This window comes from Molossus molossus, unplaced genomic scaffold (assembly GCF_014108415.1).
Source record: "Molossus molossus isolate mMolMol1 unplaced genomic scaffold, mMolMol1.p scaffold_m16_p_8, whole genome shotgun sequence".
In the NCBI taxonomy this organism is placed as follows: domain Eukaryota; kingdom Metazoa; phylum Chordata; class Mammalia; order Chiroptera; family Molossidae; genus Molossus; species Molossus molossus.
The window spans coordinates 107,150,559-107,396,630 of NW_023425402.1; the positions used below are offsets into that span (position 1 = coordinate 107,150,559).

General features: G+C 49.6%; 2 protein-coding genes across 4 annotated transcripts; one reads left to right on the forward strand and one right to left on the reverse strand.

The window, feature by feature from the left end:
- The first annotated feature begins 26,735 nt into the window (after window positions 1-26,735).
- MAP3K4 (mitogen-activated protein kinase kinase kinase 4) lies at window positions 26,736-102,402 on the forward strand. Of its 3 annotated transcripts, none has more exons than XM_036248361.1 (27): window positions 26,736-26,848; window positions 36,960-37,150; window positions 46,378-47,708; window positions 57,191-57,433; window positions 60,406-60,552; window positions 67,051-67,208; window positions 70,705-70,821; window positions 72,584-72,683; window positions 72,787-72,870; window positions 74,082-74,348; window positions 75,527-75,676; window positions 77,479-77,640; window positions 78,109-78,242; window positions 79,033-79,111; window positions 79,825-79,891; window positions 83,690-83,786; window positions 84,583-84,675; window positions 87,861-87,961; window positions 88,630-88,776; window positions 92,335-92,526; window positions 93,585-93,655; window positions 94,536-94,652; window positions 95,491-95,650; window positions 97,372-97,494; window positions 98,336-98,442; window positions 100,323-100,502; window positions 101,931-102,402. In XM_036248361.1, exons 1-27 carry the CDS (start codon window positions 26,763-26,765, stop codon window positions 101,949-101,951), a joined length of 4,725 nt encoding a protein of 1,574 aa, XP_036104254.1. In that variant the 5' UTR covers window positions 26,736-26,762; the 3' UTR covers window positions 101,952-102,402. The 3 variants fall into 3 exon arrangements, with proteins under 3 accessions (XP_036104254.1, XP_036104255.1, XP_036104256.1); XM_036248362.1 differs by having other exon boundaries at window positions 88,630-88,710; XM_036248363.1 differs by lacking the exon at window positions 84,583-84,675 and having other exon boundaries at window positions 88,630-88,710.
- Window positions 102,403-108,961: 6,559 nt separating this feature from the next.
- On the reverse strand, window positions 108,962-202,644 carry AGPAT4 (1-acylglycerol-3-phosphate O-acyltransferase 4). Its single transcript, XM_036248597.1, has 9 exons — window positions 202,521-202,644; window positions 170,232-170,496; window positions 134,749-134,918; window positions 120,720-120,881; window positions 117,620-117,773; window positions 116,268-116,370; window positions 114,619-114,694; window positions 110,944-111,142; window positions 108,962-109,289 (listed from the first exon to the last, which is right to left on the reverse strand). Exons 2-9 carry the CDS (start codon window positions 170,407-170,409, stop codon window positions 109,195-109,197), a joined length of 1,137 nt encoding a protein of 378 aa, XP_036104490.1. The 5' UTR covers window positions 170,410-170,496; window positions 202,521-202,644; the 3' UTR covers window positions 108,962-109,194.
- Between the last annotated feature and the right edge of the window lie 43,428 nt (window positions 202,645-246,072).

A 246,072-nucleotide genomic window follows, 5' to 3' on the forward strand; every position in this document is an offset into this window, starting at 1 on the left:
GCAGCCAGCCCTCCATGGGTTTCGACCAGCTACAATGTTGTATTCCAGAACAGTTGCCTCGCTGAAACCGTGGCTGTTGTATTCCAGAACGGTTATCTCGCTGAAACCGTGGCTGCGTGAACTTTAAAACGAGGAGGACCTGAAACACTCGCTACTGGACACTGATGGTTTCTAATTTAGAAACCCATTTCCAGCTGCTAACACTGCCGTACCCATGACTCACTTTGATTTGTGAACCTAAATGTGGCTCTTTAGACTGAAATAAAAGTTGACTTTTATTTTTATCCTCACTCGAGGACATTTTTTTTTTTTTTGCATTTATCTTTCAGATAGAGCAGGAGGGAGAGAGGGAGGGAGAGAGAGAAACATCAGTGTGAGAGAGACAGATCAAGTGGTTGCCACCCACACAACCCCAACCGGGACCAGGGACAAACTGCAACCCAGGTATGTGCCCTTAGCAGGAACCGAACCCAGGACTCTCCGGTCCATAGGCCGATGATATAACCGCTGTACCAAACCGGCCAGGGCAAAAGTTGATTTTTTAAAAACACATGTTGAGTTCAGAAAAGAACACTGTGACATCAGAGCTTAAAACAAATAACAGTTTAAGATAAACATTAACATCTGGCTTTATCATGATTGTATTCACGGAAGTGTTTTGAGGAGAATAATTAAGATTTCACAAAACCCCACGTCCCTTCCTGCACTGTTCCCCTGTATGGTCTGGGGGCGCTGGAACTAGTTATTGAGGCGTTTTTGTTGATTGGTCAGAAATTAGCTCCGAACACAGGCCTGGCTGGAAATGATTCGTCTCTGTGTGAAAACTGACGACCTCTGCCCATAAGTGACCACAACTATTGATGGCGATTACCTGGGCTTCATTCCCCTTTCTGAGATGCCAGGGAGCTACCGGCTGCCCAGGCCTGGAGCCTCATGAAGACTGACCCCTGCGCTTTATCACTTAACTATTAATTGAGACTTTTCCATGTGCCAGTTGCTGAGGAGACTGCAAAAAACAGCAAAAAATGTGACTCTTTGCCCCCCAAAAGGTTGCCCTCCAGCTCCAGGACAAAGGCAGCACACACATGACAATCACATCAAAAGAGAGGGCTCTGTCTGCACCAGGAAGTGGTCAAGTGGGTGGTGCGCCCTGGAGCCCCGGCGGGAGAGGGCCACCTGGGGAAGCCGAGGAGGACTTTGCCATGAGGAGGTGGGATTTGGGCTGGATCCAGAAGGATGCAAGCGGACAGAGCTGACACTGCGTGATGGACACTGTTACCGAACTGTTTCGCACAACCAGATTGCACGCTCCTGGGGACAGTGACCTTTTCCTCGTACCCAGCACAGCTGTGCAGACGGTAGGAGGACAGCTCACCTCCCTGGAATGAGGCTGTTGTGAAAGTGCTCACAGATAAGGGGGGAGGTGAATTTGCAGGTATTGTGATTGTTGAAGCTGATACTGAGATATCTTTTAGAAAATCTATTTTTTTTAAATCCCCACTGGAGGATATTTTTCTGTTTATCTTCAGCTAGAGTGGGTTGGGGGCGAGAGAGGGAGAGAGGGAGAAGGAGAGAGAGAGCGAAACACTGGTTGTCTCTCACATGACCCTGACCAGGGCCAGGGCCCGAACCACAACTGAGGTTTGTGCCCTTGGGTGGAATTGAACCAGAAACTCGTTGGTCCATAGGTTGATGCTCTAACTGCTGAGCCAAACCGGCCAGGCTAGAAAATTTTTTGAAATCTCTGCTGTTTTCCTCTAAATATTTCAATGAATAGAGTCATCAAAAACCAGAAATTTCTCATGCTTCTTAAACTGTTGTTTTATGCCCCAGTGTTGACAATATTCTTTCTTAAGAGTATTTTCCTTAAACACCAACTCACTCTAAGGTGCCGAAGGGCCACTTCTACCAGGGGAGGGATGGATTTGCAAGGCAGTCCTAGAGGAACCGACTGAGGAGGCCTCATTTTTTTTTTTTTTTAAATAATTAGGGGCCCTGGCCGGTTTGGCTCAGTGGTTGGAACGTCGGCCTGCGGACCAGAGAGTTCTGGGTTTGGTTCCCACTAGGGGCACATACCAATAATAATAATAATAATAATAATAATAATAATAAAGAAATGAGGACATTGAATTTGGAAGCCTGATGGCTGTGGGCAGAGGATTTGGATACGGTATGTCAGGGGTGCCCGCTGCGTGTGGTCGTGATGGGTGCATGGGGTTCATTCAAGCAGGGAGAGAGCGGGTGACAGGACTCCCAGTCCCACCTACTCTGAGGGCCACAAGGAACAGGAGAGATGAGGCCAGAACACAGCCACACGGAGGCCTCTCTGGAGGACAAGGACTATCTTCACCCTCGTGATATTCCTACGTTTTCACCGGCTACTCTGATTTCATATTGATGTGCTCTTTAGTTTTAGTGATTTCCAAAGAGGAAGGGGAACCCAGAACCCAGATAAAGTGACCAGAACTCTCCAAACATCCACCTCGTGTGGCCAAGGTGCGGGACACTTCACCGACACGCCCAGCGAGAGCCTAACAATGATAGTAGCATCACCACCGGCAGGCGGCAGGGACGTGAACGCGTTTGGCTGGAGACACACTGGTGTGTCCAAGTCTCACGCTTGGGTCCTACCTGCACACTGTCCCCAATCACCCAGCAACAGGGCTCTGACTGGGGCTCTGTTAGGAACAAATCACCCCAAAGACGGCCGAGTGAGAGGTTCCCAGCCGCAGCTGGCAGTTCCCAGCGCTGAGATGCGGGCGAGGCTAAGACCCTGTCCTGGCGCAGCGTGGGCTTCAGGCCCAGGCCGACCTCATCTCTCGTGCTGCTGCTAGGGAACTGTGGGGACCACAGATGCGTTTTAATCTGCCCTGTGGTTGTGACAGTCCGTTTTGTGCTAGGAGTCTAAAATTAAGACCCCACGCCGAAGCATAACTGTGGGACATCCAGGCTGTGCTGTGATTAGCACACAAAGAACAGACTGACATTTGAACTGCTTCGCTTTCTAATCCCCACCCGTCTCACCCTTATCCCTGTATCTGCAGAACTGTGCCTGTCCCCAGAGCCCGCATGCACCTTTGTTCTCTGCCCTCCCCTCTCCTTTGGTGCCCTCCCACCCTTCTACCTGTGACACTGCATGCGTTTCTCAAGGCCCTGATCAAAGGCCGCCTCTGCCCCCGCCCAGAGAGGCCCACATGTGCCTTATGAGTCGTGTGGTAAAGGAGCACTGGCTAGTCCAGCTCCGTGTCCACAACGTCTCAAACTCGCTTTGCTGCACCAGGGGCACGATTAGAGCCAAGAGGCATGGGAAAAACCAAAACCGCTGTCTCTGGTTCCCAGGCTCATTTATAGGATCTCTAATGGAAATATATTAGTACAAAATATTTATACAGTAGGCTCATATTATATTTATATGTGAATATAATTTTATAATATATATATGTATAATACCTATGCAGTATCTTTTATATGATATTTATAATATTAGTTATAAATATAACCTGGGGAATTTGTTTAAAATATAGATGCCTAGGTCCTACCCCAGGGCTTCTGATTCACTGGTCCCTGGACGGGGCTTGGTGTCTGGATTTCCACGTAGACCGCGGAGGCTGGTGGTTTAAGGGTCCTGCTCGGAGAAACACAAACCTAGGACGGCCGGCTTGCTCCTACCACCCGCTCCCTTCTGCTCCTTATTCCCCTCTCCGTGCTGGACTTTATGAGACCCCTGTGTGATGGTTAATTTTATGTGTCTACTTCGCTGGGCCACGGTACCCAGTACACAGTCAAACATTATTCTGGATGTTCCTGTGAAGGTATTTTGAGATGAGATTAACATTAAACTCGATGAACTTTGAGTAAAGCAGATTGCCTTCCATAATGTTTGTGGGCCTTGTCCAATCAGCTAAAGGCCTGCGTAGAACAAATACCTGCATAGAAAAAAACAAAAGCCTCTTCTGAGCAAGAGGGAATACAGCCTTTGGACTTCATCTGCAACATCAACTCTCTCCTGGGTCTCCACCCTGCCAGCCCACATTGTAGATTTTGAACTTGTCTGTCTCCATAATCTTATGAGCCAGTTCCATAAAATAAATGTCTATCTATCTATCTGTGTATCTATCTCTTATTGAGATCACACACTGGTTCTGTTTCCCCGGAGAACCCTGATTAATACACCCCATGAGAATTTGAACTCAGCTCCTCACTGCAAAGCATGTGCAGTCAACCCCCCTGGCAGTGTCTTCCATGCAAAATGAGATGAGGCCCAACCCCAGTAGAACAACCCAGGGGCCCTTGAAATGGCAGGTTCCCAGTCTGCATCCCCAGAGACTGACCCAGCAGGGCCTGGGTGGGCCCTGAAAGCTTCACTCCCAGAATCCTTGGTTATTTTTTGTATGTGACTTTCATTCATTTCAGAATGTGAGTTGCACTAGTGTAGAGCCTGGTGAAAGGCACGGAAACACAGGACCAAACTTCGATCAAGGAGTCTGTAAATCAAGAGAGAAGTTTCGTTTGGGGGTATTTGGAGTAACTGGGACCACACTAAGCCACTGTACTGGGTCAAATAGTGTCACCCTGCAATTCATGCCCTTCCTGGCACCTCAGAATGTGACCATATTTGAAATGGGGTTATTGCAGATGTAGTTACTTAAGACGTGGTCATATAGCAGTAGGGTGGGCTCTTAACCCTGGTGTCATATATAAAACTGGTATTGTTATAAAAGAAAGTGACACAGACAGAAGATGGCCACGTGACGACAGATGCAGAGACCAGAGTTATTTGCTGCAAGCCACAGAAAGCTGAGGATTGCTGGCCACAACCAGAACCCGGGAGAGAGGCGAAGAACAGGTTCTTCCTCTGCTGGAAGGAGCCAAGCCTGCTGACACCTGACGTCATTCTCCTGGACATCAGAACTGTGAGAATGAGTCCTGCGGCCTTAAGCCACCCAGTTAGTGCAGTTTGCTACGGTGGCCCTAAGATGCTAGTGTACCCGCTCATGGTAAGAAACTAGACAACTGGGCAAGATAGCAAGCAACTGCCTGCAGGTGCTGGACAAGAGGTGATCCATGGGGAAGACAGACACAGGGGCGGCAGCACCCATGTGGACACGCAGCGCAGTCAAGGCTAAGCTGGGCAGTGCTGTGTGTACTGTGCCTGGGTCCCTACTGGATGGCACCTTCCGTGGGCCGGTGGCTTGTCACCTCGACCTCTGCGTTTCCGGCTCTGGCCCACTGAGTGTTGCTCAGGCTAGGCCCTGAGCAAGGAGTGGAGGAATGCCCTTGGACCGCGTTTCCTAAGCCCATCTGCAGTTGAAGGTTGGACTGGTAACAGTCCCAACCCTGGCTGGACACTGGAATTGCCGGAGGAGTTTTCTCCACCTGTGGATCCTGGGACCCCATCCCAGACCAGTCAAATTCAGATGTAGTAGAAGGGCAGGATCCAAGCTCCCATGTTTTAAAAAACCTCCCCCGGGTGATTCTGCAGCCTAAGGGGAGACCCATTGAGCTATATCTTATCTTTCAAATCAGCCTCTAAGCCTCTCTGAATAATCCTGCTAAAACCTAATGTAAACAGATTTTTTTTTTTTTTTTTTGGTAAACAGGCATCTTATCAGGTACTCCTCTGAGATGAGGTGACTCTTCCATGAATCTGCCGAGCAGTGCACATTTTGCTTCATGGCTATAGTCATGCTGGGGTCCTCCCACCCCACTCTAGACGCTTTTCCTGAGGGCCACCATCAGCTTCCTGCTGCTTCCGTGGCGATTTCCTGGAACCGGCTGTGGGTCCTCCCCGCCACTGTGTGAAACCCGGGCGTATGAGTTTCCCAGGGCTGCCTAACAAGTGGCTTTAACAACAGACACTTCTTCTCTCACAGCCCTGAAGGCCACAGGTCCAAAATCCAGGTGTTGGCAGCTCCAGGGGAGGATCCTTCCCTGCCTCTCCGTAGCTTCTGGTGGTGGCCGGTGAGCCTTGGCTCGTACATGCATCACACCATCCTCTGCCTCTGTGGTCACATGCCTTCTCCCTGTGTGGTCACAGCGCTTCCCTATGTACACGGCTATCCTTTGTGTCTTTTCTACTCTTCTTACCAGGACTCACTTGCACTGAATTAAGGGCTAACCTTACTCTGGTATAACCTCATCTTAATTTATACCTTAGATACATCTGCAAAGATCTCATTTCCAGACAAGGCCATATTCACAGGTACCAGGGTTGGGACTTCGACACAGCTTTTTGAGGGACACAACTCAACCCACGACACCAGGGTCGCCACATACCTGCTGACCATCGCACCTGACGAGGGTGAGGGGGCCTCAGTTATCTTTGCTTGAAGCAAACACCTCATCTTTCTCGTGGTCATTTCCCGTAAGCAGAGGCCTGTTATCTAAGCAGAGATACAGGACATAGATATAGGCTACCCTCCGGAGTCAGTGTGCTTCACCCTCAGGCAGCATCCACAGTGCTTATCAGAAATGCAGACTCTCCGGCTTCACACTGAAACTGCTGACTGGGGGTCTGCACTTTAACAAGATCTCCAGGTAATGAATCTACACTTCAGATTCTGAAAAGCAGTGGTCTACATAACAAAGATTGACCTTTTATACAGGTGAATGATCCTGGTTGCTGTGAACACATAATGTCCTTTATTTAAATAGAAAAATTCACCATTAAACATTCCTCCTTAAATATCCTCTAATTCCAGTGGAAGATATTTCCCCCCCCTTTTTTTTTATTGTTGAAAGTATTACAGATGTCCCACTTTTCCCCCACTGACCCTCTCCTTCCCACCCCCAACCCCCTCCTGTCTTCCACAGCCTAGTGTTCTTGCTGATTGGTTGTTCATATATGCATATGAGTTCTTCGGTGTATTTCTTCCCATTCCTCTGAGGTGTGTCAGTCTTACTTCCATGATTCTGGATCTCTTTTGGTCAACAGCTTATTTTGTTCATTATGTTCTACAAATAAATGAGGTCATGTGGTACTTGTCTTTCTCTGACTGGCTTATTTCTTTTAGCATAATACTCTCCAGGTCCTTCCATATTGTCTCAAAGGATAAGAGATCTCTCTTTCTTACAGCTGCATAGTATTCTATTGTGTCAATGTACCACCGCTTTTTTATCCACTCATCTATTGATGGGCACTTGGGCTGTTTCCAGATCTTAGCTCTTGTAAATAGTGCTATGAACATTGGGGTGTAAATATTCTTTCTGATTGGTGTATCAGGCTTCTTAGGATATATTCCTAGAAGTGCAATCACTGGGTCCATTAGCAGTACCATTTTAATTTTTTGAGGAAGCACCAAATTGTTTTCCATAGTGGCTGTACCAGCCTGCATTCCCACCATCAGTGTACTAGATATTTCTTACACTATTTCTTATAAGGGCTTACTTGATAATGCTGATTTGATTAGAGTAGTTTTGGTTAAACAGAGAATTTGAAATAATAAATCCCTGGATTTAAATGGAATATTTAGCCTGGTTGGTGTGGCTCAGTGGTTGAGCGTCGACCCATGCACCAAGGGGCTGCTGGTTCAATTTCTGGTTAGGGTACAGGCCCAGGTTGTGGGCCAAATCCCCAGAGGGGGGCATGCAGGCAGCCCATTAATGTTCTCTTTCTCTCCTTTCCTCTCTCTAAAATCAATAAAGAAAAATATTAAATGGAATATTTAGTACTCATTAACTGAGGCTTCTACACACGATGCCTCACATGATGAGTTGAACATAAATTTGTTTGGTTCTTGCCAAAATAGATAGTACCCTCAAGTAGCAACTAAAACAACAAACCACGTATCTCCCAGATGCTGGTCTTTGTATCACTTATCACAGATTTACAAGCTTGGAGAGCTGAGGACAGGTCCCAGGCTCACAGTGGCATGACTTATCCAAAATATTAAAATACTTACACACGAGTTAGCGAGGATAAAGTGAAATAATCTGGTCCTACAAATACTTGTAAAGATGTGAAATTCAGTAAGAATTAATTTACTAGAGTTTTATTCCGAATGATTTGTATGACCAAATCATTTAACTTCATTCTGACCAGCGAGGTAATATGGCATTTCCCTCTCCAACTCCTTTCGGGTCGGATATACTATGTATTTACTTATTTTCTCTTTCTCTTACTTAACTAGGGTGTTAGCTCTACTGGGAAAGAGTTAGTCTGCTTTGCTCACTGTTGTATCCCTAGTACCTAATGCAGTTCCTGGCACACACACATTTAATAAGTATTTGTGGAACAAATATCATTGAATAAATGAAATGAATGTCAATGCTGAAACTCAGCACTGTCAGGCCGTAGACATAATACAGACGATCATGACAAAGAAAATAGATCTTAGAAGTTCTTCAACTACAGACACATTTCTGTAACCTTCGGTGCAATATAGCTCATTTCACAACTGGCCTTTGAATAGAATCGTATTTAAGGTTCTCTGTCTTGGCCAGTTTGCTTAACACCATTTGTTCGAAACGTGTATTTTACATATTCCAGCTCAAGCGAACGGGGTTTTTAAAACCAGCTCCTTTGAATGAATAGAAATGTGCTTAATTTGAAAAGGATGCTCTTTGTGAATCAACCCTGGACTTCGCCCTATGGAAAATGCCATAAACATTTGCAACTGAAAACCGGGAACTGCAAGGTCTAGGGGAACAGGCTGCAGCGGGATCGCAACGGTGTCTGAACTCAGCCCTGGGCCGGGCTCCCCCTGCAGCCCAGCACGAGCTCGGGGCTCCAGCGCCCCCCTGCGCCCCCAGGCCGGGTCGGGCGCCCTCCTGCCCGGTCGTACGAGGGAAACTCGAACGTCTGCGTTTCCAGAGCTTGCTTTCAGCAGCGTGGAACATGTGAGTTTTCCGCGTGCGGTCAGGGCTGCGCTCCCATCAGAGTGAACCCCGAGCCCCAGGACTCGCGGGTCCCCCGAAGTCTCCTCGCCCGCGTGTGACCAGCCCTACTTCTGAGGATGGCATCAGCCTTGGCGGCGATCCACCCGCTGGAGTCCACTGAGCCCTTAAGAGACCTTCATCGCCCGGCCGAGGCCGAGCCCGGGTCCGCCGAGCGCGCCCCGCCCCGCGCCGCGCCCTCCCCGCGGCGGGACCCCAGCCCGGGGCGAAGGGCCGCGCCCCCGCCCTCGCGCCGCCCGCGCTCGCCTGGCCGGCGCGCCCGCGGAGGCGTGTCCCTCGCCGCCCGCCGTACCCGGCTGGCCGGTCGCCGTCCCAAGATGGCCGCGGTGCGAGCAGCCCCCGAGGCGGGCTGAGGTGGAGGCGGAGCCGCGTCACTCCCGCACTCGGGGCTCCGGCCCGCGCCAGCCTGCCGCTCCCGCCCGCCGCGGCCATGCGGGGCTCCGTGCACGGATGAGAGAAGCCGCCGCCGCCGCCGCGCTGGTGCCCCCGCCCGCCTCCGCCGTCACCCCCGCCGCCGCCATGGAGGAGCCGCCGCCGCCGCCGCCGGAACCCGAGCCCGAGCCGGAGCCCGAGGGCTGCCGAGCGGTGAGGTGAGTGCGGGCGTCGTCCGGCCCGAGCGCGGTCGGAGGCCGAGGGGGCGTGGGGGCTTCTGCGCCCCGCCAGGGGCCGAGGGCAGCATCCAGGCTCCGGGCCCGGCGAGGGGCGGGGTGCAGCCCGGGGACCCGGGGCGCGGCGGCCGGGCTGCAGGGGCTGCCGGGGGACCCCCGCCCGAGCGCCCGCCTGCAGCTCCGCTGCCGGTGCGGAGCGTGGCGTGGGCACCGCGGTCCTGCGGGAACGGCCCGAGCTTCTGAGCGGGGCCCGCGCCGCGATCGCCGCTCGTTCCTGGACCGCAGCTGCCTCTCCGCCCCGTGCCGAGCGCCCGCGCCGCGCGTGGGGCAGATGCACAGCGCCGCCCCGCCGCCCCGCCGCCCCGCCGCCCCGTCCGCCCCGCCGCGGCCCGCGCGGGCGGTGGGCTCTGTCCGGGCGCCCCGCCGCCGGCCGCTCTGTGCACGGCCGCGCTCACGTGCACGGCCAGTCCCGGAGCGGCGGCCCCAAACTTCGCCGCCGCGGGAAGCTCCAGGACGGAACTTCGGCACCCCGACTATTTGTTGCATAGGCTCCTTAGACACCCTGGTAGTTAACTTCGTGGTTTTGGGTTTTGTTTTTTTGGATGGGGAGCTCAAGCTCCCTGTAACTAAGCATTCCCCCTGTGCGTGCGTGTGTGTGTGTGTGTGTGTGTGTGCGTGTGTGCGCGTGTGTGCGCGCGTGTGTGTGCAAACGTCCTCTCCCGTCCCCCGCATCCCGGTAGCCGTGCGGACTGCTGCCCCCTGGCCCCCGCGGAGAAAACGCTTCCCGCTCCCTTCGTCTGGCTGTCTGGCTCGGTAGTTCCAGGAATACGGCAGTGGAGTGAGTGTCCGCCTTTCTCTGCCGAAAGAAGTCTTACATTCTGTAGTTGCAGTGACAGCTGAGACGGGAACCACTTTCCTGCGCGCCGTGACCCAGTCGGCCGTGAAGAAAGTCGTTTTCCATTTTCCTTCGTTCTAAGACACCTCTGCGGCACTTGGGTGACCTTTTAGGGAGCAGCCTCTTTCAATAATGGTACATGGTGCAAGGAGAATTCGCTTTGTTCCTTTTGAATACATCTAACCTGTGTGGTTTTGCCAGAAAGTTTATGAAATGAGTTTGCTAGTGAATTCCGTCTTTGAACATTTTGACTGATTTAAGTTCTTCTGTAAAAATTATGATGAGTACTTACTAAATGCTTAAAATATGCCACTTTCTTTGCCTAACCCATTTAGTCCGTCTAGTCCTGTAATTATTTCTCTTTTTCAGATGAGGAAGCTGGGGCACAGAGCTTAGTATCTGGTCCAAGGTGTCACAGCTAGAGGTGAACTCAGCCGTGGCTGCACAGTCCATGCCCTTAACCACCATGAAGAAGTGTGATTTCATTATCCAGATGGGCAGATCAGAACTTACAGTTCTGTATAACTACTCTTTGGGATAAAATGGATATGAACATTTTTAGGTAAAAGTAAAAAGGGCAGAGGGAAGTAGAACTGTGTCATTAAAAATGACTGGTTTTCCAGTGATAAAAAGAAACCACTATTTTTCAGCCAGTTTTTTGTCTTTGTTATAATAAAAATAGGTCAGGATAATGGGTTTCATCCAGCTTCAAGTGAACAGCAGTACACAGAACAAGAAGATCTTAGAAATATTTTTCAGCAACATTGCAGTTAATTATACAATAGCTGATCTGTAAAACAGATTACTTGACAAAGCTGTTATTTTCTCTTTTATACGCCCTCATTGTCACCACTACCTCTTCAATACGCAGAGCTGACCTCCGGCAAACTTAGCATCGTTCATTAGTAAAGGATGCTTCAAGGGTTCTGCATCTGTTTATTTGAACTTCTTCTATTTATGTTTTTAATTAATTAATTAATTTATTTATTATCCTCACCCGAGGACATTTTTGCATTTATCTTCAGATAGAGCAGGAGGGAGAGAGGAAGGAAGAGAGAGAAACATCCGACGTGAGAGAACCATATTGACTGGTTGCCACCCACACTACCCCAACCAGGACCGGGGACAAACTGCAGCTGAAGTACGTGCCCCGAACCCGGGTCTCTCAGGTCTGCAGGCCGACACTGTAACCACTGAGCAAAACTGGCCAGGGCAATGTGTTAAATTATTTTTATTTATTTATTTATTTTATCCTCACCCGAGGATATTTTTCCATTTTTTGTACAGATAGAGTGGAGGGAGAGAGAGGAAGGGAGAGAGAGAGAGAGAAACATCGACGTGAAGGGACACATCGAGTGGCTGCCACCCGCACGACCAACCAGGGCCGGGGACAAACTGCAACCGAAATACGTGCCCTTAGTGGGAACCGAACCCGGGTCTCTCCAGACCGCAGGCCGACGCTCTAACCGCTGAGCCAAACTGGCCAGGGCTGTTAAATTATTTTTAAAAAGCTCAACGTGCATGTTCAAAATTTGCTAGATGCCACGTTTTAACGCCCTGGAGACTACTGATGTGGCGTCTTTGCTACTGGGTTAATCGGGGTGGACCGGAATAAAGCTCTGCGTGCCATCTTTATTCACGTGCTTCATGCCCGCGTGCCATTGATTAGGAAGGCTGTTCTGATGCACAGTTTCTTTAGAGTGCAGGCCTGCACATGCTGGCCAATGTGCCACTGCGGCAGGTGCCAGCCCAGAACATCTGCTCTGTGCATGCTGACGTGAGAGTTATGCAATGACCGAGGAACACAAAACAGGTTGCGAGGCGGTGGTACTCTTTCATAGCTGTTCTGCTTATTGTCACCCATGGATGCTTCTGGCCCTTATTTTTGATAAAGATTCATGATAAGGATGGTGGTTGTTCTTGTTGGTGATTAAACTTGGAAATAAACATTCCTTATAATTTCTTTTTAAAGTTTCTGGGTCAGTTGTAGGAGATCCTGAGATGGCAAAGAGAGCTATTAAAACTACTTTGGAACAATTTACTTTTGTGATTTCTTGAATCTGCACTTAACTTGGATATTAAGGCTGATAAAAGACTGCTCCTATCTACGGTAACCTTTCATTTAGAATATTTATGTTAAAAATAGCCTCATTGTTCTCATTTATTGACCTTGTGAAGTACATGTTATATGCACTTAAAAATAACTTTAAAAAAACAAAAAACCAGTGACTGTTATTTACTTTATATAATACAGTTCTTGAAAGTTCATTTGAAAATCCTGGCTTTCATAACTAAAAAAGTACTTGAATATCCTATCACTCCTGGATGATTTGATCTCTTTCAACTTGAATGTCCCCTTTGAACCTGCTTGTTTCAGGGCTGACACTGGATGTCACCTATTCTCCCTAGTGAAATCCACCCTACCGTGCAGCTGTGGGACTCGTCTGGCTTCATAGTGATGGGCAAGGCTTGAGACCATTGCAAGGGCAGATACCGTCGGGGCTTTGGGCAGAGAAACAGTGAGCACGGAGCAGCAGTAACAGGAGGTCAACTCTCTCATGTTCTGAAATGGGGACGGCTTGTCTCCCAAGAAGGACTTTGTGATTCCCATTAATTGTCATATTGTTGGAAGATGCTTTTACTTCCTTCACATGTGTTCTCTTGGTGTCTTGTAAGTCTTGTTCTGAGCTCTACTGAAATATGAGGATATAAGAAGGTCTTGACTGCTTGCTGGATACATTTGCCTTAATAACTTCCTGTTACTTAATTCCTCATTCTTCAGTGATTATCTCTTTACTCATAGCATTCTGTTGTCTCAGCCTTTTCTTTTGACCAGGTGGTGTGTATGCTTTTAAAGACACTTTCATGTTGCCAGTCTGTAGGTCATTGGAAATTATTTCTTTAGAGAGAAAATAAAAGAAAAGTCAGAAAAGAAGTCTGGCCAGTGACTGCTGTGGGTCTTTTTGTGGTTGGTGGTAATCCTCGTCCGAGGATATTTTCCATTGATTTTTTTTTTTTTTTCTCTTTTCAGGTAGAGTGGGAGGGAGGAAGGGGCTGGGGGGGAGAGATAAGGAGAGAGAAACATGATTGTGAGAAAGACACATTGATTAATTGCCTCCTGCACGACCCTGAGGGGCCAGGGATCGAACCTGCAATCCAGGTACATTTGTGCCCTTGACTGCAAATCGAACCCGAGACCCTTCAGTCCATAGGCTGACGCTCTAACCACGGAACCCGACTGGCCAGGGCAGCTGTGGGTCTTTATAATCTGGCCTTTTCTTGGCAGGATAAGGTAAGCAACGTCCAGGTACTGTGCTTCAACTCCTACTCAGCTTTGTCCACATCTAGTGGGTCAGTGTGTTTTCTTGCCTGTAGAAAGCCAAAGTATAATTAAGAGTTTGATTGATTAAGCATGACACCAGCAAGGAAATTAATTGAGTGATCTTAGTGACTAATGTTAACACACCAGGGAGGTTGGCTCGAATCCCTACCATGCATACCCCTGCTTCTAGGATGAGTGGCGTGTGGTAGTCTTACTCTTAAACTTTCATTTATTTAGACTTCAGGCAGGCTGCTTTTTTGTCTTTTTTTTTTCCCCTTCATCACCAGCGTCCCTCAATTGGTTGAGTTGTAGTGTGGTTGTTTTTAATCTTCAGTCTTACTTTAGTTTATGACATACCTTACTTTTCCTGCTTTCCTTTAAGGTATATTATACCTTTGTCCCTTAAAGATGTTTAAAAAATCCTGAGTGGTAGATTTTTACTAATGGTAAATCTCAGAGGATCACCTAACTGTCTCCACCCTCCCATAGTCCACCGCCTGCACCCTCTCCCCCCCTCCCCCACATCTCACAAATCTGGCACAGTTTCTATGAAAGGTGTGGCAAAGATGTTGGCTGGATTTTTCATAAAATGCTTTTTGACCCTTGTGAATATCGTGTTCAAAAAAGATCATGATGCTGTGTGGTTCTTCTGGATTTAAGTTATAAAACTAAATTAAAATTTAGAATCATGTTAGAATTTTGTGCAGCTATTAAAAATTATGTTTTGCATTACTTTGAATTGTTACTAAAATTGAAATTGATGAAACTTCATGTTATATAAAGAGAAGTTGTTGCCAAATTTTAAATTAACTTAAATTTTGTTTTTTAAAATTCATTTTCAGTGTCTGTGAACTGTCTGAGTTGATTATATCCAGCAGATTTTCTTTAATTATTTAGTTCATTCTGGGTAACATAATTTGTAGATTAGCCCTGGCTGGTGTGGCTCAGTTGGTTGGGTGGGCATAGTCCTGTGTACTAAAACGTTTTGGGTTCAATTCCTGATCAGGGCATGTGCCTGGGTAGGGGACGTGAAGTAGGCAGCTGATCAATGTTTTGCTTACATTGAGTTTTTTTTCTCTCTCCCCTTCTCCTTTCCTGTCTCTAAAAATCAATTTAAAAATCTTAAAAAAAAAAAATTTGTAGATGAGAAACAACACTGAGAGTATTAAAGGGCTTGCTTTATGGTGGTCTTTTATATTAATAGCACTTTTATTTAGAATCATAACTGTATTCTCAACTTGTGTGTTATGTTAAAATGCTTTTGCCTTTTAAGAGGCATATTTGAAACCACTGTATTTTAAAAGGAACATTATTCCTCTGGAAAGTAGGTGTGGTAGGTACATTTTCTTATTTCCCGCAGACCTCACTCATGTAATGGAGCACAATTTGTCTTTAAATATTTATTCACTAACAGCATAGGCAAAGTGAAAATTTGTTTTTGACCTAAAAGGACATTTATTTGTCATATTTTGCAGACATCAGTGGAAGCATTCGTCTTATGGATCATATCGGTGCCAAGTGTCTATGGAGTAGAAGGGAAAGCTATTAAGAATATATTAGGCATTCTGTCAAAAGTGTTTCATAAGTGGATTTCATTTCAGCATAATTTCAGGGGAAATAAACCTGCTATGGAGAAAAGTGGATACCAAGCTTTAGAGCTGATCAGGTTTGATGTTTTCAGCGGAGCTTTTTTCCACGTGACAAAAGCAGGCTATTTGAGGATACTGCTGAACCGTGGAATGTTCTGAGTAGGGCTTATTAGAGGACAGCTAACTTAGAAATGTGAAATTGTAGTATTGTCAACTGTTTTACCCTTTCAGTGGAAATATTTTGGAAACAAATTTAATACATGCATTATTTTTATTGTGCCATTAACAGTTCTAAAGTTTTTTTTTAATGTAGGAACATAAAAATGTAGATGTAACTTGGTTTTCTCACACAATATTTAGAATTAATTTTTTGAATATCTAAATATTTAGTTCTTATTCAAATGAGGAATTAAGCATGTACCAATGCAAGTCTCAGGGTTGGTTGGACTCTTAACATTCATTTAGTCCCACTTTCCAGCCATTGCCCCTGGGTAGACTTACAAGAGGTTAGAGCTGGACAGGAAGTGGAGCTCAGCTGGGTCATTCCTTTTATTTTAGAGATGAGAAAGCCGACCTGTAGAGGCTGCGGCTTCCCCAAGGTCGCAGCTTAGGATCCAGGCTCTTGCTTCTCTTTCCCTTATGTCACATTGTGCTTCCTTGTTAGGGTCCTAGGCTAACCGTGCTCATCAGCCAACTGACTCCCTAGCCAGTGTCCACTCAGGTCCTCATGACCAACTGTGGAATACTGTGTTTTCTGGATTAATTAGACTTTACAGGATAGAGCAGTGATGAAGGATTCATTTTCAGGAAAAAAGGAACACAGAAACCACCCTGAAATCTCCCTCAGGCTCATTGTATACACCCCCCCCCCCAAAAAAAAAAAACTTTATTTCATGTTCACAAAATAAAGAGCCAATGCTCAAACCTTTTTAGATACCTTGTTGTTCTTTTCTGTGCTCAGTGTTTAGTTGAAGCAGGCAGTAAGATTGTAATTTCTGTTCTGTGGCAGTGATATTGAAACAGGCTGTTTTGTGACCCACAGTAAGAAATATGTTTTACAACAGTATGTGTATGCTACATTACTGAAATAAAAATTTATGAAACAGTGTTCTGCCTTGTAGGATATGATAACACTCTGATAATTCTTATTCTGTTCTATGGAATATTTTTTTCATCATGATCCATTAAATTGATTTAATTACCCACAAATGGGTTGTTACTCTCATTTCGAAAAGCATGGCTCTATTGAAAATAAAAAAGACGCCATTGTATGTTGTCCCTTGTCTCTTGAGAGTGAGTCAGGAGAGCAGTCGCAGTACGTATCCACTAAGTGATCAAAAGCATTTTGAAGAAGCTAGAAAAGGTTAGGATTAGAATGTTTCGTCTTTGAAAATAATAGTATTTCCCGAAGACGAGTATGTCTCTGAAGGTGGTTCTCTTGGTTGCTTATCTATTAAACACGAGAATTGTAAAGATGAGTTTAAAATTTAGGATTAATTTTAGAGTGAAATTGGAATTGGGATATATGATTACCTTTGGCAATTTATTCATTCTCTGAAACACTGATAATGTATTTAAATTTTTTTCCAATAGAGCAATTCTCAAAAAAATAAAATAAATTCATTCTTCCCTGGTGTGTGTGTGTGTGTGTGTGTGTGTGTATTTGACAGTGGTTTTGACTAGTGGTGGGATTTTTATTGCCTTCTGTATACTGTTCTGTGTTCTCCAACTCACTTATCTGAAGAAGTAGGACATCAGAGGTAAATTGGGGAGAAACAATTTGCCACGAAGCTTCAACCCCAGAACTGAGCTTTTAAAAAGAAGCTCTTTTTACTTGGCCTTTTGAATATTTAGGTGGTATTTAACTGCAAACCAAGGTCTTCGTGTGTACTGAGGAATGATTACTAAGAAGGGAGTCATTAATTTCCACCTGACAGTGAAATTTAAAAACTCAACCTTAATTGTACTGACTAGTGGTTAGTAGTGGCCCATTGCTTCATCCCATTTACCCATTAAACCTCCTGTACTATTTATTAATTTTCTTTGCAGATTCACTCATATTAAGTGCAAATCATATGTCAGAAAACAGGCAGTACTAAGCCAAGACTGTGGGGCCCAGTGGTAGATAAAATAGACATGGGCTCTGCTTAGCGACCAGGTTTCCCCCCTCTTAAGAGCCTTGATTCAGCCCAGGGAGCTTTCTGAATTGATCTCCATACCTTCAAATTTAGCTAGAATTGGGGGGGAGGGGGAATGTATTTCAATTAAAGTCACATTTGTGAAGAGATTGTACTGCATCCCTACACAAATCTGCCACTTAACAGTGGCCAAATGTAAGTCTCCTTTAAGCTTGAGACCTATTGAATACCTTGTCTGTTAGAACTTCGAGTCTCCATCTACGTGAACAACTTCCCAGTGCCTGAGCATGCTGGGTTCCTTCACAGCTTCTTCCCTATGTAGATTGGTTCCAGGATGCCAACTGTCCTTGCTTTTCTATTGGAGTCATTCCAAATAGCATTTATCTTGTGAGTATTTTCATACTCCCTCAGGCAGATAATTTTTATTATATATAAGCATAATGTAAAACATGCCCTGCCTTTAAGGAATTTATAATCTAGTTAAGGAGAAGAAGAGATAAGGTAATGGAAACTTCCTAATTCATGGTCTGGTGCAGAAATGGTAATAAATTTACATCTGTTATCTACCTGTGTGCCATCATTCAAATGGTATAACGTGTTTTATACGGTGACTACAATGAACTTGGGAAACAGATGTGCATTTTTCAGAAGAAGAAAGTGAGACATGAAGAGATGTTAGTTCAGAATACCTGGAGCCAGGACTCATTCGTATTTGTTATACTTCAGAGTCTGTAGTTCTTTATTCTATATTCTATCTCTTTAGGCATAAATATGAAAGGAGGTGGTGAAAGATTTAAATAACAGTTAAGGCTGAGGTGAGCATGGTATACTATCTGAACAAATTGTGAGCATTTGCCATGTTAGTAAAGATATTAAAAATCATTTTTAAATGGCTCCATCATATTTCATTTTATGGTTATACTACAAACCATTTAAGTTATTGCCAGTTTCTTACTGTTCCAGATAGCACTGCAGTGAACCTCTCGGTACACGACTCTGTTCTTCTGGCTGCTCTTATAAAATCATTTCCTGAGCACAGAATTCGAAAGGAATTTAAACACTTCAAAGAGTTTTATTATCTATTAAACCTTCTTTCTGGAAAGATTGTACAAATGTATAGGCCACAAATAGTGCTTACCTTAATAAATATTTGTGCCCTGGCCAGTTTTGCTCAGTGGTTAGAGCGTTGGTCTACAGACCGATGAGTCGTGGGTTTGGTTCCGATCAAGGGCATGTACCTCAGTTGCAGTTCTTCTCCGACCCTGGTTGGGTTGTGCGGGAGGCAACTGGTTGATGTGGCTCTATCACATAGTGTTTCTCACTGTCTCTCTCTCCCTCCCTCTCACTCTATCTGATGATAAAGAGAAAAATAACCTTGGGTAAGGAATAAAAAACAAATTAAAAAAAAATTCTCATTCTAGCTTTCAGCGCTAACAAAAAGTCTTTGCTAATTTAATAGGCCAGAAAGGGTTATCTCATTTTAATTTGAATGTCTGATTACTAGCATAGGTGGGACTGTTTTGATGGGTAACTACCATAGCTTACATATGCTGTAAACTATGAAAGAACTTTACTATGGGTTTTATATATTTATCCATCACCATAAATCTTTTTCTAGTAGCCAGGCATATAGTAGGCACTAAATTAAGTATCTGTTGATGGGATTAATAAGAGTTGATCCAGCCCGGCTGGTGTGGCTCAATGGATTGAGTGTCATCCCATGGACTGAGAGGTCCGGTTCCATTCCTGGTCAGGACACATGCACGTGTTGCCGGCTTGATCCCCAGTAGGGGGTGTGCAGGAAGCAGTCAATTGATGTTTCTCTCTCACATCATTGTTTCTGTCTCTCCCTTCCTCTCTAAAATGAAAAAATTAAAACAAAAAAAAAAGAAGAAGAAGAGTTGATCCAATGAATCATCACTGACATGAATAATTTTACTGGTTCTGGGCACCTCTTCCTTTGTATTCCTTGTTTACTTCTTTTTTCTCAGAACTACTAAGAACTACTTATGCAAGATATCTACTCCTTTTTGCAGTACTGGGTGCTGCATCTTACATTCCTGATAAGAGCTTTCCTCTTGGAGCTGGCGTTTGAATGAGTTAACGTAGAACCTGTTTTAAGATCCCTGTTTCAAACCCTTGTTTTAATAGAAATAGGATTGCCTTCCTTTTCAGCACCCCACCCCCTTTTTTGCTAGTGCTTTTTTTCAATTAATTTTTATAACAGTAGGTGATTAAAATGAGTTAATTTGGTTATTGATAAATCTGTACCATACAGTTTCCCGAATTTATATTCACGATCATTTCAAGAAATGAATAGGCGAGAAAGCTGTTCTTTGTATTTTGGTGCTAAACGCTTGTACTAACCTTAAAGAAAGTACCTATTTGAATCCTGGACTAACAAAAGCATTGCATCTCTAAGATCTCAGGAAGTGCTATAACTGGAACTGGAATTTACATGGTGAGTAAGAGAACTATAGGAGTAGGGATCTTGTCTGTAGTTATTTATTTTTTAAAAATAGATTTCTGTATGTCAAGAAGACCCTAGTTTATATTCGGGTTTCCCCTCCAAAAAAAGAAATAAAATAGCTTTTATTGATTTATAATTTAAATACTATATATTCATATACCAAAATTCACCCATTTTAAGTGTCCAGATCACTTGTTTTAGTCTATATTCACAGACATGCAACCATCAGCACAGTCAATTTCAGAACATTTTAGTCACCTCAAAAAGAAACCCTGGATCCTTGACCTATTGCCCACCCAACCCCCATCCCTCCCAGTCCTAAGTGACCACTAATCTACTTTCTGTCTGTTTATTTGCTTATTCTGAACATTTAATATAAACGGAATCATACATGTTTTTTGTGACTGACTTCTCTTAATTAGCATGAAATTTTCAAGTTTCATCCATATTGTACCACGTATCAATACTTTATTCCTTTATATGGCTGAATAATAGTACATTTAATGGATATATCACATTTGATTTATCACTCTTCACTTGGTACATTGGGTTGTTTCCACCTTTGGGCTGTTATGACTAATGCTGTTATAACCTTTTGTGTACAGGTGTGTGGACATATGTTGTTATCTTTCTTGGACAACAAATATACCTAGGAGTATAATCGCTGGATCATGTTTTTCACCGTGGCTGCACCATTTGACATTCCTACCAATAGTGTATTGTGAGAGTCCTGATTTCTTCATGTTCTTGCCCATACTTGTTATTTTCTGACTATTTATTTATTTATTTATTTATTTATTTATTACCATCCTAATGGGTGCTGCCTTATGGTTTTGACTTATATTTTCCTAATGATGGTGAGCATCTTTTCAGGTCAAAGTATCGATTCAGGTCCTTTCTCCATTTTTTCTTTTTCTTTTTATTATTGAATTATAAGAGTTCTTCGTATATTCTTTTTTTTTTTTTTTTTCTAATTGATTTTAGAGAGAAAGAGGAAGGGAGAGAGAGATAGAAACATCAATGAGAGAGAACATTGATCAGGCCCACAACTGGGCATGTGCCCTGATTGGGACTTAAACTTGGTGCATGGGGCCATGCTCAACCACTGAGCCACACCAGCTGAGCTGTATATTCTTGATAAAAGTCCCTTATTGTATATATGATTTGTAAATATTTTCAATAGTCTTTTGTACTATTTATTTATTTATTTATTTATTTAAATCCTCACTCAAGGACATTTTTTCGTTTTTTGTTCAGATAGAGTGGGAGGGAGAGAGAGAGAGAGAGAGAGAGAGAGAGAGAGAAACAAACATCGACATCAAGTGGTTGCCACCCACATGACTCAACCAGGGCCAGAGACAAACTGCAACTGAGGTACGTGCCCTTAGTGGGAACCGAACCCAGGTCTCTCTAGACCGCAGGCCAACTAACGCTCTAACCGCTGAGCCAAACCAGCCAGGGCTCAATTGTCTTTTATACTTTTTAAATAGTGTCCTTTGAGGCATAACATTTTTTAATTTTGATGAAGTCCAATTTATTTTTTGTTGCTTATGCTTTTCAGTTATATCTAAGAATCCATTGCCAAATCTGAGGCTACAGATTTACTCATTTTCTCCTAAGAATTTTATACTTTTAAGTCTTTGATCCATTTTGAATTAACATTTGTATATGGTGTGAATTAAGGGTCCAACTTCTTTCTTTTACACATGGCTGTGTAGTTACCTCAGCACCATTTGTTGAAAATTGAGTGGTCTTGGCCCCTTGTTGAAAATCAGTTGTCCACAGACAGATTTCTCTCTGGACTCTGAGTTCTTTTCCATCGATCTACACATCTGTCAGAATGCTGTGGACACACTGTCTTGATTACTGTTCCTTTGGAGTAATCAGAAGCAACAGCAAAGTGGGAAGATGAGTCCTCCAACTTTATTTTTTTCCAGGATTGTTTTAGTTGCCTTTATCTTTTACTGCCTTGTGTTCCTATGGCTAGAATCGTGTTTAGCATATAATAGCTTTTAGTAAGTATTTATTGTAGGATTGGTTTAAAGTAATCACTTCAGCTTCAATTTGGGTGATAAATTGATGTCTCAAAAAAAAAATTTCCAACTGTATCTAACACTTTTTCAATATTTTGTAAAATATCCCAGTTTCCTATTTCTATTTCTGTTAATAAAAGTTTCCTGTAATGAGACATATTATGGGAGGATGTTGCTTTATTAAAGGGCCTGTATGCACAGAAAGAAGAGTCATAGATTAGGGAAAAACCATCAACAAAAGTATTGGTGATTAACCAACATAATATTAAGCTATACAGAAATGTTTAAACTCAATGTAGTTAAAATGATTCTTGTAGATGAGGGATACATTTGTATAATTAATTATAAGCTTTCAGAAATTGAGTAGCTTCTTGACTTAATGTGTTAGAATTATTGTTTGGATGGTCCTAGCCAAGCCAGAAAAATTTAGTGACATTTTGTTTGTGTTAATGATTTTTTTTTCTCCTTTGCAGTAGAAATTAGAGTAGAACTATGTGTAGTTTTTCTGACAAGCATATGAGGAACTGCCAAAAATGGTATTTTTTCGGTCTTCTGGTACCATCTATAGTTGAGAAGTATGTCATTTTTTATCTATTTGGATATTTAAGTGGCATCAGCTTTATCTGTTAAATCCTGAGTTTTAGATATTTTCTATTCTTCCTTAAAATTCTAATTCATGAAGAATCTTTCTGGTCTTATGTAAATTAGAAACAGTCCAGAGAGGTTAAATTGCTACAAAATAAATGGGTTGGATTCGACTATCTAAATATTTTAACCTCTTAAAATGAGATCATGTTTACCTCTTTATGTTTATCTTTCTTTTTTAAAAATTTATTTCTATTGTTGAAAGTATTACAGTTGTCCCTCCTTTTCCCCCCATTGAGATCCTCCTCCCTACCACCTTTATCCCCGACCCTGCCCCCTCCCCGCCACCTTCATTGCACTGTTGTCTGTGTCCATGGGTTATGCATATAAGTTCTTTGGTTTATATATTCCTGCCCCCCCCCCCCCCCATTTCCCTCCCCTCTGAGGTTTGTCAGTCTGTTTCCTACTTCTGTGTCTCTGGATCTCTTTTGTTCATCACCTTATTTTGTTCATTATATTCCACAAATAATTGAGATCATATGATACTTGTCTTTCTCTGACTGGTTTATTTCACTTAGCTTAATACTCTCCAGGTCCCTCCATGTTGTCTCAAAGGGCAAGAGATCTTTCTTTCTAATAGCTGTTTATCTGTTTTTAAACAAAATTTTCCCTCTCCTTAATTCTCTAAAGAAACTGCTATTTGATCCGATTATAACATAGCTTCATTGCAGAGTTCGTCACTTTGAAAGTCAAGTATTACTTTTGCTATATATATGATGGAATAGATTATGTATCATTTCATTGTAACACTAGAAAATCCACAGAACAATACTTCAGAAAAAAATTATAAATTTGCCTTTTAGTGGTATACAGTAAGTTATTTTTGTTGATATTTGGAATAAACTTAAATATAGAACAACTACTTTCAGACATTGGACAGTAGGCTGTACATGATTGTCATCTCTGAGACAAGGTTAACAAACAAGATGTTCCAGACAGTGATGCAGGGAAGGAAATTCCAGGCAAGCCAGAGTGGTCTTGCTGAATTGAGGCAGATTGGAGTTCATGGAGGCAGTTGGAAGTTGAGGACAGAGTTTTGGAGAGGAAGGAATGATGTAGAAAAAGAGCCAGAAATCTACATAAGGCCTCTATGAGTCTTTGAATACAGAGTTCATTTGCATGGGATAGGAATTCCACAAGGTTCAGCAAAGAGCCATTGAGGAACTGTGAGCTGAAAGGTTCCCAGAGCTCACATGGGGCCAAGAGGCATTTGAGTTCTCATAGGTCAAAATAGAAAGTCTTTGTTGTGTTTGTCCACTTGGGACATTCAATATTTAGAAGGTTCACATCTGAGCAGTGGGGCTAAACTATTCCCTAGAGTAAAAGCATACCTGTAATTACCTTAATTAAGCTTGAAACAAGTCTTGAAAGGATAAAATGGAGTTGGAAATAAGATAACAGCCTGCAAAAAACCAAAGTCCAGTCCTCCTTCAAAGAAGACAGTGATATCCAGAACATCAACAAATAGAACACAATGTTCAACGTCTAGTCAAAAATTACTAGCCATGCCAATAAGCAGGAACAGATGAGTCCATAACCAGGAGAAAAATCAGTCAATAGAAACAATCCCAGAAATGTGAAAAATGTTAGAAGTAGAAGAAAGAATTATTAAAATAGTTACAATTATGTTCAAGTATTAAATGAAAACATGAACATTGGAGAATAATAATTGATATAAAAGAGACCCAAATGGAACTTCTGAAAATGAAAGGTATAATATTTGAAATGGCAAATACACTGAATGGGGTTATAAACAGAGTAGACACTGTAGGAAAAAAAAAATTGAACTTGTGGACATAGCTATAGAAACTATGCAGAATGTTGTACCGAGATTATACAGGTCAGACAAAAATGTACAGAACATCAGTGAGTGTGGGATAATACCAGACAATCAGTATATGTGTAATTGGAGTTTCTAAAGGAGGAAAGAAATGGAAAAAATATATATATTTTAAGAAATAATGGCAGTAAATGTTTAAAATCTGATGAACACTATGAACCCATAGATTCAAAAGTTCAGTGAAGATAAGCACAAAGAAAATCATCACTGGAAAATTTCTGCTTAAACCTCTTATTCTTTTGGCTCTACCCTGTTGTCAGTTTTATAAATAACTTTATTCTTGTCATGTTTCTTTCAGCTGCTTTCACACTTCTAGTATTGTATCATATGAACCATTCTCTTTTTCTCTCATTCACCAAACCCTTGTGTTCCACGTTTACTTAAAATCTTTTTCCCAAAAGGCTCTGCCGTGTGATTTTTAAAAGTCAGTTTTGTGTAAAGCTGGTACATGTGGTTGGGAGTGAGGTTGTGTGTGGAAGCCACCTTGTAGCTTGAGCATTGATTTTGAGTTAATTATGCATCTAATACATTTATCTTTTGAGTATCTAATATATGTTAGGATGAGATATTTTGAAAAGAGAACCTTGCTAAATGTGTGGTAAATATTGTCTAGGTCAGTGCTTCTTAACCTTTTTTGAGTCATAGACTGCATTTGAGAATCTGATGAAAACTGTAGACTGTGGACTCTGAGATATGCATTGTGATAAAAATGTACTTTCAGTTTTAGGACACTCATAGTACCCATGGTTGAGATATAAAGTAATATAATTTTCATACTTTAGCTATTTTTTTTTACATTCTCTATATTTTGTACATGTTGCATTTAATTATATGCTCTGAGACATTTCTGAAACTGTACATGGTGTTTATATTTGGAATACACAGGACGTTAGGCCCCATTTTTCCAGTAAATTTCACATTGGGCTTATGTATTCAACCACAGTTACCAGTAGTGTTCTCCTTAGTGAAGAAAACTTTAAAATTAAAAATAGGAGCTTTTTAATTTTTTTCTTCTAAATTTTTTTAGATCCATTTAAATGTTTTCCAGTTAACATAGTTTTTAATTAGAAGAAAGTTATATTTTTCATGAGACATTTTATTTGTGTGTATCTTTGTTACATCTTTGATGTTGGATAGTGTTTTCCTCTTAGAGGTTAACCTGTCATTTTTAAGGATTTCATAATTCTTAAAGGCATTGTTCCTCTCAAGTAAACAATTCTTTTTCCGCTCTTGGCTCCTGGCAGGTGAATTTGTCTTGCTTGTGTGAATAGTATAGACTGAATAGCTTTTACGTTGATTTTAAGATTAAATAGTCGTGAAATCTTGTGCGTGAAATAGTCAAAGGGGTGATGTGGTAAATGCTTTGGAAAGAAAACTAGATTTACTCCCTATACTCCCCTACTTACTGCCCTTCCTGGCGGCACCTTTCTGTTAGGATGAAGGGCACAGTGTATTCTGATGACTGCCTGCCCTGGGCACTCTTGTTCCCTCTGCCGCTCTGCTCTGGTCAGCGTGGCCTGTCCTTTTCTCAGGGAGCCTGTGCTCTCCTGTCTCCGAGCCTTTCCAGTCGCTGTTCCTTCCGTCTCAGCCACTTTCCCTCCCTCTTCTGGTCAGTGCTTTCAGAGCGTGGAGGTCGCATCTAAACATCCCTTCTTAGGAGTCTCCGATACCACCCTCCTGATGCTCCAGCCTAGATCCTCTCTACTGGTATGCTTTGTAGTCTTCCTTAATAGTATAATTCAGAACTGTACTTTAAAGATTTGTGTGTGTGCTTACTTACATCTTATGTGCTAACTATCTGGTTCTTTCTATTGATTGAACTCTCCAGGAGGGCAGGAGTGGTGACTCTCTTGTTCAGTACTGTATTTTTCCTCAACTTCTAGTACAGCACTTGTCCAGCAGGACCATTGTAGAATGCAGGGAAACACCGGCCTGATCTGTCGATGCTCTGTTCGAGGAACAGTAGGTTGGTGCTCCGGGGACAGCAAGGTGTAGTTCTGTAGTTGGTAGGAACCTGAAGGAGAGAGGATTTGAGTTCGACATTTTATTTGCTACTCAGAAATAAGTAAGCCATACAAAACCCTCACATCCACCGCCCCCCCCCCCCATTTAAATTGTAGCCAAGGTAGGTCTCCCTAGGCCTGAATTTATTTAGACTCAATATTTTACCAAGGCTAACACCTTTATTTATAGGTCAGGAAATCTAGACTTAGAGTGGTTAAAAGGTTTTACCAAAGTTGTGAGCTCTACAGCTGAGCAGAGGACTTGATCTCTGAAACTATCCCTCAAATTTTTTTCCAAGTTGATGGGGACCTCATTCCACAAGTATGAGTAATACCTTCTTATTCCACAGGGGAAGTAACATCTGCCTGCCACTGGGAGAGGCAGATGACCGACCCAGTGACCTAGAAGTGTGAGTGATGGGCTGGAGGTGGGAGGGGCTTGGGCCTTGGGGTTGGACCAGGACTCCAGTTCTGGTCCAGACACTTACCAGCGGAGCAGACAAGTTACTTTTGTGCCACTTTTTCCTATTCTGTAGCATAGGGATTGTGATAGTACTTGTGGGGGTTGTTGGGAAAATTAAATTGGGTAACATTTGTAAAGTGCTTAATTGAATATCTAGTATGTAATAATAGGTATTTGGTAACAGGTACCTCTCACAATTAGTGAGAATTGGCCGTCTAGGGAAAGAATCCTTTACTAAAATTGTACCGTAAGGCTCTGCCAAGGATTAAATAAGATTATGTGTGATATTTAGCATAGTGCCTGGCAGATGGTCAGTACTCAGTACCTAATGGTAGCAATTATACTGTTACAATGAAAATTGCTCATTACTGTGTAATAAATTATACAACTGATTAAAAACATAAACAGAAATCTATTTTGGAAGTCACTATTTTAAATGGCATTTCCTCACCTACCATTTAAAAAACTTTTAAAACCACAATCGCCAGTTATATTCATAAAGCATTGCTTAATTTTATAATTAATGTTACACTTTCCCATTTAGTCCTGGCTCTTAGTCTTTTATACTTGTAGAGTAACACCAAATTTATTCAACATTGCTATGGAACTGTTCCATATAATGTCATTAAATTAATTCTTAAAAAAAAAAAAAAACTTTTAATTTTGGAATAGTTTAGATTTAGAGAAAGTTGTAAAGATCTTACAGAATTTTCCTGTATGCTATTTCCAGTTTCTCCTATTGTTGAACATTACTGTGTACATTTGTCACAGCTAATGAAGCAATATTGATACATTATTATTTACTAACCTCTGTACTGTATTCAGACTTTAGTCGTTTTCCCATACTGTTCTTTTCCTGTCCCCAGGTCCCATCCAGGATACCACATTACATTTAGTCCCCCTGTCTCCTTAGCTGCCTCTTGGCTGCTACTCCGACTTTATGTTTTTGATGACTTGGGCAGTTTTAAAGAGTACTAGTCAGGTATTTTGTAGACTTTTCCTCAGTTTGGGTTTGCCTGCTGTTTTTATCATGGTTTGACTGGGCTTATGGATTTTGGGAGGACCACCACAGAGGTAGCGTCCTTGTCATCATATGAGGGGCACATGCTCTCAACATGCATCATCACTGATGATGTTAATTAACCCTGATCACCTGGCTAACTGCTAATAGAATAGTGATTGTCGGGTTTCTTCACTGTAAAGTTGCTTTTTTTTTCTCTACTCCTTGAAACTAAGTCTCTAAAGGTGCTGCAGCCCAGTAAGTGGTGGGGAGTTGAACTAAACACATTGAGAGGGGAGTATCTACATAAATTACTAGGATTTTTTTCTGTACAGATTGTCTCTTCTCCCATTTATTTATTTAGTAACTATATTAATATGGAATCGTAGATTTGTGGTTATAATCCAGTATTGTGTCATCTGTTTTGTTGCTCATATTGTTCCAGCTTTGGCCCGCAGGAGCCCTGTCCTTCTAACATACTCCCATTGGTTTTTTTTGAGCACTTCCTTGCTTGCTGGCACCGGGCTCATGTTACGTCTTTTTTTTTTCCCCAGCCCTGAAGTCAGTCAGCCATTTCTCCGGGGAGTCCTGGTTCTTTTATTGGAGCATGGTATTGGAAACCAAGATCTGGTTCCCAGATAAATGAGCTTTTTTTGTGCTCATGTCAAAGCAGGAGTGAGAGATTTAATGTCTAAATTGTCCTAATTGCTTTTCCCACTTTTTTTTTTAAACCATTCTTATATGCTTGTATTTTCTAGATTTGTATTCTAATAGGTGGAGTTCATCTTTTGAATATATTTTATGGTTAATTTAAAATTTTTTTATGAGAGAGCGAGATGGAGATATTTGTTGTTCCACTGACTTATGCATTCATTGTATGTACCCTGACTAGAGATTGAACTCACAACCTTGGCTTTAAACAACTGAGGTACCGGCCAGGGCCTATAGTTAACTATTTTTAAAATCCAAATTAGGAAAAAAGATAACATGAGCTAAGGAGAGTCAAATAGCTCATGTATTCATTATGAAGTGGCTCTTCAGCTACTTAATTTCTAAGAATGAGAGGAAAGTAATCATGATACAAAATGTTTTTTCCACACATAAATTTTATTTAGAATAAAGAAATGTAAAAATGTTCTCATTCATAAGAAGAGTAGATAGAGGGAGATCATAATTATTTTTTACTATCTCTAAAGTTTTAAACGTTTTTCTTTTTTCTCTTTAAACTCGAATGTTTGGTATGCATTTGGCATAGTATAAGGCCCTTTGTGTTTCCATATTCCAAACTTCCCCTGCCTTAGACCCGTAGTTTTATTTAGGTAAACTTCAAACGGCATTTTGAGTGAATCATCACTTTTATGTTGCTTCTGTTTGAAATATTTTTTGTCGTTGTTGGCATTTCATTGCAGAATGCATGTACAATGAGACCAAACTGGTGCTTATTTTCACTTCTTGCATTGAAAGGACATCCTCCCTCCCACCTGTGCTCCCTGCATCACTCCACCTGTACAACCAGATGCATCTAGGAAGGGTGCAGTCATTCCATTTTGATTGTCTCCTTGCTACTCTGTTACACATACAACTTAATATTGACTTGGCAAAGCTTTGACTATAGTATAGATATACTCACATTTTTTTTGAGGTATAAGACCTAGTAAAAATAAAGCATGCCTGAAAAATATCTTATTCTTTGTCCGCTTGATTTTAAGTCCTCACCTGTTCGCAGCAAAATTGCAGAAATAATAGAAATAATTTGTCTTTCATCTATAATATTACTCATGTATTTAAATGCTGAGAGCATTTCTCTCTTTCTCTCTCTTTTTGCTTTCATTTTTTTTAGGTAGTCTTCTGGTTAAACAAGAGTGACAAATAATGTGAAGTCTTTAAAGCATTTTGGTACATTTATATATGATTTTATATGTTTATTTTCTGAAAGCCATTATCTGAAAATATTTTATAAACAGCTTATAATTGTTTTTATTTCTAATACTGAGTAAAATTTCTCCATCTGGGGTAATTTTTCTCTATACACTATTTTTCTGTCTTTATTCTTTTTGTTCTTCTTAATTAAGGGCTGAAAAAGTATATTTTGTGAACGAAGTAAATGACTACCAGGAGATCTGAATCAGGCAGGCCTTATCTTCTCATCTACCTACCCCCTTCCAAGACCTGACCCTGCCCATTTCTTCTACAGAACATCCAGCTGGTGGTCACAGCATCATGAATACTTCTGACTAACAGGCTGCTCTCTAGAATGTCTGTGATTGTCTGTTCCCACCAGGTGAACTATATGCTTGTCAAGAGTTCCTGGTTCCTAGGTCTGTTTAGACTTATTGCACATTTTGGTTGTGTTTGCATAATTGAGTAAACTGTTATACAAATATATAAGGTGAATTCAGAGTGATTTATAGTTTCTGTATAAACTAATTTTGAATGCTTTGGAAAGTCTAGAGGTAGGTCACAAAAGAAAATTGCCATTAAGTTAGGGATAGGAGAGAACTATTAAGGTTTAGGAAGAAAAACCATAAAAATCCTAAAAATTGCTCCACAAAAGTCTTTAAATTCTTTTTCTATTTTAAAGAAATAGAGAGTGGACATTGCAGATGCTACTCTTTGGTTGTGGTGTATGTGACTTCTTCAGGGACTACTGTGACCGTCATCAAAATAGTGTGGATTTAAACCCATTCATGGCCTTGAAGTGAAAATAAAATGATCAAGTTTGTACGTGTGTTGGTTATCTATTATAATTTAACAAACCATACTAAAGATTAATGACTTAAAATAAAAATCTTTTATCTCTTATGGTATTGAGTGGTTCTTCTGCTTCTCGTGATTTTGGCTTGGTCTCAGGGACAGCTGGGAGGTCCAAAATAGCCTCACTCACAAGCAAGCAGGTAGGTGCTGGCTGTCAGCTGGGAGCTCAGCAAGGCTTGGCTTACTTGGGCTGCCTTTCCTACAGCCTCTCCACCTGCTAGATTGGGCGTCCAAGACCATGCAGCCTTAGGATGATTGCATTTCTGACACGGTGGCCAGTTTCCTCTGGATTACAGAGGTGGCCTTCGTAAGGCTCAGGTTTGAACTGGCCCAGAGTCACTTTTGCTACATTCCAGGGTCATCAGGGTCATTCTAGGTTCAAGAGTAGGTGGTTATACAAAGGGTGTGAATACCAAGAAGCCTGGTTCATGAAGGGCCACCACAGTAACAGCCACCACAGATATTTACATTTTTGTATTTACATGGTCCATTTTGAATGCTTTTAATAAGTATTTTAAAAATTAACTCGCTAACCACAAATCCTCATGACATTTGATAAGGAGGCTTCTAATAAATGAAGGTGTTTCTAAGCAAACAATAATTTGATTAAAACTTGTATTCTTACTAATAAGCATGGGAATATAGTGGTTCAACTCATGTTAATCTGATTTCAAAAATCATTATTCCTCGCTCATTCCATGGCTGCTGTTTCAGTCAACTGGGACCCTGGGTCACTTAGCATTACCTTTATTTATTTTTTTTATTTTTGTTTTTTATCCTCACCCGAGGACATTTTTCCATTTTTTGCACAGATAGAGTGGGAGGGAGAGAGAGGAAGAGAGAGAGAGAGGGAAACATCGGTGTGAAAGGGACACATCGAGTGGCTGCCACCCGCACGACCAACCAGGGCCGGGGACAAACTGCAACCGAGGTACATGCCCTTAGTGGGAACCGAACCCGGGTCTCTCCGTACCGCGGGCGGATGCTCTAACCGCTGAGCCAAACCGGCCAGAGCACTTAGCATTACCTTTAGAAACAAACAATCTTTCATTCTTGTAGCCTTTACAAATTACATTTTTTAATGCAATGTGATTGTATTTTAATAGAATTTAGACAGGGATTAAGCCTAAGATGAATTATTTACCTCACAAACTAATTTATTCAGCAGGTATTAGGCTCATTATCTGCACCAGGCATTGTTTTAGTCACTGGAGAAACAGTGACCTGGAACTTCGAGTCTATTTGGGGTAGTTTCTTGTTCATTTTCATAGGAAATCTTAAAAGAATATCTACCTTTGTTTTTTAAAGAATACAAATTTTAGCCCTGGCCAGTTTGTCTCAGTTGGTAAATAAAGATGAATATTAGTAAAAAAACAAACACAAAGTCTGAGTGTCTATCCTGAAAAATAACCAAGACTCACTAGGCAGGTTTGTAAAGTCCCTACACTCTGAATCAATGCAAAAGTTAGAGAATGTTGGAGAAGCTTAAGGTTTGACAGAAGCTCACCTGGAGGTTAGCTGATAAATGCTCAGCTTAAGGCTGATATGAAGGTCAACTAACTTACTAATTGGCTCTTATAGTACGAACCAACCATGCAACCTCAAAGTTTGCTTAGCTCTCTTTGATTTATATTGCAGGCCAGGCAAACTGTACAAGTTCTTAAAAAAAGAAACCTAGAAACTCAATCCCTTCTGCCTACCTCCCTCTCCTTCCATTTTCCCCAATAGCAGAAGTCTCCCTGTAAGTGGTGCGTGATAGAGAGTGGGTTAACGGGGAAGTGGAAGTGATAGAACCTTACCCAGGTGAGTGCTGCACTGTGCTTTTTAAGTGGATGAAGTGTGTTATTTCCAAGGACTTTGCTAAGGAACTTTTAATGATGTTAATTTTTAAGGGCTTTTGCAAAACCACAGATATTTCCAAACTCATCTAATCCAACTTCGTTTTATAGATGAACTATTTTAGTCGCCATGTGGCTTACCTACTATGTCAGAGCAGAACTATTTAACCCCAAGTAACTTGAATTTTTGTCTTGTCACCACACATTTTTTATTTGAAAACTACACCAAACACACTTGGGTTGAGTTCAAGACATACTTTTCTTAGATTCTGTGGAAAGTGAATAGTACCTTAACAAAGTTTTATGTTAGAAGAATGAAACATTGTTTTATGTGACTGTCAGCAGTTTAGTACCAGAAAGATATTTCACATTTGTATGTTTTTAAACACAAGTAAGGCAAATGTTTCAGGGCAACTGATGTAGACCTTGTATTACTTTCCTCATCCAAAATAATTTGTATCCATGGAAACATTCTGAACCAGTCAACTGACCACATTAGATCATCTCACATGAGCTAATACAAAATGAGGTTTTGGATGCTTTTGGTTAGTTAATTGAAATGATGCAAGTTCTTTTGAACTTACCACTAATATTTACTTTTCTGGATTTTGTGTATAAATGTGTTTTTTTTTTTTTAAGAAAAAAGTATAAACTTTTGCTTGATTTTTCCCTCCCACCACTCATTAAGTATTGGCTTTCAGCTAAAGCTCCCAAACTAAGTTGTTTTTCTCTGCTGCTTTTAAGACTTTTTTCTCTTCATCACTGATTTTCAGCTATTTGATTATGATGTGCATAAATAAAAAACTGGTAGTTTTCTGATAGTTCTTCTATTTGGAGTTTGTTGAGCTTCTTGAATTTGTGAGCTTATGGTTTTCTTTAAATGGGAAAATTTTCAGCGCTTATTTCTTCAAAGCTGTTTTTTTCTGTGCCTTTCTTTTCTTATTTTATACAATATACTGCTTTATATAGCCCCATAGATTACTGGTGCTCTGTTCTTTTTCATCTACATCTTTTTCTCTGATTCATTTTAGATCGTTTCTGTTGCTATGTCTTCAAGTTCACTAATCTTTTTTTCTGCTATGTCTAATCTGTTTTAATCCCATCCAGAGTATTTTTCATTTCAGGTATATTTTTTTATCTCTTCCACTTAAGTCATTCCTGTTACGTTTCTATTGGTTTTTTTCCTGGTTTGGCCATATCTTTATATCTCTTTAGTAATTTTTTTTTTTAATCCTCACTCGAGGACATTTTTTCATTTATCTTCAGATAGAGCAGGAGGGAGAGAGGGAGAAAGAGAGAGAGAGAAACATTGATATGAGAGAGACACATTGAGTAGCTGCCACCCACATGACCCCAACCGGGGCTGGGGATAAACTGCAACCAAAGCACGTGCCGTTAGTGGGAACCGAACCGGGGACTCTGGTCCACGGGCCAGTGCTCTAACCACTGAGAAAACCGGCCAGGACTCTTTGGTAATTTTTGATAGGTCATACTTTGTACATTTAATTTATAAGGTATTAGACTTTTCTTTTTAAAAATTCCTTTAAATAATGTTGGACTTTGTTCTGACATGTAATTAAGTTGCTAAGTTACTGAGATGGAATGTAAACTAGTATTTCCAACAAATGTGAATAGCATCTTGGCTGAGTTAAGTAAATCCTAAGAAAGTATTAAATATATGGCCTTATCTTTGTGTAATGCCGATCCTAAAATTTATTTATGAATTATAAATGTAGTGGCTGGCAGTACCACATGGCATTTTTCCTACCTCCTTTTCTGTGATGCATAATAAATAGGGATGAAATGTATTATGTTTTATATTATTTTAATAATTTTTATGATTATCTTCACTTCCATGTGATTTTTTTTTAACATTGCACCAACTTTATTTAGTTCCTATTAAATTTTTTTTTAAAAAAGGAGATACCTAAAATTTTATTAATTTTTAATAATGTATTTATTGCCCTGGCCGGTTTGGCACAGCAGTTAGAGCATCGGCCCATGGACCAGAGAGACCCAGGTTTGGTTCCTGCTAAGGGCACCTACCTCCGTTGCAGTGTGTCCCCAGGTCCGGTTGGGGTTGTGTGGGTGGCAACCACTCAGTGTGTGTCTCTCTCACATCGATGTTTTTTTTTTTCCTCTCTCTCTCTTTCTCCCTCTCTCCCTCCTGCTGTATCAAGATGAATGTAAAAATGTCCTTGGGTGAGGATAAAAAAAAAATGTATTTATTATTTATTCTATTTATTGGGATGACATTGGTTAATAAAATTATATAGGTTTCAGGTGTACAGTTCTGTAATACATCATCTGTATATTGTGTGTTACCACCCCAAGTCCTGTCTCCTTCCATCACCATTTATCCCCCCTTTACCCTCTTCTACCTCCCACCTCCCTTTCCTTCTGGTCATCAATGTACTGTTGTCTGTGTCTATGAGTTTGTTTTTTGCTTAATACCTTTACCTTTTTCACCCAGCCTGCCAATCCCCCTCCCCTCTGACAGCTGTCAGCTTGTTCTCATGAGTCTCTATTTTTTTAACTTTTATCCCCTTCACCTGAGGATATGTTTATTAATTTTAGAGAAGGAGGAACAGAGAGAGAGAGACAGAGACAGAGACAGAGACATCAGTGTGAGAGAGAAACATTGGTCGGTTGCCTCCCGTACGCACCCTGACCGGGGTTCTAACCCACAACCTAGGCATGTGTCCTGACTGGGAATTGAATTCAAAAGCTTTTGGTGTATGGGACGACACTCTAGCCAACTGACCCACCTGGCCAGGGTGACAAATTTCTCTCTAATTTTAAGCAGATGCTTAAAGAACTTGGGTTCTCTCAATGGGTGGTGAGTGAATAAAATGACTTCTAAGGCTGTAATACGAGTAGTAACAATCATTTAGTAAAGCCTCACTCTGTTATTACTCATTAAGCATGCATTATTGGAGTTAATCCTTCTGGTATGGAGTCTAAATATTTATTATCCTTATTTTGTAAATGTGCAATGTGGATTTTAAATAATTTGACCAAAGCCCACATAGCTAGTAACCCAGACAGGCAGGATTTGAACCTAAGTCCCTCACACCACAAAGCCTTTGCTGTTGATCATTCTAAAACCTGTGCTAGTCACCACTAAAACAAATGGAAATGAAATTTGCAGCCTTGGCAGTATAGCATGTCCTTTCATCAGACAAGTCAACTATTGTGTGGTGAGTGTAGAAGCAAGGGATATAGGGAATTTCAGGGTAATCTGTGTTATATTGCTTTTGTATTATTTTGTGAGACTTAAATAATAAGTTAGCCTAAGGGAATAGGTGCATCTAAAACTTATTTCTAATTTTTCTCATGGTTTAATTAGTTTTCGTTAGCTTTTGGGTATTTCACTTGTGTGTCTTATTGTGTGTGCACATATGTGTGGGGCATGTATACAAAAGTATCTAGAGCCATCTTATGTGATCAAAATCAGCTTTTGAACTTTGGAGGGATTCCTTACAGATTACAGTACTGTGAATTTATATAATTCTGCAGCATTATTATTTTTTAAAGATAACTTATTTTCTGAAGTTTTATCTGTCAGTCCATTTCAATAATAATGGTATCATACATTTTAGAGTGGTTTTTGTTTTTTCCTCATGATTTTGAAATAGATTTGATTTTATAACAGTATGTATCCTGCCAGGAAGAAAACTGGATATATCTTAGATATAGTTGGGAGTTATGTTTATAGAATATAAAGTATATGTCATAAAGAATATTCAGAGTGGTATAGACTGATGATGAATATTTGAAAGGAACTTGGTGACTGATTCCTCCTCATTTGCTGTTTTGGAATTGTGTTTGTTCTCAGTTTATACCATTCAATTTTATTTTGTTAGCTTTGCAAAAGCAGAACTTTATTATTACTTGAGAAGTCTGGGGACAGGGAATTGGCAGGAAGTGACTGCAGAAAACAAGTTAATGAGGAATTGCATTTTGAAGGCGAAGACAAACTGATTCCTTTTTCCTCTTCCACAGCATCCTCCTCTCCCACACCCTCACCTGCCCTGTAGTGTTTATCAGAGAACATAGAAAAGTTGACTTGCTGTATGTGATCAGTTGGGTCTAGTTAAGTGTTCCTGTGCTTTCTGTCATGTGTGCTTTGGAAAGACAGGCGCTCTGAGTCAGGGCACTCCCCCACCCAGGTCATCTGTGGCGAGCGCACAGATGCGTACTTAGTTCTGTCTGATTTGTGTCTTTTAGCTCTTTTTTCCTTAATCTGTAAGTTTTTAGTTGTAAACTTTATTTATGTTACTAAGCGTTCTATGAACAACAGAAACTGCTCATCACTCTGCCATGTGGCAAGAGCAGCCACAATTAGCCATCACTTCCTCTGAGTGAAAGAGTAGGTCCTATGAGTCTTCACAAGCACAGACAGAGAGATTAAATTTGAACTCACTATAATCTTGAATATTTTCTCTGCTAATTGTCTTTCACAGGCAAGAGTGCACACTGGGAGGTGCAACCTGCAAGGATTCTGAATCTGACGTGGAGGAGTTTTCAGATGAAACAAACACAGAGACCCTTTATGGCACCTCTCCCCCCAGTACACCTCGACAGATGAAGCGCATGTCCACCAAACACCAGAGGAATAATGTAGGGAGGCCTGCTAGTCGCTCTAATTTGAAAGGTAAGTCTTGTACTTGGAAAGATACTGAGAGGGTATCTTAATTAATTTAATGGTACATAATTTAAAAAAAAAAAAATCCTCACTCCAGGAAATGTTTTTATTAATTTTAAAGAGAGAGGATGTGGGGAAGAGAGAGAGAAACATTGATTAGTTGTCTCCCATTTGCACCCTGACCGGGGATCAAACCCACAACCTAGGTATGTGTTCTCATCAGGAATCGAACCCACAACCTTTTGGTGTATGGGACGATGATCCAACCAACTGAGCTACCCAGCCAGGGTCTGGTGCATAATCTTTATATACCAGGTAACCGTTGATTGATCCTTTCTACCATGATCTTAGTTATTCCTTTTTTTTAAAAATTTGATTTTAATGCTGCTTTTACATTCAGTTTTTAAATTAAAATTTTTTTACCATTAGCTGTATTATTAGTAAAGGAGAAACTAAGTCTCCCAAGATAGAAAGTTTTTTCCTATGTAATTCTTAAAGTCATTTGTATGTTTTTGAGTACAAAGGTTGTGAAAGAGGCCAAGTGTGGATGAATCCACATACTTACCTAGGGTGGATACGGGTGTATGAGATAAATGGCCTTCTTTTATCCTCTGACTCTCACAGGCTAAAGTGTCTGGATTCTGTTGTCTAGGTATGATGGACGTAGTGGGCCACTGGGAGAGGCAGAGCCAGACTTCTTTCCCAGGATGCCTTAGGCAGCCTGAGACCTGTGTTCTCTGTTCATGACTGTGAGGCTGCCCTTAGAACGTAGGGCCCTTTTCCTCGCTCAGCGCAGTTCCTGGGTGGTCCACCATGCCTCACACCCGCGGGCAGATCCTTTGCTCTGCTTTTCTTGTTGGTTAGAATCCCACAGCTCCTGGAAGCTCTCTGTTTTCATTTCTTCCTTCCTCCTAGCATGCCAGAGCTGTTCTTTCTAAAGGTAGATGATTAAATCATGGTCACCTGTTGCCTCCTTGTACCCTACTTTCTTGCTTGGAAGCTCAGGTCACTGAAGCCTATGGCATTAGAATTCCCCTGTTAATTTCAGCAAACCACTTGTCCTAAAACTGATCACGTAGCCTCCTGGAATTCATTCATCTGTTACTGCACAAGACAGGGATTTCATATTCTATCTCATCTGAGAAATTTCCCCATCTTCTCCCTGCTAAAATCAGATCCATTCCCATTTCTCCCTTCTTCATCCCATGTTTTTCCTCTCCGGCCAGACTCCCCTTCCCACAGTCTGGCACATTGGTCCCCCATGGTCATGAGTGTCCCTATCCTAGAGAGAGGAGTGCAAGAGAAATGGATTTTATTGTATTTACTTGCTTGCGTCAACTCTTATCCAAGGAAGAATTCTTAAGTGTGACTTGTCCTTCTTTCCCATAGGGAAGATGATTTTTTTTTTTTTACTTTCTTTTAAAACTTTATTTGCCATAGGATGTTAAACTGTGGCCTGTACTTGCCCCCTTTGGAAATTAATAGGTTTCCATCTCAATTTCTCATCTTTAAAATTAATCCTTATCCATTTTCTCAGAAGAAAATTTTCAAATGCCTATAGAAATTTCTTAAATGTTATCTTTGAAGCAGCATCTACTGAATCAGAATTAATGCATATTTACTTCGTGGTGGTGAAGTGAGAAAATCTACCAGTACATCTGCCTTTTCTTCACTTGTTGCTTCATACAGTTTAGAACAGGAATTGAGAGCACATGTCCCCATTTTGTAGATGGAGAAATGGAGGCCTGGGGTTTTAAAGCAGCTTCTTTAAGGTCAGAAGGCTTGAGATAGTGGCAGGACTATGTTTAGAACTGGTCCTCTTGGTGCATGATTTGCACTTTTTCCCAGTGCAAGCGGCAGGGTTCAGTGCACCTGAACGCAGTACTTGAACTGACTGGACCACTCTTCACTCAACAGTCTGAAAACCAGTCACTAGATATTTGTTGAGCTCCTCCTGTCCTTCTGGGCTGTATGGGAGATAGAGGAAGAGGGAAGGTTGTCTCTTTTCCTCTTCAACGTCTTTCAATTGTTTATTTCATAAAATTAGAGATTTTTAGATGTGGAAGGGGTCTCAGAGACCACTTACTCCCTTCCTGCCATTTTCCAGGTGAAGAAGCGAATGCCCACAAACCTGAATTGTAGCTGTCTAAGACCCAGGGGACCAAAATTCTTGATAAATTACTCTTTGTGCAAAAGATGACATGTTTATTGTAGGAATTTTGAAAATACAGACAAAAAAGTAGAAGTTGTAAGGCTTCTGACGACTTAGCCTGGGAAGTGACATAGTAGCACTTCGGCTGCATTCTTTTGGCTTCGCAGGGCCAGCCCAGGTTCATTGTGGGAGGGGGCGCCGCATGGCATCAGCACCAGGAGCTGTGGCTCTTGGGTGATCTGAGAGACCAGCTCCTACCTGCGTGCAAAGCTTTGGGGAATTAGTGTCTGGTTGGCCATACTGTCTTTGTACTCTCCAGTCCCTCCCTCATAAATGGAGACCACTGAGAATCCCTGAAGGAATACAAGGGCACAGACAGGTAGCTGAGAGTACTGTATGTGGGAAGGAAGTGAGAGTAACCATTAACACTATTTTTTTGGTGATAGTAGATGGTTGCGATTGTCATGAACTGATTATATGGATATGAATTATTAAATATTTTTATTTATAAAAATGAAATCTGTAACATTAGTAGTTACTCACTATTCTAGTCAGATTTTCTTTTCTGCCTGTCTTTTCATGCTCTTTGGCTTGAAATACCCTTTTGCCTTCCTTACTACCCTTATTTGAGTGGAGTCCATCCTTCAAGGCCTTTGGTCAAGTATTTGGTCTTACTTAAGCCGTTACAGATTAGTTAGCCCACTGTCATCTGCCTTTTAGGGTACTCAATGTCTTAACCTTTTTTTGGTCAGCCTGCACTGACCTGTGAGCAACCTTGACTGTGTAAAGTGGTATGATGGCATGAATATAGGTCAGGATCCCTGTCCTGACATCTGTCTGACATCTGTGTTCATTATTATCTTCATTACGGTGTTGTAAAGATTATGACAATCTATAAAGCCCTTATCTTGAAAATGAGGGGATTGAATCAAACACTGTTTCCCGAGATGTGGTGTCATTCTGCCATGTTTAATCAGAGACACGGTGAGTGGGCCCAGGGATCTGAATTTTAGCAAGAACCTGAGTGATTTTTAATGTTTACTGAAATTTGAGAGCCTTGAATTAGATCTCTGAGCCCCTTCAGATTGCTGTCATTGACAGCCTAGTACATTGTTGTTCTAATGATCATCTCCCATTTAAAGATGAAGAGCAGCCATGCACTTATGCTTTCTCTTTTGAGAGCTTGAGGAAAGCCACTGTGTCCACTCTGACAACACACATGTGGGAGAACAGAAGAATTGCAAGTACTTGATAAAAAAATACATTTTAGCCCTGGCCGGTTTGGCTCAGCGGTTAGAGCATCGGCCTGCGGTACAGAGAGACCCGGGTTCGGTTCCCGCTAAGGGCACGTACCTCGGTTGCAGTTTGTCCCTGGCCCTGGTTGGTCGTGCGGGTGGCAGCCACTCGATGTGTCCCTTCACATCGACGTTTCTCTCTCTCTCTCTTCCTCTCTCTCTCTCCCGCTCTATCTGAACAAAAAATGGAAAAATGTCCTCGGGTGAGGATAAAAAAAAAAAACATTTTATACATATTCCAAAGAGCCATTTCTAGGTGAGGATGGCAGGGAATTCATGTGATTGTCTTATATCTGTTTACTCATGTAAAGCACATTGCTTGCCGTTTGGTTGCTTTCGGTTTCATTATAAACATTATTTTTCTTTTCCTTTCCTCTTCTCATGTGGTAGAATTACTGGTGACTGACCGAAGGAAAAACTAACTATTCTGGAGGTTTGCTTTAACTGTACTATCAAGCTGTACCGTTTAATTTATAGCCACTTGGGAGACTAGCTGTCCCCATTAGTCTTACCAAAGCTATTAGAAACTGGTTTTGTAGTACTGTAATTAGAACTTGTTATGTAAAACATTCTGTATACTTTTGATCCATTATTCTTTTCAGAAGCTCTGTTTATATTTGACTTTTTGTTAATTGCAGAGGAACTTAGTATTTACAGAAATCTAAACGAACAATCCTGTCCATTAGTTATGGGCACTTACTTATTTATTTATTATTTATTATATATATTATTTATTAAGTAACTTTTCATAGAAGTTTTGATAATGTTAGAGTGGGTAAAGACAGAATAGAAAGTGCTGGGGAAATTACCGTGTCCAGAGGATTAACAACAACAACAACAAAACAACTCAGTGAAACCTTGCAAAGGCAGTGGGAAGAGAAATGAAGCCGGACAGTGACAGAATCACCAGGGTTCTGCAGAGGCTCTTCAGTTTCTCCTGTCACTCAGTTTGCAGTCTCGGCCCATCTGAGGAGGAATATGGGTGTTACAGCAGTGGCATTTAATAAGGAACTTGATCCTGTACAAGAACTCTTTGTGGACAAGTTAGAGAATACAGAACTAAGCGACAGTCATTTGGAGGACCTGCTGATACTGGCCCAGAGTATCAGCAGGAGTTGGAGAGGGAGCTTTTTAAACTTAAGCAAATGTATGGTAAAGTAGACATGAATGCGTTTCCTGACTTCAAATTTGAAGATCCCAAATTTGAAGTCATGGAAAATTCCCAGCCCTGAAGAAATATAAAATTTGTTTGTTAATTTGCCCTAGGTAAATTGTACAACCGATCAGAAGTGTCAGAATAAACATACATTTCAACAACAACAAAATTACTATGTCTAAGCTGAAAGGTTTTTTTCCCCCTGACGCCCTAATGCTTCTCAGATCTCCCTTAACAGATAGGTCCCTTGTGATTTTATTAATCCTCACCCAAATATATTTTTCATTGATTTTTAGATAGAGTGGAAAGGAGGGAAGGAGAGAGGGAGTGAGACATACACACACACACACACACACACAGAGAGAGAGAGAGAGAGATAAGAGAGAGAGAGAGAGAGAGAGAGAGAGATAAGAGAGACATATTGATTGGTTGCCTCCCATTGGGGATTGAACCTGCAACCCAGGTATGTGCCCTTGACTGGGAATCGAACCTGAGACCTTTGGTCTTCGGGCTGACACTGTAACCACTGAGCCAAACCAGCCAAACTGGGCAGGTCCTTTGTGATTTTAGAGAGGCCTTCTTGGTCACTGAGCATTAGAAGATTCTGTTGCTTTCCTCTCTCCATCACAAATATATTATTTGAAAAATATAGCTCCTGATAAGGTAAATTGGTATTTTCTTTTTGCACAGTAGTTAGACTGGGGTTTAAATCTATTTTAAGTTTAAATTACATAATTTTAAAGATATATCAGTTTCAACTTATTTATTTTTTTCAAAACAAATTTGGACTTTTGGGAAAAAAAATAGCTTCTTTGTCCCATCTTATCCCAATTTGCTTTTCTCTACACACATTCTAAATCCAAATATTAAACCATTGCTTTTTATAAACACAGGATTTCAAAAAGTTGTGTAGGATACCATGTGTATGCTATAAGTAAGGTAGGCTTACCAAGATTTGCATATAACCTACAAAAGTTAGTTTTATTGGCTTGCTGAAATTTCTCTCTATACAGAAAAATCGGATTGTGATATTTTTTGGATGCATATATTAGTTAACAACTCATTCTGTTCTAGGTTCACTTTGCATCTCTTTTGAACAGTTTTCTTGGACATTCTTATGTGCTCTCCTGGTATTAAATAACATCAGTATATATTGATGATTTCCAAATCAATATCTCTGGATTTCTTTCCTGAGTTTACAACCCATAAATTAGTTATGTACACACATCTGCACATGATGTCCTATAGGCACATCAAATTCAGTGTATTAGAAACTGAACTCATTGCCTGGCTGGTGTGGTTCTGTGGACTGAGTGTCATCCCATGGACTGAGAGGTCCCTGTTTGATTCCCAGTCAGGGCACATGCCCAGGTTGCAGGCTTGATCCCCGTAGGGGGCATGCAGGAGGCAGCCGCTCATTGTTTCTCTCTCACATTTATGTTTCTGTCTTTCTCCCTTCCTCTCTCTCTAGATAACCAATAAAAACATATTAAGAAAAAAACTGAACTCATTATCTTTATCTCCAATCTTACCAGTGATACCATGTATATATCATTTGGTGATTCATAGGAACAAAGTATAGTATGAATTGGTATCTTGAAAAATGGAATATAGTGTACTTAAATTTGGAAGCTCTTGTTAGCTTTGCTCTACTAAGTAGAAATGAATGATATGTATCTGCTATATTAGTGAAGGTATAAAGAATACTATTGAACAAACAACAAAGAGAAGGCAAAGGGCTGGCCTGGCAAATTGTTTTTTTTTTTTAATCCTCACCCGAGGACATTTCTCCATTTTTTGTTCAGATAGAGTTGGAGGGATAAAGAGGAAGAGAGAGAGAGAGAAACATCAATGTGAAAGGGACACATCGAGTGGCTGCCACCCACACAACCAACCAGGGCTGGGGACAAACTGCAACCGAGGTACATGCCCTTAGCGGGAACCAAACTTAGGTCTCTCCAGACTGCAGGCCGACGCTCTAACCGCTGAGCCAAACCGGCCAGGGCCTGGCAACTTTTTTATGAAGGGATTGATAAGCATTTCCAGCTAGAAACAATAAAATTGTGAAGAAATTTCTTAATGGATTGTATAAAAAGTTTTAAGACATTCAGAAATAAAATAGATTAAAACTACAGATAAAAATTCCATCATTTAAAAATATTGCTAATTTACATAATAAATTATAATAGTTTCATATCAAAATAGGCAAAAATCCCTATAGACAAATAAATCCTTTTTGAGGAATCATAAAGGAAATTTAAATATACTGTGAAATCAAGTTGGAGGTACTCTTAGGAATATTTTGTTTCGAAATTCTTATTTTAAAACTAATTTAGATTACCTCAGGGTACATAGTATAGTACACAGATGATATAGAATTGTACACCTGAAACCTATATAATTTTATTAACCATTGCCACCCTAATAAATTCAATTAAAAAGGAATTTAATTTAATTGATTAGGAGGTAAATTGGCTTCAAATAAATTTTCTTTGGTGAATTGATTTTGGATATTAGTCTGTAACACGTATAAATATACACTATTTCATCACATCTAAAGGCATACTATAATATTACATACTGAGAAAAAATGCTTACAAATGACATAGTGTATTATACTTAGAATATTTATTTTTATTTATTAAAATAACTCTTTTATAATTAATATTTAGGTGTATATTTTAAAAAGCCACTTATTACTTTAATGTGTGTATATATATACACATATATGAAAATGTAAATGAAATATATTAGTGAATATGTTCCTAAAACATACTCATAGTATCATTAATTATAACATATACTCTAATTTTAGAGTTATAAAAATAGAAAATGTTTGTCCTGGATTCAGTGAAAGCAAAGTGCATGTTGAGGGTTGAGGAGAGACTGGGACGTGGGTACAGCTTTGGGCATTATCAGGACATGAAGTGGAAGTGAAGGAGGTCACCCAGGGAGAGGGCAGTAGGACAGAGGTTCTTGGATAGAGTGGAGCTTTGAGAAGCGTTAACTTTCTATGGAGTGAGCAAAGTTCCAAGGAGGAAACTTGAAAAGGAGTGACTTGAGAACCTCAAGACTGCCGTGTTTAGAAATCAACAGATGAGGGATTTCAGGAAGTATTCAATAGTGTCAAAAGTGCCAAATAGGAAGAAATGTTTGTGTGTGTTCATTTCAAAACTTGAAAATTAAGTTAATAGAACTTTTTACTGTTTGAAGGAAAAGTGTGATGTTTACTTTCTTTGCATTAATTTTGAATGATTTAATGTGCCATTATGACACACTAGACAGGTTATATTAAATTAGTCACCTTTCTTTTTTTTTCCCTTTATTGATTTTAGAGAGAGAGGAAGTGAGAGGGAGAGAGAGATAGAAACATCGATAAGAGGAAACATTGATGAGCGAGAACATCGACTGGCCGCCTCCTGCATGCTCCCACACAGGAGATCGGGCCCACAACCTGGGCATGTGTCCTGACCGGGAATCGAACCGGCAACCTCTTGGTGCATGGGTCGATGCTCAACCACTGAGCCACACCAGCCGGACACATTTCTTTCTTTCTTTTTTAAATATATTTTTATTGATTTTAGAGAGAGGAAGGGAGGGAGAGTGGGGGAGAGAGAGGGAAACATCAGTGAGAGAAACATCGATCGGCTGCCACCTGCACACCTCCCACTGGGGATCGAGCCCACAACCCCGGGCATGTGACCTGACTGGGAATCGAACCAGGACCTCTCAGTCCATGGGACACACTCAGTCCACTGAGCCACACCAGGGTTTACAATTTTTGCTTATCATCTGTCTTTCAGTTTTCCATGAGAACAATATTAAAGTGCCTTAAGAATTGTTTCCTCAATCTACTTCATTTTACAAATGAGAAAAGTGACCCAGAAAACTTAAGTGATTTGCTCCAAGCTTATTCATTTAGTTCATGGCAAAGGAAGGACTCTTGAGGTGTTTTCTAAATCAGGTGTCTGTCAAATCTGCCCTACTGTTTCTCCCTTCTTTTTTTTTTTTTTATCCTCACCTGAGGACATCTTTGCATTTATCTTCAGATAGAGCAGGAGGGAGGGAGGGAGGGAGGGAGGGAGAGGGAGAGAGAGAGAGAGAGAGAGAGAGAGAGAGAGAGAGAGAGAGATGTGAGAGAGACACATCGACTGGTTGCCACCTGCACAACCCCAACCGGGGTCGGGGACAAACTGCAACTGAGGTACGTGCCCTTAGCGGGAACTGAACTTGGGTCTCACTGGTTCACCGGCTCACGCTCTAACCGCTGAGCCAAACAGGTCAGGGCTGTTTCTCCCTTCTAAGCTGAAGGTGATAGATGATTTGTGAAGATTTGACTAGCTGGATAACTGTAGTTCATAGTGTTGAGGTAAGCAGCTTGTTTTAGGTTAGTAGTGGGGAATATTAAAATACAGCATGTATAATACAGCGGGGAAAATGGATAAAATTTGTTTAAAAATTTAGAGAGAAATGTTACGTATATTTTGATTCTTTTAACTTTCAGCATGTGGTATGATTTTTCCCATCCAATAACAGCTTGAAAATATAAGTACATGTGAATATCAGTTTTATTGAAAATATTGAGAGTAGCTTCATATTTTAGAGTAATATAATGTTGTTTATTTTTTAATAGAAAAAATGAATACATCAAACCAGCCTCCACATAAAGACACTGGAAAAATCGAGGAGAAAAAGATCCGAGCAGCTATTAGGACAACAGAGCGCGATCATAAGAAAAATGTGCAGTGCTCATTCATGTTGGACTCAGTGGGTGGATCTTTGCCCAAAAAATCAATTCCAGATGTGGATCTCAATAAGCCTTACCTCAGTCTCGGCTGCAGCAACGCCAAGCTTCCGGTGTCTGTGCCCATGCCTATAGCGAGAACTGCACGCCAGACTTCTAGGACGGACTGTCCAGCAGATCGCTTGAAGTTTTTTGAAACTTTACGACTTCTGCTAAAGCTTACCTCAGTCTCAAAAAAGAAGGACAGGGAGCAAAGAGGACAGGAAAATACATCTGCTTTCTGGTTTAACCGATCGAATGAACTGATCTGGTTAGAGCTGCAAGCCTGGCATGCGGGACGGACCATCAACGACCAGGACCTCTTTTTATATACAGCCCGACAAGCCATACCAGACATCATCAATGAGATCCTTACTTTCAAAGTTAATTATGGGAGCTTTGCCTTTGTTAGAAATGGAGCTAGTTTTAATGGTACCCCAGTAGAAGGACAGTGCAAAGCGCCTCATGGAACAAGGATTGTGGGGTTTCCAACATATCATGAGCATCTACAGCGCCAGAGGGTGTCATTTGAGCAGGTGAAACGGATAATGGAGCTGCTGGAGTACATAGAAGCACTTTATCCATCATTGCAGGCTCTTCAAAAGGACTATGAAAAATATGCTGCAAAAGACTTTCAGGACAGGGTGCAGGCACTCTGTTTGTGGTTAAACATCACAAAAGACTTAAATCAGAAGTTAAGGATTATGGGCACTGTTTTGGGCATCAAGAATTTATCAGACATTGGCTGGCCAGTGTTTGAAATCTCTTCCCCTAGATCGTCCAAAGGCAATGAGCCAGAAGATGAGGGAGATGACACAGAAGGAGAATTAAAAGAGTTGGAGAGTAGCTCAGATGAGGATGAAGAACAGCTTTCTGATCCAACGGTGCCAGAAACCAGACAGCCCACTGACAACACTTTCAACTTCCAGTCGCAGGACTGCACAGCTAAGAAGCTTGAGAGGCTTGAATCTGAGGACGATTCTGTTGGCTGGGGAACGCCAGACTGCAGCACAGAAGCAGGCTTTAGTAGATATTGTCTGACTTCTATTTATAGACCATTTGTAGACAAAGCACTGAAGCAGATGGGATTAAGAAAGCTAATTTTAAGACTTCACAAGCTGATGGATGGTTCTTTGCAAAGGGCCCGTATAGCACTGGTAAAGAGTGATCATCCAGTGGAGGTAGGTTTCCAGTAGGCATTTGTATGGTCTTCTCTTTAGTTCCATCATTACTTGTAAATTACAATGTATGTTGTGTTGATTATTACATACGTTCATGGTCTTGATATTTTTAAGGCATAAGTGGTAGTTATTATAAATTGCAGATTTAAACATTTCTATAAAGTACTGTGATAAATGGAGAAATGGATCTATGAAAACTGTATAAAATTTAGTGAATTAAGTATAAGGTGGTGTGTGGAGGAAAAAAAATGCAACCATATAAATATAGGATGGAGAAGGACAGGCTAGGTATAAATAAAGAGGGAGGAAAGCCACAGTCATGGGTGACCGCAAGCTGAATATGAGTTGTTCAAAAAGTCAACATGATGCTAAAATATTTTTAAATGAATATGGCATCCAAGGTCATGGATATAGTTCTTTCTCTATACTTTGCAATAGCTTACTCCTTTTTTGAGTAGCATGTCCCGTTTGGTCACTGGATGTTAAAGAAATATGAATTGTAAAGAACTGAGAATGATCAAAGGAAAAAAGTATACACTTTGGTAAGGTTTAGCATAGTTAATGGAGATCTAAGGGAAGTCTTAATTATTATCACATATGTATTTCAATTGGTGAAGATTTTTGTGAAAGCAATATGCCTGTTAGAGGAAGTGGTTTGAAATTGGATTTTGTACACATTTAGTTTTGAGATCTCCAGCTGTCTATTGGTAAGTGGTAAAACCAAAGGGCCATACTGTGGATATTGTTCTTGAGAATAAAAGAGTCCAAGCAGTTTTTCTGTGGTGAGTGTGCATGTTCATTTGGCTGAAAGCAAAAGGACCCAGGTCTGTGAGATTCCTTCTGCCTGTGTGAGGCTGTGGCTCTAACTTTTAGGAGCTATCTACAATGTGCATGCCTTTTTAACTTCATTTTATTACATACTCTGAAAAATAATTTATTTTTAGACTGATGGTCATCAGGTCATGGGGAACCCCTAGGAGGAGTGGTCAAGTATTCACATAATATAGCAAGATATTTGCAAAATGAGTCAATATTTTGTAACTATAGGAGGTTAGTTTACTTTGAGTATTATTTTGGTTAGAAATCTTAAAAATTAATCTACATTATGATTTTCTTTGAGCAGTATTTTAACTTTGAATGAATTTTATGTACATCATTTTTTTTTTTTTTTTGAGTAAATGAACCCCCCCTTTAGTTTGTGAATAACTATTTTATAATAAGATTTATTGAAGTGCAGGTTTCAAAATTAGTAGAACAAAAGTAGATCTGTAATAAGGATTTGTTATACGTTTCAGATGGGGAATAATTTATTTGGTTTTGGTTTTTGGCCGGAATGGTTCAGTTCCAATGAGGGCACGTGTGGGCAAGACAGGGTTGATAATTACTTTTTATTGTGAAGCAATATGAATGAAAAGGCTCTGGCAGTATTACTGCATCTCTGATTCAGTGATATCCTAGGAGAGGGGCTGGTGGTATGTTGGTGAGGGCTCTGGGAGCTGTGTCCAGGCTTCTTACAACTGCTTTATGTGTTGTCCCCTACATTGTCTCTCCCCCTGACCCTCTGTGGCAACGAACCATTGTTATTAAAAGAGAGTGTTTTGCATCCTTAGATGTGTTGGGACAAGAAAAACAGCGAGAATGAGGGCACTGCATTTTATGTTAGGATTTATGTTGAAAAAAGAAAGTAGTAGGTAGCCCATCATTTTGGATTTCCATCAAAGTTGTGTTCCTTTGGTTGACCAAGTAAGATTTAACTGAAAAGGTTATCCTTGTCATAGAAGAAAAGAAACATAAAAATTCAAAACTTATTAAGTGTGTGATTAAAGATTTGTTTATTCAGATTATCTGTAGATTGCTTTTCAAAAAAAAAAAAAATGAAGTACAGAAGCCACCATTATTTTAAATTTTAGTTTATAAAATGTTGTGTTTATCAAATAATGAAAGGGTAGCCGAAAGCTAAAGTAGGAACTTTTCTGTCTTGGAGATGAATCCAGATTAATAAAAGATGAGGCTCTGAAATAATTAACTCAGTAGGAAAGTAAGACTTTATTTTTATTCCTATTTTAGGAACATAATTCTATAAGGGAAGGGGGATATATATATATATATATATATATATACACACACACACACACACACACATACATGTACACTCCCGTCTGAGTTAGTCTTTTTACTAAGTGTGTTGGAGAATGATCCACAGTTTTGAGGTCAAATAACTGGATTCCATTCCTTGATGTGGTGGTTCTTTCTCACCACATAACTTTGTAAATGACTTAATCTTTCTGACTCTAAGTTTTCACATCTGTAAAATAGGTATAATACCTTCCTACCTACCTCACAGGGTTGTTGTGAGGTTTAAAAAGACATAGTACAATGCTGTAGAAGTCAAATATAAACTATTCTTTCTTAAGTTTTGCTACATCTTTTCCTCCCTTGAAGCTACGTATAAGTCTGTATGGGCTAGACTATTCTATATTTTTGTTTTAAAAATGTTTTTACCTTCTAATTACCAAATAATTGTGTATTTTGGGGACATATTAAGCAGTGCATAACCTTTTAGGTTTGGGAATGATTTTCAAAAAAATATTTTTAATTGATTTTTAGAGAGAGGGGGGAGAAAGGGGTGGGGGGAATACTGAATGGCTGTCTCCTGCATGCCCCATACTGGAGATAAAGCCTGAAACCTGGACATGTGCCCTGACCAGGAATCAAACCAGCAGCCTTTCAATGCATGAGACAATGCACAACCAACTGAGCCATACTGGCCAGGGCATTTGAGAATGATTTTATTATCATTCTTAATTGTTAGAAACATCTTAACCAACCTCAGATTGTACTCAGTACGTATCTTCTAGTTTGCACTGTTTTTATGGCTTATGGGGTAATAGTAATGAATATAGTTGAAGGGTTTTGTAGAAAAGAAGAAATATATTCATGATCTTTGATTTTTAAAATCTATTTGTATTATTATTATGAATTAGTTAACTGTAACTAGAGTTTATAAATAACATGTGATCTTATACTTAATTCCTCTTGGATTGTAAGTATGCTTTATAGAACAATTTTCCTCCAAAATTTTATTATTATATTTTACAATCTTTAAATTGAAAATAATACAACAAGTGATACAAAAAAATATCTATTTGCAATTTGTCTTAATAATATGAATATCATAAATAGTCTTAATGTTTTGTTGAAAATTATGTAACCTTATAGCTCCCTAGCTTCTGTAAATTTATATTCTTAGGACAAGTTTCTAATTACATGTATTGTCTCTGATTAACAGATGGATTAGTTTCCAAAGTTCACCTTGTAGGATAGTTATTGGGATCTTGAAAATACGTATCTAGAGAAACTGCTGTAAATGAGAGACTCTCAGGCCATCACATAAAACTTATTTAAATCTAAGTAACTGAACTAATAATGCAAGCCAAAATTTTATTTCTGGTAGCAAGGACAACATAATAACACAAGAGAGAAACAAAGAGAACTCAAAGATAGACCAGAACTCATTTTCTCCTCCTTGTTTGGGCTCAGAGATGATTCTAGTTCTTTTTCATTCTTACTCGTTTATTTCATGGTTTTCTTATTCTCTTGGTATTTGGAGCATCCCAGGAACTCATTGTTCTTACTTATTTCTCTCATTTGCTGTAATCTAAGTTCCTCTAATCTAAGCTTGGTTGATGTCAAGTTTTAGGAATGAATGTATCCTATTGCCTTTTTATAATAATAAATGCTGGTGTCCCAGCTTCCAAATCCTGCTCCTTGTTCGCTAGGTACTACTTGTAGAGTGACCCTTCCTAACTTTCCTTAAAAATTAATAGGAATCATCTCAGCAGTTCAGTAATTTCTAGGTGCCCTTCCCAATAGTTACTGCAGGGTTTTGTTATTTACAGTTATATTTTGCTATATTATTTGCAATTATAGTTTAAAAATTAAAACAAGAGACCTATATAAAAGATTTATCCTTAATCTTTAAATATATATAAGATTTATATATATAACATATATAAACATACATAAAAGATTAATCCTTATATAAAAGATTTATCCTTAATGTCATATATAGGCATATACATTAAAGATATATATATATAAATTATTTATTCTTATTGTCAAAACTACACCCATGCAATTGCATTCTCTCTCCTTTTTTCAAATAAACATGCAATCTTAGAATAATTTTAGATTTATAGAAAACGTGCGAAGATGGTACGAAGCGTTGCTCTTCATCCAGTTTCCTCTAATACTGACATCTTATTTATTTCTGATACTTTTGTCAAAATTACATAGTAACATGGGTAGAAGATACTGTTAACTAACCTGTAGACATTATTTGGATTTCTGTTTTTCTCCCAGTGTCCCTTTTCTGTTCCACAATCTGATCCAGGATTCTGTGCTGCATTCAGACGACATGTCTTCCCAGTCTCCTCTGATTCGTGATAGTTTCTGTCTTTCCTTGTTTTTCACAACCTGAATCTGGTTTTGCCTGTTGCATGATTATACTGGAGTTATGGGCCTGGCTGGGCATGAATGCCATAGAGTTGAAGCATCCTCATGGCATCATATTATCAGCAGTGACATTCACCTTGGTCACTTGGTTAAGGTAGTATCTGCCAGATTCCCCACAAGTTACCAGTTTTCCTTTTCTGTACTCTGTTCTTTGGAAGAGAGTCCCTAAGCACAACCCACACTCAAGGGGAGGGGAATTAGGCTTCACCTCCAGGAATGGGGAATATCTACATGCATTTGCCTCTCTCCCATTTATTCAGTATGAATTCATAGTGTGTGTGTATTTTTTTTTTTACTTTGCATTATAATCCAGTACTATTCTTATTTTGTTGCTTACATTGTTTCTGCTTTAGCCATTGAGCTCTTTCAGTTGGTTTCTGTGTCCGATAGACATGTCCTCATCTTTTTGTGTGTTGTTTTGCCTTTGTTTGGTTTTGAGCACTTATATATTTTGGCATCATCTTGTAATTTCCCTGTTCCAGTGTGAAATCAGTTATTTCTCTAAAGAACTCTGGTTCCTTTTATTGGCGAATGGTGTTTAGAAATGAAGATTTGGGCATTGGATGTGTTCATTACTATTGAGGTGTCATTGCTTCTAGGCCTTCTCAGTGATGGAGTTAGAAAATACAGGTATGTCTTCTAACCCTTGTATGAGCACAGATCTGTATTAACTCTCTCTCTCTCTCTCTCTTAAAATAACCATGAGTTCTAATCCAACACCACAGGTTTCATTCATCCTAGTCTTCCTCTTTTGCTGTTAGTAACTTATTTCTCCTACCGTGAGAACCCTGACTCCCATTACTACAGTTTATTCACATATTTGTGCAACCCTAGTAAACATGTAAAGTAATCCCAGAATTGCTCACCAGTATCCCTGTGAAGAATAAATTTACCAACTAGAGTACATTGTTTTTCTTTAGCCTTACAGAACACAGTTTTCAAAAGTTAGTTACATTAGCACTTTTTTCCTTTACCCTCTTCAGTGAGGTTAGCTCATACATTTGTAATATAGTTAGAGGAGTTTATCTCCGTCTGCATTTGTCCTGGGATTTCCCAAGGTCCCAGTTGGTTTTAAATTTGCATACTGTAAAATTCACACTTTCTGTTTTACACACTGGATTTTGTGCATTTAAATGTTAACAATCTATGTTGAGCCATAGATTGTGATTTGGTTTATGCTTCTTTTTGATTTACCTTGTGAAATTTACATATTTTCAGAAGAAGAGAAAGATAAAATGAAAATTTATATTTTAATGTAATATACAAAAACATTAGCTGTCTGACTTTGCATATCACGATGCATGTTACCTCAATTCTAGGAGGATTTTTGGTAATTCTATTTATTACTTTCTTTTGAATGAGAAACGATTATGTAATTATTACAAGTTTATTGGGCAGTGAAATATCATTTGTCTTTGGATCTAACAATTATTGTGCTAATTTTTTTCTATAAGCACAAAAAACTCTGAAGAGATTGCCTTTTATATTTAGAGTAGACAAAGCCTGTGGAAATAGGATATGCATTTGTAATAACAGTAGCCACCCTTTATTGAGTCTTACCATGTGCCAGACAGTACTGAATGAAGTGGCATTTTTATTTCTTTATTTTACAGATATGGAGACTAGATGACTTGGCCCAAATCACAGAAGCTATAGACTCTTGGAGGGATTCAAACCTAGGATTTGGGGATACCAGACTTTAAGCTATGTTAATGGTCTCTAAACCTGGTGCAAGTGCGCACTGAGGACCCAGGGCGCTTGACATACACAAACCCACACACCCACCCGTTCTTGGTCGTAGGCAAACCTGAGTTTCCCGAGGTCGGGCTGGAGCACTGGCATGTTTCACCTGCCACGTGCTCCCTGAGAAGCTGGCCTGGCCCCGTGCAGCTGCGCCGGCACTGGGAGCGGGAGGGGCTCCCGTGCTCCTCGGCCTGCTCTCACGGCCATGCCCACTCACGCAGCGTTTAGAGGCAGTTTTCATTTGCTCCCATCATCACCAGTCAGATTTCATTAGGGAAATTAAGTGAACTTTTTAATTGAGGTAAGTGTCAAGCTAACAAGTACATACTTGCTCAGTTGCCTATAGGTTTTGTGTTTTTTTTTATTTTTTTATTTTTAATCCTCACCTGAGGACATTTTTCCATTTTTTGTTCAGATAGAGTGGGAAGGAGAGAGAAAGAGAGAAACATCGATGTGAAAGGGACACATTGAGTGGCTGCCACCCGCACAAGTTAACCAGGGCCAGGGACAAACTGCAACCGAGGTACGTGCCCTTAGCGGGAACCGAACCCGGGTGTCTCTGGTCTGCAGGCCGATGCTCAACTGCTGAGCCATACCTGCCAGGGCGGTTTTGTGTTTTCTTAAAAGAGGCATACTTATGTAAGGGAAAATAGGACATTATACTCCAGTGTGCAGCCGAGAATTGGATCCACGCAGCAGCAGCAGCAGCAGCAGCAGCAGCACAAGACCACGGCGAGTGCGCATTGACGGGGCCGTACGGAGGGTCCAGGTTGCGCATCCATGAGGGCTAGAGCAGGATGGCCGCCCGAAGCTGGCTGGCGAGCGCTCTTACCATTGCAGACACTGCCTCTTGAAGGTGTATTTTGTCCCATGCAATGCCTAAAGTATTTTTGACTTAGGGGCTAACATTTAAAAATTAGAAGATTTCACATGAAAATATGTGTTTTTTGTTTTCTTTGACAGACTGGGTGGTCTGTCCACGCTGGGCCCACATTGCCCACATGGCAGCACCTGGTGTGCTCCAGTTGACCATAGTGCCCATTGTTTTTCACCCTTCACGCCCACCCCACCCTCACGCTCCACTCACTTCATATTCCTGGCCCTGGTGATGTGACTCAGTCCAAGATCATAGAAACTAACTTTTGAAGGGTTACTTACATAAAGACTATTTTGATCTAGTCCTTCATTTTGTAAGACAGTATACTTTTCTTTTGTTTTACTTATTTTTTGAAGTAGATGAAAAAGCAAAGTTACTGTTTTTCCTCTACCCCTGCTCAGGGTAGTAGTTGGTTTGTATCTTTAGACTGTTTTGTGCACATATAAATATATATCTTTGTATGTAATGTAGATAATTTCTTTACAAGAAAGCAATGTAATGCTGTATTTGTCCTATCATTGATGGGTCACATTCTCTACTTTGGATCTGTCCATATCGGTATGCTCAGTTCCATTCAGCATCTATATGCTGTTGCATTATATACTGTAACTTATTTAGTCATTTCACTCCTGGCTTAACTTCTTTTTTCATACCCCTAGTAAGTAGTCTCTGATAGTTCCCTTACTCTCTGATATAACAGACTGTATAGGTTTCTTTTGTGCAGCTACTCCAGACTGGGGATCCGCTGTGTTTTCTAGGCGGCCTCACTCCTCTTGGCGGGGAATGGGATTCCAGGACCACAATCTGGGCGCCAGCATTGCTCGTTGCCACGGAAACATCCAGTCGTTGTTTTAGTTCTCTTGAGCAGACAGAACACACACACACACACAAGTTTATACTGATACTGATACAATTCAGCTTCAGGATTTCAGATTTTTACTTAATCTCTTCATATTGATCACAGTTAATCATTTAAAAAAATTATGTGGCTATATAGAAATCTTTACCTGTTATGGGAAACTAAAGTATGTATTAATTTAAATGCAAAAATGTGTATTGAACATAAAAGAATGTGATAGGGGAGACTGACCAGTTGAGTTTCCTAAACAACAGGACACATAGATAAGAATGACAGAGACAATACTTATTAGTTTGTGACATTTTTTTTTTTATCCTCACCTGAGGACATTGTTCCATTTTTTGTTCAGATAGAGTGGGAAGGAGGAAGAGAGAGAGAGAGAGAGAGAGAGAGAGAGAGAGAGAAAGAGAGAGGGAGAGAGAGAGAAACATCGACATGAAAGGGACACATCTAGTGGCTGCCACCCACACAGCCTAACCTGCCAGGGCCGGGGACAAACTGCAACTGAGGTACATGCCCTTAGTGGGAACTGAACCCTGGTCTCTCTGGACCGCAGGCCGATGCTCTAACTGCTGAGCCAAACTGACCAGGGCTAGTTTGTGACATTTTAAGTTGAAGAAAAGTTGAGTTTTTTTTCAGTTTGATGGCTTCAGTTTTCTCAGGAAAAGTGGAAGTCAAGGTCTTTGAATATGATTGGTCAGCATACTGTTGCCAAAGGTGTAAGAACAGCAGGAATGCTCCAGATCCCATGTTTTATGGAGAAAGTACATGGGTGAGCAACACTAGGGTCCCAGGACACACCAAATAGCAGGTGTTTGAGTGAGACTAGCCAGGTCAATTTTATGAATTAAAGAAAAAGGGGCCCTGGCCAGTTTGGTTCAGTGGTTGATCATCGGCCCACGGACCTATGAGTTGCAGGTTCTATTCCAGTCAAGGGCACATACCTCGGTTGCAATTCATCCCCTTTCATATCGATGTTTCTCTCCCCTCCTCCCCCCCATTCTATCTAAACAAAAATGGAAAAATGTCCTTGGGTGAGGATAAAAAAAAAATGGACAAAAGGATTTGTTGAATCCACTGGTTTTTATGTTTACATAAGTGGCTACCTGGTTTTATAATCTTTTCTTGAATTTTAATCATTTTCTGGTTTTCTCAGTATGGAGATAGTTGTGGGTAATACTGTATATAACCTTAAAAATAAGTATTCTGATCATTTTAATAAAAACATATAATGAAAAAGATGAACTTGAGTCTATTTCTACTATATATTTTTAGACAAAAATATTGCAGTTTGGTTTTAGTTCTTGTTACGGTTTTCTAATACTTTTAGAACTTTTTTGATCTATGTTGAAATGTTAAATTATTCTAAAGATAACTTTTCCTGTAAAATTATGATTTTTGTAGATTTGTCAGCAAATCGTAGAGAATAATAGTTGATAACTACGATCTCGTGTATGCTCCTTAACCTTTGTTGAATTTTTGTCCTAGGTTTCTGAGTTTCCAGATCCCATGTGGGGTTCCGATTATGTGCATTTGTCCAGACCGCCACCTTCTTCGGAGCAGAAAGGCTGTGCTGTGCCTTGGGAGGAGCTCAAGTCTATGGATTTACCCTCCTTCGAACCTGCCTTCTTAGTCCTCTGCCGAGTCCTCCTGAATGTTATACACGAATGCCTGAAGTTAAGATTGGAACAGAGACCTGCTGGAGAACCATCTCTCTTGAGCATTAAGCAGGTTTGTTTCAGAGACTGTTTAAAAATATCTAGCAATTATGTTATTCTACAGGCTCATAATTTTTATTTTGAGGATTTTTTCCCTAATTGTTGCAAATAGTGAAAAATGAATATATGTTAGTGTTTTTAAGCTGCTTTTTTCTTTACAGATAGTTGAACATGCTCTTTACATGTAGTTCTCAAAGGTAAGATTGTGGTGCCTGGTTGGTGTGGCTCAGTGGTTGAGCGTCGACCCATGCACCAAGAGGTTGCCGGTTTGATTTCCAGTCAGGGCACATGCCCAGGTTGTGGGCCCGATCCCCAGTGGGGAGCATGCAGGAGGCAGCCAGTCAGTTGTCTCTCTCGTCGATGTTTCCATCTCTCTCTCTCCCTCTCCCTTCCTCTTTCTCTCTAAAATCAATAAGGAAAAAAACCAAACAAACAAAAAGATAAGATTGCGGTTCAACCTTTCTGTTACTCATTTCCTTGTCTAAAATAATAGAAAAGAGTGGTGATAATGTAACCCTCTATATCCTATTACTATCAGTTTTTAAAGACTGGAAACTTAAAATTAGGTAATTTAGGTTCCTTAAATTTATTTTTTCATTCCTTTTAAGCTATACGTAAACAAACAAATGTCTTTAGAATATTCAGAGGAGAGATGTTTGGACTTTTTGCTTACTCAGGCAGTTGTATAGCTTGAACAGAGTGACAACTTCTGCTTTCTTAGTGATCATCCATTGTGGATGGGACCATGGCTGGAAGCAGTTGTATATAGCAGAGTGAGTGCTGAGGTGTGTGAGTATTTATGCTCTATGATGTTGACATTCACTCTATGGCATAAACATTCCAGATTATGAAGAACAGAAGTTGTGTTTTTTGTAGACTGAGCATGTCCATCCCATAGAGATGGAAGAGCTAGGAGCTCCTTGGCTCTCAGTGACGGGGTAGAGCCTGGGGGACGAGGGCAGGTTGAGGAAAGCCAGGTATATGCCAGTGTAGTAGAACTTGGTTTGTTGGGAGGCCTGCACCTCCTTGTCAGCCATGCAGTTCCCATACAGCTCCCACCAGGGCTGCATCCCCTCGTCCCCTTGTCCCCTCTACGTCCTTCTCACCATCTTGGTGCCGGTCATTGTCCATGCTTTCCCCTTGTCCTCCACGCCGCCGAGGTCATTAGGGAGTTTAGTAAAACACTTACTTCCCTTTCCCACAAAACATACTTCAGGAACATAATCCAGTAAAACAAGTGGAGTTAATTTTTTGCTAATGGGGTTATTATGAGGATTAAAGAGCAATTTATGTTAAAACATTTTTTAAGTTAAAAACAACATTATTTAGATTAATGCAGCATTACTAGAGTAAAACAAAAATAGAAATTTTGGCTTAAATGCATTCAAAGATTCAGTTATAAGCACATAGGTGACATCTTTAAAATAGAAATTTATGTCTATATAATCTGAATAGAACGCTTTTTTTTTTATCCTCACCCGAGTACAGTTTTTTCATTTTTTTGTTCAGATAGAGTGGGAGGGAGAGAGAGACAGAGAGACAGAGAGACAGAGAGACATCGAGTGGCTACCACCCACCTGACCCAACCAGGGCCGGGGACAAACTGCAACCAAGGTACGTGCCCTTAGCAGCAACCAAACCCGGGTCTCTCTGGACCGCAGGCCGACGCTCTAACCAATGAGCCAAACCGGCCAGGGCTGAATAGAACGCTTTTTAATAGATTTAACCCTAATCTTTTCTGTCCTATCATAGTTAATTATTTTTCAAACATTTTAAAGGCAAACTTTTGTTTGTAAAAAGAGTTTTTTTTAAAAAAACGAATTTTAAAAAACTATTTTTTATTTTAGGGAGAGGTTGGTGGGGGAAAGAGAGAGAGAAACATTGATGTGAGAAAGACACATAGATTTGTTGCCTCCCACACATGCCCCCACCAGGCTGGGGATTGAACCTGCAACCAGGTATGTGCCCTTGACCAGAAATTGATCCCACAGCCCTTCAGTGTGCAGGCTGGCACTCTGACCACTGAGCACACTGGCCAGAGCTCAAAACAAGATTTTAAATGGGTTCAATGATGTTCTACTTTCAAGGTGCATTATAATTTAATATTCATTGTTTTGAATAATATTGTAGTAAATATATATGTGTGTGTATATGTATATATAATATATAGCCTGCAACTCTTGATTTCTTGAGTATAAAACAAAAGACGATTAATAGTCATATATTTGAGATTCTAGAGAATTTGTGCTAATTTATTTTCTCAGCAGCAGCACTGAGGTTCCTTTTGTGTCTTCACTAACATGTATATTAAAACCAATGTGACTGTAATCTCATGCCCACAGTCCCTGCTGCTTCGGATTTTGCAGGGCTGTGCCCCAGCAGTGTCTAAGGAGAGGACCTTGCAGGCCTCCTGTCGGCCCTCGTCCCTCCTTCCAGCATTCTCTTCAGGCCTACACATTGGGATTTTACCTTTCTTTTTGTTTCCTATGTCCCCTTGACTTTCATCTGATTTCATCAGATCAATCTTAGGTCTATTTGTGTGATTATTATAGTTGTTTGATGGTAAAAGCTCCAAGTCACAGTAGGTAAATTATGCTGAATTATTATGAAGGCCATGATTAAAAATGATGACATTTTTCTCTTGTATACATTGTCTTGTAACATAAACTATTAGATAAATGTATCTTTTTCTATGGAATGTATTTTCCATATAAATGTATATGTAGGAGGGTATATTTTAGCAAATCAGTTTTTGTGTATATGACGTTTTCTCTCTGTATTCACATTGTAATGCTAACTGCTTTATTTTCACTACTTTGTTCTTATCTAATTGAGACTAAGATTATTTGTGTAAGAATCTGGAAAATATCTTAAGGTGCCTTTTTTATTTTGAGTTTTTTGAGGATTTAAGTGGGAAGTGTGCAGACTGACATGTAGTCTGGTCAGTTGTGTGAAATGACAGAATTTACGACTGTCCTCCTGCAGCTGGTCCGAGAGTGTAAGGAGGTGCTGAAGGGCGGCCTTCTGATGAAGCAGTACTACCAGTTCATGCTGCACGGCGTCCGGGACGGCCTGGAGAAGGCCGACTGCAACATCGATGCCTTCGAGGAGGACCTGCAGGAGATGCTCATGGTGAGGGCAGGGGGGGCTGCCTTCCCGCGTCTGTCCAGCTGTTTTAACCAGTTGTTTTCATAGCTTATTCTAGTTCATGGTTTAAGTGTGAGTTTATAGCAGAATGGCCCCAAAATAGAACCTTATTCTGGTCCTATGTTATTGAGCGGTCTGTCATCAGCTGTATGTAGTACCGGGAGGCACGAGCGACCTTGCGCGGCTTTGGGAACACAGTGCTGAGCCTGAGACACTGTCTGAGGAGCTGGGCAGACATGCTGTTCCAGCCTGGGGGTAAGTGCTAAGGTGGTGTTATGCTGAAACTCAAGGAAGGATGAGATCTGGGACACCTAAACTGCCTGAACACTTCCAGGAGCATCTTACCGCAAGGAGCTGCATCGGAAAGGTAGTCCAGGGTTCACTGAGGAACCCGGCCCGTTCAAGGAGCTGGAAATAATGTGATTCGGTGGGAGCATGCTTGTATTTCTTTCCAAGAAAGAGCTCCCTAGTCTTCTCATGTGCATTCACGTACCTGTGATTTCCAGTATTTCTTCCTGCTCAAGACACCCCTTCTCCTTATTTGCCCATGTAAGACTTACTTTCAAGTTTTATTTTTTTTCTAGAAAGCTTATTTGACAGTTATAACCTTTAGTGTGCTTTATCTGAACCTTTAAACTCTCAGCAGTTATAATTACAATGGTACTACTTAATACTTAATGATATAGCACGTCTGTGTTCTCAGGTTCCCCTAATTAGACTGGAAGCTTTACAGGCCACGGGCTATGCCTTGAAGTTCTTTTGTCTTCGTAATGTCTGGTAGAGTGTTAATATACAGTAAATACATGTTAGAGTCAATAGAGAGAGAGACAGCTGATTACATAATGTGGCAGGTTGATGAAATAATAGAGAAAATGACCACGCTGGTAGGAATATTGTTTTTGGAATGCTTTCATCTTGGCACCTCACTGTCCTACCTCAGGATTGCTTAGCACGTCCAGGTACCACCTCCACTTCTAGGCTGGGGGAAAATTGAAGGGAAAGTAGGCTCACCAGCTAAGCCCGGAACAGTGAGAGTGCCCCTGTAGCCCCCCCGGCAGCTGGCCCTGCGTCCTGCGTCCTGCGGACCTCTTACCTGTAAGGGCTGGGCATCCACACGCTCAGCATCCAGCCTCTGGTGGAAGAGCTGAAAGAGGAGTGTGACTGGGAAGGGGACTTACCACATCTTTTTTTTTTTTTTTTTAATCCTCACCCGAGGATATTTTTCCATTTTTTGTACAGATAGAGTGGGAGGGAGAGAGAGGAAGGGAGAGAGAGAGAGAAACATCGATGTGAAAGGAACACATCGAGTGGCTGCCACCCGCACGACCAACCAGGGCCGGGGACAAACTGCAACCGAGGTACGTGCCCTTAGTGGGAACCGAACCCAGGTCTCTCCGGACCGCAGGCCGACGCTCTAACCGCTGAGCCAAACCGGCCAGGGCACCACATCTTCTATATTACGAGAAATAATTTTGATTTTGAAATTATGTCCTAATTGGGAGAGTACATAAAAGACGTGGATGTCTGAAACATGGCTATGTTTTAAAATACTATGTATTTTTATGTCAGAAAAGTCTTTATCATTGAAAATTTATGGTATGAAGCAATAAGCAAACTAATTTCTCTCTCTCTATGGATGACTAAACAATTAAAAAGGGAAAATGTGCTTTGCTTTCCAAATTGTCTTTGATGGTCAGACAAAGGCCCACACCCCAGCTTTCATCACGTGGTCACTGAGGCAGGAAGGGTAAGAACTGGGCGGGTAGAGTGTGCCCTCCAGGTCGTGCAGTTTCCGAGTCCTGGTGTATCTGTGAGGTAGCTAAAGCCTAGATTAAGCGAATTGCCAAAATCCACAGCTAGTTAGAGCTAGAAATGGCCAGGATGTTGTTTGAGCTTTGCTACTAATTATCTGTATAAAACATAATTGTTCTTAGTTTCTCTCCATCATCTCACAGTTGAAGAACTAGTAATTACCAATGCTTTAAAAATTGTGCCCCAAAGTGTGCTAGATGGGTAAGTGCAGAGGCATGTTTTAAGAACTGGGAAAGCCCAAACAAAATCATGTTTCTGTTGGGAGGGAAGGAGGGACTGGCCTCCGGAGAGGCGGTCAGATGACCCTTCTCTTGAAACGTACCAGAAGCAGCAAAAGGAACGAGGAGTAAAGAAAACATTTCACGCTCACTAAAGGAGATATTGGTCACAGTACTAAATGCCCCCCACCCCGAAAGACTATTACAATTATTTGCTTTAAAATGTAAAGTAAGGTGAATATATTCCACTTTCAATATGGGGGGCTCATCAGTGATTAATTAGAGTTGTGATATGTAGAGGTGTGAACAGTCAGGAGAGAAGCAGGGGTGTCCCCGTGGAGGTCCTGTGGTAGATGGCATATCTGAAAGACAGAAGAACATAGGTAGGGACACTTCTGTTGCCTACAACTCCTCCTTTGGCAAATGAGAGCGAGTTTGAAGGGTGAGGGGAAGCAGTGATGGGCAAGTTATAATGCAGAACGAATGGTACTCTGTGCTATGTCATCCTTCTGACTTGAAAGCTGAGGGATATGTTCATGCAGGTCAAGGGAAATAGCTTGGTGAGCATTTATTAGAGGCTGCAAATCCACATTGAAGATGTGAACATCTTAGCTCATTTCCCTGGCCTTAGAAATAACCAAGACAATAACCATAATGTATGATGTAGGAACATGTGATAGATAGATTTAAGGAACCATGTAAAAAGAATCAAAAGATGTGATAACAAGATGTGATATTTTTGGAAGACACAGGGAGAGCTCAGATATGCAGTTAACGTTCCTCTAGAACAGTGACTTTCGACCTTTTCGTCTCCTGGCACATAAACCAATTACTAAAATTCTGCGGCATACCAAAAGCTGTATTATATTTCTGCTGATCTGACAAAAAAACCCCACAAAAAGGTATAATTTAGGTTATTGTTGTGTTGGCTGTTGTCATTTATTTTTTGACAGTCTAAGGGCACTGGCCTTGACTAAATAGTTAGGTATTGCATGTTTTAAACATTCTTGCAGCAACCGGTTGAAAATGGCTGGTCTAGAAGAATAAAGGGCAAACAGAGCAGCAGATAGGATTCCATTTTGCACTCTGTAGATATTGCTGGGTGATATATTATGGGTGTCCACTGTGTGCCGGGAAGGCATCGTGACAGGTACTGAAGGGTCAGTGAGCAAGCGTGAACTCCCTCGTGGGGTTTAAGAATGATGGGCAGTGGTTGTCACCTAATCGTCTGCACGTACCATCGCGACGGGAGACGCAGCGGAGAGGCTCGGCCTTCTGCGGCTCTGCCCGGGCTGGGAGGCGGGCAGGTGCGGGAGGCTTCTCTGAGGAAGGGCACTGCGACTGGGTCCGAAAGCTGGTCTTTGTATGAAATTTATGTAAGAAATTGAAAACTTATGCAAAATAATACGATATGTTATAATTTATGTAATTATTTTTTTATTTTTCTTATTTTTTTTTTTATCCTCACCCGAGGACATTTTTCCATTTTTTGTTCAGATAGAGCGGGAGAGAGAGAGAGAGAGAAAGAGAAACATCGACGTGAAGGGACACATTGAGTGGCTGCCACCCGCACGACCAACCAGGGCCGGGGACAAACTGCAACCAAGGGACGTGCCCCCAGCGGGAACCGAACCCGGGTCTCTCTGGACCACAGGCCGACGCTCCAACCGCTGAGCCAAACCGGCCAGGGCTATGTAATTATTTTATGTGATATTTCTTACTAAAATATATTCTAAGCAATATGACAAACTGTTAATAATTATTGAGTCTGACTGGTATTTGTTAGAGTATTTTTAAGCCTCCTCACTTTTTAATGAGCAAGAGCAAGAGAGATTGAGGAGACACTGGCGGAGGGGCAGTGGCTTCGGGACGAGGCCTCCGGGACAGCATAGCGCGGGCGCGGTGCAGCTCGGGCCAGGCTGAAGGGGCACGCTGCTCCTCTCGCTCTGTTTCTGGGTCCGGCTGTGAGAGCAGGGGCTCGGGGGAGCAGTGCGAGTGCAGGTGCCGACTTGGGTGCAGCCAGACAGTGGCCCCTGGAGGGCTGGGACCGAGGGGCTGGCCTCAGGGACCGCACGCCTTCAGGAGGCCGGGGAGACGAAGAGGCGCGGGCTGAGAGGCTGGGCCCGGCCTGGCAGCCGTTCATTGTCCTGTTCATTCGGATGAGCTGGTGGGAGACCATACACTGCAGGTTCCACACACCCAGCTGTGTGCCTGATGGACCCAGGACTGGAGGGAGGTCACGCTGTGAGGACGGAGGAGGACCCAGAGCACCCGAAGATTCAATAGAGGACAGTTTTCTGGAAGTGAAAAAAAAGACCTGAAATTTGCCTGCTGAAAGTTGTTACTGGTCTCAGAAAACATTCATTCCAGTGAACCTGAAAATGAAACCTGATGAAAAGACTGAAATCCAAGACTAGAGAAAGAACCATGTAAAGATCCCAGCAGAGACAGCGAGTCACCTTCAGGGTGTGGGAGCCTGGTGGCAGCTGGATTATGCTGGTGTCAGATTTCTGCACACTGACAGCAGTGTTGGAGGCAGTGCAGTGATGTCAAATTCCGAGGACAGTGTGTGACTTCACACCGACAGCAGTGTTGGAGGCAGTGCAGTGATGTCAAAGTCCGAGGACAGTGTGTGACTTCACACCGACAGCAGTGATAGAGGCAGTGCAGTGATGTCAAAGTCTGAGGACAGTGTGTGACTTCACACCGACAGCAGTGTTGGGTGACTTCACGCCGACAGCAGTGTTGGAGGCAGTGCAGCGATGTCAAAGTCCGAGGACAGTGTGTGACTTCACACCGACAGCAGTGTTAGAGGCAGTGCAGTGATGTCAAAGTCCGAGGACAGTGTGTGACTTCACGCCGACAGCAGTGTTAGAGGCAGTGCAGTGATGTCAAAGTCCGAGGACAGTGTGTGACTTCACGCCGACAGCAGTGATAGAGGCAGTGCAGTGATGTCAATGTCCGAGGACAGTGTGTGACTTCACACTGACAGCAGTGTTGGAGGCAGTGCAGTGATGTCAAAGTCCGAGGACAGTGTGTGACTTCACACCGACAGCAGTGTTAGAGGCAGTACAGTGATGTCAAAGTCCGAGGACAGTGTGTGACTTCACACCGACAGCAGTGTTAGAGGCAGTGCAGTGATGTCAAAGTCTGAGGACAGTGTGTGACTTCACACTGACAGCAGTGTTAGAGGCAGTACAGTGATGTCAAAGTCCGAGGACAGTGTGTGACTCAGATCGTGTATGCACAGTCCACTTAACTTTCATATGTGCATCAGCAGACGGTGATGTTCTGTAATATAGCAACTCTGAACCCATCTTGAGGAAAACTACTTGATAGTAAACCCTACTAAGCAACAGGTAAATTAAAATAAGAATTTGGGAATGGGAAAGTTGGAGTAGGGCTTGTGGACATAAACTCTGCTTCAGAAAAACTGGATATTTTGGTTATAGATTATAATTTATGTCATAAACCTTGAAAAATTATAGCACAGAAATCTGGATATTGGAAGAGATGGTAAGAAGTGTGCTCATTTCCCCTCAATATGCACGCTACTGTCTGAAGTTAACATAATCAGACAAGGAAAGATCCCAGCCTCTGAATGGAGTGATGTTTGCAGCATACTAATGATGAAATACCTGGGTGTATTTTGAATTTTTTTTTATGTTACTCCTCACCCAAGGATATTTGTTCCATTGATTTTTTTTTTTTTTTTTTTTAATCCTCACTCGACATTTTTGCATTCATCTTCAGATACAGCAGGACAGAGAGAGGGAGGAAGAGAGAGAGAGAGATAAACATTGATGTGAGAGAAACACATTGAGTTGTTGCCATCCACACGACCCCAACTAGGGCCGGGGACAAACTGCAACCGAGGTACATGCCCTTACTGGGAACCGAACCTGGGCCTCTGGTCCGCAGGATGATGCTCTAACCACTGAGCAAAATCGGCCAGAGCTCCATTGATTTTTTTTAGAGGGAGAGGAAGGTAGGGAGGAAGAGAAGGGTGGGGGGAACATTGAAGTGAGAGAGACAAATAGGCTGATTGCCTCCCACATGACCCCAACTGGGGTTGGGGATCAAACCTGCAACCCAGGTACATGCCCTTGACCAGGAATTGAACCCATGACCCTTTGGTCCATGGGCCAACGCTCTAACTGGCCAGGGCTTATTTTGATTTTTTAAAACTTGATTGTATTTTCTATACATTGTGAACATTTTATTTTTCTTGGTAACTTGAGGGGACTGTGATAGTGTGTTATGTTGCCGAGGAGCTGAGTTACACAATTCAGGAAAAATCCTCACTGAGACATTGGTTAGCAGCAGTGCCATGTGCCTCCACAGCTTCTTCCACGGGGCCCTTGATCGATAGCTTTTGTGTGAACAGAGAGGAACTTTGGGAGTTGCTGAAGTCTGTTCTCAAATATCTCCCTTTCCTTTTTTATATTTTAAGGTATATTTTGATTACATGAGAAGCTGGATCCAAATGCTACAGCAGTTACCTCAAGCATCCCACAGTTTAAAAAATCTTTTAGAAGAAGAATGGAATTTCACCAAAGAAATAACCCATTACATCCGGGGAGGAGAGGCCCAGGCTGGCAAACTTTTCTGGTAGGAACCCTGGTGCTCTGAGGGCACCTGTCAGCTTCTCATTCCCACTCCCAGTCTGCTTATTAGTTCTCTTCTGCGCGCTTGAATGTTGAGTTTGTGAAAATGACAGCCATTCACATCTGTGTGCGCCCCTCTCCCAAGTTTGTTAACCTTGAAGCAGTGGTTTTCAACCTTAAAGGACACTTGCGCCCCCCTCCCCCCGGGGGACATTTGGCAATGTCTGGAAGCAGTTTGATTGTAGGTACTACTGACATCTAATAAACAGAAGCCAGGGATGCTGCCAAACATGCTACAACGCACAGGATGGCCCCCAGAACAAAACGGTATCCACCCCAAGTGTCAGTTTTGCAGTGGAGAAACCCCACCTTATGTACATGTGACAAAGAGCAGAACCTCAGGCCTCAGGGTGGCCTGGACCTGTGCACCTGCGCATGTCCGTCCTCGGTATTCTGAACCGAGGAAGGATGCGCTTCTGAGACTGCTTTGTGAATGTCATGCCGATGACAGAATCTTCATCAACGGTGGATATATGGTGGGAGGTTAGAAATGTAAGCAGGGAAACCATGACGGAGGTGTGGTCACTGGTCTGTTTGTTCTGGGAGTGAATGTATCTTGCAGAGTTCAGACACCTGGTGTTGGACTCAGTGCATCAGTGGTCTCTGCTGGGGGCCCCTCCTGCTCACTGACTGAGGATCAGCCCTCCTGTGGCTCCAGACTGCTGCTGTCTGGGATGCTGCCTCTCTCAGCACCTCACCAGCCATTTTATTTCTCGTCTCCTTTTACTGAGGCCTTTTACACCCAGCTCCTGTTTGCTTCTCCCCCTTGTGTGTGCTTTAGAACTTCAGCTTTCCCGTGGAGTGGTCTTCAAACCCGAGAAAGTCACTATTCTTAGCTCCACCGACCTCTGTTCATGCTCACCATCTCAGGATTTTGTATTCGTGCTTCTGCCCCAACCATCAGTTTTATTAAGTCTTTATCTTTATTTTGAGTGAACAGTGAATTCGCTCTGTCTCAGAACTCTTCCAGCCCTCAGCCAGCTTCCCCACTCTCATTGTATGGCTTTCCTGTCCAGGTCGGTTCCCATGGTTGGCATTATTAAAAATATGTTCACTGCCATTTTCAGCATCTCTCCTTCTCTTAATTTCCCATCATTCTGCTTTGCCTCATTTCTTGTGTGTGTCATCTGTTTCCAGGCTGTCAAGTTGAAGACATTTTTTGAAAAGGTTACTGTTTCGTTGCACTGCCAATCAGTACTATTTAATTTCACCGTGCCCTCATGCCCTTTGCCGGTCTTTCTGCTCTTATCTCTCACTTGTCCTTGACCTGCAGCGCAGTGTCTTCCTCCCTTCCCTTCCCACTGTGCATCCTGAGAAGCCCCGGCCTGTACTGTCATGGTTCAGGCTCTGGGGCATCTCTTGTGTTAGCACAGCGTTCTGTCCAGTGTGCTGGGCCTTCCAGGTCTGGTCAGTCGTGGACTCGGCCCTGATGTATTTCCTCTGTCACACGCTGTGCCTCATCTGTGTGGCCGTCCCTCAGGAGAGGCCTGGAACCTGACCCATGCTCACCATGCCACATTTCTGCTCCAGCTCCCAGGCTACTGCTCCCTACTTGCATTGTTGCCGTAGCTCTCTAGTCTCTGCTTCTGCCCTTTATCCCCTCTGGTTTACCCTCAACACTGTAGCCAGAGTGATCTTGTTAACGTGTACATCTGGCCATTTTCTCCTCTGCTCTAAACAGGCCGCTGGCTCCCCATCTTTCTCAGTAAAAGAGAGAGAGTGAGTGCCTGCACAGTGGCCCGTAAAGCCCGACACAGTCACCCTGTTCAGTGACCCTTTGTCTGTGTGTCTGCTACTGAACGGCCACAGGGCCTTCCTCCTGCTGTTCACAGGTGTGGTGCTCCAAGCCACCACCTCAGGCACTTTGCACTTGCTGGTCCCTCTGCTGGGACTGCTCTCTCCCAGCTATTTTCACGACTCATCTCTCTGCTTCGTTTACATCTTTGTCCAGTGTTACCTCCTCCAGATTTAAAATGGAAATTCCTACCTGCAGGTACTCCTTAGCTTTCTTTCCTGTTGTACTTTTCTCCATATAACACTTAGCAATATCTAAAATACTATGTAGTTTTATTTTTATTCTCGATTCAGTGGAGGGATTGTACCGACTTTGTTCCCTACTGTGTAGTATGTAACAGATACCCAGTATTTGTTGATTGAATCCGTCCTGGGCACCCTTGTGCTCTGCTGTTCTTAAATGCATGTTTCTCTTCGCTCCCCATCCAGCGTGTTTGCAGCCCACCCTGTATTCCACATGCAGCCTTCTGCCGTGTGGCCTCATTCACTTCCTGCCCTGTTCCCCTACCCCACTCCTTCCAGACTGGAGTTTATCCACAGCCATGCCTCTTGCCTGACACGTCTTTATGCTGTTTGAACGCGTTTCTTGTTCTTCCTGGACGCCCCCACCCCCAGCCTCTTCCTGACAGAGCCCCTCTTCCCACTGTCAGTCTGCTTGCTATAATTCTGCATTGCCCACAAGCCCCACTGAAACCTCGTCTGCCACTGGTGTGACCCCCCTCTCACAGCTCCCCTGCCCTGCCTCTGCCACGTCTGTGTGCGGGCCTGCTGGCCTTCACTAGGTGCCAGCCTCTCCGTGAACGTCAGAGCTGCTGTCGGACTTGCACTCACTGGGATGCGTCTCGTACATGTGCTCACACGTGACCTAGTGCTTACAGTGCACACGCCACGGGGACCACCAGCTGCACATGCTGTTTCATGTTCATTAACCACGAAGAGCTCATTGTGGGGGAAAATTTTAAAAACAGTTGCATTTCAGGAATTCACTATGTTGTCTTATCATTTAGTTTATTAAGTGTTCAAAAAAATCTTGTCATAGGTATATATTTAAGGCTATTTTATATTATTTTCAACATTTGTTTAAGAGGAAAATGACATTTGTGAATAATTACGTAGATACTATGAATGTAATTTAAGATTTTAAGTTTTATAACGAAAACTACGGTAATAGAGAAAACAATGGTAGATACATGCCATAATCGGAATTTCCACTTCTTCACATTAATTATGATTTTTATTAAAAAATTCTCAGTCATTTTAAAAAATTTTTTTATTGTTGTTAATCCTCACCCAAGGATATTTTTTCCATTGATTTCTAGAGAGTGGAAGAGGTGGGGAGGTGAGCAGGGACAGAGACAAACACACACACAGACATGGATGTGAAACACATTGCCTGGTTGCCTCCCACATAGGTCCCAACCTGGGCTGGGGATTGAACCTGTAACCCAGGTAAATGCCCTTGACCAGGAATCAAACCTGCCACCCTTCAGTGCGTGGGCCGATGCTCTGTCCACTGAGCCACACTGGCCAGTCTTTTTTTTTTTAAACTATCAAAACAATAGCTGAATCTTTTAGCTCCTCATTCAAGAATTAGAATGAGTGAGGATGGTTTTTCCTCTGGGTTACTCTGTTATTCTGTCCCTTAGTGACATTGCAGGAATGCTACTGAAATCCACCGGCAGCTTTCTGGAATTCGGCCTGCAGGAGAGTTGTGCCGAGTTCTGGACCAGCGCTGACGACAGCAGTGCTTCGGATGAAATAAGGTGGAAGCCCCCCCCCCCCCCATTTCTTGTTTCTTGGTAATGGGCCTGAAATCAGATGTATTCAAACCAAATTGTTGTGCATTCTTTCATGAACTTGGGTAGCAGACCTAAAGGGATTTATTTCTGTATTGTCTTTTCATATGATCTCTTAGGTATGGTTTTGAGCAAAATTTTCTTTGAACGTGAATTTATTTAGCGTAATAAAAAATAGTATCCTTAGAGAAAGGGATGGATAGTTTCCATTGGCTAAAAATGATAGAGTAAAACTCATCCACATGTTCTAGAATGTCTTTACCTAAGTAGTTGTACCCCTTGGCAGTCCATTAATACCTTTACTTGACATTTGCTACATTTTTATTACTTTTGTGCTTAGCTTATCCCTTCTGTCGAACTTGGAGCTAAAGTGCGTGAACCATAGCTTACTCATCAATTGCATGTACTCCAGTTCTGTGCAGATGGTGTTTAGGTTGGGTCATGTAAAACTGCTGTTTTTATGGTATATATATATCACTCATATAGCCATTGTGTAGCCAATTAGCAGCAGTATGATATGATTCAACCTCAGGCAGTACCCAGATGGAACTGACTTCTTTAGAGGTGCAATGTTTTCTCTCACCATCCAAAGTTTAATGAGAAACACAATTTGGATTTCATAACACCTGGGATGTCTGTTTGTGTGTGTGTGCGCGCGTGCGTGTCCCTAGCAAGAACCAAACCTGGGACTCTCTGGTCTGCAGGCCGACGCTCCAACCACTGAGCCAAACCGGCAGGGCCACCTGGGATGTCTTTATGCCACAGATAAAGAAAGTAGTTACCATGTGGATTCTCACCTGGAAAAGCGTTGAGTGGCTGAGAAATGGAATGAATCGGTTTGTAGGACTTGCAGTTTTGAGAGTTAATACAGAGGATTAGAACAAAAATGGAAACTCAAGAATGAAGATGGTGAACTGGCATAGAGAATGGCTCTTTTGATGCTCTGATTGTTCATTTGGGGTGGACCTAAAAAGAGGGTCATGTACAGTTGGTGCCGGGGATGGAATGTCCAGGGTCCAGAGAGCTGATGGGCAGTAGATGGTACACGTCTTCCCCAGTCGCACTCAGAGCTGTTGCACGGGCAGCTTGCAGTCAGCTGTGGTAGGAGTCTGCACACCACGAAAATCAGCCAGTGCCACATAAGACAGTCTTTTGGGCGGAAACAGTTGTTAAATATTTACTGGCCCACCTTTAGATACTTGCCTTTTTATTTATGTTTTAAATCCTCATCCAAGGATATGGGTTTTGTTTTATTTTTTTATTGATTTTAGAGAGAGAGGAGTGGAGGGGGAAGAAACATGGATGTGAGAGAGAAACATTGATCTGTTGCCTCCTATATGCACCCCGACCAGGGATCCAACCCCAGACCTCTCAATGTACGGGACGATGCTTCAACCTACTGAGCCACCTGGCCAGGGCTGGCTATATACCTTTGGATTAAGATTATTAGCTGGGAGTCAAGAACTTACCAAACTCCAGGAAATTATTGTAATGAAATCTTTAGAAAATTGAGCTTACTCTTCTTTGAAAGTGATGAAGTATGCCCTACTGATTTAAAAGACACAAGTACTTTCTAGAAAACTATGAGGGAGCAAGCTTCTGAATATCTCAAATATGTTTCCATTTACAAAATCTTCCGTCGTTATTAATGTGATTGGGAATTTGCTTCACCTTTCTTGTCACATATGTCTCCGCCAACCCCCTGTGCCCCCCGGGCCCGACACTGCAGGAGGTCGGTGGTGGAGGTCAGCCGCGCCCTCAAGGAGCTCTTCCACGAGGCCCGCGAGAGAGCCTCCAAAGCGCTGGGGTTTGCTAAGATGCTGAGGAAGGTGAGCCGACCCTTCTCTTAATTATTATTGTTCTCCTATTTTATTTTTTCTTATTTTTTAAAAAGCCAACCCTAAAGAAGTTTCTTTGTGCCTGTGACCCCAGGACCTGGAAATAGCTGCCGAGTTCATGCTCTCAGCCCCCGTCAGAGACCTTCTGGGTGTTCTGAAGTCGAAGCAGTATGTTAAGGTAAGTATTTAACGTTGGATAATTGAAATATTTTGCCTTTCGCACTTTACTTTAAACAGGAAAACTTTTTCTTAAATGTCCAGATAGTAAATATTTTAGCCTTTGGTGGCTATATGTTGACCCCAGTTATAGGACTATCACATAATCCCCCCAAAGCAAATTTTTCATACTTGATGTATTGACTTGTCTTACAGATAAAATAATTAAATATTTACTTGAACTATTTTATTAAATTAGTCACACATACCTATTTCAAATAATGTATATAAAACAATATGTTGATTTTAAATAGTAGTTTTGTTTTTCACCCCCACATTCCTGAAACAGTTCAGATTTTTTACATGAATCTTCGCCATCCTGGACATCACCAGAGCCCCTTTTTGAGTTACCATCATTGCTCCTGTTTACGTTCTTCGAGATTTACCCTTTACAGTCTGTATGATGTTGTTCCTGGAAATCTTATGGGAAGCCTCCAGTTTTATCCTAGCCACATTTATGTGACTTGTACGACATAAGCACATATGTATTTCTTGTTAAATGATCTTTAAAAGGCTTTTTAGGGTGCCCTCACCAAGAGTAATTTGTGAATCTGTATTGACATTTTTATCTTTTCACTTGAGTCAGGTGATGACCTGTTTCAGACATCATCCCCCGCAGACTCAGGATTCTTCTCTGTGCCGATCCTGGCTGGCTGTCCACCTACTGCAGGTGGAGCTGTCTGGGAGCAGCTTTGCTTAAAAATGACCCTACAAATGAGCATTGATTGCGGTTGTTTCAGGCTGATGTTCCTTCCTCCCAAGAGTGTTTTCTTTGCTATTGAAAATAAAGAAATCAGAGGGTGCCCTGTACGTGGGGAAACTTTGCAAGGCGTCTCCACCGGCACAGCACTGTCCCTCCAGTCATGTGACCTGGACCACTTTGTCCCCTCACTGCCTGATTCATGCCTTTCTCACCTCTCCTTCTCCAGACCTGCTTGTCTTTTTCTAGTTTATTTTTTTTAATTAAATTTCTATAATTTATGACATTTCTTAATTTAAGATTTCTTTTCAAATGGCTAAACTTCATTTTTTACAGCTTTATTGAGGTATAATTGGTATAGAAAAACTGCACATAATTAGTGTATACAATTTGGTGAGTTTGGACATGTTCATACACTCGTGTTACCATCACCACGATCGAGGTAATAAGATTCTGCGTCAATTCTGTTCCAGGTACAGATTCCTGGCTTAGAAAACTTGCAGGTGTTTGTTCCAGACACTCTTGCTGAGGAGAAGGGTATTATTTTGGCGTTACTCAACGCAGCCGCAGGCAAGGACTGCTCCAAAGACTCTGATGACGTGCTGATCGATGCCTATCTGCTCCTCACCAAGCACAGTGACCGCACTCAGGATTCAGACGACAGCTGGGCTGCGTGGGAGGCACAGCCTGTCAAAGTTGTGCCTCAGGTGGAGACGGTTGAAACTCTGAGAAGCATGCAGGTATATCTTACTCCCAGTTCTTACACCCGCCACCTTTCTCCGAACCTGAAGCAGTATTTCTTACTGAAAATACTTTTAGGAAAAATGAATTATTAGATAATTTTGTAGCATTACTTTAATTAACATAGTCCATCAAATTCTGTAGGTATGTTAAATTAGTCTGGAATATTTGAAATATTTTATTTATATCTTTTCTTATTTTCAACTAGGTCATTAAGTTTGTATATCCATGATCTAAAAGGAATTACCTTACTCCTTGAATTTATAGTTCTAGAAATCCCAGTTCTTCAAAAACTTTGGTTACTGGCTATTTGGTTTTCTTTTTCGTAGTGTAGGCTGTCACCTACCTACTTAACTGGGACCCTGTAATTTATATAACCCCTTAACTACCCATCAGAAGCGTCCCCATGTTCTCCGTGTTCAGCTGGGGCCAGTGTGGTGAGTGTCGTGTGCTTTCTGTACTCCTGTCTCAGGGAAGGGTGCTCCGGCCACTCAGCTGTTTGAGCCAGAATGTGACATTTCATGTAAATTCAGCCTCCCTCCCTTCTAGTTAATCAGCAGCCCTAGCGACCCCAGAGTATGTGCAGTCAGTGACCTTTCCTCTGCATGCCCAGCTATTCCCATGACCAGATCGCATCCCCCCTTCCCTGGACTACTGCAGTGATCCCCTCACCCCTAGTTCCCCTGCTTCAACCCTCCCCACACTTCTGCATTTCTTTGCTTAGGTACTTCCAGAATGATCACTCTAATACATACATCGGATCATATCACAGATCTACTCAAACTCCTTGAAGAATAAAAATAGTCTGCTCTCTCACTGTTGCATACAAGGCCCTAGCGCATCCCACTTTCAGTCCTGTGCTTTCCATCTGCTGTGCTGCTCACGCACACACGCACGCACATACACAGGAGTGCTGAGTTACCCGGGGTTCTAGGACGTTTCTGAGACATCCTGTGGCACAGTCCCCGGGATTCTTCACCACTGTGCTGAAGACCCTAGACACTGGTGCCACTGCGGCCCATTGCTCTTGGAAGCAGCTTTGCTGGACAGCAGCTCTCAGCAGGTGGCTGCTGGCCTGGTACCCTGAGGTTGGCACTTCTTTCCGACAGGGTTGAACTAGAATGGGGAGGCAGTAACTGGGTCTGTTTGTAAGCCCTATGCTTGATTTGTATCCTAGGTGGATAATCTGTTACTGGTTGTCATGCAGTCTGCTCACCTCTTACTTCAGAGAAAAGCTTTTCAGCAGTCCATTGAGGGGCTCATGACTCTGCGTCAGGAGCAGACATCCAGCCAGCCAGTCATCGCCAAAGCTTTGCAGCAGCTCAAGGTATTTCTCATCAGCTCGACCTTGACTGGTTTGTTTATGTTTGGACATCGTGCTACAGAACTAATGTGTTGTAATGTAAAGTTATTCAGTTGTCCTCCTCCTCCTCCCTGCCCAGTGCACACTTCCTCACTCTGAACCAAAAAGTTCTGGGATCCATCCTGGAGCTGTAGAACCTTAGAATCGGAAGGGATAGAATTGAACAGGCACATGATGATCACATTGTTGATCAGTAGCAAGGTTGATCATTGGAATTTAGGTCTCTTCATTCCTCATCCAACTTTTCTATTCCTTAGCAGCATTTACTAGAGGTACTCCAAGTCAATAATGTATAATCTAAAGGTTTATTTATTCTCTCACTTAACAGATAAGTCAGCCAAATTAACTAGACAGAGCCAGGTGCAGACAAGCACAGGCCTCAGAGTTCGAGATGGGCCACAGCCCTGCCTTCTCTTCCCAGTGTTTCCTGTTTTCACCACTTTCTGTGTCATGCTCCAGTTATCAGTCTTGATCTTGTCCACACTTTTCCACAGGCCATCAGTTATGTCTTTTTACTCACATTAAGGCTTGACTTCGGAAGAAGCAGCACTTCTTGAAATTACAAGGAGTTCGATAAGCATATGTTTTTCTCCAGTCAGTGTGATTACTCTATTTATCTACAAACATTCCCTCTTTTAGATTGTCTCCCACTCTAATCCCAGAGCAGGGGGTTTTTGTCTTTCGTTTGAGTCAGTAAACTTTGGAAAATCCAAAATTCCATAAGATACCAGGTATTCTTGAGCTCAGGGATGTGGGCTGTCACACCGACTACAGAGGACGGAGAGGTTAGAGACCCCCGCAGCATCTCAGAATGGCCAGGGTGGAGGCGTTCAGCTTGGGAGGGTTTCCGAAGCTATGCAGTGGGAGGTCTCACAAAAGGAATGTTTGGGCACTGTGTCCACGGGTCAGGCTGTGGGATGCTCACTGAGCGTCAGATTGTCTGGGGCTGGGTCTTGGTGTGTTCAGCAGAAGGTAGTGGGGATGTGGCTGGTCAGATCAGGCTGTTGAGAGATGCTGGGTTTTATTTTCTAAGCTTCAGGTAGTTGTTGAAGATTTAGGAAGAACATTTTGGAACAGTGTTTAAGGAGATTGTCTGGTGGAGACCTGTGCACCTAGGAGTGTGCTGAAGGCTGAGTGGAAAGGGAGCCAGTCTGGAGCTGTTGTGATATCGCTTAACGAGACAGCAGAGTCCGAGCTGTTGGTGTTCTGGGCCAATGATTCTTTGTTTGGGGGAGCTCTTCTGTGCACTGTAGAGTGTTTAGCAGTATCCCTGGCCTCTACCCAATACACACCATGAGATTTTACTCTCCCTCCATTTGTGACAAAAATGCCTCTGGACATTACTGGCACTGCTTGGGCATTGGAGGTAAAACCTGTGAGAAACCCTGAACTAGGAGTGGTAGGGGAATAAGAACAGTATGACTTGGTAACACTGTGGAGTTGTTTAGAAAAACGAGGAGCTCACTCTGGAATTTGAGCAACCACCCAGCTGAAAAGGCCACATTGTAATTAGACATTATTACTTAAAATGCATATTTTTCTCTTGTATTTTATAAGGCATTAGAGAATACCTAATACAACTAAAAATGAAAATTATATTATTTTCTGTTTTTAGTTCTTTCTTTTGTATAATCAAAATAAATGTGGCCGAGAAATATTGCCCTGGTTTATAAAGTCTGTGATGATGAAAGAAATCTTCTTCTAAACTACATAAGTATTGTGTGATTTGCTTCTTTTTGGATTAATTATGGTTTGGGACTCTTTAGAATGATGCATTAGAGCTTTGCAACAGAATAAGTGATGCCATTGACCGAGTGGACCACATGTTCACTTCAGAATTTGATGCTGAAGTCGACGAGCTGGAGTCGGTCACGCTGCAGCAGTACCACCGGGAAGCCATGGTTCAGGGCTACAATTTTGGGTTCGAGGTAGGTGCATAGTAAGAGGGAAAACACAGTACAACTTAGCAGTTGCTTTGTAACTTACAAGAAACATCGTGAATCTTGTACGCAAACCTGACTATTGATTGTAATCACAACTTAGTCAAGAATGTCTTCTTACATCATTGCTGAACATTGGAAATGTTGGGTTACTTTTAAACTGTCAGATAGTTGCCCGTTTTTATTTTGTGCTAACAGCTATCTACTTACATTAAAAAACCCTTTTAAGAGATATTTAATGCCATAAAAAAAACATTCTTAATTTAAACTTATGAGTAAAACATTTGTGAAACTGCATTGACATATGCTAACTCTTCATGCTGTTTTCAGTATATGTAAATTTTAATTGGATTTTTCTTTTTGTTTTTAGGAAAAAAGTCATTTTAAACAGATAATGGCATTATAGTGTTTAGGTATTTGTATAATCATTTTCTTCTTAATTTTGAAATCTTATAGTATCATAAAGAAGTTGTACGTCTGATGTCTGGAGAGTTTAGACAGAAGATTGGAGACAAATATATAAGCTTTGCCCGAAAATGGATGAATTATGTCCTAACTAAGTGTGAAAGTGGGAGAGGCACAAGACCCAGGTAATGACCAGGTGGGGTGTGTGCTTCATGAGCCGTGTGGGATTGGCAGTATTTCCTGCTTGTATTCGATGTGAATTCTGAGCAGAGGACACAGAGGAGCATTTCAGACTCTTTGTGGATTAGTGTGTGTGTGTGTGTCTGTGTGTCTTTAATTCTTACCAAATGAGATTTCTTTAAGGGAGTTCACATTCTCCCTGGACAGGTCTGCCTGATTACTAATCTTTCCTTCCTTACACAATATAAACCTATTGTTAGAGTAAACGGAAAAAAAATTGGTAACCAGTTTCTTTATTAAGAAGCCATTTGTTGCCCTGGCCGTTGTATGTCAGTGGTCAGATCACTGGTGTGTACACCAGAGGGTCTCAGGTTTGATTTTCGGTCAAGAGCACATGCCTGGGTTTCAGGTTCGATCCCTGGCCCCAGTCAGGGTGTGCAGGAGGCAGCCAGTCAATGTGTCTCTCTCACATCGATGTTTCTCTCTCTCTCGCTCTACCCCTCCCCCCCCCCTTTCTTCCCCATACCGCTCTTTCTCCCTTCCTTCCACTCTCTAAAAACACTACTGGAAAAAATATCCTCGGGTGAGGATTAACAACAACAACAAAATAAGCCATTTGTCTTTCTTTCCTAAAACACATTATAAGCATACTCAGTCCCAAGCATTTATAAAGAAAAAATGTGTTTTGTCCTAGATAGTAATTTTCTAATTACATTGCTTTTCAGTGTTATATAGACTACAACTGCTGTGACATTTTCTTGGTCATTTTGTGATTGCTGAAGTGCTTCATTACAGGTGGGCAACTCAGGGTTTTGACTTCCTGCAAGCCATTGAGCCCGCCTTCATCTCAGCTTTGCCGGAAGACGACTTCTTGGTAAGGAATGTTCTCGAGTTCTTTCCATTAAAAACAAATAAGTTGGTCACTGTCTGTTCTTGATTGTGTGTTTTATATTTAATAGTGGTTTTAAAATATTTTTCACGTAATTGTAGTGACTGTGCTGGGAACTGAGTCGGTAAGCACTATGGAGTTCATGGCTACGCAGTAACCTTCAGTGCTCTGCTGTCTGTGACCGTAGGGTTCAGCTCACAGTGTGGCTGTGAGCCTGGCACTTGCAAAAGACCTGACAGTGTCCTGTTTTCTACTGCTGACTTAGTTGCTACTTTTTAGCAGTTTCATGAAAAACAAGGAGTAGCTATTTCACTTCACTGTGCCATCTGAGAGTATGATACCAAATGTTATTGTGGCAAATTTCATCTGATCAAAAAGATGTCGGAATGTGAATGGATTCATTTTCACCTCCAAGTAGTGGAAGTGATCACAACAGTCCCTTGTGCACGGTGTCGCGTCGCGGGCGCTGAATGCACACGCGTCTGCCATTACTTACGGCAGTGGGATTGTGTGTGTTTTTAAATTATACAACGTGTAGCTAATTCTTGTTCATACCTGTTTTATTTTAAACTAACTTTGAAAATACTTACTAAGGGTAGCATGTTCTTTTAAATATACCAAAAGCTTAATTTGTTCTAGTTATCTGTTGAGAGAGTATCCATTCTTTCTTCTCCTTTCCCGTTTCCTTTGGGTCCTAGAGTTTACAAGCCTTGATGAATGAGTGCATTGGCCACGTGATAGGAAAGCCACACAGTCCTGTTACAGGTTTGTACCTTGGTAAGAGAGCAGCTGCAGCGTCTCTGCTTGAGCCTGCCGGCTCGGGTGAGCGCCTCCACTCTGGTTGCCGTCATTTACGATGGTGTAAGGTTTCCAAGAACATACAGGAAAATGACAAGCTAGAGGAATGAGGTGTGTATGAGAGAGCTCCACAGTAATCTTTCTAAATCCAGCAGGAGGGTTAAAGTGCGAACACAGGTGTTCAGAGATTGCCTTGCCAGCAACACTTCTTTGCACACCAGTGCTCTCCCCTGCTCTCCCCTGAAGTCTTTCTTCTGGAGGAAACTCTTGGGGAGACTCGTCTCTCGAGAAGTCAGGGCCTTGCCTGCTGCAGGTGAGCGAGTATAAGGCTCCTCCCCTCCTTTACCTTTGAAAGGTTTTCTTCTCCACCACTTTTCCAAGTACCCATTTCCCCACTAATGTAGTCACTTCCTTTTTGGTTTTACTAAAAGAAAAAAGAAATCAAGTTAAGTTATGCTATATTGTAATTACAGATTTTTTTATGCTTTTATTTTATTTTTTAGAGAGAGAGAAAGGGAGAGAGAGAGATAGATACATCGATGTGAGAGAGAAACATCGATTGGCCACCGCCTACATGCCCCCCCCATAGGGGATGGAGCCCGCAACCCGCGCATGTGCCCTGACCAGGAATCAAACCAGGACTTCTCAGTCCATGGGACAGCGCTCAATCTGCTGAGCCACACAGGCAGGACTAATTATAGTTTTTAATTACTGTTAATATACAGTTTTACAGTGTATGTTGAAATTTTAAAATATGTGTCAGAAAAGGCTATGTCTCACTCCCATCTTAATAGATAAAAGTAAAACTGTATTACTATGTAATAAACACCCAAATATGAAAACATAGAAATTTTAAACAGTTTGCTATGCAAAATAAAATAATTCATAAATGGTAAATTTTTTGAGCAGCAGCTATATCTTAAATGGTAATTGCTAGTTACAGAAAGTTTAGTAGACCTAGTTGTAATGTTTGGTTTCTTTATCTTTAAAATTCACTAAGTTCATTTATACCTCTTTTCCTCCCAAGGTTCCTATGAAATGACAGTTACCATTTGCAAAACTATTTGAACATTTTATAAAACATGCTATATTCTTATCAAACTTTGATTAAGCATATTTTTATAAATGATTTTGTGATCTAAATTATTTCTCTAAGAAATACATGATCAGCCCTGGCCGGTTTGGCTCAGCGGTTAGAGCATCGGCCTGCGGTCGGAGAGACCCTGGTTCGGTTCCCGCTAAGGGCACGTACCTCAGTTGCAGTTTGTCTCCGGCCCTGGTTGGTCGTGCGGGTGGCAGCCACTCGATGTGTCCCTTTCACGTCGATGTTTCTCTCTCTCTCTCTCTCTCCCACTCTATCTGTACAAAAAATGGAAAAATGTCCTTGGGTGAGGATAAAAAAAAAAAAGAAATACATGATCAGAATTCAGTAAAAATTACATTTTTAAAATAGTTTATTACATAAGGAATCATTTTCATTGTAGAAAATTTTCAACATAGAGAAATATTGCAAATTCTCAGGTGATCACTGTTAATGTGTGAGTCACTAATTGTTCACTCTACCTCTCTCCGGACTGCTGGCAGGACAATTGGGTCATAGTTCTCTGTAGGTCAGGCTGTCCTCTGTCCTCTGAGCACTGAGGAATGGTGGGGACAGCCCTGGACTGAGCCAGAGTGCCTGACAGTCCAGTGGCCTGGGGCTGCTCATTTCACATCTGTGAGCCTCCCTTTCTGATGCCTAAAATGGATGCTAATGAGGGTTCAATAAGTTAGCAACACTTTGTAGACTGGAATGTCCCACACAAGGCAGGAGTCACCATTGGGTTTCAGATTCTTTTACTCTGAGAGAAATTGATGAAAGCGAGAGCATGTAACCTGTCATCTTGCTGCTGTTGCTTTCCTTCCTCCCTCCCTGTGCTCTACCCGTGTCGCTAGTGGTGACGGCCTGGTATGTAGCCTTCCTCATTTCCTGTACACTCATACATGTAACTGCACGGATGTCTCCTGCCCTACCTTTCTTTCTGCTCGCATCACCCAGCAGTCATAGGATGTTTTCCTGCCATTTACTGTGTAACAGTTGGATCACACTGAGTATTCATCTTTTGCTTTTCTTGACTGACAACTGTAGACATTCCTGTGTCAACAGGTGTAGATCCGGTTCACTTTCTTCCGTGGCCGCACTGTGTCCACTACGGACACACTGAAGTTCTTTCCACCATTTCCTAGTGGGCATTTGCTTTGTTAGTTTTTCCATGGAAAACATCTCTATAATAAATATTTACCACTAGTGAAATTTGAGCACCTATTTTCTATTTATTGGCCATTTGGATTTTTTTTTTCAGTGAATTATCACACTTTGCAACAGAATGTTAAACTCGTGTGCATGTGTTTCAACAGAGTGTCTTTTACCATCATGGGAAAATTTTGTAGTAATTTTTGACTCAGTAGTTACCAGTATGTTTGCTGAATTAAAGATATCACCATCTGCATCGAATTGTATTTGTTAGTTTTTGTCTTTACCTTTGTTACTGTTGGATTTATTCCATTTGTTGTTGTAGTAGTTGAGATAATGAACCAGGGACTCAGATTTTCTAAATTTTTTTCTTAATTGCTTCATTTTGTTTTGCAAGTTTTTCCTTCAGATTGCTTCATTTTTGGTGCTTCTGTCTTTCTTGTGTAATGCGATTAAAAGCAAACAAACACCAGGAAGAAGGAAGCATTTCCACTTTGGATAACATATTTAGTATAAGATGTATATAGACTAAAATCATTAACATATGAAGAGAAAATATGACATTAAAAAAAACTGACAAGGGTTAAAACCAAGGTAAAAGTAAGGGGAGACCATGTTAGGGAGAAATAGACAAAATCTAATACTAGCCCATTGCTACTTACATTTAGTTACTGGGAAAGTATAATCGCTAGCATTTTTGTAATCACTAGGTAAGATCACTTTTAAAATTTTGGTTTTAAGTATTTTATAGTTTGTAAATTCTGTTTTAAATGTTCACTCAATATTTTTCCATTGATTTTTTTTTTTTCCTAGATAGAGTGGGAGGGATGGAGTAGGGGGGATAACATCAGAGTGAGAGAGACACATTGATTGATCGCCTCCCGAACGAATCTCGAACGAGGGCAGGACCAAGCCTGCAACTAAGGTCCGTGCCCTTGACTGGGAATCAGACACTCGACTCTGGTCCTTGGACCAACACTCTAACTGCTGAGCCAAACTGGCCAGGGAACAAATTTTGTTCTAAGTTTTATCCATATTTATCTTCTGCCTGTTTAAAAGGAAAGGAGAAGAAAACATGTTCTGGGGGGAAAAAAGATAATAACCTCCTAGTTTGATTTAAAGGAATGAAATAAAAGTTCTCACACTCAGGAAAATGACAATGCCCTTTTTAAAGTCACTTTAAAATCTCTTAAAAGTGTAGAAAACAAAAAGAATTCCTTTTTTATTAGGAAGATGCCATGCATTTTCGTCTGTCTCTAAAATGGGTTATATTGTTTGTTGCATATGTTATGTACGTTTCATCCCGGGATTTAAAAAATGTTTCTGATGGAGAAAAGTTCGAATGTGTAATGTAACTAAAAGGTGATATTTTCCACAATGCTTGTGTATGTAATAATGATTTTCTTATAGAAAGGGTTTATTTTGGTCACTAGTAAAATTAAGTCACATCCTGTTTCCATTTAATTGCTTGGCCTGGCAGCTCTCTCTCGACCCCGTTAACAGGTTGCATTTGTCACCATTTTCACTGGCAGCCATTCATCGGAACAGCCCCCGTCCTGTGAAGGTGCCGCGATGCCACAGTGACCCTCCTAACCCCCATCTCATTATCCCAACTCCAGAGGGATTCAGGTATTTGGGTATTTGGTGCTTATCTAGTCCTTTGCTTTGTGGAGTCTCTTCCGATGTGCATGCCGATACTCTGGAAGCTGCTGGACGCTGGCTCTGATAACTGGTTGTCTGTGTTCTTGTTCATACGTTTTTAAAAGCTCTTACTTGCGTTATCTTGGAGAGAAACCACCGTGCCTTAGTTACGGAAGAAGAAGACATGCCGATTTAAAACAGACTGGTGCCTTTCAAGATAACTTAGTTTCTCATCTTATTTATAACCTGAAGCTACTAAATGCTTCCCAGCTTTGGATTATTTCTTTCTCTTTCTTTGAAAAATGACCTTAGGGAAGCAAATTTGGGTGTGCCCAGCATAATAAACATTTGAAAACAATACTTAATATTAATTTGGAAGTGGAAAAAAACTGGAATGATCTTTCCAATTTTGACTTTTATGTGTGTATGTAACTACGAATCAGCTTACTCAAGTGATTTCAGAAACTGATACATTCAAATACCTTGAATGTGGTGGCATTTCTGCTTCTTGTAGGGATTGTCTTCTCTCCTCTGGATGACCACTTTTTAAAAGTTCATTTTATTTGAGAGTATTTGCTAGGAAAGATCACATCTATTTTCAAAACAATGAATTTGAAATTAGGTGGTTTTCTTTTTTCCAACCTAGACCTGAAGCTCAATGAACAATTTACATTTTATGTTTTAAGATACTTTTCACTTACCCTATTTATTTGTGACTGAAAACCGTTTGCAAGTCCGTGCCCTTCTGTCATCTGTGTTCCTGAAGCTCTTCTTCTCGTCTTAGCACTCGGAGCGTGCCTTCGGATGCGCGGAGCCACGGCCCCTCAGGCGGCGACTCTGTGCCACCCAAACCCGCCAGCAGTGCCCATGACACCAGGTAGTCTCACTCTGCCAGTGTCCTGCTCCTTGCCCCTCGTGTGCACTGCCATAGTGACCTCGGCTCTGGGGTGTGTCCCAGGAGACACGGCAGGGTTTCTCCCTCGGTGCACGTGATGCTCAGGAGCCTTCCGAGGTCGCCACAGCCCCTCGGCTCCCGGACTGACCGGCACAATAGATGATCTGTCTGATTTTAATAGTTCTTTGGACCTGATATTAACCAAACGACTGGAGTCTCTGCCAATAATAACTCTCTGGAGAGAGTATCAGAGGAAAGAGCCTGGTCCCCACCAGGAGAGATATGAGGAGTTTGGTAAACGTTGCCTTTCCTGAGATTCAAAGATGGCTTCTAGCTAGGCCCATCAGGAGATGAATTGTTATTTTAAAGAGAATCACTTTTCTGTCCAAATTACCTAATTTCTATAATTGTTGACTAGAAGGCTTGTAGAGTGGAAAATGAGTTCACGGGGCTCATACCTCACGGAGAATAGATCATCACCAGGGGGCCAGCAGACGTGGTGGGCTCCAGAAAAATGTCTCCTCGCAGAGTCTTGTCTTAGTGAGGAGAGTGTCCCAGGTTTTCCCACATTAGTTGTTTTTTGGCCTGTAGATTTCAAGGTCTTATACTTACTCTCAAGGATATTTTATTGTTTTTAATTCTACCCATATGTCTGGTTGGAGGGTTACTATTCTCATCTTCCAATAAGGATGGAGGTAGAGTCAAACCGAACTGTCTGGGTGGAGGTGGGGTAACCTGATCAACAAAGAGTTAGTGCAGTGTTAGCAGAAAGGGGACAGAGCTTTAGAATTTAAAACAGCCTAAAATGCTTTTGGATTTTGTAGCAGAAATTTCTACAGACATTTCTGTTTTTCTCATTCATTAAAACAATATTTCTAATTTATAGTGATAAACTTCTATAACCTAAAAAATGTCACTGTATTTTACAGCTTAAGTAGTCAACTAAAAATATTAACAATAACTTTGAACAAATTCCTATTCCCCTCCTTATTTTTATGTTTAGAACATTTCCTGGCCAGTGTTTCCATGTCCCAGTGTGGGTACTGCAGCTGTCTTGTTTTTAAGTGCAGTACAGAGTTATAGGGTGACGTGCCCTAAAACGCAGTCAAAGCCGAGGAGGACACGTCACCAAATGGGCTTGGCTCCCACTCTGCTGCTGTGAATCCACATGGACCAAAAGGGGCGGCAGGGCGACGTCCAAGGTTCATGAACTGTGGTCCAAGGCATTTATAAACGTGGCAGTGTGGTGCATGAAACATTTTGGTATAAAAGTTAAATGCCTTTTCACATCATTGTTAGACCTTGCCTGTTAGATGTTTAGTTAGCATCTTACGAGTAGCATTTCATAAGTACTCTTCATCTTAAATATGTACATCCTTAGAATGATCCTTGGTAGTTAGACATTTTACTGCCATCATAGCACGCCACCTTGCAGGTCAGTTTTTACAGAGGAATGACATTTTCCTTCCTTGTATGGAAGTGTACACATGGTGGTAGGTGGAACAGCTGTGATGTGCACAGCCCGTGCTTTTGTCTCATAGATTCATTCGAGCCTGCACATGCTCAGTTTAACTTGTGCCTCAGCTCCTCTCTCAGGAACCTGTGTGATAGACCCTAGGAAGACCACACATGCCTACAAGCTAGAGTCTCCGTGCAGCCCTGGCTTGTGACTGCTGCGAGGAGGCAGAATGATGCTTACGACTTCCCCTGTTGGCAGGGATGCCCAGCCCCTCGGTGTGCAGCCCTTGCCCACCTTAGAGATACAGCCACAGTGAAATTGTGCTTTGCCCTGCAGCATCCTATAAGTATTTCCATTTGATTTGGTTTAACTCAGGAAATAGTTTGAGCTTCAGTTATCTTGTTTATAAAACATTTTTTTCAGTGTTCTGTGTGCTGGAGCTAGCTCTTAGTGGTTTGTGAGAGCTCATTGTTAATTTTGTAGCAATTTTGCAAGTCAGTTGTTACACCAAGGAAATTATCACCACTGAAACTAGCTGTTAAAAAAATTTACCAGTATACCACTTTATTTAAGTATATTTTCTTTCCTTTTTAATTTTTATCCTGGCAAAAGTCTCTGAGGATGTGGAATTGACTCATTTTGGCTCTTGGAAGTCAGGAACATAGAGATGTTAAGTGACTTTCCATGGTGCCCGGTTGTTGGCATAGCTTAGGGGCAGAATGTGTTTCTTCACGTCAGCATCAGTGATGTTTCCATGAAGTGGGGACAAGACTTTGATGAGCCATGGGCAGTAGAGGATGTCCCGCCTTCAGACTTAGCCCGTGCTGTCCCATTGGAGAGTCAGGAGTCGGAAGCACTGCGTGCTTCATAATCCGTCTGCTCATTAGACCACAGGGCTCACCCTGTTCATTGTCTAGTCCAAAAGAGCATAAATGCTACCATACTTCATTTTATCATTCATTTAAAAGTACACACTAAACTTGTTCACAAACTAATGCCATCTTTATTGTGGATGATTTGTATTGTGATTTTAACACCTGCCTTACGTACTTTTGTTTCTTGCTCTTTCTGGATTCATTCTGGATTGCTGGACTGTTAACCTGTAACTTTATTCTGGAAAAGCGCAAATTAACTTTGTTCTTTATACGTTAAGCTTCCTGTTCTTCTCACTTTTGCTTGGCTACTGCTTGAGAAACCGTTAGTATTCCCTCCTGTTTTCTCATTAAGAGACTTGAAATCTTTTGAGTCACGTAGTGATTTTAGCACTTGAAGATTTAAGTACATAAGTAAAATTTCATTATAGTTATTAATATTAACCAGATTTGGCTAATGATTTTTATCCATCCTGGGCTTAATTTATGGAGCTTTCCACACACGTCAACACTTTAGTAAATACTGTTTTCGTTTTTATTTTTCTTGCTGTTTTTAACATGAAATAGTGTGTTGCACAGTTAGGTTTCCATGTGTTGGCTGTGAAGGGATGGAAGTCTCCTCTCCTAACCCTGGGGAGGGTCCCGGACTGGCACTGCTTGCTGTGGGTGGGCATTCTCGTGGGGCTGTCCTGTGTGCTGTCCTCTGCCCACGAGGGGCAGCTTGGCCCCAGGGACCCAAGTCGCTCTCAGCCGAGAGCCTCTGCTCTGGAAGAACTCGCAGGTCTGCCCTTTGGGGTTTCATCGGGTTGATAGCTTCATTTAAATTATCACAACAGGGGTTCCAGCGTCCCTGAAAATGACCGGTTGGCTTCCGTCGCAGCTGAATTGCAATTTAGGTCCCTGAGTCGTCACTCCAGCCCCACTGAGGAGCGAGATGGTGAGTGTCAGGTGCCTCCTGCGTTCTCAGCAGCCTCGTCGTCTGTCTCAGTCCACCAGTTTCTGTTGATGCCTTTGAAAAGGACAGACGAATAGGAAGTGCCAGGGCTTCGTGAGAAGACTTGATGCTGAGCACATCAACTTTTAATGGAGATGTTTTTTTAGTTGTGTTGCATTTCCTAGGTCTCCTTTTGTTGCTTTTTAAAAAACCTTCATTCGTGATATTTAAGTTGCCAAGTGTTCTTATTCTCTTTAAAAATGCAGAAGTGACACTGTGTTTGTTGATGATATGCAGGAGTTTTATTACAGCGCAGACTGAAGCGTCTCCGTCCAGCTGCTATGTGGAGACCTGCAGGGTGGCCCTGCTGGGTTAGGGCAGGGCCTCTCAGGTGTGGTCCCCAAGTCATCCCATTGTTGTTTGTTACCTGTGGAAGGCTTATGTCGTTAAAAATTCTGCAACCCCATTAATAACTTCTTAGTTTGGTGTGATTTTCTGGAATTGATTGTAGAGACAGCTTCTCACATTCACATCAAACTGTGATTAATCACCAAATAGGACAGGTTGGTGGTAAACTCATCATTGCCACTCTCCGTTTCAACCTTGCTCTCTATTAAATAAGCATAATTGTTTTATGAGTCTGAATCTGTATGAAAAATACTTTTCTGCAGAGCCAGCGTATCCAAAAGGTGATCTGAGTGGGCCGGTGCGGAGGAGCTGGGAGCTGCGGACACTCATCAGCCAGACCAAGGGTGAGAGCAAGAACATTGAACTTAAAATGTTTCAGCACAGAGGGATGCTCATCAGCCAGACCAAGGGTGAGAGCAAGAATGTTGAACTTACAGTGTTTCAGCACAGAGGGATGCTCAACAGCCAGACCAAGGGTGAGAGCAAGAATGTTGAACTTACAGTGTTTCAGCACAGAGGGATGCTCATCAGCCAGACCAAGGGTGAGAGCAAGAATGTTGAACTAAAGTTTTGAGCACAGAGAGAGTACGGTTCAGCTTCAGAATTATTAGACCTTCTACATTAATGTTTCATGATCTCTTTTCTACATCTGACATCACTTTCTGTACATACTGTTTGCGTACATTTCCTGTTTCTTACCTTAAGTTATAGGCACCCTTGAATCGGGAACACATTCTATCATTTTATAGTCTTTAAACACTGAGATGCTTAGTTTTATCTCTCACCTTGGGAGGGCCCTTAGCATAATTCTTTGTTTGTTGTAGAAGCACAATAAGTATTTATAAAGTGAATACCTGTTCATTCTAAGGCTATGGAGGTGAGAGAAAACTTGTTTACAAAGTAGGTGATCAGCAGCCAGCAGAAGCGAATAGCAGGGAATCGCTGGCCCAGCGCTGACGGTGTGTAAGAGCTTCCACGTGGTCAGCGTCACAACAGCTTGAGTGCTGGGCAGCACAGGTCTTGTGCTCTCTTCATAAGTGACCAGAATCTCCGAGAGACATAATGTGGCCATGGTGGTAAATGACAGGGACTAGAACATACTGCTCTGTGTCCCCATCCAGTCATCTTCCCACCACAGCACCCTTAGCTGTGTGACTGGTCAGGAGAATAGCTGTCCACCACCCACGGCCAGAACAGTCAGGAGGGATTCTTGGAGGCTTGACCTGGCCTTGGAGGAGTGGAGGACAGGTCTGCATCGACCCAAGAGGAGAAATGCGGGAGAAACACATCTGGGGGCCCAGAGGCTGCAGAACGGACCGGCCGCAGTGGGGTGGATGTAGCTGTCAGGAGGTGGAATTGTAAGGGTGAGTGGAGATCAGATCATGGCCGGTCTTCAGGATGGCCCTGACCCAGAGGGGGCAGCCACCCCGCGGCCTCTCCAGCTGCTGGTGTGTTCGGGATGGGAAGGTGGGTGAGGAGACATGAAGGTAGTAACCTACGAGCCTGAATTGGGGAGGAAAGCGAGATCAGTGAGAATAGCTGTGGTGCTGCAGCATAAGATCGTAAGGTGATGGACTCAGGTGGGACCTAAAAGAGGAGTGAGAACAAGAAACAGCTGTGCTGCCACACGGGCCAGGCCTGGGCAGGCTGGGTGCGGGAGGGCTGGGGCAGGGGCTGGGGCAGGAGCCTGGGTGACAGGGCAGCGGCCCCTCTCCGGTGGCTCACCCAACCCGTAGTTCCCACGGCTACCAGGTCTTCGCGATGACTTTCAAAGCAAATACTTGGTGGTCAAGTAAACTTGGGATCTCTAGGGAGAGTTCCGGTTCACATTGATGTATTCAAGACAGAAATCTTGAGAAATATTTTACTGTAAAAAAAACTTCCCCCAGAAATATTTGACAGTGGAGTCTTGTTATGCGCCAAGAGAAGCGGATGTGTCAGTGATGGGGAGAAAGGGAGCAGGACCTGTGTTTCTAAGAAATGATTGTATTAAGAAACTATAATTGGAGTGTTATTAATATCTGGGAATTTCTCACCTCGAATTAACCTCAGTCATCCCGGTCCTCGGTGGCCTCTTTGCCTGCCAGGAAACCCTGGCTCTGGCGTAGCTAGTTAGGGGCAGTCTGAGAAGCGCTGTGCTGGATGTGTGGGCAGCCCAGGGCAGTGGTTCTCCACTTCCTGCTGCTGCGGCCCTTTGACACGGTTCCTCACGTTTGGCGACCCCCAACCATGCAATTGTTTTTGTTGCTACTTCATAACTGTGATTTTGCTACTGTTATAAATCGCCATCGGAAATATGTGTTTTCTGGTGGTTTTAGGCGACCCCTGTGAAAGGTCGTTCAACCCCCAAAGGGGTCGTGACCCACAGGTTGAGAACCGCTGATCTAGTGGGATGTGAAGTCAGCATTAAAAAAATAGCCTGGAGTCTGCATCATGTGAAGTCAAAGTAATAATGTTTCATGAAACTTGTTTTAGGTTCCACGTGTGAAAGATGTTTCTCACTGTAAATCATGATCAGATAAATGGGTGAAATAGAGATATGGAGCCTGATGGGAAAAGAGAATCATAATAACAGTAGCTAAAATTTATTGAGTTTTCCTGAATTCCAGACAGTGGGAAAACTGCTTTACATTCATGATTTTATTAAGTTGTCACAATAACTCTGGGAATTAGATATTATTACCTTTATTTTGCAGATTAGGAATTTGACATACAGAGAAGTCAACTGACTTGCCGCTGTCATACACCAAGAACGTGGTAGGCTGGGATTTAATTCCAGGCATTCTGATTCCGGGGCTCTTATCTGTGCCCCTCCCAAAGAAGGGAGACTCCATCCTTTTCTCATCAGAGCGGCTTCCCAGGACAGGTGCAGTGTCTCTGCTGAGCGCAGCAAGAGAGAGGGGCTCCGGCACTGGTAGGAAGGCAGTGTTTAGGCAAACAGAACAGTGTGAACAAAGGGCTGGAAGTGCGAAAGAGTTTGGTGTGTGCCCCGAGTCTGTGGAGTGTGACTAGGGAGCCTGTGGCAGGAGAAGAGAAGGGGAGTGGCGTAAAAAGTGAACTGGGAAGTATGAACAGGGTCCAAATTGTGCAGGACCTTGAATCCCATATGAAGGGCTTTGCATTTTTGATAAACAGGTTGTGATGACCCATGAACTAAATTTATGTAGGAAGTCACATGATCAGATTTATTTTAGTGAGATGATGCTGGCCAACAAGAGTGGAGTGGAGAGAGGAGAAGCTGAGGCAGATGGGTAGTCATCGCAGTTGTCTGACCAGCAGCCTTGGAGAGAACACGTGGCTTTGTCTTGACAGCTCGTGTTTTATGTGGGTCTGTGCAGCAGGCAGTGTCCTCTGCCAGCTGTTCGATTGTGTCTGCCTGTGTCTGAGCAGGTGATGCTGAGCTTTGCTGCGATGGATGCTGATATCCATTGCTCTGCTTTTCCCATTATTACTGGCTGGAAGTTGACTAGATAATAAAAGGTCTGAGCCAGGGGGAGGTCACACCCACTACGATGGCTGTATTGCATACGCCAGGGTGCAGGCGGACTGCGTCGCAGATTTTGAGCTCAGCAGCGGAACCTCTTTGTTCTCTTTGTTTTATAGTTGCAAACTACAGAAACTAAAAAACACTACATTAAATAAAACCAAAAAAAACCCACATTCTCTTGGCACCGTGTAATTGGTGTCAGCACTGACACAAGTTGTCTCAGAGGTAAGGAGTCTGCTCCAGCAGAGGTCTGGGCCATCATTAATCTCCTTGTCTATGGCCCCTCCGAGTTTCCCAAGGCCACCATTAACCTTTTATCTTCATGGTTCCTCTGGGCGTCAGTCCCGGGTTTTTTAGAAAACTGCTCAGGTGTTTACGTGCAGGAATAACAGGTCAGAAAGGAGTTTAATTTTGTGAAAACATTATTAATCCTTTCCAATAATGGTGATTGGGACGACTGAGTTTGCATTTCTTTCTGCAGATACTGCTTCTAAGCAAGGACCCATAGAAGCTATCCAGAAGTCAGTCCGATTGTTTGAAGAAAAGAGGTATCGAGAAATGAGGAGGAAGAATATCATTGGACAAGTGTGCGATACCCCCAAATCTTACGATAATGTCATGCACGTTGGCCTGAGGAAGGTGACTTTCAAGTGGCAAAGAGGAAACAAAATTGGTAAGGAAACTAGAGAGCATGACACAAAGATGGTCTCTGTTAGAAATAGTGATAGTTACATTCCTTTAGGTTAAAACTTACATTTTTGGTCCTTTTCTTGTGTCCATGTGGCAGATATATTAGTATCTTTAGCAGAGGGTTCTGGGTATTTTTGTTTCTTTGCTTCATTTATTCTGAGAGCAATACAAAGTGAGGTTTTAGAGATTTTAAATGGTTCATTAAATTGAATAGTTTTGCTGGATAACTTCACAAGTTGCCAGTGGGGAAGGACATAAGTTGTACCCATTTGTTGTAGTCTGTGTCTCTTACTCCACGAGCACATTATTGAAGAGAAACTACATACAAATAAAGACAAGACAATCTTTTCTAAAAACATTGCCTAATTCATTTCTTGTGAGGTAACTGGTGGTAGCTTGTGTGAGAGGAGGAGGCTGGGACTTTTCGGACCCTCCATTCAACACGCGTCTGCAGAGACTTGGGTCTGCAGTGCAGGCAGGCCTGTGCGCCTCAGGGAGCCTGACCTGCTAGAGCAGGGAGCATGAAGACAGTCACATGCTTTCGGATTGTAGTGATTGTTGTTATCAGTCTCAGGCAGCCGTCCTCAGTTCAATGGCCCTGCAGGTGTGTTAGTAGACTACCCGCCCGCACACTCCTGGACCCGTGGCAGTGAGGTGCCGTCAGATGGTGGCCAGGCCTACTCCTGGCACTGCCTCTGCCCAGCCCGCCCTCCCGGCCCAGGCCCTCCAGGGCCACAGAGGCAGAGAAGTGTGCCCCAGGATGCTCAGCGCTCCCCATCATGCCTCTTCTGGGGTTTGCCACCGTCAGCTCTGCTCTGCTCGTGGGCATCTGCAGGGGAGACTGAGGAGATGGCCTAGGACTCCAGTTGCCAGAGGACATTCAGCACTGCTTTGGGGCTTGTGGCTGTTGCTCCAGTGAACCTCGCCTCAGAGATGTAAACGCAGCTCCAGGTTTAGGGGGGACTAGACTGGTGGACGTTGGAGTGAATTAACACAGCCCGACTTGGTGACTGACAGCTGCCTGTCTGCTCCTGTTCACAGGAGAAGGGCAGTATGGGAAGGTCTACACCTGCATCAGCGTCGACACGGGCGAGCTGATGGCTATGAAGGAGGTGAGTGGCCTGGCCCTCTGGGGCCTTCTTGTTGGAAGCCTCTGGGTGGTAGAGGTTTGGTGAAGAGGCTTCATTGACAAGGCTGTCAGTGCCGAGAGCCCCCTGGGGCTGCCCTACAGCGCATGTACTGTTGGGCCAAGCAGGCAGCACGCTGCGGTGACAGGAGAGTGAAGGGGTCCACGGCTCCAGTGCAGGTGAGCCAGGAGCGCAGGTGGTCCTCGCCCACACAGGGCGGTCCGTGCCGTGGAGCGGGGGGCAGGAGCGAAGGTGGGGGAAAGCTTAGAGGGCGGGGTAGTAGCATCTCACAGCGGGTGTTTCAGGGAGAAGATCACACTTGTGATCTGTTCAGAAATGACAACGTTTTCACAGCGCGAGGTAGAGTGGGGTGGAGCGGGGATGCCAAGGCTCCGTCACCTCAGGGCTCAGAAGTGAGGCCAGCAGGAGGGGAGGCTGGAGCACCCGGCCCGCTGACAGCCTCTCTCCTGGGCGCCTGCTGCCTGCTCCCCGCCCTGCTGGCTGCTCCTGTGCTGCTGTGCTCTCCCAGCCCCTGGGTGTCAGCTTCGAAGGGCAGGAGCATATCTTGGCTTTTTATCTTGGCCAGAACCTGAACACTGGTGATTGCTCACTGCATGTTCAGTGCTTTGTTAATTCGGTTTGCAGTTATGAAATGATCCCGTGAGCTGTTCCCGCACCAGCGCTCTGAAGCAGCTCCGTTCATTCGGGACAGCAAAGAGAAGAGCCTGGGGTCGTGTCGACACCCTGCAGCAGCCCCGGTCGGGGCGGGGAACGGGCCGGGAGAGCTCCCCAGCCTGGCACGGAAAGCTGTCCTGTGGCTAGTCTGTGACGGGGCCGGCAGTGATCTGATGTTTGCCTCTTACAGATTCGATTTCAGCCCAATGACCATAAAACTATCAAGGAAACCGCAGACGAGTTGAAAATATTCGAAGGCATCAAGCACCCCAATCTGGTTCGGTATTTCGGTGTGGAGCTGCACAGAGTAAGCCGGCTTTAATCACACTCGGTGTGAGCGGTCAGAGAGGGTCCCGATGGAGTCCTGTCTACATCACAGGTCTTCTCATTGCAGAGTAACTTTGCCTAATTGTCAGGAAATCTCCATGAGTTACATCATTTCTGCCTTCTCTCTGAGACTAGAGGCGTTCTTCCTGAAATGTAAGTGCAGACTGTAGTTGGTAGCCCGACAGTGTGAAGCACTGAAACCCACCCTGCGAGCGGAAGGTCCTCCTAAGAGGCCCTCACCGCTTCTCCCTCCTGTTTTCCTCCATCTGTGGCTGAACCGCTGCTGAGCACACTGAGGAATCCTGCTTTTTCTTTTATGTGTATTTAAGGAGCCATTGTGAAATGGGAGGAAATTAAATCCTCGAGTTTGTTTCCCTCTGTGTTTAGAAACAAACTGAGGGGCAGAGGTAACTTGGAGCATCTTGGTGGAATAGGAGCTTCCAGGGGAAGTTGGATACTGCTGATTTTTAATGTTTTCACACTTGAATTCATATTTGAAGAGGATGTGTTTCAGTACTTAATAACGTGTAGGGACAGCCCTGTTGGTCCCTGTCTGAGATTATATGGCAGACTTCATTGTAGACGTGCATCCCCTGTGATTTGGAGATGTTCTCCCGACCGGCTGTATGATCCCAGACAGGAGGCAGCAGATAGGGCTGTGGAGGAGTCAGCGACGCCTGTCATGAGACAAGTTCAGTGTCAGGACGACAAGTGTAGCAAACCATTAGAAAGAAGATTCCTACGAGGCGCGGCCTGTGCCATCTTCCAGGTCCTTCGCTGAGTGCACAGGTAACACGAGATGCACTGGTTCCCCGCAGGAGGAAATGTACATCTTCATGGAGTACTGTGACGAGGGCACCCTGGAGGAGGTGTCCCGGCTGGGCCTGCAGGAGCATGTCATCAGGCTGTATTCTAAGCAGATCACCGTCGCGATCAACGTCCTCCACGAGCATGGCATCGTGCACCGCGACATCAAAGGTAATCCCCAACTCACCTCGCCGCGGGGGCCGGAATCCCCTGGTGTCCCACACAGGTACTAGAAGGAAGTACCTGTACTTTAAAAATTCTTCCATAAAGAGCCCAGTATTGAGAAACTGTGAGGAACACATGGTTCCGTCTTTGAGGAGATGAGTCTGCTCTGTGTTCAGTGAAGTCTGTTTCCTAGAAGTGACCTTTGACTTCATAGACTGACTTGGCCGACCCATGTGCTTCTAGACACTCATGGTCAGAGTACCCTTTCCTTTCCCGTGCGAGGACCTCGTGTGTCTGCATGAACGTCGTGAGTGTGAGAAGTGACTGAACCAGAAATGCAGGAGTAAGTCATGATGAGCCACTAGTGTGTGGCTTCGTGGCCAATTCAGTGACTCATTGCCACCCGCCTCTGCAGTGCAGTTCTGCTGACGACTGGTTTGTTCACACCGACAGATTCTAGTGCTTTTCTCCTCTGGCGTGGGAGCAGCTTCTGCCTCAGAACTGCCCCTGGTGCAGTTGCCTCGGGCACATCACGCCCTGACCGTTGTGTCTGGGAATCGTGGGGGTAATTAAAGCAATAATTTATTTCTGTCTCTAATTGGCTCTTGACTGAAGGATCCTGTCTGTCACACAGTCTGAGGCCAGCCTGCACACATTCACTCTGGGGTTGGCCTGATTTCCCACCCGCACCGGCGCTGGTCTGGGTGTTAGCGCTCCCCACACTCCCCATGCTGCTCCCCCTGAACCCCAGCACACGCGGTCTGTGCCTGCCTCCCCAGCCTCCATCTCGCTCTGCTATCCGGGGTCATTTTGGGCATTGGCTCAGTTGGCTCTTTGCCAGGCCCTGGCATTGCTCATTTCCAGTTGTGCTGCAAATGCCGTACTCCGCCTCTGCCCGCTGTCAGGAAATGGTACCTTCGTGGTGTTGGCAGTGGCCATAAAGAGAGCCCCCCAGAGTCCTAGAATCAAGTCTGTTCACGCGAGTCCCGGTCAGCATGCAGCAGGTGTGCACGTGTGGACCAGGTCCAGCGTGTCAGCACCGGGGTCCCCTGGGACCACCTGCACTGGAGCTCCAGGCACGAGGGGCAGCTGAGGCTGCCGCGCCTCGCGTGACCGCGCGTCCATCTCTCGTGGCTGCGCGCTGCTTTCCTGAGGGGCCGCCTGGCCCACGGGAGCAGATGCGGCTCGGCCAGACTGGTGGTGCCGTGCAGTGAAGGGTGAGAGGAGCAGAGGCCCAGATCCCAGCAGAGCACGAGTCGGGCCTGCCTGCTGCTGGTCGGAATGGGAGACAGTCACAGCACATTCTTGTCAGTCAGTCTGAGCTCAGCGCGCGGTGGCCTCAGCACGGCCCTGAAGGACGGCCCGGGTGCTACGCTTCTCCACGTGCCGTCTCCTGTCCCAGGAGCTGCTGCGTGCAGACAGCGGCAGTGCTCAGCCTCCGGCACTTGAGTTCTACCAAGAACATCTAAGTGTCTCTGAGTTCTCAGTCAGGATCTGTGCATGTATTTCAGTTCAGAAATTACTCGTCAGCATAATCTACACTGATGTTAAAATCGCTTTGCTTTGTAATAATTTTGTGAATAAAGCTTAAAGCCTTTGTTTGCTTACATTTTGTTAATAAAGTTTCATAAACCCTTGTATCACTCAGTTTGTAGTTTAGGTAACTGTGCAAACTTGGAAATGACCACGAAGTGTCTCAGAGGCTCACACTGCTAATGTTTCATTAGGTGCCAACATCTTCCTCACCTCCTCTGGACTAATCAAACTGGGGGACTTCGGGTGCTCAGTGAAGCTTAAGAACAACGCACAGACCATGCCCGGTGAAGTGAACAGCACGCTGGGCACAGCAGGTGGGCACTGGTGGGATCTTCTGGGCGCTGACTCCCTCCTGGCGCTTGGCTTTCTCTCTGCCTCTTGTCCGCATTGCCTGGGAGAGCAGGTCAGTTCTGACGCACCGAGGACTGCGTCTGCAGACACCCGGCTTCCTCCAGAGACCGTGTCAGGCTGGGAAGACGTTTCCCTTTGAGTAAAGCAGGCATGGAGGCCTTGCTCCCTAGAAAAGCTGGTTTCACATTGGGCTCATTAAGCTGTCCTAGTCCAACATGTGATATGAAATGCGATGACTTGTTCTGCTTGTTCAGTGGTGTATGTTTTACACCCTCCTCTGTAGGTTAACATTCATATTTTCATTGTGAATACAATTCATCTGAAAATTGGCACAGTACAAAACTCTTTGAGAAGATAATTTGCCCCATAAAACATCATTCAAGAAACTGATTTGAGCCCTGGCCAGTTTGGCTCAGCGGTTAGAGCGTCGGCCTGCGGTCCAGAGAGACCCGGGTTCGGTTCCCGCTAAGGGCATGTACCTCCGTTGCAGTTTGTCCCTGGCCCTGGTTGGGTCGTGTGGGAGGCAGCCACTCGATGTGTCCCTTTCACGTCGATGTTTTTCTCTCTCTCCCTCTTCCTCTCTCTCCCTCCCACTCTACCTGAACAAAAAACAGAAAAAGGTCCTCGGGAGAGGATAAAAGAAAAAATTGAAATCCCTATTTTCAAGTTTCACCGTTTCATGTTATGTGGTTCGGGACAGTTTCCCCTTGGCCCAGTGCTGTTCCCTGTGCAGTGTGTGTGCTTGCTGGTCTGACGTGGCGCTGTGTGGTTAGCCACCTGTCACCATGTCTGTGACTTTTAAAGCATACATGGCTCCGGAAGTCATCACTCGCGCGAAAGGAGAGGGCCATGGGCGTGCGGCCGACATCTGGAGTCTGGGCTGTGTTGTCATCGAGATGGTGACTGGCAAGGTAAGCAGAGCCCATCCGGAGAGACATGAGGGGCAGCGTGCGTGGATAGGGCCGTGACTGGTTCATCATCACGGGAGATATGGGGGACACACTTTGTGCTAAATAGAGAATATGACTAAAGATGAAAAATGTGATCTATCAAAAGTACAGTAAGATTAAAACATGTGATATCCAGAAATCAAATATTTTAAGCTATATCATTGAGACCTCTTAAGAGTAAATAAAAACACGAAGCGTGACGTGAAACATGGAGCAGCAAGCAGCTACAGGAGAAATACGCAGTTGAAAACTGTCCACCCCAGACTGGCACATGAATCAGCTTTATTCATCATTGCCCAAACTTAAAGCAGCCAGGGCCTCTCAGTAGGTAAATGTATAAGCACATTGTAATCTGCAACAGAATAGTATGCAGCAATAAAAAATGCACTATCGAGCTATAGATTGCTGAGTGAAGGAGGCCATCTGAAAGGGTCGCACACTGCATGATTCTTTTTATCTTTATTGTTGAGAGTATTACAGATGGTCCCCCCCCTTTTCCCTCTATTGACTTCCTCTTCTCCACGCTCCCCCTCCCCACTTTCCCCAAACTGTTGTCCATTGGTTATGCATACGCATACATGCTTATATGTTCTTTGGTTTATCTCTTCCCATCCCCCGACTGCATGATTCCCACAACATGACATTCAGGAGAGGCTCAACTACCGAGGCAGGAAGAGATCAGTGGTTGCTGGGGCCTAGGGGAGAGGGAGGGGGACAACCAGGCGCAGCACAAGGATTTTTAGGGCATGAAACTGTGATACTGTGTTTGAAAATTGATCTTCTGATGAAGACATGATTAATGAACAATTATACAAATGTACAAAGGCAGTGTGTATGTGTAGCATTATTATTATTATCATCATCATCATCATTGTTAATCCTCATCCGAGGATATTTTTCCATTGATTTTTTTTTTTTAGATAGAGTGGGAGGGAGGTAGGGAGGAACGGGTGGAGAGAGAGAGAGAGACATCAGTGTGAGAGAGACACATCAGTTGGTTGCCTCCTATACAACCCCGACTGGGGCTGGGGATCAAACCTGCAACCAAAGTGCGACGTGCCCTTGACAGGGAATCGAACCCAGGACCTTCGGTTGCAGGTCTATACTCTAACCACTGAGTCAAACCGGCCAGGGCAGTAACATTATTTATAAAACAAAAAAGTTAAAATACAATGCACTTGCTGAAGAAGGCCACACATAGTTCTTACTAAGTATTAGCTAATATCATTTCCGTCAGTGTTGAGATAGAAAGATGGCCTGATACCTGTGATCTCAGCCCAGCCACATCAGAGGAACAGCAGGTTTCCACACGTCACAGTAAGCAGTGTATACAAATGAGACAGACACACACACTGAGCTGTTTCCTCCACTAAGCTCATTTTTCCTATGATCACAAAATTTTAAGCTTTGCAGTAATAGAATTTGATGCTCATTCAACAAGGTAGCAGAGTAAACAGCCCTAAAAATAACTGTTGAATTTTGGTTTATTGACATTTTCATTTCATTTCATGTATTACCTTTTTTATTTGCTTGATGATGGCATCTAGATAATGCAGGACTGGCACCCTCTGCTTGTGTAAGTCCAGTTTCACTGGGCCATGGTCTCACCCATTCACTCACCTGTGGTCTGAGGCTGTGTTCCCGCAACATTGGGAGAGCAGAGATGTTGTGACAGGGACCATGTGGCCTGGAAGCCTGAAATGTTTACTGCCAGACCCTTTAAGTAAAAGTTTGCCAGCTTCTGGTGTGTGTATATATATATGCGCGCCCCAAAAAGATTGAGAAATTACTTATTTTTTATGGCCATGTAGTATTAAAGCCTGATTTTTTTTTCTCTGTAGAGGCCTTGGCATGAATATGAACACAACTTTCAGATCATGTATAAAGTGGGAATGGGGCATAAGCCACCCATCCCTGAAAGGCTGAGCCTGGAAGGGAAGGACTTCCTCTCTCACTGCCTCGAGAGCGAGCCCAGGATGAGGTGGACAGCCAGCCAGCTCCTTGACCACTCCTTCGTCAAGGTGCGCAGTCCTCCGTGCGGCGCTGCAGTTCTGCTGCCGTAGCAGGCCCGTGAGGGGGTCTGGAGGGTTGAATATAGAATCTCTAGGTCTAGGTCTGAAATGGAAAGGAACATTTAGTTATACCCTGGAATTTTGTGCATGACGGTTTCTTTCTGGGAAATGTTCATTGTGGTTCTCCTTCTTGCTCACTGTGGAGGTGTTTGAGGTGCGCTTGGGATAGCTAGTGGGATTCTAAGCGGGCTGGGGGAAAGAGTTTCCCTTCCGAGAGCCGTCTCCCCGAGAGGTCAGGGACGCCCCAGAGCCGTCTCCCCGAGAGGTCAGGGATGCCTCACCGCACTAAGAGAGTAGAGACAAGGTTCAGAGTGATGCTTATGTTAGAGCTGTGACAATGGTATATAAGCCCTGTTGTGGGGTCAGGTCACCCCCGATGCTACTTTCTCTAGAGTGAGATGTGATGATCTTTTTCGGGAGGGTTTAGCCAGGTCAGGAATGGAGCGAGGGTGTGGCGGACAGAAAGGAAGAGGGTAAATCTGCCCAGGAACTGCGTATGGGTGGGTGCTGAGCACAGGATGTGAAAAGTGCAGCAGGTGAGGCTGGGAAGTGGCAGGGCCGTGGGGGTCAGGCCACCATAAGCGATGTGGTTAAGGCCAGCGGCTCGGCAGGAAGCTGCTGGCGGAGCGCAGTGGGCGTGGGAGGTCAGGTGTGAGTTGCTGGTGACACTGGAGGTAAAAAGGCGGGGAACTCATTGGGGTGGAGGCGAGTGCAGGGAAGGAGCTTAGGGCGGCTCTTGGGCCACTGCCGCGTCCCAGCTCATGGGATCCACCAAGGTGGGGGCGAAGGGCAGTTGGTTGAAGGCCGGTCAGGGATGGTGGTTACCTCCCGCGCAGAGCAAGTTTCAGGTGTATTTGTAACATCTGCTTGGGAATTCAGCCAGGCATTGGATATTTTGAGCTGGCACCAGAGAGAGTTGGGGTAAGGTACAGACGTGGGAGACAGAATGTTGTTGGGAGAGTATTTAGGGAGAAATGGAATGGGGGGGAACCATGGAGGAGACATGGGAGGGCCCTGCCCAGGAGCTTCTGATGCTGGAGGGGAGGTGCTGAGGTGTGACACCTTCCTGGGCCAGTGAAGTTAAAGAACCTTCACCAGAAGTTGGGATCTGCTATTAGGGGTTGTGACTGAAGAAACATGTATTTCTTCCTTGAAAGTATATGAAGCATTCAGATTGACTTGCTGTTGAACAAAGGCACCGGTACAAAAGCACTTTCGGCAGGCAGCTCCAGGGCAGTGATTCAGCGCTGACGGACCCGTGTCAGTGCAGCCCTCTCTGGGCACCAGACGCAGAGCTGGGCCTCGTGCGTCAGGCCTGCCCGCCGTCGGTCTCGTTGGGGGCGTGAGTAGGGCTCAGCTCTCCTGCCTTCCCCACAGGTTTGCACAGACGAAGAGTGAAGGGAGCAGCCTGCGGCTCGGGGCGTGTGCACGCGGAAGATTCCTCAACCACTGCTGTATGTGACATCTCCACGAAGACTGCGCGAAGCAGCGCCAGCCTTCCTGCTTCCAGGACTGAAGGTGCACAGGCGAGGGCGCCGCTGCTGCTCCGGCCGTTCGGCCTGGCCGGGCCTCCCGAGCGCCAGTGTCCACGAGGTAAAGCAGCTGCATGTTAAGTGCCATTTCTACTGTACACGGACCATCGCCTCTGTCACCCCGTTTCTTGCGTGACTGAGACCCGTGACATCAGTGTAGTGTTTGGACCTCCCGGGGTTCACAAGCAGTTGTAGTGCGATCAGGTGTCCTGGGCCGTGCTGTCGTCTCCTGTTTGTCCAGTGCACTGACTGAAACCTGACCTCTGTTGTTGGCAAGGTTTGTTATCGAAAGACTGGTGGATGAAATTTAAGGAAAGGTTCCTTTTTTCAATAAATGGTTTATTTTAGGAAAGCACAGTTGCATTGTCTTTTTTTAAAATCCTCACCCGAGGATACTCTTTTCCATTTTTATCTTCAGATAGAGTGGGAGAGAGAGAAACATCGATGCAAGAGAGACACATTGATTGGTTGCCTCCCGCACGACCCTGACCAGAGCCAGGACTGAACTGCAACCAAGGTACTGTGAATTGAACCTGCGACTCTTTGGTCCGCAGGCTGACACTCTACCGCTGAGCCAAACCGGCCAGGCACACCATCTTTTATTGCTTATCAGCTTCAGAGCCAACGTGACCTGACACAGGTGTGTGACTCCCAGTCCAGCGTTCCTGGAAGAAGGGGCACAGTTTGGGGCTGAAGGTGGGCACTGGCTGGGCGTTCCTGTAGGCGCTCAGCCCCTCGGCGAAGGGAAGGAGAACGAAATGCCCCTGATGGGAAGGGCAGAGGGTTGAAAGGTATTTACATCAGCCCCAATTTGTACCAGCTGACCGTGTAAGTTCGCTCTCACAAGGCGGGGTGAGGGGCTCAGGTTGTTTACACCCAGATGTGAAGGCGCTAGGTCCGCGTCAATCCTGCGAATAGTCTTGCGACAGGACACGGCTTTTCAGAATGTGAGCGCTTCAGCAGTTAGTTTTCGACAGCATCCCAATCATGTCGGTGGTGGTCGTCTTCCATTGCTTTTGGCTGCTAAATCGTCAAGTTTCCTGAAGCTTTTTTCTATGATCACTGACTCAGCCCTTGAACAGAGCAGCTGACTGGACGAGAGACTTCTCAGGCAGGTTCCGCATCCGCCTCCCTCCAGCGTCACGGGTCCTCACCAAGCGATCAATGTCCAGGGCAGGCTGGCAGCACAGCAAGCTCGGACACCTGGGCTTTTCTGCGCAGTTGCCGTGTTTTAAAACAGCTTTGAAGTACAGCTTACACAAGCATCGTTTGATGGCTCAGTATAGTCGTGTGGCCATCAGCACAATCTACTTGAGAACAGTTCCATCCCCCAAACATCTCATGTCCATTTGCGTCACTCCCCACCCCCGCCAAGCCGCCGCAGTGTCTCTAGATCCACCTCTTCTGGACATTGCATACAGAGTCCTCCAGTAGTATCTGGCTTCTTTTGTTGTGCACAGTCCTTCTGAGTCCATCCGGGCCGCGGCACGGTCCCTGCTCGCTCCTCGTCGCCGGCACGGCTCCGGTGCTGACAGGCTCCCGGCCCTGCACAGCGCCTCTCTGGATGCCCTGACGACGCTGCTCTGAGCAGCCCCTCACCTGTCTCCTGCGCACGCTCTGCTCTCTCGGGAGCGGGGCTGCGGGCTCCTGGAGCAGATCCACGTCCAGTGTGTTAAGGGACTGCCCGCTATTTCCAGGGTGGCTGCGGGGCCTGGCGTTCCCAGGAGTTACCGCGAGGCTCAGCGTCTCCAGACCCTCTCCATTCCCTGGTGTCTTAGTCTTGGGAAAGAGCTGACCTGGTCTGTGACGTGGCGCCTGTGGGTTCGAGCTGCATTGCCCTGGTGATGGTGGCGTCTCTGTTGCTTGGTGGCCATCTGCTTATCTTCTTTGGTGAGACGTGTTTGAATCTTCTCCCATTTTTTACTTGGGTTAGACTTGTGAGGAGTCTCTGTGTTCTGCATTCAAGTCCTGTACTGGGTATATGATTCGCAGATGATTTTTTCTCAGGCTGTGGCTTGTCTTTTGAAGCACAAACATTTTTTTTTATTTAAAATTTTGAAGTCTGGTTGATCACCTTGTTCGTTTTTTTTTAATCCTCACCTGAGGACATTTTTACATTTTTTGTTCAGATAGAATGGGAGGGAGAGAGGAAGAGAGAGAGAGAGAGAGAGAAACATTGACGTGAAAGGAACACATCGAGTGGCTGCCACCCGCATGACCCAGCCAGGCCGGGGACAAACTGCAACCGAGGTACGTGCCCTTAGCGGGAACCGAACCCAGGTCTCTCCGGACCGCAGGCCGACACTCTAACCGCTGAGCCAAACTGGCCAGGGCGATCACCTTGTTCTTTATTGCATGTGCTCTTGGTACCATATTGTTACAGGACAGTGTGTGTGAGGTGCTTGTAACTGTATCTAAGAAATCGTTTCCCAACCCCTGTCATAAAGGTACACACCCAGGGCCTGCTGGTGGCTCCATTGGTGGGAGCATCATTCCGTACACCAAAAAGTTGCAGGTTTGATTCCCGGGCAGAGCACCTATCTAGGTTGTGGGTTCAGGCCCTGGTCAGAGCACATATGGGAGGCAACTGTTGGTTTCTCTCTCATCAGTGTTTCTTTCTCGCCCCCTCCCCCCCACAAAAAAATCAATAAAAACATGTCCTCGGAGAGGATTAAAAAAAGATACCTATATTTTCTTCTGAGAGTCTTGAGGTTTCAGCTGTTACATTTAGATCTATGATTTCCTTTTAGTTCATTTCTGTGTGATGTCGGACGAGGGTTCCCTGTGCACTTGGAGCAACTCCTTCCTTTCCGTTAGTTGTGGACTAGACGAGGCAGAAGAGTTGTGCTCCTTCTCCCACGACCCCCCTGTTGTCGCAGGGGCGCCACGGAGCCCTGACCCTGTCCCTCAGCTGCACCTGGCTGATTCTGGGTGCCGCACCGTCAGGCAGGCAGAGGCTCCTGTGCGCGGGGAGGCCGAGCCTCCCATCGGCTGTCAGTGTCGTCTGCCGGGCCTTCCTCATCGTTTGCAGACGTGGGCAGAAGCGTTCCGAAGCTCTTGATGACTGCCCTTCGTTCCCCAGAGTGCTGGGCAGAGGTCTGGCCGGAACTAGACTGCGGACTGGAGACGAGAAAGTGCAACGTGTGTTCCTCAGAGCGTTCTAGAAGCCGAAGGGGCTGTTGCAACCCGAACTTGGTCTCCATGCTGCTCACTTCCTTAAAAGTCCACAGCACACACAGGTCCCAGAAATTCCCCAAATACAGGGTCAATCCCACATGGAAATAAGATTGTGCCTTTGCAGTAGAAAACACATTAAAGGCAGAAACTGTGTCTTGCTCAGCGGAGAGCTTCCCGAGCAGCCCTGGGAGGTCATTTCTGGGTACAGAAGCTCTGAGCAGTGCTCAGAGTTAATGGAGTCCCAGCCTGATACCTCCCCGGGAAGGCTGTGGGCGGAGGGTGCCTGGCCGGGCACGCTCACCCCTCCCTGGAGACAGCGGACACTGACCATCCGCGCACAGAGGTCCGTTTTACCCCGGGAAAGGGAACCCAGAGAGGACCCTGGGAATTAGTTCCTGAAGCCTCCACGCCCGTGTCCTCTTCAGTCTTCACCGAGGGCCCAGTGTACCAGGCTGTGGTGGAGGGGCCCGGGAGCCGACCCCTGCCCGTGCGGTGGCGCTCCGAGGACACACTCACGTCCAGGGGAGACTGCTGACCGCTGTGACCGCAGCAGAGGTCAGTCAGGCGAGGATCACAAGCACCCATTGTTGCCAGGCACTGCGAATGTCACGTGTCGGGGGCCAAGGACACACAGAGGTGGCTTGCCCTCTGCCCCCCCGCCCCCCCGCCCCCCCCCATCGTTGTGCATCTTTACGACGTCAGATCGATGTGTCCACTCACAGTGGTGGACTGGGCGCTCTCAGTGGTGGTGGTGGGGGTCCGCTCACAGTGGGGGGCGGGGCGCTCACAGTGGGGGGCGGGGGCGCTCACAGTGGGGGGCGGGAGGCTCACAGTAGCTCCCTGCGCGTCAGGACAAGCCTTGCGGGGCCGGAGGCTGCACAGGGCAGTGAGCTCGTGTCCCGACTCCTCGCTTCATTCTGCAAACGGCACACAAGGCCTCCTTCCCTTTGGGCATCGCGAAATGGTACTGAAGGGGGGCCCACTCGGACACCTCACAAGACAACCCAGGTGACCTGTGACGGCCGCTGGGGAGTCACACGGGCGAGGGCCCCTCCTCAAAGCTCCGGGAGGCTGCGGTGGTGCAGAGCGCACGCAGGCCGCACTGTGGCCTTAGCCTCCGAAACGCGAGGGACAGGAACTGGCGCCCTGTCCTCCTGCGGCCCCGGGACTCCGGCTGCACCCAGAGCGCCTCTCACGTTAGCCCGGCACACGTGGGGCACGTCTGGCCGGTGCCTCCGAGAGCTGGGAGCACGGGGCAGGTCCACGGGAGCGTCCCCTGACGTCTTCCTGCCCACGTTCGGCCAAGGTCGCGAGTCTGAAAGCCTTTGCGGAGCCTCATCTGTTCTGCTTGGGGACCAGCCACTCTGCCAGGACGGAAGCCAGAGCTGCCAGGGCCCTTTGTGTGTGTCTGTCCCATCAACTACTGCTGTGCTTTGGCCGGACAGTTAATTGTCATAGGATTTTACATCGAAGTTACTGTTTTGCAGATCTACTGACAATTGTATTAGAAGAACAGTAATGTTTAAAAAATTCTTAAACATCAGCAGCTACTTTTGCACGCATTTATTTACAGAATACAGCAGTCAAGGTCTTTCCAGTGCCTGTGTGATCAGAGGGAAAGGTGTGTTCTCTACAGAGGTAACAAGGTGACGGACGAACGAGGTGCCTTAGCTCTGCCTCCGGGTCATCATGCTGCCCGGTCACATGTCCGTCCGTGCTCCCCAGACGGGCCACGCCCTGCCTCAGAGAGCTGGTGTGAGCGGAGAGCCGACGGCCTGCGGCTCCTGCTGCGGGAGGCCGGGCTGACCTGCTGTCCCTCGGCCACGCTGCCCCCCCCCGGATGTCCACAGTGATGACCTGCTGTCCCTCGGCCACGCTGCCCACCCCCCGGATGTCCGCAGGGCTGACCTGCTGTCCCTCGGCCATGCTGCCCCCCACCCCTGAGTGTCCGCAGGGCTGACCTGCTGTCCCTCGGCCACGCTGCCCCCCCCCCGGGTGTCCGCAGGGCTGACCTGCTGTCCCTCAACCACGCTGCCCCCCCGGGTGTCCGCAGGGCTGACCTGCTGTCCCTCGGCCACGCTGCCCCCCGAGTGTCCGCAGGGCTGACCTGCTGTCCCTCGGCCATGCTGCCCCCCACCCCCGGGTGTCCGCAGGGCTGACCTGCGCGGAGATGACGTCGGCTGACAGCATGTCCCTATGATGCATCACGGGGGACCACGGTGCTTAAGCAACACAGATTTTAATTTAGAAAAATTAAATGTGCCCAGAGATCCCTGCTGAGATCAGGACGTTGTGAGGCCTGAACACAGGCTCCGGACCCCGGAGGGATGACCAGTCCGCAGGATGCTGTGCGTCTCTGCCCTCAGGGGCACCAGGAAAACCAGGCCCCACACGCCTGATGGCCCCTCTCTCTGAGGAAGGGCCAGACACCTGGGAAGGGTGTCAGGACCCCACCCAGCACCCACGCTCTCTCGATGCCTACGGCAGTTGTTCTTTCCCAGAACTGTTTGTCCTCTTCCTGACCTGGGCCTGAGGCTCTGGGGAGGGGTGTGTGTGTGTGTGTGTGTGTGTCCTTGGTATGTTTTGTTTGGTTCAGGGCCAATTCAGAAAAAAACAATGTCCACAACCCCATTTACTGTCCAGGTGGGGTGTGACTAGAACGTAGATCACCACTGTACTGAATGGGAGGATCGCAGTGAGAGAGGACACGTGTTTGGACTCTTCGGGGTCATTTCTGAGCATTCAGGGGAAGTGGCAACATGGAGGCAACCTCTCATCTCCCGTCTGTTACCTGTGTCGCTCACACACTGCCCGGTGCCCTCGAAGCAAACCACTGGGTGGGCGTCACCTCTTTCACAGACGGGATGCCAGGCTGGAGCAGGGGGAACAGCTGGGTTAGGGTCCCGGGAGTCCCTCCGAGGGTGACTGCCGCTCAGAGCCGGCCAGCGCTCTGCTGCTTCCCTGACGTCCCCGCGTGGCTGCGTTCCCTGGGGCAGAGCACGGACACCCTCTGCGGGACAGCTGGCCCGGCCACGGCCTTCCCCAGGGCACGGTCCCGTCTGCCGGCTCCTTCATGTTTCCACGGGAGCCCGCATGGCTTTGGGGGACCTAGTTTCCCCTTGTTCCCGGGGTGAACGGAGGGTGTCAGGTCAGCTCAGGTCACCACCAAGTGCCCAGGTTTCACTGTGTGCCCACTTTTAAGATCGGGTGCTTCAGGGCGTTGGCACGTCTCCGAGACGGGGCAGAAGCCAGCAGGCGACTGGGCTCAGAGCCGCCTCCCAGCCTGTCTCCCAGCACTGGCCGCCTTCCTCAAACACCCCTGTGGGCTCCCACTCCAGTCTGCTGTCGGAGTGGTGGTCGGGGTGGCACCCCCCTGCCCCTGGGACCGCGGAGCTGCCCTCCCCGGGCCCTCCGGTGAGCCGCTGCAGACCACTGGTCCCAGACACCAAGCGCGGGGCCGAGCGGGCAGTGGGGGTGGGGTCTGTAAACACACCACGGGGAGCCACACGTGACGAGGCATAATTTAATCATCTCACCTGCAGCGCCTTCCACTCTACCTCTGGCGTCAGGGTTACAGAAAACAGCACCAAAGGATGAAAGAGACACTCGCCCTCGCCCCATCCCTGCCTCCCCTGCACCGCACCCTCGCACCCTGGGCTGCTCACAGGGCGAGGCGGGCCCTCGGCCGCGGTCACCGCTCCGCTCTCTCGCACACACGCATGCACTCACACATGAAAAGAAAGAACCGAGACCCACTACAGCGTACGGGGAAGAAGACATTTAAGCACATCTTCTGCCCCACCCAGCGGCATTGAGACCCAACTCCCTGCCGCCCCAGCAGGGGCTCACCCAGTGTCCCTGGGTCCCACCCAGAAAGACAGGCAGCGTCCACCAGTGCCCCAAGGTCCCCTCTGGGTGGGACGTGTCCTGAGTCAGTCGTTCTGCTTCTGCTTGTTGTCGATGTTGCCGTAGGCGGAGCCTTTGTCAATTTCTGTCACGCCGATCATCCATCGAACCCCCATGGAAGCTGCAGAAACAGGAAGGGCAGGGGTGTTAGGAGGAGCCTGCAGGGGCTCCGGGGTGATGCTGAGACCCACAAGAAGGCAGCTGTCTGCACATCTGATCGGGCATCAGTGGAGGGCTGGCAGGTCTGGGTGCCAACTCGTCATCCCTGCCTAGTTGCCCTGGAGCATGGGCACCGGGTCTCACGGGACCGAGGGACGGCAAGGGAAACAGCAAGGCTGTTCCGTGGGTGGGGCGAGTCCTCCGGCACGTGGTCGGAACTTGGTGGGCCTGCCTGAACGTGGGCCTGCAGAGGAGTCTGACTGCAGGGTGGGGCTTGGGAATGGGGGGCACCGTTCAGGGGAGCTTAGGGAAGAGCACCAGGAGCCCCGAGGGGCGGGGCTCAAACATCTGCTTAGTGCCCGGCAAACAGGCAGAGCCGCGTCCACCGAAAGCCTTTTCTCCGACAGCGGGATTCGGCCCAAACAGGAAGTGGCGGAGAGACGGTGTGACCCCGGGAACTGGACCCCGGGCTGTGCCCCAGAGGCTGCGTGGTCGTGCCCCTCGGGCTGCAGGAGCCTGGTGCGCCTCACTGGGAGGTGCCCGGCGCGAGGCAGGGCCTGGCAGGCAGCCCATGGGAGAGCGCACACCAACGCCCCGGGCCCACAGCCACACCTCTGGCTGTCCACAGCCAGGGAACCCACGTGTCCCCCGGTCAGTGCAGACAGGCAGGGCCCAGCCTGGGGCTGACTCTGTCCCAGTGTGAGGGGAGATGCTAAGTGCGTATTGAGGGCTGAAGAAACGCCAAGACGGACGCCACTGCCCAGAGGCCTTGAAGAGCGACAGGCGGTGACTCGGGGCAGAGCGCAGTAAGGCCGGGCTCATGGCGACAGCTCCTCCAAAGCTCCCGGCACCTCCCCTGGCTCCCGGCACCTCCCGTGGCTCCCGGCACCTCCCCTGGCTCCCCGCACCTCCCCTGGCTCCCTGCACCTCCCCTGGCTCCCCGCACCTCCCCTGGCTCCCAGCACCTCCCCTGGCTCCCTGCACGTCCCCTGGCTCCCGGCACCTCCCGTGGCTCCCTGCACCTCCCCTGGCTCCCCGCACCTCCCGTGGCTCCCTGCACCTCCCCTGGCTCCCCGCACCTCCCCTGGCTCCCGGCACCTCCCCTGGCTCCCGGCAGTGTCAGCCTCCGAGGAGCCACAGCCTTCCCCAGGGGCACTGGCCTCTGTTCGCCTCCTGCGCTGGAGCTGACAGGTGGAGGCCCTGGTGCCACAGGCCCCCGCACACCTGGCCGGCCCGCAGCAGCCCGGGAGGGGGGTCCTCAGGCTGCTGTGGGGAGCCCCATATTAGAGGCTTTTTGCATCCTTCTTTCTTTACTTTTTCTATATAGAGTGAGTGTTCACTTTTTACCGTGTTAGGCGGACAGTGTTAGAGAGCCTGCGTGTGTGTGAGGGTGTGTACGCACACACGTCTGAGACTGGGACACGGCCTCACCCTCTGCTCCCGGGGCACCGTCACCCCACAGGGAGGGCACAGCTGGGCCACCGACGGGGGCTCGGGGACCCAGTGGATGGGGCACGAGGCCTGGGCCCGCGGTTTCCCTGTGGCCTGCTGGCCGGGCCTCACGCCGCTCCGCCTGCGCCCCGGGCAGGTGCCGTCCTCCCTCGCCGGCCACTTACCCACGAAGAAGACGAGGACAAAGCTGGCCAGTGTCAGGGAGGACCCGCTGCTGACCATGCTGACCAGGAAGCGGAAGAAGGGGTAGAGCAGCAGCGAGGCCCAGAACAGCCAGTTCAGGAGCGTCCAGGGCCGCCGAGGGGGCACCATGGGGGTCTCGGGGAAGGTGCCCGTCCTGTGGTAGTCCTCCTGGAAGGCGTCCTGGGGACAGAGGGGACCTAAGTGCTCTCCTCAGACACACCGGGCCCTGCGGGCACCCAACGGGGCTGCCCTTCCCACGCAGAGTGGCACGGAGCTCCGGCTGCGTCCCGCTAGCCTCCCACGCTGGTCTGCCCCCTGCTGCCTGCCCGAGCGGGCGGTGACCAGGCTGAGGCCCGGGCTCTCGGGCAGGCCTGCCATCTGCACGGGTCGGTGGGGAAGGAGACAAGACGCTGCCCTGAGCCGGCTCTCGGGGACCCTACAGAAGGGGGGAGTGCAGACCTGCACCTTGCAATGGAGCCCGCAGCACCCGGCCAGGACACCAGCTCCACCTCCCTGCCATCTCCACCCGGGGCACAGGCTCCCATGGCACCCGGCCGGTCCTGGCCGCAGGGCGCTGCTCCCCGGAGGAGGGGCCCCGCCCAGGCCGGCTCCTCGGCACTGCTCTGGGCCTCCTTCCTCCCTCGGGCAGTGACTGTCCAGACAGCCGAAAAGGTCAGCAGTCCCCTGCGGGAGAGTTGGAGCCGAGTCCCATCTGACTGCGCACCTGAGACTAAATTCCAGGAATTCCGCTCGTCCGGGTCTAAAGTCCCCAGGGCGTGGGTGTCCACAGAGGGTCCCAGTGCAGGGCAGGGCACCAGGAGGCCCGCGGCAGCCTCCTGCGGGGCCCGGCAGCTGGCCCTGGGGGGACCCACGAGGCTGCGCCTGTGGCTGAGTGCGCAGCGCCCCGGAAGCACAGCTCAGTGCTGTGGGCTGGGCAAGGTCGCCGAGGGCGCAGGCGGTGCCTCCAGGGCGGGTCACAGATGCGGACCAGGGCCAGAGGCGACCTCAGTCCAGCGTCAGACAACCATGGGGAGTTGCCCCGTGTCTCAACGATCAAGCTCTGCTAATGCCGGCAACTAAAAGCAGACGCCGTCCGAGCACCCCGGGGTGCAGTGTGCGCCCCGCCAAGCGCGGGGCTCTGCTGCCACAGTTTGTCCCGGTCTCCAGGGAGTCGGGTCTTCCGGAGGAGGGGCTGCCACCTCCTTCAGGAGCTGACTCTTTCACATGAGGTAGAAATGGCTGGAGTACATCATGCGTCTCTTCCAGTCAGCGGACAGAAAAACAGGCCTTGGTGACCACTCAGTGATTATTTCTAAGTTGATACACAAAACGGGGCGTTTGCAAGAAGCTTTGACCTCTTCCAGGGAGAGGGGAGCTCTCTGTGCGCCCTTCCCCGGCCCAGGCCTGCCTCCCTGGTCCTGTTTCCCGGGGCAGCTGGGGGCCGGGAGGTGCTGGGGGAAGCCCAGTAATCCAGCAATCTCAGGACAGTGGGCCGTGTGCGAATGCCCCCACCCTCCGGAACGGAGGGAGACTGAGCTGGGCCCTAAACACCAGTCTCACGAGGAAGTGACAGTGCCCATGGGATGCCCCGAGAGATGGCACCTGACTGCCAAGGCCTCCCAGGTCACCCCCCTGCCAGAAACGTGGGTGATTTTCCTCAGCCCAGGCTGGGGCCACCGGGAGCTGGATAACTAGGTGAAGGGGTGTGATGGACTGAATGTGTCCCCCTAGACTCATAAGCTGAAACCTAACCCCTGAGGTGATGTATTAGGCTCAGAGCAGAGTGACCAACGTCTACCTGCCTCAACACAGGTGGGCCGGTCGAGAACCAGCTCCTACCTCCACACAGGTGGGCAGGTCCAGAACCATCTCCTGCCTCCACACAGGTGGGCCGGTCGAGAACCATCTCCTACCTAAACACAGGTGGGCCGGTCCAGAACCATCTCCTGCCTCCACACAGGTGGGCCGGTCCAGAACCATCTCCTACCTCAACACAGGTGGGCCGGTCCAGAACCATCTCCTACCTAAACACAGGTGGGCCGGTCGAGAACCATCTCCTACCTAAACACAGGTGGGCCGGTCCAGAACCATCTCCTGCCTCCACACAGGTGGGCCGGTCCAGAACCATCTCCTACCTCAACACAGGTGGGCCGGTCCAGAACCATCTCCTACCTAAACACAGGTGGGCCGGTCCAGAACCATCTCCTACCTAAACACAGGTGGGCCGGTCGAGAACCAGCTCCTACCTCAACACAGGTGGGCCGGTCGAGAGCCATCTCCTTTGCTTTGATGGGGTTGGGGCTGCATTTGCTGCTGATTGGCTGGTATGACCCTTTACAAAAGGACTCATTTCTGAGGCCTTTCTGAGCACATCGGCATCTGCTAACAGTGGCAGTCTTGACACTGCCTAAGCGCCGGCCAGAAAGCCCACGAGGACACGCTGCCCCTGCCGGAAACCGGAGGGAAGGCGTTTGCACCGTCAGGCCCGGGCATGCACCAGCACAGCCTCGAGCGCGGGCCGGGCCCACACCTGGGTCCTCACGCCCTCGGGGTCGGAAGCAGCTGCCCTGGGAACACACATTCCTCGGCCCCAGGTGTCCTGCTGGCGGGTAAAGGAGCCCCTACGAGAGGCGCCCGGAGCGCTGTGCCCAGACCCCATCCAGAAACGAGACCACAGTGGCAGGTCTGGGCGCGGCGTGTAAAGGCATCATTGCAAACTCACGTCCTGGGAGCACAGAGCCACTTCCTGCTGAGAGAATCTTGGGGTTTTCATTTAAAACCCTGATTACATGATCAAGACTGACTACTGCACCTGGAGGGCATTTGGGCCCAAATCCTAAAACACTCCCGAGCTGGGATGAACTCATTCCCCAGCGGGGGGGCACCGAGGTCCGTGGGCCGGTCTCGCGAGGAATGGGGGAGAGGCGGCAGGGCCGGCAGCCCGTGTCCATAGAACAAGGACATTCGAGTCCTGCGCGCACTGGATTCTGGGTGTAAAGTGTGCGACGGGTGGTGGGACCTGGTCATAGGAGTGCCGTGCTCACCAGGCAGAAGCTACACTTTGCTCCTTCCGTGGACCGAGCAGCTGGGAGAGAACCAGCAGACTCTGCCCTGCACGTGTCTTAGAGAGAACCTGGTGGACGGCCAGGCCGTGCTCAGGAGGAAGAGAAAGTGGGGGGCTGGGGAGCTGGGCTGCAGACCGGGGGATCTGCAGAGATCACACCGGGCCCGAGCGGATGTCTGTGCTGCCCACTATGCCGGCGGTGTTGAGACAAGACAGGCGCCCGGACTGTGGGCCCAGGAGTCACCAGGACAGGGCACTGTTAAGGGGAACACCACACCCCCAAGAACATTTTGCCTTAGGAGCAGAGGCAGGAAAACAGACCAGGGCTACGGGGGCCATGACTTTCCCTTCTGCCCACCACACCCATCAAATAGCTCCGTTCTTTCAGTGACGCCTCTTTAAAAATGATTTCGCTATGTTCTTGCCCCAGTTGCTAAGTAGAGGGTCAGCCCCAGGACTGTTACTCCCTGGGGTTTGAGCCCCCGCCCAGAGGGACAAGGCTCGCCACCGCCACCAACTCCCCAGGGCCGCACCGCGCACCGGGCAACAGGAAGCGCGTGCGTGGCGCCCGCAGAACGGCCGTGGCACTGACCTTCTCCTGGTAGAGCCTGTGCAGCCAGGCCGCACACTCGTCCTCGTCCTCTGGGACTTCTTCTAGAGGGATCCGCCTGCGAGGCAGAGACAACAGCAGGGGGAGCCCGGATCACTCGGACGGAAGGGGGGATCCGCATCCATGCCGGAACCACCAAGGGGACATCGCCTCTCTGCGTCCTCCCTCCCACCTTGCGGAGAGGCCCCGGTCGAGAGCCACCCTGCCTCAGTTTCCACACGAGACAGTCCAGTACACACAGACGCCACTGACAGCAGGCTGGTACTTTTCTCAGCCAGGTCATGACGTAATGCTAACGGCCAGGCGTCTCCCATCAAGCGATGCCCGAGGTCTCCCGGGGAGTGTGGAGGCAGACGTCCTGCAAGGGTTCTGCTGAACACAAGGACACACGTCTCGGGGAACTGTTGATGCTCCCCGGGAGGGAGAAACCAGGGACCCTCCCAGGATTGGCAGCTCAGGACGGCCCTTGGCAGGTGCCGAGCACAGCACGTCCTGTGATTCCGGGCGGGCAAGTCCACTGGCTCGGAGCGCATCAGAGGACGGTGCGGTGGTCAACGGGCCCTGCCGGCTGCTTCCTCCCGGGCTCCTCGTGGCCTCCGGGCGGGGCAGTGGCCTGCGCATGGCCTGTGGAGGTGAAGTCAGCTTGCAAACTGATTGCTGGGGTTTCCCCAAACACCCAGGGACCCGCTGGCCCAAGTGGAGTTCCTGCCAGGTGTTGAACGAATTCGGGTGATGAAACCTCACTTCCCTTCTGGGAGAGGGCGTCCTCCGGGGAGGTGGGTGCGTTTCCCGCCCTCGTGGCCCTACGGCTGAGTGAGAAGGTAGACAGCAAAGGCAGGAATCAAGCTGCTGCTCAAACCGGACACGGTTGGACAGGTGTCGGTCCCCCAGCGCATCTCTCCAGGGAGGCTCGAGCCTTCCTACAGCCTGGGGAGCCAGCCCTGAGTCCCCAGCACTGTGGCAACCGGGCATCTGCAAGGCCTTTGAAACAACCGGGATGCTGCAGGACCCGGCTGGTTCTCCGACACTGGGCGTTTCCGATCTTCTCGGTGAGACAGTCACCGCAGAGAAGCCGGTCCCCAGGCCGCCCCGGGGGGGGGTTGTGCGTGAATCCCATTGTTTTGCTCGGATGTGTCTTTCAGTCGCTCCCACTGGTCTTGGTCAGACTCCTGAAAGCCCACGGACCAGCGAACAGAACTGGTCTCACGCCTGGGGCGTGTCCTCAGCGGCTCTGAGACACCACGGTGTGTTCTTGGCTCCAGGCCTCCGTAAGTCCCCTGTGCACTTATCTGTGTGGATCTGTACGAAGCAGACACATCCTCCACAAAGGGGTCCACACCAGTCCCTCCACACTCAGTCTCAAAATGACTGTACGTTACTGACACCCGTCGGTCCAGCCCAAGCTCCACGGTCAGAGCGAGTCGGCGAGAGGACAGGAGCAGAAAGGAGACCCGCGTGTTCCCAGCACTGGGGTGTCCCGAGTGCAGGACACCAAGGCAGGCTGTGGACACGTTTAGTTCGGCACAGACAGGGAGACACAGGCGAGTCCCCGGAGCAGGGCTGTGGCTCCCTGGCGGGGGGCTCACTTCGAGGCGGGCACTGACTTCGGGGAGGGAGGGGCGTCGGCTCACCTGACATACAGGTCCGCGTGGTATTTCTTTCCGTTCAGGACTCCCAGCAGGGTAGGGTTCTCATTGTTTCTGAAATTGAGTGTACAGTCATATACAGCTGAAACTATAAAAAATAAAACAAATACAAAGCAGTATAGAGCGTGTGAACCCAGTTTTGTTTCGCAGATACACACAGTGGAAAACAATCATCAAAGCACTAGTGGTTCTGGTGGAGCCACGGGGTCGCGGGCTCCCTGGCCACGCTGCTCTGCCTCGGCCGAACGTTTCGCACGGAGCACGCCCTGACGCCTCGCGGTGGAAAGCCGACGGGTTACGGGGTCGGAGGGGTGCAGGGCAAAGCTGCGGTGAGTCTGAGGGACACCGCCCCGCCCCGGTCGCAGCGAGCTGGCAGTAAGACAGAGCGACCCGGAGCACCCTCCCCAAGGGGTGAGAGAGGGCAGCAAGCCTCCTGTGGGGTCCCCCCTGGGAAGGAAGACACGTGCACCAGGCTGAGGCGGGAAATGACGGAACTGAGCCCCGGTCACTGGAAACACGGCTGAGAAGCAAACAAGAATCTATCTGGCTCTGCGGCCCTGGTGTGGGCCAACCAGGGGAGCACTCGAGTCCACACCCCCTCCTGAGCCGCCGGGGGCCTCGCGGGAGCAGAGGGGACCTGGGCGCCAGGCCACGTGGACAGAGCCACGTTCGACCGGCTGCGTCTCTCCCTCCGGGCAGTGCCCAGCCTGTCCCTGCACACAGCCAGCGGCCCTCCAGCCCCTGTGGAGACGGGCTCAAGCGGCTCTGGGAGGACGGCTGGAAAGAGTAAAGAATGGCCTTTCTAAACCGACGGGACAGGGTTGAGGAGGGGACAAGGGAGTCACGACCAGAGACTGGAGACCCTTGTTGCTACTTTCTTCTCACTGTCGCCTACAGTGACTCAGGGCCCAAGCTCAGGGCGCCGCTGCACGGACGAGCAGGAAATGCACACAGAGCAAAACAACAACCTGGTCTAACCTGGGCGAAGGTGGGGCGCACTGGACCCAGTGGAGGACCCAGATCCCCTCCCACCTCCCACCCACACACTTGCAGTACCGGTGCCGAGCAGTGGAGGGCAGTGTTGCCTCAGAGTGAGTGCCAGTGCGAGAGTGTGTGTGTGTGTGTGTGAGTGTGTGCACGTGCACACGCATGCAGGCAGCAGCCACACCTCCCACGCCAGGTGCCTGGTCCCTGTGCACCTGCCGTCCTTGTCCCCGATCCCTCCCAACTGCTACCACAGTCAGCTGGGCAGCCCGGCCAAGGACAAAGCTGTGCACGCAGGGCTGCGGGGGTGGTCTCCTTGCTGCAGTGGCGGCGGGGGCCGGGGTCTTCCTTACCTACATCTCTCAGGCTCCTCACAGTGACAGCGAAGCCCTTGGTGCGCGGCAGCAGGTGGTACTTGAGGCTGGGCAGCCCCTTGGCCTGGGCCACCTGCATGCTAATCTGGTGTTTCTTCTCTGTGAAGCGGGTGCCCTCGCAGTGAATCAGGAACTGGAAGGGACAGGGCCCGGTCACACGCGGCCCTGCAGACACACGTGCCCCCCTCACACACTGGAGTCACACATGGTCCCAGACACTCCTGTGGGCCTGGTGAGGGGGGGGAGGCATGGTGGTGGCATCTTCCTGTCCTCACGGTGAACCTAGCGACTGGCCATCCTCTGCTGACAGCTCAGGGCAGTGTGTGTGTGTGTGTGTGTGTGTGTGAGAGAGAGGAATATCCTGAATGTGTGTGTGTGTGACAGAGTCAGAAACATCCTGAATGAGTGTGTGTGTGAGAGACAGAAACATCCTGAATGAGTGTGTGTGTGTGTGTGTGACAGAGACAGAAATATCCTGAATGAGTGTGTGTGTGACAGAGACAGAAATATCTTGAATGTGTGTGTGTGAGAGACAGAAATATCCTGAATGAGTGTGTGTGTGTGTGACAGAGACAGAAATACCCTGAATGAGTGTGTGTGTGACAGAGACAGAAATATCCTGAATGAGTGTGTGTGTGACAGAGACAGAAATACCCTGAATGAGTGTGTGTGTGACAGAGACAAATATCTTGAATGAGTGTGTGTGTGTGACAGAGACAGAAATATCCTGAATGAGTGTGTGTGTGACAGAGACAGAAATATCCTGAATGAGTGTGTGTGTGTGTGACAGAGACAAATATCTTGAATGAGTGTGTGTGTGTGACAGAGGCAGAAATATCCTGAATGAGTGTGTGTGTGACAGAGACAGAAATATCCTGAATGAGTGTGTGTGTGATAGAGACAGAAATACCCTGAATGAGTGTGTGTGTGTGTGTGACAGAGACAGAAATATCCTGAATGAGTGTGTGTGACAGAGACAGAAATATCCTGAATGAGTGTGTGTGTGACAGAGACAGAAATATCCTGAATGAGTGTGTGTGTGTGTGTGTGACAGAGACAAATATCTTGAATGAGTGTGTGTGTGTGACAGAGACAGAAATATCCTGAATGAGTGTGTGTGTGACAGAGACAGAAATATCCTGAATGAGTGTGTGTGTGTGTGTGACAGAGACAAATATCTTGAATGAGTGTGTGTGTGTGACAGAGACAGAAATATCCTGAATGAGTTTATGTGTGACAGAGACAGAAATACCCTGAATGAGTGTGTGTGACAGAGACAGAAATACCCTGAATAAGTGTGTGTGTGTGTGACAGAGACAGAAATATCCTGAATGAGTGTGTGTGTGACAGAGACAGAAATACCCTGAATGAGTGTGTGTGTGTGTGTGTGACAGAGACAGAAATATCCTGAATGAGTGTGTGTGTGACAGAGACAGAAATACCCTGAATGAGTGTGTGTGTGTGTGACAGAGACAGAAATACCCTGAATGAGTGTGCGTGTGACAGAGACAGAAATATCCTGAATGAGTGTGTGTGTGACAGAGACAGAAATATCCTGAATGAGTGTGTGTGTGTGTGTGTGACAGAGACAAATATCTTGAATGAGTGTGTGTGTGTGACAGAGACAGAAATATCCTGAATGAGTTTATGTGTGACAGAGACAGAAATACCCTGAATGAGTGTGTGTGACAGAGACAGAAATACCCTGAATAAGTGTGTGTGTGTGTGACAGAGACAGAAATATCCTGAATGAGTGTGTGTGTGACAGAGACAGAAATACCCTGAATGAGTGTGTGTGTGTGTGTGTGACAGAGACAGAAATATCCTGAATGAGTGTGTGTGTGACAGAGACAGAAATACCCTGAATGAGTGTGTGTGTGTGTGACAGAGACAGAAATACCCTGAATGAGTGTGCGTGTGACAGAGACAGAAATATCCTGAATGAGTGTGTGTGTGACAGAGACAGAAATACCCTGAATAAGTGTGTGTGTGACAGAGACAGAAATATCCTGAATGAGTGTGTGTGTGACAGAGACAGAATACCCTGAATGAGTGTGTGTGTGTGTGACAGAGACAGAAATATCCTGAATGAGTGTGTGTGTGACAGAGACAGAAATATCCTGAATGAGTGTGTGTGTGACAGAGACAGAAATATCCTGAATGAGTGTGTGTGTGTGACAGAGACAAATATCTTGAATGAGTGTGTGTGTGTGACAGAGACAGAAATATCCTGAATGAGTTTATGTGTGACAGAGACAGAAATACCCTGAATGAGTGTGTGTGACAGAGACAGAAATACCCTGAATAAGTGTGTGTGTGTGACAGAGACAGAAATATCCTGAATGAGTGTGTGTGTGACAGAGACAGAAATACCCTGAATGAGTGTGTGTGTGTGTGTGTGACAGAGACAGAAATATCCTGAATGAGTGTGTGTGTGACAGAGACAGAAATACCCTGAATGAGTGTGTGTGTGTGTGACAGAGACAGAAATATCCTGAATGAGTGTGCGTGTGACAGAGACAGAAATATCCTGAATGAGTGTGTGTGTGACAGAGACAGAAATACCCTGAATAAGTGTGTGTGTGTGTGACAGAGACAGAAATATCCTGAATGAGTGTGTGTGTGACAGAGACAGAAATACCCTGAATGAGTGTGTGTGTGTGTGACAGAGACAGAAATATCCTGAATGAGTGTGTGTGTGACAGAGACAGAAATACCCTGAATGAGTGTGTGTGTGACAGAGACAGAAATATCCTGAATGAGTGTGCGTGTGACAGAGACAGAAATATCCTGAATGAGTGTGTGTGTGACAGAGACAGAAATACCCTGAATGAGTGTGAGTGTGTGTGACAGAGACAGAAATACCCTGAATGAGTGTGTGTGTGAGAGACAGAAATATCCTGAATGAGTGTGTGTGTGTGTGTGTGACAGAGACAGAAACATCCTGAGTGTGTGTGTGTGTGTGTGAGCCGAGTGTCCTGGGGTTCACTCTGCGGCGGTCAGGTCAGATGAAGGAAGGACGGGCAGCGTGCACGGTGGGCAGGGCTGCGGGTGCAGGCTGGGCGCCCAGGGTACGTACGAAGTACTTCTCGGGGTAGTCCCGGAGGTGCAGCAGGCTCTGCGACACGGTCTTGCGGTCCTGCTCCCACTTGCGCGTGCAGAACACCATCTCGGTGAAGTACCACATCCAGCCGATGATCGGGACGTAGGCCAGCTCCTTCTTGGCCAGGACCTTGGAGCCCTGAAATGGAGGGGGTCCCGGGCGTCAGGGAACGCTAACGGGGATCCAACTAGAAACGAGGAGTGACGTTCACCCCGAGCACCCAGCGCAGGGAGCGGGAAGCCCCCGCGCAGAGGGCAGGCTGTGCTGGGCCTGCCCGTGTGGGTGGGGGCGTGGCCTGGCTCCCCGGGCAGGGGCCAGGGGCAGTCAGCAACATGAGGGTCTTGGGTGGTACCGGTCATGGGCTGTAAGAGTGCTTTAGCCAGCTCCTGTGGTCAGTCTCCCTTCCCCTCAGCCGCCCTGCCGGCTCCGCGGCCACACTGCTGTCCCTCACGGATGGGGCCGGGGCGGTGCCCCCTGGGGTTACCCTGGATCGCCAGGTCAGGCTGGGACTCTCAGCCTCCCCCTTTGCCTGCACCTCTCGGAGGTGGGGGCTGGCTCAGACCCAAGGATTTGGCTCACCGGCAGGCTGGGGCCCTGGGCTGCTGGGCAGGGCCCCTACCTAGCCAGCTGTGCCAGGGTGTCGGTCCGCCACCGACTGGGGAGACCAGGATCCAATGGGTACAGGGGGCAGGCAGCAGAGACACAAAAATAGCTTTTCATCTAGTGGGTTTGGGCTCTATATTTTCACCCTTACTTTTGGAATTGGCCAAGATGCTCCCTGAAATAGCCATCATCGGTCAATGGCGCAGGTGGCTGGGGCGGTGATGTGGACAGTCAGGGAGGCCTTCGCTGTGCTCCTGGTGACAGGCGTCTGGCTCTGCCCCAAACCTACAAGGCGTCTGCATGGCCCTCTCTCCTCTTCCCCATCACCTCATGAAAACCCACGTTCCCGTGCGGCAGAGGGGACCAGGGCTCACCCCTCTGGCCCACATACAGAAGGGAGAAAGACCGACAGCCGTTGCTCTCTTCCCCATAGAGGGAAGAAAAAGCCTAGACATCTTCACGTTTAGTGTCTCCATGTTTTGATGGGTTTTGCACCCCCCCCCCCCAATCCAACGTGCAAATTCCCGCACAGAGAACCAAGCCATGTGGGTCAGAGAGCTGGTCATGCGTGGGGCTGCCCTCGGGCCAGGCACCGGCTGCACATTTTCGGTAAATGCCATTCAGCTCTGAACCCATAGGAATAGGTTGTCCATGTTACAGGCGATCAAACTGAGGCTCAGAGATGCTAAGGAACTTGCCCAGCATCACACAGCTAACAACTGGGGAAGCTGAGAAGTCAGGCAGAGTCCATGGTAAATGGTAATGAATGTCCCTGTCAGATGCTGGGCCCCCTACCCAACAGCCTCTGTCCCCTCCCCTTCCATCGACCTCCATTGTGTTCTAAAGGCCACGACATGCTCAGGCTCCGGGGTGACCGTGAGTGATGTCAGCCCAGTGTCCCCGGACCTCTGAGCTTAGTGTGGCCACAGGACCCAGTTCTGGCCAAGGTGACTCCGAGGTCCGCTGGGAGGGGGGCCCTATGTTCTGGGGCTTCTGGGAAGAATTGAGTCCCTGAGAAAAGGTCAGATGTCCAGAAGGCCTGGCTGGTTTTTCTGCCATGAACACAGTCACGCAGCCACCCCAAGACAGAGACCTAGAAATGCGGGACCATGGGGGCCGCCCCTGCGGGAGACCATGGCCGCAGCCCCGTGGCACCCTGAGGCACGTCTGCAGGCTGCGGCCACTGGAGTCGGGGTTCACGCAGGTTTCCAGCCGACGGGGGCCTGAAGCAGACCTGGGGCGGCGTCTGTCACGTGACTGCCAAAAAGTGCCCGTCTTCAGCTCCTCTCTTTCACCGTGGGGTTCAAGTCCTGAGACGTGGACTAATTCTCCTGACTCCTGCCTTGTTGTGCCATCAAAGAGAGGGACATGCCTGTCACTCCGGGGCAGGACAACACATGGCCTGGGACGTGCCCCTTTCCCCACAGGACCATCTGAGTCCCGCACCGTGCCCTCGGGGTTCCTGTCCCTCCGCCCTCCTCCTCTGTGGGCAGCGATGCCCCTGGGGCTCTGCTCCCTTCCTGTCTGTCACCTCCCTATTTTCAGCCTCCAAGACGGAAACAAGACAAAAAGCCTTCACCAACGACCTGAACTTCCCTTCCTGATGGGTTAAGACTTTTAAAGAATTACCTACACCTGCGCTCATCCCAGAACTAATGTGTGACAACATGGCAGTTATAAAGGAGGGCTCTGTCGCCAGGAGGGGCTGTGTGCCCCAGGAGCAGCCTTGGGTCTGGGAGCGGGGTGCCCGGTGCCAGGGCACGCTGTCTGCTGGGGAAAGTGCTCTCGGCCGTCCCTGCCCACGGCCCATCCCCCCCAGCCCCGTGGGTCTCAGTGGCTGGCCTTGGATGACCTGCTGAAAGGAAATAGCAGCTTGGACAGAGGTGGGCTGAGTGCAGACCCGAGGTGACTCGCGGTCTGAATGCCCACCCTGTTTTACCGCCTTAGACCGAGCCCTGAAAGCCACTGGGGCGCCCCCGGCGAATCGATGGATGAGCCACGCACACGACACCGGACAGTGCACAGCACAAGCCTGTCGGCCCAGGGCAGCGACTGTGCGGTGGGTGTGCCCGGCTCGCCTCCCGTGTGTGTAAGTGAAGTGTTATCACAACACGGTGACTTCACGTGCCCGTGGCCCCCGCTGTTCCCAGGCCGTGGTGGCGGAGCTGCGTGGTTGTGACGGGGGCAGGTCACTAGGTTCACACAGACAAATACGCACTGTGAGTGTCACTGTCAGCCTGGCCCTGGTGCCACTCGCATTTGTTTTCGGTGAATATTGAATGGCTGGGGAAATGGCGATTTTATAATACTACGTTTTTATTTTTTTTTAAATATGTTTTTATTGATTTTCTAGAGAGAGGAAGGGAGAGAGTGATAGAAACATCGATGCGAGAAACACAGATCCGCTGCCTCCTGCGCGCCCCCTACTGGGGACTGAGCCCGCAACCCGGGCATGTGCCCTGACCTGGAATCGAACCGGGACCGCTCAGTCCCTGGGACAATGCTCAGTCCACTGAGCCACACCAGCCGAGCTGTAATACTACACTTTCTTTCTTTTTTTTTTTTTATCCTCACCCGAGGACATTTTTGCATTTTTTGTTCAGACAGAGTGGGAGGGAGAGAGAGGAAGAGAGAGAGAGAAACATCAACGTGAAAGCGACACATCGAGTGGCTGCCACCCACACGACCCAACCAGGGCCGGGGACAAACTGCAACCGAGGTACATGCCCTTAGCGGAACTGAACCCGGGTCTCTCTGTACCGCAGGCCGACGCTCTAACCGCTGAGCCAAACCGGCCAGGGCTGTAATACTACACTTTCAAAAGACCTGTCGTCAAAGCTGAGTTTACAGCCGATGGGAAAAGAGTAAAATAGTGAAAAATAACAGTACCTACAGCTAGGTGGTCAGATTCAAAATGATTTTAAAATTCTATTAATAAAATGTGCCGTCAGAAAAATAGTTCCCAGTGTCCCTCTCACAACGTCACTGCTAAGAGGTGGTGACATCAGCCCACTTTTCTTCTGGGACACAGTGAGGCTGAGCATCAAACACAGCCCATGGGCCCGGGCTGTTTTGCTCAGTGGTTAGAACATCGGCTCTTGGGTTCGATTTCCTGTCAAGCGCATGTACCTGGGTTGCAGGTTCGACACCAGGCCCGGTCGGGGTTGTGCAGGAGGCAACCAGTCGATGTGTCTCTCTCACATCCGTGTTAGTCTCTCTTGCTCTCTCCCTCCCTCCCTCCCTTCCACTCTCTCTAAAAATCAGTGGGGGAATATCCTCGGGTGAGGATTAGCCACAACAACAACAATGGCCTGTTGGTTTCTGATGATCAGAAAGAACACAGGAGACATTTCTGAGTTTATGTTTAATTGACGTGACTCTCAACCTTAACCCTGTGGAAGTTACCGTTAGGCCTAGGCCTTGATGTCAATCATGTTCACTTGGTAAAATAAATCTTTTCAATAGGAGGGCACACACTTTTACCGTCCAAATCAAAAACTTGACCAGATGCCCCGCCCTCAGCAGGGGACGCAGGACGTCGTGAAAAGCTTCCCAATCAGCAGCCCCGTTTATTCCGGCTCTGCCTTGGCCGGCTGTGTGCCGGGTACCCCTCAGCTTCTGCGGCCGCGTGATGAGGAAAATGACACCTCAGAGTGTTGCTGTAAAGACTGAATAACGCGTGGACACACAAAAGCTCAGGCTGCCAGCCCGACACGCGGTGCTAAATCGTGTGCAGCGATTGTGATCACGGGAGTGAGCCCGGTGGCCGAACGTTTCTGAATTCAACCTGACACGAGCAGAGCAAGGACAACAGGCCAGGTAGAGAAGGTCGCCAGGGCACAGAGCCCGGGTGCCCAGCAAGGGGCAAACTGGGAAAACCAGGACCACACCCCCAGGGTAACCTTCCCTCCCGAGCACATCACTGGTCATGCGGTTTGGACCCCTGACCTTTCCCTCCCTGAATGTAACACGTAGGCTTCGCTTGTATTTCAGCTCCAGGCCCAGAAAAGCAGCAAAACCAGACAAGTGACACTGTGGCTGCCTCAGGACCAGCTGCACTGACTCATGACCCCCTGGCTTCAACCAGTCAGCAGAGACCAGGACCCTGAGAAGCACACCTGGAGCTAAGAACACTCTACTGAGACCTTCCCCGGAGACCTCCCTAACTTCCCCCTGCAGGAGAGAGAGATGCCTCAGTGCACAGGACCCAGCCTGGGGAGCACACCCACGCCAGTCCCTGCGCCCTTCTTCCCCGAGGGACCAGGAGACTCGCAGCCAGGGGAGCAGTGGGCGGCGGCAGCTCGTCCCGGGCTCACCCCTGCACCTGTCTCCAGGGCCCTCTCTCGGCCTCCCCAGTGAGCCAGGGCAGCGCCTGCTCTCCCCCTGCACCTGTCTCCAGGGCCCTCTCTCAGCCTCCCCAGTGAGCCAGGGCAGCACCTGCTCTCCCTGCACCTGTCCCCAGGCCCCTCTCTCTCCTCCCCAGTGAGCCAGGGCAGCGCCTGCTCTCCCCCTGCACCTGTCTCCAGGCCCCTCTCTCGGCCTCCCCAGTGAGCCAGGGCAGCGCGCTCTGTGGCTGCTTCTCTGCCCTTCCTGTTTCCCTGTCCCGAGCGTGTTTCTGCGGCCAGTAGGTTCCTGGTGGCTTTGTTGCACTTCGGGGAGACAAGAACCGAGGTCTCGTCTTGTCGGTAACAAACACATTTCCGAAGCCAGGCTTCAGCATACAGTAATAACAACCAATTATATTGATTATGAACCCTGAAGTTGGCATCTCCGGCCAACTGGTCAACCCCTGTGCAGAGACCCCCCCCCATGGAGGACGGAGTTGCTTTAAGGACACTGAGATGCTGCCATCCCAGCCCGGGACTGCATGGTTCTCATCTCTGAGATAAGTGAGTGGAATCGGGACTTCCCGGCACCGACTCCTCTCACATGGCCACTTGCAGCCGACAGGGTGGAAATATTAAGGGTTGATCTGGGTTTGTACAATGGCTGGAAACGGCAGGGCCTCCTGTTCAGATGCCTTTCCATGACACCCCACCTCCCTGACCACTCGGGGGGACAGCGGAGAACACAGTCAGGGGCTGAGACTCTGAGACTCGTCAGCAAGACACCCTGAGTCAGTACGCCGCTTACTTCCAAACAGATGGCGTCCTGAAGGTTCTGTCTCCGGTACGTCACCTGGGTTCACCCACGATCATTCACTGAATACACAGACGATCTGAATGGGGTCTCTTCAGTGAGACTCTAAGGGCAGGTCAGACTGGAATAAGAAGCAGGCTGAGACATCCACACTTGAGCCCTGGCGGGCTGGAGCACACCCCGTACACCACAAGGTTGCAGGTTCGATCCTGGGGCTGGCCACGTATGGGTGAAACCAATTCTCTCTCTCTCTTTCCCTCCCTTCTTCTCTGCAATCAATGAAAACAAATCCTCAGGTGAGGAGTAAAAAAGATCCACACTTGTACCCTTCGAATTTCTTCTTGGCTGTGCGCGAAAGAGCCCCAGATGTTCAAGTCTGCAGGACGCCCCCAGCCAGCCGCCTGCAGAGGGCCAGCCAGTCACCCCAGCCGAGCCCGCGTGGACGACATGGGACCTGTGAGCCTCCAGACTGTTCCGTCTGCACAGCAGGTACGTGCGAAACACTTCCCTGTGCCAGGTGCTGGGCACAAAGACGGACACGGCCATCCATGGCCTTGAGGTGCTCGCAGTCTCGTGGGAGGAGAGGAACACACAGCCAGCCACGTCCGTGTTTCTTCTCTGCCACTGAACGGGACCACGTTGTTGAACAGGCTCCAGAGAGGCAGAGAAAGGAAAGGCTGGGCTCCCAAACCAAGGCCTCTGACGCAGGAGATCAGACTGGAGCTCGGAGCAGCTCACCAGGCTGGTGCGGGTGTCGGAAGGTGGCAGGCTCCATGTGTGCCACCGCGGGTAACCGAAAAGGGCCCCAATTCTGCCTGCGCGGCATTCTTTCCCGTGCATCTCCCTGCGGATGCTGAGGGAGAACGTGCTGGGGACGCTAGGCCGCCAGAAGCATCTCCGGAGAGCGGGCAACAAAATGAACGCTCTTCCCCAATTCGTCACCGCCACGGGGGAAATGCGTACCCAACACGCAGCCAACGCCCTGAGAATTCGCTCGTGGACTGGAAATAAACAACGGCCACCGTTGATGGAAGTCGAGCAGAAGAGCCCGGGTGCACTGGCTCTTGCTAATGTCTCCCCGCCAGCCCTCACCCTTCTTGCTAACGTCTCCCCGCCAGCCCTCACCCCTCCTTGTGCGGATGTGGAGCGGGGGACAGAGGGGTGCGTGGGGACACACAGGAGGCCTCTGGTCCCTGGATCATGGCTCCAGGATGACAGAGATGGGAGAGGAGCTCCCTGTCCCTGGGCACAGATCCCCGTGGCCCCTTCTATTCCAGATGGCCTGCCTGTGTCCTTCCCGGGTGGCCCAGGGCCGGGGACACAGATGGGAAGGCAGGCCAGGGCGGGGTGGGGGCAGGGCTCCCAAGCGCAGAGGGTCAGGGGAGGGCGTTCTGGACCCAGCGCCCTCTGGACAGGGTGTCTCTCCGACAGACAGTGATGGCAGCGCTGGAGGTGGGCAGAGGGGGCGAGACAAGGAGGGGCTGGCGGCTCGGGCAGGGTGCTGAGGCTGGGGGAGGGGCGGAGGAAGCCAGCTGCCGCTGTGAGCACGCCTGGACCACAGTCGCCTGGGCGACAGGCTCCGCTTGTGAAAGACACGCCGGGAGCGTGTGCAGCAGCTGGCGAGTCGCCTTGGACGGCACTTTTTTTAACATATATATTTTTCTTTTTTAAATTTATTTTATAGAGAGAGGAAGGAGGAGAGAGATAGAAACATCGATGAGAGAAAACATCGACTGGCCGCCTCCTGCATGCCCCCGACTGGGGAGCTGGCCCACAACCCAGGCATGTGTCCTGACCAGGAGTCGAACCGGCGACCTCTTGGTGTAGGGTCGACGCTCAACCACTGAGCCTCACCGGCCTGGCTCAGACGTCGCTTTTCAAATAAAGCCCATGCTCACAGGTCCAGGGGTGTATTCAAGGTGCATCTCTGCTCCCTGAGCTGCTCCCTTGGCAGTGCTGCCCGGCCTGCCCGGCTAACCTGGCACCGTCCCTCAGGCTCCTTACCTGGACAGTCCGGATCCCAGCACGCTGGGCCCCACTGGTAAACATCTAGAAGCAGAAAGTGGGGCCCCTCCACTCGCGGGGTACTGGGGGAGCCTGGGGGACAGCGCCTCTCGCTGTGGGGGAGGGTGCACCGAGGGGAGGGGCCCAGGTCACGCGCCAGGAGCTGCAAAGCCGCCCTAAGGGAGCTGACAAAACCCTGGCCAGGGCAGTACCCGCTAGAAAGGGAAACCCAGCACTTCTCCAAGTCTAGAAACTTCTCATTGCTCTCCAGCCGGAGAGAACTTGACCAGCACGCAGGAAGCAACCGTGATCCAGGTGATGCAGCGCTGGTGTGCGCTGGGGGGGCCAATGGGGACCCAGGGCCGGACCGCCGGCGCCACCCCACACCGTAGAACATGTGACCGCGTCTGTCCGCCCACCTACCCTACTGGGAGAAAGCTGACGCATGGAAACCGGTCCTCAGGGCCGAGGACTCCATCGTTTCTGCCGCCTCGTTTGGGCCAGGCTTTCTACTTACATCCACTGAACCGCGACGTGTATTCATAAACCCTACACATTCACTAAACCCTCCGACACCAGGAAATGGGAATTATTAACAGGCTCAGAAAGTCAGATACCTCCGCCAGGGTCGTGGTAAACAGGAGCCAGGATTCGACTCCCCAGCTGAGCCCTCATTGTTTCTTCTGTTTTGTTTTGGTTTTTCCTACACATCCCCCACCCCCCCCCCCCCCCCGCCACCCGTACCAAGTACACTGTCCGGAGGAAGCGGAGAGAAAAAAGTAACTGCTCTCGATAGCTGAGCACAAGACACGTAGGTTCCTCTCTCAGAGAGTTAACTTTCTTGCTACGTTTTAGATGTTCCAAAACAAACGCCAAGGACCCTGTGATTTGGGGGAACGCTACAAGTAACGGAGGGTTAAAGGGGGTGGCACTCGGATGGCTTTTACCTGCCAGTCTCCCTGACATTGTTCCTGAGGGAAAATTTTAGTTAGAAAACTGATCCTTTTCTAATCCCACTTGAAGATATGCTGGTTTGGGGGTACGTGGGAGCGTCCCCAGAAAGACCATAGTTAATGTGAATGACCAGAGTGTCTCGGCAAAATTAAACCGGAGCACCAGCCGCTCGGGCTCTGTTGCTGTCTCAGCTCCCGAGTGAGTGTCTAGGGTCTCAGGACATCCACCGGCTGTCCCGGACAGCTGTGCAGGCCACCACCTCTGCCCAGGCGGGGACAGCAGCATGGGGGCATGGGGGTTCAATAAGTCCAAAGTCACCCACTGCGACCCTGAGACACAAAGCTGGAGGCCGGTGAGCCGAGACTGTGTGTGTGTGTGTGTGGGGGGGGGGTATTTGCTTGGCTGGACCCACATGGGGAAGAGCCTGGCACAACCCAGGACCCTGGCAACTGCCGCACCCTCACAGATGGGCATGGCGCTCAGTCTCCCTTAGCTGCCCACCCTGGCCCTTCCCACCTTATCCCTTGCCTCACAGTTACCCTTCTAGGTAATCCTTACCAGACCCCTCGCTCTCTCACCCCTTCTAAACCCGTACCCCGTCTTCAAGGCCATTCCACGGCCTCCCTCTGGAGGGCGTCTCTCCTTGGGGCCAACAGTGTGCAGGTAGGACCCCAAATGTCCTGCCCGTTGCTAAAATATTGAAATTCTTCCCCACAGATTGGTAAACAGAGCTGCCCCAAACACCAAAATTTATCCCCCCAAATGTATCCCCCAACTTCAGTTCCACCCCGGTCAGAGAAAGGGTGACCCTCAGACCCCCAGGGGCCACTGTGGGGCTGACTGGGTGTCGGCCCTGCCCGTCCACATCCTGCTGCCAAGCCGACACTCCAGCATCCCCGCTCCCCTTGGCGAGCCCGGCGGGGGGGCAGGCAGCGCGCCCTCCTTCCCCGTCCTTACAGGTCGCAAGTGCTTGCGGGGCCCTGTCTCGGCCCATCGCCGTTTCTCCAGGGCACTCAGCAGTTCTGCTACAGGAAGGACATGCGACACGCTGTTGGAGGGACGTGCTGAGTGGTACCGCTGCCGTCGGCACCAGCCCTCGCGTGCAGAGGACAGCTCGGCGCGTGGCACCCCGCAGAGGGCCCTCGCCCTAGCAGGTCTGCGCTCCTTTCTCCTTCTCCCTGTGCCAAGAACTGCAACGCTGTTGAGACTCTAGCTGTCTGCAGGCCGAGCTGAGCACACCCCGACATACTATTTCCTACGTGGAACAGGGAGGTCTCACGCTGACTGTGCCATGGCCGGCAGCCGCCACGCAGGCCCCGAGCCTGCCTCCCAAGTCACGTCCCGTGGGCTCAAGGGCTCTGTTCTCACAAACAGAAGGCCAAGTGGGTTACACAAAGGCCACAGCTGGGCCCGGGTGCGTCCTCTCTCTTGCCCTGGGGGAAGCCAGCTAGGCGCCAGGACCTGCTGAAGAGCCCCTGGGGCGGGAGCGGGTGGGAACAGAGAGTGAGTGAGCCGAGCCTGGGATGTGGGCGCCTGTCTCAGCCCTGTGAGAGGTGCCTGCCAGGACCTGCCAAGACCCCCAGCTCAGCTGCTCCTGGATCCAGACCCCTTGGGGGCTTGTGATCCTGCCATAGATAATGAATATCTGTGTCTTCTCTAAAGAGCTTCAGAAACAGCCCATTTGGCCTCTGGGTTCGCCAAGCCACGCCTACGCCTACCGGCAGATAAACATTGACAAGAACAGCTCCTGTTATGGGGTGCTCAGGGGACCTGGGGCCGCTCAGAGACCCAGCACACACCTTCCGGGGACACATACACCACATACACGCTGCCGGGGCAGAAAGACAGGTGACGGGCCAGCGGCTTCAGGAGCCTTGACCCTTTGCAGGCAGGTGACGGTCCGCAGGTCACACTCACCCCAGAGAGCACAGAGCCGAGCACTCCGCAGAGACCCTGACCAGAGCCTGCGGCCCCCGCCATGAAATGCCAGCCCGAGGGAACGCCAGATGCTTGTATGATAACCCCACTTGCAAGAACTTCTGCAGATGTCAGGTGTCTCCACTTACATTCACGTCCTCTGGGCTGTGCCCCGTGGCATGAAAATGCCCAGTCAGGAACCTGCCTTCTGTCTCCGCTAGAAAGCAACGCTCCCCCGGCTGCCGGAGCAGCGCGGCCTCACGTGTTATCTTTCAACGGAGATGAGTCAGGTGATTTGTGCAAGGTCATTTGAGACAAAGGTCCTGCTGAACAAGGAATTCAAAATGCTTCGTTCCTGCCAGGGGCAGTGGACATGAGGGGTCACCTAGGAAAGAGGCCCTGCCCTTGGGGGACCTGGCTGCTGCAGGAGACACACAGAGAGGGTAAATGTTCCCAGGCCCTGGGGGGAATTGTCCCCCTCGCCCCCCAGGTCCCCACACCCTCATCCTCTCCTGGTGGCGCCCGCTCTCAGCCGGTCCGCCGCGTCACCAGCAATGCGCAGCCCAGCTGTTTCTCCAGCGCTTGGAGGGCAGGGGAAGTGGTCACCCACGACCCCTCACCTTAGTTCTGGCGGTTTTCAGCTGCTCCCAAAATGCCAGCGCGCAGGGAGACGCTCTATCCTGGCCAAAGGGCTGAGACCGGCCTGTGCCACCCCAGGGCGGAGTCTCCTGAGACTCCTACCACCTAGGAACAGTCTCCAGGTCCAGGGGCCACGCTCACGGCCCGTTCGCCCGTGGCCTTAGTGGTTTGGTCTTTAGAGTAAGAAAGGAAATCGTATCAACACGGTCTTCATTTAGAGACTGAGGCTGTCCCACGGGGCCGCCTCTGTGGATCTTACTCAGCTCACGGCCGATCCCCTTGGGCTCAGATTGTGAAGTGAGATTTCAAAGTTCTTGGGAAAAACCCGGGATGGTGCTGACAGTCTCTCTCCGTGAACGCCTCTAGCTCTCAGTGCTGGGACGTCTCAGTCTGGGATTCCCCTCGGTCCCGGGTCCCCCTCGGTCCCAGGTCCCCCTCGGTCCCGGGTCCCCCTCGGTCCCAGGTCCCCCTCGGTCCCGGGTCCCCCTCAGTCCCAGGTCCCTCTCGGTCCCGGGTCCCCCTCGGTCCCAGGCCCCCTCGGTCCCGGGTCCCCCTCAGTCCCAGGTCCCTCTCGGTCCCGGGTCCCCCTCGGTCCCAGGTCCCCTCTCAGTCAGGGTCCCCTCTCCACATGTCACTTCTCTGGGCACAGCAGGTCCACCCTTTTCTCCTGTTCATGCCTGTGTCCCTGTGGCTGCTCACTCCGAGTGTCTGTGTGTTTCTCTGAAATTCGGTTTCTGCCGCTGCTTCTTTACTTCCTGCCCGTCCGTCCCTGACCTGATGACAGAGGTCATGTCCTCAGACCTCGAGCCGGGGTATCGTTGCCCTGGTCCTTGCCCAGCGGCCCTGGAGCAGTCAGAGCACCTGGACCCCAAGTTTTCTCCCAGCACCTCCAGGAGAGGGCGCAGCTCTGAAGTCACAGGACAGACCAGTTACTGCCCCAAAGCGAGGCCCCAGGACCTGTGTATGAAATATAAATGACAAGCCATCCTCAGGATTAGCGACAGCATAAGTAAGGTGAATGGCACCCAAGCGCCTGTGGCCACAGAGCTACCAGGGCGTCACGGGAGCTGGAGGCGCCACCAAGGCCAGAGTCTTGTCCCCGTCCCAGGGACTCCTGCCCCCAGCACACGCTTTCACCAGCTGAGCACGGACCCGGCCAAGCCCCTGGGACGCCTGCAAAGCCAGTGGCTGCCCCTAAACTACACTTGGAGGACCGGCGTCCGCGACCCGTCCAGAGGCAGGAACACACGTGTCCTTGCAGTCGGGGTGCAGACACCAGCACCTCCTCTCCTCAGTCCTGGGCGCCACGGTGGGGGTGGGGGTGGGAGATCTTCCCTCTCCTCTCGGAGATAACGAAACCACAAACTGCAGTTGTGCTCTCTCCCCGGCTGATTCAAACAGAGACAGGTAGACAGTAGAACTTGTGCTCTCTTCCTGAAAATGTACTTGCGCACATGCACATGCACGCGCACATGCACATGCACACGGCATGCACACAGATGCAAAGTCAGCACGGACATAATAAACAGACAAACAAAGGAGACAGCTGGCAGCAGCAGGGCCAGTTCTTTCCCAGAAGCCCCCTTAGCTCGTCCCCCCGCAGGCAAACCTGCTTCCCAGGAGCCTGAGGCGGCAACAGTGACTCAGCACATCTCCATCTCTTGGAAAACTGCTCGACCTGAGCTGCCTCTCGGTGGTTCAACTGCGTGACAACGACCACCCTTTGCCCCAAAGGCATTAATGGGATGTGTCCCCTTTCTTTTTGCCCCAAATGAAAAGATACATAAATGTTAAAAGCACATACAAAATGTGTCCAGGGCTATTCTGTCTCCCTTCACCACGGGTCTTCCCAAACGGGCCCCCAAGCTCCGTGGCTGGCTCTGCGGACGCACTGAGCCCACTGGGGAGCCTGGCTCACGGACTCTGTCCCATCTACTCGCCTGGCTTTAATCTTCTCCATTCTAAACGCTCTGATTTCATCCACATGGGCCACCCAAAGCAAGTGATGTGCGCAGACCCTTCTGCCTGCGGGGGATTGTCCCCACGTTCTGGTATAAGCCGTCACAGTCTTTTGCAGGCCCGGGCCAAACCCTGTGACTCCTATTGGAACACTTGAGCCCCGTGGATGGCTCGATTCAGTTTTCTGACACGGGCTCAGCCACCACACAGCCCGGCAAAGGTCAACTGAGGAGACACAGACCCAAAGGCAGGCAGGAAGTCAACGCAGTTGGAGAAAACACAGTTCCATATTTATTCTGAGCCCTGCCGTGCAATCTCTCTCCGATAGGGGGGATTTCATCTTAAGCCCCAAGATGGAAATCCAGAGGTGGACTCTGCCTGTCGGGGGCAACACAGAACACAGAGATGAAGACCACGGAGTGGCATCCCTTCAGAGGAGCTCAACCCCAAATCTGCTCAGTAGCCGTGTGATCCTGAGCAGATGACTTAAACCCAGCTTTACAGAACAGGAAGGTGTGTGCTACCTACGCGTCAGTGTTTCCGTGAGGATTCAACACACAAATGGCGTGTAAAACGCCCCCCACACAGTAACCGCTGATAGATGGTGTCATGACTCACGGATCATTCCATCTCCATTCCAAGCTAGAAGGAAAAACTATGCATGGAACACACCTCGTCACGTAGAAGCTCTGTTGCTGCTTCTGCAAATTCTGAGTGACCCAGAGCAAAAGGCAAGTTATGGTGCAAACAAGAAAAATGGGTCAGGAGGGTCAGCGGGCGTCCAACTTACCCCCAACACCCCAAAGCGCTCAGCCAGGCTCCAGCCGCAGAGAAAGTCAATTTCAAACTTGTGGTTTAGGACCACGATGGCATTCTCCTTCCCAAACTTGGGGTAGGCCTGGGGGTCCGTGTAGATGACGCACTCCGTGCCCGACCACCACTCCAGCAGCATCACGAGCTCTGCAACAAACACAGCACACAGCGTTTATTTCAGGTGTCCTCTGACCCAGGGCTGCGCCGCGGGGCCGGCGGGGAGCGAGGCTGGGGCCTGGCGCCACTCCTAGGGGTGAGGTTTTGGGTCGTTCCAGCCCAGAGCCAGGCCCCGAGAGCGTCTGGACGCGGAAGAAAAGACAAGAACGGCTCCATGACGGTCTCCAGGGAAGGGGGGACTTTGAGAAGACAGTGACATGCAGCCTTTGATTAAGTGCCTCGGGGGAAAATAGATCAGAAGCCAGAATCCATCAAGAATTCATGCCCTGTGTTTACAGAGCTCTGAACAGCAGCAGGGGATGATATATGGGATTCTTAACATCCTGGGAAATGACTAATTGGGACACTTATAAACTCCATCAAGAAACACTGAGGCGACACTTGGGTGCACCAGGAACAGTGGGCAGCGGGGCCAGGCGGCAGAACCCCGCACCTGGTGGGTGAGGAGCAACTCGGGCCACTGCACCGTGTGCCTACACTGAAGTATTAAGAGACTCTAGGAGCTTGTGAAAATAAAACAGTCTATTTCTCAGGCCATAATGACCAATATGACCTTACCCAGTGAACACGTCCTAACCTGGTGGCCTCCGGGAAAACCTAGGCGTGGAAATTGCCCAGAAAAACAGCTGGACATCGGGGGTTAGGCTACGGGGTTTGAGCAGCTACGACATGAGCTGTTCAAGCTGAAGGTGTTTAGCAGGTGGATGGGTGAGGGTGAGTCTTCTGTGAAGGTTGTCCCCCTTTTTATTACTGGCTAGTGGGACGCACTTAGCAGAGGGCTCACTCACTCATCACCCCCCTAAACACACACACACACACACATACACACATACACACACCACGCAGATGTGGTCCTGCCTCTGGCTGAGCCTCATGCCTTAAAGTCTTCTTTGCATGAATTCAATAAGACCCGTTTTCAATTATGGTTTTACTAACCAAGAGTTGGATGGGAATGTCATGTGTGAGGCAGACGTGCCTGGACTTTGAATGTCACTAGAAAGAAAGCCTTAAGGAATTGTGATGAACTGATCCAAGCTCATCAGAAGCCACTTGCAAGAAGTGGCCTGTTCCTTGCTCGGACACATGGGTCATGGCAACCTTTCTAGGGAAGGAAAAAAGGTTGATTTCCTGAAAGATGGCAAAGAAAGAGACTCAAGATGTTTGAGGGACCTCAGGAACTTGAGGAATCCACCCAAACCTACAGGTATTTCAGGCAAAGCCAGGTGGCAGCCGTGTGGCTTGGTTCTTTGCCCTGAGGAGCTAAAGCTCAGTCTGAAGATTCCTTGTGAGTGAAATTCCTTGTGAGTGCAAAGCAGATCTGAAAGAGTCTATATGGTTAATTACTACTCCTTTGGTGTTTATGCAAATAATCAGGGCAAATTAAAGATGGATTTAATACAGTAAATAAATTGGTTTTAATTTAGTCTTTGAAAAAAAAATGAGGATGATTTTAGGGGGGAAATTGTGTTTCAATAAAGTCCATATACACAGTTGTGGATATTATCCTCTAATTCAGTTAATTGTCTTCAAAGTTTTATTTTTTTTCACCCACACACTAAACTAAACCAAATTGTACATTTTTCTAGTTTTCTTAAATGTTTGGCTGCAACCCTCCAAACTAATGTTTCATTTTCTCTCATCCTTGGACTTGGAATGATTAAAAATGGAAACTTCTTCCTTTGGTCAGGCCATTTGTCGTCAGTCTTGCCAGTCGAGCTTTTGCCCCTGAAATACTGAGATCTGTACACAGTTTGCCCCATCAAGTTGCTCAGGCAACACCAGCTGCTGGACACCACCATGGGCTCCTTTCATGCCCAGGCCTCGTCGTCCTGTGACACAGAGCAAGGATCTCGGCTCTGAAGGCAGACGTCACCCTAGTTCAGCAGGAAGCAGCTACAGCAGAGATCCTACGCCCCTTTTCTCTGGAAGAATTCAGAGCCAAAATCCCTGAGCAGGGAATGTTCTGGTCAGTTAGACAGACACGAGCAGAGGAAGACGACGGGCCAGGTACAGAAGGTCACCAGAGCAGAAAGCCCCAGGTGCCTAGCAAGGGGCAAAACAGAAAACAAGAACCTCACCCCCAGGGTAACCTTTCCTCCCAAGCATAGCGCTGGTCATATGGTTCGGACCCTTTGACTTTTCATAACACTGGTCATGTGGTTTGGACCCCTGACCTTTCCCTCCCTGAATATAACACGTAGGCTTCACTGGTATTTCAGCTCCAGGCCCAGAAAAGCAGCAAAACCAGACAAGTGACACTGTGGCTGCCTCAGGACCTGCTGCACTGACTCATGACACCCTGGCTTCGCCCTGTCAGCGGAGACCAGGACCCCGAGAGAGCACACCTGGAGCTAAGAACACTCTACTGAGACCTTCCCCGGAGACCTCCCCTAACATACCCCTGCAGGAGAGAGATGCCTCAGTGCACAGGACCCAGCCTGGGGGCACACCCACGCCAGTCCCTGCGCCCTTCTGCCCTGAGGGACCAGGAGACTCGCAGCCAGGGGAGCAGGGACAGCGGCAGCTCGTCCCGGGCTCTCCCCTGCACCTGTCTCCAGGGCCCTCTCTCGGCCTCCCCAGTGAGCCAGGGCAGCGCCTGCTCCCCCCTGCACCTGTCTCCCCCTCTCTCGGCCTCCCCCGTGAGCCAGGGCAGCGCCTGCTCTCCCCTGCACCTGTCTCCGGGCCCCTCTCTCGGCCTCCCCAGTGAGCCAGGGCAGCGCCTGCTCTCCCTGCACCTGTGTCCAGGGCCCTCTCTCTCCTCCCCAGTGAGCCAGGGCAGCGCCTGCTCCCCCCTGCACCTGTCTCCAGGGCCCTCTCTCTCCTCCCCAGTGAGCCAGGGCAGCGCCTGCTCCCCCCTGCACCTGTCTCCCCCTCTCTCGGCCTCCCCCGTGAGCCAGGGCAGCGCCTGCTCTCCCCTGCACCTGTCTCCAGGCCCTCTCTCGGCCTCCCCAGTGAGCCAGGGCAGCGCCTGCTCCCACCTGCACCTGTCTCCCCCTCTCTCGGCCTCCCCAGTGAGCCAGGGCCTAGCGCATCCTCGCTCTCCCTGCACCTGTCTCCAGGCCCCCTCTCTTCTCCTCCCCCCGTGAGCCAGGGCAAGCGCTGCATTCTAACTGCACCTGCTTCCGGGCCCCTCTCTCGGCCTTCCCCAGTGAGCCAGGGCAGCGCCTCTGCTCTCCCTGCACCTGTTCCTGGGCCCCTCTCTCGGCCTCCCCAGTGAGCCAGGGCAGCGCCTGCTCTCCCTGCACCTGTGTCCAGGGCCCTCTCTCGGCCTCCCCAGTGAGCCAGGGCAGCGCCTGCTCTCCCTGCACCTGTCTCCAGGCCCTCTCTCGGCCTCCCCAGTGAGCCAGGGCAGCGCCTGCTCCCCCCTGCACCTGTCTCCAGGGCCCTCTCTCTCCTCCCCAGTGAGCCAGGGCAGCGCCTGCTCCCCCCTGCACCTGTCTCCCCCCCTCTCGGCCTCCCCCGTGAGCCAGGGCAGCGCCTGCTCTCCCCTGCACCTGTCTCCGGGCCCCTCTCTCGGCCTCCCCAGTGAGCCAGGGCAGCGCCTGCTCTCCCTGCACCTGTCTCCAGGCCCTCTCTCGGCCTCCCCAGTGAGCCAGGGCAGCGCCTGCTCCCACCTGCACCTGTCTCCCCCTCTCTCGGCCTCCCCAGTGAGCCAGGGCAGCGCCTGCTCTCCCTGCACCTGTCTCCAGGGCCCTCTCTCGGCCTCCCCAGTGAGCCAGGGCAGCGCCTGCTCTCCCTGCACCTGTCTCCAGGGCCCTCTCTCTCCTCCCCAGTGAGCCAGGGCAGCGCCTGCTCCCCCTGCACCTGTCTCCAGGCCCCTCTCTCTCCTCCCCAGTGAGCCAGGGCAGCGCCTGCTCTCCCGTGGCTGCTTCTCTGCCCTTCCTGTTTCCCTGTCCCGAGCGTGTTTCTGCGGCCAGTACGTTCCTGCTGGCTTTGCTGCACTTTGCCTCTTGATCGAAATCTTTCCTTCAGGGAGACAAGAACCAAGGTCTCATCGTCTGGCGGGTAAAAATACCAAAAAGTAGAATTGAAGAAGATGCACATTTAGAATTTGAAGGCTCTTCGCAAATTGCCTTTTGAGAAGATCCTACTGATCTGTGCTCAAGTGACAGTGTGGGAGAGGGTCTCTCCTGCTGCTGGGCTCACACTCAACGCCCCTCGAAGGCTGGGACCAGGGGTGCCCTTCACCACGTACTGCAGTAGAATGTGGATTCCTTCCCATCAGTGACCCTGCGACACCCTCCAGGCAGCATTCGGGGCGCGTTCATCTCTGTAGCTCCCACTCCGTGCCCCCATATCCAACACGTGGCAGGGCCTGGAAGGCTTCTACCATTGGCTGAATGACTTGCAGGCTGGTGTCCTCCTGGATGTTCCTGTGTAGACAACTGCACACAACTCACAGACATCTCCCGGACCGAGGCTTCATCCCGAGCGTCTGTCCTCAACGCTGTCGGCCTGGGCCTGCTCAGGCCCCTTTAGCAGCTTCACAGGTGACGCCAGGCAGCCCACTGTACGTACGGACACACATCTGCCCAGCCCAGCGGCTCCCCGTCAGGTGGGACAGCGGTCGGCCAGCTGGAGGCACTCCATCCCACCCCTCGCCCAACGTCAGGGCTTCCCGACTGCCCTGGGCTCTGAGGTGTGCCAGCCGCTCGGCCACACTGACGTGCTGCCCACTGTCCGTCCGCCAGGGGTGGCAGCTCTCACTGCTTGACTCCCTGTCTCCATGGCAATGGTGGTGCCGTTTCTTTTCAAATGACACCCCCGTGGGAGCCTCCTCTCTGACTGAGGAAGCGACAACCAGGGCAGCTGTGCGGCCGACCCTGATCGGCACCCTAGGCAGGTGACAGCGCAGCGGAGGCGGAGAGGAAGCGGGTCGTCCGCTGTTCACAGGGGGCACCTCGAGGGTTCCCGGGGGCAGCCCCACCGGCTGTGTCACGAGGCCAGGGAGCAACAGTGGACACCACCGGGGGGACCGGGAGAGAAGCAAAGATCCGGTTTTGCCGTAAGGTATTTACCTGTTCGTTCGGGGACCAAATTAAGGTATGTTACGGGTGACGCACAGCCGGGAGAAGCAATCGGACTTTACCTAGCCAGCCGGCAGCTGAGCCGTTACTTGAAAAAATACTAAAGCTGGGACTTGAAACAAAGCAACAAACAAAACTGAAGCAGAAGAGGGGGAGGGGAGGGCTCCTGCGGCAGCCCGTGCCCTCAGGGGGAGATTGTGGGGTGGACGAGGTGGTCTCCAGGACTCTCTTAGATCACCCTAACTCAGGGAATGTCCTGACCTTGGGGTGAGTGAGTGCGCAGTATCGTGGGCACTGCCCGCCACATGCCCGGGCACAGGGAGGGCACCGTGTCCAGGCCCCGGTACACTGCAGGCTGTCAGGTGCACAGGGAGCCAGTACTGCTGAGGTCCCTGCCCAGGAAGGTCACTTTGGAAAGCAGCAGGATACGGTGACTTCAAGGTCACGAGGTCACGAGCTGCCAGGTAGAGAAAACCCCAGACACAGGGCTACGCTGACCGCCAGGCTCTGGCCTGCTGAGCCTGGCCCTACTGTGCGCTGAGGCTGCTTCGGGAGCCGAGGAGAGCGCCACCCTGAGGCTGGGTCACCCTAGGGGGTGACAAGGCAAAAGGGAGGGTGCCTCCCTCCATGGCTCAGCCACACCTGGCCAGCTGCTGCTGCCAGTCCAGCCAAGTCCATGTGAAGACCTGGGGGACATTCCCAGTTATTTCAGGCCGCAGCCAGGGAGGGCTTGTGGCCCAAGGAGCGACCTTCACCGCAAAATCCCACCCGCTGCTCTGACTCGGGGCGACGGGAGGAACACGCCCCGGGTTGGGAGGCCAGGGTCTGCGGGGCGCTCTGTCTGCTAGAGCCCCGTGCTGCCCGCTGCAGACGGTCGCAAACAGGAAACAAGTCAACGGACAAGAGGAGGACGAGGGAGAGGAGGGCGAGGGACAGCGAACATGTACTGAGGGGCTCACAGCACCCATCCTGGGGTGCGGCGATGTCTGTCCTGTTTTGCGGGTGAGGGTGGGACACGGAGGCCAGGCGGGGAGCAGGTGTGCTGGGCCTGGAACCCAGACGGGGACACTCTCCAAGGTTGCAGTCACTAAAAACCGTGGTTATGTGTGGGGGGGGAGCACCTGGGGAGCGGGAGGAGATAAGAGGAAGGTCAAGGTGGACCTGTGGTCAGGTCCTGCTCGGTTAGATAAGGACACCCACTCCATGGCGCCGTGGAGATTCGCTACGTGAAACAGTCCGGCTGTTGAACGCGTGCCTGGCACAGACCCGGGCTTCTCTCCTGCCGGCTGCTACCGCGAGTGCAGGTATAGCTGTGGCAGCAAATAAATGATTAAGGAGCAGAGGCAACAGCCAGGAAAGAAAGAAGACACACACCCTGGCTGAGTGTCCACGCCGCCCGCTCCTGCCTGTCACCCCTAAACCGACCCGTCCTCAGCCATCTCTGCAGACACAGCCGATGTTAGCCTGGGGCTCCGCTCTGGTCTGAATCCAGGGAGTCCACCTGCTCCCTGGAAAACCCCAGCCAGGTCCTTCCCGTGTCCACCGACCCTCCCACCCAGGTCTCGGCTTGCCCACAGCTGCCCAGGGCTGCGCTTCTCTCTCCTGTCTGCAGTCCCTTCAGAGAGCCGTGCTGAGGACCCCCTTAGATGGAGGGCAGAGTTCCCGCAGAACGGCCCCGGAGTCTGGACTACTGAGCAGAGGTCACTGCGCCAGCACCTGCCCACAGCCAGCTCCACATCTGCGCAGACGTGGCAAAGGAAAACGGTACTTTTGCCGTTAACTTTCGTTTCAATAATGATATGATTACATATATAACTACACGTCATCTCTAACATAAGTGTATATAAAGATGTATTCGTAATAGCTTTTTATACTGTAACTTTTCACCGGTAACTATTTAGGCTAACAAGTAAATGTCCCATCTGCAAAAAACTCCAAAAATGCAACCACGAAGAAGTCTCCAGCTCACGACGCCGTGCCGGCTGGCCAAGGGTGCAGGGCGTGCCAGGGCCTGGCCTTTGCACCTACTCCGGCTTCACCTGCAGTTCTTCGTCAAGTCGCAGGTGCCCACCTGGCCCGCGGGCCCCGTGCAGGAATCGGACTAAAAACACGAGATGGGATAATCAGTGGTAGGTGAGTCAACAGAAGAGTTTCGTCCCCGCTCTGGCCCCCAGCAGGTGTCGTGCACACACAGGAAACACTGCCGTCCCCAGTGCGCCTCCGGGACACGGTGACAGGCGCACAGGTAACTAACTAAATGCACCTTTCCTGCGGCAGCACGAGATACGGAGTCTGGGGTTCCTGACCAAGACCAGCTGCCTACGGTCCCCACCCACCTCCAGGGCCCGCTGTGGAGCCAGCCAGTCCCCCGTCCTCAACGTGGCTGGAGTTGGGTCCTCGCCGCCCGGCCCGGGCTGTCCCGAGGACACGCTGCTCACTTCCGTTCTCTTCCCCACGTCACTGCCCGGCCACGTCACACCTGCTTTCCAGGAGCAGGACGTGCGGTTCCCAGGAAATCCCAGATCCTAGCACAGACACTGTCCTGCTTCCCGACTCAGTGCTGTCCAGGGGAAGCCTGGGCCCTCGCTCGCAGCGGGTTTGGCGCTTTCTTTCTGTGACGCCCAGCAGGGAGCCCGGTGGGACCTGCGACATCTCACCCCACCCAGAGCCCTCCAGGCTTCCCCGCGCACAGGTCCAGGCCGTCAGTGACGCTGAGACAGGGGCCGTGACCACAGACAGGTATACCTGTGCGTTACAACGTCATTGGACAATCAGGAGAGCGACGTCTACAAAGGCTCCTGGGAGGGGCCGAGAGTGGGGAAGTGGAGAAGCCCTCCAGCTGGGCTCTGAGTGGGCCTGACCCGCCACGAGCCGGCATCCCGGCCCACCACGGCCGCCTCCGTCACTGTCCCCTCCCAGCCCTCGAAGTGCCTGTTTCTCTGTAGGCGCGGCCTGGGCAGGGCGAGGAGGGAATGGACTTGACCTTGTATGTTCTCAGACCTCAAACCCCAAAGAATGGAGGCCGCTACATCGTAACCCTTCCCCACAGGTGGCAGGTCACGGCCACGAGGGGCCATGAAGACGTGCGCCTGGAAGGGGGGACGGAAGAGCTGTCCCTTCCCACTCATGGTCTCAAAAACCGGGAGAGAACACTGGTAACCGATGTGGCACAGAGGGGGCCGGGCGCGGGCAGTACGCATGCCACCAGCGCCACGCGTGAACCTGGGAGAGGAATGTCAGGGGAGGAAGAGCAGCTGCCCGAGTGGGTCCCCACTCTGCCTCCAAGGGGGGGGTGAGCTTTCAGAAAGAGGGAAAACATCAAGACACAGGACCGTCTTGAGCACTGAGTATGAGAGCCAGGAGCTCTGTGCAAACCGCCTTCCATCCAAACTCTCAGGAGGCGGGAGGAAGGCCTGGACCAGCCCCCACCCCCACCTGGGCCCTCACTGTTTGGCTGCTCAGAACCCCTTCCAGGAAAGAAGCCCAGAGACCCCATCAGGTTATCCCGTCCTGGGAACGTCGATGTTCTTATCCATCCCCCAAATGCCCACCGCAGCCCACAGGTGCCCAGCACAGGTGCGCGGGGATGGCCGAGAACTCATGAATTCTGGGAGGGACAGGAGCAGTGGCCAACCACATGCACGCAGAGGGCGCTGCGGCCGTGGGGCCAGCAGGAGGGGACCGCTGGGGTCAGGCTGACCTTTCAGGGGGCGGAGATGGCCGCTGCAGAAGTCCCTGGAAGTTCGGCGTCAAGTGTGACGCGATCTCATTGACTACGCCCTGCCAGAAGGCAACCCGCCCTGGGTGACTCCCGGTGCCGGACCCGGGCGCTGATAGCAGGCCCCGCTGCCCCGGACACAGGGAAGTGCCCTCACACAGCTTTGTTAATGTTTCACAGTAAACGTGGAAGCAAACGCGTCCCCTGCTCCGTGGAGGGTGACTCCGGGCCGAGGGCGCTCCCAGCACCCCACGTCAGCAGGGGAGACGAGGACCGGCACGTGGGAGAACTTCCGCGTGTCGGGTGAGGCCAAGGCCACCGTGGATCTCCACGCTTCCAGTTCCCGAGAAGATGAAGGTGAAAACACACCTCCGTGCCGTCCGTGAGGCGACCAGGTCGGAAGGTCCCAGGGGTGGAAGGCTTCTGGTCTCTGCTCCCTTTGCTCCATGACGGGAGGGGGAAGTTGGCCCGTTTCCATGGCCCGCCGCCTCCGAGGAGGGTCCACGCTTAGTCCGGCCACGTGTAACCACGCAGAAGCTTCGTGTCTTCCAAGGGCCCGGGTCTCCTCTCTCTCCAACTGGCCTCCCCGGCCTCCTTCTCCCCGCACCACCACCCCTCGTCATGAAGCCCTCAGGACGGAGAGGCCTGCTTAGCATCAGGCAGCGAAGCCTGGGCCTGTGACCACAGAGACGGTTTCGGTCCAACTGGAGAGAACATCTGGGCCTCAGCTGTGTCTCAGCTCCAGGCCCAGAGAAGCGGCAAAGCCAGCCGAAGCGAGGCCCTGGCTGACATCAGGCCCAGCTGCACTGACCAACTCCCCGGCCCTGGTGCCGGCCAGTCAGAGACATGGCCCTGACCTTGATCCTAACTCCTCGTCGTGAGGGATGATTTCCCCTGCAGAGCCCACGCCCTGGACGCTTGGGAGCCAGGTCTTTGGGCATCAGCTCACCCGTCTCTGGGCTGGGTCACTTCCTAAGAATACACCCTCACTGGCTTTACTAGCGAGTCCTGTCCCGTCTTGGGCTCTGACGCGTGTAGGTAAACGGATCCCTTCAGTCCCGTCCCACACGGAGGCTGGACTCCGAGCCTCACCCCTTCTCGGAAGGGTGGCTTTGGGGAGCTGCTCCCCTCTCTGCCTCAGTCTCCTGACGTCTGAAGTGGGGACAGTCCCACCGTGTGGACTGTGGTGGGGCTCCGACCTCGACGCCTGGCAGAGGTCTGTCATTCCACAGCCCGGGGGTCGGCGTGAGTTTGGGCCAAGTTCTAGAACATTCGCAAAGTCCTCAGGCCCATTACAATTTTATTTTATTATTATTATTATTTTTTTATTTTTTTATCCTCACTCGAGGACATTTTTTGTTCAGGTAGAGTGGGAGGGAGAGAGAGGAAGAGAGAGAGAGAGAAACATCGACATGAAAGGGACACATTGAGTGGCTGCCACCTGCACGACCGACCAGGGCCAGGGACAAACTGCAACCAAGGTACACGCCCTTAGCGGGAACCGAACCCGGGTCTCTCGGGACCGCAGGCCGACACTCCAACCGCTGAGCCAAACCGGCCAGGGCTACAGTTTTATTTTTAAAGCAACATTAAGAAATTACTAATGTCTTTAGGAAGATTTAAAGCAAAGTTTAAAACCTACGGAAGACCCTAACCAGGTCCTCAGGGTCAGAGCATCACCTCGATACCCCAAGGTTGTGGGTTCAATCCCTAGTCAGGACACATATAAGAGAAGCAACCAAAGAATGCGCAAATAAGCGGAACAACAAATCAGTGTTTCTCGCTCTCTCTCTCTCTCTCAAATAAATAACAGCTTTAAATTCTACTAAAGGTAAAGTTCTAAACATTCATCTGTTTACTATTTTCTCTCACCTTCCCTTCATCAAGATATAACCAGGCTTATTTTCATAGTTCAAATTCATGGCTCAGAGAAAGACACAGACTGTGGTTTGAAAAGGAGAAAAGCAATCAGATGCGGAAACACACACCGTTCCCAGACTAGTTTTCAGGGCCAGAATGTGAAGGAGAAACTACCCTGGAATTGTGTTTTTAATCTTCCCACGAGAAGCTGCTTCCTCCCCTTGGCCTCCGGCCACAGGGTGCATCCCTTTGGTCTTTCTAAGACAGGGCAGACTCCTCTGCCAGAGTGACTTTTAGTGGCCGAGGGTGATGTGTTCATTGTTTATTCTGCTCTCAGACCTGTGGTAAGTGGGGTCACCAGGCAGTTCTGAAACTCGCCTAACATCGGCCGGTTCGCGCGCAGCTTCTTGCGAGCGTCTTCAAGGTACAGCTTGTCCCTGGGAGTGGCCGGGTGGAACAGGAAGTGCCCGGTGCAATCTGAATGTCAGATAAGCTACAGATGATTTTTGGCATAAGTCCGTCTCACGCAACACGAAATGAAGGACCCACTAACGCCGTGTGGCGTCTGAGAGGCGCGCACAAAACTGCTCGTGTGAAATGCAGATGCAACTGGGAGTCCTGAGTGTTTGTTTCCTGAATCCGGCAGTCTGTGTCCTAGTAACCCGGCCATCGCCATGGCAACGGACACCGCTGCCGTGGCTCTAGGGAGGCCGCTCCGGAAGGGGAAGGGCTGGGCACTGAGTCAGGGCCGTGGTCAGGTGGGCTCCCACCATCACCCGTAAGCCCATGGAATACAGACATTAGAAAAAACAGGGCGACCTTAGCAAACAGGCTTGCTCATGGTGCAGGGTTCAAAGCCGGCTCCTTCACGTCCTAGCTGTCAGTCTTTGGACAAGTTATTTGACCTCCCTATGCCTCGGTTTCCCCGTCTATAATGGCTGTTCCTAGGTTTAAATAAGCCAACACATGCACAGGACCTGGGACAGTGCCCAAAACATTCTATGCACGATCACCTTCTCCCCTGTTCTTTGGCAGAGTGTGTGAACGTTAACAGGGGAACTGCCCTGGAACCCGTACGTTTTCAATTAAATATAGGATCCCACAGCTCATTAAGGGAACAATGCCTTGCTCAGAGTATCCAGGAATCTATGTTTTAAGCTCTAGAAAACTCTTAATCCAGCACATAGCAGAATTGCTGCTAATACTGATTCCGAAGTCCCAGGACTGGTTTTTGAAGTCCACGTGCAGTAAGCTTTTGGGCAGATTCCACATTGTACACATTCCCCACTGGCTTAGTATCGAACATCCGGATACGTACGACATGCCTAACAATCCCGGCTTCAGAAAGACTAGCTTGGTAACTACAGAGAAGTTACAAAAACCATGAACTGGCTTCTCAGTCTCTTCTGCATAAATGACACGTTACAACACGGCACACAGCCTCGCAGAAACATGGAACCCTCCCTGCTGGGCCACGGACCCTTCCCGCAAGCACTCGCTCGCCGTTTCCTCCACGCAGCGGGCCACGCTGCCCCCTCCCACAGAGCCGTCACTGTTCACGTCACAGTGCGGATGAGGCCAAAGGTAAGGGCTCAAGCCTCATGTGGGCCCCGTCGCGGCCTGGCTCCAGCCATGCTTGGTGTGACGGTGAGTTTTGCGTGTCCATTTGGCCGCACGATAGCGCCCAGTTATTTAATTTAGGTGCTGCCATGAAGATTCTTTGCAGATGTGGAGACACACATATCTTGAAGACCCTGGCTGATACAGTAGGCCACACCAGCCTCTGGTTGAAGACACTGGCTGGCCAAGAGCCAGGGGATGATGATGACATCCGTCCCCAGCACTGGAGAGCCGGCGGGTTATACCCCACGGTACTAGGAGGATTCTCGCAGAAGGAATACATGCTTCCAGGCCTCTGGGAAACCAGCTTGTCCCCTAAAACCCCTCAGAGCCGTAGACTTGTTTGAGCGCTCCCAGAGAGGCTTGGGGATGGACAAAAGGCGAAGGTAAAGGTTCTAAAGGGTGTTGCTAGGGGAACCCAACTTTGAATTGGGATGAATCAGGGCACAGAGGGGAAGGAAGAAACAAGGAAAGAAGGAACAAGGAAAAGCTTCGGAAATTCAGTGCTAGCTCTTTAATCAAACCCCAGCAAGGAACATGCAACACTGCGCGCCGCCTCTATCAGCAAGCCCAGGACGGTGCCATTAGCATGAACATCTGTATATTTACTGCTCACAGAGAAGGTACTCAATACGTGTTATTAAATACTTTAAATTAAGCTCTACGTGCTATAGGAAGGGATTGCCGGGCCAGTAAACAAGAAGGTGGGCTGTCTGATTAAGAGAGTTTTATTATAGAGAATACGCCATTTCATCCCCAAAGAGCTGTAGTGAAACCCTGGCTGGGAAGACCGGCATCCCCTCCCCCCTCCAGCTGCCCAGTGACTAAGGAGTGCACCTGATGGGGAGGGGCGCAAAGGTGTGTCTCTGAGCCTGTCACGGTGTAGGTAACCTCATTTCTGCTTATCTGTTCCTCTCGTCCTCTTCAACAATCATGTTTATTATGCCGACTGCATGCAGATCCCCACCCTTCTCCTCCTTTGTAAAGAATTGGGGACAAACAAATGACATGTGTGAATTCAAAGGAGGCTCCGTCTGTCCCTGGGCCACCAGCTGGGTTGCTGGCGTGCGTCTCCACTCTGTGAGAAGGGGTTCTGGAGTTCTGCTTGGCCAGACTTTCCGATCTATCCAGGGTCATCGGCACAGAGACCCAGCACCTCCTGGATGGCTTAGGTCCTGATGCCCCCGAGACAACACACGCCAGCCTCGGGGGCCGCCTGCGGAGGGCAAGGCTGAGCCCCCAGGGCCCCTTCCCCCCGAGGCATCTCCGGGCCTCCTGCTCGCTAGCCAGCCACCCAGGGAGAGCTGAGCTGGGGGAGTCATCATAGAGGTCGAACAATCGATGGCCTTGCAAGGGAAATCTTGTCCCATTGAGCAACTCTGTGTCCTCTGTCACGCTGACCTTCTGGGTCCTTCCCGGGGGAACGAGCGAGCAGGCAGGGAGGCGGGAGGGGGAGCTTTTCAAGGGAGACTTAATTCTGCATCTAATCAGATAAGGGGAAGGTTAAGAAGTCATTAATGAAAAATGACAAACTTTCCTTGGGACTCGATTAATGAGCGCCGCAGTCCCAAGGGAGATGTCGAAGTACTGAAAGGAAAGGAAATTACAGGAACTAATTTACTTTTCTTTTTTTTTTTTAAGTCTTATTTTTATTCAAAGAGCACTTCGGGTTAAAAATAGAACAGCGAAGTAAGAAAGTCATTTGTAACCACCAGGAAAGATGGTTTTCTGTTTCTTTCCTTGCCGGTTTCCAAGGCCGCCGTCTCGTTTGCCAGCGTGGGCTCTGCCCGCCAGGTGCTGGGACTGCGCTGCTGGGGGGGCGCAGCCCGTGCCCTCGGCGGGCCCTTGTGCCCTCTGGAGGTGGTGTGACCACGCAGATTCTCAGGTCTGGGTCTGCGCCGGTAACACAGCCAGGCGGAGCCAGGCTGACTTAGGGGAGGGTGGATCACCGCTCCCCACCTAGGGCCGGTCCCTGTTCTCTTGACATACATTAGCTCTACTCATTCCCTGGACGGTGCCCTCTGGCAGACGATCAGTTAGTGTCGGTCACATCCATCCACAGTTCCCCCCCTAAGTCCAGTGTTCTTTGAGGTGTATCTAGGGTCACGTGCCTCAGCCTGATGTTTGCAGCCTGAGCATCTGAGGACACAGCACATGTGCTTTCTCCACCGGGACACCTGCCGGCCTAGTGAGCCTGTGCGAGGTCGCTCCCCACGCACACTGCTGTGCACGTCTACCAGGTGCACTGGTTAGCTACTGCTTGGTAACAGGTGCACCCCAAAACTGGATGGCTCACAACAGCAAGAACCACTTATCATCTCTGACAGTTTCTGGGGTTAGGCCTTCGGGTCTGGCATGACTAAGTGGTTCTGGCTTGGGGTCTCTTGGGAGGTTGGCCTCAAGATGTCCTCTGGGGCATGACTGGAGCTGGAGGACCTTCCTCCATGGTGGCCACTCACGGGTCTGCAGACCCCAGTTCCTCTTGGCATGGGCCTTTCTCAGGACGGCTGGAGTGTTCTCATGTTGGGGTGGCTGGCTTCCCCCAGAAAGAGGGGAGAGAAGGAGGAGGAGAGGACTGGGGGGAAGGGGAGGAGGCAGTGGAGGACAGAGGAGGGGGAGGGGGAGGGGAGGAGGACAGAGGCAGAAGCTATACTTGCTGTGACCTCACCTCAGAAGTCACACAGCATCATTTCCAGCCACTCAACTTACTAGGAGAGAACACTAAGTCCTGCTCACATTCCAGTTAGCATTAGGGTCCTTTTTTTGCAGGGAGGATTTTTAGGGACATAGTTGAAATTACCATCCTGCCAGACTGAATCCTCCAAGCCACTGTCACAGTCTCTCTTACGCCCCGCGCTCTCCCAGAACGTAGCCACTGTCCCATCGAGAGGCAGAATCACCCCCCCGGATCCCGGGAGGGTCCCTTGCTGTAAGCAACAGAATGTGGTGAAACTAACGCACGACTTTCCAGGTGAGGTCACAAGGGCGCAGCACCTGCACCCCACGAGCCAGGACACTTCCTTTCGGAGCAGCTAAGAAATCCCGCTGCCCGAGGCTGCCGTGCCAGGAGGAAGCGCAGACACGTGGACAGAGTGCTCCACGGGGCTGCCGGCTGACGGCCCAGCCCACAGCCAACAGAGGCTGGAGCGTGGTGGGCGGACCCAGCCGCAGCCCACTCCAGCCTCCAGCTCGCGTCTTCCCAGAAGCGGAGCCCAGCCGTGCCATGGGCCCTGTTCCAATTCACGGCCCACGGGAGCCACGGGCAATAGTGGAATGACTGTTTTAAGCCACCGCATTTTGGGATGATTTGTTACACAGCATTTGGTAACGGGAACACATAGTGCGTGATAACTGTCTATTGATGCTCTCTCTCTCTCTCCATGAGACTGTTAGACTGTAAGCTCTTCTAGAGCACAGGGTGGGGTCTTACCCCTTCCTATAAAGCCAGCACCCAGCAGAGTGCCTGGCACGTCCTATGTGCTCAATAAATGTGTCTTAAATGAAGAATGAACCAATAAGAGTTGTGGGATTTGGCAGGCATAGTTCTCCCTGGCTGGAATTCATGGGGCCATTGGTTTGAAGTCCTGCAGTGACCACACTGTCATCTAGCAGCTCAGACCCTGGCCTCTTGCAGAGGATTTTCCTCTCCCCTGTCGTCTGACCTAAATTCACCCTGGAGGCATTTAATCAAAGATTCTTTCTGCGGCTCTGCCAAGACTTGCATACCATTAGCATAAATAAACAGTAATAATGATCACAACGTGCTTGGACCTCAGAACTAAAAGACACTTATGTGTCATTTTGGTTTTCGGTTGTTTAGCTTGGAAAACAAGTTCAGACTCTTGCGTTGACTTCACCTTCTCCGGTCTAAGGACGTAGGCTGGAAGATATGTTCAAAAATTAAAATTTTCCCCAGTTGCACTCGGAGAAGTTAAATAGATTTCATCTTCATATGAGGAAGTGTACACACACAAAGGGCATTAATCGTGTGTTTATCAACACGGTGTCTGTCTTTCTAGGGAAAGGCAGACTATGTTTTAAACATGTCTGAGATGTGAGAAAATGATCTCCAAGCTGGTACGAAGACACGTTGCAACCACTGCGCGCTCCAATGTCCTCCAGCTGATCCTGCACTTGTACTTATTATTTTGTTGGATTGCATACCAATGAAGGTCTCCACATTAATATTCATACTTTAATATGAATATTAATGTGTTGATATGAATATTTAATATTCACATGAATAACCGGCTCCAGTCTTGCAAGTGAATACTTTGGTCAGGGCTCCCTGCCATCCCCCTGTCCTTCTGTGTTTACCTGCAAGGACAGGTCCCTGGAAATGGCCCTTGGTTCTCACTGTCTCATTATCTCAGGATTAAGTGTTACTCTCCCGAATTTTGCAAATGCTAATCAAACCTTAAAAAGCAAACCAAACGTCCGTCCGTCAAAGCTGATCCACAATTGTTTGGCATCAGCACCTGTTAAGAAGCCGTCCCTTCAAACCCGAGGAAGTCATGTCTACGGGGACTTGGGGCAGGATTTTTTCGTTTGTTTCCAGAATTAAACACACATCTGAAGTGAAGCTAAGCTTCGAATGATGTTTCATTGTTTTCTTCCCCTCTATTGCACTACCGTAGACAGGATTAATTTCAGTCGTAGGTTAAGAGAAAGTACAAGAAAGGAAACAGAAGAGCCCTCCAGTGTGGGTCTCAGGTGTAACCACGCACTGGTGTGAGCCCTGGAGGGAACTGTGGACGGAAAGTGTGGCAGAGAAACAGAAGACGGGGTGGGCCTCGGCGTCACCGTGGCAACTGAGCCGAAGCCTGCTGGACGCGCCGTGTGGACGGAGAGTGTGAGAAGCATTGTGGTGGCCCGGGGTCAGACGTCACCATTCACTGAGCCTCCCCCCCAGACCACCCGCCCCCTCCAGGCTGCCTGCCCCGCCTCCCAGCGTGGGCAGGTGTCCCACTATCTCGGGCTGTGCCAGGCCGCTCTCCAGGCTTGGCCAGAGAATCCAGGCGGCGGGGCCAAACGGCCAGAACAACCCACAAAGGACGCAGGGCGGGGAGCCTCCTTCCCCGGTCCCTGATGTGGAGGTTACAGCTTTCTCTCCCCGCATCAGCCTTGGGCAATAACTCAGGAACCACCAAGAATGACCCAGAGGGATGCTTTAAGGTCAAAAGCCTGAAAGCATCACTGTCCAGCCAGGCAGAGCAGCTCACTGCGACTCAGGGCGCCCGCGGCTCAGGGCGCCCGCGGCCCGCAGGAAGACCAGCTGGGAAAAGACCCAGTTTAAAGCCAGAGGGACAGTGCTTCCGGGGCGGGGGAAGGAGAAGGGCGCAGCATGACACTTCCCCTTGGCAGCAAAAAATCAAACCTGGTTGAAGGTAAATCAATTCTGAGAACCAGATTAGAGGGAAAAAGCCATTTTTTAAGAGTTGTAATTACAAGAAGAAACAGGTTAACATAAAACCTTCTTCTATTCTTTTCTGGTCTCCTTTTCAAAGTTCAGACATTAAAATGGCCCTTCTAGACCCCCAGCCCCGGGACACATATACACAGAGAGAACTGACAGGGGGGAGACGGCAGGGCCACCTCGGGACTCAGGGCAGGAGGGAGACGGGCCGGTGAGGTCCTTGGGCTCACACGTCTGTTTTCGTGCACCCCAGATGGGGTGGTGCTGAAGCTGGCTACCTGCACATGCAGAGGGGTGAAGACAAAAAAGAAGGCCCGTGGAAAGCCTGCTCTCTCGAGCCAAAGGACCAGGGAAGGGCGGTTCTACAAGACAGATAACTTGCAGGCATGAACTGCCCTACTCCAACCAACCTCGCGGACAACCTGTGGCCCCACCCCGACCCCCATCAGCAGAGCCCAGTGGGGAAACACGTTCAGGCTCAATGAGGCATCGCAGCCAATTCCCTCGCCCACTGGATGGCGCCCGCGAAGGCTGACTGGGGAGCTGGAACTTTCACCCCAGTGGTGATGAGCCCCGACCCCACGGGACCAGGCACCCCGCCTCCCAGCCAGAGCAGGGGAGGCGGAGGCCTGGCGGGGAGTCTGGACGCCACCTCTGCCCAGCAGTGACGAGGCACCCTCCCTCCCTCCGAGGGTCGGTGGAGGTACAGGGAACACCCTCAGTGTCGCAGAAAACCTGCTAAAACAGGTTTAAGGAGAAGCCAGAGGCTCATCGTACGTACTGCAGCTAACTGTCCAGAGTGTGAGTGAAACATCCCTGCACGTACCAGGAACCAGGGGCGTCTCGGCCTGAGTGAGGACAGACCAGTGACACATGCCTACGCGGAGGTGACGAAGATGTTGGAATGATCTAACAAAATCTTAAAGTGGCCACGATCAGAACGCTTCAACAAGCAATGACGAAGAAACACAGCTGAAGTGGGTGCAAAGCGGAAAGTCTCGGCAGATGGACGGGAGATACCAAGAGGAGCCGAGCGGACACTCTGGAGACGGAAACGCACTAACCAAGTAAGATGCGCACTGGGTGGGGGACAGAACGGAGACAGAGGGGACTCAGGACGCAGAAGCACAGCGATCAGCCCTCTGCGAGAGACCAGGGGCTGGAAGCCAGACCTGCAGTGACTCCGTGGAATAGTCCCAGGAATTCCCGGGAAATGTCAAGCCATGACCTAGGCACTATCTCCAGTGCAGATGTGAACTTCAGAGTCTTGCGTTTCCACAAATCCGTGCAGGCAGAGTTCCCCTCTCTGCAAAGAGCCGTGAGCAATCAATGAGTGGTTCTAGGAATCCCCCAGAGGCAAAGTTGCTACACTGCCATTCGCTACTTAAAAGCAGCAACAGAATGGGAGAGACGGAGCCTCTCTGGCTCCTGCTGCGCGGGTCCGACTCCGAACATGGGTGGGTCACCTGGTCCGTCTCCAGGCTTCTTTGGTACCAGTTGTCATTCGGGACACCAGGCTATGCCACGGCGATGCTATAAATCTGGGTAGACGCCTTCAGTAGGAAGATAAAACACGTATAATGCAACCAGTAGGAAACAAATATGTGCAAAGCTCTGCTCGGCACAGCTGAGACTCATGTGGCCCTCAGAGAGCCCAGAAGTAAGCTCCAGTCCGGGGGTGAAGGCAGGCGGGGCGGAGAGAGGTGGCCGTCGACAACCCGTGTAGGTCGAGAAGTAAGTTCATACATTAGAAGGTGAGCCCAGCTGGTGTGGCTCACTGGTTGAGCGTCGACCCTGCACTAAGAGGTCACCAGTTCAATTCCCGGTCAGGGCACGTGCCCAGATTGTGGGCCCGATCCCCAGTGGGGGGCGTGCAGGAGGCGGCCAATTGATGTTCTCTCTCATTGATGTTTCTATCTCTCTCTCCCTCTCCCTTCCTTTCTCTAAACTCAATAAAGATAAAAATATTTTTTAAAAAAGGAAGTGAGAGTGTGCTGGGGGAAAAGAAGGTGCAGAATAGTGTAGGGGGGACAGTGGGGGTGGAATTTGGGGCACAGGAGGTGGAGAGGCACCGGGGGGAAAGATGGTGACCCACTAGCAGAACAAAGGAAGCCCTTCGAGAAGGGGATGAGGGCAGGGATGCATTCTGAACACCAGGCTGAGGGGACAGGTGACAGGCGGCCTCAGGCAGAAGTGGGAGCCCCGGGGCTTGAGCAGGTCCTGACGACTCAGACCTGGAGGTGGCATCAGGGGGTGCCCCGAGGGTTTCCATCCTCTGAATCGCACAAGCGGGAGAAGAATGACAGAGGACGGGGACAGACACCGGTCCTGGGCTCCCGCGCACAGTGCGGCAGCTTTTGTTCACAACGAGGGGGGCGGGGTTCCCATTCTAATCAGAAGCTGTCCGAGTTAGTCGAAAACCAGATTTTCCCAAAACTAAGCGTACATTTCACCTCTCAGTCTTTCTTTTTGACATGAATATTAGCTACCCAAAACACCCCAACCCACCATAGTCCTAAAAAGTAGACTCAATATTCAGACAAATCTCGCAAAATGTCCCTCCGTGGAAGGGCCCTCCTGACGTGTCCTTGTACCTTTATCATCCCTGCGGCTTTGGTGATGCTTCCTTTTTTCCTGCCTTGAACTCCTTTGCTCTCCACAGCTCAATGCCCCCCCAGACACACACACTCCTGTTCACAATGTCCACGTCTACGGATTTGGGGGATTTGTCCCCGACACATACAATTCAAGGCAAAATCCAGTCAGGTACACGACTCCTTTCCCCACAGGCCAAATTCGAGTTCGCATAAAACAATAACAACCCAAAGCGCTTGCAATGAGTAACGTGTTTGACAAAGTTACAACAAGACCAACTGTTAATTTGCATTCCGTCAATGTATACTTTGTGACAATTCAGAGGAGCCAGGATGAACTGCGGCTGTGCACCAGGAAAGAGTGGATCATCAGAGGGACCCCGGTCCTCCGAGGCACCCTGACGCCAGCGTCCTTTCCCGGGGGCAGCGCGTCCCTGGGGGGCTGGTACCGCCCAGGAAGCAGACCTGCCAACAAAGTGGAAGAGCTGGGCCGCCCATCCACCAGCCTGAAGCCTGGCGATGAGAGGTCCGAATGTGCTGGAAGGAGCCGCATTCCTCATCAAGGCGGAAATCTGCCCTGTGCGCCGAGTCCCCCGCCCCCGGCACCGGTGCGGAAAGGCGCCCAGAGGTGCCGGGCTGCTTCCTCCTCCACTGCGCCGGGCAGAGCCAGGGCCCAAAGCCATCTCTCCGGCCGCGCGCTCCACTGTGGACTCCAGGCTGGAAGGGGTTTAATTAGCACTAGAAAAAGTTTCTGCAAATTTAACTGTAACTTCCGTTAAGGATGCTAACGGAGGCAGAGAGGAGGGACTCTGTTTCCTTTGCTGCTGATCTTGCCTGTCCCCGGAGCTGGGGCACTGTCTAGCTCAGACGGGCCTGTCTCTCTATGGATCTGTGTCCCGCTGCCAGGGATTAAACAAACAAAAATGCCATTCAGCTAAAGCTAAATTCTGGAGGCCGCCGAGAGCTCGCGTCCCTCCCCATCTGCCGAGGCTCCTCCATCATCTGGCAAAGGAGATGGTCATGCGTTTACACCAGAGACTGTGGGGCATGCCTCTGACTCAGAAAGACTTCTGACCCCATGGTGGGGTCGTGGACTTGGGCGGAGGCAAGGAGGGAGTGCTGCCGGAGGGGACCGCATCCCCGGTCCCTTCTGTCCCCAGGCAACCGTCTGCAGCCTGCACCCTCTTGTCCTACAAGGGCTGCTTGAATCCTCGGGCTCAATTTCACCAGTGAAATGGCTTTTGAACAATCCTTCCTCCCATTTAGGAAGCTCCCAAAGTGCTTGGGTCTCGGCTGGTTCCCAACTCCCTCTTTAAGGTGGTTCTCCCCAGTGATTGGACCTCCTGCCTTAGCTTCCTCCTGCCCTCCCAGCCGGGCTCTCCTCCTGCATCGGCCTCCATCTGCTGACCTGCTCCGTTGTCCCGCTCATGCGCCCAGGTTTTCCCGACAGAAGGGGGCGCGCCAGGGCAGGGCGCAGGAGCGGAGAAGGGATGGGACAGAGCACCCAGGAGAGCGTGGTCCTCTCTGGAGAGTCAAGGCCTGGAGACGAGGTGGGGAAGCAGCTGAAGGGGGGTGTGGGGTGGTCAGAGGCTGGGTCCCAGTCTGGGACATGCCGTGCAGGAAACAGTTATTGAGAACAACGCCTGGGACATGCAAACCATAGTGCTCAATAACGTTTGCAGAATTGAATCGAAGGCCACTGCATTGCTGGAATGTGCTTTTCATGATGTTGGCATGCCAGACGAGGAGGCACCGGGGAGGGCTCCCAACACCCCCAAGTCCAGGATAGGAGCCCCTGCCGCACCTACCCGGGTGGAGGCCCGGCCATGGGTATGCTGCCCCATCGTGAAGGGGAGTGGCCGCATCCCCACAGTTCCGCTCCCAGTCCCGCCTCTGGCTGGAGATGTGGGAACAGAGTCTGCTCCTCTCGGTTAGAGGGGGCCATTAGGATGGTCACGGCACAGGAGTGACCACGCATCCGCGAGCACCCCCGTCATCGTGGTGGAAGCAATGGAGGACAACGAGGACAACACTCGACGCGGCACATGGAGATTTCCAGTGAGAAGTGACTCTGCCCTGGAAGGGACGCCAGTCCAGCCGGATGCCTCCCTCCCAGCCTGCCCAGGCTGCTCTCTGGCCACGGCTACCCCGTCAGGGCCCAGCCAGCTGCCCGCTCCCTGCATGGCCCCGTGCCCCGGTGTGGCTCACTCCTGGTACCACTCAGACTGGTCCCCCCCAGACTGTGGCTGGGTTTAAGGACGGGTCTCTTAGTCACCTTGCCCCGCCCCCCCAGGTCCTCTGGGCCCAAAGCCTGTGCTGTGTTGACAGCCGCAAAGGTCTGAGTGTCCGCGCGTCCACTGCTGGGCACCCCTGTGATGGCTGGAGTCCTTGTCTGACCAGTCAGGTCCCTCTTTCCTCGGGTAACAGACCCACACACTCAGAGGTGGCCATGGGACCTGGACAAGGTCACTACAGAACTCTTCCCTGTCCAGAGTGACCCTGCAGATAGTGGGGTGCTGGGCAGTGGCTGACACCCAGCTCTTCAGGGGGAAGCCCTGGTCCACAGCTTCGCGATGCCCGCGGTACACTTGCCCAGCCCGGCCCGGCCCACATCCAGCTGCTAACTTGCCTCACGGACGCGGTCAGACCAGCACTTCTGCTGTGTCTGTGCCCGACCTACGGAACCTCCCGAGCGGTCACGGAGTGCCCGTCCCCCGCGTGTAGTATCAGCACAGAGCAGCCCAGAGGGACAGTCTGCCAGCCCCCCAGCTTCTGTGGCAGTGGGCGCCGTCCCTGCCACACCCCTGTGTTTGCGTTTGTGAGCTAATGAATTCCTGATTTGTGCTTACGCTGCTGGGCATCAGCCCTGGGCAACCGGGGTCCCGGGCAATGTGCCTTCCGGTCCTCAGGGCCCTGGCCTCGCCCTGCCTGAGGCCTCCTGGTCACCGAGACTACAGAAACGTCCTTCCCCTCCGAAACCCTACAAAGCTTGGGTCTCTGCCGTATGACTTAGGAATGAGGCACAGTCTTGTGTTTCCCCGCGGTGTGTGTGGTTCTTGGTTTCATGGCTAAAACTAGATTAGTAATCAATAAACTGGTTTGGGCCCATTAAATAATTACGACTTGCAAATAGTGAATGCTGTGAGTTCATTGGCTGTCCAAGCACCCACACCCTGTCAGTGACATGAGAGTGTTTTCAGGGTCCAGCGGCGTAGTCCGTGCGGTACAGGGCTCAGCCGGCTCCAGGCGCTGGCCTCACCCAGTCACTGGACCGTGAGGGAGAGGCGCCCACTCCACCAGGACAGTGGCTGCTGGCTCTGAGGGTGACCCTGTGAAACCTCACTGCCCCCGCCGAGCTCACGTTCCAACAGCAATGAGACCGGTCCTGCCAGACAGATGCCAGGGGGCACAGGGAGGGAGGGGCACAGGTCTCCAGGGCTGGAGGGAGGGAGCAAGCCCCAGCCTTATGACCGGTGACGGCCCAGTGTCACGGACATCAGGTCCGGAGCAAAGTGCTAATCGGAGGTCTCTCCTGTGCACCTGCCAGGTGCCTCAGTGCAGGGCGTCACTTCATTCCCTGGGTCTGGGAACCCTCTCTAATTCCACGAAACTGATCCTAAGCCTTATACCCCACTCACATGAGTTTCCACACTCACGTCTCACCCGTGATTCTCCAGTCCACAGCCCACATGATCATGTGTGTAGCATGTAAATGACCTCCAACTGCCCTGCCAGCCAGACACGTCCGCCCGTTAAACCAAACCTCACTCTAAGGAACTGCTGTCGAATTTACACGCTCCTTTCTTTCCTTTGGGCACGCGGAGGCCACACTTACTAAACACGGGATGTTTAGCTGTGGGGTTTGCCCAGAGGACCTTCCAAGTCACCTGTCACATCAGAGCTGCCACCAGACGCTTCAGCCCAAGTGAGAAGTGGCACATTCTGACCATCAGAGACAGGCTACGAACTAGATCCGTGCCCGGGAGTACGCACTGCTGGGACATGTGTGACCCTGGGTCCACGATCTCCCACAGTGAACCTTCCGGCCAGTTCAAACGGTGACTCTTCTTTCCCAAAGTTTGTATTTCTTTGTTCTGAACATCATTTCTTACGTCCCACCCTCTGCCCGTCTGACTGACGCCGCTGGCCTCTCCGTCTGTAAGCACACCCGGGTCCCTGTCATTTCTCAAGCTGTTCCACCCTCTCTTTCTCTGAAACAAGACCCTGTATTCTGTCACACCCCGAGGGTTACCGCATCAGAAAGCTTTCAAGCTCTGGCCGGTTTGGCTCAGCGGTTAGAGCATCGGCCCACAGACCTGAGAGTTCCGGGTTCGGTTCCCGCTGAGGGCACATACCTCGGTTGCAGTTTGTCCCCGGCCCCGGTTGGGGTCGTGTGGGTGGCAGCCACTCAATGTGTCTCTCTCACATCGATGTTGCTCTCTCTCTCTTCCTCTCTCTCTCCCTCCCGCTCTATCTGAAGATGAATGCAAAAATGTCCCCAAGCGAGGATAAAAAAGAAACCCTCCGACACACTCTGGTCAGCGTCCAGGATGGCAGGCACCCTGGGGTCCTGCCGACATGGACTCTGATGTTCCCAGAGGCGGTCCAGCCCTGCTGAGATCACGGGGCAGGGGGAGGTGGGGGTGCGGGGTGCTGGGCAGAGCCCCCCCCGCTGCCCCTGCCCCGCTGCAGGCCCTGGGGTCTGTGCACATCTCCGGGGGCTTTCTCCCGACCCCGGCCCCTTCCTTCTGGGGATGAGACACATCTGGTGCCTCGTCCACCTTCTGGCCTTGGAGCCCTGACAGAGCTATGGTGTCCCCACCCACCCGAGGGTGCCTCCTCCAGGGTCCTCCACCAGGCACCCCCACTCCCGGCCCCCCAGCTCCTCATCGCTCCACCTCAGCTGTCCCACCCGTGTCTGCGTGCAGAGTCCCAGAAACACTGCCTCATGCTTTTATAACGCACTGACACCTAGTCCCCATTTACCGATGGGGACGAAGCCCCGTGAGCCACGGTGGGTGCCCAGGCCCGGAAGCCAGGACTCCAGGCGCCTGGCGCGGCTTCCTCACGGGAACGCCGGAGCAGGTACCCTCCGTGGCCCCAGAAACAGGACACCCCTGTCACCTCCGCGGAAAACGCTGCCCGGGAGCTGTCAGGGCCGGAGGACGCTGGAGAAGAGCCGCCCGCTCGGCTCCCCAAGGACTGGGCTCTGGGATCTGAGAGGGGAGGGGGTGGGGACTGTTTTCAAACGTGATGATGAAACACCAACGCATTTCTAGGCTTATTGTCTTCAAAACAAACTGTGGAGGTGGGGATGCTCTTCATCTACTGTCTCCCTCTTTCTAGAGTCCTGGCTGGGACCCGGGGAGGAATGCCTCGCTCGGTGTTTGAGAAGGCCTCGTGTCCCATCTGGACCCAGGACAAACTGTAACCCAGGAATAAGGGGACATACGTTTTGCTGGTTGTATTCCCTTTGCTTTGGAACTTGGTTCTATGAAAACTAGCTCCCTTGTACCAAACTGTTATCTAAATTCCATCTCCAGTATCCTGACATCCAGTCCCTACACCAGGGCAATGGTCTTTAAATGGTTTTGTTTCTTTTTGCCCTGGCTGGTTGGCTAAGTGGTTAGAGCATCGGCCCCTGGACCAGAGAGTCTCGAGTTTGATTCTGGTCAAGGGCACGTACCTCGGTTGTGGTTTGGTCCTCGGCCCTGGTTGGGTCATGTGTCTCTCTCACGTCAATGTCTCTCTCTCTCTCTCTCTCTCTCTCCCCCTCCCTCCCTCCTTCTCACTTTATCTGAAAATAAATAGAAAAAAATCCTTGGGTGAGGATTAAAAAAATGTGTTTTTTAAATTGATTTTAGAGAGAGAGAAAGGGGAGGAGAGAGAGAAACATCAATTTGTTGTTGCGCTTATTTATGGATTCATTGGTTGATTCTTGCATGTGCACTGACCGGGGAATGAACCCACAACCTTGGCATATTAGGAAGACACTCTAACTAGCTAAGCTCCTTGGCCAGGGCCCAAATGTTTTTTGATTATTTAAATAAATAAAAAAATGCATTCTTAGCACATGCAAATTTTACACACATAAGAATGTGTTTTGTGTAACTAATAAAATACATAAAGTTAATTTTACCTCACCCATCTATATGATAAAAGCAACACAAATGCAAACCTCTGAGGCTTTCTTCCTACACCCTAACGGCTCCCCTTGTTTACCTCCTGGGGAACACATCTTATGACGTTTCACGACACCAAAGTCAAACTCATAACCCAACGTGAAAGCCACAACTGAGTCACGAGTGAAAGGTAATGCTTACAGAGACAAATGGGACCTTGGCTGAGAGTTAACTTACGTATAAACCACCCCAGCTGCTAAGATGCCCGGTGCCAGGCCTCTGCTCAGTTCACATCATCTTGTTTCCCCAGAGCCGCTGTTCCTTTGACAATGTACTTGAAGTGGGGAGTGGTCAAGCTCCTTGTTAATTCTAAGATCATTTCTTGTCCGGAGGATCCCATACGCCTTACTCTGAGCGAGGCATTTACTTTTCTATGTATATACACACAGGTATTTAAGAAGCAGAAGTGATTGTTATTCACAATAAACAGGGCACACTATACCACAGCTACATGACTCTTTCTAGAAAATTTTCAGAGGCCCAGTGTCCTCACCTACCGCTCAAGGGATCGGGTGCATCAGATGAGCCCATTGGGATATTACATGCCAGTCACCAGGTCTATCAGCCACACAGCCACAGTAATTCTTTCTTTCTAGTTTTGTTGTTGTTGTTAATCCTCACCAGAGGATATTTTCCCATTGATTTTTAGAGAGAGTGGAAGGGAGGGAGGGAGGAAGGGGGAGAGAAACATCAATGTGAGAGAGACACATTAATTGGTTGCCTCCTGCATGACCCCACTGAGGCCAGGGATTGAACCTGCAACCCAGGTACATGCCCTTGACCAGGACTCGAACCCTCAACCCTTTGGTCCGCAGGCTGATGCTCTAACCACTGAACAAAAGTAGCCAGGACCACAATATTTCTTGATGAGTGGAGCTAATCACACAGATGTAATCAGATCTCAATCCCAAGACGTTTCTCCCCCTACATAAAAAACAAGGTGTTGGCAGAAAGGGCTGATTGTGCAATGAGCTTTGTGTGGGAAAAGCTGGCAAAGCAGAAGCCAAATTCCAAATAAAATCATCCCCTTAGGATCTGGGTGAGGGGGCAGCGGACCACTGATGGCGAAGAGAAGATGCTGGAGCTGACTGGTCTGGGTAGACGTCTTGATACTTCGGCATGAAAACCCTGGTGCGCCCGGCCGGTGTGGCCGAGCAGGGACCCATGCACCAAGAGGTCGCCGGTTCGATTCCCGGTGGGCTGGGTCCCCAGTGCGGGGTATGCAGGAGGCGGCCGATCGATGTTCTCTCTCATCGATGTTTCTATCTCTCCCTCTCCCTCTCTGTCTAATATCAATAAAGAAAAAAATTAAAAAACAAAAAAAAACAAAAACCGGGCGCACAGGCACAGAGCACTCTCCCCGTGAGGGCTCCGTCCCTGCTACTTCCTTATGCCGAGCCAGTGATGGAAGCGAGGTCAGTGCCCGTATGGCCGCACAGGCTGCGACTGCATAGTGTGTAGGCAGCTCCCTTCCAGGTCAGCTTGGAGACCTCTCTCCAGGGCTGAAGGGCAGCTTGGTTCTCCTGGGCAGGCTGCTTTGGGGGTGAGGCAAAGCGCTCTGGACTTGGATCGTGTACTTAAACAGACAAAATAAATGTGAATTGAAAACACAAGGGATACAGGATGAGAGACCCGTACAAACCCTTGTCTCCATTCATCAGACCCAGCCGCAGGCCGGCCGGCTGCGGCCTCGGGTGAGGCTCCTACAGTGTCTCCTTCCTCCCTGCCCAGTGGCTCCAGGCCTTCTTCTCTCCTTTGTTCCCTGCTGCTAAGAGGTACGAAGAGGGAGTCCTCGCTTGGTCCGTGAAGAGGAGCAAGGCCTCTCTCAGTGTGATCTCTGGTTCCCTGTATTCCCAGTAAAGCGGTGCTGGGCTGGGGGGCCAGAAGCAGGCCGGGGGGAGCGAGATGAGAGCCCAGTGTGGACACCTGTCGTGTCCCCCAGTTGGCTTTCCTTTGCACATCACTGACACGGAGGGAAAGACTTAGAAAGCAGACCGCACTGGTTTTGGGGGGCTGCTGGAACCAAGGGCCACGCACTGGAGGCTGAGAGCAAGGTGCGCCCGGGTTCCTTCGAGGCCCTGGGGATGGATCCCTGCAGGCCCCTCTCCCAGCTTCTGGGATTCTCCTCCGTGTCTCCACGTGGCCTTCCTGTATGAGTGTGTCTCTGTGTCCAAATCTCTGCTTTTTACGAAGGCACAGTCACCCTGGGTTAGGGCTCACCCCCATGACCTCATCTCGATTTGTTGATCCTCAACCTTGTTTCTAAATAGAACCACACTCACAGGCGCTGGGGGTTGAGACTTCAACATCTTCTGGGGACAGGGACACAATTCTACTCATAACCCACAGTCCTGAAACTGCTCACCACCCCTGGTCCCTGGACTCCACAATCCCAGCATGGCAGAGGCCTTCACAAAACAAAAGAAAGAAAAATGGGGTGCGCGGGAAGGGAGGGGGGGGTTGAATACACTCACACACTCGATCCACTTCAGTCTGTCCATTCGCTACTCCCTCCATAACCCAGCTCTGTTTACTTCTTTCTGGTGTTTAGGTTTTATTTTGTCTGATTTCTTTTTCCAGTTTACAAACTACATGCTCATCATATGAAATATAAGACAGTCAGAAAATCTAAAGGCGACTAAAAAGAATGTTCTCGAATTATATCCCTAAAACGAGCAGATACATTTGTCTCCAGCCTGACTTCGTGAAACCGGTATTATGTTGCACAGCTGTGCATCGCGCTGTTCGTACTTCCTACGATGCTGAGGGTGTTACATGGTTCAAGGAAACAATGACGCAGCAGAGTATCTTTCTATACAACAGCCCATGTGAATAGATTTAAAAAAACACACAAACGGCCCTGGCCGGTTTGGCTCGGCGGCTAGAGCATTGGCCTGCGGTCTGGAGAGACCCGGGTTCGGTTCCCGCTAAGGGCACGTAACTTAGGTTGCAGTTTGTCCCCGGCCCTGGTTGGGTCGTGAGGGTGGCAACCACTCGATGTGTCCCTTTCACGTCGATGTTTCTCACTCTCTCTCTCTCCCACTCTATCTGAATAAAATATCGAAAAAAAATATCCTCGGGTGAGGATTAAAATATATATAAAAAAACAAACAACAAAAAACACACAAATGAACAATTTCTCAAGGCACACTTTGAATGCTGTTCAGGCAAGACAAAAGATAGACCTGGAAGTAAACCGATGTTCGCAGAATCTGGAGTCCACCCAGCAAGAGTGAGTGCCAGTGGCCGAGGCCCTTCCCAGGCTGGAGCCGGCCACACAGCAAGGCTAGGACACCGGGCAGGTCCGTCTGCTGTCGATGTCTGGCCACCTGAATAAACCAGATGAGCCCTTGGTGATCCCAGAACACGCTTTTCCCTCACACTAGACCCCTTGTCCCCTTCTTGCCGACACATCACAAGGCTCCTGGAGCTGGCTGTGAGTCTGCGCGTGGAAATGGCCCCGCCCTTCACAGGGGCGGCCCCTCTCTCCCGGCTCCCGGCCACCTGTCCGGGCCTCACTGCTCCACGAGCCGGGTCCCCGAGGGCGCGCTGCACGTCTTCACCTCCCGCTGCAAGCGCAAAGGCTCGCTGGGTCAGGGATGCTGGCTGGGTCAGGGATGCTGGCTGGGTCAGGGATGCTGGCTGGGCCCTCGCCGGTGAGGCCCGGTGGTCAGAGCATTTGATTCCCGGTCAAGGGCACATACCTGGGGTGCAGGTTCGATCCGCAGTGGGGGTGAGTACGGGCGGTAACCCGTCGATGTGTCTCTTTCACATCAATGTTTCTCCCTCTCTCTCTCAAAATCAATGGAAAAAATATCCTGGGGTGAGGATTAACAGCAGCAGCAGAGGATGCTGGCTGAGCTGAGCGGTGACAGGCATCCCGCAGGGTCCGCAGGGGCTGAGACAGTGAATTACCATGCACAGGGCGGATCCTAGCAGGTGCTGCCTAGTGGCATCAGCCATGGGTGTTGAAATAAAAACTGTCCCATACCACGTTTGTTTGTTTCAAAATGTAGCAAAAAAAAAAAAAAAAAAATGGATTTGGGGATCTCAGCTCTCCTGTTTACTGTACGACCTCGGGCAAGTCACTTGACCTCTCTGAGCCCCAGTTAGCTTACCCACAAAATGGGAATTGCCTGCTCAGAGTGGTTTTGTGCTTAGACAAGGCAGTGGATATAAAAATGTTTAATGCGAAGCCTAATACACAATCCACACAACAGACTGCAGCGATCACAATTAGAAAGGGAAATTAGTGTCTATTATAACTGCACTTCTCCTTCTCTCTCTATAGCCCTGTGGCATGTCACCTACTACGACGGCCCGTTGGACATTTGGTCTCAGCTCAGGAACCTGGTTTCTCAACCACAAGGCTGTGCTGGCAAGTGCTACAGACAGAACGCTCCCCTGACTTCCTGGTCCCCGTCTCAGCTCCACTTCCTGTGTGACCCTGGGCAAGTTGCCTAACCTCTCTGTGCCTAAGGACCCAAACCAGTGCCTGAATGGGAAAAGTCTACAGAACAAAGGGCAGAGCTAAGAAGCCTGATTCCTCTCAGCTTGCACTTACTCTCTCATGTTTCTCATGTCTCATTCTGGGGTCATTTAATATCAGGCACTTCTTTGACTCCCTGAGGAATTTAAAATAAGATCCAACCTTAATCAATTTCCCGATTGCTTCTGCTCCACTGCTTTGTGGAATGCTGGGGTGCTGACCTGGTATGGTTTTCTGTTTGCTTGCTTTCTGTGCTACCCAAAATGGCTTACGAAAGGAGGAGAAAACAGAACGAGGTCCATTTTGCCCAAACTTGGGATAATTTGGCTCTATTAACGGTGGTTGGCAGGGCATGGGGCACGAGGACTTGGTGAAGGTGCTCTCGTAAGAGATGCCATGAGGTGTCGTTACCCGTCCTTTCTGAATCCCTGCGGTCTCCAGGAGGCCTCTCCACTCCAACCCCTTTTAATAACAGCCATGAATAGGTTCTGCTAATCTTTCTGTGTGCGTGTGTTTAAGCCCATGGTGTCAGAGGGGAAGAAGACCACCCAGCCAGTGCTGGCCCCTTTCCCTAGAGACTAAAAGGACATTGTGCATGGCAAGGTCATCCAACCCCCTCCCCTGGCGTCCAGTAACTGCCTTCCTTCGCACCCTGCAGAGGCTGCCCCCGCGCCCCCCTTCCCGTGCTGAGCCTGCCCGGCCTGGCCCTCCCTGCCTGGCCCTCCCTGCCTACAAATCGAGGCAGGAATAAACCACGGCAACCCCTCAAACACTAGCCACGTGGATCAAATATGCCTTCAAACTGTTGTTCATGATGTGGGCGGGTTCTTGCCTGTAAACCTAAAAGTGCGTCTGCTCGGGGTCGTGCTGGGAAGTGCACTGTCTTGGCTGTCTCTGTTTTCAACACCCCGGGGCTGGCGACAGCGTGGGGCTTACCTGGCACATCACAGGCTCGTGACCCTTTAAAGAAAGAGGGTGATGCCGTAGCTCTATTAGTAAAGGGGTGATGCCGGGACCCGCGTCTCTAGGAAACAATTTATGGTCTTTTTGTCTTAAAAACTCAGCTGCGAGTGATGAACGCGGCTGGGGTTCTGAGCTGGAGAGTGATTCACACTCAAAGACACAATTAACCCCACGGCGAGTTTTTTTGTTTTTTTTTTTTTTTTTTATCCTCACCCGAGGACATTTTTCCATTTTTTGTTCAGGTAGAGTGGGAGGGAGAGAGAGGAAGGGAGAGAGAGAGAGAAACATCGACGTGAAGGGACACATCGAGTGGCTGCCACCCGCACAACCGACCAGGGCCGGGGACAAACTGCAACCGAGGTACGTGCCCTTAGCGGGAACCGAACCCGGGTCTCTCAGGACCGCAGGCCGACGCTCTAACCGCTGAGCCAAACTGGCCAGGGCCCCACGGCGAGTTTTTATCTTAACCTCCAGAGAGGAGGAGGAGGGAGGAAGCAGACGGAAGGGGCCTGGCCACCTCTGATTCCAGGCTCACCCACTGATGGTCACTGCCCAGCAAAGCCGCCCACAGGCTGCCTTTCGCTGCTGTGGACACTCCGGGTGTGAGGAAATCCATCGGCTACAGAGAAGAGTGAAGAGAGGAGGGCAGCTCGCTATCCCGGCACCGGGCGTCTGGGAAAGGGGCGTCTGGGAAAGGGGCGTCTGGGAAAGGGGCGTCTGGGAAAGGGGCGTCTGGGCTCCCTTCACCTGACGAACCCGTTCCAGTGAGGTGCCCGCAGTCCAGCCCAGGATGCGTCACCCTCCCCGCCGACCACCGCTCCTTCCTCAGGGCCTTTGGTACAGGGGAGCTGCAGGCTCTTCCTTGTACTCCGTGCGGGGAACACCAGTAGTCCTGGGTACTTAGTCCTTGGTTTCATTTGGAACCACTAGTCATTTAGTTACTTTGTGAAGGATGAAAACACACCTTGCTTCCTGAATCTGTTACTAATCTGACCTTCCACCAGAAGCTAGTGGGCGAGTGCTCTCCGGAGAGCACGGCTGTGACCCTGCCAGACCTGGGATGTCTTCACTCCCTACCGGAGCAAAACACAGTGCCCTTAGGGGCTCCTGTCCGGCACCCCACCTCTCACCCCGCCTTACACCCCACCTCTCACCCCATCTTACCCCCTCCTCTCACCCCATCTTACACCCCACCTCTCACCCCCTCTTGCACCCCACCTCTCACCCGGTCTTACACCCCACCTCTCACCCCCTCCCGCACCCCACCTCTCACCCTGTCTTACACCCCACCTCTCACCCACTCCCGCACCACACCTCTCACCCCCTCCTGCACCCCACCTCTCACCCCCTCCCGCACTCCACCTCTCACCCCTCCTGCCCCCCACTTCTCACCCCCTTGTGCACCCCACCTCTCACCCCGTCTTACACCCCACCTCTCACCCCTCCTGCACCCCACCTCTCATGTCTTGGCTCCAATCGAGGACCTCAATTTTTTTTTTAATTTTTTAAAAATATGTTTTTATTGTTTTTTTTTTTAGAGAGAGAGGAAGAGAGAGAGATAGAAACATTGATTGGCTGCCTCCTGCACGCCCCCTACTGGTGATCAAGCCCGCAACCTGGACCGGGAATCAAACCAGTACCTCTCAGTCCATGGGGCGACACTCAATCCACTGCGTCACTCCTGCAGGGCAAGGACCCCAGTATTTAATCGTATGTTTGCAATCTGGATAGGGGTTGTGACGGGGCAAACACAGATCAATTTAAACTGCACACTGGCAGCCCCGGGAGTCTTCAAGGTGCACATACACACAGGTTTGCGGAGAGCGCAGTCAGCTCCACTCTGGGAGGTTTATGTTCTGTTTAAATAAACGCCTGTTGTTGGAGTATAAAAAGACATTTGAAATACAAGGTAAAAGACAACTGTCTCCTTCCCTTGATTATGCAAACGCTTCTGTCTTCAGCTGTGATTCAGGATCAGGTGTCTCGATGCCCCTGCCCTGCTCTGACAACTTGCTCCGTTTTTACACCACGGCAGACACCCAGACACCAGAGGCCAATGTCAGAGTCGAGCGCGTGACAAGAACCCTGGAATTACACTATTGCACTGAACGGGTGATGGCACCCAACAGGCCATCGGCATATGGCCTAAACATATGGCTTTGCAATTCAAATTTGGCTTTATGATCTTATTACCATTTTCAAGACATATTTCTTTCTATAAAGTACTCAGATACAAGACAGTAGGTCTACCACTCAAACCATATCAGAAATAGTAGCAGACATATTTGCAAGTTCTGAGTTGGTGAAAAAAATCAAGAATAAGGATGTTTCTATCATTTTCTCCCCTCACAAGTTAGCATGTTGAGGTTTAAAAAAAACAATGCATTGGACCCATAGTAACCCACTTGGACAACTGTACACAACTTGTACTGTTTTGATGGAAATTCAAATTTGATTGCTTCATCTGAAGGGTTTCAGAATGATAGCAATACTTTTGGACTCTTGGCATAACCTAAGGTTGCTGAGATTTTTAAATTGTTTCATTTGAGAGAGCTCATATTTTCAAATACAACCCACCCACATATTTCATTGCTGACGACGCATTGTTTTCTGCTGAGTGGGGTGAAGATGTAAGGACATTCAACAGTAAAATGCATCGCTGGACGCCTCATTATTCCGATTTGTCTTATTTTCATTTTCATTTGTGAAATTCAGGCCAGTTGAATTAGCCATGTTTAAATGGTCTAACATAGTCAAGCACAAGCGCGCGCACACACAAATGCTTATACAACCGGGGAGATCGCAATCTGAATGCGGGGGGTGGATTGTGTCAATGCTAATTTTCTCCTTGGGGTATTAGTGGTTATCCAAGAGGTTCTCACTGGGAGAAACTGGCTGAAGAGCCTATGGGACATCTCTGTATTACTGCATGTGAATCTACAATCATTTCAAAATAAAAAGTCGGAGAAAAGAAGCAAGAAAGAGAACAATATATTGCATTGCCGTCTCGTTTCTCAAACACGTGTTTGCATTGGGCATCTGTACGTGCCAGGGACCCACCTGCAGCCACTGCACACTCAAGACCCACTGTATTCCCAGATCCAGACATTTCTGTAGGGACACCTGAGAAATTGTTAACACGATGCCTTCTGAGGAGGAAAACCAAAGAGACAGGCAGAAGGCACTTTTACTTTGCATACGACCCCCTCTGTGCCCGTTGAGCTTTGTACTAAGGGCATCACTCATTCAAAAGCCGATGTATTAAGAGAACAAAGCAGACACTTCAAACCAAAACCAGACAGAAACGAAAAACTCGAGGCAGCTTAGCGGGCAACGCAGACCTAGAGAACGTGAGCGAGCCCGGCTCCGAGCCAGCCGGCCGCGGAGCGCAGATGGAAGGAGGGGATTGCTTACGGCTGGACACGCAGTAGGACAGCCGGCAGTTGAGCCTCCGGAACAGCTGCCGGTTGATCGGCCACAGGATGAGCGTGAAGAGCTGCACGGTGTTGATGATCAGCCCCGAGGCGATGAACACGTAGCAGAAGACGAGATGGCACAGGAACTGAGACTTCAGAAACCCGATGAGGTCCATGGTGGGTGGTCGCCTTTATGCACGACAGTCAAGACCCGCAGTAGGACCTCCCCTGATGGAGCAAAGGTCCCGGGCTCAGGAACGCGTCTACAACACAAACAGTGTTAAGTGTTAGGAGAAATAATATGTGCTTTTATAGTCAGAAGTAAAGAGAGAGAAAAAAAAGCTCTTAAAGATACCAGACTCTGGAGATGACACACTGTGCACTGGTTGATTTATTCTTATTCAGCAAATATAGTGCCTACTGAGTGTTGGGCACAGTATCAGCCTTTCCAAAATAAGTCCCTTATTGTCCTCATCCCTGACAGGTGGGAGGACTATTGCTTAGGGGGACATTGAGACCCTGAGAGGTTAAGCGACTTGGCTGGGGTTCCACAGCTCCTGCCACTGAGAAGTGGCCCAAGTGTCTGGGGTCCCTGCTGCGCTTTGCCAGCTCCTCTCTCCAGTAGGGGGCACTCACAGCAGTGTCTGCATTTCTGGGCTGTCCCTCCCGCTGCCCTCTCTGCCCGAACACCACCCTCGCCAACACCCGTCACCTCCTGTCGCTCATCTCAGCCCCCAGACCCGGCTCAAGCATCACCTCCGGCAAGACCTCCCTGAACTCAGGCCTGCGCTGGGTGAGATACGGGGTGACCCTGGGTGCGCCCCACTTCCCAAGGCCCCTGCACCAGTGCCCACTTCGTGTCCCCGTCAGCTCTCCAGGTACACAGCCATCTGGGGGATAGCAGAGTCTCCCCAGCCTTTGGAACACTCACCAGCACACAGTTGGGGCTCAATTTTAAAAGTCACTATTTGTGGAATGATTAAATGGAGACCAGGGATGAACGTTGAGGTATCAGTAAACACAAATAAGCAAAAATGAAGGCGGGAACCCTGCCCCACATCCCGCCCCACGCCTCACGCACGTTCTAAAACCCGAACCTCAAAGCACACACAGCAACCAGACTGGATCCTGTGACCGGCCTCAACATGGAATAACAATGACGTGACGGGTCTGGCCAACAAGCCCTTTGAGGAACAGCGTAAAGACAGAGCAGATGGGAGGGAGCAAGCGTCCCCAGGCAGCGCGTCTGTGCAGAGGCCCAGGAAAGCCCAGCCTGGCACGACCTCCTCGGTCACAGTGGAGAGACCTACTCTGTTACCAGCTTTATCAATGATACAAAAAACTCTGGTCGCTTCACATACGTTATCACCTGTTAAGCCTCACACGAATCCCGCGCGAAGAGTATTCTTCTTCTTCCACTTTCCAGAATCAGAAACCGGGATGAGCACAGGTTGGGCGATTCGCATGAGGGTGAGGCCACCAGTGGGCCTTAGGACTCAGTCTTCACTCCGAGCTCCTCCCCCTGCAGCTGTCTGAGCGGCTTCGCTTCTGGGGCGCGAATCTCCCCTCCACAGAGCCCCCCAGAAGTGACCTCAGAGGCAAAAACCAAGGCAGCACCAGTGAAATTCATCACCGCAAACCACGCAGGGTGGGGAGACGGGACCTGCCTCGGCCACCCAGGCTGGTGTCCAGGCTCCTCTGGGCTTCGAACAGCCGCAAGGTGTGTTCTTCTAAGTCGTGTACACTTGCTTGGAGGACCTGGACGGGACTGTATTCCTGCCGGGTTTCCGTACATTTCTGACAGCACAGAAGTGGAAAGGAACCTCGGGCCTGATTTCTCCGATGTCGGCTCAGCTCAGCCGAGACGTCCCTTCTGCCCAGGAGCCTGCTGGGGTACGTGGCCGGGACTCTGTGGGGCTGGAGCCCCACGCCTCTGACCTCCCAGAACATTCCCCAGATGGCTCCAGGTTGTCAAACTCCTTCCAACACGCCAGAGCAACACCCCAGGCTCTCCCTAAGGAACAGGTGGGAAGCTCACCCTCGGTGCACGTGGCTCTCAGGAGCCTCGTGAACAGGCGGCTGGACCTCGGTTTACAGTGGGGCAGCAGTCATGCCATGAGGTCAGGTGCCCACGCTCTTCCTCCGCTGCCCATGGACTAGCCACAGAACGCTGCCAGACGGCCCGGCCGGTGTGGCTCAGTGGACTGAGTGTCGTCCCATGAACTGGGAGGTCCCGGTGCGATTCCGGGTCAGGGCACATGCCTGGGTTGCCGGCTCGATCCTGGGTAGGCAGCTGATGGATGTTTCTCTCTCACATCGATGTTTCTATCTCTCTCTCCCTTCCTCTCTCTCTAAAAAAATCAATACAAACACTGCCAGACAATCTGGCCAGAAGAAATCTGATTCTTCACTCGGCTTCTGGGATGTCGTGTTTGTAAAGTACCTGACGAGCCCTTTGCTGTGCTGATGTAACACTGAGAAACGGAGGTCGGCCGAGGCTGGGAACACGGGGACCCACGGAAGCTTCCCCAGTTTCCAGTCCGTAGTAGGGCGTTACGAAGAAAGGGCAAGTTGCTTTTTCCTTGCAAAAGACCAAGGGCCACCGTGCCCCCCAGTAAGGCCCGTGTTAGCACTGCAGGAAGCAGGCTGAGCTCACACAGTACTGGTGACGTTTAAGGAGGAGCCGAGCCTAAGGGAGAACCCCAGGCAGGCCTTGGTTGGTTTGGTTCCGCACACAGTTCCTCAAGTCAGGGAGCCAGGGAAAATGCCAGAAAACCCTTGAATTTTTCAAAAGGAAGAGTCTGACCCATGAGCTTAATAGACATCGCCTGAAAATTACAGAACCAGCCTTTGAAACGCAGACAAGAGCAACTGTCCCTAGGAATTGTCACTAGGTTCAGAGTCATTGACTCCAAATGACTGCATATCCCAGGGCACTGACAGTCGAGCAGATTTTGAATTTCACTGACAGAGTCTCTGCCGGGCCAGGGCACAATGTTGGCTATGAGTCTACATTAAACTGGTTCAAGGCTGTTTGCAAAAACTAGGTCACTGTCCCCAATCTTGCAGGAGGTTTCTTATCAATGGAAGGAGTCTCCCTCTGCACCATCTGGCTGCAAAAACAAGTTGTCCCTGCAAGGATGGAAGAGACCCAGGGCCTGCACTCGCGGGGGACGCTGGATGCCTGTTTCAGGGGCGCCACATCAGCCAGTACAGACCTATGAAGAGTACCAGGCTATCTGCGAGTGAGCACATGAACAAAAAGCAGGATCAGAAACTGTAAAATAACAGTGCGTGCGCGCCATTCACACCTATATCTGTTCTGTATGCACAGCTACCTCGTAAAAGTGGCTACTTGTGGCGGAAGAATTGTGGTGATTCACCTTTTCTTCTTTGGGTTTTCTCATTCTTTCCTATAATGAGAACGAGATCTTCCCCCTCCCGGTCACAGACCTGGAAGGACCACTCCCAGCCTCCACGGCGGCTACGGGCTCAGGTGATGGAGCGTAGGTGATGAAGAAGGGGGTGCCTGCCGTCTCCGGTGGAGAAGAGGGCTGCAGGCAAACTGGGTGAGGATGCAGAGTCGGGGCGCCCTGTCGGGGGCAGGAAGGTGTCACCCGGCCCGTCGGCAGCAGACGAGAGAAACCCTGGGATGTGAAGGCCACCTGAGGCCCCTTGGGCCCAGGCACCGCGGCTGGGAGGGAGGCAGCAGAGTGTTAGACCAGGGCAAGGAGTGACTGCAGGACACACAAGCCGGCAGCCCTGCTGGATCCGGGCACAGCTCCTCCCAGCCACGCACGTCACTCAACTTCCACAGCCCTCGGCTCCCCCTCGGTGCCATCGGACACCTGCCACGTCGGGCTGCCGTGCGGACCAAGAGGAAGAAAGCATCCGAAACGCTGAGCACACTGCCTGGAACACAGGCAGCGTCCAAACAACAGGGGGACTTTTCTATTAGTGCAAGAAAACAGGGGCGAAGGGGAGAGCTGGGCTCTGTGATGTTGGCATTTCTGGGAAGCCACCGAGAGGTAAGTGACTCTGTTTTCTTCCCTTTTTTTAATCCTCACCTGAGGACATTCTTCCATTTTTTGTTCAGATAGAGTGGGGGTGGGGGGAGGAAGAGAGAGAGAGAGAGAAACATCGACCTGAAAGGGACACATCAAGTGGTTGCCACCTGCACAACCCAACCGGGGCCGGGGACAAACTGCAACCGAGGCACGTGCCCTCAGTGGGAACCCGGGTCTCTTTGGACCACAGGCCGACGCTCTAACCGCTGAGCCAAACCGGCCAGGGCTCTGTTTTCCCTCTGATGGCATATCTAGATCCTGACATTTTCTTTAATTTACGTTGCAGCATGTTAAACATCCCCCCCGCCCCCGGTTTTCATTCTAACCTGTACATTTCTGTGAGGGACTCAGAAACGGGGAAGGACGCATTCACAAAAACTCACATGTACTTTCCCTTCTTTTTAAAATATTTTTCTTTAAAAAAAATTTTTTTAATGGATTTTAGACAGAGAAGAAGGGAGAGGGAGAGAGAGAGAGGAACATCGATGAGAGAGAACATCGACTGGCCACCTCCTGCATGCCCCCCACTGGGGATCAGGCCCACAACCTGGGCATGTGCCCTGACTGGGAATTGAACTGGCGACCTCTTGGTGCAGGGTCGACGCTCAACCCCTGAGCCACACCAGCCAGGCTGTACTTTCCCTTCTTAACCATGGACAGTCTTTCCAGAGCACAGGACGAAGCAGAGGACTTCAGAGCAGGGCCAGCCAGCAGGGCACTTGGAGCATCACCGTGTTCCCCACACACACTTCTGACCTGAGGTCTTGCAGACACGGGGACCCCACGTGCCCCCTCCAGCCCAGCATTGCCCAGCGGACCCTAAGGGCATCTGACTGATTAAGCAGATGGTGCCCATACCTGCCCAGCCCCCATCAGTGGAAAAATGAACAAATAAAAGCTCGCCGTCCCCCCACGAGAGGATTCGCGCTGTACTCTTCTCTGCGTGTGCACACGCGCTCCAGCACAGAGCACCCCGCGAGGCAGCGCCAGGGCCGTCAGCTCCGACGTGTACACGCTGCCTCAGCCAGCACCCCGAGGCCACTGAGTAAGCACAGGCTTCTGCCACATTCGGGGACAGGAAACCTGGACAGAGTGGGACAAACCCTCCCACTCGCTTGCTTTTAAGGTTCGGTCGGTTGGTTTCATGCATTCGCATGACAAGCATCAAACCAGACCAGGGCTTTAGAAGAAGCGGGAACTGTCTCAGGCCAAGTGGCACTGCTCAAACTGTACTTAGGACCAGGTTAGTGTCATCGCCAAAATCTAAACAGCTCCTTAGTCAGGGTCTTTTAACCCCAAACACCAGAACATCTCGCAAACAGAAAAGACAAAAGAAACACAAATTGAAATGATACGACTTTACGTTCCAAACGAAACACGATCGTAGCCCGTTCGAGAGATGCTACCCAGTAGACACGTCCTCGGCGGCCTGGGAAACCTGGGCGCGACCTTCAGAGTCTTCTTCCGAGTCCATCCAGGGAAGCAACTTCTGACGACCTCTCTGAGGGACAAATCCCGCTTTTAGAAAATTATCTCTGCACAGGGATATTCAACATGTATTTATAAGCTCCCAAGGTTAGAAACAGGTTATGTTTCCGACACGAGGAAACAAACCATAAAGTGAATTACGGGAAACCCACACAACTGAATGGATTAATGAACACTCTAATAGGTTTGTAATGAGACGGACGCATTTTCATTATAATATTAAGAGATAAAGGACACAAAATTATATATATGTATATATAAATCACAACTCTAAAATCAAGTGTAGAAAAAATACTGGAAGAAAAGAAAGCCTTACCAAAACACTTACCAAAACACAGCAATGATCTCTGTGTATACACACTCACACACACATGCACACATCCACACACGCGCACACACTCACATGCACACGCATACACACACGCACATACACACATGCGCGCACACACTCACATGCACACGCACACACACGCGCGCGCATGCACACACACACACACACACACACACGGGCACTGAGGTCAGTCAGCCAACCTGAAGTCTGGGTGCAGCCTGACAACCACGTCAGCATCTTCACCCTTCGGCAGGTGAACCCCCAGACCCCTTGGACATCAAACACTCTCTGTTCCGATGAGGAAAACAGATGCCCTCCCAGCCAGGCTTTTCGGGTGCTGTTTCCATGGGACCTTCTTCCACAGTGATTACGGGGACCCAGCGCCCATCTCCAGAGAAGGGTCTCAAGTGGGTGAGGCTTTAACGGGATAAAGAAAACAACTCCTGTGCGGGGACTGGGAGAGCAGACCACTGCGGGGCTGGGTGGGGAACTCCGTGGGTCTGCGGGGCAGAGGACACCCGGGGACAGCGGAGCCTCCAGACAGAGGGACACCCAGGAAGGATGTGGTCCCAGGTGAAGAGAGAGGTGGTGTACTGGTGGAGTAACATCTCAGGTTCCACATCAGTGAACTCAGGAAAAATGCCCAGAGGGTGTGAAGAAAATGGGGTACCTTGGCAAGTCTGATGAGCTCAATAACTTCATGTTTGGATCGTAAAAAAGAAATCCCGACTGAGCAAGTTACGGTGGGAAGTCACGTCCAAGGCCTGTATGACAGACGCATCTCTGCCTTGAACAAGACCTGTTCGTTGTCTTCGTGTGTCTCCGATGACCTGCTTCCAATGTCAGACCGATCCCTGGTGAGACCACCTCAGCCTTCTCGTCCGCCTCCCTCTGGAAACTACAGGCGTGGCTGTCGACCACCCGCACCGCCCGTGCAGGAGACCGTCTCTCTGCTGCATCTCCTACCCTATCACAGAGACTTGTCACTTTCCTTCCTCCGTCTCCTTAATCTGCCACCAGTGGGTCCCTCATAACCCTCATGTCTTCTTTCATTCTACGGCATAAAAGAAACTGCAACACGCTGTTCTCCTGAGCGTTTTCTCAGACCCTGGAGATTTGCTTCTAGGACTAGCCCCAAACCCTTGGCTCATAATAAACTCTTTTTGTTGTTGCCATTTTTATTAATTTATTTTTGTTACAGATGTTTCTCCGCCCCCCCATTGACACCCTCCTCCCCACCCTGCCCCCACCCAGCATTGCTGTCTGTGTCCACTGGTTACGCATACGTGCATATAAGTTCTGTGGTTTATCTCTTCCCTCCCCCACGTACCCCCAACTCATAATAAACTCTTTACGCCTTTCTTGAGGTTTGGAATTTCTTTCCTGGACAAAGGCAGCACAAACTTGCAGGAGCCTGAGGCGGCCACTTAGCACTTGGCCCTAATGAACAGGGACACACTTGGGTTTCAGGGTTCTGGAAGTTGGAATGGCCCGAGGCCCACAACAAGCAGGAGAGAAAGTGTTCTCAGACCTCACTTAACTGTCTCTGGGACCATCTCTAACTAAATATTCCTCAATTAAAAAATCATCATCGTCTAATGGTGAGGCAGAAGCCGGTATAAAATTAGCTTATCTGAAAATTTCATGGAACAGCCCTTTGTCCGACGCCCCTGCACAGTACGTGATGTCCAATGAAGCGAACCAAACTCTTAGGAAGTCTTAAATCATACTCCGCTTTTTCATTATGTCCTTTAATAAATAACTCTAGTCTCTCTCCAAAGTCTAATTTTAGGCTGATGAAAACTTATGTCTATAGAAGACAGAGGAGTCTACGTTTATATGTAATAGTTCGTTCTGAATAGCTTATAAGAGAAAACCGAATTCTAAAGGGCTTCTGTGTCTAATCCAAGAAAAGCCAGACTCAGAGGTCAACACAGATGGGCAGGCAACCTAGACAACTCCTTCCCTGAGGGAAAACAAGCTGGAAGGAGATTAAACTAGGGAATCTCTAGAGCCTTTGCAGGCTGTGACATCTACAAGATTAAAGTATCGAATGAAACACCAGGTGTTCTGAGGAGCAACCAGTGCAGTAGGATCAGTAAACTTTATGTCGTGACCTGTCACGAAAACCCACCATGAGGGTGCTGTTGTCCCCATTCTACAGATGGGGAAACCCTCACCAAGGCCACGTGGGCAGGACTGCAGTGCACCACAGTGCCCACCTCTCTCCTTCCCACACGGGTCATGACAAAGCCACGGGGCGACCCTGCAGGCAGACGTGAGGTGTAAGCCCCTGGTTATTAACTGTGTGACCTTGGGCAAGATGAGCCTCCTCATCTGCCTCTGTTTCAGGGAGGTGTGTGATAGTTGGTTCTGAATAACGCCCGCCTCTCGGGGACACTGTGACAGTTGAACACAGAGATGCACAGAAAGTGGCTGGCTTCAGCCCGCATGAAAGAGTTCTGCCCGCGCCCCAGGCTGCCCCAGGCACGTCTCCTCCCCCAAACTATCTGCCACCTTTGCTTACGAACCTTTCAGCTAGTGGCTCTCAGGAGCAGTTTCTTCTGTGTGTCTTGGTCAGGCTGGTCTCGTTTGGACGTTTCCTTTTTCTGACACCCACACAATCCAGGAGCCCTGAGCTGGAGTGACCTGTGAGACCACCCAAGTCCACTCCCACGCATAGGTTTGTTTGTTGGCTTCTTTTAAATATGTTTTTATTGATTTTTTAGAGAGAGAGGAAGGGAGGGAGAGAGAACATCAACTGGCCGTCTCCTGCATGCCCCTGACTGGGGATGGAGCCCTGACCAGGAGTCAAACTGGGACCGCTCAGTCCCATCCACTGAGCCCCACCAGCCGGCCACAGCTTTTAATGAAATGGCTACATCCCCATTCCGCTCCTAGAGGAAGTGATTCAAAGTCACTGGTTCTGAGGCTGTCTTCAGAGTCAGGGTAACACCCGCTGGCTCCCCACACAGATCGTACTGAGAGCGGAGCTGAACACAGCGGTGCCGGTCATGTCCTCACCTCATGGAACAGACTGAACACCGGGATTGGCGAGGCCCAGACATCCCCAGACATCGTCACCTGGGTGCCCCGTGAACGCACCAGCCGGCCTCCCGATGAGGGGCTGCAGGGACGACTCTGGGGCTCGGAGACCCTGAGGGAGCTGTGCCCGGGGCCGGGGTCTGCGCCTTGGAGGCAGTTCGGAGTGGGAGACTTCTGAGTCGGGGGGTGGGGGCCAGCGACAGTGTGGCCAGACGTGTTCTTAGATCACCAGGAAATCACGGCACCTCGATCCTTTTTCATATAATCTGATCTCTACCATTTCAAAACACCCCCCCCAAACAAATGCCTAAGAAGCCTTTAAAATGAAGACCAGTGGCAAAAGCTTTGCTGGTGAGTTCCGCAAACTTACTGTAGGACTTAACATTTTTGTTTCAGCACTCACTGGGGGAGGGGACAGTCCTCATCACGGGCCTTTGAGATCCCCGACCCCCACAGACCCCTGGCGCCGGCCAGGAGGCGCCCAGCGGAGGGAGCGGCTGGCACCTGCATGCCCTCCCGCAGGCTTGGCCAGGTCTCACCACCCACCCACGCGGCCTGGGTCAACAGCCCCACTGGGGGCGTGACTCTCTACCACTCCGGTAAACACTGCCCAGGACAAAACACTCTCTGTGAACGGTGTCACTCGCCTGGGACGAAAGGCCAAGCCCAGCTTCGAGCGTCGGTGACAGGCCCCCTCGCACAGCCTGAGGTTCTCAAAACACCCCCACGCGGGTGTGGACGGTCTCCCTGGTGCACACACGGTGCGCGAGGGGCATCGGGTGGGTTGGGAACTTACCTCTCACCGGGGTGTGCTTCCCGGCACGAGGGCCCTCCCTGGGGACCTAGAAGTCGTGATTCTACCAGTGGTCCGAGAAACGTCTGCAGAGGGCAAGCTCCAGTTCCGGGCAGCGGTCTGGCTCTGACTGGCTGTCATCCTACCAGCTCGGCGGCGTGGCCTCCAGAAACCTCAGCTTCCTGGTGGGTCGACAGGAGCGCCTGGCAGAGTGCGCCCCCCAAGGGGTGGAGCGCTCAGGAGGCCGGGGTATGCCCAGGCTCTGCAGGGCTGATGCTGAGGCACCTGTGCGCAGTGCGGAGGCTCAGGAAACGGGAGACGCAGTCCCGTATCCACAGGTCTCCAACCCCCGCTCCCTGGCTCATGGACACTCACACGGTACCAGTACCCTGGGTGCTCACCGGGACTGGAGCTTGGAGGCAGCCCTCTGCCCGCTGGGTCATGACCAGTGGAGCTCACTGTGAACGGGGGGCTCCTCGAGGGTCTGCTCGGAGGGAGCACAATGTGGGGAAGGCAGGGCCTTTGCATTTTCTCCTGTGTCTCACTCGCCAGTAGCTGGGCTCCCTCTCTATCGTCCTCCCTGTTTGTTAAGCAGCCTTGACCCTTGAGGCCTCAGACTCTGCTGCTGCCAACCCTTGTTTCCTGGTAAGGGGTGTGGGGGACTTAGGAGATCGATAGGGCTAGATTTTAAATCTTTTATTTCTTTGATTTTCACAAAGGGATGCCAATGGACCCGGGCAATTTCCCTGGCTTGATTCATGCATAATGGACCTGAAGAGAGACTTATTAGAAAACAAAGACACTTAAATGCTTTCCCAACATGAATCATTTACTGAAGTCAGCACTGCTGGCTGTGAGTTGCCCAAAATAAGTTGACTTACAGTACCCTTGTTTCTCGAGAGATCTGAAATACGACCACAGAATACTGAAGTGCTTAGAGATGAAGGATGCTTTTGGGGTCACGTGGATTGGCTGTTCCTCGAAAAGCTTCATTAATACCAGCAGCGAGAGGACACGAAGCAGGGCCTTGTCTCTCCCCGATTTCCTCCTTGAATCACGGAACTCGGGAGAGAGGGTGCCTGGTCGAAGCAACGCTGTGCTCAGTCTGCGAGCAGACTCCAGGACAGAGATTCGTGCACATTCATTAATTCCGCGGTAACTTGATCCATTCACTGTCTGTCCACAAAGCTACCCATCCATCCATTAAGTTAAACCTGCACTGGTTCATATTCATTGTTGTCGCTTTATTTACACGATTGCACTAGAGGTGAAAGTCAGCTCAGGGGTTCTCGGAGCGGCTCTCTGAGGTAGCGGAGCACCGTGCCCGCTAAACCGAAGTGCCCACTGAGTCATATTTCCAGGCCCAAGGTGAACCCCCACACCTTCCACTTTTACAGGATAAATAGATGCTCAATACACGTTGATGCAATCTGAACCTCCAGATGACCTCATACATTTCATTCCCATATCCATAACTCTGAATTGTCAGAAGCAATCTACAAAAGTGACAACATCCTGGGGTCCCTTCTCACTACATTAAGCACAGGGCAGAGGACGTAATTTTTCCTCCCTGCACACGCCATGCCGATCAGCCCCCACGATGCCCTCTCCCCTGCCACGCCGGGTGACCACGCACAGAACCCTCTTCTGCAGCAGCGGACTATGTGAGGCAGTCCACCAAACAGTGTGAAAACACCTAAATGAAAGCAAATTATCTGCTTATCCCCAGGAGGGGAGCTTGGGTGCTGGCTGGGGAACAGAGTTAACTCTTTTTTTTTCTTTTAAATGAAATATGGTACAAGGAACCAAAATAATACAGTGTTACGTCACAGGTCTTTTGGACGGTAATTTCCCCCCATTGCAACAGTATTTGACATTTCATTATACAAAAGTTGTAAAGTTCTAAAATGCAGAACTGTTAGTACGTGGAACAGCCACGATTGGGTTATTTTCACTCAGTCTTTGGTGAATGCATGGGCTTTTTTTTTTTTTTCTTTGCTAGAAAAGCCATTGTAGATGCTTTTATTTTTAAACATAGTTGAGATCTTATGATAAATCAATTTCATGTGTCCTTTTCTTAACCTTCAGTGAGATCATTTTCTCATATCATAATATAAATATTCTAGTAGTTACACTGGACATGCCATAATTATTACATCATTCCCTTATTGTATATTTAGGCTTCTTTTCAATAATAAATAATGCAATGAGTAACAATTCGATACCTAAGTCCTTATTTTTCTTTCTAAATTTTGGGTTATTTCTCTAGAATAAATTCCCAGTTATAGGATTTCTGGGCTCAACAAACAAACATTTTAAGGCATCTGGTAAATATCACCAGATTGCTTCCCCAAAGGTCGGTAGCTCTTTACATTCTTACCAGCAAAATTACAAAAATACCCGTCTCATCACATGTTTCTCAGCAATAAGAATTCTCACTTAGTAAAACAAAAACCAGACTAACTCTTCATATACTAAAGGTTGTCTCTCCTTATTTTAATTTGCATTTTGGGGGTGATAAGTGAAGCTGGATATTTTTAAACATTCATTGAACTACTGCTTTTTCCTTATCTCTTAATCTTTTATCTAGCTATGAGAATCTATTTATTTGTTATTTAGTTATCTACTTATCTATAAACAGACTTATCTTTTTTTTTTTTTTTTTATCCTCACCTGAGGACATTCTTCCATTTTTTTTTTTTTTTTGTTCAGATAGAGCGGGAGGGAGAGAGAGGAAAAGAGAGAGAGAGAAACATCGATGTGAAGGGACACATCGAGTGGCTGCCACCCACACGACCAACCAGGGCCGGGGACAAACTGCAACCGAGGTACGTGCCCTTAGCGGGAACCAAACCCGGGTCTCTCTGTACCGCAGGCTGACGCTCCAACCGCTGAGCCAAACCGGCCAGGGCAGAGACTTATCTTTTTATCTATCACCCACTATCTCTTGCCTATTGAGTTTTATGAGCTTCTCATATGTTAAATACCTTTCCATTTTTGCACTTGGTTTACTTTTATGTTTAGCTTATTGGAGTGTTGAATTATTATTAAGAACTGTGATTTCTTTTATAAAGTTTAGGCTTAGGAAGGTCTTCTTTCTACCCTTAGGTCCTGCAGAAAACTGGTAAGCATTCCCTTATTTCCTTTGGCTTTTCCAGAGTTAATTTTATTTTTAGCTACTTGATCCACCTGACATTTATTTTGGGCTGTGATGCTCGAGGGGGATCAAGGTGGATTTATCCCCAAATACTCACCCAGGAGTCTTCAAGACATTCACTGAGAACTCCTCCCTACTCCATCCACTCAGACTACGTCACATAGCACACCAGTAGGCAGGAAGACATGAACGGCAGGGTCCACGCCTGAACTGCTCACTCCATCAGCGAAAGACCGGCATCTGGACAGTAAGGTGGCCAGCTCACCACCCAGGCGACGCGGGACAGAGCGAATGACCAAAGAGCTCTGGGCCCACCTGACACTGTCTCCTCTGGGGCAGTGAAGGTCCCGGGTCCCGCAGCCCGGCCTTCCCCAGACTGCCCACGGAGCCCACGCACCTCGGACAGGATGCGGGAGAGCAGGGTGGGCCTCAGGGTGCCCACTCAGACACCAAAGGAGTACTCCCAGCACTCCTAGGCCTGCCACTAGCTCTGCCATTGCACACACCCCCCATCGGTGGCATCTGCAGGAGGAAAAAGCGAGAGGGAAGTTCAAACTTTTAGATGGTGCACATTACGGCAGGGAGTCTCAGCTGTCCTGCCTGGCGAGCTCAAGACCCGGGGCCAGAACTCACGCAGGAACAGGCAGGACGCAGACTCAGGAGGTCCTGGGACATTTCCTGCTGGAGACCCCACAGGACACAGGGGAACCTGTGGGGCCGTGGCCAGTGAGGGACCAGTTCTCGCAGGGGGGCTGGGACAATTCTCTGTCCTACCCAGAGGCTGGTTTGAGTGTGACTTTTTGGCAACAGTAAATAAAATTTCCGCCTTGTGGCTTCCCCAACTTTGAGGAATTCCTTTACAAAGTCAATGGATTCTTTGTGTTTTGACGAAACCGAAGATTAATTCTGCCTCTGCCTTTAGGTTATGAGCGCCTTCAGTATCAGAGACCAAATACATCATACATGAGTTAGAAATGATTATGATTATTACAAATGAATGAACAAAAAATAGTTATAAAACATGAAGAGGAAGCCTTAGTAATTTTGCTCTTTCTAAAAATTCATCTCTGAGTAAATATGTAAATTGGAAGAGAAAGACTTAGGAGGGCCAGGGAGGCTACCCCCGGGGAATTATGTTTCGTTAAAAACAGATATTTACAATATACAAAGTCTACAAAAACATGTCCCGTGTGAGCCAACTTTTCAAGACACACAAAAAAGTTTCCCTGTGCTTAGAAAGGATTCTGGATGGTGATTCAACAAACTTTTTAAAAAGTTTGGAAATATTTTAAATGTACAAAACATACAAAATGTTTTACCAGGGTGATATCTAGTCACATTTGATTCATTTCTTAAAAACATGTTTTTATTGATTTTTTTAGAGAGAGAGGAAGGGAGAGATAGAAACACTGATTGGCAGCCTCCTGCACGCCCCCTGCTGGGGATGGAGCCGGAAACCCAGGGATGAGCCCTGACCGAGAGTCGAACTGGGACCTCTGAGTCCATGGGACACACTCCATCCACTGAGCCACACAGGCCGGGCTGCTTCGCTTTTTTAAAGAAATAAAATATAGATATTGAAGCCACTTCCCCAGTTGGAGGATGAAATTGGTGTGTGTCCTGTGCTTTATTCTTTTACTGTCTGTAAATGTATCACCAACAATATAGCCCGTTCATGTTGTAAAGAGGTACACACGCAATATTTGTGTCTTCTCACGATTTCCTTCTACACTCAACACCAGGTTTTTGAAATGTTGTGCATCTAGTTGAGTCATTTTAGCCGCAGAAGCATATTTTTTTGGTATGACGACACCAAAAATGAATCTGTTTGCATACCAATGGACATTTGGGGCACTTGCTGTTTTTTCTCTATTACAGACGATGCATTGATGACCACTGGAGTTGGAATCGCTATACCTCCCTGCCACGCACACCTCCAGCTTCTAGATAGTGATCAACTGCTTTTCATGGTTGGACAACTAACACTCCCAGACGCTGTTCCGGGTGCGAATCTTCACGCCGGGCCCTTAGATTACTTAGTATGGTAGCACATGCCTGCCGTGGACAATGCCCCCTGAGTAACCAGCACGCCCGCTGTACACGCAAAGAAACGGAAGCTCAGGGACACTCTGCGGCCTGTTTGGTTTGGTCACTAACCTCTTTGGTCTGTTCCTTCCTTCTCTGAGCCTCAGCTTCCTTGTTTATCACTACCCTCAACCTACCTCACAGAGCTGCTGAGAGTGAAAACTAAGACAACTGATTTGAAATACTAAAAAGTTATTAAAGTACACACACACACACAATCTACTGGCTGTCTTTTTTCATGGCTGTGTTCTTTCCATCTCTGTCCATCTTCTGTACACAGTGATAGTAAGTATCAGAATGTGGGAAACATGCTTTCTTTCTTTCTTTTTTTTTTTTTTGGTACGTGCCCCTAACAGGAACCGAACCTGGGACTCTCTGATCCGCAGGCAGACGCTCAACCTCGGAGCCAAACCGGCCAGGGCGGAAACATGCTTTCTGACAAAACCTCGAGGTACCACTGCGGCTGGACCTTCTCGCGGGAAGGCGTCTAGTTTCCCGAATGGTTCGCTGCTGGGAGACACAGCCCTAATCCCCGATCTGAGCTCTAGCCAAACAGTCATTTAATTCTCAAAGATCAGTAAACACCGACTCCAATCAGAGGACAAGAAACGAATGCACTGCTGAAGGCAGTGCTTTCTGGGTTCACACAACGCCCTTCCCAGGACTTCCTGCTTTCGAAGAAAGCAGATCGTGGCGGAATGGAGAGTTCTGGAAACACAACGCCTCCAAAACGTTAGTGCCCTGAAACTGTTCAGAAGCAGGCGCACCGCCAGCAGACCACTTCCCACTGTTCTGAGGGCAGAGCCGGAGGTGCACGGAGTCAGACGGGACGCAGCCCTCCGGGGTGTCTCACACGCAACCTGCTCCCGCACCCGTTCTGTAAAAACATGCCGCTGGAGGTCTGACAGCAGGGGGGCTTGGATTTGAAAGGCTAGGACATCTGAGCATTATACCCCCTCCCTTAGCCTCAGAGAGGGTTTGGGGCTCTAGCTCCGCACATGTTCAAGTTCCCACATGACCCAGAAACAAATGACCCCAAAGGAATGAAAACGTAAGTTCATGCTAAACCTTGTACACATATGTTGAGAGCAGCATTATTCCTAACAGCTAAAAGATAGTAACAGCCCTCATGTCCAGTAACTAATACACAGATAAAGAACATGTATAGTATCCACATAATGGAATATTATTCAGCCACAAAAAGAACACATTACTGATACATCCTACAATGTGAATGGATCTCAGAAACATTACACTAAGTGAAAGAGACCAGTCACGGGAGACCGTGTATTGTATGACTGTTGATAGGAAATGTCCAGAGGAGGCCAATGTACAGAAAGTAGACTAGTGGTTATCTCATGCCGGACGGGCTGGGGGATGGGCAGTGACTACCTATGGGAATGGGATTTCTTTCCGGGAGTGATGAAAATATTCTAAAAATAGAAAGTGAAGATGCATAAACAACTCTGAATATGAATATATCATAGGTCATTAAATTTTATACTTTTTTTTTTTAATCCTCACCTGAGGACACTCTTCCATTTTTTGTTCAGATAGAGCGGGAGGGAGAGAGAGGAAGAGAGAGAGAGAGAAACATCAACGTGAAGGGACACATCGAGTGGTTGCCACCCACACGACCCAACCAGGGCTGGGGACAAACTGCAACCAAGGTACGTGCCCTTAGCGGGAACCGAACCGGGTCTCTCCGGACCGCAGGCCAATGCTCCAACCGCTGAGCCAAACCGGCCAGGGCTATTATTTTATTTTTTATTTTTTTAATCCTCACCTGAGGACACTCTTCCATTTTTTGTTCAGATAGAGTGGGAGGGGGAGAGAGGAAGAGAGAGAGAGAGAAACATCAACGTGAAGGGACACATCGAGTGGCTGCCACTCACACGACCCAACCAGGGCCGGGGACAAACTGCAACCGAGGTACATGCCCTTAGCGGGAACTGAACGGGAACCGAACCTGGGTCTTTTGGGACCACAGGCCGACGCTCTAACCACTGAGCCAAACCGGCCAGGGCTAAATTTTATACTTTTAATGGGTGAACTTTATGGTATGTAAACTATTATCTCATAAAGTATGTAAACGACATGGTATGTAAACTACATCTCCCAAGGTGGTTTCACATCTCATAGAAACACAACGCACTCGCTGCCCTACAGAAGAGGAGACCTGAGCGCAGCTGGCGTTCTGTCCGAGGGCTGTGGCCGCACACCCTGGCGCTGTCGAGGGCTGTGGCCGCACACCCCGGCGCTGTCCGAGGGCTGTGGCCGCACACCCCGGCGCTGTCCGAGGGCTGTGGCCGCACACCCCGGCGCTGTCCGAGGGCTGTGGCCGCACACCCCGGCGCTGTCCGAGGGCTGTGGCCGCACACCCCGGCGCTGTCCGAGGGCTGTGGCCGCACACCCCGGCGCTGTCCGAGGGCTGTGGCCGCACACCCCGGCGCTGTCCGAGGGCTGTGGCCGCACACCCCGGCGCTGTCCGAGGGCTGAGGCCGCACACCCCGGCGCTGTCCGAGGGCTGTGGCCGCACACCCCGGCGCTGTCCGAGGGCTGTGGCCGCACACCCCGGCGCTGTCCGAGGGCTGTGGCCGCACACCCCGGCGCTGTCCGAGGGCTGTGGCCGCACACCCCGGCGCTGTCCGAGGGCTGTGGCCGCACACCCCGGCGCTGTCCGGGGCTGAGGCCGCACACCCCGGCGCTGTCCGAGGGCTGTGGCCGCACACCCCGGCGCTGTCCGAGGGCTGTGGCCGCACACCCTGGCGCTGTCCGAGGGCTGTGGCCGCACACCCTGGCGCTGTCCGAGGGCTGTGGCCGCACACCCTGGCGCTGTCCGAAGGATGGCTGAGCCTTTCATGGGGAGGAGACAGGGGGCATCAGCCTGCAGGCACAAGACATCTCCTCTTCCAGGGACCACAGCGGGATGTCAGTGTCTGCTGGGGTGACCCTGGTGCTCCCCAGGACACTGCAGGACCGCCCCAACTGGTATGACCTCAGTGAGACCGGGCCATAAAGGGGGGGTGGGACCTCACCTCTGATCCTAAGTAGAGCCTGCGGGCAAAGGCTGTGAGGGTCTTTTCCAGGCACCCCAAAGAGCCACAGGCACTCGAGCCCCGGCGTGCATGCCAGTGACCTTTACTGCCACCCTCCGGGTGACTCGGCTTTGTGCCTGAGACCCAGGGACAACGTTCAGTGGGTCACAGGTGCTGCCTCTTTGCCGCGGCTGCTTCTGGTTCGGACAACGCTCTTCGGGGATTCCCTAGTTTCTGAGAAGGCGAATCTACTCGGCTTTTCATTTCTTTTGGGTCATGAGGTTGGGTCTGCTTATGTTCACTGCTCTCAGTTCTACCCACAGAAGGATGGGATGGGCCATATTCGCTATAGCGGACCCACTGAGATGAAATGTGCATGAAATTTCAGGACTCAGATATGCAGAAGAAATGAGCCTGGAGCTACCCAGTCAGCTGCCCTTTAACAGCCAAGATGAGCAGAAGCTGATACAACTCTGTGGAGCAGAGGTCCATGAGGCAGGGATGGTGTCTGGTGGCTTCCCTGTCCCCCCAGAGCTAGCGGGGCCTGCAGACACTTACAGAAAGAGTTTGTGAATGAAATCTGGTAAACTGCCAAAAGCTTCATTTAGTTCATGAAATCAGAGGAGAGATAAATAGGTGAAGGAAAAGAAATGGGTCCATTGGTTTGGCGAAAAAAAAAAGTTCACGTTTTCTGGGTGTAAAACAAATGAGCCAATGAGACAGGCATCATGATTTTATGTTCCCCGTTCTCCAGCTGTAGGTCTGGGAGACTTTCTCTTGTCCCCAGTCAGAGTTCTTCACCTGATCAACCTACAGCATCGAACTCAGAACATCTGTGGTACTGTTCTCTCCAACAGCCAGTGTGGACAGGGATGGGTGGGGGCAGCTTCCCCTTCTTTCTCTCAGCTGTTACTATGGATACCTGTGTGCTACACAGGGATTCTGAGGATTCGGATAAAGTAGCAAGGAAAAGGGGACTTATTTCTAAAATGTACTTGGGATCAGGAATAAAAGTAGTAAACTTAAAAGGAGATGAATGCTGGTATCCATCACCAGGTGAACGAATTCAACAAGACATGGTGGTCGATCCAAACAACGAAATGCTGCTCAGCGAAGCAGAGAAACAAACGCCTGACCCGTGCAACACACGACGGACCTCAAAATACTGCGCTAAGTGAAAGAAGCCAGACACACAGCACTACACTCTGAGTTAGTCCACTGATAGTCCCCAAAAAGGCAAAACTACAGAGACAGAAAGTGGATCACTGATTGCCGGGGCGAGAGGCACCCGAGGACCCAGTACACAGGAATGAGGGAGCTTGCTGGGGTAGCAGGAGGGTTTGAAGCTGGGTTTTGGTGATTATTGCCAAACTGTATAAATTTACCAAAATTCATTGAACTGCACACTTAAAATGTGTGAATTTTATCATACACAGAGTATATCTTTATAAAGTTGTCAAAAAATTAGATAAATATAAAGAAGAAAAAAATTTAAAAGAATTCTTAAAAAAATGTGATAGGTATTCTTCAAACTAGGTTTGGGTGAGATTCAGTTGAAAAATCACGTGACTGGAGGTAAGGACTTGAGAACAATTTCACAAGCTCTACCAGCAACGCACCCTCCTAACATGATGTGTCAGCAGCATTCATGCTCAGAGCTGCCGGCAGTCATGGACCTATTTTTATGTGACCCTCCTGTCTCATAGTCCTGCTTTTGAAAAGCTCTCCAGGATTAAGGGCATTCATGAACACTCACTATCAGCCTGAACACCTGAGCACGGACTCAAGACTTAAAAAGTCAGTTTACCTTGATGGGCTATGTGACCCTGGGAACATTACTTAACCTCAATTTCCTCATCTGTAAAATGAAGGTAATGATAGTTACCAATTCACAGGGTTGTGACAGTTGATTCTAGAACCTTGCCTGTTACATGACAATTTTAAGTATAGATAGCATCATTGCCAGCATCATTTCCATCATCATCACCATCATCATCATCATCATTTCCATCATCACCATCATCTCCATCATCACCATCATCATCATCTCCATCATCACCATCATGATCTCCATCATCATCACCATCATCATCATCTCCATCATCACCATCATCATCATCATCTCCATCACCATCTCCATCATCACTATCATCATCGTCATCTCCATCATCACCATCACCATCATCATCATTATCTCCATCATCACTATCATCATCGTCATCTCCATCATCACCATCACCATCATCATCATCATCTCCATCACTACCGCCATCACCACTACCTTTGTCCTGGCTCTGGTTTTTTCTATCCAGTCATTTTCTTCCCAGCCAACTCCCTTCTATCACATACTGCTCAGCTATCACATGCTTCTAGTTCTCCCAGACCATCGGAATCACCCAGAAAACTTAAAACAAAAACAAGGAACCAGAGACTTGATCAGTTGGTCCAAGGCGGGTGACTCTAATGGGCATACAAGGTTGAGAACATGGCTGGGACTCTGCCCACGACCAGAATAAAATGAGTGAGATGCAGCACACTCCCTACTTGCCACAGTCGTGTTCTCCCTTCACATGCCCTGTGGCATATCCGTGGCTCTCCACTGAACACCCAAGTACGTGTGCCAGGTCCCCCAGCCCTTCCAGTTGGATCCTTTCTTTTTCTTTTTATCCTCACTCGAGGATATTTTTCCATTTTTTGTACAGATAGAGTGGGAGGGAGAGAGAGAGAGAGAAACATCGACGTGAAGGGACACATCGAGTGGCTGCCACCCGCACGACCAACCAGGGTCGGGGACAAACTGCAACCGAAGTACGTGCCCTTAGCGGGAACCGAACCCGGGTCTCTCTGTACCGCAGGCCAACGCTCCAACCGCTGAGCCAAACTGGCCAGGGCCTTTCTTTTTCTTCTTTTAAAATTTTTTCCCTTTATTGATTTTAGAGAGAGAGGAAGGAAGAGAGAGAGAAAGATAGAAACATCGATGAGAAAGAACATTGATTGGCCACCTACTGCATGCCTCTGACTGGGGATTTGACCCACAATCTGGGCATGTGCCCTGACCAGGAATTGACCTGGCAACCTCTTGGTGCGTTGGCTGATGCTCTGAACCACACCGGCTGGGCCCAGTTGGATCCTTTCTAGTTCATTCTTACCTCCTTTGATTAACCTCCCCAACTCGTCCCGTTTTAGCCCTGGTCATGAACAGATCAGGGAACAGATGCTCCAAGAGACAAAACTCAGACTAAGCCCAATAAAGTATGTAGGCTTTTGACAATAATTTTTCTCACTTTATACTTCGGATTTGGGGTTGTGTTCTACATGGCTGAGTCAGGCTCTGACTCGATATTTCACCATCTCTCAACTGGGCCATGTTTTAGCAGACTTGCTTTAATCTGAATTAGATGATAAACTCCCCAAGGTCAGAGAGGACTTTGTCTCGACCTCCAGCAGGCCCATCATGTCAGTCACACGGATATTCTAACAAATTTCACGGGAACGTACAGTGATGCTTCTCTGTAGCACCTAATAATTTCACAGCACTATTTCCATTTTCAAATGATTCCTATGCAATGTAGGGTTGAGTGACACTTCATACCCATGCTTACAACGTGGTTTTAAAAAGATCATGAACACACACACACACTCAGGAGGCCCGCCCTTCTTCCTTATTATTCTCTAATACATCACATAAAACTTGGTTTGCTTGTGCGTGGGCAAAGTCCACAGCTCTGATTTTTCTCCTCCCATGTCTTCTTATAAAAAATTTAAAAAACTGGTTGGCTGGGGTAGTTAGGTACTGGGTTCTCCTCTCTCCATCAATTACAACAAGCTCCATCCAAGCTGCTTCTGCCTCACAGGTGGTTTGGTTAGGTTATTTCAATCCCCCTGGGGAGTGGAGACTCTGACAGCTTCCAGGGACTGGAAAAGATAGTCCCAGCCAGTCTTTATGAGACTAGGAAGATAACTTATCATAAATCTTATCCCTATACGATATGAGATACCAGCAAGCAAGGGCTAAATCACTTCCTCATCCAAGAGACAGTCAAGGTCATGTCACGGAGAAGTGTCTACAGAGAACAGAACCAGCCTGGGCTAATCTGGACTCTTCTGTAGAAGGGAGACAAGCCCCAAGAGGTGGGTGACCAGAGAGACCCAAGCAACAGGGTCAGTTATACCGACAGAAGCAGAGAGACAGAGAAGCAGAGTCAAAGACAGACCCTCGGGGATGACTGCCGCCCCCGACTGTCAGTTCAAGTCAGTGGAGGGACAGCCGATGACTGTAGTCCTCCTTGCTGCAGAGAGTCCCTCAGAGAGCATCCAGCTCAAGTTTCCTTCTCAAAAGTTTCCATGAAAACACTCCCTGCGGCCGAGGACCCAGCTCTGGAAGGTCTGGGGTTGGCCCTAAAGCCTCCCAAGCGACAAGCCCAGAAAGGCTCCGGTTTCACCCGACAATGCGTGTAGACTTTGTGCTGTGTCATGGCCCGTCCATGCCTGTTTTATTTAACATTCTTTCCCCTTGGATCTGTCAGCAGCACTGATGCTGGAGTGCCCGGCCAGTTCACCCTGCAGGGCGCACCCCTGCTGGTGCGGTCCCCAAACGCCCCCCCCCCCGGAAGTGGACTCCTCCCAGACCGGGTCAGGAAACAGGACACAGGATGTGCCAGGACACTTCCCAGTGCCAGGACAGTCCAGGCTGAGAGACACTCCCTGGTCCCAAGGAGCCTGCGGTCCCATGGGGAGTCGGCAGGTGGCCATGATTGGGGCCTGAACCCAGGCTTTGCAGCCCAGCCCTGCTCCTCCCTTAGGCCGTGCTGCCTCTCATGGTCCCGAACAGGCCCGTCTATACGGCCAGCACAGGAGCCTCCGGAGAAGGAGGCCAGGCGGCCTCTAGACCCCCCTTGATGAAATGTTTCTGTGGCCTCTGACAAGGACACACACCTGAACTCCCAGGCCGAGGCTGGTCCTTCCCAGCCGGGAGGCAGGCGGGGTCCTGTCTCGCGTTGCAACCGTTGTCAGGAAACAGCAGTTCCGGCACCCACAGGACACAGCCAGCCCCGGCCTTGCAAAGGAAGCACGTGTCCCAGAAAGAAGGTACATCGTCTCTGGGGAGCGAGTGAAGCCGGAGGAAAGCTGGTTAAGACCAGACTGTCTCGAAGACAAATCACAGTTCAGTCGTTTCGAAAGACAGGAGGAGAGGGGAAGGGGGGAGGAAGTCCCCATGTGGCTAAAATTGAAACCGATATGAATAATGGAAAATATCAGGCCCATTTAAAATCCCTCCGTGGTCCTCGCTCCCTGTTTCCCCTACGTACACCCCAACCCTGTTATTCCTCTGGAAAGGGAGGTCAAGGCAGATCTCAGTGACACCGGGAGGTTTTCACTGTATCGTGTGTCTTAAGCAACCTCTTACCTTTCCTCAGGATTGGGGGGTGAAGATGCAGAATTTCTGCACATTTGGGAACTACGGGAAGTGCTTTCACCCTGAAAGAAGACCCAGGGGGTGGGGGGAAGAATGCATCACACCAGAATGTTCAATGTTCTCCGCCTCTCGGCAGATCCAGGTCCCAGGCTGGGCTCCGCGCAGGGATTCCTGGCTGCGTGACCTCCTGGCGCCCGCCCACCTGGTTTCAGGCCAGACGGGAGAGTCCTAACCCCTGGGCGGGATCGAGAGGAAATGAGACGCACCAGGCAGACTCGGACCGGCACTGAGTGCGGGGTGAGAGGCTCCGAGCAGTGTCAGAGCTGGATGAGGCACAGAGCAGTGGGGTGAGCCTCGGGGGAGAGGGTTACAGACCAGGGTCCCCTTCTCTTTAGCATCCCAGAGGGTCAAGGGGCCTCTGTGAACAGTTACAGTTCCGGGGTCTGCCTGCCTCCCAGGTCAGTACTTCAAGTGAAGCACCTGGCTGCCGGCCCCTCCCCCACCTGGCCACACCCCTCTCCCTAATCACGGGGCTCCACGCCCTGCTGGATGAAGCTCAGTAACAGGCCCCCTCGCTCCCCAGACCTCTCTTCCCTAGACAGCACTTCTGAACCCCCGAAAGGGCGGGCGGGTAGGGGTTCCCTCTCTAAGCCACAGAGGTCGGCATGCCCCTCCTACCCAAACTCTGTTAAAATGCTCGATTTGGGCCTGCCTGGTGCCCTGGCGGAAGGCGGGACCCCAGTGCGTGGCCAGCAGTGGGCGGCGCCTGCCCCGGGAAGACGCTGCGAGGGTCCTGGGACGGTGCGGGAAGTCGGGGTATCTGACCTGCCCACTCACGCCCGTTCGCTGAGCCTGGAGAGGAGAACAGGCAGACAAAAGGCTGGCACGAGGCTGGCACGAGCCACGGAAACCCTGGAGTGCACCAGGCCTCTGGCTCCGGCGCTGGCCTTACCTAAAACTGGTACGGCTGGCTGGTCCCAGGACAAACCCCGAAAAGGGCTCTGTCCTCTGGGAAGGATGCACTGGGGACAGGAAGGGAGGGTGGGTGCTGAGAGGCAAATACATAACGAGGGAGACCTGGGTGCTGGGTCCACGGAGAAGCCCGGGGAAATCGACTAAATTAGCCAGTCCCAGCAGAGGCTGGGTTAGGGTGCTGGGCTGTCACTGTTCTCTGTGGATAAACAAATCCCTCCCACCTTAGGGAGCCCCCCCCACCCCAGTTTAGGACCAGTAGGGTCTTTGTAAGAGTTCTGGATGGTGGGCTGGGCACTGTGGGACCACCCAGCCCGCCCCAGCTCTCTCCAGGCAGCCTGGGGTGACAGGGTGACTCCAAGCAGGTTAGGTACCAAGTCTAAATACTTCTGGTTACATATCTGCTCTTTGCTTATTTTATTCCTCTGTTCCTAGCTCTTAATTAATTTAAATGCATGAGTTGGCCCGTGGGTTCGGACTGGGCTGGTGAAGCCGGGTGAGTGCACGCTCGTCCTGAGCGGTGGGTTTGCCTGGATCAGAGAGCAAGCCGACTGGGCCCCGGGCATCAGAGGGGATCCCCTAGAGCAATGTTCTCAGCGCCTGTGGGTTCGCCCCTCCAGGGACACTGCAATGTCTGGAGCGTGTGTGGCTGTCACACTGGTGTGTCCTGGCATCTAGGGACCAGGGATGCTGCTCAGTACCCCACACAGCACAGGACAGCGTCACAGAGTCATTTGGCCCAAAATGTCAACGGTGTCAATCAAGACTGAGAATTTGCCTTCCAAGAATGTCCACCTGGGAGGCCCTGGCTGGGAGGCCAGCAGGTAGGCGGCTCTGACTGTGACTTCTCGTCCTACTCAGTGCCGGTGCTGCGGGGACGGGGGACGGGGAAGCCCCTGTGTTCAGTGAGCCCGGCAGCCATCAGCCTGGAACTATGGAGACACTCGTCACAGGATGATAGCATCTGGAAAGAGTGACTGCTTTAGGAAGGGCGAGCGGGGTGGAGGAAGCCGGAAGGGACAACAGGGCCAGGCATTCGGGGCCAGGCACGGAGGCTTACACACATCTGAGCAAGGATGCGCCTCACCCCCTCTCCGTTCAGCCTCCCTTCCCCAGAGCAGGAGACAGGGAAGAGGAGGGGGAGCCAGATCACTTACACCTGGAGGGTGGGAGGTTTTCGGAGATTGCACTGACCACGTGTGGACGATGGCAGCAGCCCGGGGGAGTGCTTGGTCTGGGCAAACTCTTTAAAATTTCATCAGCCTGGGTTAACCTCTGGCCGCAGAGAGGAGACAGCTCAGAGGCAGAGGTCAGATTTCGGCCCTGAGTTCGTTCATGGATCCCACTCTCATTCCAGAGCTGGTCCAAGACAGGCCCTGGCGGGCCCTTCAGATAATACTCTGCCTTTCCACTTGGCAAAGACGACCAACAACAGCCAAGAAAGTCTCGGACTCATCGCCAACAGCCTCGGGGACCAGGGAGGGCAGCTCCATGGGTACCCTTAAGAGCGACTTCTCCACCAACTTCAAGCCTCCGTTCAACGCTGCTTGGACAACCATCGCCCTGTAGGTGAAGGACTGCTGCTGGCTGTCGCTCGGACGTTCTCATCTCCGCCCCTTCCCGTCCACAGCGCCTTCGGCTGCACCGCCACGGACCGAGGATCCTCTCAAAGCCAGAGTGCCCCACACCCGCTCCTCCTGGTTTCCCCGCGTTCTAAAATCCCGCGTTCTCTCCCAGCAGTTCCGCAGCTTTGAAAACCTGGAGAGAGGCAGCAAGGGCAGATCCACCTGGCAGATAGGTGCTCATCGTTCCAGAAATGTCCAGTGCAGGTCTGCTCCGTACGCGCCCCGGGCTTGTCCTGGGGACCGATGGATGAAATGACAGCATCGAGATGGGAGGGCACAGGGGTTCAGAGAAGGCAGGGGCCCGGCTTCACATTGCAGCTCCGTCACTTATTATCATCCCAGGTGAGTACCTTTCTCGAACCGTTACTGGCCTCATCTGTCGAATGTAATGTGCGTGTAAGTCTGGCCTGCTCAGTCTGGTCTGAGATGAAGTGAATGGATAAATGCAAAGTCTGTGTGACGGATGGGCACACGGGAAGCCCTCAGGAAAGGGGGGCTGCTCTCCTTCTCACACATCCTACAGGTGGTAGCCGGGCACTGAGACTCTGATGGTTTTGCAGGTTGCCTGTCATCGCCCAGACACGGAATAACCCCCTGCAGGATTCCTAGTGTCCACCTTCAAGCTCCAGAACCATGAAGTTCAAAAAGTGTCTCTTCCTCTGTAGGATCCTACACAAAAATGAGCATGAAGTGGCCACAAAGCACGGCTCCAGTTCAGAGGGGAGAGACCTGTGTCAGCCAGTTATCTGGGGCAGCCTCGTGCCTAAGGGATCGTCTGAGACCAAAATAACGAAGAAGCAGCAGCAGCAGAAGGGGATTGTCGGGTCAGCAGAGGAGGGCCCGGTCTGGATGAGCAGCTGTGTTGCTCATACAATTTCCATACTGAAGGCAGAAGTTAAATGGGCACAACAATGCTACCCGGAGGCCTTCACGACATCAAGAAATACAAACAGGAAGTATGGCCAAAGGCTTTCACACTCTTTATTTTGGATCATTCGATTTAAGGTGTTGGGAGCTACTTGGTTGTGTTGGAATGAGGCACAGACTTGAATGCCCTGTAGTACGGATGTGACAAGAGGGTGTCAGGAAGCCACTGGCCATGCCGCTTGGATGCCGATGGGAGTTTCCTCTGTAAACAGACTGTGCTTGGAGTTCATCAAGGGACTACAGTCAGTCCGACAGAAGTCTGCAATAACCCACAGCTTCCACCTGCCAGGGACAGAATGTACAAGCCTTCTGGACTCTATCCTCTGAGCCTCCAGCGTCAGAAATCCCATTTCTTCCCTTAGGTCATCAACGAATATTTACCGACCCCAGCCGTGAGCTCCACCATCGGGGACAATATAAGACAGCTGTAAGACAGGCAGCAAGCCAACTGCTAACCACACTCTCCCTCTCTGCCCAGCACAATCTATGTACCTACCCAATTGTTCAAGTAAAAGAAGCATCCAGCCCTGGCCGGTTTGGCTCAGCGGTTAGAGCATCGGCCCGCGGATCAGAGAGTCCCGGGTTCGGTTCCTGCTGGGAGGGCATACCTTGGTTGCGGTTTGTCCCCGCTCCAGTTGGGGTCGTGTGGGTGGCAACCAGTCGATGTGTCTCTCTCACATCAATATTTCTCTCTCTCTCTTCCTTCCTCTCTCCCTCCTGCTCTATCTGAAGATAAGTGCAAAACTGTCCTCAGATGAGGATAAAATAAATTTAAAAAAAATTTTTAAAAAGAAGCATCCAGGGCCATTTGTCAAAAAATGCCTCTGTCAAAAATAATATGCCCTGCTTTAAGGGGCTGTTTCTACATCTGTCTCCCTGCTAGTTCCTGGGGTTCTTTAGGGAAGAAATAGTTTCTCTCCCATTTATTTCTATATCCATAACATATAGTGCCCGACACATAACACTCAACATCATTTGCTGAGAGAATGAATGAAGGGGTGAGTGGCTGTAGTATGCATACATGTAAGTATGCATGTATTTCTGAATGAATGAATGAGACTGAAAGGTAGGACTCAGAGTCAAAGGAAGTAGGGCAAACCAAATTGGAGTCACAAAATGAAGACCAAACAAAAACAGGTAGAAAATCTTTACGGAGCAAGAGTACGACTTGGAAACTAGAGGAAGTCAGGTAACAGACTGTTCCATGATGATGTTCACCAAAAACCGTTCTTATTTTAAGACATTTCCTCTTATTCCATCATTAAAAAAAAAAAGGAGATCAGCCAGTCACAGTATCTCCCTTAAAATCCTTCAGATAGTTGAAAACAGTAGCTATTTATTTATTGATGTTAGAGAGAGAGGAAGGAGAGGGAGAGAGAGGGAGAGAAACATCAATTTGTTGTTCCACTTATTTCTGCACTCATTGGTTGATTCTTGTATGTGTCCTGACCAGAGACTGAACCCACAACCTTGGCGTATCAGGATGACGCTCTAACGGAACTACCCAGCCAGGGCTGAAAACAGTAGCTATTTGTACCGTATCTGGTTTTTCTCAGTGTCCATAGCTCTTGGCAAATCATAAACACACGTAAATGCTGCTGAGAGATCGTGATTTCAGCTTCCTCTTTCCCACAGTTTTAGCAGGGATCCTCCCTGGTCTATACGTGAAGCCCAATTTCAGAGGGCCAAAGCTGGCTTTCTCAAACCGGTTCTGTCTTGGGCAAAGACGACTGGATCTGAGTGGCCCAGGCTCTGGGGGACGGGGACGGAGGCTGAGCTAGGCTCCATGACACGTGTTCTCTAAGCATTCAGGTGCCCAAGGCTGTGAACAGCACCTGTCCATACCCGTCAGATCTTCTCTTCAGAATGCAGAGGACTGTATAAAATGCTCATCCGAGCCTCCCACAACTCCACGCGACGGCAGTGGTAGGTATGTTCGAAGGGTGTGTGGGTGCACGTGGGGTTCCAGTTCCCAGATTTCTCACTTGTTTAAAGTCTTTGCTTAATTATGGCCTCTACCCCTTGAGCTTCCACTCAAGAACACTGGATTAGGAAGGATTGTGCCTCCTGCTCACACTGCCTTCCTCCTACCATTTCTTGTTCTGATTAAAACAAGACTCTGTCCCTGAATCTACACCTACTAGTTCTTTCCACCAGCATACAGTATACCTGCCCTATTCCCACACTAAAGACAGCCTTCTCCCTGCTTGGGACAAGAACCCAGAACCAGGACCCATCTCTGAGTACCCATCCCTGCGTTCTGGGACACCTTTGCCTTCTTCCCCCTGAACTGTCTCCTCTCCTTCAAACCGGCAACATCATCATTCTTGTAACACTCTTCTCGGGCGAATCGCATCCTGTTTTCTCCTCTCCCTGTGCCTTGCTTCCTTCTCTCCAGTTCATCTACACATGTTGTCAGCCCTGGCTGGTGGATTCTAACTGAAAAGCACAGATGACAACTTCTATTTTCAATTTTTATCTTTTTTATCCTCATCTGAGGACATTTTCCCATCTTTTATTCAGATAGAGAGAGAGGAAGAGGGAGAGAGAAACATCGATGTGAAAGGGACACATCAAGTGGCTGCCTCCCGCATGACCCAACCAGGGCTGGGGACAAAGTGCAACCAAGGTACGCACCCTCAGCAGGAACCAAACCCGGGTCTCTCCGGACCACAGGCCGATGCTATAACCATTGAGCCAGACCAGCCAGGGCTACAACTTCTATTTTCTTCCCAAACTTCACAGCACCCACTTCTGAGCCTTGCAGACAGTGGGATTCCAAGGCAGAGGTGGTTGGCTCCAACTTCAGAAGTGACTTCCTTGGCATCACCTGTATTCCGCCTTTCAGGGGACCCTCAACTTGGCTTTGCATCTGTAGCTCCATCGACCTGCCCCAGGTCAAGGCTGCTAATTATGTTTTCAACCCCTGCTCAGGGTCAGTGTTTTATTTTTACTCTTGGCTATGCTTCCTAACTCTTGCTACTTTCCCCGAGAGCCGTACCCCATGCTGTGTTTACAGTGCAGTTCCTAGGTGTGGAAACCCAAGAATGCCCACATCACCGACTCTGACGTAAACTCTGTCTACCTGTTCCAAAGGGTCACGTGGTAAATCTACCTCCTGGAGGACCAGTAACTAGCATCACTGCTTTGTACGACTCTTTGCAAACATCACAAACCTACCATCCGACTGTTCATGTACTAACATGTGCTTTTCAAGATGAGTCAAATTCTTTTTCATGACTTTTCTGAGTCTGTGCCTTTTAACTAGCTCTCCTATCTTCAGTTCCCCTTAGTCCTACTCAGTTTGTACCTTGCTACATGGGCCTCATTTTCAGATGACATTTGTATCTGAGATGCTTAAGGTCTCTTGCTTGCTAATAAGTTTCAGAAAGCATCTATAATAAAGGTTTAGATAAGGATCTTGACAAGCAGAACCTCGTGAAAGCCACCCCTTCCTCCTGCTTCCACGTGGAGGGGGTGCGGGTTTCTAAGCAATGCTTTTGTAAGTGACCTTCACAAATCTTCACCCAAAATTACAAATAAGTGTACGAGTCAAGGATGAGCTGAGTACTGATCTACCTTACTGATGCTGATTTGGTCACGTGAAAGTGGCCAATAATGGCCACCATTCTTTTAAAGGGCATGTCCTAGGATGCTTGAATAAAAAAGTCAGTTCGACTCCTCCTGCCCGTTACTCAGCCCATTTGGACTATGTCTTTCTGACACATGTGATTAGATTCTAATCATATTTAACTTTGCTATTACTAGATGATACTTTTCCCTCCTATTTTATATTTTCCCTGCAACCAATTTTTCTTCTTTCCATTGAGGGTATTAACAAGATTCAGTAGTTTTAACCTAGGACTCTTGATTTGTTCCTGTTGTCCCTACCCACTTACACACACACACATACACCTACACACCCACATACCGACACACACACATACACATCTACACACACACTCACCTACATACATATACACACACCCCCTACATACACACATACACATACATCTACACACACATCTATACATACACACCCCTACACACACACACATATACCTACACACACACATACACATACATCTACACACACTCACCTACACACATCTACACACACACCCCACATACACACACACACATCTACACACACACAGCACACACTCACTTTGTCCCTTATCTCAGGATACTTTCTTTCCAATTGAAGATGCTGGACAAACAGTCACATGGGTTAACCCTTCCCCAGTTCTGGAAAGAAGCTCTGTGCACCTCCCCCCCCCCCCCAGGACAGTGGAGAGCGGTTGAGTCACACAGGGCACCGCGCTGAGCCATGCTGGCCGCTGCCACCTGCCCCTCCCTCAGACTTGTTGAACCCAGAGTAGGTAGGTGCTACGGAAGTTCAGACTGGAGCAAAGACCTCTGCTGTCGAGATTTAGACTTTTAGGCAAACCTGAGCAGACAATACCAGATCTTTCAGTGCCGATTCTCCACCACCTTCTTAACTTCTCTCCAGGGTCTCTCCCCCTATAAAGGAGTGGTGCTCCTCCCCACCCCCCTTGTCTGACCACAGCACAAACATCTTGTCTTGAGACCTGTTCAGGTTTTCTTAAAAAGACCAGAAACTGAAGACTTTCGCCAACACCAAACCATCCCCTTCATAATTCCTAGATATGATGCAGAAATTCATAGGCCGAAAATTAAGTAAAAGAGAGGCAGCTACAAATGCCCGTTTCCTTGACAACTCCCCTCCCCCAGCCCTCCTGTGATAGGGAAAAACCAAAATGAAAGTGAGGAGGGTAGCACAAAGCCCGGCTGGATTTCAGCCAGCCAAGGCATGAACAACGAGGCGGAAAGCGACCAGCTCGGAACGAAATGCAGATCGATCCATTTATGTCGGGGCTGCATTTTGTGTAGTATTTTTGTGATTGCCATAGAAACGCCAAAGAGGGAAGAACATGTTGCATGACACAAAAGAGACCAGTCTGTAGCTGGAGCCTTCTCCCAGCTTCATCTACTGCAGAAAAAATGCTTTAAGCCAAAGGGTTCTGCGGGGCAGAGGGCATCAGGCCGAGAGAGGCAGCTGGCCATGGCCAGGGGAAGGGCAGCTCCCCGGCCGAGCACAAAGGAACAGCCCGTCGGGGGGCAGGTCTGCCTTCCCGGCTGCCCTCCGCGTTCCCGGCCACACTTCCTTCGGCTCGGCCTCCGCTCCTCTGCCGGCACCTACCCCTTCCAGAGGGTTCAGGAAATCCAGCCAGGGAGAGAATGACCGGGGTAGGGACAGGCCACCAATCCCCCGCGCCCAGAGGTGAAGTCGCCTGGAAATAGCACACGAGCGGCACATACCTCCTTCCTGGCAGCCCTGGGCACATGGACTAGAAACCAGAAACTGAAAGGGAGCAGGCTGGGGTGCAGCAATTGCCACTAGTTTATGGGAGCTGTAAGTCAGCCAACACTGGAAAGAAAAGGCGAGACTCCACCCATAGGGTGGACCCTTCAGGGGGGGAGAAAAGTGGTCCTCAGCTGACGTCTCTCCCCACCCCATGTCACTTCCTTTTAAAGCTACAATCGAGCAGGGGCGGGGAGGGAGGAGGAGAGCCAGGGAAACGTGAGTCACTCCAGGCCCCTTCCAATGAGTGCGAGGAAGGGCCCGGTCGGCTCGCGTTTGAATCTCGGGCAGGAGAAGCTGCCAGAACCCGAGACAAAGCCGCTAGGTGGCCTGGCTCTCCGGCCGCGGCTCCCAAATCCTGTTGCATCCCCAGCCCACGCGGCTCTTCCAAGCTCAGCTCCGACAGGCGCCAGGCTGGAGGCAGCGCCCAGCTGCCTCCCATGCCCGCAGCAAGGACACCTCGGAGTGTTGCGTAAAATGCCCGCGTTTAAATGCCCCTCACCTCTCCGGCGCTGCGCTGCGAAGAGGTTGCATTCCACTCCGGAGAGCCAGCGAGACACCTTCCCCAAAACACCCCGGGAAAGCCGCGGCGGAGACGGCGGGGACCGGCCAAGGCCGCTTGGAGCTCCAGCGCTCTCCCTGCAAAGCCGCCAGGGTCTGCGCCCGTGCGCGCGCGCGCGCCCGCGCCCCTGCCACGCACGTGTCCTCGCACGCAGGGCAGCGGAGGGTCCGGCAGACCTTGGTAATCACAGTGTCTTCCCTCACAACTCTCACGCTGCCGGCTCCAGGACGCCGGAGAAATCATTTCAGTCTCTGGAATGGGCAAGCTGAGCTGTATGCCCGTCACAAGTCCAGGACGAGGAGTGTCACAGCTAACATTTGAGCGTGTACGTGTGTCTCCTGGGCTTTGTTCTTTAGATGCTTACACGGTACAGGGGGGAATGAGACGCCCACAAATAACTAGAACACATTGCAGAGTTATTAAGGGTTCCAGACTGCAAGCAACAAAACCCCCGAAACAGCCAGTGTGCCCCGAGGGCAGAGGATGGAGCGCTCCTTTGGGTTAAGATGGGGGAAGGGCATTTGTAATTCACAGAGCTGGGTTTGGGGATGAGGATGAAGGACATCTAAGGCATACAAAAGGATCCACACAGAAAACCCAGTGGTGGAGAATGCTTATTTTAATATACATGTGAATACAAATTTGAATAATTATACAGAAATGTACATAAAAGATGTTTGTTGAACTTTCTTGCACCCAATGCCATTTTAAGAGTCCTCTCTGATAAGTTTTCAGGTGATGCTTTAAAATCCATTTGTTCCTAGTATTGTGGAAACTTGCAAAGGTTTTTCAAAGTACCTCTCAATAGAGTTAGGCTGATTGTTGTTCATTTCTGAATTTGGAATGGAAATTTATTTCAAAGTCTGCAAGGCTCATAATTTTGTGCTATATTTATTACAACTAGAGTCAATGATCTCAGTGGAAACAATATATTAAAATTGCTGATAACTGCAAGTCTGGTTCCGATCTCAATGCTTTAATGCCCTCGTCCCATTAGGATTATAATTATTATTATTCTCAGACAGCGGTACTTTGCCTCTTTAGTTGTTGGTCCTCATAGTTTCTATCATCTCAGAAATGTAGCCGAGAAATATGGAAGAAATAAATGACTGCTTCTAAAAACGTCAAGTGGAAGTTACAACGTCTGTGGATTAAATTCTGTGGACACTGTTTGGAGTGCCATTTAGAATCTAACTTAATGTTAGCTATCCTTATTTAGCTATTTCTATTTAAACAAGGAATTGGGAAAATGTCAGGGTCACAATCAAACAATTCAGTTCAAAAAATATTTGAGAATCTGTGCTAGTTGCTGAAGACAGAAAAGCATTGCCCCAAGGTGCTCAAAGCCTGAGGAGAGAAGGAGACTGTTAACAATTAAGGTGTGATGTCACCGAGGTAATCACTGAAGTCTGTACAAAGTTCAGAGGTGGCCCGAAGAATGGGAGGGGCAGTGGGGGAGTCGTCCACAGGCTTCTCAGCTCACAACAAACTGCAAAAGGGGTGAGCGGGGACAGTGTACTCATTACCGAGACCACAAGAATTGAAAGAAATTTAAATGAAGCTAAGAGGCATAAACTAGTAACTTAAAGAGGAAACTTCACACTGTTTTCCATAGTGATGTGGCTACTATGGAAAACTGTGGAGTTTGCTCAGAAAATTAAAAATGGAACCGCCATTTGACCCTGTGATCCCAATTCTAGGAATATTTCCTAAGAATTCTGAGACACCAACCAGAAAGAACATGTGCTCCCCTATGTTCATAGCAGCACTGTTTACGATTGCTCAGGTCTGGAAACAGCCCGAGTGCCCACCAGCAGATGAGTGGATAAAAAAGCGATTGTAAATTTACACAATGGAGTACTATGCAGCTGTAAAAAAGAAGGACCCTTGTAGACAGCATAGAGGGACCTGGAGATGATTATGCTAAGCAAAATAACCCAGTCAGAGAAAGACAAATATCATGATCTCACTTACTTGTGGAATCTAATGAACAAAATAAACTCATGAATAACATAGAACCAGAGGCATGGAAACATGGAATAGATGGATGAATCTCAGAGGAAAGGGGCTGGGGAGGCAGGCGGGAAGAGATTAACCAAAGAATTTATATGTGTATATGCATTGCCCATGGACACAGACAATAGGGTGGCAGAGAAACTGGGGTGGGGTGGGAGCCGGGTGGAGGGGGCAATGGGAGGGGGTAAAGGGGAACATCTATAATACTCTCAACAATAAAGATTTTTTAAAAAAGAATAAACATAATAAGTTAAAAAAAAAAAAAAGGATACACAAAAAGCCAATTAAACAACAAAGATGTAATCTCCCATAAAAACACAAGTAGAAGGTAGAGATGTCATTTCTTTTCTAGTCCACTTGTCAAACATGAAAAAACAATAACATACAAGGTAAAGAAGATGCTGGGCAGTGCTGTCTCCTCTCGCCAGGGTCAGTAAATTGGTACATATAGGAACTGTGGCTGCTTCAAGGAGACAAAGAAAAAAAATGTAAATAATAAAGTCAATTTGATATTTGCACTCTACAATCTTACATCTGATAGTTGTGTATTTCAGCCAACTCTAACTGAACCTTTAAAATGTGTCATGTGTATGTTTTAATGAGCAGCAGATCTTACGGATACAGTGTTAATACTGTAGCCATTTGACTTACACTCAGCTGGCTTTACGTGATCAGTGAGCAAAGTACAGAAGAAGTACACAAGGTTTCCTCCTCAATAAATAATGATCGTGACCTAAATTGTTCCCAAAACACTAATGTGTATGCAGAACCCTCTCTTTCCTGATCAGCTTTCAATGCACCTTAATTTTGTGTTAAGCCTCCCCCTTCTGGATATCCTCAAGGTCATTTCGCCCTGGCAGGGTTGACCCTGGAGAGTCATTCACCACCTCCTCCCACATCCAGGCCGTGGGCAATTGGAAATCATTTGACACAGGAGCAAATCTACCACAATAGGAAGACACAATTCAAATCAGTCAAGGCCCAATGGATGCACAGCGAATTCAAGTTACCAGCCCCACAATCTGAAGAGCCAAGGTAACACAGAGTATCCTGACGGCGGCACTCGGTTCTCGGGACCCCACCCTGTCGGAGCAGCATCCAATCAGCATGATTTTCAGCCCCTGCCTTTTATATTACAGTGTGGTGGTATCATTATTATTTTTTTAATTGAAAGCATGAATTACTTTTATAAACAGACCACTAGGTATTTTTATTTTGATAATAAATACTTATTGTTATCAGCTGTTGACACGATGCTTTTCTTTATTTGGTAACTGGGTAAGCTGACAGCCAAACGGCACCTCAGAGGGTAATGTAATCAAGTGTGGTCATGGACCCAATGGCTCAGAAACTGCATTTTAACACCATCCCCAGGAGATTCGTTCATATGCACATTAAAGTTTGAAAAGTACTCGCTGAAGTCCAAGTATCTCATTTTTCAGGGGACAGATCCGAGCCCAAGAAGGCGGGGCCAGCCGGTCCTAAGTGACACACCAAACAAGACAGAACAGAAGTGAAGACCAGGTTTTAATATTCCTACCTCAGGATTCTTCCCGCTGCATCCCCCAGGCTGGCGGAGGAAAAACAATCCTGAAAGAACATCTCTTAGCATAAAACTGCTAAAAAGAGAATTTCTGCTTAAGGTCCTGCTCAGGATTCTAAGTATAGTCATTCAAAGCTCATCTGTACTCCATGCACTTGAGTGTACACACAGAGTCAGTTTCACCCAAAGAAAATTAATCTTGGACTTTGGCAACTAGCAGACCAAAGGTGGCAAAAGCACATCTTTCTCCACGATCACTCACTTTATCCTGGTTTCGAGCCAAAGCCAAGTCTAGTTCAATAAAACTTAGCTTCATGACTGGTTTGCAAGAGGTGGCCAAGAGCTCTGGTTCTTTCTGTTTCTGGAGCCTCGGCCTCTTCAGACAGAAAATTCCCGAGGTGGTTGAGACATTTAAATGAGACGGTGCTCGCCCTGGCCAATTTGGCTCAGCGGTTAGAACGTCGGCCTGCGGTGCAGAGAGACCCTGGTTCGGTTCCCGCTAAGGGCACGTACCTCGGTTGCAGTTTGTCCCCGGCCCTGGTTGGGTCGTGTGGGTGGCAACCACTCAATGTGTCCCTTTCATGTCGATGTTTCTCTCTCTCTCTCTCCCTCCCTCCCACTCTATCTGAAAAAAAAAAAAAGGAAAAATGTCCTTGGGTGAGGACAAAAAAAAGAAATGAGACAGTGCTCGTGAAGCACCGGAAATAATGTAGAACCTCAAAAAGTGACCATCCATTTCTCCTCCCCTGACCCCAGCCACTGAAATACAGATAGCTCTCACAAGTCTATTTCCAGCTGCATCTCTCTCCTAACCCTCAGCCCATTTGCCCAGCGACCTGGCGCACATCTTCATGGAGAGAGCGTGAGCAAGCGCTCACGTTTGGGCTCCAACCTTGCCAGCGCAGGTGCCCTCTGTCACGCTCTCTGCCTCCCTGCTTTGCTGGACGCTGACTTGAAAGCCACCTCTGATGCCTCCCGGTCCCCTTGCCTCTCTCCCCCACCCCATCCTGTTCATGTTCTTCTCAAAGATATTGATGAACAGCCCTTGCTTCTCGTCGCCGCTGCTCTGGCTCGGTCCAGGCGCAATCACTTTCCTCCTGGTTGACTGCAAACATCTCTCTTCTTCACCTTTTTGTTTTGCACAAAGCTCAACCTCCTTGGGTAACATACAAGACCCTGGATGATCTGGCCCTACCTCTCTCCAGGCTTAGTGCTTGCCTCTTGCCATACTTCCAAGGACCACCTTTCTTTCGGTTCTCATCAGCTGACTCACCTCACCCAGCCTTTGACACTGGCACCACCTCCTCCAGGAAGTCCTCAACTCCTTTCACAGGAAGAGTGAGACCTGAGCTAACCTATATTAAAGCACTCATTGATGCACAGTGGCATGTAATTGGCTGTTTGTGTATGTTTATCCCCTCCTAGCCTATGAGGACAAGATCTTTGTTTTCAAAAACCTGACATGTCCTGGGGCTCCATAAACCCAACTGAATGAATGAACTTGACCCCCTGCACCCCCTTTGCCCCGGCAGGTGAGGCTGTTTCTCCTCTTCTAACTCAAAGCAGTGTCTTTTCGGGCGTTACCTTTAGCCTTGGTTTTCACGTATTATAAACGTACTTAAGGAAAAGTTTTCACTCAGCAGAAAATGACCCCCATTTCCCGCTAGGCGTTCTCTCCAGTCTTCGTCCCCACGCAGTGCGGGTTTGTTAACGATGATCCCAGTGGTGTAGAAAATCCCATCATATTTTGATTTCACACATCCTTAACAGATGTCCTTATCAGAAGTTTCACAATGATCTTTTTAATGGTCTCTCAGTAGTCCCCCTCCTCAGTACACAGAATTGTTCCTCAGGGCCCTGTGAGACATGGCCGGCTCCCTGCTGCCCCTGCAGCGACACATCCTCAGGGCCACAGGCGTCCACTTACTCAGCACCGAGTACTTAGTATCAGATACTGTTTTGTTTTCACTTTATAAATGAGGCATCTGAAACTTAGCTGGGCAAGTCACTGCCTCAGGAGGTGGACAGATGGGCACACTCGGGTGTGCCTAACTCAGACCCTCTTGTTCACCTCGAGGGTACACCAACAGTAGAGCCAACGCTTCTCCTTTGGGGCGATGCCCTGAGACCAGGGCCCACTGACTGTACCAATAGCCTGGGGCTTGTCACCCCGTCACTATCCTTTGTTAATACCTTAACAACGTTGGGCGAGTTTCACAGTTTTAAATACCACCACTTTCAATGTTGTATATTTCATGTAAGTTCAAGCTCCTTCAGCATTTCTTCTTACTGTGCTCAGGGGTAGGTGCTTTGAGTGGGACCTACCCCTCCGCACTGACGCGGTGCCCTGGCCTTGGGGTCCGTGGTTGGCACAGACATTTTAATCGTTCTTTCTGTTTCTTCTGCGACCTCAGTGCTTCAACACTCAGTTCTTCTCCCTTATTCCTTATCACTCTGTGTTTAACTCTTTCTCGAGTCCATCTTTCGTTCATGGTGCAAGGTGTTTAAGATGATCTCTCTCAGGCCGTTTATTAAATGCTGTCCATCGTTCCGTAAGCTTAGTAAGAGGCCGAAGCGAGAGGCAACAAGCAGGTATTTGAGATAAAAAGAAAGAACAAGATGAGCAGTTCAGGAAGCCCTGATTCAGGCAGAGGCCGCAGAGTGTCCCGATTGGGAGGTGACATGGGGGTGTCCATGAGAAAGGGAAGGGACAGAGACATCTAGGAGGGAGGTGTTGCGGCGCAGATAACAGAGTGAGCCAGTTCTCAACAACGTTTCTAATTCCCAGCGTGGGCAGGAACATCGCCTCCTTGTTCTCTCTGCTAACAGTTTCTGGGGACACAGTGCTGCTTTAGGCCCAGTCCGAACGTTACTCTGTCCTGTTTAACATTCCAAAGCAAGGCTGTTCTCGGACCTCAGCCCCAATTCCGTCTTCAAGCGGCTCTCTTGTTTGTAAACTTCGTGAGTGAGCTGACACAGAGTTCGGGCTTTTGGAGAGGAGCAGATGGCAGGCCCCTGGCTGAGGACTTGGACCCTGTCGCAGTGCAGGCTGGCCGTTCCCAAGGGGGCACACCCGTCCCCACCCCCTGCAGGACTCAAGGGGGTGGGACAGAGGAAGAGAGTGAGGAAGGCCGCAGTGTCCCCTGCCCTGCTCCACCCAGGTCCCACACACCGGGCACCCGGTCTGGGGCATGTGGGCCTCTCTCTGTGTTAAAGTTGCAGAACACAGGTGTGCCGGCCAGACGTTCCCCAGAGGCCTGGTGGCCCAGGGCAGAGCAGGGGCCAGTCACCAGAGGCAGACCTGGAGCAGCTGCCTGAGCGGGGCCTTTGCCAGAGCAGACAGGCAAGCCGGTGACTGGTGACCGGCCCGAGCAGAGAGAAGCCAGCACGCCCGAGAGCGACGGCGAAGGTGCAGGGGTGGCCCCCGCGGGTCTGCTGGGCTCCTCCCAGCACTGCCTCGTGTCCAGCTCAGCAGCTTGTGCCCCTGAGGGACCAGCGAGTCCCCACGGCGCCCTGTGCTGTGGCAGGAGGCCACCTACCACACGGACAGGGAGGCTGGCAGCACCTGGCCCGAGCTTGTCCCTGCCGTTGCTCTTCTTGGGGGTCTTGACTCCGCTCCCACCCAGCAGGCTTTTCCTGGCCTGTCCATGGACAGGGGCCCCAGCGTCCTCCGACCCCGCCCAGAGTCCGTTCTCTGGGACCGGGAGCATGTTTCTTTGGCTCTGTCACCCATTTCGTGTCCCCCACTGTCTGCACCTGGGGCACCTGAATCGTGAGCCCCAGGAGGAACACAGGAGTTCTTGGGACTGACTGAGTGAGGGGGTGTCACCCTGCTATTAGCGAGGCGACCAGACCTCGGTTCTTGTCTCCCTGAAGGGAAGATTTCGATCGAGAGGCAAAGTGCAGCAAAGCCAGCAGGAACGTACTGGCCGCAGAAACACGCTCGGGACAGGGAAACAGGAAGGGCAGAGAAGCAGCCACGGGAGAGACAGGCGCTGCCCTGGCTCACTGGGGAGGCCGAGAGAGGGGCCTGGAGACAGGTGCAGGGGGAGAGCAGGCGCTGCCCTGGCTCACTGGGGAGGCCGAGAGAGGGGCCTGGAGACAGGTGCAGGGGTGAGCCCAGGATGAGCTGCCGCCGCCCACTGCTCCCCTGGCTGCGAGTCTCCTGGTCCCTCGGGGAAGAAGGGCGCAGGGACTGGCGTGGGTGTGCCCCCAGGCTGGGTCCTTTGCACTGAGGCATCTCTCTCCTGCAGGGGGAAGTTAGGGAGGTCTCCGGGGAAGGTCTCAGTAGAGTGTTCTTAGCTCCAGGTGTGCTCTCTCGGGGTCCTGGTCTCCGCTGACTGGTCGAAGCCAGGGGGTCATGAGTCAGTGCAGCAGGTCCTGAGGCAGCCACAGTGTCACTTGTCTGGTTTTGCTGCTTTTCTGGGCCTGGAGCTGAAATACAAGCGAAGCCTACGTGTTATATTCAGGGAGGGAAAGGTCAGGGGTCCAAACCACATGACCAGTGATGTGCTCGGGAGGGAAGGTTACCCTGGGGGTGTGGTCCTGGTTTTCCCAGTTTGCCCCTTGCTAGGCACCCGGGCTCTGTGCACTGGTGACCATCTGTACCTGGCCCGTCGTCCTCCTGGGCTCATGTCTGTCTAACTGCCCATAACATCCCCACACTCAACAGTCACAGAGCTTGGTCCCGCCCTCGTGGAGGGCCAGCTTCTCCTTTGACTGGGACATGCTCAGTGAGAGCTGGGCCCTCCACCCTCCGCCCCCTCCACGCTCGCGCCCCGCACGTGCCTGTCCTGGAAGATGGGGCCCGCGGTGCAGCCCTGTCACAGTCCCCGCCAGCTGGTGTTCAGTCACATTCCTTCTGGACCAACCTCCAGCCTTCAAGAGCTCAGAAGGCAGCAGCTGGCCGTGCCCCAACCCCGCAGGGAGCTGGCAGAGGGAGCGGGCATGGTGGGGGGCTTCCCACGGCCCTTTCAGTCAATTCTTGGCTGAGGAGAAGGATCTGAGATGCTTGTTTTCGAGCACCCTCTAAGTGGATGTCTTCATCACGGCCCGGCTAGCTTGAGGAACACAGTTTTCAAAGGAATTATATACAGGGCGGGGCAAAAGTAGGTTTGTGAGTACAAACCACAGGGTTGATTTATGATTTTAAACTTATTTTTGTGCCATTATTTATCATTTATGGTATTATTTTCCACACAGTCAGCTGTAGCCCACTTTTGCCCCACCCTGCCTTAGGCCTCAAGGAGAGAAAAGCGGAATAAGGGCTTCACATGTTGAAAGGAAAGTGGGGCCTCCCTGTCTTTACCTGACATCGTCCCCCACTCCTCCCCTCAGCACCGTCTGCGTGTCTGCACAGAACCTTTCCCAGAACAGCTGTATCTTGAGCCTGGAGGGAGAGCAAACAGAACCACATAGGAGACAACAACGAAACCAATTAGTGGAGAAGGAGTAAAAAGTGTAAGGACTGGAAAAGGAGAAAGAAAACCCCCATTATTTACAGAGACATGTTTGGATCAATAAAATTCCAGAAGCATCTACAGCTAATTTATGAGAATTGAAACGTGAGTGTTCAAGGTCAACATCAGTGTCTCCGGAGGCGGTGGCAGGTTGTGTTTTCCAAAGACGCCCCCGGCGAGGTCTGCTGTCCAGTGCTCTTCTGCGGCGTCGCTGCCCCCCCTCCCATGAGTCTTCCCCCCCCTGGGATCTGGGCGCCCGTGACTGGACCAGAACCAATGGAAAGTGGCACAAATGACGCAGCGTAAGCCCCAAGATTCTGCGAGAAAAGGCCCAGCAGGTTCTTCCTGGGTCACTGAAAGGCTTGGGCCCGGCAGGGTCCCTGTGGTGGTGTCCTGCCCGGAGCCCAGCTGCTGGGCTGTGAGAGGCCCGAGCCCATGAGAGGTCAGCTGAAGGGCTCCGTGGCCCGTCCCTGAGGAGCCCAGCCTGAGAGTCAGTGCAGATCAGTGCCTAACAGTGAGCAAAGAAGTCTCCAGATGGTCCCCCGGTCATCGGAGTCATGCCAGCTGTTCAAGTCTTCTCGGGGGCCCTGGACATCTCGGAGCAGAGGACAGACATCCTCATCGGCTTGTGTAGCATGCTCCTCACGGACGCCATGAGCACCATACCGTGGCTGTTGCTGCCCATTCGTTTGGGATGGCTAGCCACACAGCCTGGGGTAATCAAACCGTGCACAACAACAAACAGTCGGAAAAGGGACATTTGAAAATAGTGGCAATAGCACAGAAAGCTCAAATGCCTGAGAATGAATCACGAAAGAGGTGTAAGACCTTCCCACAGAAGCCTACGGGCTCCACCAGGAGAACGAAAGCGGACAAGCAGACGGAGGAAGACGCGGTGGACGCGGACTCCAGCAGTGACGTAAAGATGGACATGCTCTCTGAACTGGCCTGTGGTTTCCCTGTAATCAGATGGCCATGTGAAGCGGGTTCTAAAACCGAAATGGACGTGCAGAGCCAGGAAGACCCTGGCGGCAGGGCCTCCGCTCAGACCCCAGAGTGATGGGTACGTTTCACCGAGCCGCGCTGACTAAGGCATCCAGGAATAGGGACTGGGGGGGCGTGGGGGTGGGACGAGATAAGCCAAAGGACTCATGTGTACGTGCATAACCAACGGACACAGACAACAGTGTGGGGAAGGCAGAAGGGAGGGGGCGGAGCCGGGAGGAGGAGGTCACCGGGGAAAAGGGGGACATCTGTAACACTTAAAAAAATAAAGAAATTAAAAAAAAATAGACCAGTGAAACAGAATGGTGAGGCCAGAAATAGAGCTATGTGCTTACCAGCACTTGATTTATGGTGGTGGTGGTTCTATAGGACAGTCGGGGAAAGAATAGTCAGTAAAAAAAAACAAAAAACAACAACTAAAACAGAGCTGAGCGCACTGGAGAGCGACACGGAAAAGGTAAGGCTGGACACCCCTCCCCCGTCCACAGAACTCGGTCCAGGTGCACTGTCGATGGAATGAGAAAGACAAAATACAGCATTTGTTGTCGGAGACAGCATAGAAAACTACCTTCATGACTGTGGAACAGCGGGCGCGTTCTCAGACAGGACTCCCAAAGCGCCAGCCACAAGGACGACGACAGGAAACTGTCCTGGAAGGAAGCTCGTCAGGAGAGCTGGAGGCGGGAGGGCAAGCCCGAGAGATGGGATGTGTGTTACACACACGGTGGACCGAGAGCGCGGAGCCTTCAGATCAGTGAGAACACGTCCACCCCTTAGAAAGGTGAGAAAGTCAACCAGGCACTTCAGAGAAGAGAACATGCAAACTGTCAGCGCACATTTGAAAAGGGGACGGACGTCTTTAACACACATGCATCGGAAGGGGTAACACACAAGAGGAAATACACCCGCCGTTGGCGAGAATATGGCCTGGCTGGAATGCACAGCCCTGGAGGGAGGTAAAGAGATGCACCCGGTCCGGTCAGGGTGGCTCAGTGGTTGAGCGTTGACCCATGCACCAAAAGGTCGCCAGTTCGATTCCTGGTCAGGGCACATGCCAAGGTTGTGCGCCCGATCCCCAGTGTGGGGCATGCAGGAGGTGGCCCATCGATGATGTCTCTCACATCAGTGTTTCTGTCTCTCTCTTCCTCCCTTTCTCTCTAAAAGCAATAAAGAAAAAAAAATATATATATATATAAAAGAGAGATGCACCTGAAAGGTTCAAGTCGGTGGTGTGGAGCAGGCAGGCTAAATAGCAATTCCAGACAGCGAATAAAGAAAAATCAGCCCTGGCCGGTTTGGCTCAGCGGTTGGAGCGTCGACCTGCGGTACAGAGAGACCCGGGTTCGGTTTCTGCTAAGGGCACGTACCTCTGCTGCAGTTAGTCCCCGGCCCTGGTTGGTCGTGCGGGTGGCAGCCACTCGATGTGTCCCTTCACGTCGATGTTTCTCTCTCTCTCTCTTCCTCTCTCTCCCTCCTGCTCTATCTGAACAAAAAATGGAAAAATGTCCTCGGGTGAGGATAAAAAAAAAAAAAGAAAAATCAGGTTTATTTAAGGAAAAGGAGGTGGGGGATGGGGATAGCCAAAGGGCAGGGCTACACATCACCAAGCCATGAGGTGTGGGTCGATGATGGCAGCCCCTGCGAGCTGGAGGCTCGTCCTTATATGCGTCCACTGGTGGGAAGCTTTTGTCCTCAGTGGGATTTGGGGGCTTGGCTGGTGGGCGTGGGCAGGGGGTCGGCTCTACAGGAATGTGGATGCGCGACCAGGTGCTTCTTGGGCAGTTTTAGTTTCTTACATGGTTTGAATCCTGGTGCCCGGCATTTCCTGTCTGGCCAGCGTTCCTGGTCTCGGTTCTCCTGCGGGGGAAGGTCAGGACATGGCCGTTAAGCATTCCATTGCCTTGTGAGTCCTGACAGTGCCCACTTTGGAAAGTCGTGTGATGTATTCCGACAGTCGAAGATACGCATATCCCACGATCCGGCAGCTCCGCACTAGGCACAGCCCACAGAAACACATGCACACGGTCCAGAGAGCTTCATGCAGCGTCCCCCGTGCCCACTGGCAAACGGCCTGCTGCTTGTGAGCAGAGGACCCAGGAGATGACCTGCGGTGTATTTATGCTGTAAGACACTCCCACTGCACAACAGAAACAAGTGGAGCTCCACTAAAGGCAGCAACGTGAACAAACACTGCAAATATAATTTTGGCGCAAAGAAGCTAGACACCAGAGACCACCTGCTCCATGGTGCTTCCCCAGGTACGTTCAAAGCCTGGGAAAACCGCCCCATGTGTGTTTGGTCAAGATATGTTACAAGTGGACACCGCTGCCTTTGGGGATGCGGAGGGTACAGCACAAGAGGGGAAGAAGGGAGCTTCCGGGGTACTGGCAATATTCTAGTTCTTGTTTTGGAAGTCATTACACGGGTGGATTCACTTTGGGGAAATTTACTGATACGTACACACTTAGGATTTGCAGATTGTTTCAATAACAAAGTGAAAAAAAGAAACCCAATTTCTCTCTGTCCAAGAGAATATCTGACTCTCTTTTCAAAAACAACAGATTTTAGGCTGACTCAGCCCAATACTAATTTTAAAGGAAACTTCCCTTTGTCCAGGGTGTTCAACAATGGAACTGATCCCGGCTTTGGTTTATGGAAAAGGGCTTTGGGAAGAATATCCTAGGTAAGCATAGCCTCATATGATCAATACAAACTTTGATAGTTTGCATTTGTTGATTCTTTGTAATCATTCTGTGTTATTGTTGTTGTTTTTTTTAACATGGGTCTGTTTTGATTCCTTCCTTTATTATAAGGATGGATCCTGTAGTTTAGTTTTCTTTATAACAAAAAGAACCAATATGTTTTATCATGTCTCTACTACTTAATATCAATCCTTTGAAGATAGGCTTAAGAATATTGCCAAGAATCAATGACGTGATCCAGTTTGGTTCTGGAAAGAGGTTGCACTTTGCACGTACATTGGCCAGAGTGTCACTTTAAGATGACAGGCTGCTCCTACATTGTCACTGTTGGAACGATCAAGTATCTGGTCAGGGCACAGATGCTTCACCTGTAAACTTCAGCCTGATTTCTAAACCTCCACTGAGGCAAAACCACACCCAAAAGGCAAATGAGTTTCACTTTCCTTGGGAAATCTCACGACTAGTTCAGTGAGACTAGTTGTTCTTTTAGGACTCAGCAGCCAGCATCTGAAACTTAATTCCCAAAGAATGAATCTGGCTACAATGTATTGTGTACTCTCCTATTCAGGGACATTACACCTGTATTTCACGTGTTTCACAACACCCCTTTGAAGTAGCATCCCTGTTTCATAGAATAAGAAACCGAGGCTCAGAGAGGTTGAGAAGGTCCCACGAGGGGAGGAGAGCTGGACCTGTGCCCCGCCACCATGCCGTCCTGCCCAGGACCACATGCTCGCTAAGTGTAGTGGGTCTTGAGGCTGTGGGGGAGGGGTTCAGGGGCGAATCCTAACCCGGTTCCCCAAACATGACATTCTCAGAATCCTCCAGAATGAAAATTGACAACTCCACCCAAGAAAATAGCTATTTATAACCAAAAGATGCGGCTTACAGCCCAGAGAGACCCCTTTCCACACACCCACAGGTACTGTATGGCCCCCGTGGGTTCGTTAGTCCTGCAAGGGGAATGTAAAGATGTAACACCCGAGAAGGAATAGCTCTTGGCAGGGCAGGGACTTAGTGACTGGCCCTGAGAAGTCCTGTCCCTGGGAGCTGCTGAGGGGGCTCTGTGGACGGAGGTCAACTCCCCTGGGACCCCACCCAGCTTCAGACACAGGGTGATGCTCTTACCTGCCTGCCTGTCACTGTGAGGGACTGGGGTGGGAAGGAAAGCATCAAGGCCGACCGAAGTTCTACAGATGACTCCTCTTCTGGTCCACCCCGGGAACAGCGCCCTGGAGGAAGCAGGAGCTGACCTGAATCCTTTCCTGGAATCATCTCCGTTTGTCCAAGCCTCGCTCACTCACTCACTCATTCATTCAAATAACTCACTCATTCACTCGCTCACTCGCTCACTCATTCAAATAACTCACTCACTCACTCACTCACTCGCTCACTCACTCACTCACTCGCTCACTCACTCACTCACTCACTCACTCATTCACTCACCCACTCACTCATTCACTCGCTCACTCGCTCACTTGCTCACTCACTCACTCACTCACTCATTCACTCACTCACTCATTCACTCACTCACTCGCTCACTCACTCACTCCTCACTCGCTCGCTCACCAAACATGCCTTCCTCCTGCGAGGCACCTTCTCTGGGTGTCCGGGGCACATCAGAGGACCAAACAAAGATCCCTGGGGTTGTGAAGCTTTCTGGATGGAAGGGTTGGGGAACACATGGTAATTACAGTGAACGGCTTACGACGTGGTGGGAGTGATATTTACGGAGAAGTGAGGAGCCGGGAAGGAGAGTCTGGGGTCCCCGGGATGGTACGCAGGTGAGGAAGGCGGTCAGCGCAAGTCCATTGCGAGGGTGCGGTTTGAGCAAAGGTTTGGGGAGGTGCAGGAGGTATCCAGATGGAGATAATCTGAACCAAGATCCTTCCGGGAGGAAGGAGAGGACGCCGGACCAGGGGTCTGGGCAGGAGCCGGCTGGCCCCTTTGAGGGACGCAGCGGCGGCAGGAGAGGGTGTGAGCAGCAGCGGCTGGAGGAGACAATGCGGGGCCCTGCATCATGGGAGGTCTGCAGGGCAGCGCAAGGACCTTTGGTTTTTACGTTGAGTGGTTGGGGGAGCCCTCCTGCTGCCGTGGGTGCGGTGGGAGCGGGGGTGAGGACCAGGTGTGTGCAGTGACCCAGCAAGAGGCGCTGGTGGTGGACAGCTGGGGCCAGAGGACTCCGGGCAGGTCGGACGTGTGCATGAGAACAAAGAGGAATCGGGTTTGTGTTCGAGGGACTGGCTGAGAAAATGGGGGTACAAAGGCACCTGTGAGTAGAGCAAGTATTCTGGGTAAAGATTAGCGTGGTTTTTGACAGGTTAAGGCTGACAGATCTATTAATGATCCTTGTGGCCATGGGGCCGAGGCGGTGGGAGCCTGAGGCTCAGGAGAGAGATCCAGGCTGGGATGAAATTGTTGGGAGAAGGCAGCCTCCGCAGCTTCCGAAGCCACGAAACTGGATGAGCTCACCTCGGGGCGGGCAGATGAAGCAGGAGGCCTAATTAAACTGGAATTCAGATGCATAGTAATTGGTTGCGTAAGTAGGCTCATGCAATGTTCACTTGCTAACCAAATAACTACTTGGCACCACGAGATAGTGGTGATAGTCGGGGACATAGTCATACCAGAAATCTGCGAGGTGTGCGTTGGGAACTCGGACCTAGCTGCAGTTCTGTGTCCTCATTTGCCAGATTGGGCAGCGATGCTATGTTGGGAATGGGAGCCCGGGGAGGAGAGGTCTGAGGACTGGACTCTGGCGGCAGCACAGGAGTGTGGGGACAAGAGAAGGGACATGTACAGGAGGTGAGGCGGAGAGGTAACTGAGGCAGGAAGAGAACAGTCTGAGAGGAAGGTGGGTCTCCTGGGTCCTGGGGAAGAAAGAGCAGTGGAGGAGCTAGGGATCAGCCACATGGAGGGGTTAGGGATCAGCCCCGTGGAGGGGTTAGGGATCAGCCACGTGGAGGGGCTAGGGATCAGCCACGTGGAGGGGCTAGGGATCAGCCACGTGGAAGGGTTAGGGATCAGCCACGTGGAGGAGCTAGGGATCAGCCCCGTGGAGGAGCTAGGGATCAGCCACCTGGAGGGGTTAGGGATCAGCCACGTGGAGGAGCTAGGGATCAGCCCCGTGGAGGAGCTAGGGATCAGCCACCTGGAGGGGTTAGGGATCAGCCACGTGGAGGGGTTAGGGATCAGCCACGTGGAGGAGCTAGGGATCAGCCACGTGGAGGGGTTAGGGATCAGCCACGTGGAGGGGTTAGGGATCAGCCACGTGGAGGGGCTAGGGATCAGCCTCGTGGAGGGGTTAGGGATCAGCCACGTGGAGGGGTTAGGGATCAGCCACGTGGAGGGGTTAGGGATCAGCCACGTGGAGGGGCTAGGGATCAGCCACGTGGAGGAGAAAGAGATCAGACACATTCCAGCAAGACAGCTGCTGGATGTGGTGATGGGGACTCCCTGGTGAGCCTGACTGAGCTGTGACCTCCTGAGCCTGAGCATTTTGCAGTGTTGATCAAGACTGCAGGGCTGACAGATAAGAGCTGCTCGGACAACTGGGCCCTGACATGCGGCCGTCATTCCATGGATGGGAGCGTCCTGATGCCTCTGACCTTCGTGCTCAGGGAGGCTCCGGCCACCTCGGAGAGGCTGACACGACCCATCAGTGGGGTCTGGAGGAAGTTCCCGGAGGCTCCTCAGCAAGGGCAGTCCGAGCACAAATGCAGAGTTGTGGCAGATGGACAGCGACACACAGGGGGAAGAGGCTGCCCACCAGGGGAGCTCACGGGTCCCCTGAACAGCAGCCTCGCTTCAGAGAACCCCGAGGGGGCAGAGTTACCCACCTGCAGGCACACTGAGCCCCTTTCCAAAGCTCGAATTTCAAATAGGTTTCTTTTCTCCCTGGAAATTAGCGCCGAGTTCCACCAGAGTCCTTTCTCTCTTCACACGCAGCTGCCATCATGAAGTCCCCCGGTTCGGGTGAAGCAAGAATGTCGGTTCCTTGAATCCAGTGAGGTGTAGGCCTTGCTGGTGCCCCTGAGCCGAACTTATTTCTTAGAGTTAAAAAAACACAACAAACAAAAGCGAACTCTGAGTGCACAGCTCGCTCTCCGCCACCTTTGGGTCCAGCGAGGATCCTGGGGGGTGGTCCTGGTGTGGGAGGCCCGCCAGCACCCGGGCGTCAGACACCGCCGGGGGCACAGCCCAGGCTGCACCCGCCAGAACACTGCCTCGCGCTGCACAACTCAGCTCATCCCTGCTCCTTCTCCAAATCCTGTCACGACTCGAACCCTCGCCAGGCTTTACCCAGACCCTCCCCAACCCCACGTAACTGCAAAGTCTTGCCCTTAAAAAAAAAAAAAAAGGTCTCACAACATTGTGACTAAGTATGTAATCTACCTACCTGGATTTAAATTCATTTTGTTCTTGCAGATTTTGCAAGATATCCTCCCTGAATAACTCAATGCGTGGCTTTAACAAATGATTTCCACAAATCTCTGTGTTGTGATGGGCCTTCATCTGGGAAAGCTTCCTGTGTGTCGTGCATTTAACCAGATGGGGGCAGCTGGTTAACTACGTGGCCATTCTTTTAAAAACTTCAAAATTACTTGATTGCATTAAAATTATGGGAACACTCTCCATATTGATATGCTGTTTGTGAAAACTTACTTGTGTTGGTGCACGCTCCTTACCAAATCCGATGTGTCTCAGCTGTTCTTTCTAACGCCTACTGATGTTTGAATTAGTGCTATTCACTTTGTACCATCTTCCCAGGAGCGACGGGGGAAGGCCCTGTTCGGCACAGCCTGCCAGCTCGGTCTGGTGTGCATGTTGGAGCATAGTTCTCACGTCGCCAGGGACACGAGAGCCACCTGCAGGGCTGGTCAGACGACAAGAGTTCTGGGTCCCACCCCCAGAGTTTCTGATCAGTAGGTTCGGGTGGGGCCTGAGAACGCACCTTCCTAAGCAGTTCCCAGGTGATGCAGATGCTGCTGGCCTGCAGCCGCCTCACCCTCGGAGAAATTATATGATGGTCGGAAGGCTTATCCACAATGAAGTTCTGGCTGAACCGTGCAGGGGCCCCAAGGAGCACCCACCCCAGCTCCTCATTCTACAGGGGAGAAACCCTGACACAGGCGAATGAATGTTGGAGTCGATCCAGGACCATGGCCCAGGGCCCCCCATCAGTCTCCGAGAGTTCCCGAGGGAGATTCCCCCCACGGGCATTTCCCTCCCCTCTGTCCTAGACAGAGAGGTACTAATTCTTTTTCTTTCCTCTCAGTCAAAAGGGAACCTATTTTTATAACGTGTTTAAATTGTGCAAGTTCTTCCCTCCTTTGGCGGGCTGGGGCTAGAGGAACGAGGACACCGCCGTGCACGTGAATAGTTCCATGTGTTTGTTCCACGTCTGTGACCTTGAACCTGGGCAGGCACCCTCCGCCTGCCTTGGGAAGTTCCCCTCCACAGGCCCCCGCGAGCCCGACGCGGTCACACACGGCTGCTCGTGTTCTGACCCACGTGACTCTGCCCCTGTGACCAGAGCAAGGGACCCCCGTGTGTCACCGAGGAGCCGCTGGCTGCTCCTGAGCCCTGGCAGGAGCTTTGGATCTCTCACTGCAAAATGAAGGCATCGGTCCAGATGATTTAAAATTCCTTGGATCTCCAACATCCTGTGCATCCCTCTCAGCATAACCGGCCTCCGATACGTGTTTGCTGAAGAGTAACACAAGTGTGTGTGTTCTCTTGGGAGAAAAGCGAGGAAGGGTCACTGGTTCCTTGCGGGCGTCGGGGGACTGGACAGCCCCAGGCATTGTCTCCTCTGTCACGGGAATGTCTGAGAGTGTCACCTTCCTGTGGGAAATCAGGGTTCCGAACAGGTCACACAGAGTGACCCTCCTCCTCTTAGAACGAAAGAGAACCAATGACACACGTAGAACCAGAACCAACACAGCAGGTGAGAGAACAGAAGTCACCGTGAGTGGGAGTCAGTGGAGGGAGCGGGGCGAAGGGCAGGTCCCCAGACAGGTTCTCTCCCCGTCCCGGGCTGTGCGGCATCTCCTGGGTGGTGACGGTGTCCTTGTCTAATTTAAGGGGTAAATGTCGAAACAAGAAGTATCAAATGTGTCTCCAGCTGAGAGACAGGGGACAGCGATACACTCGTCCAACCCCTTTGTTTTAACTTTGAAATAATTACAACTTTAAAATCATGTGAAGAGGGATACATACATCAGCGGTGGGTCATCGGCAGCCTCGCACTTCTCCGGGAGGAAGATGCCGACGGCGTGAAAGCCTTCGCTCGGATGACCCTGCAGTGCAGGAGCAGCGGAGTTAGCTGGGGCCCGGCTCCGAGCGCCTCTGCAGCCAGCAACATGCTTCAGGCTGGAGCTCTCGGACCCGGGGAAGGCACCTCGCCTCTGAGGAAGTGATGCCGCGGAGACAGGGACGGCGGGTCCCCACGCAGCATCACGGGGCTGAGAGGCCCCACAGACGGTCATTCCCAGTATCTGGCCTTACATCTTTGAATAACAAAATGAGCCCTGGCCGGTTTGGCTCAGTGGTTAGAGCGTCGGCCCACGGACCGATGAGTTGAGGGTTCAATTCCAGTCAAGGGCACGTACCTCGGTTGTGGTTCGTCCCTGGCTCTGGTCAGGGTCACGCAGGAGGCAACCAGTCGATGAGTCCCTCTCACGTCAATGTTTCCTCCCCCCTCCCTCCCTCCCTCCCTCCTTCCTTCCCTTTCTATCTGAAAATCAATGGAAAAATACCCTTGGGTGAGGATTAAAAATAAATAAATAAATAAGTAAGTAAATAAATCAATAACAAAATGTTTTTCAAATTCAAATAACTGTGACGGAAACATTTATCCCATAGCGTACATCCTCGCCTGTATTCTTAACTAGAATACTCAGAGCATAATTTAACTGTTTCTGGTTGATTCACTGTGAGTCATCATTATGAATCAAAACCATAGACTTTAGTACAAAAAGGGACCTTTGAGGCCAGCGAGGCCCATTTCTTCATTTTCTGGATTCAGAGAGAGAAGCGTGGCGGGAGCGGCGTGCAGCGTGGGAGCTGCCCGAGGGAGCTGGTCCAGCCGCCACGTCTTCCCGCCCTGCTCCGCGCTGCGCCGGCCCGGCCTCGGCGTCCCCGCTGCTGCGTGGGCAGCACGCTAAAGACTAAACCCTGCCAAGGCCAGCTTCTCCCTGCAGAGCGGTCTCAGATTCGGAACACACTTTGCACTTTTGCATCTGCTTCCATGATTCCCCTGTCTCTGCTCTCACCTGTGGTCGGAGGCTCTGTGGGTACCCGGAGCCCGTGTGTCAGCTCAGCTCGGTCTCCTCGGTCCCGGCTATGAAACACTGGAGGTGGGGCCTCCCAGGGTCATCCTCCTGGGGAGGGCCCACCTCCTGCCCTTCTCTGCCCCTTGCTGCTCAGAGGATGAGGGGTCCATGCCCTGGCCGGTTTGGCTCAGCGGTTAGAGCGTCGGCCTGCGGTACAGAGAGACCCAGGTTCGGTTCCCGCTAAGGGCACGTACTTCGGTTGCAGTTTGTCCCTGGCCCTGGTTGGTCGTGCGGGTGGCAGCCACTCGATGTGTCCCTTCACATCGATGTTTCTCTCACTCTCTCTCTCTTCCTCTCTCTCCCTCCCACTCTATCAGTACAAAAAATGGAAAAATATCCTCGGGTGAGGATGAAAAAAAAAAAAAAAAAAAGGTCTGGAGGATGAGGGGTCCTTTTTCCTTGTTGCCCCCCACAGGGTAGGTGGGCCCGGTATTCCAGGGCCGCCATAATGAAGTCCCACAGACTGGGGCTTACACAGGAGGAAGTTACTTTCTCCCTGTCCAGGAGGCTGGAAGTCTCCTCGGCCTGCAGATGACTGCTTCTCCCTGTGTCTGCTCACGGTCGTCTGTCTGTGTGGCCGAGTCCTCATCTCCTAATAAGGGCACCAACTATATTAGATTAGGAGCCACCCGAGTGACCTCACTGTGACTTAATCACCTCTTTAAAGGCCCTATGTCCAAACACAGTCACATTCTGAGACATGGGGGTTATGGCTTCAACATAAGAATTTGGGGGGATACAATTCAGCCCGTAACAAGCCCTTTTCACTTTGAAAGTCACCACGAATCACTCTAGAGACAGATGTTTGTAATGGCTCCGGAATTGTATAAAATTCTTAGTCAAGTCCCAGAATAATGTTCCACACTTACTTCTAAGAGGGTGCCTGGAATGGAGAATGATCGATAGATTCATTCATTCTAGAAGAATCTATCCCCACAACGTTCCAACAAACGCAGTGACTGACACCACAGACAGGTTGTTTTCCAGGCCCTGCGGGGAGGAAACTCAGGGAAGTTTGCCTCCTGGCTGCAGAGCAGGGAGCACAGAGATGCCAGGGACCAGGGACAGAGCCCAGGCCTGTCAGAAGCGGGGGCCCAGGTGCTCGGATGCGGGTGGGGCTCCTGGAGCTGGCAGCTCTTCCCACGGCCATACAATCCGGCCTTTTTTAGTCCTGTGCCTTCGCTGACAACAGGCTAAGGTAAGGCCACAGAAAGAACACTGGTTACCTGGGAGCTTGGGAGCAACTAAAAATCAACTGGGCCAGAGATGTAGTCTGTGTCTGGTGAGAAAACATTCACGGTAGGTACAGAGGGCTCAGGACTTGAAATCTGGCCCCATAAGGGTCTATAGAATGTTCAGTCCCCACAGCTGCTTCTCAGCTCTGGCCCAGAAACCGAGAATACTGTCTCTCCAAGTGCAACCTTCATCTAGACCCCAGCACTCAGCCTGCCTGCCTGCCTGTCATCATTAATGCCCCTAAGGTTTTCCCCACCTCCCACCCTCTGCCCACTCCAGTACTGGCTATGGAGGGAACCATGCATCTACTAACTCTATCTGATATTTATCCAACATCCATCCAACATCCATCCACTCCACCATCCAACATCCATCCACCCCTCCACCCAACATCCATCCATCCCTCCACCTAACATCCATCCACCCCTCCACCCAACATCCATCCACCCCTCCACCCAACACCGATTCACCCCTCCAACCACTCCTTCACCCAACATCCATCCACCCAACATCCATCCACCCCTCCACCCAACACCCATCCATCCCTCCACCTAACACCTCTTCACCCCTCCTCCACCCAACATCCATCCACCCCTCCACCCAACACCCATCCATCCCTCCACCTAACACCTCTTCACCCCTCCTCCACCCAACATCCATCCACCCCTCCACCCAACATCCATCCATCCCTCCACCTAACACCTCTTCACCCCTCCTCCACCCAACATCCATCCACCCTCCACCCAACATCCATCCATCCCTCCACCTAACACCTCTTCACCCCTCCACCCAACATCCATCCATCCCTCCACCTAACACCTCTTCACCCCTCCTCCACCCAACATCCATCCACCCTCCACCCAACATCCATCCACCCCTTCATCCAACATCCATCCACCCCTCCATCCAACACCCATTCACCCCTCCACCCAACACCCATTCACCCCTCCACCCACACCCATTCACCCCTCCCATCCACTCCTTCACCCAAAATCCACCCAACATTCATCCACTCCTCCACCCAACATCCATCCACCCTCCATCCAACATCCATCCACCCCTCCACCCAACATCCATCCACCCCTCCACCCAACACCCACTCACCCCTCCACCCAACACCCATTCACCCCTCCAACCACTCCTTCACCCAACATCCACCCAACATCCATCCACTCCTCCACCCAACATCCATCCACCCTCCACCCAACACCCATTCACCCCTCCACCAAATACCCATTCACCCCTCCTTCCACTCCTCCAACCAACATCCATCCACCCTCCATCCAACACCCATTCACCCCTCCACCCAATACCCATTCACCCCTCCTTCCACTCCTCTACCCAACATCCATCCACCCTCCACCCAACATCCATCCATCCCTCCACCTAACACCTCTTCACCCCTCCACCCAACATCCATCCATCCCTCCACCTAACACCTCTTCACCCCTCCTCCACCCAACATCCATCCACCCTCCACCCAACATCCATCCATCCCTCCACCTAACACCTCTTCACCCCTCCACCCAACATCCATCCATCCCTCCACCTAACACCTCTTCACCCCTCCTCCACCCAACATCCATCCACCCTCCACCCAACATCCATCCACCCCTCCATCCAACATCCATCCACCCCTCCATCCAACACCCATTCACCCCTCCACCCAACACCCATTCACCCCTCCACCCAACACCCATTCACCCCTCCCATCCACTCCTTCACCCAAAATCCACCCAACATTCATCCACTCCTCCACCCAACATCCATCCACCCTCCATCCAACATCCATCCACCCCTCCACCCAACATCCATCCACCCCTCCACCCAACACCCACTCACCCCTCCACCCAACACCCATTCACCCCTCCAACCACTCCTTCACCCAACATCCACCCAACATCCATCCACTCCTCCACCCAACATCCATCCACCCTCCACCCAACACCCATTCACCCCTCCACCAAATACCCATTCACCCCTCCTTCCACTCCTCCAACCAACATCCATCCACCCTCCATCCAACACCCATTAACCCCTCCACCCAACACTCATCTATACCTTTTAACACTGAACACAAGCAAGGCACCAAATGCAGCCCTTATTCCGTTGAAGACTTTTTATTTTCTGAAGACAAATGCCCTGAGAGCCCGAGGACCAAGCCTGTTGGAGGAACTGAGATCTGAGAAGAGCTCACTGAGCCCGTGTGACTATCTGCCTGAACTTCAGAGAGCAAAGTGGGCACCGCAGTGGCTCTTTAGTGACTCAGCTCTCTCTCGGGTCTTGCATGAGTGAAGTGTTTCTTGCTTAAGAAAGATGTTACTTGAAAATAAAAGCAGCTGGGCTGGTGGTGGTGTGGAGAATCAGTATCTTTTTAGAAAACACTAGGAAGAGATACCAAGAAAAGCATGAGTTAAGGGATCTCAGTGACCCCTTAAACAGGGCTCCGGCCATGTGTAGATTAGAAGGAGGTTTTACAATGCCAGGAAGATCTCTTAGTCCACAGGAGAATGCCTTTTTTAAGGTTCCATAAACATGGATTTTCACGTTGGCTTTTTATCTCCACACCCCAAAATAGAGTTCCTTCTGGGAGTCAGACAGTAAAGCTTCTTGAGGGATATGCACCCCTATGTTTATAGCAGTGCTTTTTACAATAGCTAAGATCTGGAAACAGCCCAAGTGCCCATCAGCAGAGGAGGGAATAAAAAAGCTGTGGTACATATACACAATGGAGTACTATGCAGCTGTAAGAAAGAGAGATCTTTTACCCTTTGAGACGACAAGAGGAACCTAGAGAGTAATATGCTAAGCGAAATAAGCCAGTCGGAGAAAGACAAGTATATGATCTCACTTATTTTTGGAATCTAATGAACAAAATAAGCTGATGAACAAAATAGACCCAGAGACAGGGAACAGCCTCAGAGGGAAATGTGGGGAAAGGGGGCGGGAGGAGAGAAACCAAAGAATTTATATGCTTATATGCATAACCAATGGGCACAGACAACAGTGTGGGGAAGGTGGTAGTGGGGGAAAGAGTGGGGGGGAGGGTGTCAATGGGGGAAAAAAAGAGGGACATTTGTAATACTTTCAACAATAAAAAAAAAGGGGGGCAATAAAAATGTTCTTGGGGGAACAAGGAAGCCTATGCCAGTTTCCCTAAATTATTTTCACTCATGTTGTGAATTTAATCTGCATGAAGTCATCAGTTCCTGTTCATTTCGAGGTCCGTCTCTGGCCAGAATCCCATTCAGAAGAAACACGGTGACCAGAAGTAACTTAAGCCTTTACTGTCACCTCTACAGGGGTTCATTCGTAATACTCACATTTTTCTTAACATCTTCTTTCCAGAATCTCGAGGCTCACTTGGCACTGCTGCCCCCAGCCCCCCAGCCCCCCAGCCCCCCAGCCCTGCCTCCCTCAGTCCTCACTTTCCGTCTCTGATGGGAAGGTGCTCAGCCGAAGCCGGACCTGTTCGGCTTGTCAGCGTCGCTGTCTTAGCCCGTCCTGGGTCCTCATGCCCAGTGGCCCACCGGGAACACCCACCGCGCCCGCAGCCGCTCAGCCAGGAGGAAGGACACGGCTCATTCAGTGTGTTTCCCTTTGCGCCACATGTTGTGCGTCACCAGCTCACCGGCCGCGGTGGATGGGGCGGGGGCGGGGCAGGGGGAGTTACCACCCTCTCCTCTCCCGCAGCATCTCCCCCCTTTCTCTGGTAACCACCACACTACTGGCTGTGTCTAAGAGGGTGATTTTTTTTTTCTTAATCCCTTCACCTTCTACAATCCTCTTTGAAATAATCTAATAGCTTTTTGCTTATCGTTTGGGGAAAACCATAATTGCTTTTAAATGTTGAAAACTCTGAATCATAAAAAGGTTTTTTGATGACCTTGAGAGAGTCAGTTCCTTTGTATTAAAGAAAAATAATTTTTTATTTCCATCGTTTGATATGATGACAGATACATCAGAATTCTGTGCCAATCAACCGGACTGCGCTTTCGGGCCTGTGTGTGTGTGGACGCCGGAAGACAGCGACACAAAGAGACGGCAGAGATGGGGACGGGCAGGCAGCGCGCAGTGGGCACAGGCCTGGCTCTGGGCTGGCTCTCCGGGCGCCGTTCTCGGCTGTATCTGACTCATCTATTCTCTTTGAACCCAAGACCTTGTCTGACACCGGGGACATTTTGTCCACCTTCCTGACGGGAACACTGGGTCGTGTTTGCCAAGAGCCTCCATCTGCCCGTCTGGCTGCACAGGGTGGAGCAGACAGCTTTCTGGAGCCCGGGAGGAGAGAGGCCCCCATGTGGCCACAGGAGAGGCGTGTCCCCTGCCGCTGAACCTGGACCGCAACCCGTGACCTGGAGAACTAAGCGGACTGTCCCCCAAGGGTTTTAAACCCGCGGAGCGGTTCTCCCACGAGCGAGAACGCAGAGCAGTAGCGGCCTTTACGAACTGTGCTGGACGGACTGGGCGGCGCGAGGCCAGAGGTCCCCTGAGAAGCCTAGTGGCAGTGAGAATGGAAGGTGGTGACAAACTCGAGGGACACCACAGAAGCCGAGTGGGCATGCAGAGCCCGTCAGAGAGAAAGGGAGAGCCCAGAGGTCCGGTGCAGAGAGCACGGCCGTGTCATGCAGACACTCAGAAAGGGGAGACTTCGTGGGTCAAATAGACGTGCTGTGTGCTCAGGGCGGACGGAACCCCGTGGCCTGAGTGGGGCCCTGGGGTGGAGACCTGCAACAGCCGTGACACCCCACAAGGGGCGGGAAGGGGAGCAGGCCTTCCACAGCGAGGGCCAGGAGCATGAGGGGGGCGCCCACCCACAGGAGCGAGCCGGAAGGGTGGGTAGGTCCTCGCGGTCTCAGGCACATTCATGCAGGGTCACCCACGGACCGAGAAGCACAGGAGTCCATTCGCACCCACTTTCTGCCATTCAGGGATGCACAGCCCCCTGGGGAGAACTGGGAGACGGGCCCAGTTCCGGATCGACAGCTCAGTGACCGTCTCTCTCCTTCACCTGAACTTCGGAGCCACGCTTCTGGAGCAGCAGCTGATTGGACACCTGTCTAAGTCCCAGTGTGGGTGGTCCCGTCAGTCACAAGCCCTGGAACTGTTCCCAAAACAGTCCACAGCCACGTTCCCTGTGTGTGGGGTGTGCTCCGGTTTCACAGTCTGTGAGGACAGTGTGGGAGAGAGACTGGGGACAGACTGGATGTGTTGGAGAGACACAGGGAGCAGAGAGAGAGAGAGAGAGAAAATCCTGGAACAGAAGGGGAAGGAACAGAGCCAGGTCCCAGAGGGCGCAGGGCTGACCCCGAGAGCCACAGGGAGTGGGGTTCGCCTTGTCGGACAGAAGGTGGGACCTTCCGAGAAACAGGAGCAGATGGGATAAGTAAATTGCGGGGACTCAGTTTATTACGGATACAAGAGTCAACAGGAGGTCGAGTAAAGTAATGTTTACAATGAACAGGGACCTTGAAGGTCGTCTGTGGAGCTGGGACCCAGTGACAGGGAGACCCACTTGGAGTTTTAGAGCTGGATGTGCAGAGGGGCTGATCTAACAGAACGGAGGATTCTGGGAGTGGGAGCCCGGAGGGCAGACAGTGCTGGGGGGGGCGAGAGGGTGGGGGCAGGGGAGCGGAGGGGGACGACTTAGGTCTGCTGGCTGAGTTGATCCACGGATCAGAAGCGTCAGTGCTCCGAGAACGATGACGTTGGGGCATGAGAAAGGCCAAGGGGGGGCGTCGCGGCCACTGAACACGATGGGACAGATTGCAGATCCGGGTCTGAGGGGAGAACACAGTCACGGGCCCAGGGCAGATGCCGGCTTGAGCAGAGCAGCCTGGGACCCGAGCCCTGGGCGTGGCTTGGCCGGCGATGGGGCAGAACCACCGTCCGGCCACGGTTTTCTGTGGGGCCCGCCTGCGCTCACCTCCATTTCCCAACCCTCCCAATACTGCTTCTTAGTTGCGAGGGGGACTTGCGGGGGCTGCAGTCACGTGCCACCTCCCCCAGTCACCACAAAGTCGCGGACAGGCGCGAGGATTCAGACCACAGCTCCGCAGGGTGGCCCTCGGCCCTGGGGCTGCGGGTGCTGACTCGCGTCCGATGCTGGGTGGCTCCGGGGTTGCACCGCAGCTTCCCAGCCCGGCCGTGGGGTCCGCTCCCGTCTGCAGGCCTGGCAGCGGGCGGCTGCACCGGGTCCGTTTCCACTCCCTTCTGCGCAGCCCTCTGACCCCCGACGGAGCCGGGTGTTCGCGCCATCTTCCTTCTGATGTATGATCACGAGCGTCCTCTCTGTTCCTCGTCACCAAACACCCGTTCAGACGTCACTGAACCGGCCGCTCCGTGACCTGAGGCGCCCGTTGTGATACTTACATCACTATTGTGGTCTCTGAGGAGCTGAGCCCACAACCAGGGCCCTTCTAGGTGTGGGGTGGGGTCTCCATGACACCCTGCAGTGTTTGGTCCCCTGAGGGCCTCCCCTCTGAGGTCTCAGGGAGCCCAGCTGGAACCCCCAGACTGGCTGGGGCTCAGCTCACCAGCGCGCCTACCACGAGCCTTCCTCCTTTATGGTGGGACCCGTGGGCGCGGCCACCACAGGCTGCCCGCCTCCTCACCAACGGCCTCCAGGGTTAGTTGAACAGTTTCCACACTCTGAGTGACTTCTGACCCCGCGTCTTCACCCCAATCCTCCACTGTCTTCCTTTATGTTAGAAAAAACATGTGATCTCTAGATACTAAGTTCCTTGAGGCAGAGAGAATAAATTTTCCTTTAACTTTGTATTGTGAAAAAATTTACAACTATAGAAAAGGTAAAAAATACAGTGAACACCCTATTCTTTTCACTTAAAATAACCAATTGTTACTAATTTGCAATGATCGGTTTCTTTATATAGATACATATACATACATAATATATTTATACATAATATATATACATTATATATGTGTATCTATATATACATATACAGACACATACACCTTAGGCCAAACTCTTTCATAGTTAGTCGTACACATCAGGACACTTTAGCCCTGAACATTCGTAAATCTCTTCAGAACAGGACCTTCTGCATAGTTACAATAGTTCAGTCTTCAAGGACTTAATGTTGCTCCAGCATCTGACTGATGGATACAATGTTGCTCTGACTCTGTTTTTAGAGGTGATGGCTTTCAGCCTTGAACCCACTCTTGTACCCCTCCCAGCCCAACTCAGGATCCAGCACAAGATGCCGCCTACAGAAAGCGGTCCCTAAACAAAGTTTAGTTGGATGAATACAGGGACAGGTGAATGGCAGACCCTCTTTGACGTGTCTTCAGGCTTGAAACAGTAGTTCATGAGCTCCACGCTGGGGTTACAGCGACCGCTGAGACCTCCACACTCTTCTTGTTGATCTTGGCGGAAACCTGACACCTGACAGGATACATATTCTGGGACTGTGGGTGTTTTTGTCATTAGATGGGTGATATTTAAGTGGCTAGTGGTTGGGAGAACGGTCAGGAACCTGGCAAACCCATTCAAAGCGAAACATCAGAATTACTGTTAATCAGATGTCATATGTCTCCCAGGCTACAAAACCACTTTAAACAGAGAACACAAACCAGTGTTATAAAAAGGGAAGCCGCAGGACCGGGGCCTCCGCATTGTAGCTTTTCACTTTCGACAAGAAAGAAGGGCACAGCTCCTGCTGTGGTTGCCTGCACGGTGTCAAAGGTGATCCCATCTGTCACAAGGAGGCTTCTGTGGAAACTGAGGCTCATTCATTGCCCCGGGGGCACACCATCCAGCCAGGCAGACTTTGCCCCTTGTATCGGAGAGGAACATTTGCTCTCCTGTTTGGTCCAAAGAGCCCAGCAGAAAATCCGACTCAGAGACTCGCCTCTCAACGAGCGGCGCCAGGAGCGGGCTGTCACACGGCCGCGCTCAGAGCTGGCTCCCCGACTCTCCGGCATCTCAAAAGTTAGGTCATTGAAGAAGCGGATTTCATAATCATGATAAAGATGGTGGAATTTCAGTCTTTCTCCATCCTGAAGGTTTCTTTTCCTTTTTTTTCCTCCGACATTCCCTAAGCATCCTCCCGAGACTGTGTGGATCCCAAGCCCTGGCGTGACTATTTCAGCAGCGGGTTATCATCAAGTAAGTTCCAGGGGCGCGCCAAGGAATGTCCCCCGTGCTCGGGAAAGTGAGAGTCCTAGTGTCCGAGCAGTACCACACTCCAGAAACACAAGGTTATGAAGACTTCTCTTTTTTTCATGTTGACCTCCTTGTCTCCTAACCACTTTGTCTGAAAGGCTGAAATTAGACTCCTGAGGTTGGAGGGTGAGTTTTGAAACCCTTGCTCTCAAGTTCCCTGTTCTCGCCTTCCACCCAGCACTTTCCATGTGACCGGTCCACACCCTGATGAAAGTCTCACTGTCCCGCATCTGGCCCGATGTCTTGGGGCACGATGGAGGGACCTCCCCGTGGTCTGTTCCTGGAACAAACTGGCCCCTAGCAGCGCCACAGTCGCCCATTGTCCAGGCTGCTTTCTATTCCTGGCAAACATATTCCAGAACACATCTGACGTGAAGTCACTGCTCATTGAATCAGGGCAAGTCATCTGGAAGCTTGGGGTAGGTGGGCCCAAATTCTGTTTGTATTGCAAACTATAGCTGTTCTTTACTGCATATTTCTTTTAGCTCCATGAATCATTTGGATAGCATCCCTTAGTCTAAATTCATAGTATTTTCTCCTGAACAATGGAATAGGTATTACCCCCAAAACAGAGGGCAGGGCATAAAAACCCCTCAAATAGTTCTGTCTTATTGTACAAGAGACTGATTTCATATAGGATGCAAAAGACAGTGATAATGAGAACATCTACCACTACTGTTTAGGTAGCCGGGTTACTTTAAAACAGTGAAATTGGGGCCATGTTTTGGTTATTTTATAAACTGCATCAGTCTATCTTTTATCTTTAAAATCCAGTGATAGATTTCTTAAAAAAAAAAAGTGATAAAAAATTAGCTAAAGCAATGACAATATTGGAAAATAAAATGGCAACTGATAAAACTGCCTGCTACTTGGATGAAAAGGGTATTGTATTTTCTCCACAGTGAAGGGACAATACTGAGCTTAGACGGGAACGAGGGAAGTGAAATTGTTGACAGAGTCAGCCTGTGTCTTTATGAAACAGTCTTCAATCACATTTCACGTGGCCACGCCTTCCGAGGACCCCGATGTGTGCTTTAGCTGAATTTAGGAGAGAAAGAAGGACGAAGAGAAACAGGAACAGAGAGATGGGGTAACAAGAGGAGGAGAGAAAGAAGGAGCGAGGACAGGACACGCGGTTGGTTGACCATTATCACATAGAGAACATACAAACGGACTGTGTGTGGAGGAGACTTCTCCATCCCATGGATCCCAGAGGGAGAAGGCGTGACATGAAGCGGCTGACCCTCCTCACACAGAAGGGGGGTGAGGTGAGCGTGCACACGTCCAGTGGCAATTGGTGACACTGCACCCCCAAACAGGGGAACAACCAATGCATTGCTGCTTACACCTGGTCCGGAGATTCCCAGTCCGGAGAACATGACCAAAAGCAATGTATCATCAAGGTGACCCTTAACATCCCTAAAAAGGGAAGACCATTTTGGAGACCAGTGTATTTCTCAGTAAATCCAATGTCCTCAATTTTTCCTCCAGGGCTGAACCAAGCAACAGCTTTTCTGGCTGAGCGCAGAAGTAGCTGACGTGTAATTGCAGGGCTGTGCAGGATAAAAACAACACAGGAGGACCTCGTCGTGGGGGCCAGAGAGGGGCCTTCCCAGAGCAGCCCCCCAGGGCTCCCGATCGAGCTCGCCCCATCCGTCTGTCCGTCTGTCCGGTGTGGACACACGCTTTCCGAGCGCGGGCACCTGGCACTGACGGCGCCGGTTGTTTTTCTGTCTTTTCTTCTTGTGTTTCTCACCCGAGTGTCAAGAGCTGATTTGTGTCCGTTAGAAGCGCCAACGGTAGACCTCGCTGCCCGAAGAACCCGGGGCCAAGGCTCACTAGGCACAGTTTTATTTCAACATGGAATTGTTGACACAGCCTTCCAGGGGGTGCCGAAGACAGGAAATTAACTTTGCAGGCATTTGCTGACTATGTAAATTGAGGATGCACTCTCAAGCAACAGACACTGGAACCCAGTTGGTATTGGGAAACAATGTAGGAAAAAGGCCATGTGGGTGAATCTTAACCTCGCGGCCTCATTTCGTCCTTGGAAACAATTTGATATAGAAACATCGGCGTATCTGACAGCAAGTGTTCACTTACATAAGTAATGCACACGGTCCTTTTCTGGAGAAAACCCCAGTCGCTGTAGGAGCTCCCCCAGGGGGCTGTCGGGGTTGAGGAGCTGCACGGGGGGGGGGGGGGGGCAGGTTTGGTTCTTTTGCTTCTGAGAAATTGAGCTTTTTGGCGAAGTGAACTGGAGCATCCCTGGCAGGTCCCAGGGAGGGTCTGTGGCTGCCCAGGTGCGGTCCCCGTTCACGCAGACGGAGGACAAGGGCCTCAGCCTTTCTGGAGCCGCCTGCTGTCTGTCTGCCTCTGATCCCAGTCCTGTGAACAGATCTGTGCGCGGGGCAAAGGAGCAGGCCCAAGACCTGAGCTCCCGGCCCTGGGCCTTGTGACCCCAGAATGTACCAAGCAGGGGGCTCATTGCTTTGCCTCTGTTTGATGCCCATGGAACATACGTCTTACCACAGTCTGGAATATTTGCAAAATCTAGTTGTAGTTTCATAACACAGTAAGAAAAAGGTGGCGGTTATCAGTGTCCCCATTTTACAGGTGAAAATGCTGAGGCAGGAGGGGGGTAAATTTCCTAAGTTAGCACTGGCTCAGTCAGTCATAACCACGGCTCCTGCTAACACCAATAATGGTCTGCTCAGCACTTTCTGTGGGCAGACATGGGCTCAGCACTGTGCACGTGGTCTCACCTTCCACGGCCCCGGGACGGACACTCCGCCTCCCTTTCTGGACCCCACTGAGGAACTGAAGCTGCGAGGTTCCGGGTTCTCAGTTGGGGAGACATGGAACAAGGAAGGTTCAATGAAACCCGTGGGAGAGCTCCTTTATTTCCACGGGATTAAACATCTAAATCACAGAAACTGTGTGATCGCCATTAATTTTTTCCAAAAGACACCTTCTCATTCATTTCTGGTCCCCATAGCCAGTGGCCAGGCAGGGCCCTGAACCCAATCCACGCCTTCACTCACTTGCTCATGAAACGCTAAACGCCTACTGTGAACCAGGGATAGTTCTCGGCTGGGGGAGGGCTGATCAAAGGGCTGCCCCCCAGTCCCGGTCCTCAGGGAGGTCGGAAGCCAGTGTGGGAGGGGGATGTGGGGTGATCCAGAGGAGTCTGAGGCGCTCCGACAGTTCGGAGGCAGGGGAGGCACAAGCCTGGCGGGGCTCTGGCGGGTTTGCCTGCAGGCTCTGTCACGTGGGAGGGTGTGGGAAGGGAGCTTCGGATGCACCTGAGAACCTGGCTCCACAGTGGGGGCCTGGGGCTCCTGGCCAGCAATGGTTGAGGTGCCCTCGGCCTCCCCACCTGCCTGGGTTCATCGGTGGCATCTGCACTCACAGCTCAGGGGTCACCTTTGTCACTCATGTCTGTCTGGTCACCAAGCTCTGCTATTTTGCCCCAAATGGCTTCCACATGAGCTGGCCTGGGGTAAACGACTCATCTCTGAAAGTCCGAACTTCTACGTGATTGTCGTGAGGACGGGATGGGCACCTAGACAGAGGACGCGGGATGCCGGTGGGGTGGGGGTGGCCCGCTCTGCACCTCTCGCCGTCCTCCGCCTTCCGCAGTGCGCCCGGGTGCCCTCCTGAGGTCATTTTTCTGTTCAGATAGAGTGGGAGGGAGAGAGAGGAAGAGAGAGAGAGAAACATCGACGTGAAAGGGACACATCGAGTGGCTGCCACCCGCACGACCAACCAGGGCCGGGGACAAACCACAACCAAGGTACGCGCCCTTAGCGGGAACCGAACCCAGGTCTCTCTGGACCATAGGCCGACGCTCTAACCGCTGAGCCAAACTGGCCAGGGCTGGATCAAGTGTTTTTTTCCTGCAGTTGGAGAAGACCTTTTGCCATTTGCCTCCATCCATTCCTTTGCCCACGTGTAGGCGGAACAGTGATAGTACCTTCAACAGTGATGATGACAGGGAAAACTCAATCCACCGAACTAGAGAACCGTGAGAAACACATCTCCATATCACGAGGCTTCTTCCGAAGCTGAATTAATTCCGGCTGTAGTTACCGAGGGCCAAACAGGTAAAGACGCGCTGTTCCGACTTCCGCCTCGTGGGCGTCTTCACCCAGAACGCCAACTGATTTCAGGGGAGAATCAGAGCCGCACGGTTGCTAATTGAACGTGGGTTGTTCATGGTGAGGAAATCGTTAAAGTTGGTTTACGCACTGAGAAACTGAGGCCTGCCGACCAGAAATGCAGATAAAATGCGAGGAATCGGTTGCTGATTGTTCTTCCTCATGCCAACAGGTTTGGTGTTCACAGGCGTTCTAGGGCCTGAGCTAAAACCGGGGTCCCCAAGCCCACTGGCTCTTTCATTTCTGCTCCTGGCGGAGGGAGGGGCGGGTAGGGCGGAGGGGCTGCCCGTCTCCCTCAGGGCCCACCGGGCAGCCCCTCCGCTCCGACACCCGCTGCGTTCTCCCTCCCCAGCGGTTTCTCACTAGGTCAGTCTCTCTCCGTCCATCAGCTGTTCTCTTGCCTCACATGGGCAGGGTAGCCCTGGGCACTGGCCCTGCCCTGGCCCGCCCCGGGTGGGCAGCAGTACTGGCTCCATCCCAAGGACACAGGTCCTCTCCAAAGGAGGCACGTGAGCGAGGGCCGGGGGCCGGGGAGCTCCAGGCCAGCCTTCCTCCTCGTGGGAATCACACCTTGTCTCTTCCAGGACATTCAGCCACGACTCTGCACTCTCCACCCCGCCCTGTGCATGGGCTCAGCCGCAGTCACAGTCCTTTCTAAAGACTCACACCTCAACCCTGCGTCTCCCCCCGACCACCAGGTCCCTCGGACTATCAAGGTCATATTGCTCTGTCTACTTGTCCATCTCCTGTCTGTCCTTTCCCAGCACCAGCTTTACTGAGATATAACCCACGTATCTGCCATTCACCCACACACGTGTATCAGTCAGTGGCTTTTGGTATATTCATAGAGTTATGCATCCATTGCCAAAACCCACTTCAGAACATGTCCGTTGGTAGTGGCCCCATCGGCACCTCGCCCGACCCTGGACGACCACCCATCGGCCTGTTCCGGACGGTTCAGGCCAGTGGAGTCGTATCATTGACAGTCCTTTGCATCTGGCTCCGCCCACTCAGAATGTGTTCAGAGTCCAGCCATGCTGTACTTCATTCCACTTTATGGACACGTAATCTGCTGTTGTATGGGCATGACACCTTGGTTTATTTCTTCGTCAGTTGATGAACATCTGGGCTGCTTCTACCTTTTGGCTGTTGTTCACGAGGCTCTGAATGATCACATCCAAGATTTTTCTGGATGTATGTTTTTACTTGTCTGGGGTGGGGACAGTCACCTTTCCGTCCCCGCCCAGAGGCGTGAGTCTGAGCAGGGGAGGAGTAGGGAACTGCACAAAACCCAGGTCTGCCAGGAGAATGACCTATCGGGGTGACTACAGTGTTTCCTATTTTAATGAGGGTGACCTTCACGAGTGTCCTGTAAGCTTCGCCAGTGAGTCATTCTCTTGGCTGAGCTTGGAAAGCGTCCAGTTTATAGTTTTAAAGGCTTGTTCTTCAATAAGAAGGGGCATTTACTTTAACCAAATTTTGTTTTTACCATCAAATGAAATTAGTTTGTGTTATAAATTTTGCTATATTGTGAAATGCTATATTTATAGACTTCTTGGAGTGGATAGTTCTCTTACTATGTTGTTGAAACTATTTTTATAGGTTTTTTAAAAAAAAAATTTAAATGCCCACCTCTGAGTTCTCGGCAACACAGACAGATACTTTAGCTCATGCACACACGGAAGTACAGCTAACGAATGTCGATGCAGACGTGCAGCAAAGCAGCCGGAAAGGAATTCAGCATTTGGAGGCTGTTTTGTGGCCGGAAAGACTCTACAGAATTGTCCAGTCCAGGAGGTCCCCAGGCAGCACTCAGGTGCAGTGACCTGGTCTGCACAGCCGTGCTCCACACCTCTGTTTGGGTGTGTGCCGCCCTGGTGACAGGTGCTCACTACTCAGACCCACGCTCCACACCTCTGTCTGGGTGTGTGCCACCCTGGTGACAGGTGCTCACTAATCAGATCCACGCTCCACACCTCTGTCTGGGTGTGTGCCGCCCTGGTGACAGGTACTCACTACTCAGACCCACATGAACACACTCAAGCCAACACAACACCTTGAACACCAGCAGCTTCTCCACCGTTAGGCTCTGTCCTCGCGGGGGCTGTAGCACGACCCTGCTCTCCATGACCCCGTGAGAACCCCCAGGACATAGTCACAAATGAGGCTACACCATTCTGTTGGCCTTCTCTCTTTTAAATAATCCTCCCCCACTTTTTTCCTATGAAAATGATGCTGCCTTGGTAAAAAAAAATTCAAGTACTGAAGAAAAGCACAAAGAAGAAAAGAGAGTCACCCCAAATCCCAGCAGCCCTCAGAGCCCAGCTCGGCGTCTGGTGAGCGCCGTCCGTTCATCGCTCCGCCGGCAGGCGAGTGGCGGGTCCGAGAGGCTGCATGTTATCAAACGGAGTCCTCCTAGACACGCTCTCTTTTCTTGTGAAATATCATGTTTCCTTTCACATGACGTTAACAGAAGAAAAAGGAAACGAAGTGAAACTGAGTGGACTCCCCACTTACATGAACATGTCTTCAGAAGACCCCAGGAGTTGCCTCTCGTGCTAAGACGGCACACCCACCACTGAGCGGTTAAGTCTGTGTTCTCTTGGGCAGTTTTCGGGACCAGACAACCTGGACCGAATGCTCTGGAGAACCAGGTGGGAGCACACACCTGCCCACCTCCCCCCCAAACTCCTAAGATTTTTCCTCGCGCGCCGCACGGTCATTGCCCTGGGGTTGCTCTTTGCCTTTTCTCAATCCTTCCTCTGAGCTGGTCCCCTGGGAATGCACACCCCGCACCGGGCCTTCAGTCAGGCTGATGCAGGGGGTGTCTCGGAACCTAGGGACCCCCACACCCCACGCGACGGGTCCCTTGGGCGCAGCAGGACGTGCTCTGGCCCCGTTCTTAGTGGGATAAGCTCCTTTGAGAGACATCAGTCTGGACGATGTCAGCCTCTCGATGAGTGTGGCTTAAGGCAGGATCAGGGACACCTCACCCAGGCTGCAGAAGAAAGAGCAGGTGCAGCCAGGGAGCCTACCTCCGCCGGAAACCCGGGCCGGCCCCACGGTGCCCCCTGGCTCCCCACTGGGGTCCACGGGCAGGGTGGCCCGCTCCCCCCGATGTGCCCGAGGTGATCTTGGTTTTCAAACCTTTTTAAAAGTGAATTTAAAATGACTTCATTTCATGTACTCGATTGACTTCACAAAGGAGAGAAGCATATTGCCCATCGCTTATGAACAACATCATCCCCCTTGGCATTGCCCTGTGTTGGTTTCTCTCCAAGACCAACTCACACTCCATTAGTCGCAGGTGGGTCACGACAGCTTCCTGCCATGGGTCAAGTTCACACGGGGAGAGATGCTTTTTGAGGGAGAAGTCAGAAACATAAAAACATTTGCTTTCCTGTGAATAAGACATAGAGTGGCTACTTACATGTTCTACCTCTCTCCTTGGGAGTCTTTGCATGTGCCAGGAGCTCCCAGTCCTGGCCAGCAAGGCCACCCACCGCGGCCCGGCAGGTGCTCACGAGGAGCTCTGCAATGTCGCCACCAGGCTGCTCCCCAGGGGTCAGTCCCACTCACGTGCCCAACCCTCCTTTTCCAAATTCATTTGCCGAAATTCTGTTGAAAGAAGCAAGAGGGTGTCTTTACTATGTTTTGTTATCATTTCAGGAAAGTTCAGGGTCCAGTGATTGTAATTCAAGAACGGAATTACTGATTAGAAACCCTCACTCCTTGGCTACAGGTGATATCAGCCTCTTTTATCGTCACGGAAAACTGAAGAAAAAATTTTTCATTATAAAGTGATTTTTCACACTGCCAAAAGTCATGGGAAGTAGAGACAAGTCAATATTCACATATAATTTCATCACCATAGCAAAAGGCATCTGCATGCGTGTTCTTCCAAACTTTCTCGTTAGAATTAAATCTCTTGTAAATAGTTGCATTCCAGTACTCACACAGCTTTGGTAAACTTTTCACTTACCATGCCATCGTACGTGTTTGTTCATATTTACACAATGGTTTTCATATCCAAACTGTTTAAGGACTACATGAAAAACAGTTTTGAATTAGATCGGAAATTTGCGAAGCAACACTTATTAACTCAATCAGCACACAGCGGACCATGACGGAGCCCTGCACATCTGCCATGTTAGAAATCTGCTAATATGGGAAGATGCCCATCACATGTTCTTAAGAGGAAATGAGTAAGTTGCAAAATAATTATTTCTAGGTGGTGACTTTTATTTTTTCCTTTGCCTTTTTAAACCTTTTGCAATGAGCATGTACTAATGGGGTAATTATGTCGTAATAAAAAGAAAAAAACACAAGGGACATGTTATAGGGGAAAATACTGAGTGGAGACGTGATTTGGATCAGCATCCTTCGAAAATGCGACTGAAGCTACTCAGTGTTTGAAATCGGGAGCCCGGCGCCATGGATGACACACGCCTCCTGCTGAAGGGGCACCAGCGCGGGTTCCCTTTCCTGGGCACCTGGGAGGAGGGCAACGGAGCCCGAACAGGGAGTCCGAGGGCACAACCCTGTGCCCACGTGTCTCAGGACCACCTCCGGGCGGGTTACTTGATCGGAGACCAGTGTCGTCATGGAAATCAAGGCACCTGCCCAGGGGATACTGGTCCACAACATCGTGTGGCTAAATCACTTAGCTCTGAGTCTGGACTCAACAAGACGGCTTTTCTTGTAGTTTTATTGTCTATGTAGGTTTGCTCACGATTCAGAAATGCAGCATCCTAATTATGGAGCCTGGTCTGTGGCAGGCCTGGCATGAGGGATTCTGGGTACAACGGGACAGTAGTTATGTTCTTGTCTGCTCCTAGGGAGATAGAGATCAGTAAATAAGTGATTAAAATTTCACAAAAATAGCCCTGGCCAGTTTGGCTCAGCGGTTAAAGCGTCGGCCTGCGGTCCGGAGAGACCCGGGTTCGGTTCCCGCTAAGGGCATGTACTTCGGTTGCAGTTTGTCCCCGGCCCTGGTTGGTCGTGCGGGTGGCAGCCACTCGATGTGTCCCTTCACGTCGATGTTTCTCCCTCTCTCTCTTCCTCTCTCTCCCTCCCACTCTATCTGTACAAAAAATGGAAAAATATCCTCGGGTGAGGAAAAAAAAAAAAAAAAAAAAAAAAAAAAAGAAAGAAAAACCTGAAGACTCCATAAAAAAAAAAAAAAAAAATTTCACAAAAATGAATGCTATTGTGATATGTATATTTATTGTATGTATGTATTGTATTATTTCTTATATTCATTATTTATTACATTACTATATAGTTAATATATATAAAACATATACCTATGAAATTATAATAAAGATAAATAAGCACAAGAAGTATATACCTGGTCCCTGGTACCCGGCTCCTAGGACTTGTGGAATTTCTGCACGAAGGAGTCTTTGTGAGCTCATCAGAGGACGGTGCTGGGGCCCAGAGCGGCTGCTATCAGTTAAACTACTAATGGCCAATGAAATAATCAATCACACCTACCCACACCTGCCCCACACAGCTCCTCCCTACGGCTGTTCCTGAGTTTCAGTTTTTTGTAACAAACTGGTAGTAGTAAGCAAAACACTTCCTTGAGTTCTGTGAACCATTCCAGCCAGTGATTAAACCTGAGAAGGGGGTCATGGGCACCCTGGATTTATAGCCAGTGGGTGGTTAAATGGAGACCTATGGTTGGCCAGTCAAAGCAGGGAGGAGAGGATTGTAAAGAAATGCTTTCAGCCCTGGCTGGTTTGGCTCAGCAGTTAGCGCATCGGCCTGTGGTCCAGAGAGACCCGGGTTCGGTTCCCGCTAAGGGCGCGTACCTCGGTTGCAGTTTGTCCCCGGCTCTGGTTGGTTGTGCGGGTGGCAGCCACTCGATGTGTCCCTTTCACGTCGATGTTTCTCTCTCTCTCTCTCCCCCTTCCATTCTATCTGAACAAAATATCAAAAAATGTCCTCGGGTGAGGATAAAAAAAACAAACAAAGAAATGCTTTCAGGCAGATGGAAAATCCCACGTGCAGATTGGGAGGCAAGTTTCTCATTGTAAATATCAGTTGTAAGTGGAGCTTCTTGGTTCCGTACCTCATTCTCTTATGAGCTGGAGTAGTGTGAGTCAGTCTTCCGAGGTCCAGTCATCCCTTGACTCAGTGACAAAGTCGACTGTCAGCCTACACATCAGAGGATGAGATCAGGGAGCACCACGGTCCCCCTGAGGCAATCTGGGTGCCAAATGGATCTTCTAAGACAACACTCCCCCCTCCTTTTCCCCCACAATTATTCAAACTGTAGTGAAAGTTCTTAAACATTTGAGGCTGGACAGTGTACTTACAATGGGAGCCTGATGACAGGCCCACTGTCGTTTAAGAACAGGGTTTAAAATGATGCCACGGCCTGGCTGATTTGACTCAGTGGTTAGAGCATCAGCCTGTGGACCAAAGGGCTGTCGATTTGATTCCAGGTCAAGGGCATGTACCTGGGTTGCAGGTTTGATCCCCAGCCCTGGTTGGGGCAATGCGGGAGGGAATCAATCCATGTGTCTCTCTCACATTGATGTTTCTCTCTCTCTCCCCCTCCCTCCCTTCCACTCTATCTAAAAAATCAATGGAAAAATATCCTCAGGTGAGGATTCACACACACACACACACACACACACACACACACACACACACACACACTGACATGGATTCTCTCCATAGTATCCTAAATGGCCGAGCAAGGGTATATGGTGGTGGGACGTGTACCCGCTCAAACCATGATGTTGGCTTTTCCCCATGTCTGCTGTTTCTTTTGGAATAAGCATTCCACATGTGTGCTTATTCATTCCCATCCACAATCTCCACTCCGTGACCGACACCCCGGAGACCACCTGTGTACCAGCTGGACCCTGTCAAACACAGATGGGAACGGGACCGTGCAAAAGCGGCCAGCACACCCAGTCCCACCGGGGCTCGGTCCCTGTGTCCACCATGAAGTCACTAAATGTGTGGGTGCTCAGACCCAGCCCTGGTGGCTGCAATTAGTTTGCAGTAGTTTTGTGCTTCTGTGTGAGTTTGTTTGGTGGTGTCCACGGACTTGTCCACTCAGTGATCACGGGGAGCTCTCACCGAGTGCCTGCTACGCGGGGCACTGTGCAGCCTGTGAATCGAGCGGCTCAGTCCGGGTGCCGTCCCGGGAGCTGGACGTTGTCGTGCCCCAGGCTCGCACAGGTAGGCGGTGGGGACGCCCACTCACCCCCTGCTGCCTCTGCTGTGCATGCTGGGCCATCTTTCCTGGAGACCCGTGTGCTCCCACGACTGTCTCATTGCAGACCCCTGCAGCATGGGCTCGTGGGAGACGAACAAGGAGACACTGAAGGAGACACGCCCACGGGGACCCATGCAGTCACCGAGCTGATCTGAAGTGACATGACAGACAAGACCCTTGAGGGCTGTGCAGCTCAAACTTCTGTTCCAAACATTTATTGGAAAAGTTTGCTGCTAAGACAGGAAAGTGTCACTGTTTGATTTTAAAATGACGGTGTGCATTCAGAGCCCTTTCAAAGCTCTGAGCACGTACGAAACTGCTTTTACAAAGGAAAACCAAGAGGGTTAGTCTGGAGCCGGGACTCGAGATGAAAATGACGTTCCTCACCAGGTGACCCTTCCAGACCACGGGGCTCCTGTGTGTCCGGGCTCCCCCTGAAGTGTCATCCTGTGTGTCCGGGCTCCCCCCCCGAGGTGTCATCCTGTGTGTCCGGGCTCCCCCCGAGGTGTCATCCTGTGTGTCCGGGCTCCCCCCGAGGTGTCATCCTGTGTGTCCAAGCTCCCCACCGAGGTGTCATCCTGTGTGTCCGGGCTCCCCCCGAGGTGTCATCCTGTGTGTCCAGGCTGCCCCCCGAGGTGTCATCCTGTGTGTCCGGGCTCCCCCCGAGGTGTCATCCTGTGTGTCCGGGCTGCCCCCCGGGTGTCAGCCTGTGTGTCCGGGCTCCCCCCGAGGTGTCATCCTGTGTGTCCAGCTGCCCCCCGAGTGTCATCCTGTGTGTCCGGGCTCCCCCCGAGGTGTCATCCTGTGTGTCCAGGCTGCCCCCCGAGGTGTCATCCTGTGTGTCCGGGCTCCCCCCGAAGTGTCATCCTGTGTGTCCGGGCTCCCCCCGAGGTGTCATCCTGTGTGTCCGGGCTCCCCCCCGAGGTGTCATCCTGTGTGTCCGGGCTCCCCCCGAGGTGTCATCCTGTGTGTCCGGGCTCCCCCCGAGGTGTCATCCTGTGTGTCCGGGCTCCCCCCGAGGTGTCATCCTGTGTGTCCGGGCTGCCCCCCGAGGTGTCATCCTGTGTGTCCGGGCTCCCCCCGAGGTGTCATCCTGTGTGTCCGGGCTCCCCCCGAGGTGTCATCCTGTGTGTCCGGGCTCCCCCCGAGGTGTCATCCTGTGTGTCCGGGCTCCCCCCGAGGTGTCCTCCTGTGTGTCCGGGCTCCCCCCCCGAGGTGTCATCCTGTGTGTCCGGGCTCCCCCCGAGGTGTCATCCTGTGTGTCCGGGCTCCCCCCGAGGTGTCATCCTGTGTGTCCGGGCTCCCCCCCGAGGTGTCATCCTGTGTGTCCCGGGCTCCCCCCGAGGTGTCATCCTGTGGTCCGGGCTCCCCCGAGGTGTCATCCTGTGTGTCCGGGCTCCCCGAGGTGTCATCCTGTGTGTCGGGCTCCCCCGAGGTGTCATCCTGTGTGTCCGGGCTCCCCCGAGGTGTCATCCTGTGTGTCCGGGCTCCCCCCGAGGTGTCATCCTGTGTGTCCGGGCTCCCCCCGAGGTGTCATCCTGTGTGTCCGGGCTGCCCCCCGAGGTGTCATCCTGTGTGTCCGGGCTCCCCCCGAGGTGTCCGCGTTCACTGAAAACAGATCCTCCCAGGCAGACCCAACAGCTCTTTTGATGCTTTTATTGACAATTGAAATACAACCTTAGGCCTAGTTGTCAACTATTTCTTTACACATTTCAGAGAAAAATAGAGATGCTTAGCAAAGCCTTTATATCCACGCTTTGGCTGTGTTCACATTTCGTTATCTCAGTCACACTCAAACATGCTCATTAGTAGTGGTTGGGATTCACATTCATTTCTAGTGGCTTTTTCTTTAACGTGTTTTAAGAGTCAGTATTCTGTTCTGCAAAAAACAAACAGAGCCAACCACCAGGAAAGGAGCCGGGATCTAGGGACTCTGACCGAGGCTGAGCCCGGTGAGCGAACCTTCTGGCCGCCGCACACCTGACAGCCCCGCGGGTCTGGAACGAGGCGACAGTGTGGCATCATGAAGCTCACAGCCATGGAGGGTGTGACGGCCACCGCGTG

What these genes read in the sequence shown, in the direction of transcription:
- MAP3K4 (XM_036248361.1), top strand. Translation starts at nt 26,763, where the DNA reads ATGAGTAATACCTTCTTATTCCACAGGGGAAGTAACATCTGCCTGCCA. An exon ending in TGCCGGAAGACGACTTCTTG is followed by an intron (nt 79,112 to 79,824) that starts GTAAGGAATGTT and finishes TTTGGGTCCTAG; the next exon opens with AGTTTACAAGCCTTGATGAA. An exon ending in AGCAGTGCCCATGACACCAG is followed by an intron (nt 84,676 to 87,860) that starts GTAGTCTCACTC and finishes TTATCACAACAG; the next exon opens with GGGTTCCAGCGTCCCTGAAA.
- AGPAT4 (XM_036248597.1), bottom strand. Translation starts at nt 170,409, where the DNA reads ATGGACCTCATCGGGTTTCTGAAGTCTCAGTTCCTGTGCCATCTCGTC. An exon ending in GTCCTACTGCGTGTCCAGCC is followed by an intron (nt 134,919 to 170,231) that starts GTAAGCAATCCC and finishes TGTTTGTTGCAG; the next exon opens with AGCTCGTGATGCTGCTGGAG. An exon ending in TGTCCTCGTCTTCTTCGTGG is followed by an intron (nt 109,290 to 110,943) that starts GTAAGTGGCCGG and finishes CTGTTTCTGCAG; the next exon opens with CTTCCATGGGGGTTCGATGG.